At 39.6% G+C, this 288,358-nt stretch overlaps 3 protein-coding genes across 3 annotated transcripts; all 3 read left to right on the top strand.

The window, feature by feature from the left end:
• Window positions 1-27,898: 27,898 nt before the first annotated feature.
• LOC104042547 (orofacial cleft 1 candidate gene 1 protein homolog) lies at window positions 27,899-56,861 on the top strand. Its single transcript, XM_064441794.1, has 7 exons — window positions 27,899-27,910; window positions 34,096-34,162; window positions 34,468-34,644; window positions 46,609-46,695; window positions 50,080-50,163; window positions 55,747-55,916; window positions 56,808-56,861. Exons 1-7 carry the CDS (start codon window positions 27,899-27,901, stop codon window positions 56,859-56,861), a joined length of 651 nt encoding a protein of 216 aa, XP_064297864.1.
• Window positions 56,862-65,738: 8,877 nt separating this feature from the next.
• On the top strand, window positions 65,739-230,690 carry LOC104042549 (uncharacterized). Its single transcript, XM_064441793.1, has 17 exons — window positions 65,739-65,883; window positions 67,640-67,778; window positions 71,962-72,082; window positions 74,232-74,471; window positions 87,184-87,447; window positions 88,748-88,886; window positions 93,319-93,480; window positions 100,858-100,967; window positions 104,019-104,075; window positions 105,107-105,357; window positions 137,030-137,248; window positions 139,086-139,338; window positions 143,951-144,114; window positions 149,242-149,401; window positions 181,413-181,622; window positions 189,970-190,114; window positions 230,557-230,690. The coding sequence occupies exons 1-17, from the start codon at window positions 65,739-65,741 to the stop codon at window positions 230,688-230,690; spliced, it is 2,913 nt and encodes a 970-aa protein (XP_064297863.1).
• Window positions 230,691-238,276: 7,586 nt separating this feature from the next.
• Window positions 238,277-239,787, top strand: LOC135311782 (uncharacterized). The gene has a single exon (XM_064441792.1). The coding sequence runs from the start codon at window positions 238,277-238,279 to the stop codon at window positions 239,078-239,080; it is 804 nt and encodes a 267-aa protein (XP_064297862.1). The 3' UTR covers window positions 239,081-239,787.
• The last annotated feature ends 48,571 nt before the right edge of the window (window positions 239,788-288,358 follow it).

Below are 288,358 nucleotides of genomic sequence, written 5' to 3'. Positions count from 1 at the left end.
AGCCTGGCAGGTGACTTTCTTCCCCTCCCTCATCCCCCAGCCACATCTCTTGCTCCCTTGGTGAACCTGCATTGCTACAGCAAAACAGCTGTGTTCCAGCTAGCTCTAGTTGCTCTGTTGTTTGCAGGATCCCACTGGCCCTCCTCAGTGTCATCCACTGAGCTCCATGGGGCTGTGACTATCTAGGGTGACCTGCTGGCTCCCTTGCTCGCGGGTGCCTGTCCCTGCTGGCAGTGGTGGGTGGCAGGTGTGAGGAATGCTTAACCAGCCCACGGGGGACCCGTGGTGCCCAGGGGCAGTGAGATGCACGGCAGCAGCTGCGCTGGCTCGCTGCCCACCCTCCCCGCTCCTGCAATGTGCGAGGCTCGGCGGGGAACTGCTGATGTGACCCCAGCCTGCTGGCGCAGATCCCGGTCCCTGTGGGAGTGGGATATGCGGGGTTGGGCTGGGAAGAGGATCCCCTCCCTGCCTGTACTGAATTGGTACCTGTGCCTGACACAGAACTGTGGTGAGTGTGGACTGTGTGTACCTCTGAGGCTGGGTACTCACACCACGGTGGTTTTGCTGCTAAGGGCTGAATTTAGCAGGGAGGGTTAAGACACCTGTGTGCATGCACCTGAACATATGCTGAGATAACACTTCAGGTGGTAGTCAGGGTACCTGGAAGTTATGGGATCCATACAATTTTGATTTACCAACATACATGTGTATACACACACATATATATGTACACACAACACATACAGGTATATGTAAAATCTTGTCTCAAACTTGCCAGGAAGAAAAGCAATCACTTTAAAATTTCAAGTTATCTGGACCTTGTTCTAGGAAACTTGGAGGGTTTGAAATCTCAGGGCCAAACCGTTTATTTTATTTTTAAAAACTACAGTGATCTTGTAAGACTTCTGAGTCATTGTTACGCAGTCAAAAATCCTTAACTCTAAGACATCAGCAAAAAAAATTTTATGACTGTGACTAGAAATTAGTGATCAAAAAGCCTCTTTTAAGTATTTGAGCTCATTGCCCTGTTGTTGAGGACTGTTCCCCCACAGTGAAGTATGATTTCCAACCCAATTTTAAATGAACCAGCTAATGTTCGGTCTATCTGTAGCTGGCTCTTAACTAACTGTCATTAACTTTTTAGGGCTCTATGATATGCTGAATAACTTGGAACAACTAATGATTTTATTACCAATCTTAATATTTAGAGTTCCCTGTGGAGTCGTGTATGGTTCTTAATGAAACCATTATTTACAGGATTAAAATCTCTTGGCAAATTCCTTTCCTTCCGACTGTACTGAAATTAACACATGCTTGCAGTCCAACTTGGGATGAAAAACGGCTTTATGTGAGGTGTGATGCTTAACTCTGGTTTCTTTAAATGAATTATCCCTAAAATGTCAACAATCAAAAATGCAGTTTACCAGCTCTTACCCCAGGTCAATTTAGGATAGCCTGCTACTGCAAACTATTAGTATTTAATTTGATTTTGCGTTGTCTTAGGGCCTCCCCTTGTAATAACTGATGATTTGAATATAGAAGTACTTGGGTGCTCCTGCCAAAACCTGGACATTGGCCTCTGCACGTTTATCATAGTAAGAGATTAGTCCCTGCCACAAAGGATGTCTTCGTAACTGATCTTGTGGGAGTGCTGGATTATACTATCAGGAGCATTAAGGGCATTATCTGAAATGCATATATGAGTAGATGTTGACTTACAGGAAAAAACAAATTAATTTCTTACCGAGTCTCTGGCTGTGTTTACAGCCTGTGGCACGGTCACTGGCTAAGAATTTCATTTGGTGCAAATTCAATTCCAGACTAGATTTTTGACAGAAGTTATGATGATGTTAGCTAAACTTGTATCACGTTTCTTGTACACCTACTGTTTTTAAACTTAACCCCAAAATACCCTCTTTCCACAGATGTCCTCACGTTTCTGAGGCACTTATGAACTAAAAAGTGATGATCTGAGGTTTGTCTTGACACCTTTAGGCTGAAGGAGCATTCTGAGAGCTCTCTGATGTGTTGTAACTTGTCACCATGTGGTGTGTGAATGTGTGTGACTACCTGTCCTACCTTACTTAAAAGTCAGTGGAGACTTCCACTGAAGTAATTTGAAGTTTTAGGTCCTTCTGCTGTCTCATGATGTGGATGCTTTGCACACTTTGACTAAATACAAATCACAGTAATATATCTCTCCATCATGTAGATGAGCAGTACCCAGGAATAGTAACTTCTCTAAGGGGCACATGTCCACCAGGTATTATGAATGGACTCTGGAGCAGTTCAGTCAATAGCATAGCTCCTGACAATAGCAGCAATATTTCAAAAGCAGTTAACAAGGGCAAGGATACACGTCTGCCTCCAGGGAGGGATCCTCAGAAACCAGCAGGAGGAAAACCTAATTGGAAGTGTCAAAAAAAGGAGGGGTGAAAAAACCCCACCATTGCTACTAGACCTACAGCATGCTGAGACCTGGAGGAAAACTAAGTAAAGCTTGTGAACTTTAGTGAACTCTGGTGACTGGAGCTTTTGGTCATTTACCTGACAATCTCTCAATGAAGCACGTCTTGTAACAAAAATGGGGAACTATCAGGTGTTCCCTTGTGCAATTCCTCATCTCTTTTCTTACCTGCTGTAGTTACAGTTTATTTGAATGCTTTTATAGTCTTTCTCTAAACTCAGCCATGTTTCTAGAAATCATCTTTAATTTTTCTGATTTAGGTAGCCAACTCTGAGAAGTATGCTCTCTCCCCTTCTTTGATCTGGACTTGTATGGACTGTCCAGCTCCTCCTACTCATTCCATCTTCACTGTAAAAAGTATTAAAGACTGAAGTGAACATTCAAGAAAATAAAATTACACTCCTTTGTTTCTCAATCACACAAAAGTGCTAAGAGTGATTGGCATCTCCAAAAGTTTTTCTTTGTGCTTTTCCAACCCTAGGGACTCCCAGAGAAAGCGGTAATATCTCTGTGTTCAAAGGCGTTGCTGGGCCTCTCTTCCAGGAAGGATTCTGCCCATTTTTAAGCCTGTGTAAACTTGTAGCATCCACAACATCTTGTGACAGAGTACTTAACTATGCAACGTGCAGGAAGTACTTGTCTTTATTTCAAACCTACTACCCGTTAATTTCATTGGATGACCAGTAGTTCATTGCTCGCCGTTTCTTCTAATGCAAGATGTTTTCTCCATGCCACTTGCTGTTTTATAGATCTGTCAGGTGCCCCCTCAGATCGGTTTTGCAGCCAAAGAATTGCATACTATTTAATTGTTTCTTAGACAGAAACTGTTCAATATCTTTGATATTCTTTCTTGCCTTCTTATGTACCTTTCCTAGTTTTATTGTACTTGTACCTGTGCTCGTGTTTGTTCTTCTAGCCATGCATCAAAAGTTGATTTGACATCACAGAACAAGACAGTGGCTGTTGTCTCTGTAGTCTTTGACAATAAGTTATTAGACTGCCTAATCACAATTTCTGCTATATAGTCTATGGCACAGTGACTCACCTATGCTATGTCCAGCCTGGTTTTGTAATTCATCTAGACAGAGTCCTTTCCATTTCTGCTACAGCTGTAACTTTGGTTTGATGTTTTCTATAATTTTAAATTTTTGCCCAGATCTGTTGGTTTTCTTGAGGTTGGATTTTTCCGGTGAATTTTGTTTTATTCTTTGAAACCTTAGCTCATTCATTCAGACCAAAATTTTGAGGGTCAAAAAAAAAAAAAAGCCCTAAGCTGCTATTCTTTTAGGAAAAGATTGTTCTAAAAGTGAGCTAATATAAATATCTTTTGTCCTTTTCTTTCTCCAAAGGGAGCAAAAAAGATCTTAAAATTGTTTAGATGAAAAATCAAACATATTCAAGAAAAAATTTTAGAGAGGTTTCATCACCAGCTTGAATGTAGATGACTATATTCTTTTCTATGTCTTTAAAAATAGAGGGCTCAGAGCTTCTGTAAGAGAGCTGAGAGCTGGGACATGGTAACTGATGGGCTCAGTCCCCTGTGGTCATGTGTCCAGGCCTTTGCCCCATGCTGAAGTAGGCAGAAGGACCTTGCTGAGTTCCGTATAGGATATCAGGGTGCTGGATGCACGGCACTCCTGCTTCTTCCTTCTGAATGCCACTTTTAGGCATTTCCAGAATTCTGGGCACAGACAACTCCCTGGTTCCTTATTGTTAATAGCAGTAACTTTGGCTGTACTCTCTGCATGGGCGAAGGCTTCTGCTGGGTCTTGTTCAAGCCCTAGCTTTTAGGCTTCATGCCCAGGGTCTCAGCAATCTCAGCTGTACAGAGCTCATCCTCATGGCCTGCCTGTTGTCTTAAACACCTGCCAGCTCTCAATGCAACAAGATGATGATCCTTGTATGCCACATCCCAACCTGAATGACAGATGAGAAAAGGGTGTGTGATGATGCTCTGTCCCTACAGGCTTTGAAGCCTTCTCTAGGGACATTTCTTCATTATAGCTCCACATCCTCCTGTGCTGTAAGACCAAGTTTAGGATACCCTTTGCTTTCCATCAGGGAGCGGCATGAAGGCGGTGGTGTGTCACGTGGGGCTGAAGGTTGTGGAAGAAAGACTAGATGTTCTGTGATGGCACCGGCGAATCCTGTGCCTCACTTAGTGCGGGGTTCCCTTGCTTTTCATTTTTTGGCAGAAGGGAGAGCAGGCTGGTATCATGTGGGATACCTTTTCAGTATGAAAAGTGACTGATGTTGACAGCCATTGTTTTGTTCACCAATGTTGGACAGTAATAGATGGGGGTGGTAGAGCCAGCTCTATGTATAGAGCTTCAAACCAGTGCTGAATGGTCTTTGCACCTCAGGTACTGTGCTTGTCTCTGTTCTCCATCTGTAATATGGGGTTGGGAATCTACTGCCCCTCCACCCCTCCCCCCCCCCCCCCCCCCCCCACTTTTTTATTTGAGTTAGAAATATTTTGAGCAATGAATATCTTCTTCCAGGCTGTGGTGCAAAAGACTTCCTGGCATAGGCACTAACACACATGGCACCTCTGGGCGAGCTTATTAGACACATATAAAATAACACTTGAGTTGACCTAAACCTAATAGGGTGAGCAGCAGGATTTTGGAGTTTTGTTCATGTAAACGCTGGCTTTTATGTCATACAGCCTTTCATTGGTGGGTGGTAACTCACTGAAATGGCAATTCTTAGAACTAGACACTCAAAACAAAAGACTAATTTTTAAATAACCAAATCCAGCAATCACAAAGAATGTAGCTTTTGAAAAATTGTCATGTTTCCTTGAATCACATTTTCCTGCTAGTCCTCATCCCTTTATTGATGACAGATAGAAAAGGCTGTTGCTTGTGTTAGTTGTAAACTTCCTTTTGTCAGAGCCCTTTCCACCATCTGTCATTGCATAACTGTATGTTCCCAGGTTTGTAGTTCTAATGTGTTTTTGCTGTTTTGTGTACAGTATGTTACAAGTTATAAAAGCTTGAGTAAATAATTCATGTAAAAACCTTTGTAAATATTGTCAAACTGCGGAATAAATGATTTACTAAGAGGTCTCTTGGCTCAGCCTAGCAGTTTTATTACTGTAACTTGTTTTGTAAACAACCTCCTCCCCCCACCCTGTATTTTTTCCATCAAGTGACTTTGTGTAAATTCTATTGCAAAGCACTACTTAGATGCATTTCAATCATCATAAATAATGCAGTATCAGCAGTCTAACCACCTGGAGACTCCATTCAGAAGTCAACCAAAGGTGTAGTTTGTGTGAGACCCTTAAGGGAACATATTTTCAATGCATGTAGAGCAGTGTACTTCCCACTGCTTCCATCATTGACTGTATTTGCTGGAGATGTCTCCCTCTCAGCTGGAAGAAGGTTTTCTGGTAAACCTCAGGTTTGCAGGGAGCTGATACTCGTGCTTCATTTCATGTCCTGTGGACGTTCTGCAAACGTGGGGACGGATCAGGACCTAGGGTTAGGAGAGGTGGTCCTAAAAAGCACTCTATTTTTCTTCTAGATTTTTAAGACAGTATTTTCTGAGTGGTTGGAGGAAAAGTAATAAGAAATGTTTGTGTAAATGAATAGTATGGCTTTGCTTTGATCTATTCATGAGCCCCTTGTTAGCCTTCTGAAAACACAGCTGAAAATGAAATGTTTCTTCAATAACGTTAGTGGAATGGGAATATGAAAATGTTACATCTGAGTCGTTATGGGCAGGCATAGTTGTGCAACTACATGTACTTGTTCAGAGTTTGTTCTGTGAAGTGCAGGCACGCTTGGCAGGTATCAAACCATTGGTGAACAGCTACAGTGATCATGATGCTGGAAGCTGTGGTGGACCATCCATGCTATCATATTGACTCACAGTTTGAGCTAAGGCTTGAGTACCAACGTCTCTGAACGTCCATATTGGTTATAAGCTGGTTTTCATGCTGGCTCCTGGATAGAGTGAGCAAACCTATTTTCCAGGCATTGCTGGGCATAGAGCTTCAAAGTACACCTGTGCCATTGCAGGTAGGATGAACATGGGCTGTCTTGGGTCTCCTGGCTCTGTAGACTCAAACTGAGGACAGCATGGCTGTTGACCAGGATGGGCACAGCCAACTTGTCTTCTGCTCAAGGGTGACATGATGAGCAATTGTCCTGTCCAGGTAGGTGAAGCAACAGCTACAGAATCAGGTTTGCAAGTGTAAGGATGGGGGGCAGCTGGAGGGCATGGGAACAGTTTTAGTGATCCCAGGAGCTGGTAGACTCTCTAGGGAAGAAAAGCAACCAGATTATGATGGCCTGCTTGTATAGCTCCTCCCCTTGGCATGCCAACTCATCTCCTCACTACTTGCCCCACCTCACTTGGCTCTTCAGTTCCATGGAAATGAACTATTCCTTAAAAAGCCCCATGCCCAGAGAGCTCCCGTTTGTCTGTCTTGACAGACAATAGGTGTAACCAATCCAGCATAAATGAATGGAATTTCTTCAAACATGTGACCTCAACAGCAGATGTCTTCAGACACTCCTCTTAAGGAAATGCTGTTTTCAGAGTTAACTGCTTTGAAGCGACCTTGTGCTAGGCTGGCCCGAGCAGCTTGGGAAGGGCCCTTCCAAAGATTTCTGCCTCTCTGGGAATGGGGAAAATAATTCATTAGCTTCATAATATTATGTCTGATATCAAAGCTATACAGAAATAAAGTTCTGCTTTCTGATTGTAGAGATGGCATTTTTAACCTAATCTTAGGAAAGGAGTTGGTCACTTTTTGGTGATTTATCTAAGGAGCAGAGCAGCCAAGCCATTTGTGGCTTAAGAACTAAAAGCATAGACTTCAAGAAAGAAACCTCTTGGAAAACTTTGTAATGGGTTTTAGGCATTTCTGTATGTTGACAGTAGTGAGGAAACATCTTCCTCCAGTTTTTTAACCCTTATACAAAGAGGATGGTAGTGTCCCAGCAGTGAATGTAAATGAGTGCATGAGAAAGAACAAGCCAATAATGGCAGCATTCGATCATGTAGAGTTGATGAAAGAAGAAATAATGGTGTGCCCTCTACGAGTTATTACTGGTAGTTTCCATAAAAGTTAAGTAAATGAAGTCTGAGGCTCAATTAAACCACATCTTGTCTTTCTTCTTGTGTGCCCAGGACAATACATTGTTTGCTGTGAATAGACCACCCGAGGGCTGGTCATGTGTTTTGGTAGAAATCATAGTTTTGTCAAACAAAGCAAAAGACATAATTATAGCCTTTTTATATTAAAAAAACTATTTTAATTATTACTGTGCATTTCCAATTAGAAATGTGTTAAACAGTTGCCATTAGAAGTTTAAAAGCATGAAAACAGCAAAGTGCCAGAGAATTTTTTCTGTAAAAAAACCTCATCCTGATTTGGCTCAGTATCAGAGTAAGAGGAAAACAGGGACTTGTCCTCCCCTCCCACCCTTTTGTTTTTTTTTTTCCTCTTCTAAGGTTGGGTGAGGGGGGAGGGAGGTTGGTTTCTTCCCCGCCACTGCAATGAGATAATCCTAAAAGCCACAATCTTTGACACAACAGTTATGGACACAGAATAAAAAAACCTAATTCTTGAAGCTGTAATTAGATGTAGTACAAAGTATGTGGTGACTAGCCTTGTGCATTTACTGGTGATATGAGATGTATATTCCTTGGATGTATGAAGTCTAGCTAGAATAACGTTAAATAATTGTGAAATAGAATAGGTGGATATAGATTGAGAAGGGAGTATGCTGTTCTTATGTAGTTGATGGGATTCTGTACAGTGAGGGGAGAAAAAAAGTCTCTCTGAAAGATCACTTTGTAGCCTTAATAAGCCTAGATATAAGACTCCTTGACACTTCATTTTCTTTTTATGATGTGCATGCACAGGTATCGGTTGTTTTCAGATCCAAAACCTTTGTTATCAAAGGTTTTGTTCTGGATGCTCTGAGGAAACCTTCTATTTACTTTTCATGCTAGTTTAAAGCCTGCTCCTCTTCTGGTGGTGTATCTCCTGATCTAATATCATGTAAGCTGCAGGTTAGACCTTGGAGAGTGATCTCTGCTCTGCAGTGCTCTGTGATACTGTGACCCTCAGTGTAATCTGCTCAAACTGTGGAGTTACTGTGTGTTGTCACCTTGATGCTGCTGCTCCCTGTGGTCACCTTTGCTGTTAGACATCTGTAGAGACTGGAGGAGGAATGCTTTAGTAAATTATACCTTGGTTTCCTGGGTGTTACCAATGTTCCTTGGCTGATGGGCTTGCCAACATAGCCTTTGCTGGTTTGCTTTTCCACATTGCCTTGCTGGGACTGGCTGTAGGTCCCTGATGGAAGGGGACTTGCAGGCACCTGTGCAACTCTGCTGACATCAGGACATACAACCCTTCTTAGTCCAATAACCTGTGCATCCCGTGGTTTGACTGGGAGACGCTTTTTGTATCTCTGCTGTGAAATAGAAATTCTGTATGAACAAGGAGAGACAGCTCTATCTGTGCTTCTGTTGCAGTTGTTTAAAGGCAAATCTATAGACTTCTGCAGTATACCTACAGCTGGTGCTCCAGTGAGGAGGAAAATACAGAGAAAACTCCATCACTTTGGATGAAAAGATGATCATCTCTGTGCTCACCAATTATGCCAACTGAGGCATTCCATCATTTGGGTGTGACCCTCACTTCTCAGGGGTTATATACACGACTAAGTCTTCTACTACTGTCTCTTTCTAGACTTTCTTGTTTACTCTCAAACTGCTTTGTTTTTAGGTTATTGTAGCATCTAAAGCCTAAAGTGGGGGCCAGCAACCCAACATGAGAAGGACAGTACTGAAAGCAACAAGCATTCCTTAATCCCAGGCATTTACAGTCCAGGTATTAGAAAAGAGGTGATACATGAATAAGGATCAAGAAAAGAATATGGGGGTGAAGTAGGTGTGGCACATCAATAACCCAGCCTGAGACTAGACTTTTTTAACATGCATTACATCAGTGCAAGTCTTAGTAATACACTATTGCTGTTATGTCTTTTCTGGATTGTACTTAATGTGTGATGGGCTGTTATCTTTACGATGGGCTTCATCTTTAAGATGATGGGCTACATATGTTTTTGCTGACTGGTGAAAAAGGATGTGGAAACTTAGGGAAATACAGGACTAATCTGTGTCCTTATATAATTTTCCAAATATTTATTTGGATCGAATAGGACCCTTACATTTTGAGTAGATGACTTTATCAGAGAAGAATAGCAAGTGAGCTGATTGCAGTAGCGTATCGCAAAGAGTTAAACCCTCTGGGCAAGACCTGCTGCCACAAATACCACTGGACTTCATCTCTTCCCCTGCAGTGGGGAGCGAGGTTGCAGTGACAGAGCTGTGCCAGACACCTGCAGCTGCAAACTTACAAAAGGTCAGTGAAATATAAAGACTACCTAGAGCACCTACAGGGTGTGCTGTACCAGCAGGTGCTGGCAGTGGACTGTGGCAGAAAGTCAAAGCTGTTTCCCTGGCACATCTCCCACCGTTCAGGAACCCAGAGGGAAAGCACTGGTGGGGACTGAATATCCTTTGCTGTGCCTATAAGCTTACTCCAAGAGGATATGTTACAGTGGAGGTGTGTTTCAGCATTATGTGATAGCTAGGTATATACATCATAAAATATAACCAGGACTATATATAATAGCTGGTGTTTTGTAACCTCAGTGACTCAATGTGTTTTTTCTAAGGAGAGAAAGTTACTGGAGCCACCTCCTGTGGCTGCCTGAAAGGCGTACCTTTGCAGGTCCTACCTGTTGCTCCTTACTTAGCACTTGATAAAAATCTCCTCTCTTGCTCCTCTGTCCGCTAACCAGGAGCCAAGAAACATCCTTTTGTTGCTGCTGGTTCCTTGTGGCAGGTGGATGGACATTGCAGGAGGTTTTCATCATGCTGCGTATCAGCTACTTCTGCTTCATGACGCAAATATCTTCTCACTGTCAAACCCTCTGGGAGACATTACCCGTAATTACTTCATTCTGTGTAGGTCATCCAGATATGCTATTTGATAGGAGTGCTATCATATTTATTTCCTAAGTAAGAGTAATTATTGTTGAAGAGAAAAACAAAAGAACTTTTGCACCCCATATTTAGCCCCAGCTTCCCCCTTTTTTAGACATGGAATGGTGGTTTAACACTGTTTTCTTTACCAGTTTGTTTGCCAGACCCAGTTCTGGAGATCTCCACATCCCGTGGAGGAGCCAGAGTGTGGAGAGGTTTCTGGTGCTGATAGATTTCCTCTGGCACCTGATGCGTGCACCAGCAGCCTCTCATCGGGGGGACCTGGACGTCACTGTCACCATAGAGACAGCAATGAGGATTCGGTTTCAAAAGGTGAAGAGAACCTGGGAATTAAGAAGGTAAGGCTGGGTCTGTCTAACAACTCTTACAAAGGATTTTAAAATTATGTTGTGTTTGAAAGGATGTCACAGTAGAAGGATGCTCTAATGTATATTTATACACATGTAGGTATGTGCATATAAATATACCTATATACGTGCATATTTAGATGAACTGTTTGTCGTAGACTTGAATGCAAAAGAACCCAATGCAGGTTTTTAAAAGACTTTGCTAGTGTTCTGCCTGTGCTCCTCCAATTAGTTTTTCTTTTATAGATGGTGTAAAACAAGACTCGAGTTCTGTTTAAATTTAATTTTAAGAAGTCGTGAAATATTCACTACCTCAAGATTTTATCCATTCTGCGCAGAAGCTGAGTAGGCTGTGGTGCGTTGTAAATTAATGTTGTTCTCTTCTGCCCCTTTTCATGGTCTTCTGCCATGCTTTAGCAATGATATGGATGTAAAGCAATGGTGAGTGTTGACAGGCAAGATAGGGATCAGCCATGAGTCATTGCTTAACCACATGGGACTTTTAAAACCTGGGTTTATACTGGTCCAGAAGAGCTTGCAAATAATCTCTCTGCCCACTCATATCCGCAGATAAAACCACCCCTCCTGATGGCTTACCCCATCACTTGCAGATATAACCTGTGATGCATGGACTTATTTAAAGCTTCAGTTTGTGCACTTATAATCCTCAGCAAGGTGCTGACCCCAAAAGGATGTTTCTCGTACCTTGAAAGCAAATGATAACTACATGGGTATTTCTCTGAGGGGAGTGGTGGCAAGGAGGAGCCCATCCAGCAAAGCAACCGATGAACTGTTAATGAGTAACACTGTATAAGCATTACTGTAGAAAGGATCGTATAAGCATTACTGCAGAAAGGGTGGTAGAAGGATTAGAGAGACTGATAAAAGACCTTGTTTGCAATGCCATGCAGTGCTGGATGCCACTGGAGGGGATGGGGCTGGATGTGTGTTTCTGATCTTGGGCCAGGGATGCTCAGCAGAGCCCTCGAGCTCCTCTTGTCTCTGTCCAGCCTGCTGCAGCTCCAGTGGTGACTAGCCAGAGCACAGCAGGTTTTTCAACTATGACACAGTTCTTGCCTTGACAGCTGGAGGAAGTCTGGCATGGGAGCCAAATCTGTTGGCTTTGTGTCAGTTCTGGGGTATCTTTCCGGTTTTGGGAATTCCCCGCCAGGGAGGTACTACTGCTGTTTGGAGCAGAGCTCAGATCTCAGCCCCTGGGGCTGTCCACTCTGGGAGAGGGTTCTAGCAAGGATATGTGGTTTTTTTGCTGTTTTTGTCTCTTTGATTTTATAAATAAGTGACAAGTAAAATTTTGGTATTTACCCTATGGCTGAATTTTCAGTGGGGATGTTTGCATGTGTGCGTAATACCATTTGTATTTAATATTCCTGCTGCTGTCGTCACTCACACATTTTCTGCAAACGCAGAACAAAAGGCATCTCCCTTTGCAGTCAGCTTATGGTCCAACTGCTGTGTAAAGACAGCAGAGGACAGAGTGCCTGGGGGGCACAAGGAAACCCTGAGATAACATTGCTTGGGTTGCTGTTGTCAGACCTCTACAAACCATGGTAATACATGCATGCTTGATGCTAATAAGAGGCAACCAGGGTGTATGTGAAGAACTAAAGTCTCCATTTACATGCAGCTGGGGATTGCATTTTTGGGGGTTCCATTGTTGGGACATGCAGCTAGCTGGCTGACTTCCGTAACGTACTGCATCTTTAACTGATTTTATCTGATGAGTTCTGCAGGATCTTGTCTACCCAGATTTTAGTCATTCACCTTGACTTCTGTTTCAGGAACCTTCTGATCAAGTTGATCTCTGGTATCCATATGAAAATCTGTGCTGGTGAACTTTCAGGTTTGACTCACTTTCTGGGATAAACCTATGTCTCAGTTATGGCACACTCTCTTCATTAATCCTTTGATTATGCTTTTTGGGGGGAATAGAGACTGCGATTATGTTAAATTGAGTTCATCCGGTTCAGTTACCTGTGTCCTGTGGTGGTGGTCTCCAGATGTTTCAGAGAACAGAAAACAAAATCCTGCATTAGCCAGGAAGGAGATAATCTGTCATTCTCTAAGCTCTAGTAGAAACTTTGTTTCAATATCTCTTTAATAGTTCTAAAAAATATTTTAATTATTGTAACACATGAGAACATTCCTAGCCAGGCAATTATCCTATCCTTTTTGGAATCCTGTTAAAGTGGGTTTTTTTTGTTTTCACAACATCCTTTGGCAAGTGGTTTTCAATGTTAGCTTCTCTCTGAAAATATTTCTTAACTTTTGACTTGTCCCCCTCCACTTTGCTGAAAGCCATCTATGTCTTGAAGTACGAGACAGGCAAACACAGATCTTGATGTATAGCTCTGGGCTTATCCAGAATTTTGCACACTTGCTTGATACTTTCTTCAACAAACCAACTATTCTAAGAACTTTATTACCAGACGAGATTATTACAAAGCCAGATGTTAAGAGAAGAGTTGGGCACTAACATTACTGAGGGGATCTGATCGGAAAGATTTTACTGACGCAGAAGCCACTTCTGAAGGACAGCAGAAGCCAGAGGAGCGAATGGAAAGCTGTGCTTGATGTCCAGCCTAGAGCCCTGCTCTTGGTGCATTCAGTCAGGTGCTCTTCTAGAGGGGGTCCTTAGCCACTGCTCTGGTCGCTCACCCCCTACAATCTGCTCTTGCCACAGAATGTACATGCTTTATCTGCTGGGGGTTGGAGGGGGATGGGAAACAACACCTAGTCTAACAAGTGCCACCTTTTCTCTCCCCTGTTTATTAGTGGTGGGGGTAATAATCCCTCTGCTGTATATAATTCCTCTCCTATAATGCTTCACACTTGATTGCCTGTGTGAAGTGGTCAAGACCTGCATCTGGAAATTATGCAGTAACAATATTTTTTCTTTGCTACAGCAAGAGTATTTATTTGTACCAGGTTTATGCCACAGTCTACCAGATGGTACAAGACGTAAAGCAACCTCAGCTATCTTCCTTCTAGTGTTATTCTGCAATATTGTAACTTCTTCATAAGATTTCCTGAGGTTTTCTTTTGCTCAGGCTGTTAAGATCGGCCACAGTTGTGTTTTTGTTTTGAGGATAAGGGAATACCTGTCTGAAATCATGCCATCATGTTTGTTGGCATGTAGATAATTTACCAATTTGTATTGAAAAGATAGGCAAAAACCAATGTGAAACTGATGCTGCCCATGATTTCAGAATACAGAGCCGTCCACTCACTGTAAGCATCTCCACTGATTGCAGTGATCACTGTCCAAAGTTAGATACTGCTTCCCTTCTACGTACTTCCATATACTAGGTTAGATGCTTGGGTTTTTCCAATTGGCTCTGAGTTCAATCTTTCAAGTCACCCTTAAGATACTTACAAAGCCTGCTTATTTTCACCTTCACTCATCCTATAAGAGGATGAATGAGAAAAAATAACTGTCTGTGTGCTCAGCATTGTAGTGAGGGTATACAATCCCTTTTTGCATGAATCAGTGGGCTTTGGAGGGGGTTTCTGAGTGTGTGGAAACCCTGCTGTGCTGTTGACCTTTCTCTCAGATTGGGCCCCAGTCAGTGACGATAAATTTGCAGGCAATCCAGCCAGGATTTTTCCATGTCATGAAGGGAATGATGAGGAACTCTAAGCTCTGAACAGATGACTCAGTGCTGCTGGTGCTGAGTTAGACCTATCACTGTACCCATTGCAGAGGCACGCAGTCCACACCCAATTTCATCCTCTGCCCACACACAAATGTGTCATCTATCTGTGTATGAGTGAAGTGCTTATATCAGACACGTTTACCTGCCAGAACTGTGGGAAGTGTCCTAAAAGGTTATTACCTTCTCCCAAATTTTCAATTATTTCTCTCCAATCATTCTGTTCCCTCTTTGAATCAGTTACACAGGCAGACCCCATAGATGGCATATGTTAGGTCTGTATGGCAGAACTGTATTTGCAGGGCTATTTGTGAGTCATGTCAGTCTAACAAAAACTAGTGGGAGGGACCCACTGAGCTAAAACTGTGTATGGAATTGAAATGGATCGCCTTGCTTATTATTTTGGATAAATATTGCCTCTTAATGCCAAGTATTCCATTCAAACATCAGTTTGGATTAGCGGAATTGATAAAGGCATATGCTCTTAATTTCCACGAATAGCAGAGGATTAAAAAGTGGCCATATCTGACATCCTATCCATATGCATGTCATGCTGGAATCAGTTAATTTTACGAAACTTAGCGCTATGAAATTCATTCACCTTCACCACACTGTGTAAAAGAGGCCGTGAATTAATTCAACTACTAGGAAACTGACTTTCCAATCTAAAGGTATGTGAACACGTGTCTTATGGTTTTATATTAAACTTCTATATATACTAGAGATGTAGCCTTCCAGGGCCTTGGTGAGGTCATGAGTGTGTGCATGTGTGTATCTCTGAGATTAGGAACTCTAAGCAAGGTTCTCTGTGGTTTCTTAATTTTTTTTTTTTAAAGTGTAAGGCCTCAAGCCATCTTTCAGAGCACAGAAGATCCGGAGTTTCCTTAGGCAAAGTATAATGAGAGCTTGTCTCAAAGAAAAGGTGGAAGCTAAGGCATGGTTCATAAGAAGGTGGTTTTGAAGCCACCCTCACCAGAAGGGAAAAAGAAGACCTGATCTCCAGGTTGGGAAGAGTTGCTCTAGGTCCTGCTGACAGACCAATTGCTTCCTAATGCTAAACAGCCTAGAGCTGGAGGAAAGAGATATTTCTCCAGCGGAACTGGGGAAAGAAGGGAATAGAACAGGGAAAATCAGTTTCCCCATTCTCCTTTCCCCCTCAGAGGTCTGGGGGATTAATGTCTTCTGAGCAAGGGATACATGGAGGCATGGTGGAAGACCAAGGTTTAGAGCAGCTATCATGAAATTTCCCTTTGTTCACTTTCCTTTGACTACCAGTCCCAAGAATTCCCGGTGTGAACTGAAACCAGAAGATTTCAGAGTCCTACTTCTGAAGAGAGTCATGGCTGAGTCACATCCTGCCTTACCTGACGTTGCACAAATGATCCAGACTAAACGGCATGATGCGACTCCTCTATGGTAATATAAATGAGAAGGATGTTTGCTGGCATGCATTTCTCAACATGTGGTACAGCAAAATAATTTTCTGCAGAACTGTCAGCAAAGGCTGGTGCAGAACAAAGGAGGTACAGGCATTAATCTGGAATAATGATGGACAAGAGGTGGCAGGAGGTGCTGGGAAGATTTGAGTCTTACAACTTGTGACAATTTTTACTGGAAAGCCAGGAGTACAAGTTTGACTAGTTCCCAGATGAGTCTGAATTGTTTGGCTAGTATTTAAGAAGCAACTTACAGTATTAATGGCAGCAATACAAAGGAAAAGAGGAAGATCTTTATCAGTAATTTTTACTTTGGTTTTATTTTGCTATTATATATAAAAATACTTAAATATAACTGTGTAAGCACACATCATGCTATTAGTATCTGAGTTAAGATACTGTTAAATGGGAACAGGAACATGTAGGAGCGAAACATTTAATTCCACAGTGTCTGCAAATGCAAGCAGAGGTTTGGTTCAACAAGGTGTGCATCATTGGCTGGTGGGTTTGAACCTGGGACTATCACTACCAGCAGCCTGCAATGTTTGGGGTTCGAAGTAAACTTTCTTCTTGGGTAACAATTGCTGGAAGAAACTGCACTTAAAGTTAAAAGGCTTCCCCCCACAAATCAGATGCTTATCCCCTGTGGGTATAGGATGGTGTAGTTCTGTTAAAAAGTGTGGGTACCAGCTTATGGAGGCTAAAGACCTGGCACAAAATCCCTGTTAACATCAACTGTTTTTCTGCTGTCACCTACACGGGCTGCATGTAAGAACAGGCAAATTTACTGCTGCTACAAAGCTCTATCTGATTTGATTTCATGTGGCCTCCTTCTTCTGTATCCATGATCATGGCAACCTGTTTTAACACCCACACTTGATTTCTCAATTTCCTCCACTGCCCCTTTCAAGTATCCTTGTGCTATATAAAGCAGCTGCTAGTGTTTAGTAACTTTCTGCACCTGTAGTGCTATTGGTTTAGGACACTGCAGATGATTTTCCTCACTTGGGCATGTTAAGATACAAACTGTGCCCCTGGGCTGAGAACTGGAAAGTATTCAGTATATTCAGTAGCACCATTTGCAGATGGTGTGAAGGAAGCTGCTCTCCACATCTTGTCAGCGTCAAGGCTGAACGTTCGTGGTCCAAGCTGAAGCAAATTCTTTGACACCCTGGTATGAAACCAGCCTGTTCCTGTTTGTGTGCCGAAGGAAGCTGTTTCTTAGTTGATGAATCGGGTATGAAGTGTAAACTTCACATTGAGACTCATGCAATTACCTTGCCTGTTTTCAGGAGAAGGTGGATTTTGTGTTCCTGGTCAGCTTGCACCCAGATGTCAGCATATAGGTTGAGATTTCTTTTTGAAGAATGCCATGCAGGCTCGCTCTTGGTTGAAACTAAAGCAAGGGTTATATTTTGCTGGAAGTCTTTAGATTATTTTCCTTCTCACCCCAGATTTAATTTCTAAAAATGCCTTTCCCTTCAACAGAGGAAACCTATGACCCCAGTAGCTATGCCCAGGTGTAGTAACGGCTGTTTTGGAGCAGCCCGACTGTGCTGGGGCAGAGTGCTAAGCCCTTTCCTGCACTGCCAAAGCAGACTTTCTTCCAGGGAATTACTTTGGTGCAAGGATGCTTTCTTGGTGGCTATTCCATAATACCATCTCTGATTCAGGCAGGGTGGACTCTAAGGGTTTGAAACAGGTCCCCTGCTCTGGCCAGCTCAACCCAGGCTTTTCCAACTTGTATGCCCATGCTGTCCACCATTGTTGCAGTTTAGCTGGGGGACTTGTCCAAGATTATACAATACACCTGAAGGAAAAATAAGAACTGAATCTAAGTTTTTTGGGTCCAAGTAGAATATCTTTGTCCTGAGACCTGTCTCCTTCCTGTGACTTTTTTCTTCTTTGGGGGGAAGGGGAGGAAAAAAAAAAGTTAGTGCTTTTAACATACTGAATGTCTGAGTATGCTTTGTTGTGGAATACGTGGTGTAGTGCATCTGGATCCATCTTTCTGTTAAGGCAAACCCATCTTTGAACTCAATATTAAAGACTACGAAGTGGTTATAACTCTTGTCAGACAACAAAACAACTCTTGAAAAATATTATGCCTATTGTTTTTGCAGATGGGATGATCAAGAGGACTCTTGGTTCTGATCTGTCCTGTTGTTTTTCTCTACTGTTGTTGTAAACGGCTGCTGGAAAAAAGGAGTCAATACAGTGAAGCGTCATTGTTAGCATCATAAAACCACCACCTTAAAGACTTGGCCTAATTTCCTTTCATTCAAAAGCATCAACTTCAGTATCTCTAGCCTAATGCCATAGATAGGTCTGGTTTATTAACATTAAACAATGTATTTAGGGTAGGAATAAAGTACTAGGAAGTTTATAGCATGCTACTGAGGGCCAGTACTTGCCTGATATTTATTGCCATCTCTGATACATTGGCATGGTTTAGTACAAGGGAAAGAAAACTGCCCTCGAAGTTAATAGCAAGCTTTATAACACCTCGTCTTCCTTCTTATTTACATAAACTGAACATCCAAAAGCTGTTCATAGAATCATTAAGGCTGGAAAAGACTTTTAGGATCATCAAGTCCAACCATCAATCCAATACCACCATGACTCCTAAACCATGCCCTGAAGTGCCACATCTACACATCTTTTTGAACACCTCCAGGGATGGTGACTCCACTACTTCTCTGGGAAGCCTGTTCCAATGCTTGAGAACACTTTTGGTGAAGACATTTTTCTTAATACCCAGTGTAAACCTCCCCTGACACAACTTGAGGCTGTTTCCTAGTTACTTGGGAGAAGAGACCAACACCCACCTCACTACAACCTCCTTTCAGGTAGTTGTAGAGAGCAATAAGGTCTCACCTCAGCCTCCTCTTCTCCAGGCTAAACAACCCCAGTCTCTCAACCTCTCCTCATAAGACTTGTTCTCCAGACCCTTCACCAGCTTCGTTGCCCTTCTTTGGACATGTTCCAGCAACTCACCTGATGCAAGTATGTGGCTGAAGGAACTGTGTATGACTAGGCAAGTAAAGGATGGGCTTCATGTTAGTCTCAGCCCATAGTCCTGCAATCATGCCATTTCCAGGGTCCTTTGGGATCTGAGAGTCCTGCTGGATCTTGCTTGAGGAGTGGCTTGCCCACACACAGCTCACTGCATCATAAACTCCTGTGAATGGGTCATGTTTTGTGTTGCTTTCTTTGGTCTTAACTCAAATGCCCAACAACTAGTTGCAAGAAAACATGTGAAAGATCCATCAGCTTCACTCGTTCAACAGATGAAGATACTTCCTAATTCAGCTTTCCAGTGCTCTGGAAGCATATCCAAAAACTCTTTGAAAGACAAGACTTGACATTCTTAATTCAGATATTAAAAAACAAAAAGGCCAAAAAGAGGGAGGAAAGAAAATCCCAAAGGGAAATTTTTTTGGCATTCTTTATGGATCTTAAGAAATAAGAACAGGGCAGACCCTTTTCTTTTTAACCTGAAAGATCAACCTTAGGGAAGTGTTAAAAGTAACTAACCAAATGCTTACACTTAATCTATGGACATATCAGTAACTTAAAACAAATGTCATTCATTGTGTTTCATGAGAGTGAAGTGAAAATGGAGGAGAATTAATCCACCCATTCTGAGACAAAGAGCCACTTGCAATGTGGTTGCCACTTGCAACATGCTAAGCCTTAGCTTGGAAGAGCATGTGACTGAGCCAGGGCCTGGAAGGGGCACTGTAAGTAATATATCTTACATTTTACTACTACCTCCTTCCTGTGAGGGCTCAAGTACAGAGAAAAATCATGGGGGTGGGTCAGAAAGAACTGAAGATCTGCTCAAAATTTCTTCCAAGTACTGTTGTGATGAGGCATGGTGGCACTGTGCAGACTCACCCCCTTGCTTGCACGTGGATTAGGGCTATGTTTACCCTTTCAAAAAGTTTCTGAAGTCTGAGGGAGAGATTGAATCAACAAGGATTTTAACATGACCTTATGCAAATTCTTGTTTAGTTTTGGTGTTAGCAGTTCAGGAGGTGAGTTGACCTTACAGAGAAGGAAGTAAAACAGAGATAACCACATTTTAATATTTTTGGCTACTGTAAGAAAACCCATAAGAAAATGTCACCTAAAAGCAGCATGCAGCATAAGTGATGCTTGTCAATCATCCGTCCAACCTGAGAGACACCTGTGTGAGTGTTATTACTTTACAAAGGTCACTTCTGCTGTTTCTACCAGCTTCTCTGGACTTCCTGAGGTTTCTAGCTGTCCCTGCACTTTGGACAGGGCTGGTATAGTATTGATGGCATGCTCTAAAATTTTTCAAAACCAATGGTAATCTTCTCATTGTCTCCAACGGCTTCCGTGCCTTATCTGACTTCTGCATAGCACCATGTATAGGCTGCAGTGGGATAGTCTGCAATGGCAGAATTGGTCTGATCTGAAAAGTTGCTGCTCATCGGTAACTGGAAGTTACTACTGCTCCACTCAGTTGCTGTAACTAACAGGGACCAATCGCGACTCCTGTTGTGTGGGTATGTATTAAACCAGGCCAGCGTAGATTTCACTTAATAAGCAAAAGCAGTAACAAACAGCCACTGGTAAGAGTTTTTATACTGTCAGTTATGATTTTTGGATTCAGTGAAATAGCTAACCCCCTTGTCAATAAATGAACACAAGTTATGGTAACAAGAAAGCATTTATGATCTCATGATATAGCAGGACCCTATTTAAGTCTGTGTTAAGTCCACTGTTAACATTTGCACGAGGAAACTGTCTGCTTTTTAGGGTAGAAAAGAATCATGTTGAAATATCAGATGAAAAAGAGCTCAGTATTTGAGCTCTCTTATGTCCCATTGAATGCTTTTAGTTGTTAGTGTGACTGATTAGCAGTAAGTATCTGAAACTGCTTTCACCTTCACCAAATGAGAAACAATTCTCAAGTCAGTGAAATTATACCAATCTGAAACTGCTGCAAATGATTTTAGAATGAGCTCCTGAAGTCTTGATTTGGTATTTGGGGGGAGGAAGGAAAGACGAGGGATCAGAAAAAATGAAGTGCGATCATGCCTTTTTAGTTCTGTAGAAACTTTTGCACATTTCCTTACTACAAATGTTCTCAGGAGTGGGTTTATACGTTAATATGCTACATCCAATGAAATAATTCATGGAAATATAGAGAAGTGTGTGGATAAGTGTTTTTCAGAACTGAGAACTATAAATTACAAAGTACACTAGGCTTCAGTTACTGTCTTCCACTTATTATGCGATAAGTTTTTCAACAGTAATAATCATCCAAACCAAAACTTAAATAGAAAATCAACTTGCAGACTGTAGTATCTTAAATGAGTAATGACATGCTTTTCAAACCACTTTTCTGTGTTAGTGAAAAAATGTAGTGTTAAAAGCTAATTTTAGATTGAACTATGGGTGCGGCCCAAACCAGCAAAAGCCAAGAAAGTGAAAACTCATTCTCCAACAAAGCAAGTGATGCTGGAAAAAAAGCTTCTGGCTCAGTTTACTTGCTTCTCTCTCAAGTGAAACTGGCTCTTTTGAGAGAGGCTATCAAAATGCCAGTATGGCATTAAAACCTCAAAAGGCTTCAGGGACCTTTTGCTTACTCTTTACAGAAAGGCAAATTTCCTGCCTTTTTACTTTTGGACTTCCCCAGTCCAAAACCTAACAACCAGCTGTAGGGCAGTAAGTGGTACCCAAGTGGGTGAGAAGGGGGGAGGGCTGCCTCATTGTTCTCCAGGCAGTGGACAAATGAGAAAGAGGGTGTGGTATGTGTAGGCATGCTCTGGAGACAGGTGGGCTGGACTGCTGGGGCATGGTAGTGTGTCTTCTTCCTGGTTCTTTATCCTCAAGTTATTGCTGTGTACTATCTTGGCGAAGTGGGGTTTTTAGATTTTTTTTTTTTTTATAGTAGCAATACCTACTGCAATAGGGAAGTATCAGTGGATTCTGTTCTCCTCACATTGTCAATCAGTGTAGTTTTCTGCTGGTGGAGGAACATAAACATTTTCAGATTCTTAGTTTACAAGGCTAGCAGTAAACTCTAATGTCATTATAGGATCTAATTTCCTAATATGTTTTCTTTGGTGGGAAAGCTCACTTAAGGATCTCCTTTTTCCTTGCTGGAGTTTCTTGTCCCCTGGTTGTGGTGGTACAGTCATGTGCAGGACCAGTGAAGTGGTGCAAGGTAAATAATAAAAAAGGGAAGTGGTTTGGGGACAAGTATTTTTAACCTGGCTTAGATTGATGGTACCATCAGCCCAATGAGGGACAGGAATGAATTGCTTTGCCACTGAGGAGAACATGTCATGGGATTGCTTCTGACTCTTCTACTCTATCAGATTATATGGAAGTCATGCAGAGGGCGTTTCATTTTTACAGTTCCTCCATTGGTTAGAAACCAGCCCATTAGACATGCCCTCTGCCCCAAAATGCAGGAATTTTGCTGAAGTCATGTTTGGCTACTCTTTGCCTGCTCAAGGTCTTAAGTTAGCTGGTTTTTATGTGTAATAAATGAAACATTGCTAGCATTTGTTTCAAAGGGAGATTTGGTTCAAGAATTAAAATCCTAGAGTCAGAATTCCAATTGCTAATTTTCTGGCTGGAGCAAAGAAACTTTGCACCTAGTCATGTTTGCCAGGGATACCTGGTTTAAAACATGCCAGGCATGAGTTTCCGGCTATTATTGGTTGAAAACTAATGGAAACCACTACAGACTTCTGGTTGCACGTGTCAGGGTCTTATCAACTAACTGGATCTTAAACACCAAGTTGCAGTTGCGTTTGCTTATTGGTCAAAATATGTCTTTACACAATGCCATTTCTAATTAGTAGTATGCAAACAGTGCTGTTAAGTCTGTCTGTTTTGTGTCACTTTCTCAGTTATAGACATCATTACCTGAGTTTGTCTTCACTTTTACTCAGTGGTTATGTCTCGTTAACAGGTACCTGATGGAGGAATGCGCTCACTGGGTTGAATATATTGATATATATGTATAGTCAATGTCAACTGGCATATAGAACAGCATAAGGAGGAGTAATGTGACTGTATAAACAAAAAGCCTATGTTATTTCATGTTGACATGTATATGACACTAATCCAGAAACGTGTGCCAGAGGCAAGTGAAATATGTTTTGAACCACTAGAGGCATTCCTTCTGGGATCGCTCATATGGTGTGATTTCTGTCTCTTTGTTTTGAGTCAAACTTTACAGATCTATTAGCAATGGTATTGATATCTGGGGTGGTATAAATGTAAAAGTCATTACTTTTACAAGATGCTTTTTTTTGTGTTTTCCAATGTAATCTTATATTCTTGCTTAATTCAGAGAGAAGTTGTAGATCAACAAATCCCTTTAATACTACATTTTTATAGACATATTAAAAATTTTAATCTGTAACTGATAAGCAGCAAAATGGACTTTTTCTTAGAGCAGATCTTGTGTGCTGTTTGCAGGGAAACTTTCCTGGAAAATGATGCTTCAATAGTGATAGGCTTGTTTCCTAAACTGCAGAATGTATAAAAGTAACTTTTGATTCAGGGATGAATAGCAGAAGTTCATGAGTAAGTGCTAAAATGTATGGCTAATATAGACAGTTACAAAATGAACTACTTACTCCTTGAAAATAGATTAGGGAGACAATGCTGACACACTTTTGAAAAGAAGTTGAAACTGTTGTCAGTAAAATTGTGCATGGTCAAATGATATTTCCTAATGTGTTTACTGATGGTATTTTCTCCCTGTCTAGATTTATATTTACCTTGGTATATGGTATCCCATTAGATTTTACAGTATTATTTTTGTGTAAGCAAAAATCATTGACCGATTCTGTCTCTAAAACATACACTTTTTTAGGATTTCATGTGCAGGAGGCTATGTTTTGGATTTGTGACAGAAGTGTTGATAACATGGGGATGTCTTAACTATTGCTGAGCGGTGCTTTCACAGCATCAAGGTTCTTTGTTTCTCACACTGGCCTGCCAGTGAGCAGGCTGGGGGTGCACAAGAGGTTGGGAGGGGAAACAGCTGGGTCAGCTGACCCCAACCGACCGAAGGGATATGACACACCATATCGTGTCATGCCCAGCAATAAAACTGGGGAATGGGGGGTGTGAGTGAAGGTTTGCTGGGGCTGATGTTGCTTGGCTGATGGCTGGGCATTGGTCGATTGGTGGCGAGCAACTGTTTTATTTTCCATTACCTGTTTTCCTTATGGGTCCCCTCCTGCCCTTGTTGTTTTGGGTTTTTTTTTCTCTGAAAAAAAAATTAAACTGTCTTTTTCTCAACCCATGAGTTTTTGCAATTTTACCCTTCTGATTCTCTCCCCTATTCTACAGCATGTTGGGGTGAGCCAGTGGCTGAGTGATGCTTAGCTGCCTACTGAGGTTTATCAATAGAAAAATAATTTATCTACCTACTTTTTCAAGCACAGAAAAAGGCTAGGAACATTATAACCTATCAATCAAAATAATTGAATGTGAGCTTAATTTTAAGTGTGTTAATGATCTTTATAAATGCATATTTGCAGTAAACTCTTTTTTAAATTAAAAAAAAAAAAAAAAAGGATAGAGAGGATCTGAGATTACTTTGAAGGACCTGCTCCCAAAATTGGTGATTAAAGAAGGATAAGCATAGAGCTTGTGGCTTCAAAGGTCAGTCCTGCTGAATTTAAGTGACTGATGGATTCTCTTCACCAGAGGTGCAATTTTCCCCTGAAGAAATACTTCTTAAAGACCAATGCTGGCTAGCTGGTATTTATGAGAGAGTCCAAAGGGAATTACAAGTAGGTTGCTAGGGTTATCATTTACTCAGTGGTTTGTGCCGATATTGTAGTGCAGAGATCCCACAGCACTGCTTCTTAGCATGTGATAAATTGTGTACCAGGTGAAGGTAAGAAAGGAGTGAGGGCAGCTACCGTGATGACAAACTGTTGCTTTGCTACTCCCACTATGAACCTGCCATTTCTCTGCCAGCAACCACCAGTGCCTTAGCTGTGCCCAGCATTGCTCTCCTCAGCCCATGATAACACGCCTGCGCATTTGGGAGCGCTTTAAGGAGACGCTGGGTATGTGGCTACAAACAGCACAGTGTTTCTTCATAACGCCAGCATGGCAAGAACAGTACGTTTCATGGCTACGTTTGCAAGACCCTTATATTGAGGATCTTTATGCAACTCTAGTGATTTCCAGTATCTGACACAGCATAAAATATCAGCTTTATGCTGCATCAACCAGTATTGGAAGAGGTTCCTTAGCCTGCTCCAGTGGGAAGGTCTGTTGTTTTGATCTTTCCTGGATCTATGACTGGCAACAGGAGCTTATCAATATAGTTGTGGTGCTTTAAAGGTTATTTTTGTTGCATCTCCCTCCATCTTTGTATTAAAAATATTTTTGTCATAGAAAGCTACTCAGATATGTTGCATATTTGATGTAGCTTCCTCAGCTATTTATCTTATGGAAAAAAGCAAAACTGGGGGAAAAAGAGAAAGTGGAAGTATCCAGTTTAATAACTTCTAAGTAACTGTTTTGCTTTGTCATTTTACTACAAATGCGCTTGAAAATAACAACCGTCTGCCCTTAAATCATACAAATCATTACATCAGTTGGGTATAAAATAAAATATCTGGTGGGATCTGAAATAGGTTTTATGTTGGTTTTTGATTAATAGAAAAATAATGTACTTCAGTTTTGCCGTACTCTTTCAGGACTGCAAGCCAGTCTAATGCTAATGATTCAGCTGTTATCCAGCTAAGAAATAGACTGATGAGGTTAAGTAAGGCCACAGTCAACATCAGTTAATGTGGCGTTGAATATGTTGCTTGATCGGTATTAAAAAAAAAAAGTAAAAGCAATATCTAGCACCTTTGTTTAAAAACAATATCACCAAAGTCATCCCCCACCCAAACAAACAGATTTCCCAGAAAACCCAAATAAAGGGAAGTTCCTGAACTCTGAGAAAATCACTGTTAAGGCAGTAAAGTTATTAATGTCTCCTCTGAACTTACTGTTTATGTAACTTTGCCTCTGCTTTCCTAATTTGGTGAATCGCATTCTTTAAGATAAGACTTTAAGTCTTTCCATTGATGTTTGGATTCCAGTGACTATTGAAAGGCTTTGAAAGTCCTTACTGCTGCATCTTTGGCTCCTTTTCAATGAGTAGATGTTGACCGTAGAGGGAAATGTTGAATTTATATCTTCATCAGTTCTTTCTGCTGGCGGCTTCTTGTGATTATACCTTAAAAAGGAGGGGAGCCATTTAAAGCTTTTTATTCTCTTTGGTTCATTCAAGTTCTTGTTCTATGCTGCTTGTCTTTGAGCCATAACAAGGAATGTGCTGTGCCATCAGACTCAAAACTACTTACCTTCTGCATTCAGTGGATGTGCAATCAGATTAGAGCAGCAGCTGGAAAAGTGATATAGATACTACCTTGCCCTGGAAACCAATCCTGGATTTTGGAACTGGGACTCCAGGGTTGTTTTCTGAGACATATGATGACTAGATACACGACCTTAGGCTACCCGTATGATCTGTGTGGGGCTTTATTTTCAATGTTGCAGAGTCCTATGGAGGAGAGGAGTTTCGTCATTGATTCTGCAACAGCTGTGGGCTACGGCGCAGGGGCTGTTCAGGCAGGGCTGGCCAAAGGAAGGGTGGGAGCTGCCGGAATCACAGCCCCCGGCATTGCTGCAATGGCCTTGGCACCTCAAGAAGGGCACTGAAATAGAGACGTGATGGCAAAGGTCGTCAGACTCTCAGCATCCGCAAAGCCTGGGCAAAATCTCAGCCCTTCATTCATTACTGAGCAACCAAAGTGACAATGCAGCCTTTTACCACTGAAAATTTGGGGCCCTGTCCACTGTCCATTGTATTGATTTCAATGAAACTTAAGTGCGTACTTAGAATTAAGCACTTCTCCTGGTGCCCTCAGGAGAGAGTGTTTCCTCAACTGGGGCCAAACATGTACTTTGTATGGGGCATGTTCTGACCCAGAAGGTCAATTAAAGCTTCTGAGGGATTCTGAAGGGATATTTATTTAATTGTTCAAAGTCTTGTTTTGTTTTCAGTCCTTGCAAAATAATCTGAATGTGTGTTTGTATAAATGCATAAGTGAAAAGCTGGCAAAGGAAGAAGCTTGCTATTCATTGCGATTCAGGTCCTGCAACTGTGAAGTCAGACGGAGTTTCGCCATTTATTTCACGTCAGTGCAGGGCAACACGTCAAACTGTTTTGAATTAATAATTTTTCCCCCTCTCCCCTGTATAGAGACAAAAGTAACTGGTACGGAATTGAGGTGTTTTTCTGATGTGATATATAACTTGTGAAATTATTGTATGTTTGCATAAGGATTATAACATTAGAGTAGAGGATAATTTCCATCCTTCTAATGCAAATGCCAGCACAGGGAGTGAGACACAAGTGGGATCCACCTAAATGCTGTATCACAGAAACATTCCTGAGTCTGGCAGCTTTGGTACTGTAATCTTCAGGTTAGGTGTATTCCATAGCAAACTCTGCATCATTTTAGTAGATACTGCCTGTGGGTAGGAATTACCCACTTCTGGGCTACTTCCACTCAAAACTACATCTTTGTGTTACTTCATCTGAGTTAAAACTATATTTTTCTTGTTTATCTTTGTTAGCTATTTTTTTAATGTGATCTGATGCAAAGCTGTTTTCAAAAAGATGAAGTGAAGGACCAGCACTATATCCTCCCTTTGCTCTTTGGCAAGGTAGGAGCAGGGACTGCAGCAGGAAAAGACCTCCCATCCTGGCAGATTTCTAGGCTGGTGCTCTGCAAGTCTGCATGTTAAACCTAAGGGTATTAATGACTGTGTGCAGACTGAAAATTCAGATGCGCTCCCTCTTTTGTTGCAGGAGGAAACATTTTCTGCTGCAGGTCTGAGAAAGGGCAGGCTGGCATGGAGAAAGAGGTAAGTGAAGAAAAAACATGCTTTAAAACAGAAAAATTAAAGGGGCTATTCCTAGCATTGCTATTGCATAATATTATTTGTAGTGTGATGGGAGGGAAGTCAGCAGACATGTAGGCTCCTTTATATCGTTGACAAGTCAAGGGGATGATTAACGAGAGTACAGACAATGTAATGGTAGGAGAAGGCCCACAGAAGTTAAACAAAAGTGCCTTCAGAATTTAGAGAATTCCCATGATCCATAGTAGGACCTCATTGTGCTTGTCTACTGTTTCTATTTTTGATTAGATTTATAAACACAGCACCACATATTTTCATGTGGCTCGTAGCCCCAGGGCAGAGCGAGATTGACTGTGCTGAAACTGTGAGGCTTGTGAATTTCGGGCAAGGGATGGAGTGAAATAAGTAGTGTAATTGTTTTTGTGGAGTGACCGTGGGACCTCCTCTGTTCTGAATTACACATGGTTCAACCCTTTGACCTAACCAACCTCAGCAATGCCTGGTAGATCTCCTAAAGCTGTGCTGAAAGGTCCTATCAGTGACATGTTGGAACATTATCTGTCATGTGAGATGTGTGCCAACAACCATATTAAACTACATTAATTACTAGCGAGACCATGTTTGTGACAATCTCAACTTCATTTAACCCATCGTCATGTTAGTTATTGTTTAAACAGGAAGAACAAATGCGGACAATTTATGAACTTGAAATGCAGCACTGATGTTTCTTTAATAAATTGTATGGTTTACTTTTTATTTCCTTTCTATTCCTGCTCTCCTCCCCCCTCCCCCCATTTGTTTTTGTCATCAGCTCTGTAGCTTGAGTTTTTGAGGGCTTTTCTATTCTAAAAGCAAGTAAGAAAAAGACTACTTCTTAGTAACTAAGCTAATATGCCAGTGTAACTGCTATTTATTTCACAGTAATTTTAAATGATACCACAGCTGACTTGAAAGCACCAGTGCTTGTTTTCGAGCAAAAAGCAAACATGCTAAGGTTAGTTTATGTAAGGCTGAAGGATCACATGTGGGTTATTCGCTTGAGGTACACCTTTGCTGCTCTATGCTCCAGCTAGTGAGTCTCTACATGGCAATGCTTGCACATGTCTGGATTGGGAGTGAAGCACATATTTCTTTTTAATTCTCAGAAAACAATTTTCACATAGGCCTGACTCTATAGGTAGTAAAATGTACTGTGAGTCCTCAAAAGACAGCCCAGTATGTAAAAATCCAGAAAGATTCTTTGCTGTTTTCTGAAGCAGTTCTGAATTTTATAGGGGAAGAGGCAAAAGCTCTCCCACATGCTCCTCCATGGGCAGTGTACAGGTTCAGTTGTACCTAGCTGTGCCCAGTATTGTATTAGACTAGGCATGTGGGGTTACATCTTCCACCTACACGCTGAACTGCTTGTTTTTAGCCAAGGCTTTTCCTTTAGCCTCATTCTCTAGCGAGAACAGGCTTAAATGACGTGGGTACTTATTTATTTATTTTTTAATTGCTGTGGAGTCAACTAAAAATATGTTTGACCCTACTAAGTGTCATTCTCGTTAGCAATGAAGAGTTTGCTCTCTACAAAATCTAACATGGAGAGCTTAAAGCAGACAGGTGCAAATTACAAGCTGTTTCTCTTTGGCTGCTATCCCTTAAATAGACAATGTAATAGGCTAGGCGAAGGGAAAAGGTTCCAGCTCCAGCTGCATAAAGGAAAGCCTTAACAGGGACTTAGCAGCTGGTTGCAAGAATTAAATGCTGTAAATACCAACTAACATGTTTGTGTGTGCCTTCGCAGAGGAATGTGTTTTTAGTAAGGCTCCATCCCTTTTCATGTGAGAGGATCATTCCTTGAAAACTGTGCTCTGCTTTATGTTGAAAGGCTAATGCTCTCACTGAAGTGAATGAGAACAGAAGCCAACATACCTGTTCCTGTTTACCATCATTACACTCCTTAGAGCATTTCAGACATTAGGTTCTTGGAGCCCTACCAGATTGACAATATTTCCAGCTACTTCTCTTTTGGCTGTATTCAAACAAGGCCCCAAAGGAAGAAAAAAAAGAACAACAGAAAAAACCAACCCACCCAAAACACAACAACAACAAAAAACCCAATAGAAAAAACCCCAAACCCAAACCCAACCTACAAACAAAACCATGGATGAATCTGCTGAGCTAGTTTGCTGATGTTAGAAACAGTTGTTCATATTAGGAACACCTAATTTAATTTCATGAAAGAGACGTAACATGCCAGTATGTGTATGAATCTAAGGTATGCATTTCCTAAAAGGAACTAAAACTCTGTCATTCCAAAGTTGCTCTTCTTTTTGACTTTCAGCTTGCATAGGGACTGCTGTCTGGAAGCAGTAACTTTAACTTTAACTCTAAGGCTGCTGATGAGGTCTGTCTGTGTGATCTTCGTAAGCAGATAAGGGTAGGGAGACAGCTCAGAGCAGAGCTTGTTTACAGCAGGACAGAAGAAAACAGCTAGACATAAATGAGGGCTGACGGTTTCATGAAGCACAATTGGTTGATCACAGATTCAATATGACTGCCCTGAACTGAGCGATGATCCGTACAGTATGCAAAATTCACTTTCTTGCTGGTCTGTGCCCACCAGCCTTCCAGCAGCTTTCCCAGAGCCCCTCAGCCACGGCTTTGAGTGGAACCAGAGCTGAATGCAGCATTGTTGTACCCAATTCCTTTTGACAACAATCACATTCTTTTAAAAACTTCATAGGTTTTAGTTGTCACTGGTTATAAATGAGGGTTTTTTCCCTCGCCGTTGCTGCTGCCGCTGTTGCGATGCTTGCTGCTCTTCCGCAGACCCGAGCACGGTGGGTCCTGATACTCCCGATTTTCCTTTGTTTCAATTGGTGTTGGAAAGCAGGCGATATGTTTTAATGACGAAGGCATGCAAAAGGGCATTTAAAGGTTTAGGTCACTCTTTGAATGACATGATGAGTCTGCGTTGTTGTGCTCTGATACTTCTAACTCCCCTTGTTCTTGCTGTAATGCAGCACACTCAAGGTAAAAAGCATTTTTTTAAAAAAAACAAGTCAAAAGGCAAGACTTTTTGTTTTTCACCAGCTGTGTTGGAGCTTTGAGATAGGAAGAATTGCTACCAGCAACAGCATCACCCGTTAAACTTGACTTTGCAAGTAAAGGACGTCCCCTTTCTATGTGCTGGCTGTAGATGGACAGGTCTGATGTGTATTGTTTGTGGATGCAAGGTGGACCACCTCCACCGCAGGTGTAAAACAGCACAGCTTTTGTATCACTTGAGGCTCAAGTTGTGTAACTTGGCTTTTTTATAGGAATGTTTTTTAATGTTTATTTTTGGATAATGTTCTCTAATTAGAATGGTAGCTTTCTGTACAGATGTGTGTTCATTTGCATTCATTTAGGTATGCTCACACAACTGGACTTTACCTGCAAATATGGGAAGTGGACACTGAAAGAGTTTAATTTACTATTGGAAACCTAAGTTTTGCCGGTACATGTGAACTGATTAAAGAACAATTGCTTTAGACATAAATTTGCATAAATACATAAATTAACTAGTAGTGACTAATGATAAAATGAATATAAAATGCCACTGGATAATTTCCTGCCTATTCTCTGATGAGAAGGCAACGTATCATAAAGGTAGGGGGGCTGGGGAAGGAAACCTAAAATGAAGTGGGGGGAGGGGAAGAGTGTAATTTACACTACTTAAAGGTGCTCATGTGTAAAAGAGAGAAGGATGAGGAAATTGGCTGGAGATAGGTATGAAAGGAAAACGTCTTCTAATTTTCTCTGAAGCACAAAGTGACAAGAACATGTGTTGATTACACAAAGGCCACCACCGAAATACTCTGTTACTCAGTTATGTTGAGAAGTAACCCTGGGAGAATTCCTCTCTGCTGTTGAAAATCAGGTGTTGCTTTCCTTCTAAAACTATGAACTCATGAAAAACACCTTTTCAAAACCTGATGACATTCAGGGAAAAGAGCATAATTTCTTCTGAAGTTCTTGGTAAGTAAGTAGGAGTCATGAGCCTGTACATAAACTACTTAAAAATACTGATTTGTGTTTGAGTAAAGTGCCAAAGAATGTAGTCTGTTGTGTTCCTGAAAAAACAAAATTTGGTGCTAACTATATTGACTACTTTAAAAAAAACCCAAACAAGCCACAAAATACCCCCAACCAACCAAACAAAAAAAACCCCCAACCCCAAACCCAAAACACAAAAACCCATGCCGCAGAGGAATACTTTCTTTCCCCCCCTTGCTCTGAGAGGACCTTCTGTGTTTTATGGACTATAATAATTGAAAGTTGACCATGGCCAGTATAGCTTGCAGTCGGTTTTGCTAGGGAAATCTGACATGCAGAAGAATCCATAGAATGTAATGCAGATCATCTTAATTCCTTCAAAGTTACGGATGTATGCTCATTTACACCAGTTGAAAATTTGTCACAGAATTTTTGTCTAGATGTTGTTTTCTCTAGCTGATAATATAAAGTTTAAGGGTTTGTGTGGTGATTATACGCAGCATAATAAGAATAATTATCACACAGCAGTGTTACAAACACCACTGGAGTCTTTAAAACTGACTCGATTAAAATTTTATGGTATGCAGGAATGCAGCAATACTTTAATATTGCAAAAGTGATATAATTCTAAAGATTCTAACTGAGCTAATATGTATTTTTGAAAGATTTTTCAGTTGGGAAAAAATCAGAAGCGTTAGGGTGAATTTCTGAACCTACTGAATTGTCAAAATTATCATTTACTTTAGTTGTGCTGCATGTGGCTTGTAGGCATTCGTTCTGTTATAGTATTTATTGTGATTTCCAGAATGTGTCTAGTAATTTTTACACTTACTTGCTTTTCAGCAGGGTAGTAGTCTTAATTTAGAGGAAGTCCACTGTTTTATACTAATGTATATGCATGTGTGCATATATACATGTATATATATGAAGATATTAATATCCATAGTAATCTGTCAGTGCTATGGTTCAGTTATTTTTGACAGATTTATTGATTGTGTCTGCTGCAAACGTTGGTTATTTTTTTTACTGGAAATTGACACCCACAATCAAATGGGAAAGATGGATGCTGTAAAAATTGCAATTTTTCAATGATTCTTGTAATTAATCCTTTTGCATTGACAGCTTCCAGGAGCTATGTTGCCAGGAGTGGTCTTTATCACTGGACAATTAAGCAACCGGCTTGAAAAAATAATGCTGTTTTTGGAAACTGCCATGTGACATTTGAAAATAAATGGGTCTGAACTGTTTTCTTACTTTGATTTTTGGCTTTGATTAATGCTCCCAGATGTGCTTTGTTTTAGGTAATCTCTGCCTGCTTTGACTGTTAGTGTCTATTTTAGGGGTCTGTAGCCATGTACACGTCCATGTGCAACTCTCTTGCTAGCGCTGCTTAAGGTATTATAAAAAGACAATGTTTAGCACTTGGACCTTGCTGATGGTAGTTATATGACAGCATCCTTTTTGGCTCTTGCTTCCCCACGGGAGCATTAAAGTGGATTAAGAATTAACGTGGAACTTGTCAGAGTTTAGGTCCTCCAAGATCTCCTGCTATTTGTTTTTACTGTAACTGTTGTTGACTTCTCTCTAATATTAAATGAACTTTTCGTTGCTGAAATGAGTCCTGCTTCCCCTCTACCTTGGTCCGTGATCTCTGTTTTGTGACATCTTGTAAGGTTTTTTTGCAGTTATTTTTATTACCTTGTATAAAATGGTAGAGTTCATTCATTTTTAGCTGCTCTGTAATGAACAAATACACTGGTTATGTAAGTGGACCCAGAAAAGAAATATGCTGCATAACCAAACTTTTCTAAATGAAGCACTGCAGTACTGCAAGTGCAATAAAGCAGTTGCTGCTGAATGCGTACTGTAAAGACAAGTCTTACAATGTTCTTCATTTGTTGAGGTTTCTTTGCATTAATCAAAATTGGGAAAAACCAAAGTATTTTAATGTGACCTTCATTTGGCATTTGTTTTAACTTTTCTTCTCCTATTTTATTTAATTCTTCCACTTCTGTTGTTCAATTAGTGTTTGACCCCTTTAGCAGAGATGTAAATTAAATGACATTTCAATGCCATCCCATATTTAAAATACTGTGTTAGTTGTGGATCATAAAGGATGATCTTCGTTCTTTAGCTAATTTATTCATTTAACAATTTCCCTCCAGAAGTTCCAGCAGAAGGCTCTGAAGCAAACTAAGCAGAAGAAATCCAAGTCGGCTGAATTTCTGATGGGTGAGCCTTGCTTGATGAGTTATTGCTCATAATTTGTGTAAGGATTAATTAACTAATTACAGACAAATGGCTGTGGGCGAAATTTTGCTCTTGCTTGTCAGGGTGCAATTTGTAATTATTTTAATCATTTATTCTTTTTTTCTTTTTTTTTTTTAGAGTTAATTTTAACCTAATTCTGTTTTGGCGACATTTGAGGACGATACACTTGAGTCTTTCAGCAAAGGAATTACTAGAAGGAATTTTCTGCTTTTCATTGAAATACACTTTGCTATAATGTGCTCTTCTGACCTCCTTGTTTTCTGTAGTAAAAGAAGAGAGAGCAGCAACAGAAGGCATTGAAAATCCAGCTTTTAACATCAGCAGCACAGATCTTTCAGCATATCAGCCTTCAGAAGAGAAAGTTATTAGACATGACAAGCCAGATAGCACCCTTGCAGCTCACCAACAAAAACTCAGGCTGCAAGCCCATGCTGAACCAAGAGGTGAGACATCAAACCTGATTAGCCTCAAACACAGCAACAGTGGTTATGTTCCCTGTCCAACCCGCACGCTCTGTGGCCTCTGCTGGGCATTCCCATCCGAAGTTGTCCAAGCAGGCGCCCCTGCAAACCCTGGATGGAAAACCCAAAATACTGCCGAAAACATTGGCTGTCTAAATATTTAGAGACCCAGGCTCTGTCTCCATGCTCAGGTGACTCCCCGTAACGGGGGGCACAGGTTGCACAGTGCTCCCCGCCAGCAAGGGGGAGCCCAGGGAGCAGGCTCTTACAGCAGCACTTCCCTGTAATTTGTCGGGTTGGGTTTCGGAGGCACCACAGCTGGTCCAAGTGCACAGATGCTGTTCCCTTGCTGGCTCCCAAGAATTGAGTAGTTTTAAACAGCTTACAGATCCATGATTGATTGTTGTCCTTAGGTCTCCCATATGCCCTCAGTCAATCAACATCTTGCCTCTGCTTCATGTTTCGCTATTTTTTTTCAGCCAGTGTTGCTCAGATACTTGGAGCAGAGTCCTGTTTGCTCAGCTTGTCCAGGAGGAGTGATCCTGGGTTTTAAGCTCAGCTTTGGTGCAGCACCCAAAAGAGATAATGCCTCAGGAAGCAATCTCTGTTTATTACTTAGGTTCATTCAAACAGACTATAAGGATCTTTACTGATGTCAGTTTTCCTTTTGCAGGGGTTTGATATCTTTTAACCTATTGTTTAATTACTCCATTTTGAATTATTATTACCGCTGAATGTTGCAACAAATGGTTATTTTTATTTAGTAATCCAGTGAGGAAAAGAACTTAAAGGCATCTTGTGAGCTATATGAGGAAAATCTTGAGCCAAGGTTGAATGTGAAAGCAAAAATGTCTGAAGTCAGACTCAAAATCTTCCCCAAATAACCATTAAAAAATTTACCATATTGGACTGTGTGGTTTCATTAACTTCAAGTGGACTATGTGCATCCATGAATATGTAAATGTGCATCCAAGGTGCCAAAGGAACTGACATGACTTTGAAAAGTCCTGATTGCCCAGCGTTTCCTCTTAACTTGCAAGCAGCGATGCTGCTTGCTGAGTACCCTTGCATGCCAGCCCAGGTATTTAAATGGATAAGTGCAGGCTGGTGAGCAGAACTTCAGGCATTCGCTTTTAAAACTCTGGACCTTGTTGTGTTAAGATTTTATCCTTGCGGGACTGGAGAGCCCATGGCTCCTAATGGCCCTTTACAAAATTAGGTTTGGCTTTCCATTTAGCCTTCAAGTGACTCTCTAGCTCTGCACGGAGCAGGAATTCTTGTCTTCCCTTTGCAGCCTGTCAGAACAGTGATTAAGCAGACAAAGGGATTGATTGTTTTTTAATGAAATAGTCTATCTGGCAAAAAACTAAGTCGGGCTCACTGGAGACTATCCATGCTTTCAGTCGCCTCTTCAGAAATTCATGAATAGTTCCCTCAAGAAAACAACACATTTTTTTAAAAGCCTGAAATGTGTTTTTAAACATTTTGATTTTTCATCCCGAGTAATATTTTGTTCAAAAAACCCTAACTGAATAAAATCTCTGTGAAAGGGGTAGAAATTGTTACGTTTCGCCTGGAATGCAATGCCCTGATACACTGCTAAATGTTTCTGTAATGGGAGAGGAAAGCTTGCTGAGAGTTGGAAAATTTTGTTTCCCAACACTCTGTCTCCGTCCTTGACCTTCTGTTCATCCAGTTAACCAAAAGATCAGTTATTCATGTAGCTCTGCCTCAAACTCGTGCAGTTATTAAAAAAAAAATCATCTATTTATACCATCATAAAAATGTCTAGATTGGAAGAAATCTCTAGAGATCATCTGGTCCAACCTTGCATTAAATTATTCTTAGTCTAACTTATGTCAGGACTTGTTTGGCAGTCACAGGGGCCAGTTCAAATTTATCAAGGGCTGCTAATAAAACAACAGTTTCAAACCTGTCCAGAAACCTGGAAAAAAATTGAGCTAAACCTTCTGGTACCTCACAAACTAATTTTCCCCATTCCCAAGTGTAACAATGCTTCAATAAAGAGGGAAAGGGAAAAGCCAACTGTGTAGGTAAGTGCAGTATCACATGAAAGTAGTCATGTATAAATGGCTGTATTTCACAGTCCACAGTGAAGACTACGTCTACAGGTGGCCTACCCTTTCTTGTGGCAATCTGTTGTGGTTTGGGACCCCAGAGCCCATGGGATCCGTTCCTCAAGCCTTCCTTCCTCTGCTTTGCTCTATGTTCATGGCAGTTTTGCATAGCTGCTGTCATTTCAGCTCACAGCAAAACCACACGTGTGCTGAAAACTACCACCCTCCTACAGCACAGGGGAAACTCTTCCGCAGCTTTCTCTCCTGCCCCTCAGGTCTCAGGAGCCACTGTGCAGTTCACAAGAGAGATTTTAGCACAGAAGTGTCTTTTTTTTTTTTTTTTTTTCCTTTTCTCTCTTCCCCCTGGGATGCAAGACTTGGACCCTACACTGGAAGCTTTTTCTCTAGGAGGGGATGCCCACACACACTGGCATGGTTTGTTGTTCCAAACTTTGCTGTGCCAGTAAAATGACAGGCCTTTTGCCACTTCATGCCGGACTTCCTTACCTTAAGGGAAATGCCTGCCAAGTGCGACAGCACAGCCTGTGTAAAATAAACATATTTTAGGCCTTTCCACTGCAGTCTCACTTTTCTCCCCTTTTCTTCCCCAGATACCAATAAAATACTCCTTTTGGGGTTTCTTCCCCTCCACAATCATTGGGTGCTCTTCCAACTCTCAGCCCCCAGGCTTAGGTTTGGTTTCTTACTCAAGGGGAATGGCGTTTGTCAATTCTATTGCTTAGTGTTAAACTGTACAATTTAAAAGCAGTTATAACCTTAAGCACAATTATTTAATCACAGCATTTAGCAGATTACAGGTTGAAAATACTATATAGACATCAGGCTGGATTTTCAAGCTATGCACGTGAAGGCAGGGCATGGAGATGGCATTGCCTTTCCATTATCTTTCCACCCATCGCCCATGTCGTTAATGGCACCAAATAATAGCTACAGGGGTTGCTATCACTTCCTCCATCTTGCAACAGTGTCACAGTCTGTTCCTCTGTCAGCAATTGCTGGAGGGAAGCGTTCTCTAGAAAAACCTCCACCTACTTTTGAGATGCCTTCTCACACACCTCCATGCTAAGGGTACTGGGAAGGAGTGTAAATAGTCAGCTGCATGTTCATGACAGCCTTAAAACCTGTTCCTGGAATTTGGCTATGTCTGCACAGAAGGCTGCTCTGCAGAACACACATCACTTGAGGATTAGATTGCCAGTGCAGAGGTCCATGATATTGCAGCTTGCCTGCTTCTGCCCCCAAAAAGCTAAATTCACAGGTATGTTTGTGCTAATTGACTTTTCTATTTCCTTTCCTCAGATAATAGAACATCTGAAAAGGAGGGTTTGTGAACTGATTCTTGCTTTCAAGAAACTAATTAAATTTTTCCAGCATTTTTTTCAGAGGCTTTTTCACTTTTCAAACCAGATTTGTGGGGACTATTCTTGTGACTCAAAGTGCAAGGCTCCTGCAAGCTTTGCATGTGAGGAAACTGAGGCAGTAATGAGGCCTTATCTGCAGTCACTCTGCATGCCTGTGATGGAAATAGAAATAAGACCTCTGATCCTTAGTCCGTTGCTCTGTTTGTTAGGCCATTCTGTGTCTCATACTGTCATATTTCCCATGATGGACAAAATTCCAAATTTTTGTCATCAATAGACTGTTGTTCAGGAATAGGCCATTGAGTAACTCTTTCTGCTGTATGCTTCCCATCACTGCTCTTCTATGGTGAAGACCTGGTACTGCTGTTAAATGTTATAGTGACCCGGGGAAACTGGCTATTTACTCAGAATTAATCTCCTGATTTTCAGCCAGGTAACTTGTTGCAGTGGTTTCTATCCTATTTTCTCTTCTTGATTCTACGCTAACTCTTTGCTGATCACTCCTATCACCTTAATTTCTTTCACATATTGCTTGTGAAATTATTTTTCCCTAGTAGCAGCCTTGTTTTTGCCAAACTGTGCAATTTATTTGTTCCTGAAAGTACTGAAAGTTTCCTTGTGACTAAATCCAACCAACTCTTCTGCTTTTTCTCCCCTCAGCAAATAGTCAAATTCCCAGAAATTTTAATGTTGGCCATCCCAATGGGAGGTCTAATAGACAAATTCCCCTGGGTATATTTTTTTATTGGGGTTAGATCACCCAAACCTGGAGTAACAAGAACATCTGTCCAGCTGTTTCTCAATTGCTGGTTGCCGTATCTCAAGGTGAGCCAATATCGGCTTTTCTCTTTTCTCCAGAGGGATTTAAACCCAAAACACTTTGTAGAGTGTCCTAACGTTCAGGCTGGCTTGGTAAAGTCTTTGCCCAGCAAAGGGCTTCCAGCAAGCTGTCATGATGGAAGCACCAAACCTCTTGAAATATTCCGTCTTTGGCTGATGGCAGAATACGAGGGCAATTGCTCAACCTCAGATGGATGATGTATGTCACAAGCAATCCCTTAACACAGGACTAGTGTACTTAGCATTTTCTCATAGGCCTATAAAGCAAATGTTAATCTGTTTTAGCATTAGATACATATTGCCCTCAGTGCTGTGATCAGAAAATGTGCAAATGGCTTATACCAGTTTGTACAGTTTCATGTCCACCACAGCCACAGAGCTGCACAGATTTGGTCCAACTAATCCTGAGAAGAGCCCTGTGGGATGGCACGGTATCTATTTTTAAAAGATAGGTAAAATTTCCAGCCCAAGTATACAAAGGGAATATATGTCAGAAGAAATCTGTCTGTGGTCTTTCTGGGGTGCCAACCGTGCATGTGAGCTGCAGAATCCAGGCATGGGGCTTTTTGAGCGTCTCCCCTACTTTGCACCTGGTGGTTGCATAGACACCTTTGGAGACTGGGATACTCTGGCTTTTGCATGGAAGATGAAAGAAAGGCTAATTGTATTTTCCTGTATCCTGCACACTTGTACAAAGGCTGGAAGCAGTCTGACCCCTAAATGTTGATGATTTTAGTTAAAATTGTCTCCAGGTGACAAGAAGCATTCATTTTTCCCCCCTACCATCCCCAATACACAAATCTTTTTCAAAACTAGATTATCTCCTAAAATCAAAAGCTCTAATTAATTCTACCATTTTATCTACAACAGGCACTGTTAACATCTCATATCATGCTCCAATAAATTTGCCCACAGAGATTAACAACATTTGAGGGGAGGGGGGAGGGGAAAGAGGGAAAAGGAAGAAAAAAAAAAAGGAGGGGGGGAGAAAGCTCTTTCAATTGAAGGCCAGAAACTATTCTTCTCATTGGCCCAGGTACAGCACGGCATTAATGTGGCTATACTGCTCTGGGAACAAATTGGTGTCTCTACGTGGCATGCTGCTGCTGTACCACCGCCTAGCTGTGGAGCTAGGTTGGATGTACCTAATATAGTGCTGCATGCATCCTACGGGGAGAATCCCACTGTGAAATGGAGCAGTTCTGCTCCTTACCAAAAGCCAAAGAGAAACCTTTGCTAAGGAACAGTTACTGCTGATGTTAGTTCAGCTGTGGCAGGGCAATATAAGGCCTTTCTTGCTCAAGTGTGTAACTTGATGAGCGCCTTGACCTGGGAATATGCAGGCAAAAAAAAGGGCTTTGTGAAGGAGCCACGTGGGATATCAATTCGATGATAAAAATATCAGCAAGTGCATCAAATTCAGTTTGTTTACAGAGAACTAGAGGCTGAAGCTTTTTGAACAGGATCTAATTTCATTCCAGAGAGATGCTAGTTACCCACTGGAGAGACAGTAAGTGCAGATAAAAAAACCAAGCATCTGCTGGAAACTCATGTTTGTGCTGCACGTGAAGGAAATGGGAGCTTGAAACACTGGCTATTTGTGTTGGACAAAATGATTTGCATGGAGGATGGGACCAGAAATATGAATCAAAACTGTACCTTTTTTTTTTTCTTAAACAATGGCAAAGTTTATATCTCATAATTCAAGTTCTATGTATGTGGTTCCATGCTTTCTGATTCCAACAGGGACTTGAAATAGAAATGCCAAACCCGGTATGCAGGGCATGATGGATCACCATGTATGCATAGGAATAAAAAGGGTTGTCATTGGAAGTAATTTTGCGTTGAATTACACAATGTGTAATCCAATTGAAATCAGCAGAACGGCACAAGGTGTAATGTAGTGTGCAAAACGTGATCCATTGCATGCAATTTCAACAGGGATACTGTACCACTCATCTAAGTAATGTGCTAAAATTGAATTTGTGAAAGGTAGGGGGAGAAGAATTGTGAAGAATGGTTGCATTTTATAATTGGGAAATACTCTTTCAGAAGGTGACTGAATATATATTTTTAAGGATAACAGATTACACTTGGAAATTGTTTGCTTCATAATAGTGCTGTTGGACCCTTGAAATTCAGCAGGTTCCCTCACTGGAGTAGGGTGGGACCAGCGGAGCCTGCCAGCCTGGGAGCTCTTGCTATCCATTTTCTCCATTGACATGTGTCACATTATCTAATAGTGTTCCTAAATGAACTCCGTCATCATCAGTAAATCTTTTTCTCACGCCTTCAACCAACAGTGTTTCCCCAGGAAAAGCAGCAGGTCTCACACTGGTGTCTCTTGGCACAGTGCCCTCTGTTGCCTGCAGGAAAAAAAAATAATAAAAAAAATCCCGTCCTGTACCTTTGCTTAAACAGTTGAAAATGTGGTAAGTCTTCCAGAAGCAGACTGGGGGTGGGGAAAGTGGGTGCCGTGAGTGCATTGCGGTGTTTTTCAAGTGTTGGGGAAGGCGCAGCATGGTCTGCACTGCTCAGGCTCATGAATGGCCCCTTTGCCAGTGTCCTGTCAAAGCTGACAAGTGAGTTTATTCAAGGCTTGCAATATAAACATAAGATGCAGTTATGTGGTTTACTCGTTACCTACGGTCTCTGCTGAGGCTAAGGAAAATGACATATGATACTTTTAAAACTTTTTAAAAATGAGAAGTTGCCCAGTGTTGGTAGTATTTAACAAGCTGTGTTTTCAAGATATAATCTACTGTCCCGACACTCGCTTGATGCTCTTCAGTTTGAGGGTGCCATTAATGTGCAATTTTTCATTGAATTCTGCCTTGTACTTGTGAAAATTTGAAGATCTACACAAGCCACTTTACCCCCGCCGTGTATTTGGTGATAATCTGGAATAACTTTGTGTTTCCCAGGAATCTTATATTAGATCTAAGTCTAAAATAATATAGATAAATATTATCTATACTTATAATATCTATATATCTATATATCTATATATCTATATCTATATATCTATACTTATAATACAGATTATAATGTTAGATGTAAATAAAAATATAAAATATTAAGCTTCTATGTGTAACCTAGATAAACCTATATAAGTTTAAAGGCATTTGTAATGGACATGAGGTGAGGTAAATGTAACAGATATTGTGGTTCAGTAATGACAATTGAAAATCCAAACTAAATGTCTAGCTTCTAGTTAATGCACAATAATTCTTTTTTCTTCTTGCCAAAATGAGAGCAGTTATTGTTTTGTGGATTACATATCAATTCACTATGTTCTTAAAAACTACAGTTTTATTTTTAACATCCTCAGAACATTTAGATATGAGTAAATCTCACAACACAAAATTTTGGGGAAAAAACCCTCAAAGTTTTCTTGTGAAAGTTTCAAACTTTCCTAAATTATTTTCCAGTTTTAAATCAATGTTTAAATCAACTAAGAACCTATAAATTCACTGGAACTCCAGTCAGTTTTTCATTGCCCAGAAGCTCTCACTGTTTATGCAGTTTTGGTTGGTGATTTTTATTTTTCTTCGCTTCTGCATTCTGTGAGATTTTTTTTTTAAGGGGGCAGGCTGCTTTTTCCTCTCTTATGCTTTAATTGTTTTGAATGGTTATTTTTTATAATCCTTTATAGATTCCCCCCCCCCCCAAGTGTAGATTAGAAGTAAAGGCCTGTATCTACAAAGAAAGAACTTTCAGATATCAAGCTTTGTCAATGTAGGTATTGATTCATGAAAACAGGTGAGTGGGAGCGCTAGTCACAAGACCCACCACGTCTTGAAGAAGGGTGAATAAGTGAAGCAGTTGGAAATGCAGGAGGTGGGACCCTTTTCTCCCCTTCCTCCTGATCCCAAGTCCTAGTTCTTGCTCGCCAAGTTGAAGTGGGCACCCTTTTTGTAGAGGGGATTCAGGTCTGGCCCCAGGATGCTGCTTTGGCTCATGTGGTCACATACTTTTCTCAGAAAGAAACTGGGAAATATGTTAGAACAGAACCTTATGTTTGGGCTGCCCACAGGGCCATATCTGCAAAGTACAACAAAAAGCATCCTTAGGGAAATAAACTCAATTCTGTTGAATGGAGACAGTGAGTATTTACAATGATCGCTAACAGGAGTTGCTACTGAAATCAATGCTTTAAGACAGCTGCGTGGGAAGGAGGACTGCTCTTTTCCATTCCCAGCTGCATCACTATGTTTCAAAAGAACTTCAGGTCAAAATGCTGTCTCAGACTGGAATTTCATCTTTCCAAGATGCCTCTATCTTATGTAAAAGGCTTTTATGGGTTGCCTTAGTAATGCCCAGTAGTGTTCTACTAAGTTATTGGTAGAGACACGTGTTGACCACACTGCTGCCTGAAAAGGGAGACCTATTACTTAATAAGACAAGTTGGCTCAGACCATAGCCTGCATTCTGTCTTCTAATAAAAGCTGGCTCATGCCAAAATTTTTGTTTTTATCCCTAAGACCCAGCGTTGCTCTGAAAACAAGCACCAGTAAATGCTTATTCAAGCTTTTAGTAATCAGTCACCTAGCTATTAATAATTCCTTCATTTTTACATTGGCCAGGAGGCACTTAACAAATCCAAGAGTTTGTCTATTCTTTCATTAAGCTAAAAACCTTGATCAGTAGTACGACGTGAATGGAATAATCGCCTGCCATCCAAATTCCATGCTGTACCCTTGATGTGATGTTACTATGAGCTACCTCATCTCTTTGAGTAGATGATGTTGTAGAAATGCACCTTAGTCATGCCATTTCTGTGGTATTCTCAGGACATAAGCAGTATAATTGACTACAGACATGTTAGCTTTAAAAGTCATCTTAGAGTTTCATCCAGTCCTAGTAATGTGTGTGCAGTCCCATGGGCTGCATCCAAAGATTATGCTAATTTTATTAGCAAGTCCTCTTGCCTTAATTAAACTGTATAAATTCCCACCTGGTCACTGTTGTGCCAACACCCTTCTTTCCATTTCTATTTGAGTGTATAGATAATCTGTGGTTTTGCACTTCAATTCTGATTTCCTGAGCTATCTATTGTGTTTTCCATGTGAAATAACACAATTTTGAGAGGTAGGCAGGGTTTCAAATTGAGTTAATGGATTTGAGCAAACCTCTGGATCAAAGCAAAGACCTAAGTTTCTAAAGTTGGCCAAGTCTTTGTAGGAAAGTGTATTCAAAGTAACCTGCTGTCTGAAAGCACCAAGCTATACACTGCTGTTCAAAACACCTGCAAGCAAGCTCTGTATTAACATTTAGTCTACTGTGTTTATACTACGAAGCACAGCTATGAGAATTCCTTAGTGGACTGTTAATTTACATGTTATACACTTTCAAATATTTCCAAAAGCAAATGTGAAATGATTAGTAATCCATTCACATGCTCACAGAATGTTATTAGCAAAATGCCTTGGGCAGTATGTTATTTTGACTAAAATTGATAAGTTTGTATTTTAAAACTAAAGCAACTCCCCCTGCCCCCAGCAAATCTTAGGACCTTACCAGAGCCCAGACCTCCTGGTCACACCAGTTCTCTAGGTGTATGTTGAGCTGAGGGGGAGGGGGAAAGACCAAAAATACCCCACAAGAGCAGTAATCTAAGGTTTGCTGTGATTTTGACTCTTTAGAAAGCCTCACTGAAAGTCTTCCATGGGGTCATGCAGTTTAAAATGGCTGTTATCTATAAAATCACCATAAGGAGGTGATTCTGGTATTTACCACTCATTCTACCCGGGTAGGTTTTAAAGTGTGTACATTGCTGTGGAGGAATCAAATCTAGTTCTTTTTACTTCTGCATAACTTTCTGTCCCCAGCTATGTGCGGTTCTGACACAACCAAAGCCCTGGACAAAATATCTCATACTCCTCAAAGAAGGGTTGAGGTTGTTCTTTTTTTTAAAGAGGACCAAAGAGCAAGCTGTTTAATGCTATTTGTCAATGTACCTCTTTTTTGAATAATGGTTTCCATGCCTCGCAGACTCAAATATAACATGACACTTCCTCCTAAATGCCAATTATTCTGTCCAGAAGACTTGCCCAAAAGCTTACTCCTCAGAGTTTCACGCCAGACCCACACAATAAAGAACATGGGGTATTAAAATTCAATCAAAGCTGTTGTGATACTACAATTTTGTAAAAAGCCTATGCACCAGCTGAGTATTGCTTGTAGGGTTGCAACATACTTTCCAGCAATTTACATTTACAGCTATGAAGTAATCGAATAAAGAAATGCATCATCATTTTCTTTTTTAGCACATGGGTGAATTATTTTACCAACATGTGAAGGGGTGTTCATATAACATCATGGTGCTTTGCGCTAGAGAAAAACAATTACAGTGAATAAGGTAGAATGGCTCTGTTATTGCAGTACATAAGACTTTGATTACATACTGCCAAGATTCATACCAGCCTAGTACTTGTTGACAGATAAAGTAACAAAAATGAAACTCATTTATTTTTTCTTTATTGAGACCTCAAGGTAAAGCAAATTTTCAGTTCTTGTACTTACTACATTGAAGGAACAAAGACTGACAGTCAAAATGTGCCAGTCCAGAAATATAAATTAAACCTAGTTTCATATCAAAGTTTCATTTAGTCTCTGAAAAGGAGCTGCTGCTTGGATTATTTTTGATCCTAAAACGAATACACTGTAGACTGCTGTAGTGTATCTTGGGTGAACTAACCCCTGGCACATTTAGCTCTTATATGTTTTCCAGGATATAGATCTATGTCTATTCAAGCAGTCTGAAAATTTGTTATGGACTTAATTATTTTACGTTTTCTCTGTTCAGTAATTTACTGTGTTTGCAAACCCAATGAACGTGAGAATGGTTTTAATAGAGTGTAGCACTTTTGCTGAAGGAAAGACATATTTTGAGGAAATAAGTCCTCCCTTCCTCCTTGCGTAAAGAAAATTCTTCTGAATTTTACTGGAAGTTCCTCTAGGCAGATAGATGCTGCATTATTCCTTGATAAGTTTAACAAATGACATTTTTTGTAAACTTGATTAGTTTCTAAAGAGCAGATAAAACTAGCTGTTGAAATGGAAAGTGCTAAAATGAGTGGTTGTATCCCATCAAAATCTTGGATTAGTCACCTAGCCCAACTGAATATAATTGCTGTTCAGATTAATGAGGCAGTATTCTAGTATCTCCTCTGTAATTAAACACTTCTCTGGTTGAATACGGTATTAAAGATGCAGCAGACATTGAAACCTCAGTGGTGAAATTTAAAACTGTTCAAATTGGAGGGGTCAGCTGTGAAACACAAGTTCCTCTGCAGCATGTGTAATTCACTTGTACAACGGGTTTCAAGAATAATTTGCCTTATGTTGGGGATGCTGGATTTTTAAAAATTTTTCTTATCTTTCCATCATCTAAATTTGAGAATTTTTCTCATTAGTTCCTGAGCAAAGGTAACATAAAGTGCACTTGTTTCCAGAATTACCTTTTCTGACCTTTCACAAGATGATAATTGCAGTACTAGTAGGCTTAGAGGACTTGTTAAAAAAATTAAGCTTATAAAGTAGCAAAAAATGCCCCTTTGCTTGCTGGTGTCGATTTCAAAATTAACATTTTGGTTCATGTGCTTCTAATAATCACTGACCCTTACTTCATGTGCTTTCCACAGGAAATGAATACAGCAGAAATTACTTTGACCCGTTGATGGATGAGGAAATAAACCCAAGGCAGTGTGGGATGGAGGTCAGTGAAGAAGGTGAGGCAGAATTAAGTATGTAATTTTGGTGTCAGAATATTCTTTTCCATTCATGAAAATGAGGTGACAAAGATCACATATGCAGCTCTATTTAAATATTGAGGTTTACAATTTAAATTATAAGCCTTAACCGCTCTGAACATGATAGGCAGTATACAGAGTCTTTGATCAAGGACAGCGAGTTAATGGACAGCTAAAAGTGAGGCTGTGCTGTATTCACTCTGCTACCGTAGCAAAATGAATTATGCTCTGAGAATATTGTCTACGCCATGTTCTCTTTAATTAATGAAGTTAGTCCAGAACTGAGTACTAAGCTGTAGATTTTTTGCAACTCTGCTCCTACAGTCCTTCTTGCAGATCAGTTTTATCACTGACCTGAACGCGTGTTTGCCTAATAGAAGGAAACCCCAGAGTCCGCAAAAGTTCCCAGCACACCAGGAGGCTTTTTTGCTTTTCTTTTTGCCAGTTTGGCCAAGATGTTTAGCTTTGCTGTCTGTGGGCAACAACGAGGAGTGGGAGGGTGTGACTCTGCAGAGTTGGGAGAACAGAAGTTATGCATAGGTATGAGAGAGATTAACCAGGAGGTATTGTCTAGTGGAGGAAATTCTCCTTCGCTGTCATGGCTTTTAGATAAAAAAGGGTGGGAACGGGCCTGCCTGAATTTGCATGGGTGTAAGTGAGAACATCATCATGGAAATGAAGTGCTTACCTATGCACTGAATGCGTTGGCCCGGATCCTGTTGTTATGCACTAACAACCTGATAGCACGCAAGACCCAGTTCTCCTGTGTTACTTTGCTAGCCCTTTGCTTTTTAAAACCTTGCACTTATTTGTACTGCAGAGACTCTCCAGACATGCAGCTGTAGTCAAATCTAAAAAAGTTTGTGTATTATAAAGGGTCTCAAAGTAGGTCACTTCTGAAATTCATGAGAAACTTTTGAATAGATATGGACGTTTAAACTTTTGAAGCAAAAACTTGTGTGACTGAGAAAAGCAGGCTCTAATGCATGTCAGTAAATTGAACTTCTGTGTACTGGTGAAAAATGCTTATCAAGGGTGAATTACATCTAACCCCATATAATTTCCCCATTCATTGTATAGGACTGCAACGTAATACCTTGAAAGTCAACTTCTGGTTCAGAGTTTTTAAATGAAAGATTTTTTTTTTTTCTTCTGTTGATACTGCCTTGGTTCATCTTATGAATAGGTTTGATGAGTCATGATCTGCTTTATAACCAGTGAATGAAAAGCAGATTAGATTTCTGTAACTGTATGCGTGCCTTGTAAGGCACATCTGTACGTGTGCCTTCCATGTACAGATAGAGTGGTGGCATAAGGGATACAGTACAGTTTTCTTTGGGGGAAAAAATGTTCTCTTGCCTGTGTTGAGGAGGCTGAGTGGTACACACTTAACCTTAAATGTTCGTGGTTGGTGGATAGTTGGCTTTTTTTGGTTTGGTGGTTTGGGTTTTTTTGGTGTTTTGTTTTGTGTGTTCGGTGGTGGTTTTATTTATTTATTTATTTTTTATTTGGAACAGATGTAACCTCTGAGAAAGTCCATCCAGTTCTGGGGGTGGGAGTGCAGAAGTGGTTTTAGGTGCTTGCGTATCAGGCTAGACCTGACATCCATGTGTGAACAGCTGTCCTTTTGGCATTCCTCCTTTTTCTCCCCAGCAAAAATGTCACTCAAAGGTTGGGGTAACACTTGTTTATTAAAGGTCTGTTAGCAATGGTGCTAGCCTCAGGTTGGTTGTGTTGACATCTGCAGAGCAGTTATAACACTATACTTACCAACACCTCTGCCAAGAGCAAGTTTTCCACCTTGGAGATATTAAAAAACCGGCTGGACATGGTCCTGGGAAACCTGGCTCTAGATGGCCCTGTTTGAGCAGGAGAGGTGGACCAGATGACTTCCAGAGGCCCCTTCACACCTCGGCCAGTCTGATTTGGTGATACTCGCAAACCAGGCTTGTTGTCTGCTTTCCTTTTCCTTGCAGAAGTGTAAAATAAGTGGAACTACATTTGTATGTAGTGGATGGAGTTAAAAGGACAGTCAGAACTGAAATCTGGTCTTGCACAGTCATCCCCTGATTGGAAGCTATATTTGTTTACCTTTCCTTTACAGCTAGCAGCTTGTCACTAACAAGAGACAAAAGCAGAACAAGATGAAGAAATCAGGGCACACTTTAAAGTTACACTCTTTTTATGACTTAAGCAAGTCAGGCCCAATGCCCAAAGAGAATAGCTGGTGAAAAGCAAATCTTCAGCCACTAACTCTATTATGCAAAGTTAAATATAATTTTAATGTGTTCATCATATGGGATTCTTTAATGGGTTATTCTGTGAAAATGAAGATATTAGCAATTATCTTTTCTATATTTGATAAATTAAATTTGTTCTGGAAGTTTGCCTGAGTTGATAATGCCCTGAGAACAAACACCACCCCACTATGGATTTGCTTCCCCCCCTCGCCGAGGGAACGTTTCCATGTTACACGCTAAAAGAAATGTAAAAGATTCTGTCCTTGCAGAATATGTTTGCAGAAGCCTCCCTCTTTGAATGTTCAGTGTAACTGAAAAACTTGGCTCTGAAATTTCATGGTAAAGAAAATTTATTCTTTGAAATTGTATCGGGCACTTAAAAAGATCTACCCAAGGTTGCTTGTAGCTGTACTTCAGTTCAACTACCTTGCATGCATTTCTTTGGCCTTCTAACTGCATGTCTTCACTGACAACTTGGAGAGGCTAGGGTCTGAGAGATCTGGAGAGAAGAGAGTCTCAATTGGTCATTTCTCCCTTGAATATAGACACTTGAAGGGATTTTTTAGGCCTCATGGGAAAAGGTTATGTGTGCGTGTCTCTCTTGCTCCTTTTTAAAATCTGTGGATATTACTGGGAATTTGAATGACTGACCAGCCACAAAACCAACATTCACAGTGTGCTGCAATGACTACTCATACTAGATAGTGTGTTAGCATGAACAACAGGGTAAAATTTCTAAAAAAGTTCCAAAATCACACCAGAAAAGAAATTAGGTACTTTGAATTTTATTAAGAGTCACATAGAATTCATCTGGCAATTTGAATATAAATAATCATTTCAACTAGTCTATTAATTGAATTAGTAAACCAGTTTCAGCCCAGATCAAGATATATTACTCACCATTTAAAAATATATGATTATATATTTTTTATTTTAAACTCTTTCATAACTCAGAAGAAAATGAGTCACCTCTGCTATGAACCTAGCACAGTGTGAAAACTACTTGTAAGTATCAGTGGTTTCTTAACTTTTGTATTTTTATCTCTTTATTTATAGTTTAAAATAGGGTTTCCTGAAATACTACCTCAAGAAACAATAGATGTTTCACTGTTGTTTTTTTAAGATGCCATGAAATTTGATGAGCAAATCCTGTATGGTAAACTGATGAAGCTTCTAGATGAAGAAAACAAGATGCTGGACTTCCAAGGTAAAAAACAGAATCATTTGCATAAAGCAAAATAAAACTCTTTTTGAGTCTGGATGCAGGGCGGAAAACACATAATCCACCCCCTTGAACTCAGAAGCAAAAGGGTTGTTGATTTTAATGCAAGCCCCTAATACCTTTTCCTCCAAATGTTTTTGTTTTGAGTCATGTTTATGTGGTTTTAAGTGTAACATAAGTGGCGTGCTTTCCGTAGGCTGCTTCATTGCACGTTGAATTCCACCCTTATGAAGGAAGACTGGAAATATAATTGCTTATCTGCTCAAAGCTAGAAATCTAAATCCTTATTTGAGATCATAAATGGGTGGGCCATTTGTCAGATGCACAGGTCACATCACACAGTGTCTGAGGTTATCTGTGCAAGGATTTACACTACCAGGTGAGTAACAAAATGTTTTCTGTGGCTTTTTAGAAAATACGAATTGATGTTCCATCTACAGTAAAAACTATGAAGTGTAGGAGAAGAGATTTCTTCACCTTGGGCCAACAGCCTTACTTTAGCTTCCCTTATTTTTATAGGCATTATTTAACACCCAGTTGTTTCACCAGACTGTTACCACCACAGCCTTTACACAAGGTGCACGTCTGCTGCTCTCCTCTGGTTCATCCTAGGAGAAGTGACATATGAAGAAGCCCCACCTCAGGGCTGCCCGAGTATTTTTGGGTATCCCTCCCCCTTCCTTTTTCAGCAGAGGTCTTTTGTGCAAAAGTATTTTCTATTCTTTGTATCTGTATGAGGTTTCCTGTTATATTTCAGTTATACACAGGACCTACTCTGTCAGAGAGACAGAGCAGGCGCTTGCCTAAGGCACTGGAACTCCAGGAGCTGCAATATGTTTTATGACTATTTAGTTTGTGAGCAACTTTGTTCTAGAAGAGGCAAACATTTTCATTTGCCTAGCATTGCAAAATCCCTTGAACTGGCACTGGGCATATCAGTAACATCTTTGAAACCCATCTTGTCTCATTTTAAATGCAAGGAAAAGAAAGTACAACCATCACAGCTAAATTCATGTGGATAGCATAAGTAAAATCTTTAACAAATTATTAGCAAGCTCTCTATTGTTGCATGTTAATGTAGAACTCCACATTACTGAGAAAGATTATACTAGTGCTGCAGGTCGATTGTTGCTTTTATCTTGCAAAAACATAGATTAAAATAAAAACAGGTTTGGCTGTGAAGTCAACTTTATTTCAATAAGAAATACTAACGTGGGGTGTCTGTGGTACTTATGTCATCCCCGTCTACCAATATTTACAGCATTTCAATAGCTTTATCATAAAAATAAAACTGTATGATTGAGGAAAATGTCCTGATATCATTTGAGAGGCTGCCCCAGGCTGGGGCCTCGTACCCTTTCCATTAGCTTTCTGAAAGTTAACTTTTGAGGCTCCCCCAAAGTGATGGGAGAGGTGGAGAGAAGCACCTCTGGGCAGCGGTTCAGCCCACCTCACGGAGACGCCTCTTAGCTGATTAGATAAATTGCACCTTGGAAGCAGTTTTTCTCCTTCCTTTGGCTCTAGAAGGGTCTTAGATGACTGACTTAGACTCGGCGATTGCCTTTTGTGTGGCTAAAGGTAAGTGAGCCAAATTGCACCATGTGTATTTGTCCACTTTTAAGCAAGGGAACCAAGGAGTGAAGGGAGAGCCTTCCCCATCCATCAGTGGTTAGTCTCTCCTTCAGCTAGGTGCCCTGAAACTTTATAGTATATTACAAATAACATTAATGAATATTGTTAAGAAAAACAGACACTTTATAGAGGATAATGGCAAATAGCATATTTAGAGAGAAATAGGGTTTCACTGACCACCTAAAATGTTTATAATTTAAACTTACCAGGCACATTTAAACTAAAAATGTCTTTTTCTCCAACTACTTTCATCAAACGACCATGAGAGGCAAAATTCTCTTATTGCTGTTTGGTTATGTGGGGTGTGAGACATGTTCAAATCTCATCCATCCAAAGCCATTTGAACGCACACGATGTGCTCTATGGATGGTGATCTTGTGCCGAGGTTGCTGAGCTGACAGCTCACTGATTCAATTCAAGGGCAAGCAAATGCATTAACACGTGTGTCTTGCACTCTGGGAGCACATCAGTGCCCCCTCTGTAGGCACGAAGGCAGTGAGTGGGGAAGATACCACAGCCCACAGCTGTCTTGTATCTTGAGCAGTGCCTCAGTGCTTTTATTTCTTAGAAGTGCCATCAAAGCTAGTCCTGTGGGTAAATGTTGTACCCCGTCCTAGCTGATTTTTTTACTTTTCTTGGCTTGGATGAATAAAATCCAGAAAAGAGCAAGATTTTAATGAGGAAGTAAGACTTGTGCAGTCTCCACCTCTGTATGCCTGTATCAGGCTCTAGTTATTTCTGCCTGTCTTTCTCCCTCCCAATTTTTGAACCTGTTGTTCAATTCCCAACCCTTTTTTTTAAGAAAGATCAAGTCTCACAGGTATGACTTCCCTACCAGTTTTATGGAAGTGGGCAGCTGAGCAGAACAGACAAGCATTATTAATGTCTTCAATGAGGGAAAAGCTAATATGGGAGTTTGACCTTTATTAGACATCAGAAAATCCATAGAAAACTAGGATTCATTTGGTTCCACTCTTACACAACCGCTTCTTTTCTTCATTTGACCACTGAGCTGAAAAATCACGTAGTTGTACAGTCCTAATTAATAGATGATCCCCAAAGGAAAGGAAAGAACATGGCTCAGAATTTATATAATTGTATATTTAAAGCATTTTGTCACCGAGTAACCTGTTGGTCACTCTTGTGGTATCTGTTATAAGGCAACTTAAAAATGAACATTGGTTGGCTATTTTTTAGAGGAAGGTGTAGCCTGTATATTTCTTACCTAGGGATAAAATCTCTCAAGCAATAGAAGATCATGATCCATGCACATCTAAAATGATGCTAGGTGAATACCATAAAAAAATATTTTCTATCCAATTATTCTTTGGCAATAACTGAAAAATTGAAATGCAGTGTTTTGCAGCATTTTAGTTATTTGAAACTGATGCATGAGCCTTTGGTGATGTACTTTTTTTAGCTACAATTTGTACAGTCTCTTCTAGAACCAGGCAGCCAAAATGCATTTTCCATGTGGAGTTTATAGCTGCTTCGTACATTCAAACACATGCTGAGCTGTAGTCTGCTGGTGAACCTACCCTTTAAATTCTCATCTCAGTATATAGACCACTGCTATCTCATGGATAAATGCAGGGGTAAATGAAGTTACACGTAGCCAAGCTAATACCAGAGATTGTTTTAATTACAGCCCAGCATCTGCAAATATAGGAGAAGTGATTTAAACCATGTGGAAAATATAACTCACAGTGTTAAGTACAGCTGAGGTAATGAAAAGATTGACACAGATGCAGTGAGTTTTTAATTAGTTTATCAATCTATCAATGAATTTCCTCATAATTTTTTAGCCATTTCGTTGCGTGTGTACAAAGTAGTAATGTTTTTAACATTACTGTTTGTAATGTAAGTGTTTGTAACTTCTGTACAGCAAGGAGGTGGAGGCTTTGTTTTGGTCAAGCATTGCTCCAGGCCAGCAGCTGAAGCCTGTAACCTGGGGGTCAGTTCAGACAAGGAGCAACCTGATGGTGACCGAGTTTCAGAGGGCTCTTTGCGAAGCCAGTGTGGAAGGAACAGGCCAGCTGAACAACCCTGTTCTCTCCCTGACTCCAGCTCAGGCAAATGAACAGTTTTTTGAACTGTACTTAAATGAGCATATGTATCTCTTCATCAAATATTTTTCAAATCCAAATCAAAATTTACCTATATTTTCAGCAATTATTTCCTAAGAAAAGGCTCTTGAAGATGTTCTCTCTCTTCTTTTGCTCTTTTACCACAAAACATGCGCTAATGAGCCCAGCGTCTTCCACTAAAACTGAGTTCACTTGATATGATTCCTCACAAAAATAATAAACACAAAAAAGTAAAAAGATGTTTTGATGAATCACACTGCATGGTCATCTTTGCAAAACAAATGTGTTTATTCCTTTTTTGATATATAAGGACTCTCTCTCTACACCCAGAGGATCCGGAGATAGGAATGTACAGTCTTCCCAGGATGTAAATTCACACTGCTCCTGTGAAAGCCTTAAAGCAGCTGATTTATACCAGCTGAGCATATGGCCCATTGTGTACAACACAGCATCGAGGGGAACAAGCAATGCTGCATCTTCTGCTGTTGGCAATGTTTCCTTTTCCAGCGCTTCCTGGATTTTCTTTCTCCTAGCCAAACCCTTAATGTTACAGTAAATTTAAATGTAAATATTGTTTTGTTTTTGCAGTTAATAGTTGTAGGTCAAATCACTTTTCATTAGGCTTGTAAGATGCTACATGAAGAGATTTTGTACCCTAAGGTAATGGTTTGAGTTGTTTATATCTACTGTACACTTCCCCCAACATGATTTTGAATTGTATCCTGTTGTAATTAAATAAAAAAAACACACCCTGCTTCCTGTGTGTTGGTGGCACTGAGGTGATTTAAGTACTCAGGAGGCTCAACAATTGAAGTCATTAAACAATGAGTAGTGAGCAAAACTGAAAATTTTAATAGCCTTAGTTTTATCTTTTCTTTTATGGTCTTCATCAGAGAATGAGAGACTTCAAAAGGGAGTGAGGAAAAAAAAATCTTTTAACTGCTTTCATGTCTTAGGATGGACAAAGAGAAGAACAAATAACTAGATATGGCAGTTTCTTGCAGAGAAAGGGGCAGAGAACTATAAAAACATGCACTTACACAAAAATGTGACGCAAGAAAGTCAGATGTGGACAACCTGATATCTGTCATTTTTAGTGATCCTAATGTGGAGAAATGAGAAAAAAATTGTCATCTTTATTATTTATGACCCAAACTAGTATTAGTACTGTGGCAGGTATCAATGAGAAGACCTATTTTTTATGTAGCATGATGAATTAAACTGAAAAAAACCCATAGCTTCTCTTTCAAAGTCAACTTTACAAATAGGATTTATTTTTATGTATGGGCAGCATGTACCCTTTGGTTCTGCATACGTCACTGCAGTGAAATCAGGGAAATGATGTGGGTGAGAGCAGAACTGGACCCAATTAATTAGGCAGGAGCTGCACACACACACCTGGGGGAGGAATCTGATCCTCCAGGGTGAGTGGGAGGAAGATGACATGCTCACTGTGGCTCCACCTAAAACTCCCTTTCAATTGCAGTAATTCCTTGTCTTCCTCAGGAGTGGAAGCCAAAGTAATTCCAAATCCCAATTCCTTTAAGAATTGCAGGGGAGGGAAGTGATGGTGGAAATGCGGAGTGCCCCTTTATAAAATTATTTAAGGAACAAGCTACATGTGCTAAATTTATCCCTGTATGCAGAAGTTGCTCTTGAGAAGAGCTTTCCTGGTAGTGGCACTTGGAACTGCCAGTTGTTCTTCTGCTGCTATTTATTAGTGTTCACTTGACGGCATGAATTGTTGTCTTAAAATGTTTGTAGGCCAAACACGTTAACTGAGAAGGTACTAATCAGTGAATGAACTCTCATTTTCTAAGAGATAATCTGCAACTTTTGTTTCAAGCAGGCCATGTCGCTAGTGAAAATTTTCCAGACAACTTGATGCCTGTCAGCTCCAGTAAGGCACGTGACCTTCACAGGGAGCTGGATGATGAAGTGATTCCTTCATATATCGAACAGTTTGAGAGAGATGTTCAGGATGACATAATTCTGCTTGGCAGCTTTTCACTGGAACAGGTCAGAGTTAAGAACTATAAGACAATTTTATTGCTTGCTTCATAACATGATGCTGGCTTGTTAACCTTGTACACCCCAATTCTATTTCACTGCCTGGCGATACATTTATTGAAAGGGGAAAAGATAACCCATTTCATTGGCTTGCTTTATGTGACTGATACTTTGCTAAGCTAACAGCAGGACCTTTATCTTTGTCTCTATATCAATATGAATAAAAATAGATTGCCTTTGTTGTTTCTTTCCTAAATAGTGGAGTGTCTCTGACTGCTTTGTAGTGAGTATTGCAATTGAGTTTCAATCAAGAACCTAAGCTTAAGATATCTCTCTCTGCCAAATTTAACAGAGGTTTATTCATCTATCAATGAGCAAGTTCGGATTGGAGCCTAGGAAGGATTTATGCAGCAATGTTCGTTGTACAGAGGATAAGATTATTCCCAAATTATAAATCTGTTGTGTTTTTCAGAGTAGCAAAGTTTCCTATGCTTTTCTTTTTTGTCATTTCATAATCTAAAGAGACAAGGTTGGGTTCTTGTTGACAGAGGCATGAGTTTTCAGGGCTGAAATGATACTTGTGGGCACCTAACTACCATTTATCCCTTTGAAAAATCTTGTACCAGCATTAGGGGACAGGAAGAGAGATTAATTGATGAATCTATAATTTTTAATTAGCAACATGAGAACAGCGCACTGGCTCTGATGGGCTTAAAATAGGTTATCCAGTGACTGATGGTGATCTAAGATTTCTTTTATTTTCAGAGGAAGTTTTTAGAATTTTTTCATTGCAGGATTGAACCTCATCATTGCCTTCTGTGTGTTGGTGAGGGGCGCAATTGCTGCTTCCCTATAAATCCTTGTGTAGCTGTATTTCCCTCCTGCTGTGTTTTTTTGTAGCTGTATGCATCATGCATAGAAGGTGGTTTGGGGAATATTGTTCAGAGAACATGAAATGGGAGGAAACATGAGGGAAAAGGACTTGGATGGTATTAAAAGCTTCACCTGCCTCAGGGGACTGATGGAGTAGGACCCTGGGAACACGTGAACAGAGAGTGCTGCACCTTTCCAGAGACATTAGTATATATTGAGAGTTTACACTTTAACTAAGTTTGGGCTGTTTGGATGACCCCAAAGGTTCATGAGCCTCTGTGACACCTGAAGGGAACACAATAGGTTTGTCAATCCTTTGTTTACCCTCCCTCAAACATGGTCACTGGGAGACTGATTGTCTTAGATATTTTTTTTGGAGGTGTTCAACAAAGCTTGTTTCCTAGACAGAGGCAAGATATCCAGTTATCCCAGAACAACATTCTACTTTTTAACTAATGACTGCATATGTGAATCCATATATAATACAATATAATACTGCATTTCTTCCTTGTCTTCTTCCAAAAGAAAGGAAATTCTCGTTTAATGTGATTGTTTGAAGTGGTATACCATGAGCTTACAGATAGGGACTTAATACTTTATATTGCACAGAAGAGGTCTTGAATGCCTGTGCTTTCTGTCCATTCCTCCCACACATCTCTAACTTCAGCTGTCCATGCCCTGTTTAGGAATTCAATCATACTGACATGGTATCAGCTGTCACATCTGCACCCTGCAATGCAGAAGGTAACAGGAGGGTCACTGTAAAATCTATATTGGCTTCTAAATCAGTGACATATATGTCCACCCTTTCCTTGGAAGCACATAGAAATGGTGCATTCAGTCACTTTGAAGAGAAAATAGAAGGTGACACTGGAAGTAGGGACTGCAAATATGCACCGCTTACATCATACTGGTGTTCAAAGACATCTAACAGTAATGTGAGCATGCTTATTCTTCTTTAATTGACCTTCTTTATTCTTTAATGACTGTCTTTCCTCTTTGATCTGTGGATATACCCCTGCAGCACCGCAGTGTCAATGCCTTTCCGCAGCAGCTACATGTTCAGTGGTAGACTTGCTGCCATGGTCTTCAGAATCTGTCACTGCCATCTTTGGGATGCTTCCAGCTTTTGTTGTTTGAGTGTATGTTTATTGGTTTGAAAAAGTCTTTAATTTGCCGCATCCCATTTACTACTTATTCAGGAAAAAAAAAAAACAACAAAAAAACCCTTCACTTCCTTCTGCCAATTTAGTGAGTAGCAGATGTACTTTAGCCAGTATAATTTATGATTAGTTAATTTAATCTGCCATAATGACATAAAGTGAGCCTGAAACAAGCTTCTATCAATTTTGCCGTTAGAGGTAACATAATATTTTCAAATGTCTACCAAACTGAGTAATTAACCCTCAGGCGGAGTAAAGGAGTCTAATAGACGTTTCTCTCACATTCCTTTGCTTTGACAAAATGAAAACAAAACAGGGGAGCCCAAGGGTTAAAAACAGCAAGTGAGAGTTTACAGTACATGAGACTGGTTTTATAAGTGAGGTTCAGAAACACACTTGAGTTGCTGCTGTTTCTTTTTAGGCTGCCAAAAATTCTCTCCAATGAGGCATCTGATTTGCACTAGAGCTTTGCTGGCAGCATTGGCACGAAGAGGACAGCTACGTATTAACTATCTATTCCTTAGTTCATTGCCTTTGTTCTTTGCTTTGTAGCTTTACAGTAAATGGGTGGCTTTTGTTTAAACAGCAGCTCGGTGCATGAGATCACCATGATTAAAAGTTTTTGAAAGAGCAGATGCGCTTTCCAAAATAATAATAATAAAAAAGTTTATGCAAGGTTTTTTAGCTCTGGAACTTTAAGCTGCATTGTTACTTACTTCAAGTTCCGTTTCATAAATGCAAGAGCTGATAGTTGAGGTTGGCAAGAAATACATACGGGGAGATCTGATAGATTCTTGTGAAGAAAGCATTAAGCAGATGTCAATGTTCTGTTAACAAACACATTACAGAATATTAAATTTGGAAAGCAGTAGTGTTTCCTGCGGCCTACCATCCGTATAGGCCTACAGATTTCAAAAGCCCAATTACATTTGCTTTTAATAAAGAAAAATAAACTATTGAGAGAAAAATAATAACTTAGGGACTGTGTTGTGGTAGAAGCTGAGTAGGTACAACAAAGGTAGGGTATGCAGAATGCATGAGAATGTCATGAGACAATGCAGGGACGTATGCTTATGGGCAGAACCTGATCTTACAGGGCAGAGAAACATGCAAGGAAAGACCTGACATCATGCTGGCTTAATGTGTTTGATTAAAGGCAAGATGATTTCAAAACATGAGACTGCTGAGGATGAAGAAAACACTGGTGATTGGGGTGAGATTGCACTTGATGGGCATTTGGCAACATAATCTTGCCAGTCATTAATTAAAATGCTATGGAAAAGTACCAGCTCTAGGATTTTCAGCTGTTTCTGAACTGAGACAATAAAAGTGGTTACTCAGTTTTATGTACGTTTTCTCAGAAGAAATTCTTAGTGGGGCAGTTGTAAGGATCAGTACTGCCCCAGAAGTCAAGAACACCTTTACTGCTTGGCCATCTTCTTCCTGCAACTTGGTCAGTATTCTTAACTAAATGTAACTTTTTCACAACCTCGGTCTCTCTACAGGATTCAGCCCTCTGTGCTGGGTATAACACCTTGCAGGACTTGGTCATTATAACTATAATAATCAGTTTTGATCCATGACCCCAACGTGAATTACTCAAGAGCCTCTGAAGGTAAAGTGCTAGTTTTGCTCTTCAGTGCCAGCAGTTGAGTTATAGTACTAAGAAATGAGCTATTTGTTGCAGGTGGATAGTAATAAAATGTTGCCTTTCATCAAGAGATTTACCTTTTGCTTAAACAAAGGTTAATGCCTCTGGGCATTAGACCTAATATTCTTACAGGGTCAATATCATCACTGCTCTGATTCTTTGCCAAGTCACAGAGAGATCAATTTATATGATGATGGAGTGACCAGTTTTTCTTCGGTTAATGGTGAAAAACATGTGGGTAAAGTTTGGTACTATGTAAGACAATGACAAATGTATCCTCCAAGCAGGAATCTAATTAGTGGGATCAGGCCTTGGTCATATAAAACACCAATGCACATTTGCTTGTGTGTTCTACCATGTTGGATAATACTGTGGTTTATATCCTCATGGTACCTGCAGGCCTCCCCTTAACAAAGACGTAGCCTACTAAGAATTGTACAATCTTGTGTGATCATTCTTCTTGAATACAGTACTTGTGCGAATATGTGCACCTAAGAGCAACACAGAATTGAAGGTGACCTTTCCTCAGCTCAAACCTGGCTACTCCTTTTTGATGTTTGCCAAGATTTGAAGTGACTGTGATGTTCAATGAGTCATTTTTTTTGTTGTTTTACTGAGAATCGCAGGTCAAGAATACAAAAGCTTGAAATGTTTTACACCATGTCTTAAAAATGGATGACTTAATTTTAGGTGAGCTACCTATAAGCTACACTCATTATTTGAGTGTCAAAGCATCTCTACAGTCTGTTAGTAAAATGGTTTCTGTTTCATTTATGTGATATTGTAGGAATTATGGATATTTCCATTTTTACAGAGGAAGAACAAGGTGACAGATAAACTGAAATCTACACCCATCAGAAGTGCTTAGCACATAATTTCCTTTTGAAATCTGTCATTAGGCCATCAAATTCATTATAGTCCTGCCAGGTACACTGTTCCCGGAGTGGTGAAAAAGCACTTCACTGAAACCTGTGTTTGAGGAGAAAAAACACAAGGTGAACTTCCCAAAGCCTGGGGTACTGGGCTTCTGTCCCTTGAACTTGTGATGTCCTGCCTAGTGAGTATCCATGGTCCTCAGATGTGGGTCAGCACCCAGCCAGCAGACCCAAAGCCTGACCAAGAAACCAGCACGGGTAGCTAGGGGACCTCTCTACCCTGTAGGCTGGCAATCTGAAATTTCTAAGTATCTTTATTCTATCAGGCTTGCTGCTGCTTCCTCAGTGGGAAGCCTGGGAACCCTCCTAATTTCTAAGGTTCCTCCTCATTTCTTCTGGACACTCAGATATAAACATCTCTCTTTTTATTTTTTTCTTTTTCTTTTTTTTTCTTCTTATCATTGGGGGATGGAAGAGGGAGCATGGAAATCAATGTCAACGTAAGCAGAACTGTGGAAAAGGTGCTTTATATGTTTATAGAAGGCCTGTTACTGTGCTGTCACAATACCCTTAACATTGATGTAGCTGTTCTTTTTAATTGTAATTCTGTTTTGATTGCTTTGTTCAGGAGTTAAGTAGATTTTAAGTCGAGTAAATATTTAGGTGGAAGTAATGAAAATATGTATTTCTCATATTTTTCACTAAAAAGGAGTTCACTTAGTTTTTACTGTGTTCTTTCATTCCTTAAGATGAGAAGGGCAATTAAACAACTAAATCAATTCTTGATATTCTATTGAGCTGGAACAATGAATCCTACAACTACTGTAAATGATGATACTGTATCTGCTGCAGTTTAAGGTAATCTGACCGGTCAGCTCTCTGGCTCATTATCCTGATACAAACTCCAGTAAGGAAGTCTATTTCTATGGTTCAATAAACAGAGGCAATTGGAAAGATTCTTCAAAGAGAATCAGCGCTTGCTGAATCCTGTTGAAGTTTAAGTGACTTCATCAAGTACTGACCACCTGGTAAAAGAAGCAGAACTCACAGGAGAATTGTAAGGAAAGAGTGAGCATTATTGATGTAAAAAGGCATGAAGCTGCAAAAATAAATACAATAAAAATGAAATTTTAGTGGCTTACATATTCTCCAGAATTACCACTCTTTTTTTTTTTTCCCAGGGAGGTATAATTTGTATTTTTAATATGTTTGGAACCAAACTGTAGTCACAGATGTAGCTAAGTCTACTGTTGGTTAGCTTTTATGACAGGAGACTCCTTAGCAGCATTAACTACACAGATTTTATGAGCTACAGTTAAATGAATTGCTCTAAATTTTTTAACTTTTTTGCTTCTGCAGTCTTACAGTAGATCTGAGTTTGTCAAGTGTAACCTATGCTGGGTGGTGCTTTTGACCTCTACTTCATAGAACAGATTATTTCAGGTGAAGAAGGACTGGACCTCTGGAGGCTATCTAGTCCAACTTCCTGCTCAAAGCATGGTTAACTCTGAGGTATATTGGGCTGTCCGCATGCAATCTGAGTTTTTAAGAGCTTTGGAGTTGTTTCACACTAACAGACTGGTGTGAAAGTTACCAGGTCATCTGTAAGTTGAGCGGTGTAGAAATACTGGGGAAGACAGTCTAGCTGCATTACATGCATGCTTACTTGCTTAGTACAAAGGTGGGAAATCATTGCTGTTGCTCAACCTGCTGGCAATCTGTTAGCACTGTTGGTTTCTCTCACTGCTATGCTAGACCCTTAGACAAGATACAGCTTTCCGGTCTAGGTGGTTACAATGAGAACATATACTAAAGTGCATGAGATTTCTCAAAGATGTGTCAGCATAATATGATGTTATGATGCAATTGCTCATGTCAGCATTCAAATCAGAGGAGGGCTTACATTTCAGCTGAAAATGTGAAATGATTTCCACCTATAACTTTCAGCAGAGACATGGAGCAGGATGTGGGCTTGCAGGAGATCTGGTTTCTACAGAGGAAAATCATTAGGCATGGCAACTTGTCATTTCCACTGTTGTATTTAAGACAATCATATAGTAAACTGTAATTAAAGCATTGTTTCCCTCCCTGTAATTTTCATATACTAATTGTAAGTGAATGTCTCTTTTAATTATAAAGTGTTCAAATGCATGTCTGCACACTTGAAACAGAAGATGATGTGAAAGCCACTACAAATGGAAGTTATTGGATACAGCCAAAGCCTGTGCTTTTAGATTAGAATTATAGAGACAAATTTGTGAGGCAATGCTTTATTGACAGTCAGAAAAAAGAATGGGGATTCAGAAGGATGGGATAGACTGTAATCTCAGACCTAAACATCAGTTTTATGGGGCTATAACAAGCAAATTAGTTATTATGACTCAGTTTTCCCTATCTGCAAAACAGACCTAAAATTAGATACCTGCTTTAGGAAAGAGTAAGAGGATTAAAGGAGTAAAATTTCGTGAGGGACTTTGAAAAGGCTATAGAAATAATAAAAAAATTCTGTGCTGACATTAACAAACATTTTAAATTGAGGAAGAATGGGGAAAAAAAACCACAAAAAAAGTCTCAGTATTTCTAATGGGTATTTCCTTTCAGTTTCTCTTCAGCTGTTCGTGCCATGATTCACTGTCAGTATCCAGAAAGTAGAAAAGATTGTAAAACCCTGAAGTTCATTACATAGTTTATGAACATTTTTTCTTTTTTTCTTTTTAATGTAAACTAGTCATTTTAGATCCATAGATTGACATAATTCACTTGGTTTCCACTGGCGTTGCTTGTGCTACATGAGTTTATACTGGAGAGAATGTGTTCCCTAATAAAGTGAGGTTAGCATCTTCCATTATATCGTGTTAGGATCTTCCATTATATCTTGTTATTTAGGCTTAAATTACCTGAAGCTTCTTAGTAGCTGGTGATTTCCAGACTAATCAGGAGACATTTGAACTTGCAGAGCGTTGACAGCCTAAGAGGAAATGTGCTAAGTCTCTTCATCGATGGCAAACGTCATTTCAGCATTGTATGTTTTCAGCGCTCAGCTATGGTTGTCAAGCACTCTGATAAATGGCCTTGCATACACTTAACAACAGTCTGTAGATTTTGATGAGGACATCATAGCTTTATGACCTTGAAGCCACATCATCTCAACTGTGAAATAAGAGGCATCTGAAGGAGTACCTTGTGGTTCTGAAGAAACTACAGGTGGTCTCTCTGTGAAAGGCAAGATAGAAAGGAGAAGGGGGAGTCCTCTGTTTTTAAGGCTGGATAGACAAAGTCTTTGTTTTGCAGAAACTGGGTAGCTCTGCAACAGACATCCCTCCAGAGTTTTCTCAGTGCATCTTAAGAAAAGTTGTTCAAGTTCTTTAATTTGTTAGTACTATAATCTTCGATGAAAATCCTGAATGAAAACATCTCTGAGTCTTGGAGAAGTTCATGTATTTGTTTATCACACCTACTTTACAGCCAGATCTACTTTCCACAACTGTTCAGAATTAGTGTCTTTGATATTATATGCCTTACAAAAGTGTTCACCTTGGTAGCAGGATACTGCCTTCCTGTGTTGGTTGGTAGCTCAGTCTTCACTGCATTGTAGAGATAATGCAATGCTTTATAAAGTTATCAAAATGATCAGCCCATAATGTTGTCACTAAATGTATCCGTATTACTCAGTGTAATAAGGCTGTAGCATGACTAAAGTAAATCTCACTTTGTGTTCTGCAGTATCAATTATAAAAGAGTATGAATTCTTTTTTTTTTCCTAGCTGTTACAAATGGTCCAATTGTCTAAGTTTTTAATTTTATGCTCATGAACAGTAAATTGGTTTAATTTTCTATTTGGAAGGAAAGTCACAGGGGGGTTGCTTTGTTGCTTTTTCTCTTTCCCTTTTAAAAACATGTCTGAGAGTTTGTAGCACATTTTTGGCAGACTGCACTGTGAGTAATACTACCATGTGCCCAGGATTTTGACACAACTTTTCCTCCTGGTTTGTGGCCATCCCCAAGACAAGGTCACCTAAATTCCAGCATGCAAAGGACACTGTAATTTTCAGAGCAGGCATTATCAAGCTACCAGTCTCTTTACTTTGAATGAAGGGCACTTATCCCACTATCTCTCAGTGCCTCACTTCCCTGTGATCTCTCTGTAGTTAAGTTGGAGAAGATAAGCCTCTCCAAATCTCTCTTTGCCTGAAAAGAATGTTAATTTTTCTTGCAATATTTTTTTTCTTAATCTCAAATGGTTCTTCATATTTTACTTGTTTTGTGGTATACGGTGCACTAGATGTTGACTGGGAGTGAACTTCCATGCAGCAGCCAGAGTGTGAAGGATGTGGACTAGGTGGCCCCTGTGGGACCAGAGACATGGGTTTTGTTTCTAGTCCTGCTGACACTTTGCTCAGTGAGCTCAGGCAAGTCACTTCTCACTGGCATCTCACTCATCCCATCCATAAAAATGGAATGGACAGGATTTCCACCACTACAAAAAGTTTTAGGATGCAGAGATGGAAATCCTGTATAAAAGCTTTTATTTGGGCATATGTTTATGGCTGGAAAGACAGCACTGCCTGCACTGTGATGTACCAGTTTGATTTCTTAAGGAGTGGAACAAAGGGGAAGCATTGGCGTCCTCTGCATGTGGGATCCTGTGGGCAGTGGGGGGCTGCTGGAGACCCCGCTGGTGGTGTCTCTATGTTGCCTCTGCTGTGCCCTGACCCGGTGAGGAGGACTTGTGGAAAGGTGGACGCCCACAGCACTCCTCTCAGGGGAGTACCATTGCATCAATGCCAGGGCTCAACCAGCTGTTTCAAATCACAATGGGGTGAGTACCTCACCAGAAGGTTGTAATACCAGTGCTAGGACTGACCAAAAAGGGGAGGGTAAATACTTTCCCTAAATGCTTCATTTCTGCTAAACGATAGAAAACCAATTCTGTTTTGCTTCAAAGCTTTGCTGCATTTTGTGGGCTTTCTCCTAAGAGAAAAGGATGTGTTGGGGCAGGGTTTGGTTTAATTTTTTCTCCAAATTGAAAATTACTATAGGAATCAAGTCCTACTGTTCGTGAAGTAGTTTCCCAGTGAAAATAGCCAGTCAGCACTGATTAATAGTATTGAGTCAGGTTCTTGTTTTTGTCTGCAGTAGAAACAATGCTTACCATTGTGTGTCTCTAGGCTGAGCCCAGCCTGAAAGACCTTTTTCAAATACTGGTCTTAACCATGCCCTCTGGAATCAGTAGATGGGTCATTTGAGTAATTAGACCTCAAGATAGCCGATGAAGAAACTGAGAAAGACATGTGAAGGAGTTGGCTCACAGCTAAAGCAGCGCCTGGTGTCAGGAAGGGGAATAGGACAAAGTGGTGCTGTGACTGAGCCCTTCTGCCTTCAAACAACGCCCTGCTTTCCCCAGTACATCCCAGGTGAGCTCTGAAGGGATATCCAGTGGTTCCCAGATTTTATAAACTTTTTTTTTTCTGAAGGGACCCTCAATGTCTGTATTGATTTGAAGCTAAACCACATTTCATGCCTTCTTGTTGGGAACGCCCATTGCCAACAATAGGTCATTTTTACAGTCTAGACAATGCCGGTGTCATGATGAGAAACAAGCATGTGTGCAATGGTATATGCCATTGAGAAAATGCACTTGGGTTTATTTCAGTAAATCTCTGATTCAAGGGATATTGCAGCAATGATTATTCCACATTTAAAAAAAAATATGAGCTGCTCTGTTTTTGAAAACTTACACAATTTTTCCTCTATTAAATTGCTTCCTGGTGATGGAAATGTCTGAGATTTTTTTTTCTCCTGCATCTACTTTCCTTTAGCTTGCACACCCCTGAGGTAATTAGTGTAGGTTAAAATTTACATAACTGACTTAGGGGTTTTGCAGATAGGAAAGATGGAAATTTATTCAAGGTGGTGAATAATTCATTTTAAAGCAAGTTTCCTGTTTTTTTTTTAATCATGTAGAAGATGTATTACAGACTCATAGAGGTTTTCTGAATAGGACCCTAAGCACTGAATTTTTGATATATTTCATTTCTTAGTGTAGGTAAAGAAATATTAACCATGACTCATTGCACTTTTCCTGTTCAGTAAGATTTGAATAAACTTAACAAATTTATTAGGTAGATGATAGAGCCTTTTAAAAATTATCATGACATACTGTGGCAAATATTTTACTATGATCCAGAAGAAATAGTTTTAAATCATATCCCCATTGCCATTTCAGAGGCAGACAGATGGAAAACAGTGCAGTTCATACAGAGAGACCTGATTCATATTTTCTTTTGAATATTCATTATTTAATTAAGGTTAGGAAGATAAACAAGGGGATTGGATAGCTATGGGAGTCTGGTAATATAATATTCTTTTTTTAAGAAAAAGAATTCTCTACTTCTGGCTCAGCATAAGCCTGGACTAGTAATGTCTGAATGTAGTTGTAATATTATGGCTACTTGTTAGAAAAGTCATTTCATGTAATCTATTTCATGTATTTCTTAATCTAAGTGCCCACCTCAAAAATCGCTATCCCAGGCATCACCAAGAGTTGTATCCAGGAGAAAGATTGTGAACGAAGCCCCCCTTCTGCCTTCTGAACTGTAGCTTTAACAGCTTCAGTCCAATTTTAAACTCCTTCCCATCTGCCACCAAACTCTGGAAATGCCTGATGCCTTTTGGTTTGTAGGTTTTGTCAATAAACTTTCTCAGGGACTTCAAACTCTGCTAGGCACCATCCCAGATGCCCCAGCCATGGCAGGCTGGCTCCTGAGCCTTGCAGGAGTGATGAACGCTGCTGCTTGGTCTTCGCTGCTGCTGGGACAGGTCCCCTACACCTGCGAGAGCATGTCCTCATGGGGCACCTCGAGAGGAACTACGTGCCCTTTCTTTTGGCATGTTCCCTGGTGGCTGCAGTCCCCACAGACGGCAAGAAGTGGCATGGGGGTGTGTGTGGTGTGTGTCTGATCACCCTAACCAGACAGCTGCCAGCACTGTTGAAGCAGCGCTGGGACCACAGCCAGCTCCCAGCCCTTCCTGGGGAAGCGACGTAGGTGGTGATTCACTGGGCTGGGGGAAGAAAACCAGTGCCAGCGTTTGTGGGAGCAGGAGAGAATTGAGTACTGATCCCTTCTCCAGGGACTCCTAGTGAACTTTGAGTCCTGGTCCCTTCTCCAGGGACTCCTAGTGAACTTCAGTCCAAAGCCATGGAGGAGCAGGAGGGCTTGGTTCTCACTAACCAAGGAACAGTGGTGGAGGGAGTGTTGCCCATTATACAGCTGCCACGTGGAAAGCTGGACAGTCTTGTTTTGAGCTAGTTTGTTCATGTCACCTTTGTAATGGTCTATGTGTAATGCTTGACCAGGGCCTGGAGGAATTACCACATCCATCTGAGGCTCTGCTGGGACTACCAACAAACCATACTGTGTTTTAGAGGAACCATGTTGTCCCTGCTTTAATTTTACAGGGTTACATTAAAAGCTATTTACATAGGATTTTGTAATATGTTTTTGTAGTCTGTTCTTATACTCTGATAATTTTCATTTTGGAAATAAGCAGGATGCTTTGCAAATAATTTTCCCAATACCTTAGTCTTCAACAGAGATTCCTAAGCTTCCTTGAAAACAGTCAGATATTTGTAAAAAATCTAGAGATTCGGAAGAGAGGAAAGATTTCAACAGCCAGGTATGGAGCCTCTGATGGGGAGTTTTTCTCCATGGATATTGCTTCCCTACCAAAAAGGTTTTTTGTTTTGAGGTTTGATGAGAGTGGAAGTGGAACAAAATTTTACACGGTTTAGATAACAGTATATGGTATACAGTAGGAAGCCTCCTTGTATATTGGTAGTATTGCATGCACCATTTTATGATGATCTCAGGAACACCAGCAGGAAGCACAACATATGGCCTTGCATGTTTGGCAAGATCTCTGAGCAGTGCAGGTCAGGGAGAAGAATTTTGTTTTCCTGAGTCTACAGTCTTCAACAGTGTTACTATTTTCAGGTTTTGTACAGAGAACACAGTCCAAAAAGGTGTGGATGTTGGTTTCTTGATGGACTAACTTTTTCAGCTTGCTTTGCTGGAAAGGTGCAGAACTGCAGGGGGAGATGACTTCTCATGCAAGTTAGCTTCCTATACATTGCAACATCCAAAAATGCGAGTCCCTCTTACCAAACATTTAAAAAGCAGCTGTGGTCATACAAGGAGTACATTTAAAGTGGGGCAATTTCGTGGGCTCTCTGGTAGTTTGCCAAACTGACTGTTTGGCATGTTAAGTTTTATTTTGTGTGTACAAACACACTTATACATGCATATATGTATATATGCATATATACAACTATTAGGTGTAATAAAAATAAAGACTGTAGGGCTCTACCATGCATAAATGCACATTGTAACAGCCAAACTTTTAAAGCAAGATTAGAGCTCGGTTTCCCTTGGAAGTAATGGAGTAAACATATAGAAAAAATACACGGAAAAAAGTTATGGAAAAAACAATGAAATAAAGTAAAGGTGGCTGAAATTCCTAATGCTTCTGAAAATCTTCAACCAGAAGACCTAAGGCAAACCTTTGGAAGATTTCACATTTATGGCTTTTATTTCCATGTTCTTACTGTAATGTATTCTTTTTCTTTTTTCCTTTTTTTTTTTTCTTTTTGACATGTGGGACTAAAGCACCAGAAGGAAGTGTCTCACCACAAGAAACAGAACTTGCAAGCCAGGATTCATGAACTCTTTCAAAGGTATGTCAGATAAGGGCTACTTTGTACTTCTATCTAATGTGCTTTCCTTCCAAAGGTCTTTTGGTGCCTTACAGATATTAATGAGTGGAACTTCTCCCAGACAAAGGACTTCAGGCCTAGAAAAATTAAGCCTTTGCTTTTGAAAGAGGCCTCTGTTTTGGATACCTCCATTTTCAGCTACCCAGCTTGGGCTGTAATTTTTAAGTGCTACACACAGTGCACTTCAAAAGGTGACCAAATGGCTTCTCCCAGCACCCTTCATCCCTGCCTCTGAATTACCCTTAGAGAGAGAAGGAAATATGAATTGGAGCAATGTTTTTGTGATCAAGCTATAGGTGACCTTAAGATAAATACATGCATCAAATTACCTGTAAAGAAATGAATGGAGGAAATAAATAACCTGGTGGAAACAGCCAAGGAAGCTATGTTCTGCTGTGACAGCTGATGAGCATGCTGGTGAGCACAGAAGAGGTCTAACTTCACTGAATAAATTATTCTCTTGAATCTAATACCCAGCAAAAGGAGGGAAAGGAGAAAAATGATGCAACCCGAAAAGAGATCAAATGCGGTTATTTAAATGTTTGATGTTCAGTAATGAAAACTGTTTACCTTCATAATTGTGTATTAGCAGCTAATAAAGGCAATAGATACAGTAGTTTAAAAGTAATAAAATCAACAACAAAGTGTATTTAATTTTAAATTGAATTGCAAGCAAATGGGTGTCCTAATGAACCCCTGTGTCAACGCAGCTCTAACCAAATTAAGTGAAATCATTTCCGTCATGAGAAACTAAATAAGTACAAAGTTCCAAACACACTGTTGTTCTCAAGGAGGGAAGTTAACTTCTCACATGTATCAGTTCTACAAATTAGCTAGAGCCATTCAAGAAACATCTTCTGTTACTTCCACGTAGGGCAACTGCACCAAGCTGACTTGACTGCAGCTCCAGGATAAAACCTCAAAGGTGGTTGACCCTGTGCTTCTTGTATGTGGTCCTTAGCAGTAAAGTTTTGTCCTCAGTTGTCATCGGTCCTGGCTTGGGCAAAATTCCTATGTATGTCTTTGGGACTAGTGTCTACGCAGATCTTCCAACTAATTTAGCTATTGCCTGGTCATTTACATGGTGCAGTTCTACTGGTAGAGGAATCTGGAAAACAGCTCAGCTATGCACTGGTGGCAACTTTACTGCTATAAATGTGTATGTATGTTTCTTAAAAAAAACCACCCCCGCTTCCCCCCCCCCAAAAAAAAAAGGAAAAAAAAAAAAAAAGAAAACCCAAACAAAAAAACCAAACAACCAAATATAAGCAAGGTCTGAGTAGAAACTGATTTGTAGTAATGCGCCGGGAACTTGGAGACAGGCTGGGATATTTAGCGTGATTTGCAGAGTCTCTGCAAATAGTTTTCTTGATAAAGCAGCATGTTAATTGTACAAATGTGCAGGCTTTTTCCAAAGGCAAGTCAAAAAATATGAAGGAATGCTTCAGAAGTGCAGTCTAGGGAAATGTTTTTGATTCGTCTTTTTCTTTCTTTTTTTTTTCCTTTCTTTTTTGGATGAAAACCAAATTTAAGTTTTTTCTTTTGTGGCCAAAATCTTAACTGAACACATGGCTTGTCCTCTGATTGCCTCTTTTGTAGGTGCCCAAGCTAATCCTGAATTACAGCTGTACCTGATGCAGTGATTTCTCCTTGGTGCATATGACTCCTCTCAGTACGTTGCAGGCAGCTCTCTCGACTTCCAGGGCGGCACGTGGCTGGCCCTCAGAAATTCAGAGGAAATGCTCGTGGTTCTGTGTCTGTTGAAAGACGGGATGGGATTGCCAAAGCATACAGCTTTGTAGTGCTTATTGTAAATGACTTAGTTTTGCATCTACTCCTGCTGTGCTCTAGGAACATGGCTTTCTCCATAGGGTGCCGTGCCTTTTGCGTAACCTGTGCACTAAGCGGGGCAGCGCTGAGATATGCAGTGTAGGGCTGTTCTTATGCTATTTGCTGGAGTTCTGCATTGCTACAGGGACCTCTAAATAAACAAAAAAATCTTTGAGTTGATATAAGTACTCCCAAAATAACTTCTTGTATAGTTAAAGTAAATATATGAATGCTAAGGAGAGTTTAATGGTTCACATACTGCTGACAATTTGTGTATGCGTGTGTGTGTGTATTCCTGTACATGACTTATATACCAAAAAAATTATAAAGTATATCTGAAATAAGATCTTTTAGAAGATTTATGAATAAGATTTATATAAAAATTAATATGATTTTTGGAAATAAATTAATATTTATACATATAGTAAGACTTTTTCAGTGGTTTAAAGCAACTTTGTCCCCGAGGAATCAAAGGTTTCTAAAAACCTGTTCCAGTTTATTGAAGCTGTTAATGGGTCCTGAAAGTGTTGACAGAGGCAATGGCTTCCTACTTTAATATTCTTAACACAGAATAGCCCCAATATCAACAGAGCTGATTATACATGGGCAGTGAAACTTTAGGTTCCTTCTGTCGACCTGTGGCACAGGCTGACAAATGTTGGTTGTGTTACTGGGGCTGTGACTGCGTTTTTCGTATGGCACTTTTTGAAGCCTAGACTTTTCTCTGCTTAGCTCACTCGTTTCTTCTAGGTGCCCTGCAAGGCTTATGATATATTCAAGGAACGCATCAAACTGCAATGTATATCCACTGGCGAGTGCTTTCCGTATCTGCATTGTGGTTGATTACTTTTCGATTCTTCTTCCCCTGTTCCCTTTCTAACTGCTGCAGTGTGAGACATCGGCTGTTGAAAGCGGAGGAGAGTGAATGTGAAACAGAAATGGTAGCCAGCTTTGGTAACCTCACAGGCGTGAATACTGGATCGTATGGAGCAGCAGAATCTTGTGGGAAGGTGAGGTTCTCCATGAGTGCTCTTTTCCCTGGTGCGAACTGCTAAATGACTAGATCAATTGCACTGCGTTACTATTTCTTTTTTTTTTTTTTCTTTTCATAGTTTAAGAGGATAGAGTTTAGCAGGTTTCAAAATGTGCTTTCCAGCAGTAGTAACCACACGCTTAAAGAGAATGTCTAAAGCTATTAATGATGAATCATTTGGGCATGGCAAGAGTTCTTCAAAACAGCTTGTCAGCACTGGCCAAGCAAAGTCTTTCAGCAGGAGATGAGACAGCTATGCCACCATGCAAATGAGACAGGCTTGAAATATGATGAATCTTCTATCTCCTTTTCCTACTCGACTGACACTCGCTTTGAGGAAGGTTGTAAATGCAAGAGAGATTGTAGTATAATTCCTCAGACTGGCGTTTCTGCCCCCCAGTCACTATTCGATTATCTTCCAAATTGCTGTGTTTCAGAGAGATAAAGATTTTTTATGGCTTGCTGACTTGAAACAACCAGAAGAGCCAGAAAAGAGATGGCTAACCGGCCATGCATAGTAATTCCATTGGTAAATGACAAAATCTTTGTTTGTATGACATTTCCAAAATTACTACAGAAGATGAATCTAAAATACAAAATGTCACATTTGGCATGCAAAACTATCATAATATATTTCAGTATAAAATTCATAGAGGCGTTTAATTTAGAATGTGTTTAATAACGAAGCCTGCCTGCATCAGTAATCCTGCCTTGAGGTTTAAAAGGATTGTCTTATTTATTCACATAATGTTAATTTTTTTATATATGATTCAGAAACCAAAAATATTAAGGTTAAATCTTCATTGTTAATTAAGATTTTCTAATTAAGCTGAAAATAATTGTCATTCAGATTAGCTGTTAAGTATGGTTTGTGTTGAGAAACAAAAGAAGTTTAACAAATTCAACTGTTTATTTAACTGCTTAATTTAATTCCAGAAGCTTTCTATCTATATGGAAATATGCTATCTCTTCCAAAATAAATCCAAGACAGGATTAAAGAGGAGATTATTAGCAACTGTAGGCTTAAACCGTGAGACTACTAAACCTAGTAGTCAAGGTAGCCGTTTGATTCTGAAGTGTGGCATGGGCTCTTGTATCACATTGCATTAAAAGAAGAAGACCTAGCGCTAGTATTTTCTCAGAATAATGGAAGAAATTGATTCCTTGGAGGGGAAGGAGGGAAATCATTGCTGATTTGAAATACTAAATATTTAGCAATTGCAGAAGCAATTTTATCCGTTGGAGTCGACACTGGAGCCAAACCAGGACTGCCTGTTATGTGCCTGACCCTGAGGACTGCATTTAGGCAGCACTGAAGTGTCTGCTGGCATAGTGGGATGGGCCCTACGCCTTTACTCAGGCAAGACTTGTGAGGATCGTACGGCTGTGTCTGTTCCCCTCTGCCAACCTCCACGGCATAAGCTGAGTGTACAAGGAAAGCACCAGAAAGGCATTTGTGATACGCAGCACAGCATTTATTCCATACTAAACATTCTGTAACTCAGACAACATCTTGTCAACAGCAAGCAGCAGATGTTTCCTTTTGTCTGGACTTGGAATAAAGGTGCCTGTAGGGAGTTGTTATTAAACTCTACACGTGTTGCACTTTGATTACTATTTTTAAGAGAATCTGATTATACGATAATCAGAAGGTGAAAGGATAGTCTGCGTATTACATCGCACTAATAGCTTTGGCAAGGCTAATAATTACTACAAAAACACGGCCTGCCCTGTCTTTCACTCTGTGCCTGCAGCCTGCTCATCACATCACATATTGTGCCTGCCTTGCAAAGCATGCTGTATTTTTGAAGGTGTTGTTTTCCAGTTAATTCTGCCTTATTACTGCAGACTAATGGCTTCTGGTGTCATACTTCAACAGCTCCACCTTCCCCCCAAGGATGCCAAACATTTTATTAGTAGTATTTGTATTATTTTTTTATCTGTCATCTCTATGACTTTTGACCTCCCTAATTGCAGATCCTGGGTTAACAATAGGTAATTGCAGGTTGAACAAGAAGCATGTTGTCTGCTTTTCGGTAGTTATTTTCTTGAAGAAATTTGTTATTGCTAATTGTATGGTTAAAGTTGACTCAACCCAGGTCAGTAACTCAGAGGCTTCTTCCTAGGTTGACTGCTCCAAGACACCACAGCCAATAGAAATTCACTTCAAATGCCTGAGGGGAGTCAAAGATAAGGTCCCTAAAGGCCATTACACCCTCAAAGTTTCTGTTCTCAGCCGCTTAGGTGGTGGCTTGCTGGAGTGGCCCAAACTGAAGGAGCAGCCTCAGGCCAGGACAACGCTGCCTGTTAGTCACGACGGAAACTTCTACAACACTGAAATCTACTTTGGACAAAGTATCCAGACAGTAAGCAACACTTCTTAAATATGCTGTCTTTGCTTTGAAAGTTAAAACACATCCGCTCTTTCTCCTTCAGGCTTATATATTTAATGCATTCCATCATGTTCATAATTTATTTAATAATTTAAGGTGCAATTTAGGAAGGTGCAATTTTTTTTCCCCTAGGTTAACCCTCATCACTCACTCTAAAAGGGCCAAATATACACTACATCACATAGTGTTGTCAGCTAATTTTAAATTTTACTTTTATTCTCTTATCTATGCAGCTTGTCAGCTATGTAATTTGATTCCTGTGAAGTAGCTTTAGAATAATAAATGAATGAGTGGGTGTATATAGACACACGAATGCCCAAATCCTTCTGTGAGTTTTTAGCTCCATTGACCCCCATTTGCCAAAAAAGCAGCATTTGGATTATTTTGGAAGGAGCCCAAATACTTGAGGCTCTATTCTGTCTTTTGCGACCGAGGCACACATATTTTCCTGTCCAAGCATGCTGTGCGTGGCAGGATCGTTGTGTGTCAGTTGCTCACTGTTGTAGCTAATGCCTAGTGCTGGTTGAAACATTGGTCTCGGATAAACTCTCTGGCACAGGAAAGCTTCTTTACAGTTTGAAAAACAACCCCCATCTCTCTGTGTGGTGGTGTTTTTTTTTTTTGTGTGTGTGTGTGTGTTATGAGGAATTGGTAGAATAAGATGGAGCGTTTTCTGTTTTAAATTATTTATTTTGCAGTATGACCTGAACGGTAGATTTCCTGCTCCACCTCTTCCATTGTGTGAAGAGTTGTATAGACACAGAACAGAAAGTCCCTACCAGAAAGAGCTTTCAGATAAAGCAACTTTCATGTATGGCACTGATGCTTTCAGTTACTTTTAGATAGGTCATTTCAGCTGTTAGGTTTGTGGAATATAAAGTACTGCTAAGTCACATTTTCTGCTTTATAATTGTTTATCATCTGTAATGGATAATGAACAGTGTCTGTAAATACAGCTGTTGGTATGAAAAGAATCATGCATACAGAGGGAAATTATGAATGTGACTGTCACATGACATTAAAACAAATACGTGTATCTGTCAGAGAAATCATTAAGCTGGGATTCCTCCCTAGGCAGGACACACGCATCCTGCTTACTGCCTCGAAGACAAAGTACTGCCTTCTCAGGCTTCACTGAAAGGAGATGAGTACAGGCAGTACTACTGAACGACTCCAGCATGCCCTGCCTCGTGCTTTCAGCGTCGTGTTTCTCCTCCAGGGTCTTGCCTGCTGCTCTTGCTCCTACCTGGGAAATGGCACATGTTCAAAACAGCACATCTCTCTTCCCAGTAGTAAGCAAGAGCTAGTCCAGATTGACCCATCTTTTGTCCATCTGCTCCTCAATGCGAAGGAACTCCTGACATGGGTTTATGAGGAGTATGTGCAAATCTACACAATTGTCTTTCTGTTAGTCTTTATGGGGTTGTGGGGACACCTCAGTAACTGCTTAGAGGTGCCTATTATGCATCATCCAAAGGTCTGAGAAAAATGTTTGGCAGTTTTACCATTTCTCCAGAGTTTGCTTTAAAGTTCTCTTTGACTCTCACAGAGGACATTTAATCAGCATCTTCACCAAACTTCATTTTTGATCTAGTGAACAAGGGTGCAGGTCTTGGGCTAGTCCACTTAAAATGCAAGATCAGGAGGACAAGTTGGATTAAATGACCTTTTGATGATTCCCTGTCTTCATTACTGTATAACGGACAGTAAAAGTTTAGTGTCATAATTTTAGAGAACCTCCTCCGCCAGCTCATTTTGAAGACATAAGAGTTGTACCCTGAATGATTCTACCCTTCTGCTTTTCCACCTGGGTATTGGCCCATAACTTTAGGGTATGTTTCAAAGGAAACCCTTACGATCTGTGCTGAGATAAGGCAAATTTTAGGCTTCCAACGGTTAGCATCTACTGCAAAACTTAGCATAAGTAGGGAGGTCTTAGTAGTGAGCTCCAGATAAGCATCTGGGTTTGAACACAATCTTATATACAGCACTACTGCCCTGGAATATATTACAGTGGGGAAAATACAAGGGCTCACAAATGAAGAATAAGCTTTTGTTTTCGTTGGCCAGAATAATGATAGGAGTTCAGTGTAAACGTGGTGAAAATTAAGACATGCATGCTTGCTATTGAAGGAAAGCTTAGTTTTAACTAATATATTAGAGAAATTGTTCCAGAACACTACATCCTTCCAAAAATAATAACCCTGTCATGTCGGCAAAGTTGGTGTCAGCATGGGTTACCTGCTGCGTACAGAAAGTGCTGGTCATGTAAGTTAGATCTGCCTCAGGGCTAGTCTGACTTGTGCACCCGACCTTTCAAAAATGTTTTTTGTTCATTAATCAATGTTCTTTGCTCCAGCTTGCCAGCTTCCCTTCTTTCCCCTCCTTCACTGTCTTCCTTTTTAGTTTGTCAACCTAGCTCCCCCAATAACCTCTGACTACCTATTAGACAGTGGCTCCTAATAGCTCCAGCTGAATTTTATTTGGCTTTCAGTAAGGCCAGACAGTCACACGCAACGTATTTTTTTCCTTAAATTTTGCAGGACAAAACATGTATGAATGCTTTGGATTGGGGTAAAATGCAGTTGCTGTTTCAAATGATTCTTTATAGTTTTAGGAATAGCAACTAACAGCATGATCTGAAGGGGGACTTGTTTTAGACCCAGGATTTCAAGGACATTTTCATATATTTAGTTTATGCAAAGGGACTTCAGACTTAGATGGCCTAATGCTGCCTGGTTTAGGTGAAGCAAGATCTATTTTGAAGCTTCACCTACTTTATAACACCAACTGAATGTGAACTCAAGCAGAGATACAAAAAAAAAAAAAAAAAGGCAGTAGGTTAACTCTGGCGGTAAAGAAGCTTTGTTCTTAAACTTTCAATATACTTTTGTGCTGCCTGATTTTTTCTCAGGTCTGGAATGAAAGTTGAGTAAGGAGAGGATAGGAAAGGAGGTGAGACGCTTACTGTGCATCTAGTGAGGCAGTTACTGCAATTAGACTGTCCTTGGCAGCACCTGCACAGATGTGACTGCATCACTTCACAGAAGGAGGAGGATTTTACTGGTATAATTTCCTTATTGCCATCTCTTGGTGGCTAAGATCCTACTACAGATAAGATCTAAGTAGTCAATAAACGTTTTTCATTCACAGTATATTTAAAGCAGTGTCTTATTACTCCATAAGACTCATGTTCCAGTGTTAGCAAGTCCAGATTACATTTTTCAGCTTAATGATGACCTGAAGAGCACAAATGAGTTGCAGTGTGCAAAAGTTTAATTTTGCTCAGAAAAAGAAAAAATGGTGGGGTGTTTTTTTTAATTAGTCAGCTTTTCTTAAGTTAGTTCAGTAAACATTAAAATAGTTGTATGAAAAAATTACAACAATAAGAACAAATCCTCACTTTTTGGAGTCAAAATATTCATTGGCTTCAATGGAATAAAAATTGGAGTGTGGCTAAAATGCTTCTCTGTAAAAAAAAAAAAAAACAAAACCAAAAAAACTGTTCCACTATAATTTCAATTATCAGGACCAAAATATGTTGTATGTTGCAAGTTTCACCTACTAAGAGAAGGAACCCTTATGGAAGATGTTCCTATTTCAAGTATTTGCAATAAATCATAAACATTTCTGGAATGCTTTTCCAGAAAAAGCATTGCCCATTAGGAAGCAAGTTTTTGTTCAGAAAGGAAATTTTCAGCTCTTGCGAAGAGCATTTATAAGCCAATAAGACTGCCTGCAAGTGACATTTAAAAAACATTCATTAAGCTGTCCAGTCACGTGGGATGTCAGTCCAGCACTGTTGAGGAGAAGCAGGGACAATCAAGTCAGCATTGGGTTCCCCAAGCCGCCTTCTAACTCTGGTCCTGCTGCACCTATTCAGCTTTGGGCCTTATTCTGTGCCAGCCTTCCAAAATCAGCACTTTAGCAAAAAAATAAAAGTGAGCTCCAGAAGTATGCGAGCAATGGCACTACACATTTTCCCCAATGTACCTGGAACTTGGGATAGTACTAAATCTGTCCATATGCATATAAAACCATAGTTGCTGACAGAACAGTTCACAGATCTGTAGATTTTTAGAGTGTATCAACAGGTTAATATTTATGTATCAGTGTGGCAAGGTACTAACACTATTATAACAGTAGCTGGGTACCATTTTGTTTTACTTGAGGGAAATTCAATATGAATAAAATAGCAACTTTTCAAACATGACATTTAATCCACGCATGTAAATCATACCATGAGATCTATTATTCATTATTAAAAGGGCACCATATTTTTATTACACTGAAAATGAAACACAAATCCTGTGAAAAATTTAGTGCCTTTTCCTGAAGTTTCAGGACACACTTATCATGCAGTCATCTAGCAGGGGCTGACACTCATTTTAAAATACAGCTACAAAATTAATAAATTTGAACTCTCTTGTTTGGAAAAAAGCATGTTCTATTTCATTGAATGAGGTGGATTTATTTTTTATTTAAAGCTTCCTAAATACTTAAGATGGCAAAGTACTTCGGTAATGTTCACATTTGGAATTAGATATATAACGAATAAAGTTCAAATCTTTGTTGTTATTAGTCATTTCCAGCATTTTCTTCCCTGAAGTGCATTTTGAAAACTACATATATCAGAAACTGATTAACATGACCTAAGGTATTAATTCTAAAATATGATGAAACAAACAGTTTCAAGGACCTTATTTTCTGTATGTCAGCAGCTGTCTAAGGACTGTGATGCTTTTAGTAATTACAAAACAAGGTATCATTAGGAAAAGTAGAGCACAAACTCCCCCCCACCTCCATTTTATTCTTGAGTGAAACGCTGGCACAGATGAAGAGCATTTAGCTCTAGGACACTTTATAGGACATAACACAAGAGTTTGATATACTATGAAAAAAAGATAGGAAGTAATAACGCTTGGCAGTGCCAGAGGACTTTCAAAATGAGAGCCACTTAAATTTTCCCTGGATGCAATTATTTGTAGTTGGGATGATAAGGTGCTACGTGAACCTTTTGGTAAATGCAAGAACTAAGCTTAGACAGGCGCTTGTATTTATTTGAAGACTGCAGGTTTGATGTTTTTTCCACACAGCAGGAACACATACTGCTTCTGTTTTGTTTACCTGACTTTTTCTGGAGTTTTGATCCACGATTGCTATTTGCTAAATGTCTTTTTGCAAAGCTCCTCAAAATGCATGTTTTCAGAGCTGTGCCACATCCCCGTGCCATCCTGGGGACAGACCTCTGAGGCATGCTGCGAGCAGCCCTTGGACGGGGTGTTGTTTCACACCACAGCGCCAAGGGCCCCATGCTGCTCTTGGCTGGTTGCTATTTTCCCCAAATGGCTGTGAGTCTTTCTCCTTGCTGTGGGCCAAGCAAAAGTGTCACAGGGACCTCCTTTGGCCCAGTGCTGTGCACAGATCCTGTTCCAGCTGTGAGCTGCAGACAGGTGGCTTCTCTGGAGACCTTTGCTGCCTTTAGATGGACTTTCCCAACACGGAAAGCTCAATTCCCAGCACTGTGTGAAGACTTGAAGGGATTAAGTCTGATGTGCTGATATTACAAAGCCATTGTATATTAGAATCTATTGTTTCTACTGTATTTAGCATTCTGCAATTGATTTATATATGCAAAAGGTTACTATTTATCCCAGGTTTTGTTTTTGGTAATTAATTGGAGTTAAGCTTCACGGGTTGTCTAGTCAATGTGCTCCAGTGGAGGAGTTCTTGAAAACACTTGCTGGACTGTACCGTGTGTGCTCCTTCAGCTTAGACAAATGTATATTGCCCAAAGAGCTCAGAAACGTGTTCTAGATTATAATGTATCATATCTAACTAGGGTAAGGTACGTGGTCTGCATTGGAAAATCTAGCAGACATATGTTAAAAATCAGGAGTGTCTAGGGACAGGCTTTTATTTTGGACCACTCCGTGGCCTGTTCCCTACCTAATGGGAAATCACATCTGTAAGAAAGCTTCATATGAGCCATTGAATGCAATAGTTGTACAGAAGTCATATATTATTTGGGGCGGAGCAGCGGGAAGGCAGAATGCAGCAGCCCCTGCCTGTATCCTTAGCTCCAAATAAACTCCAAACAACAGAGGACATTGAGAGCAAAGTAAATGCCTGCCCCCAGTGAAAAATGCTGTGAGTGGAAAAATGAAGCAATTCCATGACTCACCAGAGCTGACAGCCTGGAACTGTGAAAAGGGATTTATGCTGTGTTTTGGTCCATATCTACAAGTCATGGGAGCCAGAAAAAACATCCTCAGAAGACACTTTTTTTTTTTTTTTTCTTCCCTAAAATATCTGGTTTTGAAGCATTTCATGTTTTAAATAGTTATCTGGGAACGCAGGATGAGCAGGTTAGTTGCAAAGCTGTACTACAGAAATAGGAAGAGCACTTTATGCCACAAAAATCAAAAAAAGTGATCCCATTTAAACATGTAATTTTTAAGCAAAGTACACAAGGAAAAGGTGGGTGTTTGTGTTTTTTTTGTTTGGTGTTTTGTTTTTTTTTTTTATCAGGAGTCAGTCTTCCCGTGTCTGTGCTCCAGGGGTGTTAGTTGAGCCCCTAGAAAGAGGACAGAGGCTAATGAGGTCTGGACCATCTGGAAAATACTGCAGTAGTGTGAACTCCACATTGGCACAGCTTCCCTGGTGAAGGGAGCATTGCTGTGTCCCAGGCTGTGCCAAAGCTGAAGGAGGAATGAGATGCTGTGCTATGCGAGGCCTGATGGGGAATCCAGAACAGCATCATGAAAGAGATATAAGGTGGAGCAAAAAGGAGAGGAAAGCTTCCTGCACCAGAGCCCAAGGCAGGCAGAGCGGCACTGCCGTGTGACTCAGCCCTGTGTGCCGAACGAGCCTTGTCTTCATGAGACTCCTTGGCTCCAAGTGGTTTCTGAGCAAAGTACATGTCCTCTTGACACAAAAGAAATAAACTCTGCTGTTTCATGTTGGTGGCCTATGTTATCCCAGGAAACTTATGCTCTGACCTTGCTAGAATCAATCTCAGGAGTAAATGAGATGGGAGTGGCAGGAGAAGAAACCGGGGGTCCTGCCTTCCTCTTACAGAGACAGACCTCTTTCTCCCTCGAAGAAACTGGGGTTCCTGCCTTCCTCTTACACAGACAGATTTCTCCCCTCACTAGATGAGGTCAGAATCCACCCAAGCCAGCAGTATATCACTAGAAATGCTCGAGGAGGCTAGCTCTGTCTGTACCATACATTACTACTCCCTGCTGGTCAAAGAACAGAAAAGAATTAGGAGCAGATGTGTCAGGACAATTAGCAACAGATGCAGAGGCTAAAGCTCACAGAATGCAAACATTATTCCCCTGTATTTGGGAAGATAAAAGGCCAGATTCTGGTCCTCTGGTGTAAGGTAGTCATGCTGCATGTGATGCTGCTGGAGTTAACTATGCCCTGAGTTATCTCTCCAGGAGGAAAGGGAGGCGGCAAGGAACCATCCCTGCTCTGGTGGTATGGGAGAGGGCAGGAGGTGTTTCCATGGAGGCACTCAGTGTGCCTCTGTAAAGGCACTGGGGTGCTTTTGCACAGCATGTCAGGAGAAATCCTGCTTGCTGCCACCTCTGCAGGACTGAGAACAGTGAATAAATTGCCTGCTTACAGCTACTGCTGTCCTGTGCTCTGTGCGGCTCATCCATGACCCTAGTTCACATGCTGTGCTGCAGCCACTTCTGGTCCATACTCCCCTATAATCAGGGAGGTTGGGATACTGGGTCACAGGAGATATGGTGATACTGCACAAAGGTTTAAGGAGATCCACAAGCTGCAGGGAGAGGAGTCAGGGTGTTGTTTGACCTATGGCAGGTTTGAAAGGTCAGTTCTCTTTTTCAGAAAATAGGAAAAAAAAAAAAGGGGGGGGCCTGAAATGAATGATAGTGCACTGCATGGTCCTCCTTTGATTTGTGTGTTGTTTTTTATTCAGATACCTGTTCAAAGACAGGCAGCGATGGAAAGATGGGGAAGTAAGTTTCCAGCTGCTCCAGGACATTCTGATGATAGATAGGACTTTTGGAAAACCCTAATAACACGATATTTTATTTTCACCTCAGTCGGTGTTTCTATTCTCTCCCCTCTGGCCTTTTATAAATTTCAAAGTTGCACAAACACTTCCCAAGAATGCCCTTCCCTCCACCTGTATGGGGGCCTTGCACATAAACAGGGAGGGCTTGAAATCTGGGTGTGAAAGCTCCACCTTATTTTGGCAATAACAGCCTCGTCTTCAGCACTATTCATTTTACAGTGAAGTAATTTTTTATTTGTTAATGAAATAGTTTGATGGGAGCTGCTTCCTATTTAAATTTCTACCCATGTTTTACACCAATGAGGTTCATTTGTTGCAGTTTTTATCATCAGAAATGACGAGCCGTTGATTTATGTGGTGTTTTGCAAGATTCTTCTATATAAGTAAACATTGAACTGTCTTTGCGTATTCAAATTCACTTTAATCCATTTGAGTTGTATGTGATTAGTGGTCAAATTTTTGTGTTACATGAATTAAGTAATGTAATTTGTCCTTTTTCTTCTAAATTGAAAGTATTTGAAGGTGCAGAGGAAGCAAAGCTCTATTTCTTCTCTGTCAAGGTTAAAGCCCAAGAGTAAGACAGACAAAAACCCCAATATCCTCACAGTGGATCTGTTTATTGAAATATTCAAATAGAATTCATTCTCTCTCTAGAGTAAATGATTTCTTTGCTGAAATTATGGTGGCATATGGAGAAGTAAGATGTATTATAATAAAACTGATATAAAACAGTTGAATTCAGAAATAGTGGCAAGAGATAATTTTAGTTCACTATGATTTAATTCAATTAAATGCGACACTGTTAACTGCAGACTAAGAAGAATTACTTGTGCCTGTGCAGACACACACAAGCATTATTTATTCTCTGCTGCATCTCTCTCTGCAGAAGAGATTGCACCAGGAGAAAGTGGGTGCTGGATGCTTTCATAGCACTGTAAAAGGCTATATCCCTCACAGACCTCAATGGAAATTTTACCTGGCCAAGTAGAAACAGCGAGCTATGGTGTTAGAGAGTAGACCCATTAAAATCCAGGAAGCTGTATTTACGTAGTATGCTCTCTTTGGACATCAAGAGTGTTGGTGCAGGCTTATGGACTAACTTATCAAATAGTGCCTCAAAGGAGGTTGCCGCCAGCAGGGAAAATATAACTGCGGATTTTTTTTTTTTTTGTCAGAGACAAAACAGTCCATCAAAATGAACAGGTTCATTTGAGCTGCCTGTGCCTTGTCCATCCCAGGCCCTGCCCTGAGTGTCCTATGAGAGAGAGCAGTTACTGGTTCTCCTCCTCCTTTAAACACCTGAGCTGCTCCCTGCCCTGTTATCTGAACATGACAGCCCAAACCCACAGATGCATGCAGGCACTCAAGGACTCTGGATTTCAGTTGGAGCTACATGCCTAAATGCTTTTGTCCATCTATGCCTAGGGGTTGTACTGGCCATGCCCCAAATCCCTGCTCTCAGGCTTGCCATCTAGGAGGAGGCTAATGAAAGGCAGGTGGCACAACAGCAAGCTCCCTCCCAGAGCTATCTGATGCTGCGGCTGTGGGAGAGCAGGCTGTGATGGAAATGCACATTCACTGTGGCAATGGGAATAGGTTTAGTATGGGAGTCTTGGGGGGACCTACCTCCTTTCTGAAACTTTCCTGCTTCAGCCTGGCTGTCCTTTCCTAAACAGCAGTTCCCCTGTATAAGTCATGCTGCTGGTGGGCATCAGGATGGGAATGAAAGCCCATGGGTGCCAGCATGAAAGCTTGGCACACCAGCATAAAGTAACAGTCAGACACTTGGCTGTCTATTTTGTATGTACTCAGCAGAAAGAAGTTTCTTACTTGGTAAGTATGTTTTAATTGGTCACGTATGCTGAGATGTGTGGCATTGTCCTACCTGGGTCAGACAACCAGTGTTCATGCGTGAGGACTCCCAGAATGAATCTTACAGCCTCAGGCTTTGTAGCACACAGGTGTGTGACAAAATCCTTATTCTTCTTATTATATGTTTTGTCATGATGTGTTTGGATCATGGCATGGCTTGAACATCCAGCTTCTGCAACTGTAAGCAAATGGATGCTTCCAGTCCCCAAGAGTGAGTTTGCAATCTAGGTCCAGGACAGGAGTTTACAGAAAATGAAGAATAACTGTGAGTAGGAAACAAAGAAATGAATTTTTAATAGTCACAATTATCCTTACATCAACTGCTTGACCACTGTCTGTTTGTAGGCAGGCTGGCAGAAGAGAGTGTATTGTTGAGTTATCCTAAAGAAAAGAGTAAGTTCGGGAAACAAGGGAGAAACTGAAAGGGATGTGATACAGCAGTGATTTCAGCTGCTTATGCTTTGGAACTGTTCAATAATGCAGGTAATTGTCTTTGATCATAGCCTTGTAACCACCACCTTTAATTTGTAGCACAGAGGTTACTATCTAGCACCCAGCTAGCCAAATGAAATGTATGGCTTGATTAAGGATCTCTTTTGTCAGTAATTTGTGCCTAATGTTTTTAGCTTTCCCACGGGCTGTTATAGAAAATGGTAAATCTGGTTTAAATGAAACCTGATACTGTTAATGGTTTAATAGCAGCTGCCACAGGGTTATGGCATTTTTCAACAGATGCTTCTGTTTCATTTTAAGCCTACACTAAGTCTTAGAATATATTTACATAATTAATATAAAGTACACCTACATAATAATGACAATATTTATAGTTTTAAAAGATTTCCTTAAATGGCTTCCCCTCTCCTGCTCTTATCTAATGACAATATATAACTTGAAACATGAAGGTGTATTATTAAAATAATAATTTATAATCACCTCTTCCAAAAAATTATAGAATGCAGTACAACAATGAATATGTATCATCTCCTAACATAGCAGTTATTGGTATGGGTAAATCCCTTAGCTGCTTCAGAAGAAGAGAGAGAAAAAGCTTGGCTGTTATCTGAGTTGTGCTTATTATCTTGCCTACTGTTCAATTGGGAGTATAAAATAGTCATGCTTGTATTTAAAAATATCAATCAAGAAAGAGCTGTGTTGAGCTTATGTGCAGCAATATGAGAGTCAATAAAGATTGTGGCTAGTTATCTAGCTGCAGAATCTTGTCTGATTGAAGAAATCCCTGCTAATTTAAGACGACTGTCATTTTAGCCTTTTAATAGTGGATGATCAGCTTGGATGGATGTCTTCTACTTAGAGGTCTTACTCTGGGTTTCAAAAAGTACTGAGGGTATATCCTAGAGGACACTCAGAGTCAGATACCCTTGAATATTGTGTCCTTCTACAAGTGCATGCCAGTTCACAGGGAGGAGAGAAGGAGAAAAGGCTCCTCTTTCTCTACCTTGGCTGGAAGGCAAGGTAAGGTTGAGCAGGAGTCTCTGCAAGGTGAATGTACGAAGGTATATGCTGCTGTGAACTTTGAGGACTGAAATGGGAACAATAAAAGGTGGAAAACATTCCAATAACAGAACAATGTCTTTATTAGAGAATCATTCAAGATAGTTTATTTAAAAGATTAGGCAGTCCTAGTTCTCTGTAATCCAGGAGAATGTGTAGTAGCAGTGGCGAAGTAGATGTTTTGTGGTATGAGAGGTGTAGCTGGCCTATTTGCTCCCCTTGTCCCCAGGTGACTACCCTTCAGAACCCTTAGCCAGGGTAATGATGATGGTAATCACCTTCCATGTTCCACTGTTTCTGTGGCTTTTGTATTCACCCTTTTGAATATATTCAACAGGACCTGTGTCAACCCACATTAATTAAAGAAAACAGTTAAAATTGTGGCATAGGACCAGATTTCATTTTTTTTGTCCTGCTTCCTTCTCTACTCTCTTTTCCATGGCCTTGCATTGCTTCACAGAGCAAATCTTACAGGGGGATTTACATAAATTCATTACTTCAGGGTGTTTCTTTGCCCCCGATTTTCAAGTTTTGCCATGGGAACACAATTGCTCCAGGGCCCTACAGCATTGGTAACCCCCTTCCACAGCTCCAAGCTGCTCAGAAGAATATCTCTAGAAAAGTGTAAACAGTATTTGCCAGTCATTGGTATGTTGAAATTTTACTACCTCAGAATCATTTTGACCCTACCCTGAGGTTCACATACTTTGCAAGAAGAGTTTCCTTGCTTTAATTTGAAGAAGGAAGGCTATTGTGTACTAATATCATTCCCAGAACTGGGTGGAGAAGAGTTCATAGCTCAGTAAGGAGCAAGCCTGCAAGTATTCTTACTGGGTATTTGGATGAACTCTCCAAAATTACTGCAAGAAGAATCCAGTGGTGAATCTCAGTAAGCCCTTGCAGGGACACCTCAGATTCCTGAGTTAGTTTGTTACTCTGTCTTAAAGTTTTCTAGTGGCAATGTTTTTCCACCACTGATAAATAAAGACAGAAAATGAACACTTTCAGAAAGCCAAAGTAAAATAAGAAATCACAAAATTAACATGGAAAAAAGCACAGCATTTTCTGTCGGAGTGGAAAATTGTTCAAATGCATGATTTGGTGGAAAAAGAAGAGTTGTTAATTGTTTTAGCATGCAAAATTGGTTTAAAGGTATGAATTTTGTAGAGCTTAATATGATAAAATAAAGCTAGTTCCCTTGTGATGTTTTTATAACTAATGAATCTTTTTTTCTTCCTTTGGTAGATTCTGCCACCTAGAATAGCTGTGAAGCCAGGCATGGTCCTCCTCTTCGAACTCTTCCTTCTTCGTGGGACCCATTCTTGGATCGATCGAGAAGTGGGATGGGGAGCTTTTCCCTTGTGTGACAACAATTTTAACGCTTTGGAAGGAAAATTTAAATGTCCCTTTCTCAGAGGCCATTATGACTCAAGAGTTGACCGATTCAAAAAAATAGAAAATTTTATTTCTCAAGACTTGGATCATTGGTTATGCAATCTCTACTTTCAGGTTTGTATTTAAAAAAATTAGACCTGTGGGTTTAGTCACCGTTCCTCAGAACAGATTTCAGTCTTTTTCTGTCAGCCTTAAAATCAACGTCATCTCTCCAAAAAGCGGATTATCAACCTACCCAGTGGACTTATAAAGAAAATGAAAATCACATGCATCTCCAACTTTTACGTGAAAATGGTGGATTTTTTACAGCTGAATTTTAGGATTATTTCAAATATCAGAATATTGTTTGGGGTGCTGTGTAATTGGATCCAAAAATTGGATCAAAAGTTGAAATGCTGAGTTTGAGCCTGCCACCGGTACACATTAATTTTCTCCACAGTTTTAGTGAATCTCAGAGGTACTTTCACATAGCTGCAAAATAAAATAATCTTGTTTATGATATTGTTGCATTTGTATGTCTGGGATCCCCAGCTAGTGAGCAAGGCTCTGGTGTGGTAGGAACCTTACTTTTGAATAGTTTTTGGACGTAATTCAGATGCAACATTTTTTGTATGTCTGGTGAAAATGGACCTGAATTAAGGACTCTTCTTCAGTGGAAGTTTTGTTTCTGGACTTGCAAATTAGGGGTGTTGTTGTACCTGAGGTACATTCCCTCAGGATCTTAACAAGACCTCAAACTTACACCTCTTTGATAGTCATGTCTGGCTCAGGAAAAAACACTTATCAAAAGAGATGTATTCTGAAAGCTTCTTAATTTTAACCTGTGAGTTTACTTAATAGAAAGTATAGTTATTAATTTTCTTGTAGTGATAGTTTTCAGGCAATTTTCTTTTTTTGGGTCTACCGAGAATAAAAGGAAGTGAAAATAACTTCAGAATCATGTAGAGATATAAGAATTTATATCAAAAATACACTTAAGATGTGCTACGAAAGAGAATGTCAGAAACAACATTAGTAGAGCTATGGTAAAAAAGATAACAGAAGAGATAAAATTGGTTGAAATGGGGCAGGGGAGAGACCCCAAAGGTGCAAAAGGAGTCTTTCATCTCAGTGTGTAAGCTGGGGTGATTTAATGATCCAGGGAATCAGCCTTTTCCCAGATGATTCTGAATTTGGATTGTGAGTCACCCCTATTTACTGGGATGTCAGCTTTAGTCTGTAAGCATGGGGAAGGTATACATGGGAAACGGATACCAGAGAAAACTGTAGTAAATGGAGTACAGAGAAACAAGAACTTCCTAAAATCCTTGTAGCAGCATCTTTGACTTCCAGGGTTCACAAAATAGTGTACAAACAAGTATGTTCTGGTTTTGTGGAATACTGAACTGCTTATGTTAATTTTTTTTCTCAATAGATAATTAAACTACCACAGGATTCAGATAAGCAAAATAAGCGTGATGTGCACCATTATCTCCCACCTGAACTTCTCATGTGTTCAAGTGTTGCCGAGAAGAATGGTGTCTCACAGAAAGTTGAACAGTCTGGACCTCAAGGTGATGGAGTCAACCTTTCATGGTTATATTCAGGCTTTCACTGGAGCAACCCATAGTTTCATTTCAGTGTTGGCTAGTCATTATTGTTCTTGTTAAGTTAGATTTTCCTCATTCAGTTATTGGTCCAACATGTGTTATAGCAGGAATACTGTGATTCTTTTTATTAATATTGCTTAATTTTTGTTTTCAGTTTTGAATAATTTAAGCCAGCTCATTGCTGAGGATGAAACTTGCCATGCTGGCTTCTTTCTGAGGCTGAATAATGCTTGGAAAGTCGCAGCAATAACAGTACAGCTGCTTACAACACCAAGCTTGCAGGAAGAAATAAAAAAGAGAAGATACCTTTTTTGTCTAATTATTTCTGGAAGAACTCTAGCACCTCCCTGGGCTAGAACAGGGACTTCAAATTTGGCAGGGAGATAGTTGTGGCATCAGAGGCATGCTTAATGCTGCTCCTATGAAATCCCATTAAGATTCAATCAAGTGGCAACCCATAAGAAAGAGAAATGATCATTTGCTTATGTGCAGGAGACCTCCCTAGAAGATCTCTTTAAAAATCTCTGAATATTACTTTTAGACTGAGCATCCTCCCTGGCCTCCTTGGGTCTCCTGATGTAGCTACATTGAAGACATAATTGACCATATTGCAATGGACTTAGAAATCACTCCTCTTCTGTCAAAAATCCATGAATGAGAAGAATGGCAGGGTACCGCCATTGCTTTTTCTTTTCAGCATGTGGAATCTGCCTGCCATGGACAAAAAGAATTCATTTTTGGTATATATATTCCTATATTCCCTCTTGTTTAATGAACAGAAGAATGCAGCCAACCCACTGGTTGTAGTGTCTGTGTGAATATTATGTGCAGATCTGAAACCGAGATTTAGTTCTCCAGGACACAGGTTCCTCAGGCATCTGAGAACAGCACAGCGATGCACTGTAGAAGACACAGGAGGAGAAAGAGGAGGACATTAGAAGGAAAGAGAGGAGATAAGCAATAAGCATTTAGCATGGCGAATGGGCAGCTCAGGTTGGAAGTATAGCATGAAAAGAGGCCAGTAGAAGTATTTTTCAGACAGTGGGTGGTGGTTTAAGAGATAAAGAAAACGAGGCTTGCCCTGTGACACTTTTAGGCTAAGCAGCAACTGCACCGTGATCAAAAGGTTTCTACATAACCGCCCTGATACCAGAAGTGCTAAAAGCGTAAACATAGAGTGTACTGAGGAGTAAGGTCCTTCTTGTTGCCATATATTTTCTACATATCTGCTAAGGTGCTTCTAGACGCAGCACAAAACCATGAATAGCAGATCCAAAAGGTGGAGTTGCAGCCAATTTTTCTCAACAGTGAAGAGTTATGGACAAGCTCTTAATAAATCAAACTTGTTCTTACTGTTTTTTTGGTTCTACCATCAGTCTTCGTATGCACACAGACACACACATACACATAGAGGCTGCAACTAAATAGGTCACACTTCTGGAAACAAACAGAAAAACATGTGATACTCAGTTTGAGAAGTTCAGAAAGATGTATTTATAAGAACTGAGAAAGAGCATTAATGTATGTCCTGTTTTACATGCAGACCTCTGAAATATGCTGATAATCTGATCATGGAAGATCTGCAATTTCCATGCCAAAAAGATTTGCACTAACAAAATTTCTAAAAGTAATTTTTGATATTGTTTATATTTATTTATTTTTCTTGGAGCCTTCTTTAAAGATATTATTAGCTGCTAATATCCCCCATGGGTTTGTTTTTTAATGTATCTATGCAGTGCTACAGTATGCTATTTCTGCTGGTGATATGTTGCTAAGAGATTTAATAATGGGTAAACAAACACAACATGTGGTAATCCATTTCAAATTAAAAGTTTATTAAACGCTAGCTTGATGACTTTCTGGCTATTTACAATTAAAGGAGTGAACCTTAGGGAACTGGAGATCACGTGGTGAAAATCACGACTTCACCATTTCCAACAGAAAAATGTGTTTATGATCTGTGGCAAGCTGTTGCACATTGATATGCTCTATAAAGACTATATTATATCTGTTAAACCACCAAAAGCAGGGGGAAGAAAAGCTCTGTTAAAGTGACATTAAGGTTGAGACACAAACCAGAGAAAGCAAGAACAGTCTAAATGAAGACTGGTGCTCTGTAACTCGCTCCACTGCAGTAGTCTAAATAGTGAGTGATCTTACATATCGATACCATATGTGGTGCTGCAACGTATAAGCAGAATGGAGCAGGTCAGGAGATGGTGTTTTAACGTTCACTTTAAATTTGTCCTTGTTTCAGAAGTTTAAGACAGAACCTTCATATTAGTTCCATTAATTCCAGGCTACATTATTCTTTTAAACCACTGCTCTGTGTTGGGCTAGGTATGGCTCTTTGCTGCTGCACAGGATCTTTCTTCCAGAGTATAATGCAGGGGAATGCAACCTAATACCTCCTGTTCTACCTCCTTTGTAGGTGACAAATGCACATTATCAGATCCAGTGTGTCTTTTATTCCAAACTGTATCTTTGAAGTGGTATTCCATGAGAGGTTCATGGAAGAAGACAGCTTCTGCTTTCACAAACACCATCCTTTGCTTTTTCGAAGAAAAGCCTTTGTTGTTGATCTGTTGCCCCATTAAGTGATCAACAGTCCTTGTCAATAAATAAATGACAGTTTCTCTGTGGAGTTCATTGTAGTGTGGAGGGTGGTAACAACTCTAATAGAAATAGCATAGGTAGGAAAATTTGTAGCTACCAAAAATGTTGCCTCAATATGCTTGGATCTATGTAACCCGGTCTTCTAAACGCATGAAAACTTCAGAAATGTGACTCTTCGTATAAAACACTAGATATAAAAATTCTTCAAGAGAGCACTCTTTCTCACTGTGAAATTCACAGCAAGATCCCTTTTGACTTCAGTGTCCATAGAAGACACATGTGCAAAATGTCAGTGTGACTCAGTCTTTTGAAAGTGGCAGCTCTTTCATCCTCAAAAACGTAGCTGGACAGCACTTGTATTTTTAAGTCAGGCTCATTTGGGAAGTGTCACTCTGCACTTGTTGGGAACATTCTTCCAAATGCTTGCTCTTCTGTCTGTGCCGCTCCTCTGACCTGAATGCAAACACCTATTTTTGCCCGTCAGAAATGGTGATCAAATAAAATAAGCAAGTAGAAAACCAGGGATGTTTTTATTCTCTGTAGTTTGTAGAACCAAAAGAAAACCTTTTTCATTCTAGTGACTCACTCATACCTCTCTAATATTGGCCAGTTTGGAGTTCTGAAGTTATGGTCAGCACTGTTCTAGCATATAATGGTATGCACTCAAGACCTAAAAAGGATGCTTACAAGGGAGAAGGTGAAAGAGTGGCTGAGGAGGATTAAGACACTGAAACAGTAATATTTTTAGTGCAAAGCTGTGTTCAGTTTTTAGTCAAATTACAGCAGAAGTCACTACCTCTACCTAAATATTCATGGCCAATGGTACATCTTTTTAAGCAGAAGTTAGCCCAAGCACTACTGTGTGAAATCAAGAGGAGAGGTGTTACCGGCCAAGATTTTCAGGGAAAGTGTTCAAAGGTAGCCAGGCTACTTTGGTCCTAGCAGCAGGATGATCTTGCTATAGTGGAGCTGTGACACAGGCTACATTAGCCTGTGTACAGGGTTGTATTAGCATGACTACGCTGCTCCCAGTATCTGGGCTAGCAGAGGTGTTTGTTTTCCCTGCTTTGCCAGGCAGATTTGGCATGTGCAGAGACTCCCACTACCTCAGCTATCTTTGGACTAAACACCTACATGCAGGTTTTTCTATGTGTCTGTAACATTTTCTTTCCAGAAAGTCTGCTTGTCCTTCATTCCCCTGTGCACTGCTATACTTTGGGAGCGTAAAAAAATAATACTTAGCTGTTTGAGTATGGTTTTAGAGGACACTTATTTTCTTCCAATGAACAAATAGCTCATTTTTTTCCAGAACTTGATTTTTACCTCCCCTACAAGGTCTGCTGTCTAACAGCAGCACATGTGGCTCACATGCCCCATGTATCAACCAGAAGAAAAGTTAAAGCAGCTGAATTTTTTTCAGTTCCCAAACTATGAGCTTATAACGGAAATAAATATCATACAGGATCATTTTCAGGTATACGATTTATCTGGTTACTGTACGATTTAGAGCATTTTTTGGTCTCTTTGCCTTCCTGGCTGTAAAAAATAAGATAGGTCTGTACCATTTGGTGTTGGCAGTCCTTGAAACTTGCCGGAGTTGTAAAGCTTTAAACAGTTGCGCAGGTCTTTAATTGTAAATTAGTTTTGACAAGACTGCTAGGCAAAGGCCTGGCCCATCCCGTCGTGATGCTAGCCGACAACCCCTTACTGCTCCTGGAGCAAGAAAACATGTGGAAGGAATTGTTCTTTTACATTTCACAGCTTGTCATTTCCTCTGCAGGGCAACCTCTGACCTCCCCAAAAGATCCTGACACCCATAAGGGAAGTATTCCCACTGTTGTAAAGGAAGTGGAAAAGCAGTTTAATGCGGCGAAAGGAGGAGAAGCGTGTGTGTCAGAAGAAGCTGGGAGGAAAAGAGAAGAGCTTAAAGTGCTTCCAGCAGGTTAGGACTTTTATTGCGTTATTTAATTTACTGAAAGTTTGCAAATAGATCTGCTTGGCATGTGTGTAAATACCCTCAACTCCCTTCCCCCTCGCTCTGCGATATCATCTCATCATTATTTCACTAAGCAAAGGAAGCCAAGGAAGAGTTTAAATAAATTGTGAGGGATCAAAAGCAGCTTAGGTGAAAAAGGTACAGAAGTGGTGGGCTCCTCTGTCTAAAAAGTATTAGTAGGCCAAATGTGTTAGTAATTACAAGGTGTGTGTGGAGTGCACTGACAACATTAGATTACGGCTGGTGTTTCTGTGACATTTTTACATCCTTTCATTTTATTTGGTCATTTATATCCACGGATCACAACATGTTGTTCTTAGCTGCTTGGGAAGTACTTTTTCTTCCTGCAGCATGTTAATAGCAATATCCTTTGTTAATTGTGCTGAGCTAAATGACATAAGAGCGCCTGTCTGTATTAACATCAGGTAGCATTTTCTTCTGGGGTGTGGAATTTGTTTTGAAGACAAAGCTTTACCATTCGCCCTGTTTTGTTTTGGTTTTGTTTTGAATCCCAGGTAAAACGTACAGGTCTGAGAACTGAGTAACACAACCCCTAGGTCCTATTCTAAACTCAGATACCACCATGGTGGCCAGAGGCAGGTTTGCCACAGGATAGGGGTCTGATGGTACTGAGGCTATAGACAGACATCCCTGCTTAACAGCCTGGGTAGTGAATTGTGCTCTCTGTTCCACAGTAGGAAAATGGCTGTGGAGGCATAGAAACCGCTGCTATGCATGCTGTCCTTCGTGTTTGCACCCACGCACATGTCCTGGGTGCCAGCCAGTCCTCCCAGTTACAGTACAGGTGGTTAGGATAAATAGGTAGTTTGAGTGGCTGAGGTAGTGGAGAGGACATGGGGAGCTGACCTGAGATCTACAGTCATTCCCAGCACTCGTGACTCTCCCACCCTCTACAAACAAGGCAAGGGTCAGCTTTCATTTTAGGGAAGGGATGATTCTCATGCCTTTGGTGCATAGAAAGCACTGAAAGTGCAGGAAAGAATAAATTAAATTCTCCTTTTGAAGGGAAACAGTGACTCTCCTTCTGTACCAGGAGGCTATAATAAGTTATGTTAGACATTGAACTGAAAAATATTAGGTAAGAGATAGCTACCTGAGGTCTGATAGCTACCTCTTATCTCTGTAAACAGTAGTTTGTAGTTGTCTTCAAGTCTGTGGGCTCCCCAGAATTTTTCTGTAGAATTGCAGATGCTGATTTAAAGCTAACTGGCACACCAGCTTTCCTTTTACAGCAACCCATGAAATATAGATAAAAAACCATTTCTTTGGAGATGTCCTCCTCTATTGACTGCCCAGGATGGCTATGCACCTGCTATTATAAGTACATTTGTTGAATATCTCATGTTAAGCAGGTATAAATAGAGGTAGGAGCTAGCATAGCATTGCTCAGTCAGGATTCATAAGCACTGAGCATGGATGTTGACCATCACAGATGAGTAAAAAGTAGAATACAGAGATGGTGTCAATTTTTGTTAAATGGTGTTGGTGACAAAAGGTTAAGCATGTTGCAGAAAGTAATAAAGTAATAAAAATTTCCCAGTCTTTCAAGGGTTCTCAATACACCGACTAATAAGACCAATGCTTCATTAACATGTCTTTTCTAGATGTTTGTCCTTCCAAGAATGTTATCACAGCCCTAGCTTAGAACTTTTTTCCAACTTTTACGTTAGTGGAATCTACTTTGAAGTTAATTTAATTAATTTGCTCAACATTCTTGTGCAAAGCAGCTTAGAATACTTACAGTTTTTAAAATATAAGTAACCTGCATGAACAAAAGTTGTTTTAAATAACATTTAATGGTATTTGACATTTGCTTTCGGCTGCTTTTTAAATTCTTTGCTGATTTCTTTTCCTTGCCAATGTTTGGATGCTTCCATCTTTAGAATGTATGTCTCAAACCCCAATTATTAGTTGTGCAGGTAGACAGCTATTCCTTCTCCCCTCTTTCCACCCTACCCCCATCACTAATGCTTATCTAGGTGTAAAACTACCAAGTTGAATTTTTATCCAAATTAGTTATGTGGAGTTTGGCTGAGATCTGATGCCAAACAAAGTACTTTAGAGCCCGTATTTTCAATTCAAGGGTGTCTCTTACAAATACACTGAAACAATGTGATTGCAGAATTGGCCTGATTTTGAGAGGTACGGAATTACTACAATTTTTATCGAAGCAAGGTTAGATTCAAAAGGTATTGTTTTGTATCATCAGAGGATCTGACTCAATACATTCAAAGAGAAAATGCTGTAATCTACTAAGGATACCAAAATCTACTGAGGATTTTAGAAAGGGGTCTTGTATTAAAGGGAGTCTACCTGAATACAAACAGACCTCCAAAAGCATCCATGGATTTGAATTAGGTGAAAATTTTTTTAGCTTATCTTTATTCATACGACAACAGAAGTTTTTCGTGATGAGTTAAATTTCTGATACCTGCTAAAACTATTACATGTTAATTTAATGCAAAACTTGGGTTTCAGAAGGCACTTTTGTAAAGCACAGGTTTTCTGTGACGGAATGCTGTCAGTAATGTAACCACTATACTCAATATCTGCACTCAGAACTAGGGAGGGAAAGAAGCCTCATTTTGAAATCCCCAGATAATTTCTGCAGAGCCACATATAAACTAGGATTTATAGTGTATCTGGTGCTTAAACTGGAGTTTCAGCAATGCCTACATTTTCTTCCCCACCAACAGTCATCCCAGCAGGCAACTGGTCCCCACCTTCCTCTCATATGAAGCTTGATTTCTTTTTTCAAAACCCCTAGTTATGCACGTACTACAGTAAAAACCCTGAAAACATGTAAAATATTTCTTGTAAATATTGTTAGTCAACCTGTTATAAGCAGCTTGCATTCTGCCCATTTTTGGGGTTTGATACCACTTCTGTTTTTCCTTCAACCCTCTGCTCTATAACTGTTCTATGGCACACCCAGGACAAATTTTTAGCCCCTGATTTTCAAACCTACCAGCTCAGAAAGAGTGTCTCATTCAAGGTCTGTCTTCTAAAATAAACTGAATATTGAAAATGGAATATTAATTATTGATCATGTTTAAGATCTTAAATTCAAAACCCGCTCTGCATCTGTGAAGAAAAGCGGGGAAGTGAATTGTGTCCTTTCGTGACATCTAAAAACGTTTCTGTCTGAACAAGGCTTCAGAATAACACCTAAGCAGATGGCATCAGGCTAACTGAGGAGTTAGTACACTAGCAGATAACACTCAGAAATTTATTCAGAACGTATTAAGGTGTCCCCTCGTATGAAAAAACCAAACACAGAGACAATTTCATTCTAATTTTATCATTACCTTTGGAGGCAAAGTTTTTCATTTATTCAAATATGCTTGTATAGGTGAAAAATGGTTTTGTTGAGAGGATTACATTTATGCTCGCAGCCACTTTTGAAAAAATTTCATGAAAATTGGTGAGTTTTCCTTGCAATATTTCTCATTATACTGCAATGAGATTCTTCTCCTTTTGACATGCTGTTTGCATCGACCTAACAGTCTTGAGCAGATGCAAAAATAATTACCTAAACCAAAAACCCTAAACCTATTCTCATTGGTAGTTCCTCATGGGTGCCACTTTAAAGGGAGCAAAGTGATGTTTTAAAATGAAGATTGCTTGCCCTTCATCTTTTTCTACAGGTACAGCCTCAGAGGCAGAGCCTCAGACAGCTGAACTTTCTTTTTCTTTGCTGGCCTTTTCCTCCTCTGAGCATGGCTGTATAGAGGATTGGGTTGATTCTTGCAGATAGGATGAAATTCAGCTCCTGCTTACAGTTGTGCAATCCACGTAACCCAAACTCTTCTCTTTTCTGACTCTTAGCACACTGTTTGATTTCCCATGGGCTGGGGTATTACTAGGGAGGGTGTCCAGATAGTATTCTCCTGTTATTTTCTGTTTTCCTGCTGTAATTAACAAAGCTGGTGATTTCTTTGCCACCTGCTGCCCCGGTCATGGATGGCACCACTCTAAAATCCTTTTCTCCTGACTGAAAGACAGGTTGCAGGCATCAGAAGGGAGCACAATTCATCCTTCTCAACTTTGCCTCCATAGAAGGCAGATGTATTTCCCCCTAAACCAATTTGAAGTAATTTCCTAGCCATGCTGTTTCTTTTTGTCCATGTTTTTAAAAACCTTTTAAACTTCTTCCCCCCCCCCCCAAAATATTTCATGGTATCAGCTCTATATGCAGCTCCTGAAAGCTTCACATCACAGAGACTGTTTCCCACCACTCTGTAATCCCCGTTCACAAGGGGTGTATCTACATTTCTGTTTAGGTTTTTAGGTCGCTTCTGAAGTGAATGCCTGCCCCAGTTTCTGCTCTCTGGTTTGCATTGCAGTTGGAGGACGAGCACTGGACTCCTCTAGGGTGAAGCTATGTAACAGGACGCTCTTTAGATGTGTGTATCGGGTACTAATGGGGCGTCAATTCCCAGGACCAGACTAGAGCTAGTCTCTCATAAACTCTTCAACACAGAGTGGGGTCCCCAGTGTTTAATTGTGTCCTCTGAATCACTGGTTTCATTCTATGGATCCGCTCCTCTTGCACCACAGTACTTGTTACAAAAGACCTAACCAGAGAGGGTGGTGGGAAAAAAAATGCCACCCATTTTTTCCTATTTGTCTTATACAAATATACAGCATTAAAACCTGATCACAGATTTATAGCATTGTATTAAGAATTTTATTGTCTTTTCCAGGGTCTGATGTAATCACATTTTCCTACTCTTATGCATATGTTTGTTGACTTCCAAATAAACCTATTAACAGAGAATTTACACTTGCCATTTTACCTTTATCATAGCTACGATACCTGTCTTTGATCATTCTTACTCAGTGTTATTTTCTCCTCCTCAAATTGTTCATTTTTATCGTGAATGATATTATGTTCCCCTGTCAGGGAACAAAATGTATTTTGAGTCAATTTACTAAAATAGTCTCTGCTAAGTGCTATATCTGGACAAAGTTGACACCTTTGACATTTTCTAAAATGGCAAAAATAACAGTATTTAAGGTATGATTTATGGGTACTGTATGTCAAAGGAATTTCTATTTTATTACGGTTTCTGATACAGCCATCCGAACTCCTTCAGTGAATAAATTGCTGATAACGCAGCTAATTAATGGTTTATTAGGTTTCTGTGGTCAATTATAACAAGTTATAAAAAAGTAAAATGCAATTTAATAATAAAGAACCGTGTGATTCTTGTTTCTTTTTCAGCACTGCTTTGTTTTGTGCGTGTGGAAGAAACAATTTCTACATAGCTCAGTTTTATAAGACACGTTTCCCCCCACTAACTAAGAGCAACTCCTATGATTAAAAAGTAGAATGGAGTCTTTAAATGTCTTTCTGATTGCTGGCCTCTATTAAAAACTTCTTAAAATAATAGATAGGTTTAATTCCTCAAGCCAAAGAAAAATTATATCATCTTAAGTATTTTCCATATTTATTATATTGATGAGACTTGGCTGCACAGAAAAAAAAGGAAGCAAAAGCTCTTGTATTGCAAGTTTTAAATGTACCAGGCTAAGGTTTACTTAATTAGAACCTCCAGGCAATAAAGGAGCCCTTTTTTAAATTCTGTGAATCTTAATATGCTAAATAATGCAAAGCTTCAACTCTTCAAGCATGAGACACACATCTGGCAGCTTAACATTTAAATTACAGAAAAAAAACCACTTCAGTAGTAATTTTCATGAAGAAAAGAATGGGAAATGTATTACAACTAAATTTAATTTCTTTTTAGATTTTTCATCCTGTCTAATTGCAAGCATTTGCCATCTTCTCCTTTATTTATTTATTTTCATACAGATTTTTCTGTACTTTTTATTGATCTTTAATTTGAGCAGCTTCTTACTGTTACAGCGATTGAAGAATTACCTTGTGTTTTTGCTTAGCAAAAATTGTTCAGAGAAATCTATGAAGAATTAAAGTAATGAGCTCACTGGTATAGAAAGAAAAGAGCATTCAGAGCCTTACAAATAAAATATAAAAAGAGCACGTCATGATTAAATAACAAACTTGAGTTCCTTCTCCCTCCTATTTCTTAAATGTAGAATACTATTGTTCTCTTTATTCTTTTTATTGTGCCTTTTTTTTTCTTTTTGCCAAGGTAATTAATGCTTTATTAATTTGTCTCCAAAAAGATTGTCAAAGTCTTCATTATTTCTAGCAAAGCTATTTGGAAACCCATTTGAGTGAGCCAAAATTAAAAAAAAAACCCACAAAACAGAACAACAAAAAACCTCACAGGAACCATATTTACAAAGGTAACTTTATATTTTAATATGTGTTTATGGGTTCATACACGAATCACATAAACGGAATATGTGGAGACAGTTTGAACTGCTTATACTGCATGTGTGCACACACGTGACATACCCAGCAGCTGTATTTATGCAGTTTCACTGATTTCAGCAGACCTCTTCTTTTACCCCAGATGAAGTAAATTCCTGTATATACCTCATCCACTATGAGTTCTCAGCATATATACACCTATACCTGCGCATATATAGAGAAAGTAGGAAGTAGAAAGATATCCATAGGTACATACACAAATACAGAGGCTCAAAGCTGTGACACTGTATACGTGCATATCGTATATCTACAGCGCTAATAACTAAGAGCAGATCCTGACTGTACACCTGACTTTTACTGAGGGGAAGTGGAAGTAACAGAAACAAAATAGTGAAATAATCATTAAGTATGTTTTTGGCTTATCCTCCATGAGCTGTACATTAAGAAGTGTAATACAGACCTTTGTTTCCATTGCACCACTGCTTCCTGGGATGTGGGAGTATATTTTTGTTTACTCCAGAGGTCACCACTTCTCAGGAGTTCGAGGCACACACTACTTGAGCAAACATTGCTTAGAAAATACGAGCACTTTGGATCCCTGTGCCTTATTCTCGATCCAAATCTATGTCCATACAAGAAAACAAGCTTCTTTCTCTTTCCTGAAGAACACATCCTGGGGTGTTTTAAATACCCTTCACTGTCATTCTTCTTGTGTCTGTTATTTCTTTATTTCTACTTTTTTCCCCTGCTTCATTTTTATAGAGTTATTATTTGCACCACCACAGTATCTGAGTTTTTCTCTGTATTTGTCATCCTAAGAGTTCTGGAAGGTAGGAGAGAACTAAACACCTATTTATAACCAGGACGGAGGGGAAAAATTGACCTGCCTGGAGTCACACAAGATCTTGGTGGGAGAGGGAACAAAACCTGGCTCCTTCCTTTCCAGAGCTTTGTGTTCTGCACTGATATACAAATACATTTTTTTTTTTTTCTTACAGAGGATGAGTTTTACCAAGATTGCTGTGGCAGTGCAAAAGAGCGCTGTGGCAGTGTGGAAGAGCACTGTGGCTCATTTCAGCTGAAGGAAGGCCAGGGAGGACATCACAAGGTACTGGCCTTGGTCTGAATGTTGCCGTCTTCCCTAAAGCACATGGTGAAGCCATTGGAGTTTCTACCTGTCCCATTTAGGAATGATTTGTGGGCTTGCTTCTTGTTGTTGTGTTTCTTTAATCTATCACTCTGAGTTTTATTATAGCTATCATAAGGCTTCACATGGCCAGGAGTATTGCTGTCTCCTGCATAGATAGGGAGCTAATCTCTCCAGCAAAGGAATTTGAAAGGAGTAGTAGGAAAGACCATCCAGTAACCAGACAACAGCAGCTTGATCAAGGCTGCACTGCAGCATGATATTATCTCAGCAATGTTTAAACTCAAGACAGATTTCCTATGCGTCTATAACCTTCAAGCTCTCATGTCCTTGTGCAGAAGACCCTTACCATTAGATACTTTTAGTATCCTTGTCCGTAGTATCTTGGTCAAGGACATAATCTGTGAAAAAATATTGTCTCATTAGTACAAGTTAACATGAAATCACACCTACATCATGGCAACACTTTCTGGGTGAGATACTACTGGAACTTTCCAATTTAATATAAGTCCTGAGAAATAAGACACAAAGAAGACTGTATTCCTGAGAATTCTTCTACACGCATTATCTGTTCTAAATTACGTATTTTCCAATGAAGGATGCAATTTTTTCTCTGCAAGTGTTGCTCCTTTTCCTTCCTTAGATCAGCATGACTGCAGTGAACTATAACTGCAAACATGAATATTCAAATTAATCGTGCTGGCAATTTGTCTCACCCTGTTCTAGATGTACTCTGAAATATTTTTAATGCTTTTAATTTTCCACGGAAAAAAGTCATCACGGTACTCAGAGTAGTCACAAACTTGTGTACTATATGTTTATACCTATACGTGTACTATGGCACAAATACCTAATAGCTGGGAATTATTATTGCAACTTTGACTTCAGCAGTGTGATGATCTACATATAAATATCTATGAGCAAAACCAGATTGGCCAACTGGAAATTCCCTCCATTTTAAATGACTAAGTTTTCAAGTGATTTACTTCTTCAGGGAGGTAAGGGTAACTTGGAGAAGCCAGAGTTATATATAAACATAACTGCAGACTGATGTGTGCATGCGTGTGTGTGTAGCCTTATACCTAACAGGAAGACCGATTTAAGCACTCATGGAGTGGGTGTAATGGCCAAAGCAACCCAACCCATGGGAGTGGTAGAGTGAAATTCATTTCCTACAATCCCATAATAGCACATTGCCTTTGAACAAAGTGCCATGCTCTTATAGGAACCTCAGTTGTGGGTGGCTCTCAAAGCCACATTAAAGTGACCTGGTTTCAGTAAGGTGCGTAAGCCCATGGGTAATTCAGCACTGTCTAGTCCCTTTGGACTCAGTGGAATGACTCACGAGCTTACAGTTATTGACATGTTTAAATAGATTTCTGAACTGAGCCTCTTACGAGAATACTTCTGCACAAAAGAAATGTGAGCATGGGAAATCTCCTTTCAAAGGTTGTAAGAGCCCCTCTTTTTTAATGGGATGACTGAACCCTAATGTTCAGAGAGATCCTTGTTTTGGCATGTTCAAGATTTAAACGCTTGGTTTGAATTATGTTATTTGGGCCTATTTGTATCTCTGGAACTGAAACCATCTTCTCAAATAATTTTGCCCTACAATCATGTATTGGAAACAATTACAAACTAATGAAAGAACAGACTTAAGGCAGAAGACCTAAGTTCACGTAGTGGATTATTCTCTTCAGCCGTTCTTTTTCTTTTTGTAAATAGATTTATTTTTTTTTTTTTTTTGTCACAAAAGCAAACAGAAAGACCTTTGGGTCTGACCTCACTTTTTTGGGTAATATAGGATTTACCAGCAAAACCAAAAGTGTTAGTTCTTTGCCCCCCCAACCCCAAATTCATCTATGCTAAGGAGCTGCAGGTAGTCTCCCACTGAGTATCTTTTGAGTGATGTGCATTAATGACAACTTAGTTTTTATTGCAGTGAATGTGCACACCATTGCATGTATTCAGGGTATTGAATGGTGGCTATGAAGGACACAATGCTCCCAGTCAGTGACTTCTGAGAGAAGTAAAATATATCTTGTGGCTATAGTCCCATCCTCGTGCAGATGCCTGAGCTTCTGCTTTTGTACTTCAGACAAGTTCAAGCACGGTGTCAGACAAATTCACTCATAATACTCTTTAACACTTTTGGTATTTATTGCTTAAAAACTGTTTTTATATCTACTTTGCACAGGGATAGTTTCATGGAGACAATGCCAGTGCATGCAAGGTACTTTGCACACACTACCTACTATGAAAACTTGACTTTTTCTAGGGAATTAAGTTGGGCAGTCATGTGGCTAGGTGAAATGCAATGCTATCAGTAGCTGCCTGGTCTTAGTATTTGAAAACAGCTTTGAGCATATTACCCAATTCTACTGTGCCTTAACTATTCATGTTTACATAGAACCGCTCTTTGACAATATATTCCATCGCTTGTGGCAGCTTTTCCAATGGCCGCTGTGTATCGTGTTTACTGATAACCATATTTAGCATTATGCAGGTATGGATATGAACCTCTGTTATGTCCATGAGCCTTAAATTAAAATTCAAAATATCGATTAGGTCTATGTAATCCAAGCTTCAGAATACAAATTTGCCTTTTAGAGCAAAATGGTTTACCAAGTTAAAAAATGAAAAAATCTTTGTAGTTTTCATAATTAGCAGTGATGTGACTACATCTAATGCCAACGCTATGTTCCCTGGAAACTCTGAGATTTTTTAAGATCTACAGACTGAACTTGGGTGTTTTGATCGTTACAAATTTCATAAATGCAGAAGTCAAAAAGGACCTTAAATCATTTAGGTTAACTTCTAGTATAGCCTAGAAAATTTCAACCGCTTGCTCCATAAAATTGGCATCAAGGGATGGAGAACTAAAATTTCCCTTTGCGGTTACCTCTAAACAGTATATTTTCCACCTCCCTGTCTGAAAGAAAGAAAGTAAGGGAGTCCTGTCTCTAGTTTGGACATAACTAGTTTTAACTTCCATCCCTTTGTTCTCCCTAGGTTTGTTCACTAAATGTTAACAAACCTTCTACAGAGTTTGGTATTGTGCCTAGGAAGGTATTAATAGATAGCTTAATGAAGTCACCTGCAGATGTCTGGTAAATTAAGACCTCATTGTGTCTCTTGGTGGAAGTGGTGTTTGAGTCTCTGTCCAGTGACAATAATGCTGAGTATGTGAGGAACCTGCCTGTCGCTCCAGAGAAAGGCAATGCCAGTGCTGAATGTTATTCCAGAGGTGAGCACAGATTAGGATTCTGTACTCTGTAGCTCAAGGAGTAGTTTAAATCAGCATAAACTGGCACCAGCATGGAAAGATGCAGTACTGTCCCTCTGCTCCCTTGTACTGGCACCAGTGCAGGGTGGCCTGGATCAGAATGGGTCCAGCTGAGAACTAACCCAGTTCATAAAAGGAAAAGAAAAGAGGCTAAACAGCATTAATTCCCTTCCCAGATCAGTTTCCTCCATATGTTTTGCTACGTGCATGTCCATATTTCTGTGCTGACTGAGTGCGGTGTGCAACACAGGAAAAAGCGAGCAGGTAGAGGAAGGCTGGGTGATGACTTCTGGTGTCAGCATGAGCTTATGCTTCCTTCAGAGGGTTTGTCAAACCACAACCTTATAGGAACATAAATCAATTCACTGAACAATGTGTGCTGTTCCAGGCCTCACAATTTAAGAAGGATGTGAAGGTCCTTGAATGTGTCCAGAGGAGGGCAACAAAGCTGGTGACAGGGCTGGAAGGCACATCTGTGAGGAGTGGCTACAGACTTTGGGCTTGTCTACTTTGGAGAGAAGGAGGCTGAGGGGCGACCTTGTTGCTCTCTACAGCTCGCTGAGGAGGGGAAGTGGAGAAGGTGGTGCTGAGCTCTTCTCCCTGGGATCCAGCGACAGGATGCATGGGAGTGGCTCAAAGCAGCGCTAGGGGAGGTGTAGACTGGACACAAGGAAGCATTTATTTAGCGAGAGGGTGGTCAAATGCTGGAACAGGCTTCCTAGAGAGGTGGTCGATGCCCGAGCCTGTCAGTGTTTAAGAGGCATTTCAACAATGCCCTTAATGTCATGCTTTAACTTAGCCCTGAACTGGTCAGGCAGTTGGACTAGATGATCATTGCAGGTTTCCAATTGAAATACCTTACTATTCAAACTTGGGTTGTTTTTTTATTTTATTTTTTATTTTTTTTATTTTTTTGCATTTAAAGATCACCTGGAATAACTCACCTGACCAATGTCATCAAGAAAAATCAGGTTCTGGGAATCATGCAATCCCAGAAGAAGGGAAGGCATCTGCAGAGAACAATTTTTACTTGGAGGAATTAGAGAAATATACTTTTTCTGTGTGGTAAGTAATCTCAGCATCAAATAGTTTCACAACCCAAAAGCATGCCTTGTTATTCTTGTATTATAGAGGTATTTATATTCAGATGAATGTTATTAGGCTGCAAAATCCAACACATAGGTTAACAATTACCTAAGCAATGTCAGTTTGTCCCCTCTGTATGATTCTGTTATGATTATGACATCATATGCTATTTTCCATAGAGATCATTTTTTTATGTGTGCATTATTTATTTCTGCAAGTATGAAGTATTTTTTAACTCTGCTTTCTGGTCGCTGTGGTCCCAGCCTTATTTACAACACACAGATCCTGCCTGGAATTCAGAATGACTGATTTCCTTGTACTTTCCTTCCCAATAGAACTTTACGAATAAGAGTTACTTTTTCTTTGCAAAATCATTGTGAAGTGTTGGAGGGGTGTTTTTCACCTTCATATATAGGGATATGAGGTAAGATATTTCTAGCACTTATAAGTAACCAAAGACTTGGTTTTTCTTTGAGTCGTTATTATTTTTGATTGAAGTACAGTAGAAAAAATTTGGAAGCATTTTTTGTTTGAGAATGCAATTTTGACATTGCTGTGCTGCGTTGAGAAGCTGTGTTAGGGGAAGAAATGAAAGAAGATTTCTAGCAAAATCCTCTCAGCTTTTTAAGAGTAATACACTACCTTTCTTGGATGTTACTTTAAATATTATTACTTTTCTCTGTTATAAAATACACATATTGGGAATAACTTAAAAAGAAAAAATAAAGTGAAATTAAAAAGTGCATCAAATGAAATCTTTTCATTTACTTATAATTATTTTTTCTGAGATTTCATCTTCAAGGTAATTGCAAAAGTTGGACAGTTATTTGTAATTAGTAGAAAACAATAAAGACCCAATCCTTCACTAAATTAGATGATCTGATAATCTTTCACATAGCTCTGTATTGTGTTTTGAATGTTCAAAACCCAGCTGTAATGTACATCTCTGGCACCTATTGTCTTCTGCAAATCAACCCCTAGAGTTTCAGATAAAGCATCCAGAAAATAAGCATCATAATAGGGTGGATGTCTGTGAAAATTTAGTTTTAAATTACTTCCTTATCAAAACATTTAAAAGCAGGATTATCTAATCAGGCAAGCCAAGTAGCCTTCAGCATCACTAGTCCTGTTGTTCCTTGCTCTCACTTGCCACATTCACTTGGTGCCTTTAAAGTTTGGCAGAAAGTTAGGTAAAGACCCTACAGACATAAAGTGCATTTTCACTATAGAAATCTGAACCCACCCCCAGAGGTGGTCAGCCCTGAGTACTGCAGGAGGCAGGAATCGAGTGGAAAAATAACACATAATCATACAATTAGACTGCCATAATTCTGCTGAATTAATTGTGGTTATTTTGGACAATCAAGGATTGCCTCATCCTGGCCATAATGCAAGAATAGATTTTAGAGTAGCAGTGTTCATCTAAATATCCTTGCCGACTCCCATTTTTTTACCTACCTCAATTTTCAAATTAAATTAACCAAATTATCATAAACCCTTTCTATCTCAAGGTGCTTGGTTTCTGTGGTGGTGAACTTCACTGTCTCATTTCCATGTCTTGCAGGGTTACTGTAATACAATTAACATTTAAAGTCAGCACTGATCCTTTATGCTCTTCGAAGTTGTTCAGCTTGAATATGTTGGGAAAGGGGCCCAAGTCCATCCTTCCTTAACGCTGAAGCACTGCTGGAGCACATACTGCTTTCTGGTCATGGTCCCTGGAGCAACCTGGCCCCAGGCTTTGAAGTCCATGCCCTCTGTGATTGCACAAGGTGCCCAGAGAAGCAGAGGGAGCAGGCACTTGTCTAAGCTGGCATGCACCTCGTTGTCTGATTTGTGGACCAAGAAGAAATGATGGTTCTTTCTTCCTTTTGCTTTTACCTTTCCTTTCCTTGTCCTTCCTTAGGAAGCCCAGTTGACTGGAGCCCCATGCAGGCAGGGGTGCTGGCTTTGCTAGGGTTCCCGTGGGGGGCAGAGGTATGCCTGAGCACAGTAAGCTACAAGGCATGCTTCATGGTAACTGTGCTGCCTGTCCTTCTGTGAAGGCAGCTGAGGCTAGTACTTTACTGTTTCAGTATGCCATTCCATTTACTGTCTCTGTTATCCTGTTTGAAATAAGGACCAGTGCTTGCTTTATTTACTTATTTGTTACCTGAAAGTCCCATGAGGTTAGGACAAAACAGAATTTAGAGAGCATTTCTTTGCTTTCTGTTTCACTTGTGGTAAAACATCATCTTTATCAGAATGAAAAAAAAAAAAAGAAAACAAATTACTCCACTCTTGGTCAAGTAATACAGATATAGATATTCCACTTAGCATGCCATGTAAAGAATGTGCCCTTGATTTTTTTTTTTTCCTAGACTTAATTCAGTTTTCCTGTGTGATTGAAGGAGTATCTGATACCTTTTAAGTTGTGAGCTCCATTTGTTACCATACCAGCATGATGTTTCTGTTGTTACTCGCATCTGTTGATCTCTTCTCCTTTCCTTCCCTCTTACTTTCCCCATCAAAGGGCATCAGCTTCTCTTTGTCTGTTTCCAGACCTTCCTCTTTGCTAGGATTGCTACCTTTTAAAAAATGCAATGCAAGATAATTAGCTACTACAAAAAATTTTAATAGGATTGTAGATCTGGGGGCAGCTTAGATCTCCATAAACTTCAGAGTTTTAGATGCTCCAAGATGCAATCTGAGCAATTTCCTTGATCTTTTATTGCAGCTGGTAAATCATTTATTGGCCTAGGTTATTTTACAAAATCCTCTTTAAAAACAAAATCCCATAAAATGTATTTATCATAAAATAGTGCACGACCAGCACTCTTCAAAGTTGTACACAACCTGTATTAATTAAAAGCTAGTGTTGTACTGTGACAATTTAAAAGTATCTACTCTGTCTCAGTCTGCCTCTTTTCTCCATTCTCTCTCCCCGCCTCTCCCTGTATTTTTTCCTCTTTTCTTTCCTCTCTCTCATCTTCTCTTTTCTTGTAGGGCTTGCCAATGGGGAGATTGGCGACTACAAGCAAAATATTCTTTTGTGATCACAAATATTTTTCTGATAATTATGATTTTTTTTTTTTTAGTTTCCATTGCTATAGCATGCTTGTCCTTTTCCATTCACATTAATTCGACAGTGGTGTCTCACATCCGTAGGCCATAGTCAAAGCTCCTTACAGTGGACATTATACACATATGGAATAAAAAGATCATTCTGGCTGCAGAAGCCTGCAGCCTTCAGCTTCGATCTTGCAGCCTAACCGAGTGACTTTTCCACTGTGTCCACATACACCCTTGCTGAAAGCAGCAGGCTTTTGCTTAGGTCCGGTGAATTGATGGTGAGGGGGATGAGTACAAAACATAAGATGAGAAAGAAGAGGTTAAGACAAGAGATGAATATGGTCACATACTACACGGAGGTGCACGCCACTGATGCGGTCAGCCGTGGTCACAGCCCCGTAGCTGCTGCTAAACAGCCACCAGGCGCTTTGCAAGTCTTCCTGGAGATCCAACCCCAGGACGTTGCCTCCCACCACCATGTCTTTGAACCTCCCTTCTCTCAGAAATTTGTGTTTCTGGAACTAAAAACCCGTGTAACCTGCAGCAGAACATGAATATTTTTAGTGGCTATTGACTAAAAAAGACAGGTAAAATCTATTACCTTGAGAGAGAAAATGTTTGTAGGAATTTTGACCCTTGCAGCCTAAAACCTGATGTCAGAAGCTTTCTAGCCCTGTTCTTCTGTTCCGTGAAACAAGCAAAAATTGAGGAAAAGATGTTCTTCATGGCTATTTTTCTCTATAAAATCAGATTTCCTGAAAATGCATTATAATACAGATCTGAGAAATAATTTCAGCACGTCAGCAATTTAACACTGATGTTTTTGCATAGTTTTGCAGGAGATAGGAAAAAATATATCAGGTTTCAAAACCTTTTATCTGTCTTTAAAAAAAATTTAAAAAAAGACATGAACACTTTCTGTGATCTAGGGATCTTCAAGCTTGAGTTGGAATATAAATAACGAACTAACAGTTTCAACCACCAACAATTTATCATCAAACGCAGCTCTTAAGGGTTAATATTACACAGTAACATAAAAGTAACGATCATCCTTTGTCTCCATGCAATTAGCTTTTTAACAACGTGCCTTTAGCTCATACCCAGGCTAAATGCTGCTTTGAAATATTTTCTCCTGAATTCCAAACGTGTTAAGCTGACTCTGGCCAGCTTCTGTAAAAATAATTTATTGTAGGGTGCTGCCTTTTGTGGGGGAATACCCAGCACCGCATGCAGCAGTGCCATGTGATGCGTAGCTTGGCTGCAGGATGGTCAGTGCAGCATCAGTGCAGAATCAGACAGCATCCTGAGACAGGAGATGAGACAGTGTCCCACTGCATGCAGGCATCAGTAAGAATTGAATCCTGCCTAGATTTATATCCCAGCTCTGAAATCCAAAGCAGGTGGGCCAGGCTTTTGCTCTCAATTGTAGCCATCAGAAGCAGATGCAGCCCCAGTCCAAGAGGAGTGTGGATAAGAAACAGCCTCTTGGCAGCATACGCCAGCCTGGGCAGGGGTGGAGGGGGTTGAAGACCCCTTTGCAACCTGCCTCTTCACCTGTAGCCTTTATGATTTTACCTGCTGGGTTTTTTTTGCCAAATCAGTGAGGACACTGAAGGGCCAGAAGAGTTAACTGTAAACAGCACAGTATAGTAAAGTTGTTTTTTAATAAAAACAATAAACTTTCCCTTTATAATACACATGTGATTTGACATTGAAATAAATGCAGATGCTTCTTTGCTTGTTGTATTCCCTGTTGTGCTTTCTAAGACACCTTCGCATATGGTTTGCCTCATTCCTGTGAAACTGCTTGTTGTTTATGTCATACAGACAGAACAGATTGAATTTACACCGAATAAGGAGGGTGATGAATTACACATTGGAGGAAAATCCTTATCTGAGTATTTAAAATTTGTTCAAAATTAGTGTTGCCTGTTTAAAAAGTTTCCTTGGATTCTCCCTTGAGCTCTTCTAAAGATTTCATTAAAATAAAAAAAAAGAATTCTGCGGCTGCCTATAAATGCAACCTTTTATTCAAATATGTAACATTTACCTAAAATCAAAGGTCAAATTTTACCAGTTTTTTATAGCTGTCTGTCCTAGTAGGATCTGCTTCATGCACTATATATAAAATATTGCCATTAAGAGTAGGCATTCAACTTTGTGAAAAGGAGACTAGCTCTTTATTGCTTGCTTTAAAAAGTGCTAATAATTGAAAAATTACTCTAAGAAACAATTTCTCAGTAACTTTTGATAGTCTACCTAAACCTTGTTTCATTTTTTTAATTCAATTTGAAGCAGAATATAGTTAATATTTTTCAAGATGGAGATTTAAAGGCAGGCCAAACTTTATCTCTTTGAGAAATCAGAAGTCCTACTGTTTTCTTTGAATGCCTTAAAATCTTCCACGTCTTTCCTAAAAATGCTTAAGCTTTGGCTGTGTGAGCACAGTGTGTCACCAGGATTGGTCCTGATTCTGTATTCTTTGAGGGAGTTTTGTTTTGTAGGCAAGTCATAGCAGGACACAGGTCATGGAGTTGGTTTTTTTTTTTCTGTTTTCATGTATTCGGGTGTCAGATCGATGTTTACCTTGGTGTATGTCCTCACTTCTTTGCAGACTGAAATTTTACAGCAGACTGGTACATATTTCTGTGGAGTTTTTGCTTTAGTCTTAGTTTTGTCAGGAATTTTTCTGTCACAGTAAAAGTTTACTTTTTGGAAACTTATCGTATGGACAAATCACTAAATATAGCTATGGCATCTTTCCTATTCCCTGTGATTTTTCTGAAGCTGCCTGTTGCTTCCTTTACTATATATTATAATTCATAGATGGGCAAAGTCCAATGAACTGCATACATTTAGAGAGACTGTATTTCTTTGCTGTCTTGTTCAGTTGCAGAATTATATTCCTGTACCAGTGCATTGTGGTAAAATAGTGCAAGTAAAAGGTGAATGAGAAATAAGGTGTATCTCCTGCTGATGATTCAGATGTAGAGGTGAAGACAGCGGGGCCAAACTGTTTGGAAACAAATTTGAAATCAACAAAAGGCGCAGGCATCTGGAGTCTGCTCCCTCTCTGTCCAAATTCAGGGCATGTAATTTAAGTGGCAGAACAACATAGATTTGCATATTCAGAGTTAATAAGGAATTTTTAAATCCTGGGAGGTGACTAGCAGATTAGACAATCAAAAGCATGGTTGCCTTCATGTCCTAGCTGGGCCAGAGAGAAAGCCAGGTATCTGTATTCATAATCTATAAATTCTGTCTTTGGTTCCTCCTGTAGTAGTCTGCTTAAATATTTTTAGCCAAGCTCACCTTCAGCAAGTTATGGACATTAGGGACCCATTCTAGCTACAACCCACTCATTTCCATGGATTATGCAATATTTAGTATTGCCTAAATTGCCTTCAGTTTCACCCCAATATTAGGATGTCTTAAATTATGTCAAAATTTTTCTAAACTGCTCGAAAAATAGGAAGTAATAATTTAAGGATTGGAAATACATGCAAAGGAAACCTAAGCCTGTATTCAGAACTGCCTTTTACAGGCGTCTTTTGCAAAGCCCTCCAATGCCTATGCACACGTTTGATTTTGCTGGAATTCAGTGTTGTTATGGTGTTAGGGGAACATTTACTATTGTGAGTACTTATGGACATCAGTGCAGTTATGCTCAACAATAATTTTATTTATATGTTCAAGATGAAGAAATGAGTTGGCAGCTGCTGCCCTTCTTCCCGCAGGTTCCAGACCTGCAGAACTCCACTAGCTGAGAGCTGGCCTCGAGCAATGGAGAGGAGAAATTAGGGACACAAATCACACAGTTGAGAGTAATCAGCGAGAGATCACTCAGTGAAGGTGCCAGGGAGATGTTTGTTTGGTCTTTTTTCTTTTTTCCCTTTTCTTTTTAATTTTTTCTTTTTTTTTTTTTTTTCTTTTTCTACTGGCTTCAATGTTCTTGAGCAGAGAGGAGTAGTAAGTTCAGTCCTTGAGCAACCTCAGTACAAAAATGAAGTTCTCCTAGAGATCCTGTCAAGGGACTTGTGTGGTTACTATATGATTATATGTGATGGAGCCAGAAGAGGTCCCTGGTGATGGAGCAATTCACAGTTTGACCTAGTCCTGTCTGGGAGAGCAGGTTTATAATTCCCTGCCAAAATGCTTTTCTCCCCACTCTCATTCTCCCCCTTAGTGAATTCCTATTCTGTAAAAGTGAAAGAAGATGGTTCAAATTTGGCAATAGTTAGGACAAAGCTGGGTATGATGACAGAATATGGCTATGATGCAGCTTTTTGACAGAAAACACTAGTTTCTCTTTTTAAATACTGGGAACATGGACTTTCCAGTCAACGATCAGCCTGGGCTCCCAAAGTTGTTGGAACCTTTGCTATGAGGGTAGTCAAAGTGCCTCCAAGAGACTACTGCCAGCATTGCTACTTCACAAGCTTTTCACACCATTCAGCCTTGATTCCTGCTCAGCACAAAAGCACTTTTTGGCATAGCTGAGTTGCTCTTTAGTTTATTCAGACTCATAGGAAGGTAGAAGACTTGGCAAGCTGGCTGTGAAGCATCGGGTAGAGAGAGATGTGGAGGTTGTTTGTCATTTAATACACATTTTGCTTTCATGAGCTAGAAAAGATGACATTACTGATGACTAGTGGTGAAAAGCAAAGCTATAAGTGTGCCATACACGGTCATCTCTAATGAATAGAATGAATAAAAATAATAAGTGCATTACATAGCTAACTGTCACATCTTCAGGGCACTACAGTAAATAAGTGGGAGTTATACATGTGCATTAGTAGCAAAATGGGTACCACACTTTGGAACCTATTGAGTACAGTGTGGAGAGAAAAATATGATAGATTGCTGCTTTTTATCTGTCACTGCTGTGGCACAGAAGCATAGACCATATGTATGTAAAATGACTTTGTTATTTCAGTAAATTCTCTAACTCTTTCTGTTGTAGCCTGTAGCAAAATGAATAAGTAGCTGAAGATCCTGGTGGGATAGTTCTGAATCTATCAGAATAAAATACCTCTGCAGAGGCATAATTATTATTAAATATACAGTGATGTGTGACAAAACAACCAGATAAGTTAGGAGGGTCTCTGCCCTTACAGGTTTACATTATAAACTGAGCCATTTTGCAAAGGGTAGGAACAAGAAGCTGTGAAAGTGCGCTGAAAAGAGCGGAAGCAGGAAAGTTTGGGCAAATATGGGCCTTGTAACTGGTGACATTTTCTTAGCTCAGAGGTGATTATAACTGTGTGGATGACTGTCAAAATCCTCCCCTCCATCACCTAGTGGGACCAATATTTCATAGTACGTATTTTGTCCTTGCTTTACGTGGAATGCAGTATCTCCCTCCCTGCCAATATCAAACTGGGACAGGGCAGAGATGACAAAGGTGAATAGGAAAGGATGGAGGGGATCTGTCATTTGCTTGATCTTGGATCCAAAAATCCAACCCCACCCGCAGGGATTCAGAGTCTGGTTATGGAATTCTGAATAAGCTGCAATCTGCCTGCCTTTTGATTTAAGAGGAAGTTCAGCAAACAAGGAATTTGCAGTAGCCATGCTTGAATGTTATGAAGGTGTGAATCACTTCTTGAGCACATCTTGAGCTTAGTTTTAAACAGACTAGGTATCTCTCTGGTGTACTTTGTCCTCGTAAGCTTCTTGCGCTGGTACCTGGATCTATCCCAGTTTTTGGTTTAGGTCTCTGCTGAGAGATAATGACTGGAAATATTCTAGATGTTTTGTTTTATGGGGTTCATAGTAATGACACTCCTGGTTCAGCCATTCTTGCAGCAGTACTGAATGCTGTGTCTTCCTCACAGTGTGCAGAGATGCCCTCTCTGACTGTTAATCCTCCAGTCTAAACAATTGCAGGGAAAGAGAGCTGGGGATGGAAAAAAGAAATCCCATTCCTTAATCAGTCCCATTACTCAGAAATAGAGGACAAGCTATTTTACAGAGCTTTTAACTAACTACTGATGTAATTTGTTCTGCATTGTTTGCCCATTAATCCAAAAATTACTGTTGCCTTTGAAGCTTGCTTTATATAGAGGAAACAATGCCACCCTTAACCATCATGTCTATCATTTTATGCTGGGTAACTGTCTGTTTGTATTTGCCTTGCATTTCGGTTAAATGTAGTACAGGGGCCTTCTAGCATCTTTGGTTGTTTGGTAAGTTATAGTATTTCAAAGTTGGAATAATTTCCATTTCAAAACATTGCATCATGATCCTCAGCTTCTAAAAGACACTTGGATGTACGTTCATGCCACAAGTATTCAGTTTAGCCTTAGGCGTGGCAGGAATTTTGGAGACAGAAAAGATTCTCTCATCTCTGGGTATGCCTTTCCCTCTCTGGCTTTAGCATACGTACATCTTATTTAGAGTTTGACCTACAAAATAGCAGAGGGTGAAAGACGCATATTCAGTCCGGTTCATCACATGACAAAGCATTCTGTGCTGTCCGTACATGTGTTATATAGGTAACTACACAAACCATTGGAAAATGGTCCCCAGTTTTTCTGGACTTAAATATAAGAGCCAGCACCTCCACTGTGGTAGTGCCTTTCTTATTCCTCGACTTTCGGCAAAAATATGATAAATGAAAGGTTTAGCAACCATATGCCTATATTTTTTTTTCAAGGCTGAAACTGAATAAACACTGAACTTACATATTTGAGGTCCCAAAAGAAGATCAATAGCCAGTCCTAGAAAAAAATGATGTCTTAGTGGCTTTAGATGGAAACATTCTTCCTTGGTATTATTAATCAGTCTCTAATAAATGAGCAGCCCAGATGTTAAGATCATGGCAGGACCCTTCAAATGGTGGCCCAAGGAGTGGCTTCATCCAGCATCTCAGTGGCTTCCAGCAATGCCTTGTGATTGCATATACCCAAAAGCTTAATGCCAGCTGTGCAGCAGTCACAGAGATGTGGCTCTGCAGTGTGCTGCCACTGATCTGCAGAGTCACAGGAGACTAAAAATCCTACTCTAGTTCATTGGTAAATTGGCTATTATTTTTAGTTAGTTCCCCAGGTGAACGCATCCATGCTATGCTAATAATCAGTCTGAATTAATTCTGGGAGAGAGTTTTCAAAGCAGCGTACAGCAGGCTGGTGTCCCCATGGCAGGTTCTCTCCTGTGCATTAGTGAGGGAATGTATTACATTAAAAGCTCTGTTTATTAGACTATCCTGTTTCTCTAAAGCGCTGAGTCCATTTAACCTACTGTGCTAGTTATTTTCCTAAAGATTTCCAGTCCTGTACTTCTTTAATAAAAACTAACAGTGGGAGAAAAGATGGGTGGATGGGAAATTCAGTGAAATCTGACTTGGGCAATATAAGAAATTCTCAGTTATGGAATCAAGTGACAAAAGAAGTAATATTTTTAGGCCTGGCCCCTACAGAACTGCAGCCATGTGGAATCTTCCCATTTTCCTCCACTGGGTTTTGGACCAGGCCCTGGAGATATGAGCCATATTTCAAGGCTTTATGATCATTTCTAACTTTGGAAACACTGCCAGGCTTCAGAATAGGGGCTGCATTCCACATGCACCAGGAGTAGCCTTTTCCCTACTTTGTGTAATGTTATAGGAACAATAAAAAATTCTTGCTACTGGGAACGTGAAGCTCCGTGGGACTTAGATGGGACCTGACATTTATACAGTTCATCACTACTGTAGATCAGGGAACGCTACTTTTAGCAAAGAATGCATATTCATTCTTTTTTGTTAACCTTTGCTTCAGTGCATTCATGACAAGATTGTATGGGTATGTAGCTGTGTTTTAACAGTTTTTTAATTTCAGTTGTTGCTTGAAGCACTATGCTGGAAATTAGACACTTTTAGTAGTTCAATTATTGTTGATTTATTCATACCTCTTGTAGATACAGTGAATGTAGTTACTATAGTAAGGTTATCTAGCTCTGAATGCCAAATGCCAAGTTTCAGAGCTTACATCTTGGCAACTGCAAGACTTATTGGCTTGGAATTTGTCATGCCAGCAGTACTGCCTTGTAGCATTTATTTCACAGATTTTCATTAAATGGGGGAAGACAAGAGAGAATAGTGCTACTAGTGACATCGCGCATCAAACTGTTTACTAACATTACAGGGAAATCAGCTCAAAATAATGTACTCCAGGCTTCATTCTGCCCTTTTCCTAGACTTCATTGGGAGAATAGCAGCATTGCACTAAATATAAAGATGTAAAAATGTTAATTGGGAAAAATGCTGTATTTAATATCACCCTTTTTGAAAAAAAAAAAGGGAAGCTTAGAACAGCAAAATAAACTAAAAATGCTGTATAATGCTTGAACTTTCATTAACTTTGTTCTAATTTCCCTTTCGGAGCAATGAGCCAGCAGAAACTTGCTTAAGTTCTACCAGCTTTAGCATCTGCTGTGAGTATTTCCTGAAGACAGCAAATGCTGTAGTGATGTGAAGGGGCAGACCCTCAGCTAAGGTGTGTTGTTAAAGTGCCATTTCCAGTGAAGTGATGACAATTCAATCTGACTGAAGTGTAAACTTTCATGCTAACTTACTGTAATACCTTCCATCACACTGTAAACTGTCTACACATGAAATATAATGCACCTAATGGCATTCAAATTAGCTACCTTTGGACACATCTGTCATACTATAATCCTTCCCAGTCATTGGTAAGGTTCTCTACCCCTTAGCCTCCCTCTGCTTTTTAATAGCGTGTCTTGTGGTGATGTTACTCTACATCCAAAGATATCAGCTCTCATCTCCCCTTGCCACTACTTCCACATGCCGCTTTAACCGGTCCTTTTTACCTGGGGAGAACTCCTCACGATATCTATGAAGCCTTTCCTCTAATCCCATCCTCTGCAAAAAGGCAGCTAAAAATCACTAACATCTAGCTCTGCTTAGAGTGATAACCTGAGACTGCCTAGACTAGCATGATGTTGAATGAAAACGCAGCCTCATACATGGCCTTCAACTTACATTCGTGTTTAATTCTCTGCCGTGCAGTTTCAATGCTGCATTACAATCTCTAACGCATGAACTGGCAATGTTATTAGTTCATCCAGCACCTTGGATGTTTCTAGAATAATAAAAAAAGTAATGCCAATTAATCATTTGCATTTACCATTTATCAGCAACAGAACTTCAGCTGAAGGTCAGTGTCACTGTTGTCATTTCAATGGTTATACACATGTAAGAAGCTGATTCTAATAGTTTAGGCAAAAACGGTAGCAGGTGTATGAGAATAGCTGATCCACTCAGTGGAGTGATGCATAATCAGCTGATAAATAACACGTTGTACTGTAGTTATTATTTTGTTTCAATGGCTGTTATCAGCTAAAGGTTTTGTCTTCATTTAGGATTTAGGAAATGAAAAATCACAGATCTTCTTTCTTAATTCAAAGCTTCTCTCCAAAATAACAAAGGCAAAAATTTCAACTGTAAAAAGCAGGAGCGTAATCTTTTTTTACTGTGATTATTTCTTCCTAGAGGTTGAGGACAGTATTCTACACTTTAAATGGAGAATTGCACTAAAGTTTTCTTAATATAGTATTCACCAAAATTTGAAGATTTACAAAAATGATGATTTTTGCACTGACACTGATTTGTTCTCTGGATTTAAAAAAGCCAGTGATATTTTTTTAAGAAACACCAAACATAAATATATCAAAGTCTGATATTCTTTTGACCCTTATTTGCATTTCTCACTGAATTTGAATCCTTGCTTCAGACCCGCTGGTTTATGAACTCTCTCTTCTTTACTTGGCTAATCTGTCTCTGCGAAATATCTCTGTTTTCATTGCTGTCCCCTTTTCCTTGTAAGTGGTTCATAGGTTTTCTCAGGCAGTTGAAAAACACGTGCTGTTGCAGGATACTTTCTAATCCGTGTTTGCCAGTAACTGAATTATACATGGGTGGCATAGCACATATTCAGTCTTTCATCCTTATCTGTTACTTCATCATTATTTTCAATCTGCAGTGAAAAATGTGACTAACATGTTGTGTGGTATAAATAGACACTGCAGGTTGAGATCATTTATGCATGGTTTGAATTTTGATGAAATTTTATACTGCCCTCTGGGCTAAACACTTAACCTAAGTGATTGTCCCAATAATTTTGTTGAATCAAACCTTTTCAGATGGAAGTTTTACCTTTCATTATCTTCTAAATTGTTTACTATAAAGCTTTCCAGGAGTGTTAGGAAGCAAATAAAAAGGACACAGTTGCTGTTTATCAGTGATTCTGTCAGTCATTATCTTGTCATTATAAATGACTGGAAATAGGAATATAAAATACTTTAACTCAAAATACTACATTTTTAAGTTATTCAGGCCATCCTCAATATGTTTTCTCTTTTACACCTACAGGATTGGGGGTTAGCAAAACGCGAAAGCATAAATGTAGATCTATTTATTTATGAGTATTTGTGTATAAATATATTTGCATTTGGTACAGTTCAATGTACCAATTCATGTAATTCTTAATTTTAATTTCTTAATTGCCACAATTGTGTGATTTTTCCATATTTATTCATTGGCTATTAAAATGACTTCAGCAGTATTTCTGTTATTTTTAAAAATGATGCTTCGGGTCTATATTTGGGATGATTTTTATTTCAATGACAAATATTGTCTCCACATAGCTGTATTGGCTTTGATATTTAAAAGTCTAAAATTCATTATTATGAGCTGAAAGCAATCATTGAACACTGACATTTTAAGTATGACAATAATGGAAGCAATTGTCATTCACTCAGTTAAGATATTTCTATTTCTTGCAAGAACCAATTGCAATACAGTGCTCCTGCCTTTTAACTGGAAAATAGCCTCCTTTTGTTTTCAGCTGAGTATATTTTGTAGAGATTTTCATTGTTCATAACTGTGGAGGGTTGCTGTTCAAGCACCACCTGCTACTTTCCCTTAGCCATTCTTAAGTTAACAGCCCTAATTTTTAAATGAACTTTAGGGAAATGATATCCCCCCCCCCGAAAACAACAGCTCTTTAACAAAGTGGCTCAGTTCAGAAAGCTTGTCACTTGGTTGCATGCTCGCCGTGGTGTACCCCATGGTACCCTCCATGGTCCCTCTCTTCTGGTCATTCTGACAAAGGTGGGTCATGGGCTGGTCCCCTACCCTGCCTGTCCTCCTGAGTTTCTTTGATGGAAACCTGGGTACATGGGGTGAAAGTGAAGGGGATGACACTTGAGATCACTTGGCAGTGAGACCACTCCGTGAGAAGATCAGGGACTGCATCTGAGGACCATGATTTTGGGGTTTACCCCTGAAAGCACTTTCCCAGTAGTTTGGCTGTGGCTCTGTGTGTCATCGCCCTATTTTCCTCTAAAGCCAAGGCTCCCCAGCCAGGCTACATGCACATCCCCTGTGCAGCGTCGTCTTCTCACCCTTTGTGTGGTGCATTGGGACATTTGACTCAGGTATTCACAAGTGAGGCGATCTGGCAAGAGTGCCTCACACAGCACCTGGACTATGCAAATGAAGAGCTGGTTACTGGTTCTGATGAGAGGGACTGTTGCAACAAAGCATTTTTATTTTTTCAGCACCAAAATCTGATCATATTATCAAGAAAAAAAATCCCGCAGAAGGGCAGTTTTCTGGCAACCACTACTCGTCAGAAGCTTCAGTTCCCCTTCACACAACAGACTCAATGGAAAATTTTATGGCTAGCTCTAGTGCAGACTCTTTCAGAGGTGTTGAGCACCCACTGTGCCCATTAATTTAAATAAGCCCATAATGTGGTTTACATTTAATAAAGTTGCAGCCTCCACATGAACCTGGTTTACTGAGTGTTGCCTTCTTTCCTGCTGGGTCTGAGTCTGCTGGTCTGGGTAGTGTAAGAGTCTTGGACTCAGAGCATGCCTTTGCCCCTTGCGTTCATTAGAAATCTCCAAGAAAAGACTACAGAAAGTGTGTTTTCACCCAGCAGAGATGACTTTTATTCAGGGATAAGCTTGCACACAAGTCAAGTGGAAAATGAATAGGTTTGTACTTGGAAGAGCCCTTCTGTTGGTGGCCCTACTACTAACTTATCAGAGTTGTACTCTGATAATTCTGATAAATAATAGCAATGTATTGCTTTAGTACTTACACGGCACTAGAAAGATAGCTTACTATTAATTTTAAAATCTCCAGATATAGTGGTAGAATAAAAAACATCAACTGCATATTAAGAAAATAAGCAAAACGAAAAGAGATCGGTTACTTCACCAGTGTAAATTAGCTTGCAAGTCTGGTGGCTTCAGCAGGATGGTTAAGTCAGCTGAAAAAATGAAGCTCAGTGCACTTTTTACGAAAGAAAGTACATGCTGTTTAGAGAAAGGAAGTGTGAAAAGCAATGTATGTGTGATTGTGTGCTGATTGCTCGTATTTACAATAAGAGAGCCCAAGTAGCTGTAGCTCACAGCAAACATTCTTCATCTTTGGAGTTCTGAATTTAAATAGACTGGTGGTGGATGCTTTTGTAACCAAGCCTAGTCTCGTAGGCTGGCTGCATATGTTTCCAACATTGTGTCATCCAACCCAGCTCATAATAAATCTAACCAGTTTATTGTTCAAGACTGCACCAAGCCCTTGTCTACAACTGAGTCCTAGTTTATTTGTTACTAAGGAGGAAAAGACGATTTGTGGGAAAAACATTCTGAAGTCCAGTGCAGACAACTGGCCAGGGTTTTCAGTACTTTAACTAGTTAAATGGATCCACAATCACCTTTTAGCTGGTTGACTGGTGTGGCAAGAACTTGGTTTTGCCTTTTGGTGGCATCCTGGGGGGCGATGTGCTCAGTGCAGAGTTCTGCCCTTCTCTTTCTTTCGCAGGACTTGCCAAGCATTCCCCAGTCCTCCCACACAGCCTCTGTCTGTGCTCTGGCCAAGTCAGAGTGCAGTCTCTCAGCATAAGGATAGTCTGCAAATTGCTTGGATCGTGCAGTGGAAGATGTATTTTCAGTTTGCACTTCTCCTTCTCGCTATGAGTGTGATCTCAGTGTTCTTCACGGTCTGCCACAGTGCTTGCCAGAGTGGTGCTGGAATGGGCGAGACACCAGTATCTTACAATCTGTCTCAAACTACCCACCGAAATGAAGGAAACATATGACCACATCAGAAACAAGGATGTGTGGTATTATTGAAGGGTTGGTTGTGGTTTGGTTTTTTGTTGTTGTTGGGTTTTTTTTTTTTTGACAAAACAATTTTCACTGGAAACCAAAGATTTTTAAAAAATGAAATAGTGGGAAAGAGCTGGTGATAATGCTTCTTCCAATTCAGGAAAGTGTAATTGGAACAAAATTCGGAGATTCTTGAAATATTCTATCATGATATTTTGAAAATAATATATGTTTTGAAGTGACTTTTGTTTCAGATGTTTTAATGTATACAGAAGGGTTCATCTAAAGTCAAAATAATCTAAAGCACTTTAAATGATTAAAACCGGTCCTTTCATTAACCAAATTATCAGTACACGAACATTTTTGTTTTTAACATTTTCATCCCAATTTGGGATCAGAATTTTCTTTTGAAAATCTTCACATGAAGGGAAAGCTATTTCTCATCCATCTTTATTCTGCAATTAAAAACTTCTAAGAGACCTTCATGTATTTGTTAAAGTGAGGTCCTATGCAGCATGAAATAAGTTATACTAGTTCCCTTTGCCTGCCTTGGTAGTTAACTTGTGTAACTCCCACATATCAGCAATACAGAATTAGATTTGCATGAAAGAAGAACAAATCAACTGTAAAGACAGTTCCCCAACCTGCTACTGGCTTACTTTATCTTGGAGAATATTGTTGTTGTCTGTGCCTCAGCATCCTTATTGTATTCTTATTATGATGTGTATTGTGGGAAAAAAATTATAGCTACAGACCTTCACGCTCGTTCTGCTTTCTGTGGGTGGTTTTTAGAGGTTTCCATTCTTGCTTACAAACTGCCTTTCTGCCATTTCTCTGCCTGTTCTCTTCTATTTTCCCTCCTTCTTTCATTTTCTGTCAAAATCGATGGAGTTCAGGCCAATGACAGCTGTGGTATTCCCTGAATTTTTAGTACTGATTGGTTGGGGTGTTCAAAAAGTATCAGATAATCAAAAGACATTCACGGAGAAACATCACTAAATTTTACATTAGTTTCTCATCCAGCTTCACAGAACCTGGCTTTTCCCAGATTCTCTCTTTTGGGCCTGGGTGGAAGCTGAAGACTTTCCAACATTTGTTCAAGATGTCTGGACCTTTGACAGCCCATGTGGCAAATCCAGATGCATCCACTGGGCTGTACAGACTTGCTCTACAGCACGTTAGAAGGGACTTCTTTGTGCCTGAGATGTTAGAACTATTGTGTGTGGACTAATAGCCTTCAAATGCACAAGAAATCTGGTGCTTTCTAGATGCCTTGGAATTGTTGCACACATGCAGCTTTATGGACAGTATTTCTGTAGTACTTCCTTGACTACTGGTCTGAGCGTGTTTATGCTCTGCAGCACATGCGGATCTGTTTCTTATGGGAAAGCCCAGAGGTATGAATACCCTAAGCAGAACGGCTGAGATTATTGAATAAAAAATGAAATATATCTTGATTTTTTTTTAACAAAATCCTAGAGATCTGACATACTATTATGCGGTGATTTTAATTTTGCACAAAGAGCTGTATTTTCCAGTATGGCTCTGCATTAGGAGATTTATTGTTATGATCTGTTAGGGGCTAATTTCCAAACCACACTGCTTAATCTACATATGAAAAACCGGCCCCAAACAAATCACATTGTAGGCAGGATTTTTTCAGCTTCTGGAGTTATGGCTTAAAGAATCTGCCAGTGTAAAGTTCTCAAATGCTGTTTAGCGCCAGGAATCCCATGGCATTTTGTGCCAGACTACAAACTGCAGATGCAATATGTGACCCATCTGCTTTCTCTGTGTTTTCTTTTCTTCCTAACTTCATGTAGGATAGAAATAACAACTGATTAAATATCAGGGCCAACTATAAAGATTCATTAAATAAGCTTAGATGAGCCTATATACACAGTATAACCATCTTGATCAAAGGATTTGCTGTCAGGCAAAGAGTTGACTAACAGGCAGATTATTGGAAACAGCTTTTTTCCAGCCTGGATTGGGTGATAATAACGTGAAAAGAATGGAAGCGTTAAAAGGAATGGTCTTTCACTGGCTATGTTGGAGAAAGTATGAAAGACTATCGCAAGGTAGAAGAGGCAGTCTCTTCTGGAGGAGAGATCATTGCTGGGAAAGCAGAGGTAGAGAAGATCCTGATGTGCTGAAAGGAGCTCTGACCTCAGTCAAAGGAGTGCTCAAGAGCAGTGCAGACTTGTAGAAAGGATGACACATTTAGGCTTTTTTAAGCTTGTGTTTTTACCACCATATGCCCCAGGAAAGATGCATCATTAACACAGAGCAGTCCCAAAGCTGGAGTACTTCAGTCTGGGAGGTTAGACCTGACCTGGAGAGAGGCTAAGGCAGCTGGGCTAATGCATCTCATTTTTCTGGAGGTCTAATGCCATTTCCCAGAAAGTATGCTGAGAGAGGCCAAAGGAAAAAAATGTTATTTCTCTCTCCTAGCAAAGCGACACAAGATCACCGAGAGAAAGAAATAACATCAGGGGTAATTTGAGAATTGACACATCAAGGCTTAAAGGCTATATTAAAAGAACTATTAGACATGTCAATTAATTTTTCTTTGCCTCATTAATGAGCATCTTAGCTATGCATCTTCTGTTTGAAGCAGGCAGCAATCATTTTTCCAGGTTTCTTCATGCTATGACAAGTCACAGCCCTCCCGAGACGTACATGAGACAGGGTATAATACAGTATGATTATTGTTCCTAATTTCATGAATGACTTTTAACTTTTGAATTGAAGGGAAATTTAATATTTATTTTGAATGTTAAATGATGTCTCTGAAAAAAAGAAACCTATGCAATTCAACATTTTTCAAAGCACTAGCTTGTTCCATAATTTTAATTTGATTCTCTTGCAGTAACTGAGTTTATCCACTAACTCCAGTCTCAGAGTCCAATCAAAGGCCCAAAAGAAGGAAAGGGGAAAAAAAAAAAAGAAACCACTCATGCCCCAAAACCAAAACCAGAGCACACTCTTCCTTTTGCTATGGGAACTATGAAGTTGCTGATGACCTTCATTAAATGCCTCAGCCAACTTCTGACATGCTCAGCAATGAGTCTCATGACCCACAAACAGAAAGCCAATCTAAATCATGGAGTGGTTGTATTTGGCTTTTGTGTCTAGAAATCTGCTGCTGGAATTTGCTGAGTGCCTCTAAAAATGTAGCAGAAGGTTCACTGACAAAAGGCATTGTCTTTGTAAATTTTACCTTCAAACCTTGAGCCCAGCAAGCAAAAACTATTTAATAAGCAGACAAAAGAACCTTCCAACCAAACCAAAAACCTAAACCACCAAAACTTTCTCCCTTTCTTTTTTGTAATGATTTGAAGGCTTTAAGCTGAAAGAATAAAATCGAATATGACCTGTGAACCAATTTGCCTTCAGGTTAAAACAGCAGCAAAATAAAAAAATAACACAGTGTGTTAACACAATTTTAAGGTTACAGTACTAAAATATCACCAACACGAAACTAGGAGATGCGAAAACTAAAGTTTTAACATCAGTGTAAGTTCTGATGCATTGTGGATCATGTAAGTTTTAGGTTGATCCCTAAGGAAATAAAGATTATTAAACCTGCATATTAGGCAAGAAAAAGGGGCTATAAAATACCTAGAGCCTGAGAGCATTATTGTCTGAACTGAGGCAGAGGTTTTCAAAGTAGTGTGTATCCCGTAACCACAGCGCTCTTTCTAGTTGCATTTCAGCAGCTGAATTCCTTCAGTATCTTTGGAAAACACCCTGCCTGACTTCTTGAGGTTTTTGCATCCATACACTGCTACCAAACTTATGGGAACCCATGGGAAGGTGAGCAGGCTACTTAACTAAATTGAATTAATACTGTGAAAGCTCATCTGATTATTAGGCTTTGCAATTAAATAAAAAGCTCTAGATAGGAAGGAAGGACAGACCAGTAAGTATCCCACTGCACCAGGCGCTGTTGGAGTGAAAAGGAGCACCAGACCCAGTAGTGTTGTTAGCTCATCACACTGAGTTTTGATAAGGGAAAGTTATTCCAGGTGGGGAAGGTATGACTGCTTTGTAGGTGCTTCTATTTGAATGAGTTAACAGCTGTGTTGAGTCAAAGGAGCACAGTCTACTGAAAGCCAGGGAAACCTTGTCTGAATACAGACCAGTTGTGGAAGACCCCGTTGGTCTAAGATAATGGGATTTTGTCCTCTAGGATTGTGTTGATGTAGATAGAAAGGCATGAAATTAGTAAGTGTTAAGGCTGATTGGCAAACTGAACCACCCCCCATCCCCCCAACAATCTCGGCTTTCAGCAGAATAAGGGAACCCTAAAGCACCTCTATGGTGCCACTTGAAGGTTATTTAAGTGTTTCTTACCTTCTTACCAGTGAACCTGGCTCTTTGAAAAACGGCAGTTGTATCTTTCAGGTATTCAGAATTCTTGATGAAAAATCTAAAGCTTCCAAGAAAAAGCAGAGTTCTGTCTTCATAAAAAGACTGTAAAAAAATATTTTCTGAGAGCTTTTACAAGAAATTCTCAACAAGCTGTATTGCTTACAAATAAACTTGCAGACAAATATACACAGGAGAAAAACAAAAGCCCAAACAAACAGAGAAGTTATTTGCATGTTCAATACCTGCCAACTATCACTTATCAGAACCAGCAAAATAACAAGGCTTTTGTTCTGCTCAAATACATGGTTCTTCTGCTTTGGAAGTTTTACTCTAATGGCTCCTGAACATAAGGGTTTATTTCTTAGCCAGGTTTTTTAGGAAGGCAAGGTGTATGCAGTAAGGCTGTCTGTCACTCTACTTTTAGTAACTTCTGAACCTGCTGGCCAATTTTAGCAGGAGGGCTAGAGTAGAAGGGAAATCCCTCAGTTATTGCCCCTGTGGAGAGAAACGCTGAGGTGCGACCCTATACAAAGTCAACTCCCCTATTCCTGGAAATCCTTATTGTAGGGGTATAGTCTCACGACCAAGTCTCTTTTAGACAGTCATTTTTTCGAAATTATGCATGTGGTGGGTAAGTAGTGTAATACTTTGTATTTGAACTGAAGGAACAAGTTTATTGCCATCTTGAAAAGTATGTGCCCCTTTTTCACTCTGAAGCAAAACTTTCTTTTGGTTAGGGGTGTCAAGTCCAAAATATTCCGCTGCCATTGAAATTTCTTAAAAAAATAAATGTTTCTCTCTGTATTTTTCAATCTGATGAAATTACAGTTACTTACAAGCCATACCAAAAGCTGTCTGAAACTGCAAAGATTCATGTTGATTAGCTATGTATTTTACAAGTCAATTTTTATTTTTAAAGGAGTGCACCTTTTCTACATCCTCACTTTCTGCTCTCTCAGTAGCCAAAGCTTACTGTGAGGGTGCCGATGTCTTAGGCTAGCACACTACATAGACAGGTGAGACAGCACAGGAATCATGGATGCCCAAGTGAATTAGTTTTTTGCAGGGACTTGTTTGTAGGCAGAGTCGTTCTTTTTGTACCCCAAAATCCTACCCCTCTGCTTCTCATTATTCTCTGATACTGTTTTTTCTCATGGTGACGCTGTTTTGTGGTTTGGCCCATACTGGAGGCCATTTAGTCACACCTGGGATAGCAGTTTTGAATGTGTCTGAGAGGAAATGCCTCCGAAGAAAAACACAGACCCAGGGCACATTTTTAACTAGAGCACACAGAAATCACAAAATTAGTTTATTATATTACGCTTTCAGTAGCACAAAGAAGCATTTCTACCAGGAAAAGGATGTCCCCTGTCTCATTTGAGCTTTTTTTCTTTTTTTTTTTCACTGTTAGAGCTATGTATTACCATGATGCTGTGCAGTAATTAGCAGGAAGTTTCAGGATTTCTTAGCATCAGGCAGAAAGGTTTGCATCGCGTAGAAAATGTCCCCTTTGGGAAGGAAATTTCAGATGAAGAACATTTCCCCGGATCAATAGATGACACCAACAGAAAAGGAGGCCTGCATTTGTCTTGCCATGTCTTACATGCAGCTATGGGCAATAGAGGAAAGTACGTTAGCTGGAGATTGTCTCTGATAAGGGGATATCCCTCAAACTCCCAATGCAGCTAGCAGTCACACATTGATTTTTGAGAAACAAGCTGTGGCAATTTTTTAATTTCTGCTTTATACTGTGGAACCAGAGGAATAAAACCATATCTTCATGTTGAAAGAAAATTTGTGAAATTTCATTTGAAAGGCAGCCAGGCAGCCTGTTATAACACTACTTGAACACCTTAAATACAGCTAGTATCCATTATGTCATATAGTATAAAAAGCAGGAAGGAAAGCACTGTACAAGAAATTACACGTTTTTTTCTCTTTCTTTCTTTCTTTCTCTCTCTCTTTCTCTCTCTATTTTTTTAAAGGCGGGAGACCTGATTTCTGTAAACAACCCCCTAAAGGTACTCCCCTACCAATAGTAGTCCACTGTAAAATAGATAAGGTTCTCATTATGTATCCTCCATGTCTTGATCATAATTTCTATCATGGTTGACATTCTGGTCCAGTTATATCAGGTACATTCTGTGTAAGTCCTTTAGAAGACCGGGATAAAGCCCTGCTGAATGTAGGATCATTTTGCCTTGGGGAGAGAGTTAGTCAAAGTGCACATAGTTCAAGGTGGATTTCTAGTCAGATTCTGCAGTACTGGGACATTCTAAAAGAAATATTTTTGAATTGAACATAGCTCAGAAGGAATTAAATTAGTTCTTTAATGCTTGGGTTTTCTCCAGAGCCATCAACACAAATTACTTTCTAAAATAGGCAGCTAAATATAATAATGCAGCATTAAACTGAAAAGAAAAAGTTAATACTGTTATTATGTGATGCATTTTGTTTCACGAAATTGTATGGATAATTTCCACCATAATTTCAGTGGTGTTTATAAAGATCTTTTAAAAAGATTTCAGTTTAACATTTCCAATAGCTGTGTTTTTTCATAAGGTAATTGAATTTAAGACACCTGTACAGTATCTAAGTTTTTACATCTCGATAACTGTGTAATGATATTTTAAATATAATAGTATCCTGGAGTACTCTGTATATGCACCTATCATTTTCCCTTCTTTTTTTTTTCCTAAGGCTCTTAAAGATTTAATTAAGCTGGCCTAACATAGATATTTTTTCTTTCAGAAAACAGGTTTTATTAAAAAAAAAAAAAGTGTTTTAAAGTGCAGTGTTATAGCATCAGGCATCTGCTCAAACTTGAGGTTGCTCTCTTTCATCAAAACCTTGAGGAGGAGTTCTTCCAAAATGGCTCATTATAACTACATTTGGACAAAGTATGCCTTGTAAATGCTCTAAATATTTCAGGCAATTTTCTGTCTGCGAGATTTGTTTTTCAGTGTATTACATTTTCATTGCACTTTTCTGAATTGCCTTATCTGGTTGTGTTTAAATCTGCAAGGATTTATTTTTAACTGCATTCTAATTAGCATTACCCAGGTCACATCATACTTCACTCTTTTCACAGAAAGCTATTCCTGTGTCAAACTTTTCTGTGCATGGACATGTTGGTGCACAAAACAATATTAACTACAAGAAGGTAACAGATATAAAGAAAAAAAAATTAATTCCCAACATCATAATTGCTTTAAATACATGTCCCGTTGTTTTCCCAGACTCCCTCTGTTTTGCCTGCTTAGTTCTTCCTTGTAAAATTTGCTATGAAAAAGGAAAGGTCATTTTTGTCAGGTCAGTACAGAAGCTTCTAGAGGTCTGACTGGAACAAAACTAATGTTTTTTTTTTAGAAGCATTTTTATGTCCGAGCTACAGCCATAGATTCACTGGTTTTTTCTTTCATTTTTATACACGTTTATTCCTATGGTGCATGAGTATTATAAATCTGCACATGAAGCGAAAGGTATGTTCAGTTTAACAATTGACATCCTAACTCTGGCACCTGCACACATGTACAATTTAACTGTGGCAAGGGAAACAGTGCAAGCATGCAGGCATTCAATTTCTGTTTCAGCCTGTTGCTGTGAAAAACAGATACAACTGAAGAAGTCAAGGGGCTTTGACTTGTGGCTTGTCTGTGTTTGTATTAGATGAAGTTTCATCACTGTGCAGCCAGCCATAAAAAGGTCTTTCTGAAATGTAGGACCATCCTGGGCAATGCGTCTCCTGCCTGCTCTGCCCACAGCAGCCCTGAATATGGTGGTTCTCACTGAAGGAAGGTGGCTGTTTGACTCTAGCTCTACCGACCCATGCTCCTAGAGTGATGCTGCTGCTAATTAAGTCCAGGATGGAAAAGATCAAAGCTGTGCCTTTTTTTGCCTTTTTTCTTTCTTTCTTTTTTTCTTTTTTTTTTTTTTTTATTTCTTTTTTCAATTATTTCTTTTTTTTTTTTTCCACACCAGAAGGCTGTTTCTTATTTTGAAGCTTCATTGCATTTTGCTACAATGTTCGCTGGAAACCTCACCTGTTTGCTTGGTAGAGTTTCGGCTGGTACTAGATTGCCATTTTAACTTGGCAACTTCAGAGTCTTGTTTCCCAATGGCCTGCCAGCTAAATTGGTGTGTTACAGATGAATGCACAGCTCACAGATGGTGTTTGAGTGTTTAGTGGCTCTCAGAATTAGATATGTATTTGGTCAGGAGGAAGATTACATTTTTCCTCCAGACAGAGCAAATGTCCTTGGGGATGTTTTCTGTGTCAAGGTAGAAACCATTCCACACATCAGGTACAGGGGACTCTTCTTAGCTTAAGCAGGAGTGCTACCTACAGATATAGGTATTTCTTTTCTCCTGGGTAGGGTAGGGTGTTGCTATTAACATAAATGTAAAGATTTTTATCTTGATTCTCCTGAACCTCTATAGATGTTTTAGCCCTAATATCTATCCTCCTCTAGTTATTCTTTTCTTTTTAACTGAGGTGAGCTTGAAGGTGTATTTATGAGTCTGGTTGTCCTGTATGGTTCTTCTCCAGGTCCTAAACCCTTTGTTTTATTGCTCATGCACAAGGTTGAGCATTCATGCTTCCTTAATGGTAGAAGAGCTTTACAGAGAGTGCTGTGTTTTTGAGATCTATACCTCTCGCATCCTCCCCTATATGGGTTGTGACTTTTTCTCATTCGTTCATTGTCTTCTTATTTACTTAAAGCAGTCAGAGGGAGAGGAGTAGGGGAGGAGTTACATGCTTTCCTTTGCTTCTTGACTGGCCTAGTCATGTCATGAGGATGAATAACAGAGACTGTCTGCTGCCTTTGTTCCTTTCTAGAATGAAATACAAAACAGAGCTTCTTAAAAGTTCTGAAAGCTGCACTCAAGTTTCCTCGTTTCATGTTTGTTCCCATCCAGAGCTGGAACCAGACAGACTGGAATATTTTAACAAAGTCTGTTCTTGTAAGATTTCCAGACTCTTTTGCCAAGCCAACAGGCTCATGAAAACGCAGTTAAGCATGAAATAGGCAAAGTTTTAGTTGCCTACCTAAACTGCAGCCGTGACGATAATAATTTGTTTTTTGTCATTTTTGCTTTGTCATTGTCAGATGCTGCTCAAAGTTGAAATGTGCAAAGCTCTGCCAGCTCTGTACAAGGAACCACACTGTCTTCCAGCGCTATTGCCACTCTGCTTAAATTTTGTGATTCCTCCTTCCTCCTATGCCCCTTTCCCCAGCTTGGTCTTCTGAATTTCTCAGATAATTCCCTCAGGAAGTTCTTATTTAGTTAAAGGCAGAAGATGGGATCCCCTGCCAGCCTTACACTGTTGAGTAAAGGGACTGATAAGGGCAGGAATCTGCTGTTGTTTGCCAATTTCCAGTTGCCATAAGGTCTTTCATGGTGAGAGCTAAGTGTCCACCATTTTGGGGCTAGCACAGATGTATCCAGAGGAATATCACTTCCTTCCCTTCCTCTTTAACAAACAGGTCTTGGTCCACTGACCCACAGTGTCCATCTCGCAGTATGGAATAGCATAGTGGTCCCCGCAAGGCAGCAGCTTTGCCAGCATATATCCCTGTGAGCTTTTTGGCATGAGTGGGTTGTGGGAAAACTTCAACTGATGTGTTTGTTCTGGCTCCTGGCTATGCACATGATGCAAACACACCTGGGCTGTTGCTGATCCAGAGCTTGCTGCCCGCTGGCCATCTCCCTGAGAGCTGGCACAGCCTGGACCTTGGAAGGAACTCGGCCACTGTTGCCCTCCTCCTCCCCAGCTTGGTGGGGCAACGTGGGTGTTGCCAGGTGCACTCACATACCTGTGTCATGTTCTTTGCAGCAACCCAAAACAATTACTGCAGTTGTTGGCTGACTATTTTTCCTGCTTTGAAAGGATGTTTAAATTCCTAAAGCCTTCCTTCAGAGTTTTTAGATTTTGTATGCTTCTGCCAGTTCCTTTTTTCCACCACAGGTGCACCTGAAAAATAAACCTGTCATGATTTCCAGCCTTTCTTCTCTAGCATGATTTTGGATTTTTTAGCAAGCCGTAGAATAAATTCTCCCCTGAGCATGCTTATGTTAAGGAATTACCTAATGTACCCTGAGGTCTTTTGCCACCTCTCATACAGCAGATAGCCTCTCTAACTCTTCATAGTATCTGCTTTCTTGACGCTTGCCAACTGAAGAATATGAAGGATAAGTGCGTCTAGAAAGAGATGAGAAAAAGTGGTGTCTTCACCCTTAGCAAATGTTCTCCCTGGTTATATTCACTTTGCATACAAATAAACAAAAAAGTAATATTTTATTAGGAATCCAGTGGATAGAATAATGGACTGTAACTCAGCAGAGCTCAGTTCACAGCTCTGCTGTTGGCTTATTGGGCAAAATCATTTGTATCATCACCATAGAGCCTGCGATAAAGACTATGTCTTTGTAATGCAATATATCTATAAAGGAAAAATATTATGTAGAAGGAATAACAGTAAAATCCTTCCAATGATAATAAAATTATATGCTTTATATATATGTTTACAGTGTGGATGGTGGAATGAACCAGATTCCATTCTGCCCATGCTTCATCAGTAGTGCCGCTAACTGGTTTCCATTTTGAGGGCTACATGTATTAGTGTATCATTTTTAGCTGTTCCTTCAGGTACAGGTGTGTTTTTCCACTGAAAGTGATAGCATTTCATTATAGTGACACGGGGCAGCATTTCCTGCATCTCTGTTACCGTTGATAAGCCATAAAGGACTTTATAGCTAAGTTTAAATACTTACCATTTATGGTGATGATGGGGAGGAATCTTTTTTATTCGTGAACTGAGTAAATACGTTGCACAGATTCTTGGGCTGTGAGGACTGTGATTCCCTGAATGTAATTTGCGTAAAGTCATTCATGTCTGCATTTGCTATTTAAATCTTTTCTGGCTGTATGGGTAACATAAAACATTTATTTTTGCCTTATTTTATGCAAAGTAAATAATAGATACATTCAAGACTACATCCTGAATATCTCAGCTGGTATACACCAGTGTTGCTGTGGAAGAAGCAGGGTTGTATCGACTGAGAATCTACCTCCATCATCAGCTGTAAGTGCTAGTCTTGGAGTGCATTATACAAATGTTCGTCATAGTTTGTCAGCAGCAAAGCTGTCACCCAACAGTACACACTGCCTTCTATCAGCCATTACTTTTCTGTCATCATCATCAAGTGTAGCTTAAGAGAATCTGTGCATCGTTTCTTTCCTTCTGAACAATTTCCATTGAAATAATTGACCTGCTTTTATGGTAATTCGGTCTCTGCTATTTGTTACTGCAGCATTTTGCAAAGAAAAATGCAAAACTAATGCCCTAGAACAGAAACATTCAGCCAAATTACTTACCAGTAATCCAAGGAATCATGGATAAATCCATTGCTCAAGTGGCTTTTCATTTGGAGCTTTATATAGTTTTCACCCAAGGGTTGAGATTTGGGTTTTTTGTGGGTGGAGGGGTTGATTTGTTTTTGAAAGGTAATACTCATGCTCTCTGCCCTAGAGCAACTTTATATAAATCTCTTCTGAAAACTGTATCTGCCAGCACTGTCACTCCACCCACGAGCTTTCACTAGTAACACCAGCTAAAAATATTTAAAGGGGCTGTTTCCACTTGTTTCATGCATTTCATTTTGTGTTTCTGCCTCCTCCTTTCTTAATTCTTAAAAAAAGTCAGTAAGAGATGTCATTTAAGCCCAGTGTTTTGAAGTGACAACCAGTAAACAACCTTATACCTTGATTAATGAGTACTCAGGAATAGTTTGCTGTAACTTACAAGCAGGAAGTTGGGGCCCACTGAATTTATTTTAAAGTAAATGAAGAGATTCCAGTTGTGGGTTGGGACCTTCACTGAGTCACTGGATATGCTATGTTTTCCACCAATTTCTACCACTGGCTGAGGATGTTCAAGTCAACGTGTTACATAGTCACAGGGAATTACAAGCTAGCACAGAAGTGACACTCAGAATCTGGACTGTCTGACAAGTTAAACAGTAAGGAGGAGTTTAATTTCCATTTAAAAGCTGGAAACATTGGTCAAGGTGTGTGATGAAAATCATGAAGTGTTTTTTTTAATAGGAAAAATGGTTCTTCAAAAATCAAAATGACTGTTGTTTCCTTTTACCTAATGGATATATTTTTAATTATTTCTTTGACTTCCAGCAAGCTTGGCTTTCTGTGGAGTTTCTGGGCTGCTCTTACTTTTTTCAGGGGAAAGATGCACCAAAGTAAAGAGATCACAGATGTTGCTCTGCTGGTTTAACTGGGGTCATTGCCGGTGGAAGGTGTCTAGGGTTTGGTAACAGCGAATGTGCTCTGAATTTCTTTACTTTGGAAATTTGTGTGGGTGGATTCCTGTGGCTGAGAGAGCCAGTGTCTCAGCAGGCACGACAACGCACATATGTCCGTTCTGTTCTTTTTCATCTTCATGTCCTAAAAGAGTGTGACTTTCTTGACGGCTCATAGGTGGGAGGCATTAGCTCTATTTTGATCTCTTGAAAGTGGAAGTAGACTGGGGAGCAATGCAGCGATGAAGGCACAAGTTGAATATTTTCGTTGCCGCCTAAACCTTAGCGAAGCTCGATGGCTCCATTTCATATTGTGCACTCATGGTTCTTACACAAGCAGCTTCCACGCAATGAGTTACAGAGCTGGAGTAAGTGTATTCGTGAAACACCTGTGAAAGTGCTGATCGCATCGCCAGAATCCTGCCTCCATAAGGAATAAGTTACTTCCCCTTCCTAACCCAGTATTTTGGTCACTAATGTTTCTCAGTGTTTCTGGTGCTCCAGAGCAGCTGTGAATGAAAGAGGACTCGGTATTTTCAGCACTCTGAGCTCTGTGCCTTCCTTTTCAATCTGTGTGTTGTGTTGGAGGGAGGATTTTTGTCCCGAAACATTTTACAGGTGGCGTATTGAACATTTCACTCTGGTGTTGCTTATTCAGAGGTAGCTTCATTTAGTAAACTGAGCCCAAATAACCTAGTTGTAAACGACTCTTACATAAAATCTCAATCCAGATTTTCATGGAAAATACATAGTTACTGGTGCTCTCAGCACAGAGGCGAAGATTGGCAGTTATCCCTATAAGATGTAGAATTCTGACATGGGTGAGGCTGGGTGGGACATCTATGTAATTTTGCTTGTTTGATGAAGGATGAGAAGAGTATTATGAGCTAAGATAGGTTTTTTTTTTTTCTTTTTTTTTTTTTGCACAGACGACAAACTATTTGGTCTAACTAAAATCACTGTGTGGCTAATCCTGCCCTATTAACTCTCCTCAAGGAGTGAATACCTTAAGAGTAGACTTTGATGGAAATTATTAAGGATGACAAAAATTGCTTTATATAAAAGGAAATGTAGTACAATCTGTAGTTCAGAACATCCAGAATGCCATGGTTTTTGTAATATAATACCGCAGTCAATTATATTTCTTATTTTACATTTTTCTTTGTCTCTTTCTCACACCAGCCTAGACTATGATTTCATAATGTTAATGAAATGTGTTGTGATGTTCCTGTAGGCTGCTGTGGGTAAATAATTACAATATGAGGAAGGTGATTCATGATGTGGCCCTAAGTCTGTTAAGTAGGACTTTGTGACTGATTAAGATATAAGCAAAGTGGACTGCAGTCTCTCAAAAAGCCCGTCAAACCCCCTGACAGATCACCCATAGTTACTGCAAAGATCACCTGTCTCAGCCCAACAGATACTCTCTAAAGAGTTTTGGTGATTTGTACCCGAGTTCTTCTCAGTCACCCAAAAACTGCCTTTTGTGGTGTGTCTCTGACAACTTCCCCTCCTGTTCTTCAACCAACCAGGTAACTAAAGCTTGAGCCTTCTCACAAGAAAAGGGGCTGACTAACAGCATGCCTTCTACACACACATCCTGCTCAACGTTGAGGGACAGGAGTAATGTGATGCCAAGGCTGATCCCCAAATCCAGACTTATGGCTGGCAAGTTGGGATTTTTATTTCTCCCGCTCATTCAAACATAGACCAAATGCAGAATTGTTTTAAGGTTCTCCATTTGCAGTTCTTTTTGTGACTCCTGGAGAAAGAAACGTACACCGCTATTTAAGAAATTCATGTATGTCAGCAGGAACATGCTTTAAGAGAGTATGAAATACAGTGCAAGTATCGCTGTCGCTTCTTCTCCAGTCATATGTTACACTTTAAAAAGTCAGCATGTTCTCTTCCACAAAAAAAGCTTTATATTTCTGAACTTTCAGAAGCCTTAATCAATATAAATAACAATTTGTGCATGATGACATCATACTTAGTCCTAGAGTTGTGCATCTCAGCTGCTTAGTCATGTAAATCAGTGGAAAGAAGCATAGCAGTTAGAAGTTTCAAAAGGTCAAAGAAACTACTGTCTTTTCAGCTTTGAATCACCTGAGAGACTCCGGTTTCTTGGAAACATGATGCCAAGGCTGCATCTCTGCATCTAATTTCTTTTTATTTTTTTCCCTCCTTTGAAGCAGTATTGTAATTAGCTTAAAGGGCAAATCACACCACGCTCAGTTGCAGAATGCTGTACAGTGCAAGTTCCTTTCTATATTCTCTTTCACTTGAAACTAGTTTAAAGAGAAATTTTAGCCCACATGATATACTGAAATATTTTACTGAATATCTTTTACCCAAATGCCAAAAAGCTGTTTTCATTTTTCAAAAAAATGAATACTTTTTCAGGACAAATATGACAAGTTCTTTTACCATTTTCTCAGAAAGAAAATAAGTGATAAAGTGTTCCTCAGAGAGCAATTTGTGAGAAAATTAAAATCAAAATGATAGCAAAATACCTTAAAAACCTTTGTTTTAAATGTGATTTGTTGTTTTTGTTATTAAAATAGCAGCATGATTTCTGGGAGGAAGCCACCTATCATCTAGACTGCAATGGAAAAAAACTCTTCCTTTTTTTCATGTCAGATGCATTGGTCAATCAAAAGTTATGAGCAGAGTATGTGCCACATTTATCTGTATAGCAGGACACTACAGTCTTTTAGGGACTGCTATTTCTTGTGTGTTTTCATGAATGACACTCTGTTGTTTTATTTCCATACATTTCCAGCTGCCGTTCTCCTGACGAAGTGAAACTGTCCAGGCGGGTTTTCGAGCATTTCCATTTTGCAGTACACGCAGCCTTCTCAGAACTGGGAGCCACACACTGGTGCTCCAGGGACTTCTGGCTGCTCATGCTGCTGGTAGTTTTGCTTTGGTTCGTGAGACTTTACCTGCATTATTTGAGCCAGTGGCTCTTCCTTCAGATGATCTCCATTCCGGTTACAAAGTAAGTCCTGTTGCCTTCTTTCTCTGTCAGAATATTTCCACAAATAGTTGGAGTCAAAGCAGTTCCTTCACACTATGAAAAGAACTGATGACTAAGACTCGTGCTAAGGGCTCTGCATGCAAGCTCTGATAGGAGCCTCTGCACAGACTAGGAGAACAAGGAAGACATCCAGACTGCAGATGATCTGACATGTAAATGTGACCCTAACAGAAAGGTGAAAGTGTTAATCATGTAAATTTTCAACCCAGAACAGGATGTGTCCATTTGTGCATCTTATGTCATGCCTGCCTCTCCCCCTCTGAGATACCCAGCAGGTTATGTGTCTTCCACAAGAATCATTTCTCATTTTGGATCAAGTATTTCAAAATGCCTAAGAAGTGCACAAAAATGAAGAAGCATTTAAATCATATCTGATGTTACCAAAGTGATCTATGAGTAAAATACTTTGAAGAATTTAACTTTGATATATCAGTTTTACTGTGAGGACTGCAATGGGTTGACATATTTTAACTATATGATACATTGACTTTAGCTCATGAATCAGAGCGCTCTAGAGAGTTCCAGGAAAATCGTTACTTGTCATTACCTGACATTAAAAAAAAAAAGATGGAGAACAACTCCACAAGGTGATATATACCTGGTTCTCCATGTGTTGCTGTGGGGTAGAGAATGGGTTTACAGAGCAAATAAGATCAGTCATGCTTAGGGAAGGAAAGATTTCTCCTGTAGGAATGTTGGTTTTTTTTTCTTTTCTTCACTTTAAAGCATGATGCAAACCCGAATCAGTCAGAAGGAGCCAGTAACATAGAACTCTTTGACCTGTGTCTGGTGTGATACTGGGATTATTGGCTAAAATTTGAACAGGGTGCCTGAGCAGACTCTGGACAGTGCTGGATGTTGTTAAGGTGCTCTTCTAGATCTTAATGCAAAGCCAGCCATCTCTTGCTCCGGCCTTGCACAGACCAGGTGGGCTCAGCCAGCTGGCATTAAAACTTTTGGGAGGCCAAGCATCAAGAGTCTGTGAAAGCAAAGGAAACACAACAGAAGGAAGCAGTGTGTGAGAGAGAGGTGGTCAGGTTCGAAGCCACTAATCACAGCTGTCCCAGGCAGTCAGATAGATAAAGGATAATGTTCTCAAGCCAAGATGCACTGGATCAGCATCCAAATCTGTAGCTGTGTGCCTGCAGAAGAGACTGGGTTAAGTGCTCTCTGGTCCTGCCAAATACAGTGGTAGCACTCATGAGTTGGAACCAAAGTGAGAATCAAACCACTTCACCTTTACTTAGGAGCAAAATTTAAGACACATTGATTTGCTTGAATTTTTTGTCTTAAATTTCAGCATCTGTGTGTAGCTCACAATGCTATGCAGTTCCTTTCTCCTACAATGCCAGCAAATTTACTCATTGTGCGAGATTTTCAAATCCCACCATCCCACGGTGGCAAGAGGAAAACTTCCAGTCACTTTAGGGATACTAAAAGCTATGTCTTCCTTGACACATTTTGCTCTTTATGCAGTGTCCAGAGGTACTGCAGTTTGCAGAGAGGGGTGAGCTCCTGGGGCCTTTGCTAACATCTTCCTGTAGCCCTGCCTGCACAGTCCCAAGGGCCTTGTTGCGCATTCACTGAACCGAGAGTCAGAGGGGATCAAAGGACGTCGAGGCAGGAGGAGGAGAAAGATTTTATTTTTTTGAGTGGCTTCATACAGTTTTTGATCAGAGGATCGTGACCAGGAAAAGGAGGCAGCTTTACAATGCAACATGCTGTATGTGTTATTCTATGATTTTTTAATAGTTTGCCCAGCAGCACAGACGAACCCTCTCCTTTTGCTTATTTACAGATTCCAGCTTTTCCCTCACACTGTTGAACTGTGCTACCAGAACTCCTTGCTCAAGACCAGTGAAGAGTTGGTCATGGTTGTGGTGGGACCCCTAACCTTGAATGCAGTGCTGCTTCTTATGGTCCTGATCAGATGGGGCTGTCAGCAGCTGTTTGACTCATTCCCTTCCTTCTTGTCAAAGTTTATCATAGCTCTGGGACTCTGGACAGTGCTAGACCCCTTGGCAGTGTTCATAGTGGATTCAGTCCTGGGGGTAAGTCACTTAAAATAACTTGGACACGAGACCTTGACGTAGAAGTTTGTTTTATTCAGTGAATCACTGCAAGATATGAAATTCCACCCCTGGCAATGGAACATGAAAGTTAAAAAGAAATTAAGTAATAATGTTATACATTACCTTTTTATTAACAAAATTCCCATCTAATGGAGTCACTGTGTTTCTGCATAAAATTAAGAGCACTGTATAAGCCATATATGGAGATAAGAAAGTAAATCCACCACTGGAATGATTGCATCTGCTTTGAAAAGGATTACTGCAATTTTGGATCTTAATGGGGATGGGTTAATGAGCAGTCCTGATTATTAGTGCTTTAGATTTTTTTAAGCGCTGAAACAGACAAACAGAAAAAATAGCAAAACCAAAAGGAGACATTATTGTGCACTTCCCTGACAGGCAATGTAGTTAATATAACTTGCTGGCACACCAAAAAAGACTCATGAGATTGAAAGACACACATGTTTAAGGAAACAGCTCCACCACACATAAAATTATGAGAGCAAAGCTCCCAATTTTGTCTGTGCCTACATATGTGCTGTGTAGCCCATTTGTACTTTGGTGGCCGGGGGCTTTTATCACATCTGAGGTAATGCCCAATCTCCCAGAACATGCGTTTCAGATTTGGCTCTCACTGCGTAGGTGAAACCAGGTCCTTTCAATGGGTGCAGGGTGCTGTGAGCTTTTCTGGGGAACGTGGTATTGCTGTTATTCTGCCCTCGTCTGCCTTTCAAAGATATCTTTGTTGGTGTTGCTTGCTCCAGATCAAGTAGTAATCCACAGTCCGTGTTGTGGATCAGGTTTTCTCAGGTGTCTCTGTTCCTCATCCACTAACCTGTGCTCTGCTTTTAAGAATTCCTGCTAAAAATGTGATTTTTCCACTGTTTACATGCTGTTTCTCATTGCAATGATTTTGAAAATTAAAATTCAGCCATTCAAGAAATTTAATTGGAGCTTGCTTGGGAGGTAATTGTGATATTTTAAACATTTAAGCATGTGGCAACACACTGTAGTTTTCACTTGGACAGCCTGCGCTTTTTTTTTCTTTTTTTTTTTTTTTTAATTTCATGGTGTAAACCATGCACAGAATTGAATTTTAATTGTAATTATTCTGATGATTAATTTTTTTCCTAGGAGAAAATGGGATATTTGCCCAATATTGAGGCTAGAAATATTTAAATATTTAAAAGGCTTTCCCCACTCCAACACTGGTGTATTCATAAAAACTGGAGGAAAGGCTGAGGGCTGCCTTGTCTTTCCCACACTTGCAATGAGAAAATCATTGCCATTGATTTCAATTGAATTGTGTTCAGTCCTAGTCAGACTGGATTTGTTATCAGTTTTAAATAGGGCTTCTTTGCTTGGTCAGAGGGAAAGGTGAGATATGAATAAAGTAGCCAAAATTTCATTACAGTATTAAAAAAAAGCACACCTCTCTCTGTACTTCATACTGAAAATTTGGCAATTTTACCCACCAAGGTTATCCTTGGTAGAAATTAATTTGTTCAAATCTTACACAATATACTGTGTGTATCCTTTCCAGAATGAAACTAGATCTCTTACATGTGTTTTCATTATTACATTTGTATTTTGTTTTTTCTCCTGGCATTTTTTCAGCAGCTATTTCAGATTTACTTGCCAATCTATTTTATATCAAGCATTTTTAAAATGTTGTGCTGTGGTAATATGAGTTATTTTAGTGCTAGAATGTATTGTAGCATCCTAAACAGCCTTAATACTTATGAAAGATGACAGATAGCCCTGCAGACAAAGGTTTTTCTGTTTACTAACTAATTTGCTTTATTATAAAGGAAGACTAGAGAGCCAGTTCCATGTATGGGGGAGTTTCAACTCATAGTTCAAGATACTCTGTCAAATATATGATTCGAGTCTTGATTTACTATCAGCTTGTAGAAGGATGTTTCAGTAGTAAGAAAGTTTCCTATGGTTTTGAAGAATGCAGTTCAAGCTCCAGTTCTGCCAGAGCTTTCGCAGGACCAGTCACTTGGTCTCTCTATAGCTTGTAAAAGGCAGAGTAACACCTCTTTAGCCACATGGATACTTGTCATTGTAAAAAACATTAGAGGCTGCAAAGTGCGCACAAGACCATCACTCTGTGGTGTGATAAGTACCGAAGACAGATATTGACAGATATTATTGAAACAATTTAAAGTGAAGACACCTTTCTTGGATCACGTCTTTGAGGACCACGGAAGGATTGACACATTTTCTTTGTTAGAAAAAATATATAGAAAGATACACTTCCCCCATGCCATTTTTGCTCAGCCAGAAAAAACTGCTTGGATGAGAGAAAGAAATTTATTCTTATTTACCATTCAGACTTTTGCCTCTCTGGAGAGATGTCTGGATGTGACTGCTGTGCAGAGGATTTTCCTTGGTAGACAGTCTTCTTGGTGAGAAAGTGGTGGAGTCAGACAGCTTTTTTTTTTTTGCTAGAAGAGAGGATAGAGCAGAACCAGGAGATAATGTATTTTAAGTTTTTTGTAAAGAATACAGACAGATCTGAATTAATGACTAGTCTGTATATACCTTTACCATTCTCCAGGGACTTGTAATTTCCATTACAGAAACTTGGCAAGGTTGCAAAGGGTGGAGAGAGAACAGAAATACGCTCCAGAATCTCAGTCCTTGTACAGCTCATCACTGGACTTCTGATTGTCTTTAGTTTGTTATGTACGTCACTGCAAAGGTAGCAAAAAATGGAGAGGAAGTTTTGACTCTTCCTAAGCATTAGTCCAGGCAAGTTTCTTAGGAAGGTGCAAATTTCTTGAAGCCTAAAGGTCACAGACTCCCCTTCTGAGCGATAAATACTGGATTTTTTGGTGGTGTGGTTTCACATCCTTGCAAAATGTGTTGTGATTTAATATGGATATGGCTGTCATTATGTCACTTTAAAAAGAAAAAAGTGAAGAGAGGTATTTATTTTAGCTCTGAACAGTAGAAGACCCATGATATGTAGCTGAATTCTTCTAAATCGATCCAGCAGAGGGCAATAATATGTCAATACAGTAGCTAGTTCTTAAGAACTAGATATGGGGGGAAAAAAGGAAAATAATAAATTTTTGGGAAATTGTTTTCCATGTTTTACTGGCAGTATAATGAAATATTGTGTGCCAGGAAACCTTCAGGATTCTTTGTGAATCTTTGCAAAAATACACAAACCACCTCAATTAAATTGCTAATTTTGTTTTAGGAATATTAATTCCTTACCAAAATTTAGTATGCTAAAGACTTGTTTCATCTTCAGTAGAATGAAAATAGTTATACTTGTTTATTTGTTCACAGAGCAGTTGAACATAAACTCTTAATAGCATAACTTAGTATGGTATATGACTGTCATGTATCTTTGGAGAAGCTATAAATGATACAACTTACGGTTGCTACTTTGTACAGTTAAGAGGTATCTTTAATTCCACCACAGCAGTGGGAATACAGTACAGACGGACCTCTTCAGAGGTATTGGTCTCCTTGTGTCTCTATTTCTTCTCAGGAAAGAAAGAAATTAAGTGATGGCTCTATCATAAAATAATGCTGATGCTTGTTAGTTATTCAATGTTACAGGCTGTTCTTTGTGGCTTCCCAAACTGGACAGACTGGACACTAGGAGTGGAGGATCAAGGAAATATCTGATTTTCTGACTTAAAACGTTGCAGACAGACTTGATAATGCATGTATATAAATTAAAATATTGCTTCATTCGGGGGAAGTTGTCGCTTTTGCACTGAAAAAAAGGTCAACCCCTTTGAGCATAACTTAACCCTGCTGGTGTCCCCTGTTGTTCTACTTGTAGTTGCTTTCTCCATTTTTTCTCATCTCATTGGGTCTCAGTGAAGCTTTGTGAATCCACTACCTTCTTTGACTGAGACGGTTGTTTGCAAGGCTAGTGGAAAAGCTATCACAGGTGTCAGCTAGCAACACATGCAGATGCCCTGATACTTCCATTTGGCATTTCAGACAACATGATGGTTACTTTTGTTTTCCAGTGGTAGCACCAAGCGGTGACTTGATCTGAAACTGGGAATTGGTGTGCATACGCCCACCAAAGTGCACATGTTCAAAATAATGTAACTTCCTGAGTCTAGTAGGAACCAGCATTTTTCTTCTGAGAAGGACAAGTCATTTTGAGACTGGTCAGTTTGGAATGATGCACTGGCACAAGTATTTTCTGCTCACTCAGCACTCCTAAAATCAGCAGCATAAATCATTCGATATTATGCTCCTGTGGTCACTGAAATAACACAAATTTCAGCCTTCTTCCCCTTCCACTTCTCCGGAAATATGCTAACAAGGCTCACATTAAGTACTTTCACTGTGACATGGGGTTTTTTTTCAATAAACTGCCTCTATAGGGTAGATTTTTGTTGTACTAAAATAAGTCAGAATATAGTTAATTTCACATCTCATTGTTAATTTCAAATTGTGTGTAACAGACTCCTAAGTTTCAAGATGTGTGCCCCACAAATTACAGTTAAATCCTTCTTATAAAGAAGTTCGGGTTCTTTTGTGTCTATAGGTAAATAGTCTAATCAGGCTAGGCATTTTCTTATGTTGATTTTTTCCCCCATAACAGCGACTTGGGAACAGTGTAGAGAAACCCACTGCTGATGCCGCAAAGCTCTACTGGGTCTTTCTAAGAGCGGAGGAGTCGGGCATTCCTGGTGCCTTAATCACTGTGATGCTTTATACAATCCTGTTCATCATCTCATCAACAGTATTGTACCTGTACTTCTTAAGGTGTGTCTCTTTATCTCATTATTCACTTAGGAGCTTAGGCTCAAACCCCTTCTCCTCTAAGCTAAAACAAGGTGGCATCAGAAAGGACATATCAACGTCACATATCAAGATCCCGGAATTGCAAACAATCAAGAAGGGGTTAGCTTCTGTTTAACTTCTAAGGCGCTGGTATTTGGCGGGCACAGTGTGTCAGAGAGTGAGTGAGCCACTTATTTCCTCAACAGGAACACAACTGATATAATGTTTTTTCATAGAGTCTAGAAGCCTCTGTTCCTTTGGCTTCAGACAGTCGTGTCTGTGTCAAGGGTTTAAGCTCTAAATTTTGTGTACCTTTTATTTAGGTACTTTGCAAGATGTTGTCTTTAGTCTTCCAAGCAGCTTTTTTGGGAGAAATAAGAAAAATTTCAGGAAGTTGCATATGGTGTGATCTCTTTCTGAATCTGCAGTGGCCCCCACAGTCTTTTGATGATACAGGATTTTTGACTTGATGTGCATGACATGACTTAATCCAAATAATTTTTCCATGCCTTTAGCCCATTATCAATATTCAGTCCATCATGAAATTTGACCAACTACCTTTCTTGCCACCTTTCTAGTGAGCACCATTAGCTGTACAGTCAATAGGGACAGGTGTGGGACACTGAAAATGAATGAGATAAGTTGTCCAATATATTGAATGAAAAAGTATATTTCCTTTTTTCTGAGTGACTCATCTATGATGCAGCATGAATTTTGTACTGGCCCTCCATTCACTCAGTGATGAACATTGAGCAATGGCAAGCATCAATAAAAAGCCGTACTCAAAGGCAAGATGCAGGCAGGCGAAAGAAGAGAAAAGCTCAGCATATGCCCTCCATCTGACAGAATCATCCCTTGGTCTCCTTTCCACAAACTCTGTTGCAGCAGGCAGAAAAGATAAATGACAATTTAAATTTCTTCAAAGTATTTTAAAGCTCCTGTATTCCTGGAAGCTGTACACAACTCCAATGTACTGGTAGTCTAGTTAATTAGTTTTTGAGATGTTAATGCCTTCTTAATCATTGACTTAATAGTTTTGAATAGCTTCATAAGTTTTAGCTGCTGTCGTTTATTACACAGGAAAATTAATTTAAATTAAAACATTAGTAAGGCAGGTTTTTATGAGAATATTACCAACATCTTCATTGTCTAGGGAACAGGTGCAAGATCATCAAAGGTTCCTCTCCTTCTGGATCAATTTTCCCATAATGTTTTCCAATAAAGGGGTGGGGGGAGAATGTGACTGGGGGAAAAAAGTTGTCTTAGTACGACACATTTTTAAAATGATTCATAGCAAAATACAAAAGCAAAGGGAAGATAACAAAATCTGTTACAGTGCATAAGGTCTTTAAAGTTCTTTGCTTGACAACAAAAAGAAACAGTTTGAATAGTGGAGTTTGTGCATAGTAAAGTTATACTATAAGCTTCTGAAATTGGATCACCTTTCTATTCCTTGTATGCCCACAGCCCAACACAATGGGAACCTTGGACCTGGCTAGGACTCTTGAGTAGCACACTGTCAGTCCACTAATGATAGCATTAAAACCTTTTAAAATGTTTTTAAGGAAAGCATCTTAACAATTTATAACATTGTTTCCGAATATTGATATAACAGCATTTGTTTTCATGAGAAAATAGCATTATAGCCAAGGCAGTAGTATCCCTTTGTGTGAATATTTCTCAGGTGGTGTATCTTAAAGATACTCAAATGTAATGTTGCTCAACTCAGAAAACAGATATTTTTTTACATAGGAATCCACCACATTTTTCTCTTGTAAGGTAAACCGATATAAATATTGAGGGATATCTTCTGTGCCCTGAGACACCAGACCACAGGGAAGACTGGCTGTTGGATGGTGGAGTTGGTGCCATTGGTTAGAATTACTCAGTATTTTGCCACTTAACAGAAGTGTTCAGCAGAGTATAAGAAAGGGATAAGAACAGTGAACCCACCAGACCACCAAAGCAAGTAGGGGAAGAGTCTGTTTGTGCCACAGCTAGAAAGCGTCATGGCAACACTGGTGAACAACCAGGAAGCTAATGAAATCATGGGCAGGGGATAAACAGCAGTAGGCATCTATTTGTGTCTTTATAAACCAACAAACCTCACTAAATCTGGCTCCCCTTGGGTGTCTTGGGAGTCTGTAGTATATCTAGCATGGAGAAATATTCTAGTTACTTTTTGGAAAAATGAAGTGGCACTCGTTGCAATTCCTTCATTTTAATTCCACTAGACATTAGAAACAGTCAGAAATTTGCTGGTGAAATGTTTTCTGCACTGTGAGAAAATGCAGACCCATCTCAACTAAAAGTGTCTGCTGGAAAGAGTCTAAATTTCCTGGTATTGAAATATTTTTTGGGGAAAACCTTCCAAAATCTAAAAGTTTCTCTGTTAACGGCAAATTTATTTTTGTATGTTTTTTACTGTTGTTTCCAAAAAAAGGATGAGAAAGGCTCAAGCAAAGAGGTAATAAACTGTTTCAAACCACTCTACTCTTCAATTTTTGGTTTGTGTAAATTTTTGAGAAGTCCAGTTTTTGATCTGACTCTGGATAGCAAATCATTTCAGTGTTTTCTGTTCTTGCTGATAAATAAATGACCTTGCAAGGTATTATACTGGGTCTCATATCTCTACAAAATAACATCAGAATTTTGTCTTTCTGCTTATTGCATTAGCAATAGAAACCATTACTGTCGTATTTATAAGAAGCCATATTAAGATACAATAAGTAGTGTTTTATTAGTTTTTGTGCCAAAGAAAAGAAATTAAAGCAGGTAACAGGAGGAGGCTGAGTCCTTTTGGGCAAAAGGAACAAAGCTGGAAGTGAGGTTTCATGATTCTTAATTAATTCAAAGTTAATTATATTGTTTATAACCATGTGCTTAAAATCTTCATATAGAAAATGTTTATGGCAGCAAATAGACAGTAATTTAACCGCATTAAATTTTGCTTCATTTGAAATAAGAATGTTACATTAAGTGAGCTTAAATAAATGGCAAGGACTTTTCTTGTTTAACAAGATAAGTGGCAAGTCATTTAAATTGCTGACCTGGAATTTCAAAGACAAACACCATAAAATATTATTGTTTCAAGATGAGCAGAAGGTCAGAAAGCCCACCAGCTTGACTGGTAGTTTTTCAACTAAGCACAAGAAAATTCGAAGTTATGAGTCAGTGTTTGCAAAAATGTATCTATTGTGTTGAAAGAACATCTAATGTAGATCCAGGGATTAAGAGACAAATTTTCTTTGAAGACGCTGTGGAATTTGGAAAATTACTCCATGGAAGGGTTTTAGTGATTTTTAAAAAAATATTTTCTGTAGCATGTTTTAAGGTACTTTAGTATCCTACTCTGCCGTAGCACTGATTTGCATTTCACACTTTAGAGCTTTTTCTATTATTTCTTGGTAGCCAGGTTTTTTTTGTATTCCCAGGATTACCTACTTCTCAGTTAGGTTGTCTTCCAGCTGCTCTCCTCTTTTTATAAAAGAATCCCAAAATGACATCTTGGAAACTACAGCAAATTTAGGACTGCAGCTTCAAAAAGGAATGTTTCAAAAAAGAAGGGTGGGGAAAAAAGTACAGAGAGTGCATTTGCAGCAAAGGAGATATAACTCCCTAATCTGATGTTGAGCCAGACTGCAAGATTTCAGTATCAGAATAGCTACTCCACCACAGAAGCTCTTGGATATAGAGCATGACCCTAAGATACATACTCCCCTTTGAAGAGAGAGCTAAAGCTCCTCCTGAGATCAAGTTGAAAAACTGTCTGTTGGTGCATCTCCTTATTTCTGTTCCTCACTAAATCTCAGTTGAGGGCAAAATTGTACCAAGTAGCTTATGAAGTGTGTTTCTCTGCAATTACTGGGTGCACTGTAAGGTGAGATATAGAGCTGGTGTAAATGTCAGCTTCATTCTGATTTACTTCAACAGTCCGCTGCCTTCCACCCACACACACATTGGTTAGCACATAATGCCAATACAAGATCCGAGAAAAAGGATCAGCCACAAGAGTTGTGTCTAGTGCTGCTCTGCATGAGAAGGATGAGAGTTCAGAGGAATTGTGCCTGTGATCTCTCTCCCACCTGCCAAAAAGTGAAGGACCTGTACAGCCCCACAGAAGACTGAGCATTTTGTTGGTTGCAGTGCCAAGCAGCAATCCCTGTGCTTCTCTTGACTACCCAGCCAGTCTCTGTGAGGGATGGAAAAGCTGAGATTGGCACCAAGCAATGGCTGAATTGTAATAAAATATTAGCTTGGAAGAGTATACAAAAGGAAAGACCTCAGTTCAATATCCGTGATTAAGATTCCAGATTTTTTTATCTTTATTTTTTGAACCCCTGGTTTTGGAATAAAAGTAGAATGAGAGAGAGATGAACTTGAAGAGGTTCCTTTTGAATTAAACAGCAATGTTTTGAAGTTTTAAAGTTCATCTAAGGCTAAAAATGTGACACTAGGCTTTTCCAAAAACCTCACAATATTTCTTGGTTTCACCTACATTAAGAAATACCACACAACAAGCCTTTCTTGTGGTAGAGAATTTTACTGTGTAGTGCTTATTCAATTCCCTACCACAGCACAGAAATGTCATAGAAAAACAAAGCCAACAAATGAAATGAACTTTTCTAACATCAAGAGAAGTTTAGATTGTATAGACTTCAGGCTTGGGGTTGAAAAAAATGGTGAGTAGTTCCTTTCTATATGATGTGGTTTATTGAACCCTGGCACAGAAGGACTTCCATTCATGCCTAACTGAGGTAGTCCATGTAAGCACTGGAATTACTTACCCAACAGAAAGCTAAGGACAGACATTGGACATTTCTGAAGGAAGGGAAGATCAGGATCTTTTTGGGAAGTCAATATCTTGAAATAATTAAAAGAAATTGCTGCTTAAGTTCATGTGATTTGATTCAAGTGTTGTAAAGTCTCCAGAGGGTTGGAGAGGGTTGTATGTTAAAGAACTTGTGGGAAAGAAGGTTCTTACTCATGGGATAGTCATGAAGGGAAAGCCAGGCTTTAGAAGTCTACAAAAGGGTAAAAGACTCCTTTTTCTTTTTTGCATCAAGAGTACTTTCAAAGAAGAACCAAATGTGTCATATCTATCCTTAGGCTACATAGCGAAGGATGGCTCTTGGATGTATTTCAACGCATCTATGGTGAGGAAGGCGCATTCTTTGTTCCATTGGATTTAGAGATTTCCAATCAGGAGCTGAGCTACATTATGAAGAGGGCTGAGCAGTGGAGAGGAATCAACGGTGAAAGACGTATGGTGAGCAGTGAATAGTCTTCAAAAAGAGCCTGTGACATACTGGCCCAAATTAATGCCTTGTGTTTCTGAGTATTACCTAAAAGACCTAGATATACAAGAAAATTATTCTTAGGGTGCTTCTTTGAATGGAGAAGCTAAGAAGCACGTTCAGGAGAATTTTGTGAGAAGGTTGTATGTGTATTGCTTGGACATCTTGAGGGTTACAATCTGCTTTGTATCCAAAGGCTTAGCAGCATCACTGATGTAAAAAATTATCTATGGCATCTGGTGATTCTTGACTGGGTTGTAGAGGTTTGCTACTTGTTTAAATATCAGTATGATCCCAGATAATTTCTCAGCCAGCTCAGCAAACTGGGGAGCTCCATGGACAAGTCAAATTTGCTCCCTGCAAAGGCATGGATGGGGGTGCCCTGAGGAGAGAGTGTGAGTTTGGTGACTCAGATGTCATAGCCATGCTTTCCTTCCTGGCCCTTTCCTTCTAGGATCGCCCAGAGGAGTAGGCTGAGTTGGAAATGTACAGGGGGAGGTAGGAGAGGTCTGAAGTTGGTCTGCTTTACTTTGCCTATCAAAATAATTCCTCTATTAAGTCACTAGGCTCTAGTCCCATATACAGACTTTAAGCCATGATGTGCAGGAGATATATCTGTGTTTGCAGTGTCCGGTGTTGGGGATGCCATCTGGTCATAACTGCTTTCAGAGAATTGAAAATAGCAGAAGTAACAGGGTCGGTAGTCTGTGAGGGTCATTGCTTTCCTTCTGTGAGGGATATTTTCTTCCTTGCTTTCTAGCTTTGCATCACCATTATTAATTCCTATAGGACTATCTTATAAAACAGCTCTTGGACAATTACTAAAGTGCTCATCGATTGGATTTATACATCTGTGAGTGTCTCTGTGCACAACACCTTGTTCAGTAACTCTCCTGCTTCAGTGTAAAAATTAGCAGATTCCAGGTAGGAAGGAAATTAGTCCTCTTAAGTACGTATGAGTTGTTTGTGTTCTTTTCTTTTCTAACCCACTGGAACAAGTGATTTCAGATCAGGGTCTGCAGGTTTTCAAGTCTCTATAGCTACCTCTGAAAGATCAGCTAAATATATACCCTCAGTTGTCACTGCTATAAACGTCTGGCACAGCTGTAATTTTTTTCCACTTTTTTTGTGCTGACAGTTTGGACCCTGAAAGGAGAAAAAAAAGGTGAATGCACCAACTGAATGAAAAAAACAGATAGTAAGCTTAATTTTTGTGGGAAAGCACAAGGCACTGCTCTGCATTTCAACAGAGGGGAGGGAAAAGGTATGAGTGACTGAATGTGCTACCACAGCCACCTGCCTCAGATATTCCTACTTTTTATAGAGATAGCACTTATTTGCTTTACCCCAGTAAGCAAAATCATCCTTCTTTTTTAACTTAAAACCTTTCTACAGTAAGTCAAAACATAGCCACTGATGATTGGTTTCTATTACCTTTGTTACAGGTTAAGTAAGGTCAAACAAAGAATATAATTGAATCATTTTACATGCCAGGACTACCAATGTCATATGGAAAAAGTGGTGGATAAGGCAACTGCAAACAACTGCTTTTCTGTTTCAAGTGCCGAATACATTTCTAATGATATTACCAGTATATAATTTCTTGCAGCAGTACAGAAAGGGCTGGATGAGCAGAGGGAGAATTAAAAAAAGGGGGAGGTCGGGAAGGAGAGGATGGGGGGTAAAGATGAATGGAAAAGAATAGAAGGAATGACTACTTCTTTGTATACAAATAGTCTGCCCCTGAATGGAATAAATCTTTACAGGTCATCTAGTCCAACCCCCCTGCAGTGAGCAGGGACATCTTTAACTAGATTGGGTTGCTCAGAGCCCCATCCAAACTCACCTTGAATGTTTCCAGGCATGGGGCATCTACCGCCTCTCTGGGCAACCTGTGCCAGTGTTTCACCACCCTCAGTGTAAGAAATTTCTTCCTTCTATCTAGCCTAAATCTATGCTCTTTTAGTTTAAAACCATTAACTCTTGTCCTATTGCAACAGGCCTTGCTAAGGAGTTTGTCCCCATCTTATAAGCCCCCTTTAAGTACTGAAAAGCTGCAGTAAGGTCTCCTTAGAGCCTTCTCTTCTCCAGGCTGAACTACCCAAAATCTCTCAGTGCTTCTTCATAGGAGAGGTGTTCCATCCCTCTGACCATTTTTGCGGCCGTCCACTGGAGCTGATCCAACAGGTCCATGTTGTTCTCGTGCTGAGGGCTCCAGAGCTGGATGCAGTACTCCAGGAGGGGTCTCACGAGAGTGGAGTAGAGGGGCATATCCACTGCTATAATAAGGCATAGTTCAGAGGACAGAACATTGAACAACATGGCCCATACCTATAGACATATGTAAGTGCCTAATTTTGCTCCCAATATGCAGCTTGGCATGTATGAAAAGCCATATTGAAATGTGAGTACCTGATCTTACTCTGAGATCCTTTAAAATGGACCCAGCCTCAGACAGATCCAGCAGGAGGGAGGGCCCACTCAGAGTAGAGGGAGGACTCCCCTGTGCTGCCTAGGGAGCACTGTGTACCTCATTTGACAAAACAGAGTGACGCACACTTTTGCCTTTACCCTAAGTCCCTGAGTTTCTGGTTCCTATTCTGTCTAAGTCTGCATGAATTTTGTGCCTTTTCCTTTATATCGGCCCTATTCAAATGCCAGGCTGTGACAGTGTTAAGCATTCCTGTTCTCTGTGGAACATACTGGTACAGACTATACGATACAAGGAGATAGGAATAATGCAGAAAGTGTGCAGGAATTTGCATCCCTGGCATTAGCTGGATCTCTGTAATTTATTTCCCTGGGCACAGGATCTGCCTCACAATGAGGAAAACTTGTAAGCGGAGACTACTGTCCAAAACTCCCAAGCTATCTGTACGAAACATGAATACTGTGAAAATATAACCAGTGTTCTTCAGAAACCTGAAATCTTCCCCTTCTGCTCCAATTTCTTGTTTATATTATTTTAATGGAAAAAAGAACCACCGAACCAAATTTCATTAGCTCTTTGGCAAATCCGGTTTTGTAATGAAAACTTGCTCCATTCCAGAAATATGTTCTCCACATGGAGCATCTCCCTGCAAGACTAGGAACTATGTTTTTCAGGTCTTTTGTGCTCCTAGGCGTTGCAGATACTGAAAGACCCTTTTCCTGCCACGAATTTGCATAAGGTATTTATCTTGTCCCTTTCTTTTTGTATGTCTAATTGTACAAAGTAATCAGTATGGAAGACACATCACTAGGCCTTATTGCGTGCATTATTAATGTGTTAATTTTTAAATAAGATACCAAATTAACTGTGAGCAATTTTTATAAAGGGAAGCATGAGACAGCCATATCTTACATCACTCCATATTAAAAATATATTTTAAATGGAGGTCATTCAAGTAAATAGTCAGTCAAACCTTCTGGAAAAAATAGGTCTACGTTTTTGCAATATTTTCTTGCTATTAACCATGTGCTTCTCATTTTTATTCCCTGGATTAAAAATTGCCCCATAAATGGGTATTTTATAATATGCTTAATTTCCTTTTATTAAATTGATAAATGCAGCAGCAGAGGACACATTTACAGTATGATGAGAATTTAAGGTTATTGCATTTTATAATTTTTATATTGTTCAGAGAAGCGATCTGTCATTTGTGGAATGACATCCATGCCATCATTTCAAAGTATTTTCAGTCATTCTTTTGATAGGAAAAAGGTCACTTTCTATAGATCAGGAAGACATCACTCTATTAAACTAATTTGCCTACATGCAAATTTTGTCATTTTTACCTCATTAAGTATTTATCATAGAGTAAAAAAATATATATATTCATGAAGGGGCAGCTAGCAGCCTGATGAAGCTGGAACTAATATTTTGCAACTCTAATGATTTTTTGCATCCTTAATTAGATAGCATAAGGTTGATATGATTAGGTCAGGATGTAGTGTTTTTCATTAAAATACATTTTAGAAGCTGTATTCATAATCTGCCCTTGCAATTAAATAATGAGCCTATGAGTTTAATATTATCGACCCAATTATTATCCCATGGAAAAGTATACCTTTAATAAATTTGTGCCGTAGGACCTTCATTAGCAACAAAACGAATTATATTTCCAGGTACACGAATTACACGGCCACAATCACTTTTACGTAGCGTTTTGGAAGGCACTGTAGGGAGAGAGCCACTAAAGCCCCCTACCATACAGAAATGCACATGATTATTTTGGAAAATGTGATTTACAATGCCTTTAATGAGGAAAGCTGAAAAGAAGTAAAAATGCCACATATAGAGGCAGACAAATATTTGTAAAAACAAATATTTGCAGGAACAGTGTTCTGGGCACCTTCTGCTACGGGGAAGCATGGACCTCATTCCTCAACCTGTTATAAATATGGAGGCAGAGCTGAATATTTACTGATCTTTTATTAGAGACGGGCACATGTTAAATGTATGTAAAATTCCAGAATCAGGAATATGAGGACCAGTGGCAGACAGGAATACATTAACTTGCCATTGATAACAACAGATCAGTGGTGAGGTCAGGACTCTGGATTTTGGCCAGCCCTTTTTTTTTTTTTTTGGTAGATGTGATAAAAGTGACAATGACTTTCTGTCTTCACAAAGTAATCAGTTTCCCAAAGTTAAGTGACAGTTCTGAGCCAAAATATCAAGTGGGGTTTTCTTTTGCCTGAACAGATAATAGTCTTAAAAAAAAAAAAAAAAGAGGAAAGTATATCTAGTAAAACTGGTTCTGACCAGGGTTTGTTTTCTGAATGCGGTGTGTTGTGGCTGGATCAGTTTTTAGGTGTGCAGTGCCCAGCGCATCACTGTGCTCATATTTAAAGCCTCTGAACCATTTATCAGGTGAATTGCTGTCAGCAGGAGTAAAAAGGAAAAAATCTGGTCCTCAGTGATTTTTACTGCATTTAGCCCTCAAGGTACCACCACTGGTTGCAGTGGGACTTTTTACATAACAATACTAATGATGAGAAAAGTTGTACAAGCAGTAAGCTGAAACAACACCATTAGTACACCAAGCATAGGCCCAGAAGGTTTGCACATAGAGAAGGTTTCTGAAAAAAATGCAAGCTCTATAGGCAAGAAGATAATGTGAAACCTACACTTGAAACAAAGCCTGATGCACTGCAAAATTATTTTAATGAGACCAGGGCTAATTTTCTAATTCTAAAATGATATTATAGCAAACGATAAAAAATTACCCGGCAGTAGTTTTTTGAAAGGAAAATATATTTGTAATTATCTTGAACACACAAGATTACTTCAGGGCCTATTATCGACACAATTTTTGGTACCACTTTACACTAATTTGCATTTATTACTCTCAGGCCAACTATTAATATGTTAATAAATAAGTCATTAATACTTGTTATTTAATTGCTATCTATTTATTCCTGTTCAATAATGCATTAATTACTTGTGAATAGTTGAGGGCAAAATCCTGCCCTTGCTAGTGGAATCAGCAGTGGCAAGAGAGGAAACCAATGTTGGACGTGTCAGCGTTACAAGGGCTGGCAGGCAGCAAGTCACTTAACCCATTTAGCACGAGGAGGTTAACTTTTCATCTTGTCTTAGAGAGCCTCCAGGTAGTCTGTGCTCCAGCAAAAGCTGCTCGGCCACAGGTGGAGGCTGCTGAAGGCAGGCAGTACCACACCTGAGATCACCATAATTTGTCTCTTTTTATGGTCCTGGCCTTGCTCCCATGCTGGATTTTGGAGCTGCTTGCAAAGACAGGTGGATGATGGACAGGGAGAAGCCAAGGGCAAAGACTGAAGTCCTCTGAGAGCCAGCGCTGCGCCGTGGAAAGTGCGGCGCGTAGTGAGAAATGGAAGTAGGCACGTCCCTTTCTTGCAGTTGATATTGGAAACAGAAAAAGGAGGATACCCTGCCCTACCCTGATCCAAAATCCCAGATTCAAGCTCTTCAGTTCCCCTTGTATAAGTAGACTGCACTGTAGATCAAAAAAGGCTAAAGAAAATACTGCCATCATAATTGTTGTATTTTCTGTTTGAAGGTTTAGCACTACTCTGAGTGAAATTTCTTTCCTCTTTTTGGAGAAAGATGACACCTAGAAATGGATGGTGAGACCAGGCCAAATTTTGAACAAGAATGCCAGCCTGTCTCTGTGGATCTAATAGATCTGATCATTGTAAATTTCTCTGAAGTTGCAGGGTGAGTTTTTCCCAGGAACAAAAATTGAAATTTTGCCATTGCCACTCAGGAAGCTTGATTTTCAAAAAATAGGTGAAAAGTTGCAGGGGTATTTTGGCTTAAAAAAAAAAAAAAGATTGAGGAAATGAGCTGGAAGGGGTGATACCATGGTACAGAATTGTGGGGTCCTGAAGGAAAAGTCAGCAAAGAACAAGGTGGTCATAAGAGAAAAGAATGGAAAGTCATTCAGGAATTTGTGCAGAAGACATAAACATGCCAAGGAAAATGGAAAGAAATGGAAAGAAACGCCAGGTAAGAGAAGTTGATGGGAAAAAATAGCTATATAATCATGTTTCTTTTGGTTCAATGGAAAGAATTCTCTTCTCAAATTGCTGATTTAGGTATCAATGGTCTGCAAATGAAGAAATGAAAACCCATTGAGAAAGCAAAAGAATAGAAAGTGAAAATTTCCTTTTTATTTGTCCATTCTTCTGTTTGCAAACTCTTTCTGACTATGAGTTACACCTTATATATGTAAGTTCTACCTCATGTACTCTGTATTGTATCTTTAAAAAATAACAAATGGCTGAGAGCGCTCAAGCTGCAGTAGAAGAAATGGTCTTACAATTTTGATTTATGGTTTCTTTTCCCTAAACTAGTTTCAGTGATCTTTTAGAAACCCAGCGTTTTGTGAGTTCACTGTCAGGTTTCTTTTTCCTAACATTAACCCATGTTGTAAAAAATTTTGCTTACTGGAGCTCTCAATAGCGTCTCCAGCAATTTAGATTCTGCCAAGAATCAAAATGAAGTTTACTGTATGAGTAACATAGGAAACTGGAAAGCAGTAGCAAAACTGACTTTGAGCATATCCAGAAAAATGAGCAGTAATGTAGAATTTAATCCTTTAAGCAGCAGTATCAATAAATCGCTATGTTGACCTGGGGTAATGCAGAATTGTTTTAATCAGTACAAGTAAAGCACCCGGCTAGTCCAGCACAATTTGGCTTAGCATGTTGAAACGACAACACTAGGCAATAAGAAATAATTACCTATCTGCTACAGAAATTGTAGGGGGGAAACTGTGACCCCTTTGCAGTCAACAGCAAAACTTGCTCTGACTTCATTAGGGCCAGAATTTCCATCTGTCTCTGTAAGCAAAGGAGAAGGGAGGAAATAGGGCCATGTCTCACTGAACTTCTACGTGATCTGTGTATATAAGGTCAGATTCTCATCTGGAATAAATTATTGAAGGCAGAGTCTGTATTTTTTTGAAGATTAAATAGAGATTGAAAGTCATGAGATGAGCAAAGGGAAGGCTCAGCCCAGTAATGGGATGTTAGAGAAAACAGAGCAAAATGTAAGGTCAGAAAAGAGTGTAGCTTTCTGTCGCCTCTTAGATTTAAAATAAAATTATTTCTGTATGAAATGACGAGGCCCTGAACTCTGTAGGATCAAATTGGCCAGATGGTTCCGGAACACTTTGCTTGCTGTTCTTTTAGAGTCTTTTAGTCCACAGGGAGTGGTGGGTGAACAGAAGAAAGGGGGGAAATGTGGCTGTTCGGAAGCATCTGGAATAGCCAACTATGCTGACCATACCCAGACATGCCATTAAGCATCACAACACTTGATTAGTAATTCGTCACAAAGTGTGCATGTGCAAGCTGTGGAAAACATGGTATTGCAGACTAGGTAAAGGAAAAGCTTCTTTTGCCTGGGTGGGTAAGTCTAAGGAGTTGAACTGTTTAAACATACATGTAGACAAAAATAAGCCTTGTAATGAATTACAACAGTGGTTGAATGGATATAATCAACAAGTAGACTAATGAAAACTGCCTTGGAAGTTAAGTGTTACTAGAGTAACACTGCACAGGACTTACTTGATTCCATGTTGTATCCCATCTTAAAGAAGAAGGAAAAAAAAAGAGAGATGAAAAACAGATTAAAAAACCAAAGAGCTATGCAAGCCTCTCTAAATCTAAAAGTTGCATGACAATAGGTTATAAAGAATAAAAAAGGTGAAAAGAAAAGCAAACTTTGCAGAGGCAAGTACTACGAGCTATTTACAGCATTTCTTTTTTGGTTGCCATGTGATATCTCATATGATAACACTATAAATTGAAAACAAAATGATTTAGTCAAACTCCATGGAATTTGCTCAGGGGGGTTGTAAACACAATCTTGTTTTTAGAAAACATGTATTTTGTTACTCTTTTCAATGAGAACTGATTTATTCAAGTCTCCTTTACTATCCCCGTTATACACACAATATAGTATTTCCAGAGTGAATGGTAACAAATCATTTTAATCCTATAATCAATACATGAATTATATAAAGGTCTTAGTGCAGATGGACCGAATTAATTGTCTGCTGACACCCTTCTGATTACTATACTGGCAGAAAGGTGTTAATTTCTGTAATACTTCAACAGATATCCAAACTGTTTTGTCAGAGAGGTTGGACAGTGATGGAGGAGGAGTACACTTAACTGTAATTTTTGTAGTAATTCATGGGAAGCTTCATTGACATGTGCTAATGGCACTTGATTGCCCTCAAGATGTTTTCACAACAGAACTCTGCAAGTGCCACATCAAGGTTTGCACAGTCAAATAGTTTTTTCTCTTTGCATCTAGATAATTTGTGACCACAGGCAAACTTTTGAAAATCCAAGGTGGTTTGCAGTACTCCATTGGGGTGAATCTGTCATCAGCTGGCCGGTACAGATCAGTGCACTAATGAAGAGCAAGCTCTTTGGGTTTTTCTGTCATTTCTGTGCAAGAAATCCATTTCATTTCTCCTCAGTGGCAGGGCATGTTATACATCTCATCCCATATAATCTGACTTACATTATAATTTGATTCATACACAGCCTTTCCACAGAGATTAATTAGCAGCAGGTTTGAAGTTTGCAAGTGAAAATATGATAATTAGTTTTCCTGGAATGTTAACATTTCAACACTTCAGGTTCTCTCCATCTTTGTCTTCAATGAAGCTGCAGTAAACGAGCACTATTTCTCTTCTAAATCAGGCTCTTGTGAGGTTTGAAATACAGACATTTTCATCAAGCTGGATAATTTCCATGGAAAATTTACTAGCTCATGAAATATTGCAGGAGTAATTTATACAATGACTCTCTCCTCCCCTTGGTAGGCTGAAGTATGATGTGAGCAGTTCTGAAAACCCCCAGGACAGTCACTTATTTAACGGTGATTCCTATTCTTTGTAACAAAAATCAGCTGAGTCTTCATTTTTGCGCAAAACAGAATTAACCAATAGGTGTCTCATATGGTTGTCAGGTAGTGCTGTAAACAAGGTTACTTTAATACCTTTGACTGCACTCATTTGTTCTGTTGGAGTGTATAATACAGGTAACTCATTGGAGCATACAACATCTCTAAGTCTAACAACTTAGCAGGATTGTGAAAAGAATCAACAATTTACCTGAATAACAAAAACATTCAAAGTTACAGTAGTGAGTAAAAATGTTCTACGTAATATCAGCCTTGTTGATTAATAGACATAATTTAATTACTAACAGATGGGGCTTAAGAAGAAACTCACATTATGGAAAAGTTACTGTGGTGTTGTCCGTTATGGGTGGGTGTAGCTGTTTAAAAGCTAATATTTGCTTAATTATTTGTGAACTATCCCCCTTGATGTTGTACAGATTTCTTTTTTCCAATGATATGATTTTTTAAAATCTCAGCCTTCTCTATTTACTGAGCTCATCTCATCTTCTTACATCGTCGGCATCAGTCATCCTCTGAGGTTGAGCAGGATACTATAAGTGCTCATGATCTAGCCAGGTAAGGGGTAATTGAAATACTTCTACCAATATAACATCTAAATCACCATATGGTTGTGAGCTTGCATATGCAATTGCATGAAGTTCATGTGCCAATTATGTACGTAGTTACAAGCATTTTTTTGGCAGATCAGGCTCTTAATTTCTTCCTTTAGAGGAAATGGGTTTAATACCATTGTTTGTCCCACAAAAGGCTGCTAACAAAGAGTGAATTACTTTAGATGTAAGTGCATTAGAGAATACTTGAGCAATGTTACAGAACTGAAGCCTCAAGTAGTTTGCTTTCTAGTAATGACCTTGAAATATTGTGGGATCAAATGATGTTTTCTTCTTTAAAAGTAAAATTCCTCACACTGACAGCAGAGGCTACTGAAGACACCTGCACATAGCAGAGCAAAATCCCCTTGCCCACTGAATGGGGCTGGAGGAATATAGCAAGCACTGAACAAGGTCTGGCTGTATATAAGAATAGTTCTAGGAGACTCAATGGGAAGGCTGAGGTCTTGCCACTCTGTGTCTGCATGGAGAGGTTAGCAAAGATGTGCACTTGTTCTCAAGCCCATCCCCTTTTCTGTCTTAACCTGAGCTCAGAAGGTGAAGAAAACTTTGTGCCTGAGCCTACAGGTGAGCTTTGGCTAAGCTAAAGCCAAGTGTGGGCAGAATGCATGTAATTTGTAGGATTCAGCAGACACTTGTCCTTCCTGGTGTAGGTATGCCAAAGACTGTGGTCTCAGAGTAGGCTACGAACTCCAGCTCTGGCACAAGATTTGAGATAGGTACCCTTTGAAGCTGTATAGAAATGGGGGCTGAGTTAGATTTTCTCTGCTGATGCCTGACAGGTCTGTCTAGGGCCTGTTTGCAGGAGTTTTCTGAAAGGGGTCATAATTTTCACCCTGGCGTGTTTGTCAGGACAGAAATATGCTCTCACCATGCTTCCCACCTACATTGTTTTTTTATAATGGTGATAATCAGGGCATCTAAAACAACAGTTATTTCCTGGGTCTGTCTGAAACCTGGGACAAGTGTCTCTGAGGCCGGCCAGTGAGACTTTGTTGTTGTACGGAGACTTGTTTTCTCCTGATCAACAAAGGGGGAGAGGAAGCTATGCCCCAGGGAGGTGAGGTTGTAAGGAATTCCTGCCAACAACAAAAAAGAGAAGGAGGCAAATTGACTGTTTTATTAGGAACATGATCTGTAGTGTTTTTCATCTGGAGAGGGGATTGTTGCATGCTGATGAATATGGGTATCGTATCACAAGAGTGCTAAAATGCCCCTGAGCAAGTATGTTCCTCCAGCTCTCCTTCAGTAGCTCCTGCTACCCCAGCCACTGACCTGTGAAATGTGGTCGCATCCTCCGTATTTTTTCCTCTATTTTGAAAGCTCTTCTTTTCATCTTGCAAAATATTACCATAAACAGTTAAATGGGAGTTGTATTTGCAAGGATTTGTGATTAATATTAATGGAAAATCTGACAGGTCGGGTGGTCAGAAAGGGATAATTGTGCCATTCAGGAGACATGTAAGTACAGCAGGTTTTGTGGATTTATTGTTTCAAAACTTACTTGGTTTTGTCCAAAACAGAACAGACTTTTAAAAATAAAAATTTCTGAAATAAAACGCAGCAATTTTGGAGAGGGTGTAGAGAAATGATCAAGAGAAGAGGTGGGCAGTTGCTAACTTTGGCATGCTCTGATGAAGATGAAGCCAAACTTTGAGCCCCACAGCACCTTGATCACATGAATCCTAGGGCCTCCTCTCCTGCCAGTTCTGAGCACCTCTGGCTCTGCCTAACCTAAGTATTTAGGATCAGCTCAGCATATCTTCTGAGGTGTTTATCTCCCTTCACTGACTGGGTGCAGAGACTTATTTACACGCCAGGCTCCCTGATTATGGCCCAGCGACAGTAGCATCAGCAAGTTGATGTAACACTTTTAGTGGTACTGTCAGGCACTAGGACTGAATTCCCATGTCCTTAAAATGAGAAAGGAAAAGGGAAAGGGCAAAGCTAGGCAGCATCTTGGGGAGCTGGGTTCCCCCCAAGCCCTCCCCAGGCTGTAGCAGTGGGAGCAGCCTGTCTGATTTTGCAGGACATTTCTCTGGCCACAGTAACCATGAAGGGTTATTTAAAAATAGGGAAATTGCACCTGGACATTTAAAATATCTTGGAAGGGTTTGTTGTACCTTTCAGATGATCAGCCATTGAAATTGGCACATTGGCCATGACATGATTAATTCTTTGATGAATTGGTCTTTTTGCGTAGAAAATTATCCCATCAGAAACACTCTGAGTAGCGCTAGCCTGCAGGCTTGAAGCTTAAGCTCAGTCACAGCATAAAAACCTCCCCAGCCTTGTTTTCTTTTGCAGCTGAGATTACCCATTTAGGACTTGTAGTTTAGACTTTTCTCAGATAAACCCCCTTTTGTATTAATGGGTCTTGTCTGAGAGAGCAAGCTTGCCAACTCGATCCTTACTTCACTAGTTCACAAAGAAGGATGCTTATTTCAGCTTTATTGAACACATTTGGGCTCTGCATTTCCATTTAACAAGTGGGAAATGTAGTAAAGGTAAAAAGCTGGTTTCTGTCTCTTTCAAAGTCAATATAGGTGGAGAAAAAAACATAGTGGGTAGTGTCTTGTTAAGCTTTTTTAGGACTACTCTACCCTTTCCCTTGATTAGTTCCTCTTTGCTGAAATCTGATGGGCTTCAAATAAACTGGAGGCTTGTGAACCTGGGAGCCTAAGCCCTCCTGCTGCTAAGGAAAGGTTTATAGACTAGTTCCTTTCATTATTGCTTTATAAATGGCATTGTTTGAAGCAGGGCGTACTGCAGCTTGAATAACAACTTGGAGGATGTTAGTTAATTTGCTGTTTGAGAACTAGTGTCTTTTCAAGTGGCTTTTGGGGGGTTCAGGTAATTGTTAGTATTTGAGACAGATGGGAAATCTTTTGCTGACAAATATTATCCCGCCTGACACTCAAGTCTGGGCAACATCCACCACATGTATGCAGGCCTCCAGGGCTACAGATATGCAGTGAGTGCCTTTGGCTCTCTAGGTAGGCGTGACACTGATACAACTTATGGAGAGCCCTGCACAATTTGTCAGGCCCTTCCACAGAGTGAGAGAGCCAGAACCTCCACCAGCTCCCCCAGCTGCAGCCCAGACCATGCAGCGGAGCTTTATGGATCTCTCTCCCCTTCAAACAGCAGTGCCAGGATTGGAGCAGCACAGCCTCAACACGTTCCTCTATGGGGAGATCTTCTGCTGCTTGGCATTGGCAGTGTCCCCCGTTTCAGAACGTCTGAGTCTGTGGTGTCCTTAACGCCCAATGACTTGTTCCAGTGACAAAGAAAAGACCTTTTGAAATGGAAGAAGGTCCAGGGTGCTTGACTTTAAAAGTGTCTTCTTAAAAGCGCTGCTCTGTCCACCATAGCCCCTTCCATTCTTGTTTTCTTTCACACCAAATTTGGTGCAGGTTCCTGCAGAATCTGTGTGTTTTCCTGGTTTGAGTCTCCTTTCTCAGTAGTACAGCTTCCTTGTGCTTGCTTGGCCATTTCTGCCCCCCAGGCTATGTGACAAGTAGCTAGGGACCAAAGTAGCCTTTTTGTTCTGTACCTGAACAAGTGTGTCCTGATGTCCGTGGTGTGCCAGCTCAGTACGGATGTGCAGAGGAGGGTGATCTTATGATTTGAGTAGTATTCTTCAGAGGAAATAGATGTGCAATCAAATAGCTGAAGGAGGATGAGCACCCTCTGTGGCACAGGTGTACGGTACGGTAGTGCTCATCAGGAAAGCACTGTGAGTATTTGTGATGGCTTTAAACTGTTCAGACATCCTGCCAGTAACCAAGAGGGTGCTTTAGCCTGCATGGGGAGAGCAGAAGTCTGCTGCAAAGCTTCCTAGCAGGTTGAAATGGCTAATTCTCATCACAGAGGTCCTTAGCTGTTCTGTTTCTGAGGCCAAGGTGCCACAGTTCCCTGTGCAGCATGCTTCGTGGCCAGGGAGCCCCATGCCATGGAGGCTCTTGCAAAGCAGCTTGAGGCACACAGTTGGATGTTGCACAGAGTGACTAAAAGAAAAGGAGGCCCAGCAATAGCAAAGTATTCAAAATATTTTCTTGCTCAGTTTTTACAAGTAAAAGTATAAACACATGTGCCTGAGCGAGAACGATATGACAGTGGATTTGGAGTCTTTACCCTCAATTTCCTCTTGCCACATTTACACTCTGAAATGCATGCATGTGGACTAGGGCTCTTGTCACTCATGTATACATCCAGCCTAAGGAGCTATAATCAACACCTAAATATTACAGGAGCAGTCTTTACATTGATTGCAGTGTCTCATTGGTGCTAATTTATCTGTATGTGATGATAAATACTTGAAATCAACCCTTCAGGTAGCTTCCAGTTGCACATTTTGTAATGAAAACTAAAGGCAAACAGGACAAGCTTTTGGGGGCACAGAGAGGGAGGGGAAAAAAAACAACAATGGCAAACAACAAACAAAAAGCTTCAAACCCAAATGACAATGGCATCTTTGTGTAAATATAACGATCTTCTGCAATGTTTACAGTCCAAACTCTGGGGCACTGGAGAGGGTAAGCAATAGGAAGCAAGCTAAAACTTCCTCCATTATTATTTACTATAAATTCCTGTTAGATTTTACTTCATTGTCCCAGCTGAATGCTTGACCATGAAAATAAGTCAAATTTACCAGAAAAAAAATCCCTTTGCTTTTGCACTGCTGATGGTACAAGTAATTGTGTCTGTTTTAAATGTCTGGGGTCTGACTCTCATTTATGCTGTTCTGGCATCTTGACAAAGCTGTAGCATGGGTATAATGATACGCCAGACCTGTGTGGAAAGGCTTGAGTGTACAAAGAGAAAGGAACTTATGATTTTCGAACCTGACAGTGCCCTTTAAGCTAACCATGGAAGAACTCTGCTTGTTCTGCCATACATTGCTTCATCTCTGGCCACTAAGTGTTACTATTGTCATTTGCTGAATGTGTAATAGGATTTAGAGATGGATTAAGCTAAATGTTTTGGCTTTAAAAGTTTTTTTTTTTTGCTTTGTTTTTCTTTATTTTCATGGAACAAGCCTCTTTTCTGCCTGCACAAAGAAGGTTGTAGAGTTTAAACGAAACCTAATGGAAATTCTTGAATGAGGCAAAGATGCTGTAGTTCAAATACATTCATTCTGTTTTCGTGGTGATGTGGCATCGTCATGACTAGAGTTTGTTGTTCCTTTTTCTGGTTGATGTGCAGCCAGGCAAAGATTCTTACTTAAAAGCTTAGGATTCAGACTCTCAGCCCAGGCTTTTTTGAGAATTATTATCACTACAATTGGGCAAGGAGACGCTTTAGTGAACAAACAAACCAACAAAAATAAACAGAGAGCTCACAGTATTTTTTTCATGTTTTCAACCCCATTATATTTTTTTCTCATATCTATATTAAACATGTGGGGTTGAAAGTTACCATAGGTCATAGGATTTTGCTTATTTCCTGGAGGACTCTAATACTGTATTTCTTTTTTTTCATAAGGGCGTAAAAGTTCTTTCAGACAGTGCACAAACAACTATTTTCATAAACCCCCTAAATTCAGAGTCATAACAATTCAGCCAACTAGGATATGTCTTAAATGGATTACTAAAGCATGTTTACCATCACTTTAATTCTGTTCTAATGCAGTTCTTCCAATTGGAAGTTTTCTCCTCTAGCCTGGGCTGAATTTTGCTCACTTTAAAACTTCACTGCGGCTGAGGAAGAGAGAGAAGGGACACATCTTGTTTCCAAAGATCGTACACATAATTTGTTTGTGCCAGGAAGCTGAACACTCTGCTCCAAGGGTTCCTGCTGCCTTGTCATCGCCTGCAGTACCTTTTCTGATCCTTTCAGTGCAAGGTTATCAGGAGAGGCCCTAGGCAGATATTTTTGGTGGCCAGACTGGCACAGTGTTGTAACCTGTCCTGCCGCCCGGTTTGTCAGATCAGACATGATTCCTGTATCTGCGTTGTTACCTCTGGAAGGCATTTCCATCTTGCACACAATCCAGGGAGTTGTTGCATTTCGACTGAAACAATCATAGAAAATACAAACCAGAACCATATCACTGCACTGCGTTATTCAAATGAGAGGTCAAATTACCCCCACTGATGTAAGCAGGGTTGCCAAGGTCTAAATGAAGACACAACTTGGCCAAAGGTCTGTTTCTAATGTGAGGTTTGAGGGCTGGTAGGTCTTGCATCTAATATCAAACAGCTGCAAGACAGTACCAACTCCACTGGAAAATACACACACGTTTCTAAAAAAAACCCTCCCCAAATGAAAACATAAAATCCAACAACCCCAAATCTTAATATATTATTTAAACCTTGCCAGCATAAAACTGAAAGTATAATTGCTCATTGTTGCCTGCTATTTTAGTTTGAGTTCCCTGTATGAGATTATTTAGGTGCATTAAAGCATGCTAAGATATTTCAGTATAATGCTCATGCTGCTTCTCCCCCCGCTCCCACACACACCCCCAGACCCCTCAAGGGCCTTTAGAAAAGTGCAAGCTCAATTCTTGTACCATTTGCAACCCTGTAGATCTGTGGCAGTTTCTCTTCATTTGCATTTGCTAACAGAAAGGAGGCTCAATATGTGAATTTGGTGTACTGATAGCAGGAAAAAAAAAAGATAGCTCATTTATTAGCTCTTAGTTTCATTTTGCAGTGCAGCTTTTGGTGTCCTAAGATCACAAGAGAAGACAATGTTATAACTATAATCACTCAGGAACTCAACTACAGACGTACATAATAAATATGAATACATCACTCGGAAATTGTTAATGGCCAGCAAAGTATTCTTTTTCTGAATTACTGCCAAGTTTCAAAACTGCATGTGTCATCTTATCACGTACTATACATTAAGTGTTGGTCATGTAAGTCAGATCTGCCCTATGGGTATTTTAAATTGCAAACATAACTTTTTTGGAAACTCTATTGTAATGTTTTTTATTTGGCCTGGTTTCTAAATCAACATAGTTTTTTCATACCAGTTCAATTGCTTTTTCCTTATTCGTTGCCACTTCTAAATCCTTTATCTGAACAAGAAACAAAGATCAAGTCATTTGTTAGGTAGCTGAGCATCTAATACTGTCTAACTCTCTATAAAATCCACAGTAAATTTATGGTATGCCCTTTTTCTTTCTTTCATACATAACCAGTATAGAAGTGGAACTTAATACAGTTTGCAAGTTAGCCAGGAAAGAAACATGATCTTTTTTCCATCAGGTATTGGCAATAATGAACTTAAAACATTTAAAATAGTAATAATAATAATCCCAGAACATCAGCATTTATACATCTTCTGCTGTACAGTTGTGGTTTCGTAGTTCAGCTGACACCCTCCTGCTCTATAATGTAGCTCTTAGTTTGGATGTAGTCCCTTGTATGACATCTTTGAGGTTTCAACCTATAGCAAGTCCTCCGTCCTGCCTGAGTCCGACTGACTGCTGCACTGTAACATTGCTCAGTGCCCATTTCGGTTCCCTTTTTCTTCCCACATAGTGACTAACTCTATAAGCAGCCACTCTCTAAATTCCCAAAGCACCAACAGGAATATGAGGACATGAGGCAGTGTGGTGCACCAGAACCAATTGGGTTGCTTCTCCCTAAAACAGGGACTTCTGAGACTATTTTCCTTATGTCACCTGTCTGAGTACTAGAAGCAGAAGATATTGATGTGTGGATGAAAGCTTTGAATGTAAATAGAATTATCTCTGAAAGTTATGGGTAGATAAATGGATCAGTAAAGAGTCATGTATTACATGCAGAATATATTTATGAGGTACACACAAGCTGTGAGGAAAACACAAGTATAGAAAAGCTGATTTTTTTAGAAAAGAGAACTGCAGCATCTCAAAGCAGAAAAGATTAAAGAAGCACTTCCAGCCATTCTATTTCAAGGAATTATTGTATATATAAATCCATTTGTGCTGGAAGTTGGAGAGGCCATTTATTTCACAAATACAAGTGTTATCCAAGGAAATGGAAATGGGATTTTGAAAATTATTATTAAACATCACACTTTAGGTTTTAAGATAGGTTGCAAGAGCTCAAACACAGTCTAACTCTGGGAGGCAAATTAGTGTTGTGTTGAAATGGCTTCTGCCAGACAGGACACTATAACAGTGGGCTGCTTTAAACTACATTCAGAATAACAGACCTTGTCATCAGACCATGTCCACAGCATGTCAAAGTCAAGGTTTCTTTGCAGCACAAGTAAAATGGAATGCTGCTACTGCAGGAACAGGGTGGTTTCTGCTGCGGTGTCGCAGTTGTTATGGAGACTCCCAAGCTACCTCTGCTCTTGCTGTCTCCTGAGGAGCAGCCCCAGTGCAGGGACCATGCCTGGATGCAGCAGCAGTCACCAGCCTGGCTTGCTAGGGCACTGCTGCAGGCAAAGTAGACAGAAACAAAACTCATCTTCCAGGCACCTGCCTGCTTTCCTTATACCTGGAGCTGGTCCTGCTTCAAGAAGGCAAAAATTCTGGGCAGGCAGTGCAGTGCTTTTGATAGGTGATTGTTTACTAATGTAGCCTGATCTTTAATTTTTGGTGTTAACTAGAAATGCAAAGTACAGTTGGTTGGAAACTAATTAAATACAAGGAGGAGCCAAGCAAGATTGCTGATCTTCTTGTAATGATGGGAAATGAATCCTTAATATGACTGAAAAATGATTCATAAACATAACTTCCCAAGCTTAACACCCAGCAAGGATCCCAAAATACTTTTTCTCAATAATTTTTTCTCAAAACTTGAGAAAAAAATGGAGCATCCCCCTCCTCTCTGTGTTAAGACTTTTGAAGTCAACAGTCATTACCAAGTCTTTATTTCCATAAAGTCAAGCCATCAAAATGTTGTAAAAATTGGAGGTGTGCTGAGTGTTTTCTGATCTTCTTTGAACAGAGTTCACCCATCCCACTAGACACATAACAAGAAAAAGAACCAGCAAAGAGCTGAGAAATGGTACATAGTGTCCTGGTTGGAAACTCATGCTTTTACATGTGCCAGGAAACTGGGACGGTCATTTAAATCCATTTTAAGCAATCATTATACAGAAACCAGCCTTTTTCTTGGTGCTTTCAGTCCTTGAAAAGTACCATCCAAGTGACTGGTAACTGCTGACTTCAGAAGGCATTACACTATTCTTGGGTACACATGCCCCATTTCTTCTTGAATACTAAAACAATTTGGTTGATGTTTTTCTATGCTTAGCATTCTGGTGATTGGTATGTTGTTCTGCTAAGTTGGGGAAATGTTCTGGTTACAGTTAAGTAACATGAAAAGTATGGACATGATTCATTCTTGTGCTGCTGTCACTTACTCTAATTTTACTTGATCAAAGAAGCTACACCAGCATAAAAGCGGCAAAGTCGGAGTGAATCAACCACACATGCAAAGCGGGAAAAATAATTTTTGATAAGATATTAAATTACTTTGGTGTATTATCTAAACTACTATAGAGCGTACATTTTTCATGGGAATTAAAGATTTATATAATGTGATACAAATCCCACTGTAAGAGGCATAAAATTTACTTAGAACAAATGGTGAAAACACATTAGATCCATATTTTTAAAGCTCTTGTTGATGTTACTAATAATTTTCTCAAAGTTTGCCCTTTTGGAAGGAAACATCACAGTTACAGGTGCTATTTTTTATATTCTCCCATGTAGCACAAGCTCAATCAACTTGTGTTTACTCAGGCCAAAATAATTTTCAGTGTTCACCTTTTTTATATCTTAACTACATAATAAAAATCTAGTATAAAATAGCAACATCTCTCATTAGTTCTGTGAGTGGAGAAGAAACCTGTCATCTATTAAGCTATCAAAACTGAAGCAAAATCATTAGGGAGTAACAGTCATCTTCCTTTCCAGCATCTGCTGTCCCTTGTAATGAGGATGGTGGACTGACATGCTGCTTACATTCCTTACATGACTTGTGGAAGGAGTCACTATCCAAGCAGAGAGAAAAATAGACACTATATAAAACTTCGTGAAAATTTAGACTTCCAGTTTTGTTTGTTCTGCCAACTCAACATCCTGCACTTGTGTGCCTTTGCAATTGTAGTCTTCTACACTGACTGAGCTGCTTTTTAACAGGTCATTTAAGACTAAGCAAAGCAATTTATTTGGGTTTTCCCCCCCCATGCTTTACCATTCATGGCTTGTGATGTACTTCTTATAGTAATATATGAGTGAAATATAAGGTGCTGTCACATAAGGAAGAGATGCTACCTCCCCCTCTTGTGGACTGAGAGCTCAGGCTGTGCTCTCCCAGTCTGTGTCTTTCCCCGGGCTCTATTCTCTTGGCCCACGTGTGACTGCTTCTCAGTGCTCCCAGGGGATTTCCCGTGGGCTACAACCTGACTCCTCTAAGCTCATGAATGACTCCCACAAGAGATAAATGGATGGATAAATTGCCCAACCTTGTTTCAGCTGTCCTCTTCTCAACTGCAGTTCTGGCCTGCTCAAACTTACTCCTGCAGGCTGGTGCTGTGGGGGGTATCTGTGCAATGCATTGTGTTGCACATCTCATGTTGCTTGTTCTCAGGCTGACAGGGCAGATGTGTGCAGCAAACCCTCTGTTTCCTGGAGTTGGACCTTCTCTTTTATGGTGGGTCAGAGGTTCAACCACATGCCCTAGGAGGAGAGGCAGCATACCGTCCTTCTCTGCAGGTGGGAGAAGTGGCATTGTCCTTCCACCAGAAAACATGGTCACGAAGTTAGAAGTAATGGGAGGAAAATAGAGCAGTGACTGTTTCTGAAGCTTATTAAGACGCTATGTTCAGGCAATATACATTTTATTATAACTGGATCTTACTATGAGTAATATATCCTAATTAACCACAGGGATGCATGAGCTTTGCAGACTGAAAGGCTGAGCATAGGAAATGTCCCAGGTCTGTTTCTAATCAAATTTATGTTGCTGTGAATTGCTTGCTTTTGCAAAATGTTTCAGGGGTAGCTAGTCTTAGGAATTACCCAGGGGGCATGAAGATACCCCCAGTTACATCCTTGTAATGTCTCTGGAGCTGTACCTGTGTTTCTTAGGAAAGAATTGTTTCTACAGAATTAGAGCATGCTTCTGAGTGGACATTGGAATGGTGGATGACCTCATTACCTCTATCCTTCTTAGAACTATTCTAAGGCTTTTTGAGCACACGAGGGACTGTCTTTCCAGTCCACATAGACCCTGGTGGGTCATGAATCTGGAAACTGAACTTTTGCACGCAGATGAGGATGGATTTGTAATAATGAAAACCTTCAGCTCTTGTGAAAGTTTTTTTGAAATATTCCCTAATGGAAAATACCTTTTTTTTTTTTTGGTGTGTGGATCAGGCCAGACTTGGACCGTGTAGACACACATACACATACACACACACACCCCACCAGTGATGAACTGGGGAGCTGTCAGCATGCGTTCTGTGTTACAAATGTGGCAGGAATAGCTGTATAGACAGATATGGGGGAAGCTGTGAGCTGGTACACATGAAAATATCAAGGAGGGAAGAAGAAGAAGAAATTGGAGTGTGGCTACCAAATTTACTCTCAGTCAGACCAGGGCTATGTGTCAATGAACCTCACAGTCCAACACAGGACAAAAAAGGGCAGCATTTAGCAGAGCTAATGCACAAAAGGGTGTGACTGGAGCACATATTGTAGCATCTTTCTTTTTCACGGCAAATCTGTGTAAATAAACCTGTTATACCTAGGAGATGCATTAATATTTTTCTGGCTTGTGGCTATTCCACAACCAAGGATATGCCACTTGTTTGTGAAAATTAGGGAGTGCCTACTTTAAATACTACTACAGTAACCAAAATTCTTAAAAGTTTTGCTGAATTTTTTCAGTGTTAAAAATAAAACTTGCTGCTGTCCATATTATCATACTTATTTATTAGTATAATAATTAAGCAAGACTTTTTATATTAACACCAAGTTATGTGCACCTTTGTGTAGATGTGAATGCTACATCCACACAGAAAAAAAGAATAGTTCTAAAAAGACCAGCAAAATTGGTACCTTGGACGAAAGACAAGGTTTCCAAGACAAATCTGTCACTAAATTAATGGGATATTGAAGTGTCTGACAGGATCGGGTCTTGTTTGTACCTGAATTTTGTGGGACAGAGCTGTCTTTTTGTTCTGCACATGAGTTCTCACAGCACCTCACACAAAACAGGTCTCAGCCCGCAGCCATGACATGAAAACACTACTGCAGTATTTAGTGTAGGAGGCTCGCTTCTTTGGCCCATGCAACAACTACCATTACTGTAGGAAGCTTCATGCTCCAAGAGGAAAGTCAAGCAGACAGCACAGAAGTCTTGACTGGCAGAGACACCTTGCAAGGGCCCATGCCACAACTTTGTAGGTTGTCATCTCCTTCCTCTCAAAAAGAAAAAAAAGCAACAGATTTTTTTGCTGACTTACTTGTATTTGGGGGTGAATGACTGATCCAAGCACACTTTTGTAATCCTGTCTTGGAGTCACTGATTGCACCACAAGTCAAAGTCTCTGTGCTTATGCAGCTGTGCCAATGCACCAGTGTTGTGAGGAGCTCTGAGTAGTAGGCACCTGCTGAGCCAAAGATTTGAGATGAATAGCACCCATATTGATTTGCCTATAATGGAGTGGAAAAGAAAAATGTCCAGGTTTTGTTGCAGGTATTTTCATGGGGTATTAAATTGGTGGATTAGTTGCAAACAGCAGTACTGATAAAGTCTCCTGTCCATCTTGATGGTTGGGCCTTTCTATTAAAATGACACATAAATAACCTATTATGTCCCCCACCCATGGAAATTCAAATGCACCTGTCAACTTGATAAAGCACTTGCCTGGAGGGAAGCATTGTTTACATTTTCACTCCATTCTTCAGAAAAAGTGAGATTCTAATTATTTTTCCCACTGTAAATTAATGCTGACTATGATGGTTAACATATCTCTGTATTGTTATATCTATGCAAAAGTTAAATAATAGAACTGATCCATCATGTATTATGCAATGTGCATTTTTATGACAGGCTTCCCTCTGATCTTATTATGCCTTTCTTCATAAATACTTACTTTTTTCCCCAGCAGCTGGGGGAATCTTTGTTGACTGCTGGTTCAGAAGTTGAAATCTGTCCTGTGTGAAAAGGAAAATGCAATTTACATGTTTGTCGGATGCTGAACTCTGCTTTCTTCCAAGGAGGAAAAAATAAGGATATAAAAGTACACTCCATTAATAAGAAGCTTCATTATAATAGACAATTGGTCACAGTACACTAAACCATTTTTCTACAAACCAAGCACATCAAATTCAATAATACAATACAATTGTTTCTGGGTATCTTAGTAACTCTTAGTTCAGGAAGGGCAAACTCGTTAAGGTAAAATCAAATATGAACAGAATCTTTCTTCCATGCATAAAATCATGCCACACCTTTACCCCACACTTGAAGCTGAACCATAAACCATTTGTTAGAGTCCCTAGCAGTCAGCTGTAAAATTTTTTTTGGTGCATTTCATGATTCCTGCTTGAACAGAAGATAGCACTACTGAAAATACCACAAAGGGGCCTGTTTTTGCAATACTCTGCTACAAGTGAGAAACATTTTTGTCAGAAGAATTTTTGCTATCTGGTTTCTTAACTCAAGCAGGGAAGAAGGCGTTGCTTAGAGGCTCTTGGTACACTCAGAGACCCCCAGGAGGCAGCCTGACCTTGCAAGTTCTTTTGACAAGTTTTGCAGACCCAACTGGTTTGCACACCCTGTTGAAGGCTTATGCAAACTGCCCTGAACCTTTGACCCTCTGTCTACTTGCTACAGTATATTTCTACTTCTAGATTTCTAGAGAAGCGTCAGTGCCAGGCATGGTTAAAATGATTGCAAGAGCTAAAATAAAACCCTGGTTCAGAAAAAGCAAGGAATAAACTGGCAAGGAAATGCCTTAGGAGTTGAGGCACTTTTGGATTAGGTTCTCTTGAGCTTGCAGTTGGGGTGCTGGCCCTGTGGAGGCAGAAAAAAGATCGTCGGGGTGAAGATGGCAGAGGGCATAGGATGAGAATGGGGACTGCCAATTTTGACCACAAAAGAAGACCTGAACCTTTATTGTCTTTTTTTTCTTTCTTCCCTTCTTTTCTACAATTAATTCAGCATTTTTTTTACTGCCATGGAACATCAAATACTTACACAAATATGCCAGGCCCTTCAGCTACTGTCCATCCTGCCAGGAAGATGGTTGTGAAACTTTTATCCTTCAGTTCTCCCTCCGTGGCCTACCTCAGCAGTGATGTCTGCAAGAAAGAAGCTAACTACTGGTGATTATTTGGGAAAACAGATAAGATAATTTAGGGGCAGTTAAAGCAAATAGCCATATATACGTGCTAATACAGCTATTGCTTTGATCTCACCCATAGGTTGTTAACTCTTTGTTCTATGGGCAGCCCATTTCTACCTGTCTGCACAGCAGCTGGAGCAATGGGGTCACAGTGTGAGTGAGAGGTTCTAGGTGCCTCTATGGTAAATCTGTTTGCTAATACTCCATGATGGAGTAGTCAATGCACTTGTTAGGACTATTAAAAAACCAGAGGATATTTACAACATTTCTAAAGGGGGGCAACCATCCTTCACAGATTTTCATGTATGTTTTACCAAAAGTGTTGAAGTTTGCTTTTCTCTTTCACCTTCTTCTTCCTAGCCCCCTTCCATCTGCTTGAAAAGACAGCTGGGTCTAAGCAGGCAAATTAGGAAAATTTTGATTCTTAGAAAAACCTCATAACAATTCTGTTATTGTTTGAAGACTATTAAAAAGAAAAGAAAGCTTAAAATCTAGTCAGGTATCCAACAAAAGACATCCTCCGCAAAAGCACAGTTCACACTATGCTCTAACCCACCGGCATAAGGATACACAATTCCTTTGCCTTCCCAGGAGGAAATTTTCTGAAGCTGGAGAAGATGCAACTAGAAGCCACCAGTCCAATGTATTTAAGTTCTCAGCTGGTTTACTGCCTATGTAGTGATCCAGATTTAAAAAATATTATTTAGTTGCCAGGAACAGATCTGTCCATCTGTCATAAGTCACAGGTGAGTAAAAATGTGCCTCATACCCAAACATACACCTTGTATGCACATGGTCTTCGACACGGTGAATGAAATCTGTGAACACAGACTTATTTCTTTTAACTATCTTTTCTCTGCATTTAATCTGTTCCAAATGGTAAAAGTCTAAGATAAAATGTTCATTGCAAATAGGTTAACTGACAAACTTAGCTCCTTTGTTTTCTGTTTACAGATTCTTCTTGAACCACATTGTTTTTCTACAGATCTGTCGGGGCTGTTTTCACAAATTTTTGCAGAATGTCTTCTGTGGGCAAATTTTATCCCATAAGATGAACTGCTCTGTTGATCTATTTACTATTTGTTGTTTCTGATGTGTGTTTGGTCACCAAAGTCATATAGTATTATTCCTGCTTTCTGGCTACATTACATTTGTAAACAGATGAGAAATGAATAACAAATGTTGATGAGCAGATAATGAAGAGCAGACACTCTTATTTACACAGATATGCCCTTGTATGCATTAAAATCCTGACTTTCATAGAGAAAATAGTTTTTTCTAAACACTTTTGTATATAAAATCCTGTCTGTCTGAAGTTACTGAAGATGCTTTCTTAAGTAACTGATTCCAGCATCCCTTATAAATTTGGGAAATGAGGCGTGGAGAGAGATTTGTTTTACCCATCTGACCCAAACCCATTCTGGGCTTGGAATACAGCAGGATTCTCTGGAATAGGAAGGGAATGTATTTTATCTCCTTTCCTTAGGGCAAATCAATGGACAAAGGCACTGCTATGCACAAGGAAATGCAGAAAGGTTGCAGCCTTTAATTTTCACTCACTAAGGTTTTTGCTGAATTGAATATCTGTTTTCCTCGACTTAATACTTGAGATGACTTTTTTTTCCAAATTTATTATTGTTTGGAAGAGCCTATTTCTACATTTGTATATTATTTATAGGTGATTCAAGTGTGGAGACTTAAAACCACATAAGATTTAGATCTGAAATGATGGGATGGTAAGCAGCAGACTACACTAGCAATGGGTGCACAGTGGCTAAGAAATATGTGACAGTGCATTGTAATATCTAAAAGCAGGGGATCAAAATCATCCCCTAGAAAAGCTCTGCATCACTGTCCATTTGGATATATCCATAAACATGATGCCATCGTAAGTCAGAAAAAAAAAAAAAAAGACCTTCCACTGTTTCCTAGTGTTACAATGCTGAGCAGCTTGCCATAAATCTATTCTGGGATTTCTTCTCAGTCGTTTACAAAGAGGTTATTCTCTGTATATGGTTATTTTCATCTTTCAGTCTGTCCATGTCAGTTTATTAAATAAATCAGGGAAGACTGTAACAACAATGCTTCAGGCATTCATAATTTGACTGATATAAACAATTCCCGGATACTACTGGTCCATTATGTTGGTCCATTATGTTCATAAATAGGACGATTTAGAAATAAGTTATCTATCTGCAGAGTTACTACAGGCAGTCATAGGCAGGGATGTCACACTGGTTCAAAGGCATTTGCCACCGATCCGGCTCCGTAGGTCAGAGTATGGCTGTTACGCCACACGTGCCTGGCAGAGGTCCTCTGCCCACAACAGACCAAAGGCCTTTGCTAACCCAAGACATTTACAGGCTTCATTATTGCCCCAGGTGTGAAAGTGCATGCTGTCTCCCCACCAAAGTACTCTGTGAATGTATAAGCATGTGTACATACTTATACATTTAAGGATTAAATATGAGGGGTATTGGTGTAACTGGTCATGACTTTCTCATGGCGGTATGACTTTAGGCAGTCCTAATAGCTTCTCTTGTTCATGCCTTTGCTTTGCATTTCTCCAATTTCATGATTTATTTGAATGTATTTGTAAAGTACCCCATCCTTCCTATGGTGGCTTGAAAATCTGCACTGTCACAGCTAGTTCTGCGTGAGGTTCAGTGGTAGGCTCACCTGGACCTGCACGCCACCAAGGTGCCTTTGACACAGGCAGCAAGGGTGTTTTTAGGCATGTCCATGTAAATTCTTCTTTTCCCAGGGTTGGCAAGGCTTTTAGCAATAGCACGTCAGAGATGGGGTTTGCAATACTTAAAGGGTGCTTTCCTCAGAGGTTAATATTAGCCAGCTTTTCTTTTTTTAATTGTAGAGCTACACTGGTTTAACAAAGATTGCCTCCAGGAATGCAATTCCCATATTTACAACTCTTACCACAGAAAATGCACTTACCGTGTTTATGAAAGTTACTTGAAGTAAATACAGCACCCTTGACTTTTGATGTCTTTTTTTCTATAATTTCAACACTTTTGCCCTTTCACCTAAAATTAACAGCTTGTAACTTTTGCTAATTATTTGTTATGACCAGCTCAGAGTTTCACCCATTCTCAGCTGGCTGATTTAGTCTGTATTACTCATTTCATGTATTTTCTTTGAATGCTACTTTTAAACATTTTGTATACATTTTATAATGTATGAAGCTGGAATTGATTCATACGACATTGCTAATAATAATGCTGCAAGTGCTCAAGAATCCGTGCTACTTGTTTGGATGCACATGGATATATATGTATTTCTCAATTTTTTAAAATAATGTTGTCATGTTGATGTCTTTTTTTAAGACAGTGAAAGTCAGTCTTCCTCTCATTTCTATTGTAGCTTAGAAAATGTGAGGAATTCTCTTTTCCTTTCTTTTTTTACAAAAGCTGTCAACCAACAGAAAATCTCATAGTACCTTCATGCCCTAACATGACATTTTCTGTACCCTCACCTTGGAAGTATTAATATTAATTGGCTGTGTATAATGTGTGTAATATTTTTATAAATATACATTTATTAATATATTTGTATTTAAAATGTTATCATGTTCTACTTCAATAACATATTTCTATACACTTGGTATGGCATGGTATAGTTATACAACACAGTACATTTGTATTTATCATTAGAAATGTATTTTTGTCTTTTGTTCTAGGTTATGTACTGTAATTTCCAGAGGGTGACATAATTTGCCTTCTTTGTATAGAAGCATGTTCCATTCCTTTAGAAGTCCATGTATTTTTACGTCACACTGTACGTTAAAGGAGCAGTGATTGAAATCATTGTTGTCAAGGAAGAATGTATTAAAATTATTAATAAGACTTAAACCCACACGAGACTTACTGAGTCATCTGATCTGACCTAAATTTATGACCCTTCCTCCCAGATCTTCCCTTTGCATACTTGCACAAAGACAGGAGGATCGAAAGGAGAAAAACCAACACAATAAAGACCAGAGAAAACTGTATATTTACATTAGGTCAATGTAACATTTTGTGATTTTAATAATATAAACAAATAAACTATAAGGGCATTCACATCAGACCTCATTTCAAGCTGAACTATTATAAAGCGATTAACAGCCTCACACTCCTGCTTTAATTAAGTTATGTTGTGAAATATTCAGCACTTGGACCTGTTTTGGCCTGCCTCTTTTATCATTGAATTACCATCCTTAATGTGTTTTTCTGCTGAAAGATGAATTTCATTTAAGGATTACTGTACACTGCTCTGGCATTTTGTGGTTTCTTGTCAGCCCTTGTGAATCTAGATCATAGCTAACTTCAGTTCCTCTGACATGTCCTATATGCACAGTCTCTTGACTAGCCTGTCTCAGTGGATTTATTAACTCATATTGTATTCCTGTAGAAATGAATGGACATTTTTGATTAACTTAATGATAGAAATTTCAGATGACGGTAGAGTTTACTTTTGGAGCTTTCTTCAGGTTATGTAGGCCACAGCAGCTCTCCAGTGACTTATCACTTCACAGAAATGCGTTTTGAAAGTTTCAAGGCAGTGGACATCCATCTGCCAAATAGTTTAAGATGGTGCTAGCAAGGATGGAATTGAATGGTCCTTCAGAGCTGGGGTGTCTGAGTCCACAGTCACCCCCAGCGCTGCTGTTTCCTGTCCCAGGGTTGGTTTTCAGCTTTTATATTCAACCCATATTGCAGAGTCTGCCTTTGGGCAAATTCATGCTACCAGATGACTTTGATTTGGAAGGGTCAGTGAGTGATATTCCAGCCAAGCATCCAGTTTCCCTCCTTTCTACTTGTGCCTACCCAGGACCAAGGTGATGCAACTCAGCACAGTACCATCAGTTTTGGTAGCGCTTTTACACTCTCGGTTGTCTGATGATCAGGCTGTGCTTTTAGGGAGAGGGGGACATGCCAACCAATACTGTCATGTTCTCTTGGCTAGTCACATAAATGCACTTAGAGGGAGTTTGCCAGATCTTGGAATGTGACAACAGGTCAGGTGGGTTTGTTTACTCTCACTACCCTGCAGATCTGTCTGCCCTCAGAGTGGGTGGCAAGACAGAGGCTGCTGATGCTGTACCTGGTCCCATATGGATATGGTGCCACAGGAGCTGGGAGCTCCTGAAGGCAGTCTTTGGCCTTGCAAGGCGAAGGTTTGCTCAAGCACAAAGGTTAGAGTGATGTGGCTTTGGCTTCTAGCATGGTAATTATATGCTGTAAATTACACTCAGCTCCGGCACTGATTGAAAAATATATGTGGTAATTCACTTGCACGAAGGTAGTCTAAGGTCCATGCTGTACTCTGTGCTGGACAAGCACAGCATGCATATCTTTGCCCCCCACAGCTCACACCTCAAATGGGTAAAACCAAGCTGCAGAGGAGGATATGGTGTTCACAGTGAACGATACGTGGCTCGCAAAACACATGGTAAATAAGCCCCTCTACTGTTGGTAGGGGCAAACACAAAGGAAGAACAATCAGATTTAATGAAAGTGGGCTAAGATGAAGGTCAGAGAAGAAGCAGGGGAATGTGCAGGATTGATTCAGGAGGGAGGAAAGCACTCTGAAGAAAGGAAGCAAGCAGCACAGGGGAAAATGCATCTATCATAAAAAGAGGATCACGACAGAGATCATCCAGTTTGCTGCGTGGATCCCCTGCAGGCTGAGTTTCTGAGCTGGATTTCCCAGTCGTTTCTGTTCCCTGAAATCATACATCAGGGAGGAGACAAGAGGCCAGGAAGGGCTTGGTGCTCTTGATTGGACAGGCCAGAGCTTTTGGTTGTGAGACACGGATCAGAGAGAAGGGTAACCGTGGCGGGGTCTTTGTTTCCATTTCACAAGCTGTGCTATGGCAGCTCTTGCAGCTGTTTGTCTCTGCTCTGGCCAACACTGTCCCAACAGAAGCTGCCTTTCTGCTTTCATGAGAGCATTGGCCACCTTAATTCTTAAGGAGCAACTGTGTATGGCAGGTGTATAAAACACATTTGTGTTGCAGGGAGAAGAAAATTAGGCTTGTAGGCTTGCCCTGTCCGTGCAGCTGCTGTGTGTTCCTAACAAGTTGTCCTGAATGAAAGCCTTTTAACCCCAGAGACTTTTATGTGGGAAATTCAGACCGTGCATATTTTACCTTAAATTTCAGATGACCTTTTCATGTTTTAAAATGTATAAAATCATTTAGGACTGAGGCAAATCAAAGCTGGCACTAAAATGAAGTTTCCTATTGTTCTGTCGTTCCTGGAGAAGAGTTGGAGATAATTTCCAGTGTGTGTACTTGCTTTCTTAACTCACCTAAAACCAATCCTCTCCTAAGGCAGTTGCTCAGAATAGCAGCGTGCATGTCAGGATTGTGGAGCTGGCACACTGTGCTAGTTATGGGATTCCTTGTAATGCGTAAGAACAGCTGAAGAAATGTGAACTGGAACACAAGCTAACTGAGCTAAATCTAACTTTTCCTGAGTGGGGAGGAAAATTTGGTGATTTTGGAATCTCTTGTAAGAATCTGAGCTCTTTGTTTCAGCAAACAGAAAAAGCAAAACTATGCAAAAGAAGGTTTTGATGCACGTATCTTAAATTAGAGGTTTTCTATGGCTAGCTTCATGAGTGAGTTCCAATCATTTCAACCAGTGTAATATATTTTCTTGAAAGAAAAGGCTTGTGCTAGACCAGCAAAAGAGTTATTTCCTCTGCATTAAGTAGAAGTGTTTGTGAAGAGCATGCTGGTGTATTGTGAGGATATAACAATATCACCAATCCCTTCCTACTGTAAAAAGGAGTAGAAGCTCATGGGAGAAAATGAGTGACGCAAAGGTCTTGCAAAAGTGAAGGGTTAAAAAGCTTGCACTTCAGTGGGAGTATAAAAATAATGGTTCTTATCATCAGTTCTTGTTAAGAATAAGAGGTGTTTAAACTGCGTGCCACGATCCATCTGAAGTCTTGAATTCTGCTCAGCCTGTGTAAAGAATTAACACGAAGAAGGTTAAATGTAAATTCTGCCTGACACAGGGAGGCACAAAACCTACTCAAGCAAATGTGTTTAGAGCAAACCAGGAAACTAGGTAACCGTGTCAATAAACTAGCTTTGTACAAGGAACTAAAATACATCTTATTTACTTTGCCTTATCTACAATTCAGTTAGCAGCACAAGGTTACTTTAATACTACACAGAGATCAGAGACTAAAAAGTGCTTGTGGGTACAGGCGCAAAGGCATCTCAGAGAGAGAGAAATACAAATACTCGTTCACGAAATTCTCGGGAAGCTTTCTTTTTTTAATCAGCATTGCCATTTTATTGTTTAACCTACGCTGCTTGATCTCCCTACTTTTGGTTAATACGGGAGTCAATTACAGCTTCATCTGTGCAGAATTAACTTTATAGAATATACACTAGGGATTTGTCTATCTCCTCTATTTAGATCTATGTCATAAAAAAATATGTAGCAGAGAACTGTGTGCAAGCACTGCATATGGTACGGGCTTTGCAGATTTATTGTAAAATCATTTTAAATCGGTTAAGCTCTTGCCAGAAGTTAATTAAATATGTTCCTTTGGCGGGGGGCGGGGGGACTCCGTGTGTGTGCGTGTGTGCGTATGTGTGTGCGTGTGTATGGGGGGGGCCTTGTGTCTCACTAGGTGGCAGTGTCTGATTACATCTGGAAGGACCATGCCAGCAAGCCTGGTGTCTCCAGCTGTGACCTCGAGGACCAGGATGAAATCCCTGATTCTGCAGCTAGCTCGAGAGGTAGCACCACTGTTCACGTCTCTGTCTACACTGTTCACCTCAGCGGCTTCCAGGAGCTCTATAGGCACTTCCTCAGGCTGCCCGATGGGGCTATCATTGAGGTAGGTCCAAGCAGGCTCCTCACCTGCAAATTCTGAAGGCAAAGGGGTGCACTTCAGAAGTAGGTCATCATCAAAACAGGAAAATAGACCTGCCTGACCCTGCACAAAATATACACCAAAATCTTCTATAGGAAGACCTCGCTCCTAAACAGTAGTGTAAAATCAGCGAGTTAATGCATTGGCAGTGCAAAGTAGCAATTTAGTATTCTTTATAGAGCTATTTAAAGGCAATTCTGTAAGATATACACTGAAACTACACACATAGAGTTTCTTTATAAATATATATTCCTTAGAACAACATAAGGTCATTCTGTACAGGAATTATTATATATATAAATATACAGTTTAAGCATTGTGCACATTTATTATACAGCTAGTACTACAGGTATGGTCATTCACTTCGTTTTTCCTCGGATAAACAGAGCTAAGGCATGGTTAGATTATTTACTGGCATCTTGCAAGTTTTAGATTGAATCCTGGATGTTGTCAGATTTAAATACAATACAGGTTGGTATTAAAAAGAAGTATCACCTGTTACTTTCTTCGTAGGCTGCATTTTGTTCATTGCATTGTCATTTTTGTTCTAAGTGCTTAGAAGTGCATTTCCTTGTTGTCTTTGGTCTTGTGCTGAGAGATTTTTTAAAAAAATTTTGGCATCTTTTAGAAAACAGAGTGAAAGAATATTACTTTACCTACCCAGATAAGAAGTGGGAGCATCATCATGGAGGTCTGTTTACCATAGAAAACTGGCACAAATGAAGCTGAAGCATGAAGTTTTCAGCTGCTCACTTCTAAGGTGAAGGTTCATGTACATCTTTCCAGCATGAGGCAAACATTGCTTCTGCTCCTTTGGTTAATGTTTCAAGGCTGTTTTATTCATTAAAAGATTTTATTCTTAATGTCTTTGCCCTACTTGGCTTTTTAAAGAAAATTTAATTTAAAGGAAACTGTCCTCAAGGAATCTAAACATAATTTTTTGCCCCGGGAACTTCTGATTCACCAGAGTAAAGACACCAGAGTCTTAAAGCTGGCCAAATAAAACAAGCAAAGGCATGTGGCCTACATGAAGTAGAACTTAATTATTGAAACTAAAACTGGCAAATCCAGGTCCATGCCTAAGTCTGTTAAAGATCATTGGCTAGGTTTTTGCTAGAACACCTTTTCTCTGTTTGAGGTCAACAATGCAGGCCCATTCCTACTTTCCACCTGTTACAAATGGTAGCTTTTTGCAGAATGGTTTTTCCCAGTTAAGTTCTCAGCTTTTTGGTCGTGAGGTTTTGTTCAGCTTCCACAAAACTTTGGAAGGAGAGGCTTTGAACACTTGAGGCAATCGTAACCCAGTGCACTGCTTCAGTTCATTAATCCCTTCTGTATTTCCGAGAGAGGAGAAATGCGATCCCATACAATGTAATTTTGTCTTCCCAGAAGCTTCCAGCTTCTGAACTGATGCTGATCAGCATCCACAAAGTGAGCACTGCACAATGTGGATGGTTCAAGCCACTTCTGTATAGTTTTCCACACCAGGTCACAACATAGCCTGTCCCTAAAATCTACATGGCTGAGTCTTACGTCATCGTCTTGAAAGATGCACATCTAATTTAGGAGATCAGTGCATGCTTTACAGCATTTTTACTTGTAGATCTAAATACAATTACATATAAGAAATGTGCTTAACTAATAATTGCAGTAAAACTTACATACAGGTCTTACGTTTGGTTGATAATGGATGTAATGACACATTTGTGCATTTTATAGGTCAGGACTTTCCACTTCTGTTCCAAATATGGAATATTCTATAAGTTAATGATTTTTAAAAGTAAACACTGACTACTGAGAAGTTTGCTGCCATGGGGCAAATACACCTGAGCTTCACCACTTGCTGCTGTTGGCCCTCGGGAACAGGTTTTTTGTTTCTGCTGCAGCTAGACAAGCTGATGTGAGAAGAGTATTTAAATCACTGGGCCAAATTCTTCCTCAAATTCATGTGTTCAACTTCTAGTGACTTCAACATCAGATATGTTTCTGTATCTGCAAATGTTCTTTGACAGGCATAAGAGGAATTTTGCATGATCCTGCTTTAAAGTCCTTGGATATTCATAAGGAATTTACGTTATATTCACAACCTCATCCTACTTTGTTTTACTTCAGTGAAAGCAAGATTTTCTTGTAGCCCTAATTCAGTAAAGCACTTAAGTGTGAACTTCATTTAAGCCAAGGAGCCAAAGCACTTACTTTACTAATACTTTACTTCGTAAGTGCTGTGTGCAGGAGTACACTAGCCAGGAATAAATGTCTCTCAATGCAATAATTTATTTAAAATACTTATTTCTTTAAGTATGTTATTCCCATTAAAGGTCCAACTTTGCTGGTATAACTAGAAATTTCATGGCTGGTATGAAAAGTAGTTTTATAGGTTTCATAAGCATGAGGCAAAAATAACTGTTTAAAAAGGAACGTTAAGTACAAGGTGACATATATAAATTGCCCTAGAAATGTTAAATAAAAAGATTCTTTTTTTTAATGTGCAGCATAAAAATTATAGAGGTTAAACTTGTAAGTGCAGTCCTTTTATCATAAACATCATAAAACTCAAAGAATTCACATGCAGTAAAACCCATTTTCCTTTTTACCTATAATATATTTCTCCTTTATAGTATTCAATTTAAGTGTTGGCTAACCAAGGAATGACCTTCCCAAAATAAATCACTTTTCATGCTTTCCCTTATTCATTAATCTAATGTTATTGTAATATACAGGAAATTATTGAGTTTTAGCATTTTAAATGTATTTGAAATCCATGCACAGAAAAGTTAATGATAGTGGTACGTGTTTGCTGTCTACATGGTGATAACACCAACTTAGTGATTTTTATCTTGACTTTTGCTGACTGGAGTTGATTTCTTATTAGAAGGGCAAAGATAAGTTACTTTAACTCAGCAGAAAATCAGTTTCTTATTATAGGCCTAGTAAACCTCAGCATTGTAGAGAAACTTTTTGTATAGTATGATTTTATCTATCAAATAAACCTACACAAATGTCAAGGATTCATCCAATTTAAACTTACTGGATAAGAGAGATCTGTTTTCCCTAATTACTTGAAAAGTACCCAGTAGTAATAGGATAAGACAGAATAGGTGACTAGCCAATTACTTAGTTTAAGGTATTTACATCAATCCATATGCTATAAATTATGTCTAAACTCTCTTGCACTTCTGGAAAAGTGAATAAAATCATATAAGTTTATTTTGAATACAAGATCAGATATGGTATGCTGAGTGACACTTAAAAAGAACGAAACAGTAACTGTAGCTTATTTTCTGAAGCAATCTTGACACTAATGCTAAATTACAGCTTGGAAACATCTAGCATTTTTACCTTTATGAGAAAAGGCTTTTTACATATTTAACATAATTCTAGGGAAAATATACTGGAATTATGTATAAAGATATGTACACTGTATCCAAAGGGCATTTATATTCCCCAGTAGAATACTTACAACAATTTTATTGCCATTTGGTGTCATTTTTAACAGATATAAAATACAGCCAGTAAACAAACTAGACTTTAGATTTAAGCTGACAGCTGTTCCTTCAGAAGCAATATTCAGATATTTAATCTTAAGAATACTGAATATTTTACAATTCTTTGAGCAAACTATACTTTTAGCATGTGAAGGACTGCATGCTTTTATATACAGTTCTTGGATCTGATAATGACACTAAAAAACAACCTTAGAATAATCCACACATTTGTCACTCCCATATGTTCCCTGGGCAAATCAACAAATTGCCTCATGTTTTATTCTTAATTCCACAAATTCTTTTTATAAACGCAACGTTACTATGAATATTAGGCCCTATTTTTCTCCCGTATGTGCATAAGCCATACAGTTGACTCCAGTGCAGTTTATGCATGTATCTGAGTGCAGCTTTTTCTGACTCTGACCTCAGTAAAGGAATAAATTGGCCAAGTTTACTGCAAAAAGCCCTACATGCTGTTTTCATAAAGTGTGTCACTGCAGTGGTCACTAAAGATTTATGGAGAAGAGAAAGATTGCTCCAGCTCAGTAACTGAGGTTGGTACGCTACCTAATGTCTTCATCATTATATGGCTTCATCATCTCACCAGACCCTGCAGAGGGAGCAGGAAAACTCTGGCCTTTCCAAACCATAAGCTGGATCAGCCGAGGTGAGTGGGTGAGAACTTCGCTAGGGAGAGGCTGGGCAAAAGTAATTATTTGGTCTAAATTGACCCACATTTGCTGGCTTCAGCAGCATTGTGCCAGGTCATCCACAAACATGGCCAGTTTATGACAAGTCAGTTTCCTGGAGATCCCTGTAGAAGTAGGGATTAACAGCAAAGGTTTGTCCCCTGCAAGAGTAATTCCACCCACATTAATGAATGCATGTGTGTACATACTCCCAGGCTGAATAGGCTTTGCAACATGCTGCCTGCTTAATCTTGAGATCTAATCTTGTCCCATCGAAGACAAGTAATATTTTGCAATGGCATTCAGCGGAAGGATGATCCCTCTGAACATGCATTGAGATTCAGCTGGGAATCATACATGATAAAAGTCAGCTAAGGGATACTGCCATTGACAGAGACAATTAAATCTGTACAGCCTGCAGACTTACAGCCCTTTTGTTAAGGGTCATGGCCGTATTGCTAGTTCTCTGCAAATAACAAGTAAACCAGACTGTTTTAAGTTATCTTTACCAGTATATATTTCTCTTTTAATTCAATTAAAGATAAGCAGTTTAAGAAATACAATAGTTGTCCAGGCAACTCTTTCCACCCCACTGAAAAGGTGAGAACAAGAAAAAGAGTTTTCCTGGAGAAATCTTGCATTTGTATGCTTTTCACTTAAATTTATCCAGCTTATCTCACATGTGACTTGTGAATCCTGTCCTGAAATACAACCCATTTGCTGAAGTGGATGAGCACGCTGTGTCTCAGCCAAGGAGAATTATGTCTCCAAACCTTCTGTTTTGGATTGTTTACCCTTTCAAGTATGAGATCAAGTCCTGACTTTTTTTTCAGTAAATTGAGGTACAGTCTTTGTCTATTAATTATTAGTCTATAAGATTATCAACTACAGCCAAGGCTATGCTTTCACATGCAACAGGATGGAGATGAAGGAGGCAGATGTGCAGCATGTGGCCATTTCTCCCCTCTCTAGTTTTCTCCAAATCCCAGGTTAGATATATTTTCTGCTCCAGAAACTCACAGAGCCATGAGGAAAAATATGTATTTTTGCCAGGATGCCATGCCTTGCTTATCTGTGGTGGAGGATGTGGTCCCATAGAAGGGCCAGGAAAGTGACGAGACAGGTCCATCACTGACTCTCAGCAGAATGCGCAGGCTTTCAGATAATCAGAAAATTACTGAAATACCTACACTGCAGCATTATATCCTTGTTATGTATATGAATATGCAATTTTAAATCATGCTGCCTTCTTTATTACTGGTGGAGAACATGGGGTGAAGAGCAAGGGTTATATACCTAGTTGACACATAAACAAATATTTTATGGGCATGGATATTTGCATTTATTTTTTTCCATGGGGGCCTGAGGGCTTAGACCTATTTCCTTCGGATGTTCATAGAAGGGATGGGAGCAAGTTCAAGCACATCCATTTAGCCTGAGCCAATGCTCATGGGACAAATGTTGTTATATCACTGTAGCTGTGCTGTATAACAAACATCAGTGCTGGTAATTAAGGGGTACTTTAAAAGTGCTGTTTTGCATTGAAGCATTTCCCTTTTGATTCCAACCCACTATAAACACCCAGACTTGCTGTATTTTCAGTGATTTTCTGAATGACTTTATGCTGTGAGGGTACAGCCACTGATTGCTGCAGAAGGTATTTTGTACTCTTAATCGCTTGTAATCTTTATTCATCTATCACATAGTTTTACCTGAATCAGCAGTAAAATCTCTGAAGTCAAAAGATAATTGCCAAACCAGCATTAACTTATTTTATCCGAATAAAAAAAAAAATAACCTTTGAAAAAGTACCTTGCAGCTACACAGATTGACAAAATGCATCAATTATATTTTTGCTCACTTTATAATTACACTGCAGTAAGTGCATAGTGAACTTTACTTCACAGTTGATTAACCATAAGGTTACTGCTATTAAGTCACTCTCAGAAACAACAACTTGGACTTTAATTTAAGAGCACCACTCTGCACAACATCTGATCAAGCCTAAAAATCTGACATATCCATACAAGCTTCAATTTAAAGTACACAGGTAAATGATAGCACCTTAAGTGTAGCAAAGGGTTTCTCTTGCTTCAGTCATGGATGCTGGGTATGTGAACTATCAGATTTGAAAGAGCTTTTGGTATGTGTTAACCAACACCAATAGAAAGGCTTTTCCAGTGAACTCTAAATATCACCTGTATCCTCTTTTTTGCATAGACACAAGTCTTATAAGAAGTGGCTGAGGGAACTGGGGTTGTTTAGCCTGGAGAAAAGGAGGCTGGGGGGAGACCTTATCGCTCTCTGTAACTATCTGAAAGGAGGCTGTAGCGAGGTGGGTGTTGGTCTCTTCTCCTGAGTAGGACATGATAGAATGAGAGGAAATGGCCTCAAGTTGCACCAGGGGAGGTTTAGATTGGATGTTAGGAAAAATTTTTTCACTGAAAGGGTTGTCAAGCTTTGTAACAGGCTGCCCAGGGAAGCTGCTGAGTCACCATCCCTGGAGGTATTTAAAAGATGTGTAGATGTGGGGCTCAGGGACATGGTTTAGTGGTGGACTTGGCTGTGCTAGGACTTGATGCTCTTAAAGGTCTTTTTGAACATAAATGATTCTATGATTCTATGAAATTAGTGTTCTAACTTCTGGGGAATTAGGATTAAATGTCCAGGTGTACCCTGACTATATTTCCACATTTTTTCTCAGATTATTGCGACAGGAAGAATATTGCTGTTTCTGTTAGCTCACTGATGCAATAGGCCCCCTTTTTGTCTTTTGTCTTCTTGACTTTGCCTATTGCAAAATCGTTGCTATGAAGCCCTGCCATGATGATGTATCTCTCTTTGACCTGCCCTGAAGATTTTTTATGCCATGAGAGAAGCATCTTAGGACAATATAAAACCAGGCTATCTCTTAGTGTAAAAGAGTAAAACTAAAAATGAAGTAGTGGGTGTTCTGTGTAAGTGGTATGTACCTAAGAAGAAAGAGTAGCCTGGTATGAAGAAACTTGCTAGGATGTAGGACGCACAAGACCACTCCAATGTTCAGTCACAGTTTTTTACGTGAGGTGGGGATATCCCCTACGTTGCCTGTATTCCCCTGTTTGAGAGGCAACAGCACTTCCCAGCTTCACAGGGTATCAAACCCAAAAGTACAACAAAGATTTCAAGGTGCTTAATCAGGCAGATTATTAAAGTACACAAAAATACAATAGAAATTAGAGATTATTCCTGTACATAAACCAGTGTTTGTATAATTTATTACAGCTGTGCTAAAACAGCTTGAGAATAGCAAAATTCATTAAAACATTACTGTATTACTGGAGCAATCTGCTTTTTGCATGCTGGTGTTTGAGTAACAGCAGCTAGACAGAGCTGAGGCTCTGTTACTTCTCAGCGGCTAAAATTTGATTTCTGCTCACATTCATCTACGCAAAATTTCTCTTACATGGGCGCTCCAGAAAGTGAAAACAATCAGAGCCAGGGCACTCTTGTGCAAAATGCCACCCACATGACACAAGCTGAGGAATTGACATGTGATGTGGTAACTGCTAATGAACTGAGCTGGATCTGATGCAGCGTCTTGGCTTTATAACCGGTTTCCAGTCCTATAACACATCATCTTCTCCTCATGGCCATGACTTTCTTCTTTGAAGGTCTATTCTTTATTCACTCAAATCTTCTCCATGTGTCAAGAACATCATAAGAAGAAATTATTAAAAGCAACAGGCGTAAAAATCCCCATTCCACTGTTTTACTAAAGTGTTTAGAGTCTGAGAAAAATTAGGCGAATTCACATTTCACATGTGTTTAAATTGCTAATCTCAGAGCTCTATCTGTATTAGTGAATACATTTACAGTAACTTTTACTTTATAATATTTTGGCAGAACTGTTATAAAAATTGTTATAAGCCTAGGAGTGGAACTGAACCATGAAAGCTAAACTGTAAGCTGCTGTAAAGCTGGGTTATTAGTATGACAGAATAAAATTTCACACACACAAAAAGCTTCTAAGCCGCAATATTTTGAAAGCAAGAAGAGAGGGGTGGGGAAGTGCAATCAAAGTCATCTATGTTCCCTCTGATATTTCACTGAATGCTGCCATAATAATGTGTTGGTTTTGTCCGTTCTGTTTTTCAGGCTTTTGGTGATATTACTGGAGAAAGTCTTTTGTGTAATGAAATGAGCACAGCCCAGGAGCATGTAAGCGAAATGGACGGCGTGTTGCATACATCTTCACGTATCAAGCTGAGGGAGAGGAAAAAGAGTACAACAAGTTGGAAAGGTATTATTTTCTGTTTCTGTACTTAGCTGAAAAACAATGCCGATACCTAAGCGTAAAACCATGGAAGGGATAGAAGACAACAGATAATTTGAAAACACAGTTTCTCTTGGAAAGGCTCGGGTGTGATCTGTTAGGGCTGAAATTTCACAGTTGTGTTTTCCAGTGGGTCTTCATCCCTGGGTGGTTTAATAGGTCTGTTGCAAGAGTCCTGAAGGCTGAAGAGCTGTCATTCACCCAAACGCTGTCACACTTTCCGTTCAGAAACTCAGTACAGTAACGCAATCCAGAGCAATCTATGTGGAGCAAGGGCCAGAGTTTAAAGTATGCTGAGGGCAGGCTTAAATCATCTACTTTATATATAATTAGGTATATGTCCACACATATTGGCCTGAATGTGAAAGTCCCAGTCTCTCAAACATGCATTGTATTTTCCACTGTGTACTGAGAGCCACTTGACCCCTTCCAGTGCCTGGAGAAGTACTGCAGAGTGGAGTATGCCCATGTATGTTAAGTTGCTAAGTGAAGTTACTGCTGACTGAAAGCAGTATCAGGGTGTTTGATGACAGAGAATTACGGAACACACTGGGTGTCCTTAGATGTCACTGTTATTGAAAGATATCAATCTCCTCTTGTTCCTTACCCAGGATCTCAGTGCCAGAGCTGGCTCCACCAGATCCTTGCACTTAGCTGAGTCCTATTGGTGCCAGTTTTCTGATGCCCTCCGAGAAGTAAAGTTCAGTTGAAAGCACCTTGTGTTACTTTTAAATCCACAGTAATCTTGTCTGCTAACAGAGAAACCTTGGAAAGTTTACATGAGCACACAAGAGACAGTTCTTTGAAGAAAAGCTGATAAATATAGTGTATGTGCTCTTGCTCCTGTCTCCCTCTCATTGGGGGAGGGAGGTCATTGGTAAACTGTTGCCCATGTATTTACATCATGTCTTTCTCTACATCTTTTTCTCTAATCTTCAGGAAATCATGTTATCTCCAACAAGAGCTAATTCCTGCAGTAACGTGTAGTCCACAGAGCTGTTTACATCCTCATCCGTGTTATGGTTACTGTCTGACAGGATTTACGGTTCTGACGTCTGCACCTCTGTGTGTCCAGTGGTGTCCTGCAAATGCTCCAGTCATAGCTCTTCTGTGGCTTCATCAAACTTTTCGGTGTGGTGAGCTCACTGGACCAGATCACAGATTGGATCGTGCAGATGTAATTATTTTATACGACATTCCTAGATTTCTCAGGTTTGCTTGTTCCTGCTTTTTCAGGTTTGCTTCTACCTGCTAGTGATGGGGGGGGCAAATGTAGCTGATTTGTCTTTCAAGTTTCATGACTAAAATATTGACAGTGTTTTCAGTAATTGTTCAAAGCGCAGCACTATTGTAATTGCAAGGCTTGAAAGATGCCCAGAAGAGGAACAATGATGGCTTCATGCCACCATTTCTGTAGCCAAGCCCCAACAGGCTGCAAAATTTACAAGATCCCAGAGAAGATAATTTTGCTGGGGTCTTAATGTTGGCCAGACCTGCTTCTCTGGGAGTTACAGCAGCTTAAAGCAACCTGGAGGTTATCCTCATGCTTTCTTAGTAGCACTAAAGTGTTGCCTATTAGTTTGAACCAGTCAGTGCCTATTCTGTTTGGCTTCATACAAATGCATAAGAAATGAAGACCATGCCCCAAAGGCAAGGCCTAAGAGAGACAACAGAAGGAGAAGGTGGAAAGGGGAACAAATGAAGAAAGGTGAAGTCATTTGTCGAAGGTCACCGAAGTCAGAGGCAAATGTAGAAATAAAGGGCGGACTGCCAGCGTCCTGACTCTTGGACTTCTCTGTAGTAGCATCCTTTTCATCCTGAAAATGCAGAGGGAAAAGGGAAGAGCCTTACTTTCCTGCTATTTTGAATCATTCATGTAGAACACTGTTATCAATTAACATAGTAATCAGTGCCATTTTTCTAACATGTATGCTCTTCTGGTGTCCTTTCTTCACACTGGTACAGTAAAACTTTTTCAGATGCATTTACCTTTGCAAGGTCTTTCCTACTGTCTTGAACATTGTTGATTAATTTTGATACTTAAATCTATGGTTCTCGCCCATCTGGATAATAATTAAATGACATTAGGTGGTAATCTGGATATTTATAGGCCACTCCTGAAAACAGTTTTTCTTTGGGTTTGCATGATAGAAATTTGGTTTCCACTTTTTTTTTTATTTAATAGATTTGTGTGCATTTGCACGTGTGTGTTTTCATGTGTTACATCCAGACAGAAATGGTGTTAAAAATCTTCTGAATATCTACAAGAAATGATGTGATTTTTGTGGGTTCTATTGCATCAGATATTACTTGGATGACTTTCCTCTGTCATAGCAGGAATAAAAATGCCTTTTTAATGTTTGCTTTGCCTGTTGACACTTTAAAAACTTTGAAAAAGAAACTAGCTGAAGAGAAACCGTCCAGTCCCAGAATTTTTCTGTGTGTTTTTTCTACCAGAGTTGTGCTTTTCACCAGTTACCCCAGGTGATGCCACTTATGCCACAATGAGGGAATGACACAAACAATGCAGAGGAGGCCACTAGGATTGCTTGTGTACAGGACTGTCCTCTGCTATGAGTTAAGGAGGTGCTCTGTAACCTACTGCACTTTCTGGGCAACAGTACCAAGACGACAGCATGCTGTGGGCAGCATCATACTATATGCATCATCTTGGCCTCAGTTTTGCCTTTGAACGTGACTGAATGTAATAGTAAAAATCCCTTTAGGCAATATTATACCGTAGCTTTCCCGCCACTGAGTTAAGAGATCCTAGTCTGGTTCTGTGCGATTTTGACTTTAGTGTTGGTAATATGTTATTATTTAGTCTGATGGCAAGACTGACTTTACGTGCGGACCCACCACACCTTCAGTTCTGATAGGACTATGCTGATTTTTTTAACAAAGGTGGATCTGGTCCTGAGACTTTGATCAGCATGAAGGACTTGATTGACCACTTTTATTTCCCCTGTTATGTCAGCATGTCTCCACTGACTTTCATCTGTTCTGGGATGTACAATTCTGCAACAGTACATATTCTTGAAAGCTGAATTTAAAGTATGCTTAAATATTAAGTAAATTTACCTTATATTTTTGCTGAAAATGCAGCATCCTACCTATTAATCTTGGTCACTTATATCCTATGAGTTCCCATGGTTGTTGGTCAATATACTCTGGGTGGCATTGGCTTTGAAATTGTTTTCTGAAGTGCTCTTATCAGCAACATCATCCATAATGCTCAGTTATAGTTGGATAGTAATTGCCTGTCTATGCAGTGTTCCTTTACAACAATTTTCTCCCGTGTAGCTATATATATGTAGTCATTACTGAAAAGTGTAAATAAAGAATCCTTTTAGTGGTGTAGTTTCCCTAGGTACCTACTGTGCTCTTATTATCTAAAACATACTCCCCATCTGTAGTTCTGTTCTATTAAAGGATAAAGACATAAGTATGAATTAAAAATTAAAATGCTTGTTGTAGATTGGAGAGCACGGTCTATTAGAATATATCTGGCGCTAGGCTCACAGTACAGTAGATAGATTACACTGAGCACCAGTTAAGCAAGGGGATGAAAAATGAGTGATTTTCATCATTCAGTTAAATATAGTGCTAAGTGGTATGTGCTAGCATTAAAAGCAAATTACTTAGCACTTCACCAATCACAGCATGAGAGCATTCCATTGGAAGCAGTATTTCCAGTGATGCTCAGTCCTCAGTTTTATTAAATAAATCAGCTGTTAATGCTTAAGGAAGCAGTTGAAGATGTATTGCTATGATAATAAAAAGATTGAAAATGTAAAAATAAAGAGAAGCAGTACCTCATTTTAATTAAATGCCCTAAGAAAACCTCATTCTCTCTTAACAACAAAACTCCAAAGTGCTAGTAGATCTGTAATATTTGCATCTCCTGTACCTTCTTTAGGTCTTCCTTCTTACTAATGAATATGACCTTTCCTTTTTTTTTTCCTTATAATGACATCTTTTTTTCTCATAAATCTGCTGCCATGTCACTGAACATTTTGATGAGCTTTTCTGATTCCCTCTTATATCTCCTTGATAGGATATTATTATCCAGTAATCTAAAGATGGGAAGCCTGATACTGATGGTGAGCACAGGTACTTTTTGGCTGCTCAGTTACAGACGATGGAGATGTGAGAATTTACACCAGAACAGGTTTTAACATTGAGGGCTACCTTTATATGGTGTAGCAACATTATCTCCTCCAAAATGATGGGTATTGGGAGACATTCAGATCTGCTGTCCAAACACATGGAGCTGTTCCAAGTCTCAGACCATTCCTAAGCCTCCTCCTCTTCCTAAACAGCGGTCACCTGGTAGGAGCCACATAGCAGAAGTCCTGGGAATGGCACGTGCAGGAGATGGCCTATTGTCTGAGCCACAGCTGCATCTTCACCAGCAACACAAAACATTAGAAAGGGAGAAAATTACAGTTCAGGTATCAAAATTACAAGATTAGGGGGCTATGCATGAAGATATCTTCAGTCCTTCGATTGTCCCCTAGTGTCATTCTTTAGGGAATCCTATTTTGAGTTTTCTTCTATGACTAGGTTTGAAATCTTTTTTCTTTATAAAAGTAAAAGCTAAGAAGGGAGGGACAAACTAAAAAGATGAAAACCAAGAATCTCCTGTCAGCACATAATTGCAGGATCCCATACATGGGGTAAAATACCACCTCTTCTGGGATTCATTGTAAAAATGGCTATCAGTTGTTTTCTGCAGTCAGGGGAGGAAGGATAAGTTTCTTGCAAATATTATTTCTTTCTGGTTTTCGGACAGGGCAAACAACCATACCTAAAGGATAAGATAGGTATAGTTCATCTCTTCTTAATACAAAGGTTGGCTGGAGAAGTTTTGAGTTTTCTTTTGGCCCTGTGTTTCTGGGGTTCTCTGAAAATTATGAGATCTGCCCAAAATTAGTATCTTTTCAATTTGTGCTTAAGTTGTGCTTAACATTTTAGTGACACCAGAGTAGTCCTGTACAGCAGAAGACTTTCCACTAACAGCGTAGGATAACGATGTTGGACCTGAAAGAAATATTTTGTAAAATCTTGACTTATTTCAAAATGTTTCCTGTGAAAAAAAATCAGTCTTTTACACTATATTGTTCTAAAACAAGGTGTTTAAGCAATGCTTCCTTCTCTTGGCGCAGAAGATTTTCATTCTCATTTCACTATCTGCTACTTAGATATGCACTCAGAATGTGGTTTGTGGGTTTTTTTTTTTTCTTGTTTTACAAGAACTTTAATCAAAGGACTTCCTTAAACCTTAAAACAACACACATTATTTTTGTTACCAATACAGCCATTTCTTCTCAAAATATTTAAGGACATGATATTTAACCTAGTTTTCAAAATATAGAATTCCTTTTTTTTCATTTTCTTAGCTGACATGTAATGGTTCTGATGCATCTTTTCTGCGTATGCCAATCCTGTCATATACACTAATATGAAATAATGACACAAGGTTGACTTAACTAGACATAATAGGGCATATTTCTAAAACATTCTGTATGGGAGGTATATGCACAGATCTTGCTACTTGTTAATGAAATTGGAAAGTTCCTTATCTGCACTACGACAAATATTTATAATAGCCTCTTACTCCAAAGGAGCAGGGTCCTTACATAATGAAATAATAAAAATACAAAAAGAAAGGATTACGCACAACATTTTTTCAGATAAAGTTTAGAACTTCACCATGCAATGGAAAAAATAACCCCATTGAATTTGGAGCAATAGACAACTGTTGTTATATCTAAAACCAGTGCATAAGTGCGTGTATATGTTCATGTATATAGAATGATGACAGGACAGATTTCAGTAGCAAGGCTCTGTATTTCAAACTTTTTCAGAATTTTGCCTGTTGTCCATGCTGTTTAAGTATTTATTTCTTATTTTTGAATTAAAATCAGTGTTTGAAGGTTTGTATTTTTTTCCACAAATATTATCTTTGAATATATTTGAGAAGCTCTAAACTACTGTTTAGAATTGTGTATCGTAAGAAGGTATGTTACTTTTTCATAGAATCTTTCAAATTAGAGATGGAAAAGTCTAAAATTTTTAATGGTCTGAGCACGTGATGTTTTTTCTTTAACAAGTGGTGGACATGAGTCAGTTACAGCTTCCTATTTTTGTTTTTTTCTTTTTTTTTTTTTTATGTTTGCATTTGGAATTGCATATATTTTGGGTCCAAAAGCTTACCACGTTACATTGACCTACTAACAACTCTTAAATGCTGGCCTTTCCCAATGAATCATTGGCCTTATACACATGAATCCAGCTTATCAGGAACACAGTATTTTACTCAAGGTTAGGGCTGAATTTATAAGCCAAGGGCTTGTCTATGCTCCTCTGACAGCCAGAGGGATTTTACAAGGAATGTCGAAAGAACACAGGCACAACTTGGTGTTAAAAGAAAATAGTGAGACCAGATTAAGAGCTATTGCATTCAGGTTTTTATTTTTTAGCTTTCCTCTTCTACCCTTGCTACAGTTGTGGACACAAGCTCTCCTTTGAACACAGCTGTGCCACCTGAAGGGATCATCTGCAGCTGCTGCATGAAAATCATGCAGGAGCAGCTCCCATGGGAGCTCACCCATTTCCTTCTGCAAATACCTTCTGTTGCAGTCATTCGAGCTTTGCAGGGCCATTTTACCCAAAACAGGTGAGAGACCATTTGCATGAGCAACTCCACTAGCAGCTCTGAGCACAATTATCTTTGAGAGAAGGGTGGTGAGGACAGGTGGAGGTGATGTTGTTATTCCTTCATCCAGCACAGCTGCAACTGAAGTGGATTTCTGCTCTGTGTGCCTGCCTGTCTGGTTTAAGGGTTTATTTGGAAGTCCTGTGTTTCTTATCTGACTACAAATATTGTGAGTGGTAAGACAGATATTTGAGGTAAGAGTCCTCAAAGATGGCTAAGTGGTTGAGGATGAAACATGGACTTTAATGCTTATTTTAGATTGAGATGAAAAAAAAACACAAGAAGTGTATGCCATAAGAATGAGCAAGGAAGTAACACTAAGAGACTACATCTGTATTAGCAGTAGCACAGGACAACAGGAACAGATCTGTAGAGGAAAACAGCTGGTGCTGAAGGTCTGGCATCTATGTCACACCTGTTGTGGGGTTTTACTTCAGACTAGTTATAGTCTGGTCCTGTGGACTTAATGCCCATTAGGCAGTCAAGTAAGATAGGTTTATTCCTGGAATAAACTTTCAGGAATAAATTGGAATAATATTCCAGCCTAGTTTCAACTAAGGAACCTAGTGAATGTGCCCCAAGACTGCCACAGTGTGAAGCAGAAAGCCCAGTAAGTGGGGACATTGGGAAGATTTCCACCGAAAGCTCATCTAAGGCGCTAATGTAGAAACTTCCAAAGTTACCCATGCCACCTCACCTGGGAGCAGGCAAGACACAAAATGTCCACCTAATGGATCAAAGTTGATGGCTGTCCATTAAGGGAACCTGCTCAGCTCTGTCGTGGCTTATGCTCCCAGCACTCCCAAGATTGTCAGCAAAGCCATTAAGTAGCTATGTGTTTTAAACTTCATAAATAATCCTACTAGGGTATTAACTTTCTCTCTAATTTTGCCATATCCCTGGTGAAATGTGCCCTCTTTCAGCTTTGTCAGGATATATGGAGAAGGTAAAGGGAGCATTAGTTCTATTTAGTTCAAGGCTACATCCATGCAGGTATCTGACTACCATATGCTAGATAAGAATGTGTGAAAATATGCTTCATTTTAACCCCATAAATGTATTTTCAAAAAGAAAAAAACCTCAGGGGTGTTTATTATTATTATTCTTTCAATGATATACTCTGCTGCTGCTGTTTTCCTAACTCCTTTTGTCTGCTCTGAGGGAGAAATTCAACCCATGCTTAATCTACAGTTCATGTACCTTGGGGTAGAGAATAGCACTAAAATGGGAGTTGCCAGCCAGCTTCAGACTTAACAACACTGAAGAAGGAATGGAAGCCTTTACATCCTCCCTGAACACAATGGACATTACTCTAAAAAAGCAAATAGGCTATTGGTTATGCCCTTGGCTTTCTCTAGTATGCTTGCCAGCCACTCTATGTGGCTGTGCCTAATTATGTGCGGTGGATGGGGAGTCCCATTCACTCTGCAGGCTGCAGCCCTCTGCTGCCCACTCAGCTGGGGCACACACTGTCCTAGCTGTTATGTTCCTGGCTAAGATGAAGCAAAAAGATGCTGTGAATGATACTGCTTCAAGTGAAGGAGCCCATCGGAGGACTGCTGAAGGCTTCTGATCAGATGGGACACAACTGGGAGAGGAAAGGGGCCTCATACAAGGTCAGAGCTTTGTCAGCGAAGGCTACAGTGTTTTTACTGGCTTTACAATGTTCCTGAAAGGGGAGTGATTTGCCTGGGTAATTAGGTCATGATTGTAATAGTTTGGCTTCCTTTTATCCTTGTTATGTGGATAACTCAGATTTATTTTTTCTTCTCCACAGACTCAGCAGTACAATTTCAAAATTGACATGGTGCTTATCAGAAGTTAGTAATTGGATAGTGCAACCCATTTGTTTGATAAAGCTGAACTGTTCATTTTTGGTTTCTAAAAGCTAATAGGCATTGTTCCTTCTTTGACATTTGATTTTAATGGCTGTAATGTTGCTCCTGTCTCAACAGCTATATGTCTGGGTGTTTTTCTTGACTCCACGCTTTCTCTGCAGGCTGCAGGAGACTGTTTTTAACTCTTTAGTTTCTGGCATCTGTGGTAGTTTCCTCACTTCTCCAAATGCTGCTGTATCCCATGGAGCTGTCAAAGGCAAAGTACTGGGATTCAGCAGTGGATGAAAGCTGAATGTAGAGGTGCAGTTTTTCCGAGGTCTGCATTGCTCTAGTTAGTTGAGAAATAGTGTAATCATTAAAAAAAAAAATCTTCATTACAGTTTTGTGCCAGTGGGATCCTATGAAGGTTGGTGGGGTGGGTTGAAGCTTTGGTAAAAAAGGGATGTGTAAAACTCCGCTGACTATCATTTGCTGCTGATGGAGTTCTCCGAGGTACCACTTTTGTTACTATAGGACTGGCTTATTGCAGCTCCTTTTTCTTTGGCCTTCAAGCAAAATCAATTCATGAACTATGCAACACTGCTTTAAGGCTCTTTTTATGAGACAAGCCTAATCTACATATGGCATTGTGCCTACTTTACAGTCTTTTAATTGGCTACAAGCAGCTTACCATATTGATTGAAAAATTCTTCTTGTTACATTGAGAGCTATAGCTAATTATGATCTTTCTCCTCTCCTTGTCTTCTTGATTTGTAGTTCACATCTTCTCAGGAGCTCCCTCCTTTCCCTTTCAGCCTAGAGTCTCCTCTACTGGAACTCATTCCCACCCTGGTTTCATAAAACCTCATGAATGGCAAATTCTGGTTTCCAAATAAATACTGGATAGCTCTTGATAGTGTCATTACATTAGCTAAGGTTGGATGTTTAGAGAATATTTCAGTAGTGAAATAGAAAACATAAATTAAAAAAAATTTGACCCTAGGTATTTTGTGTAGTTTTATGGGGGCTAAAGAGAGGTTACATGGAAAACTTCACTCAGTAAATAAAATGCGTATTTCCTTACAGTTAAGTATAAGAGAATCCTTACTGAAAGGGCTGTTAAAAACAACAGTTGTCACTCCTGATAACTGTAAATATGTAGCAAAGTTAATTCATTAACTTATTATTATGGAAGGAATACCAGAAGAAAATGCTATGATGAAGTATTACTTTCCAGAAATCTGACTGTAGTAATTTCTTCTAGATTATGATCCAATCATCCATGAACTTCTAACTCCTGAAAAAAAAAAGTGTTAAATATTGAGAATATCCATTTTATTTTTAAGACTGGTCTGTCAGATTGCTGTACAATCCTCACTGCTGATATAATCAGTGGGAAATCCATCTAAGCAAGAAAGATGTGAAATGGCATGCCACACTGTGTCATGAGTAATGCTGATTGAAAAAATTCTGGTTGACATCCTGTGTCACAAACTGGGGGAGGAACTCAAAAGAGAGTTATACCAAGATCTGGAAAATGTTGTCGTCAATCTCTTTGGAGTAGAACGTGTGAATTACTTTTATCATTCCATGTGTTTAATATCCATATTTCCTTCTTTTATGCCTTATTTTACACGTTTAATTCAAATGAGAGCAAATGTGTTCTAGCTGAATGTCATATATACATTATATATAATAGAACTATGATTAACTGTATGAATAATTACCAGTTGCAACTAAACAACTCAGATGGATATTTTCATTAAGAAAACAACATGGGGTCATTATAAGGTTCTGGTCGCTGCCCCCAGTCTTAGAAAAAAATATAGTTCTCTGAACCGCCAATCTGAACTGGTGATAAAATATCCCAAGTAGGCTCACATTAAGCTGGATAATATGCAGGCTGCTTGATTTGTATTGAATATGTGTCTGGTGGCTGGAACCCACTGTAATGAACTAGCCCACAAATCACAGCTTAATGGGAATCTACTTATACATATTGCTTAATTAAAAGTTGTGAGCTTATTAACATGTGTCTTTGGCACTGAGCTTTGGGGATGTAATCTCCGTGCAAATAAGACGAGGTTGTAAAAGTTTTATAGATTGACAATGATATTAAATTCCATACCTTAATAACCCATCATTTTCTCAAAGTATGGTTCCTATTTTGTATTTATTCCAAGCTGTGACAAATTATTTGTTTGTACTCCTTTACAGTGCATAGGACTTTGTGTACTCGTTATATCTCAGAAAGCTAGGGCTGCTGATGTTTCGTCTACTTCTGCCTATTTTTTTGGGTGTTGCTAGCTATTCTGGTTGGCATACGGGATCAGAGACTCTTTTTTTATTACAAAGGCACCCCATGGCACAAGACCGCTAGTTAGGATTGTGCCAGTGTTTCCATTATAAACCTCTGTTTTCATGGGTTTATAACTCTACAGTAAAAATTTGCTTCAGGCTCAAACATGGTCTAGAAGGTCTGAGAGTGGCAGAGAACATTTTTGAACAATTAGAACAAAAATCTGCAGTATGTTGCTCTTTACTTGGTTACATGACTTCCTTAATTTCTCTATAGCTAGTTTCAGAAAAACATCTGACCAATTTTTTTTTTTTTTTTTTTTTTTTTGGCTTTATGTGACATCCTAGCTGGGCCAAGTTTTCATGTTTTCATCTCAGCTAATTCCACTTAATGTTCATTATTGCTTTCATTTTACTTAAAAAAAAATTAATAAAGCAATCTCTTGTAAGGCTTTAAAAACATTACTTCTGAATGAGGTACCTTTTATCTTTCTATGGAAATATTTAAGTTATTTCACCCTATTTGGCACCTCTCCTTAGAGGCTTTGCAATAAGATGGTGCTACAGGGGAGGGGAAGGGAGAGAATTGGTAAATGGAGATAGAGGGATAAGCTTTCAGAGGTTGTTGCAAGTCACAGATTCCAGTGGTTTTTGTGATTATCACATACACCATAGCTACCCTTTCAGAAGAGAATCACACATTTTCACACTACACCCTTTGAACCACAGGTGAAAACAAAGCTCTATTCTCAGTAGTTTGTTTGCTTCCTCAGTTTGTTGGCTTCCTCTTTAAGAACTCTGTTTGAGGAAAGGACTATTAGCTGTGGATGTGCCTCATCCCCCATCCCCTTGCCTCAGTGTTCTACCTGAGAACACACATGGTGACAAGCTTTGGTTTTCCCCAGTTGATCTCTTTGCCAAAATATGTTAGAAACCATTTCAAACAGATGTGCTTCTTCATGCGAGAAAGTTGTCTTTGTTGCCAACATCAGATCACTCTAGGTAAGTGCAAATGAAACCAGCTTTCCTTAAAGGACCTGGATAAGAGAGGTGAGGACTTGACTCTCCATGAAGGACTTGAACATGGGAGGTGAGATTAGTCTGAGGGGAACTGCACTAAGCCACATGATGTTTATGAGAGATCTACACATTTCTTCTACCCTTGAGGAGACAGAAGGATGTGTGCTATACTTTTGCCTGGTGCTTTACTATCATGCCATGCCTGAAAAACATGTTCAGGGGACAAAAAGGGATGGTTGTTCAAACAAACAGGGAGATGGGCAGGATTCTGGTATGGCAGATCTGTGAGATCTGACATAGAGAGTCTTGAGACCTGTGTGGCTGAGTCCAGCCTGAAGGTTCTCTGCAGCAGCATAAATACTGAGCAGTGCTGTGGTATCTCTTCCATGCTGTGCTTCACCAAACCAGGATAGTTACCCATCTTTGGAGATCGATGCTGTGACACAGAGCAGAGCCTCATATCTGAGGAACCCTATGCGAAGGCATCTCTTCCACCCTGGGGCTTGTGGTCCCTGTCTGTCATAAGGCCCAAATGTTGTTGTGCCTCCTAAAGCTTTGCGCTGAAAGCTTTGGGTTAGATCATTACCAAGAGCCTACTGCTAAGAGAGGCTTCTGTTGAAGAAAAGGAGGGAAAGAAGGGTCTGTGCCTGGAGAGAGTTCCTGAGGCGGCCTGGATCTGGTTTCTACCCCAGTCCTTTTATCACTCTAGATGCTGTAGTGGTATCCCATCACAACAAATTGAGGTCCAGCAGGCCTGGACCAGGCTGTGATATTTCACAGTCCTGATTTGTACAGAGCCTGACACAGCAGGTAGTGCCTGTGTGAGTTTTTACAGTGAGCATTATATAATACTGAAGTATTAATCACAACTAAGAACTAGATATTTCTTCCTAGAACAGGAAGCAGATGAATATGTCATAGATGAAGAAATAAGTATTGTTTTCAATATATATGCTAAAATAAACTGTATAACTACTCTGTATTCACAGCAGTTAACATAAATGCATATGACAATTGAATAAGCTAAGTTATAATAAAATATCCATGAAGGATTTTATTTTTGTAGCCCACAAATTTTGAGTCCTGTACACAGACTGCTTTTATTCCAATTGCTTCATTTTTGCATTCATCAGCAGCTCTGACAGTTCAAAAAATAATTATTTCAGTTTGGCACAAAACAGTTATTTTGAACAATTGATTAGAAAAAGATCAAGTCAGATGTGGTTTTGATTTCAGACTTCACAACTGTACAGCAAAAAGGAACTTTGAAACAAATCGTTGTTTCAACCTGAATTGTCAAAATGTTTAATTAAAAAATGAAGGCACTGACAGAGCTGAATGTTCCTGAAGGAAATTATTTTGACAAGAAGTTCAGCAACATTTCCATATTTTCACAAATCCATTTGATGGCACCTTTTTTTCTAACAAAAATTTTCCCTGCTTTAATCCCAAAGCCACGCTTTTAGGACCTGACTCAAGAGAGCAATTAAATACCACTGAAGTCTGTGGAACTTGAGAAAGCATTTGAAGTCTTGAACATGCTAAGTTCCTGGCCTGATTCCTTCTGAACCTCATTCTTTAGAAATCTACTCCCTCTTAATTAATTTGATTAAGTAGCATTTTGTCTGAGACACCCTCCATTGTGAAGAAAAGGAAAGTAAGAAGAGCTAGTTGGCAGTTAGACTAATGAGAAAATGATAATTTCTCTAATACCCTGCCAGGGTCTAGTAAAATACTACTCGCATTAAAAGAAAAGTTATATTTCCACAATCTTTTAGAGATGTGTGATTCTTTCAAAATGATATTCAAATCAAAGACTTATTACTGTCCCAAGCCTCAGACCATTTGTTCTAAAAGGTGTTTGAATTCAAGGAAAGAAAAAGGAGAATTAATTGCAAAACTGTCTTACATGCTTTTGTATTGTATCCTTTCCACAATTCTGGTTTTTTTTAATAATAAAAATGAACTTACATATGCCTTTTGAATATCCTCACTCCCTAGGCATCCAAGTGCAGCATGGGAAGCAATGTCTGCATGTTATTTTACCTGGGTAAGAAACCCAGAGACAATAACCCCAGCCCTCACTGTGTAACACAGACAGCTGAGCAAGTGACCCGTGAGCATCCTCACTTAGTTGCATTTCTTGTGCACGTGTTGGTTGTGAGAAAGCCTTGGAAAGGGCATCCAGAGAGACAGCCAAATCACTGCCAGGGTTCAGCTGTTGATGGCAGTGGAGGAGCCTCCAGCAGTGACAATGCTGCGCTGCCTCTCTCATCCAGGGGGAACTCAACATGCAGCCAGGCATGTACCTCCCACTTCTGGAGGCAGTCGAACCTCACCCTCTCACGCTGCAATGCTCAGTGGCTCACCAAGGTGTTGAAGGAACATGTGCTGGTCCCACAAAGGGAGTATCCTAATTCTGTAGCATCTGGGGTATAAGCAGCCACAAAATGGGCAAGACCTGAGAAAAATCAAGCTATTGGTGCAGCTGACTTTGGCAGACTTTCTGCTGCTGTTCCTTCTGTGCTTCAGCAACCAAGCGCAAAGTGACATGCCAAGACCACAGGAAAATCCAGACCTAAGCAGGGATCACAGACACTCCTAGACAAAGACAAACTGAAGCCATTAACTCCACACTTTTAAGGTCCTCTGTGTATGTGACTCAGACTTTCCCCAATACAGCATACTAGTGAACTTTCTCAAAGCTCTAATTGACATTCAGACAGAACTTTCTTAATATTCATGGAATTCACACTTACTCTTCAGGGGAAAAGATCAGCATTTTAATGTAAAATTAGGTGTATATTGCTTAATCAAGGCTTTTCTGAATTAATTTACTAACAATAAGTATTCATGCTCATTCTCTTTCAAAAGTTCCTTTGTTTCAATACAACTAATATTTCTTTTACACAGTTACACCTAATTATCAAAGAAAAACTAATGAGGCTGCTCGTGACAGGTATTTCAGTTAAGTTTTTTTTTTTGTTGAAATGCTCACAATTTTTTAGAGTTTTCTTCCATACTGTAGGTTTCCCAGGAACAAATTCTGTTTTATCTGCTACCACAGAATGCCATTGAACAGAATTAAATTTTCCAGTGAAAAAAGCCTCTGAGCACCCCAATGCTTCACAGAAAGATGAGTCTAATCCTTCTTCCACCAGTACCACATCAACTTTCTGCCCGGACACTGGATGTGACAGAAAAGACTACAGCACCAGGAACATAAGCAGAAGAGGAATAAGGCCAAGAGAGGCGAGAACTACAAGTGAGGCATGAGCAGGTGGGCAGTAGGCCTTAAGGCCAAAGTTGGCTTTGACCAGGCTAAAGTCTGCAGAGTGCAAAATATAGAAGCAGTCATTTCAAGCTACAGAGCAACGAATGTCTACAGTGCCTGACAACTAGATGAGAGTTTCACTGTATTCCCTTGGATGAACCCCTGCTCCCTCCTATGTCAGCTGGAATGTTGCCCACCTATGCAAGAGAGCTGGCACCAACGCTACACCCAAAGCATTACACAGAGACTGAACAAAAGGGGTATGACAATATTGCAGGATGTGGTCCCCTTCACCCCACTCAGGCAAATAATCAGTAATTAGTCAGGCAACTAAAGCAGAGTTAAACTTCTTAGGTAATGAAGACAAACAAGATAGGGTTCCTGGTGTAATGCTCTGAGAAAAGCCACTTGTGCAATTTTTCCCATGCAAAAAAAAAAAAAAAAAAAAAGAGACAGAGACTAATCATTTTCTGGATGTCTGAGTTCCTGGATAAAAAATGGGATCCCACCTGTGTTATCTAAACTTCTTGAGCTTACTGAGCAGGAACTGGAGGAATAAGAGGTAAATTTTCATTTATTCACTCATGGTCTCAGAGGAAGCCACTGCAGTGAAGAGATAAATGAAAATGTTCTTCACTTGCTTAAAAACAATATAAAAGACATTTATTCTGAATTTAAACAGCATTATGAAAAAATCAGAGTATCTAGTTTTAAAGTAAATCCACATACCCATCTGGGCATATGTGGAACACTTATTGAAGGATTCACATTATAATGCTGATTATTTCATTGTTCTTTCTGGCCTCTCATGAATATATCCAGAAATGAAAGGGCTTTCATTATTCACCATGCAAGTACAGCTGAAGTGTTGCCAGTGCAGGCTTTTCTGTCTTGTCCTACTAATCTATGCGCCCCTAAAGGTGGGCTGATCATTCTTTCTCTCTGTCTTAGAGCACTCTGGACCATGACGCTAAGTGGGGGGAGAACTGTGTGTCCTATTTCTGAGGAATGAGATAAAAACACCAGTATTTTGCATTGGCCACTGGGTAATCATCCAATGGTAAAAGCACCTAGAACCTAACTCAGTGTCCATAGAACACAAAGGGAATATTTCAATTAGCTTCAGTTGGTCCTTCATGCTCTTGGGCTACATTTTATCAACTGAAAACCACAAAAGATATCTCCGTGCTGCAATAGATCAGTATCTCTTCTGAAGCAACTACCTAAAATTAACTGTTCCATAAATATTTGAGTGACAGAACTGTAACTGAATCCTTATGTTACAGGGATAGTATTTTCTGTGTTCAAAGCCAATCTAAAATATGCAGTGTGCAAAATATTGGTCCATATTTGCAAACATGGCAAGTAGCTTCTGCGGCTGGCCTTTGGGATGCTCTGTTCAGAGTGCTATAAGGTGCTGAAAATCTGAGGTAACCAGACTCATTGGCACCATTTGAAAATGCAGTACTTGTTAGGAAACGCTTCCACATAGTAATAGCCAGGAGTGAACTGAAGCTGCCCAGCCCTGTGGAAAAGTTAGCTCTTGTTGCTTTCATTATTCTTAGCTCCAAGTATATTTAAAATGGTGAAAGACTTCTCACCAGCTTGTTAGATTAAGGAATACCTACAATTAAATTCTCTGAATTAACCTTTCTAAAAGCAAATATGTATACTTGAGTCAGTACTTTGTTCTTTCCAAGCTTGGAAGTGACAAGGTATAGGGGAAAAGATTTTTTTAAAAAAATATTTGAGCTCAGTTGAGAGATAGAACTGTTGGCATTCTCACATCTGATGATTTTCACGGGATTTCCTATCTAACAGCATAGAATCAGAAAGCTTGAATAAGCATCCTAACATCTGAGATTTGCTAATTGCTGGTTATGATGAGCACCTGATGCTCTAAGATAACATGTTTCCTTTTCGCCCTTCCCTTTTGAGGGCATATTATGTTGTGTTTCTCCATGCTAAATAGAAGGCAAAGACTGACTACTGGTGCCAGAAGAAATAAAATCAAGATATCTCCCAATAACTTGAGATCCAATATATGTCACTGCTCTAGCTCCCTCTGCTCTTGACATCATTTAGAGAGTTCTGTGTGAACCCACCTGGGAACAACACAGGCAGACTGCAATCAAGGCAGCCCTTCTTGAAGAAGCAACTGTAAATATGACAGAGAATGAGTTTATTTACTCCTTTGCTTCCTCAGACCTTCACAAAGCCATTTGGGATTTACACCAGGATAGATATGTGAATATGGCCACTGTGAACTCTATTTACTGGAAGAAATTTCTTGCATTTCTTATTGCACACAATCAGTAAATGAAACTTCCTTAGGAACATACAATATCAGGGATTTTACCCCTCATCGTCTCAAAGATGCCATCTCAAAATGTAATAAACCCAACACTTTATGATAAGAAGGAATTTATATTTAGGCAATGAGTTCACTTAGTGCTGCTGACTCTGCATTTATAACTTATGGGACCATAAAGCAGACACTGTATGAGGAAGCAATGTGTGCACTGGATAAAGATTGCAAGGTCTTCCCCAGGTTGCTCTCTTCCCCTCCTTAACTTGTGAGATCAGCTGTGCCTTAGAGAGAGAATTCCTCCTGCCTTCCCTAAGTATGCATTCCTATTTGATAACAGAGGTCTTGATTTAAGAATTACCAGCACTGGAATGAATCTCATTGCTGTTCATGAATGCTGGTAAGATTGAATAGATGTCTTTCACTTGTTAACACGTGACTGCATTCAGCAGCATTGAACATCATTGGACGTAACCCATCAAGTAAGTAACTTGTTATATTAGGCAACGACCAGCTGCAGACTCTGAGACTTCAAGCAACAGACATATCTTACACGGGGTTGCAGGCAGAGCAAGATCTCTCACCTCTACTGGAGTAATCCAGCTCCAGTAGGGAATCAGCAGAACACAGCCCTGTGTCCTTGCTGAGGTGTCCTGCTTGGCATGTGTGGTGTTGACTCTGCTATCCTTTCTCTGTTCAGTGGTATATTCGCATGAGGACTGATCTCACAGTAAGTCACTGCTCAGTCTAAGAATGGGTAGGTTAATTTACTTGCACATGTTTAGCCCCAGGAGCATGGCTTATTTATGCCTTTGCCTACAGATATTTTGTTAACTTTTTTTTTTTTTTGGTGAAGTTATTCTAGCTTCTAGACTTCGTGCTGCTTAACACACTGGTATTTGCTGCCCCTTATTGAATTGGTGGGAGCACACTTTTTTCTGTTTGTAACTATTTTTGAACTGTACTTACACTAACATTTTGGTTTACAGCACTGGGATGAAAAGCACTTAAAAGTGTGGTATGGGTATTACTGTGTGGTTTTGGTTTCTACATATTTAAACCTCAGTTAAGACTCTACACATGAGCTGCAGAAACAGTTTCCAATTGCTCCTTGGGGTTTGGCCATTGACTTCTGTGTGTCAACCTTTCAACTCATGTGCAAAGAGAAATTAATTACAAATTTATCAATATTGTCACAATTTTAAAATTTTAATTGAATTTCAGTGGCACTTAGCAAAAGCAGTGCTTTCAAGCAGCAGCAATGTGAGTGCATTTCTGGGAGAGAAGAAAGGATAAGCTCATACATTCAGTGCAATAACTACTACAAATGTTAAAAACGTGATACCTGTAAAAATGAAAACACTTCCAACAAAACAAAAATATCTCATTTCTTCCACTCCTAAAAAAGCACACAAATCCCATGCTAAATATTTTTTCTCTCAGGTCAGTGCTTCTTCCTTTCTCTGGTTCTTCTCTTAACTCTCTTGTCACTCTCTCAGTATCTCTCTACTTTTACTTAGGCTCCTCTCTACTCTTATTTTTGAGTACTGTCAGCACAAACTCAAACTCAGCTCCTTTTGCTTTGCTACTGACTCCTATCGCTTCCTTGCTTCTTTAAACCTGTTTCCTCCCACCCTAAAATACCGGCTCCTGTCCCTTTCTGCTGTCTCTGAAGTGCCTCAGATCCACTCTGAAGACCACATGGCTCTCAAAGTTCCTTTGTTTTCCTGGTGCAACCTCTCCCTCCTCTGCATCACACCACCACTGCCTGGCCTCCAGGGTATTAAGTCCCTCCCGCCTGAGCCTTGCAGGTAAGTCACATCCCTGCCTTTACAACTCTTCATTTCTTTGAGAATGTGCCAGTTTCTCAGAGCCTGTCCAAAGCAATCTGGCCACCTTGGTGACCCACTGGAAGGCCACCCCAGAGAGAAGTCTATTTGTTCATTGCTTTGACTGTGTTACTACTCTCCAAGCATCAATGGCCCCCCTCAGTCTTCTGCATCACACAGTTGTGTTGGCTTCCACACCACAATCCTTTTTTTTACAGTGCTCAAAAGCACTGCTGCTTTTCTCACAATTCCTTTACAACTCTGCCTTATGACTCTCGTTTAAATTCCTCCTTCAACTTCCTCTTCTACTGTGCTGCAAAAAATTTACTGGGGTCTGCAAAGTGCTTAGCAAGAGTCTGGCATGAATTTACTGTTATTCTGAAAAAAAATGCTGCTTCATTATCTTTCTGTGCTCCCCCATCTGTCTGCCCGTCTGACTTTACCCCTTGTGTCTATCGGTTGCATTCAGAGCCCACACACAAGTTTTCTGTGGCAGAAGTTGTACCATTTTTCTGTGGATACATATCCTCCAGCAGAAAAACCTCACCCTGGAAAATGCTGAGCCAGCAGCAGAAGGTGTTGTTTGGCTAAAGGTCTTTGCTGTTCTCTTCTCCTGTTATTTCTGGAGAGTCTTACGGTTTTGTTTCTTTCTTTTGCATTGTTTTCTTTTAAATTTTATTATTCATATGGCTGAGAATGGCTTTGAACAGCAGGGATGGATCCTACTCTAGCTCTTGGTACTTAGTTGTCTGTAGATAGGTTAATGAACAAGAGGAAAGTAGAGTGCTACACAGCAGTGATAATCCTAACATTGACATCACTTAGTGCCTCTTAGTTGGCAGAATAAATCCTAATAAAGTAACCAATACTGCCATGCAATATTTACATTTAAATGTAAATCGGGACATACATATGGAAAAACTATATATGATGACATTGCAGATTGTCTTTTTTTTTCAAATAGGTCCTTCAGGGTAGCAGCTGGATTGGTTTTAAGATAGGAGCATCTTAATCCAGGCAGATGTAGCTCTCATCAGAAGTTAATTTGCAGGGATATTCACATATGCAAATCATGTCACAATGCTGAAATGCAACCACGTAATGACTGGAAAATGTTATACCCATAAATCATACTACCACGATCATCAAAATTTCCACTCAGCCAGGACAAATTCAACAGCATTTATGTCTTTCCAGCTTTTAGCCCATAAAAATTCTGTGTTTTTGGAGTGTGTGTTACACTGGTGATCTTAAAACTCCCAAGTCTGGTATAATGAGTCCTCAAGTGCGTTATAACTTACCAGTAATTACATTTCAACATTTCTGCTTTCAGCAGTTAGTGTTTTATTCATAAACATTTAAACACTGAATTAGGCATAAAATAAGAATGTTGGCAACAATCCGGCTTAATTTCATTAACTATTAGGTAAACGTAGTATTACTTCTTCAAATAATCCTTGGTTTGAATGCTAAAGATGTAATGAACTTCATGGTTCATAGCATCTGACATTGCTTAATTAATGGGTGCATTTATAGTACATAGGCCTCGGTAATTGATTTATATGCATGATTTGCACATACAGCTGTTAGTTCCTGTAGGAAAGTCATAATTCAAATGTGTGCATATTTTCTAGATACGGGGAAAGGGGGAAAAAAACCACCTCACAAACTTGTCGAGTTCCCCAAAAACATGATAGCAAATAAATAGCACAGGAAAAATAAATAGTACAGGAAAAAACCTACCAGAAGAAACATTAATGTTATAGCTTTGAGTTTCCACAGCTCACACATTTCAAATGGAAAACATGACAAAATGCTTCTCAGCATTTTTTCCTCTTTATAGTAGATGTGGTTAAGCCTACATATGCCCACACACCTCTGTGAGTCTGTTCATATTACAGCCTGTGCAGAGTGAATGGAGTCCACATTTTCCATGCCTGTTTGAGTTTCTCTCCCTCACTCACATACACATAAACACACACAAGGTATACATAATTTAGATTTAGGAGCAAGTACAATAAAGCTAAGAAAAGGTTACGCTTAATATTACACATGTTTAGACTTGGGGCAAATCTTCTCCTAACTGAAGCCAAACATTGGAGACGAGGGAATTCAGCACAGGTTTCCTAGCCTGTCCAACAGATTACTTGTGAAAGCCAAAGTGGTGTGTTGAGAAGTCGATGCTGAAGAATAACTGAGCTCTGAGTGGAAAAAGGTCTCCTGTGGCAGTTTAAAAAAGGTTGAGGAAGAGAAACAGCTGTTTCTGGATTATCCATTACCTTGGAGCTAAGACTGCATCCTTCCTCGTTCTTTTCTTGCTGTTTGGTGTATCCCAAGCAACAGTCCCACGCGCCGAAGCGAACATCCCCATTCCAGCACACGGCGTTCCAGTTCCCCTGTCTTTTTCCCTTACACTGACAACTGCCCCACATTAGTGGCAAACCTTATTTCAAGGGTTCTTGCAGGAAGCGCTTGCCATTTTAGGTTTTTTTGTTGCAGTTATCAAAGCATTTAATTGTACATTAAGGAATGCAGAGTTCAGGCAGCTTGATGGCTTTCACAACCCTGGCTCCATTTCCTGGTGCTCTAAGGCAACACATAGCTTTTCACTCTCCAGCCCCTTATATACTCTACATCTGCTATTCTAATGCCTGCATTCATCAGTAGACTGGCAATAATAAATTTTCTTCTTTCCTTTCTCTTTTCTTTCCAAAGGCCCTCCCTTGTGCACACGTTTGTCATTTCTTCGCTATTGACTGCTGACTGGCCAAACCTCGACGAACAGTAATTCCATTATAATGTAAGCCAGGGGCATGGCTGGCTTTATGATTTGACTGGAGGCAGGTGAAAGGGTGGAAAGGAGATTATTTTAAACTCTTAATCATCACTCATCTTTTTTCAATATTCATTGACAAGCTGTAGTGGAAACTATATTTTTTCTTGTGAACCCAGGCACTCTTCCAGATTCTTATTCCTTGGTATTAGCCCAATGCTTTCCTTCTGAGGGTGTTACTGCAGTCTGCTGAATGCAAACCTTTCCCACGGTGTTAGTGACTATGTCCACGCAGTCCAGCAGGGTCTTGCCCTCCAACTGGTGGGCTAACGTGCCTTACATCAGAATGTCATTCACATCACCAAGACCTAAGAGGGATGAAAAGCAACAGCTGAGGGCCTGAACCACAGGCCTAGTCCCCACACAGTGCAGATGAGTTTATGCTACGGTGGTGAAGAAAGGCTGAGTGATTCCATTTAATTCAGAAGGTAGATAGTTTAGTTGAAAATAGAGACGGTGGTGTAAGGTAATATCTGCCTTTCTCCTTGTAGATATACCTGTAGTAAAGTAGAGGCAGCTCATGAAGCTGTGGAGTGGTAAGGACCAGCTCAGCTCTTAACATCTCCAGTGTAGCATTGGTGGGCACGGTAGAGCTATCACAGAATGACTGAATCACAGAATAATTTAGCTGCAGGGATAAGGTGCGCTTCATGAATAAGCTCAGAGCCAAACTATATGACTACATAAACATCCCCATGTTCACTTTAATGGTATGCCTCTTTTACAGTGTCTACATGAAACTGCACCCACTGTTCCAGCTTTCCTGGAAATAGGTGGTAGTCAGGATATAGTCCATGGAGGGAATTGCTTTAGTCACTGTTATCTTTTATAGTTGAGGAAGCTGACAGGCAGACAGTTAAGCTATATTTAGAAGACATTCTATTGACATTGATTGATTTATATCATATACATTAAAAAATAAGTTATTTGAAATAAAAATCTAAAGAGGAAAACTGGGCAAAGAAAACAGAATAAATGTATTGCAGTCAGTGAGGACAGATTATTAAATTGCTTCTCCTTTTGTCCTCTTCAGGTTGTTTTTACTGATCTGAGACACTGTTGGCAAATATTTTGATCACGGGTTTAGGTTTTCAGGGATTTTGGTCTCTGAAATTATCTTCAAATCATTACAGATTTTTCATTGCAACAGAGTTTCTTGGAAGATATAGGCAGAAATGGTGATTATCTAAGATAACAAATACTCAGTAATATAAACATTTTCTCCTAAAGCTTCTTCCTCTCCAGCACATAATCCAGTTCTCATTGATTTCAAAAGCAGTTGGGTTTCATCTGATCACTAGTTATTAAACATCTTCTGAAGTTATAAAAAAACCCCAAAGCTTTGCTAGAAATAATCTTCGTTTCCTTGGCAGACTGTAACAATAATAACAATTATATATAAACAGGCATATAAACACATTTCCTTTCCATTTTTATATCTTCAATCATCTGGAGTTCTTCAAGCATTTTATGCAGGTGAGTAAAAAATAACTATCTTTGTTTTGGAGACACAAAGGGAAGGTATGGTTGAAGTTGGCAGAAAAAGGAAGAATATTGTGAATTTTCCACTGAGATTGAGGAAAAAATCACAATTATATAAAAACTGCTCTGGATTTCTTTGACCAAATCAGGCTGCATTCAGTGTATTTTACCCTTTCCTTTATTTCTGCCAGCCTCTCAAGTCTCCTTGAGACAAGGTTTGAACTCTCAAGGCACCCTGAGCAGCATTCTTGATGTTAAATTGGACAATTGGTAGAGTATATCTACCAAGCACGTGTTCTCTCTGTTCAGATAGGACCATTTTTAGGTCTACCATTTCTAAGACCCGATGCCGATCCCCCTTCCTTTCAGCCGGGGTGCTTTTTCATAAGGCACCTGCTGCAGGTTGGCACTGCTAGCAGGGGCTGGTCCCTCACTGCCCATGCCCGTGTCTGTGTCCATGGCCATGCCCAGGCTGTGCAGACAGGCAGCATTCCCAGGTGAGGACAGGCAGAAGCGGAGCATTGGGTCTGGCCATGCCCAGGAGCTCCTCTGTTTAGCTTCAAGCTGTTCCGTGCCACTTGCCCACAGGGCACATATCCTTCTCATGCTGCTGGGCAGAGACTGCTCTCCACAGCAATGTGGCCACAGTCCTTCCCCTCCCAAAATCTGGTCTTACCCATGCAGAACTAGCAGTATCTGCAGGGATGACAGTAGATGAGGGAATGGACAAGTCTGAAGGCGTTAGCTGGTTTATTAATGTGGCAGGATGCTGGCTAGTATGCATCAGATAGCACTGGAAACACCTGATTTCTCGATTTGTGTTAATGTTTCTTACTTGAGTGGTGAATCTTGCTGCGTGCTATGTCTTCCTGATTGGTTCTAGAACTTGTTCTTTCCCATGCAATGGTTCCCAAATTTGCGGCTGTTTGCACAGCAGGGAAATATGCTCAAAGGTGCTGTGGTCTCCTTTGGACTATGTAAAAGCATATGGATGTGGTCTTGTGATTAAAAATAAGGTTTCCTGTAAACAGGTTCCTGGGGAAGTATTTAGCTGCTCTGCAAAGGGATTGCAGCTAATTCTAACTAAGGAACACTTTAAAACTATTAGGAGACAGTAATTTTAGCAGTTCTACAGATGATTAAAAAGTAATTTTCTAAAATATTCTCACTGGAGTGTTTTTTTCTTTTCTTAAAGAAAACATTTAATTGCTCCAATCAACCATAACTACTTTCTGTTTATGATATAATTTGTATACCCTGATCACAAGGTATGGCTATTTTTCGTATTTGCTTATGATTGTATCCCCTGCAGTTCCTATCAGTCACCTTTAATTGACTGTAACTTGCTGCCCATTAAAGAAGGAAGGACTAAAGCGAGATGAAAAGGGGAGCACTGTGGTTTTGTAGTATCATGGCCTGACACACTTTGTAATGCTCCTTTGACAGACACAGCTTCTACTATTTTTCCCCACATATGATACCGGCAGCTGTAGTCCCACCTTGCAGATCAGACGTTGGCTTTGGTTTTAGCTCCAGAATTTGCTCTGGCATCACCCAGCAGTGTACTACAAAACCAGTCTCTCTCTAACAATCAGAAGAAAGCCTCGCTAGCAAATGCCAGCAACACTTGTCAACACTTGAAAAGGTCAATAGCTTAAGTGATCAAAGAGTGGGACTCCTTTCGCCATCCTGGATGCTGAAATTAGGCAGCTCCTCTACCATGTGGCAAAGGTGGCTGTTCCCCACACACGACTCCTTGAGGATGTAGCTTGTAAGTAACAACAGTGTCCATGTATTTTAATGTGTTGTTAACATCCCATCCATCCCTCCGTTTTTCCTAATAAGTTATCTTCAGGTCTTGGCTGAATATTGATCCAGATAAATCAGGAACCCAGCCAATGTACAACACATTGATAACCTTGCCTGTCTCTAAATCCTGTCTGTGACAAATCCAGTACAATTTATGATTTTTCAAAATCACAGTGTCGCATCACGGCTAAATGCTATTGATATTGCTTTGTGATTTAAGCTGCTCTTGCAGCCTTTCTACTTTGCAGCAGTCAGAGGCAGGCAAATTCAACAGTTTCACCTGGCAACTCAGATTCGCAAGCGTTTTGACTGTAGCATTTACTGTAGAGCAGTGTGCAAGGAAGGGCAGTTAGGTTGTCACCTCACTGTAGCTTCCTCCTGAGGTAAACAGCTCCATTTCATTATGAAAACAAATCATGGCAAGTGAGGGCATCTATAGAGCTTTGAAGTTCCTTCAGTATTGAGGGTCTGCATTATTTCATGTCTCATCTGTGGGACCCACCATTCAGCAGTGTCTTGGCATTTGCCATTTTCTTGTAGATTTGTTTCCTCACTAGAGTAGACCCAGAAAACACTAGGCACATATTCCATGATATAACTCTGACTCACCTTCTCTTTTTTTGATGGAATTGTTTTGCCCTAAGGACCACTGCAGTAACACTGAGCTTCTGCCCACGGTGGAGCAGCTCTGTAAATGAGCCTTTGGCATGGTACCTGGTGCATCTGTTGCCATGAGAAAATAACTGCCAGTGGTTTAATCACTAGGACCACTCTAAAATTACTTGTTTTCAGGGACCCAAAACCTAACTTTCTCTCAGCATTTTGAATTTTCAGACCTGGTGTGAGAACCCACTGAAAACCAAAACTTCAGTATGTTTTCCCCAAGAGTTCTCACAGCCGTTTTGAAAGCTGGAACATTTTTATGTGCTTTATAATAGCTCCCAGGGGTGCCTGCCAAGGACTGGGTACCCTGGTGTCATAAAAACATGAAACAACAGAGCATCTGTAAGTGAAAAGCAGCCATGGTGCAGAGCAGCAGAGCACCAGCAGCGACTTGTTGGGCTCTCCCTGCTCACACTTGTGGTGCCCAGAATGACTTGGTTAGGCCTTTGAACTAGGAAAAAAAAGACCTGATGCTGCCCAGGCTTTTCTACAACATGCCTGGCCCTGCCAAGTTCAGAGTGCAGCTTCCCCTTCACTTGTAACCTTGGGCTGGAAAGGGTCACAATGTTCATGCTGAAGCCACAACCTGCATCTACCTTCCCAGATTTCTCGAATGCTTTCCTTACATGCAGCAACCTGTCTAGTCTCCAGGTGGTTCGCTAAGAGAAGCAGTGCCCACACCTGTGTGGCTGTGACCGTAGCTAAGCTTCTGCTGACAAAAGCAACATCATCCTTTTGAGTCACCATGAAAAATTGACCTCACCCAGGATGACTTGTACCTTTGACAACTAGAAGACTCATTGCTAATGTGAGATTTGGCCTTTTTTTCACCTTCTGGCTCAGCATACCATAGTCTGATGGTCTACAGGAAAGGGGCGATAATCAGGACACCCTATTATTAATCCTTTGCCCACTCTTCTTTCTGCTCTCCAGGGCTGCCCCTTTCCCACGACACATTAGCTTTCAAGATGTTATAACAGAGAATACTACATCCAAAGAGAGACCAAGGCTAAGGAAACCATTACATTTCTGTGTAGTGTCTCCTTGTTTTGCAGTAATGCAAATTGTGAAAAATAAATAGTACATTTGTATAACTACTCAGTAGCTCCATTTTTCTTGCTGAAGACTAAAGAATTAATTCTGTGACCCCCCCCAAATCCATGCATTTGGCTTGAACTGCTGAATCTACACCAATCCCCAAACTTTCATCAAGGTATGCTCTCTTTGCCATAGCCCCTTTCGTCTGACCTCACCAAACAATTATGGCTTCCGCTTGTCCCTAGACACCTGCCTTTCCCCACATCAGTTAATTTTGGACTCACACCCATTGTGGACACATACCTGACTAATAGGAAAAGATACATCTATGGAAAAGAAAGTGCAGAATTTAACAGGGTGATAGATAGATAGATAGATAGATAGATAGATAGATAGATAGATAGATAGATAGATAGATAGATAGATAGATAGATAGATGCCTCTAACATGACAGAGTGAAATTCTGATTTTGCTGAAATTAATGGCAAAACATAATGAAGGCAGGATTTCAGTTTACAGTGTTGAAAGGAGAATGCCATCCATTATACAGATGTCTTAACCATTCCCATATAGTTCTGTACCAGGCTTGTAATTTGCTATTAATGCTTACAGAATGCTTCAAAAACCAAAATAACTGTAGAAAGAATAATTATTGATCTTTTATGTTAATAGATTTTACATTAAATAATACTGGAGTCTTTTATTAATGATTTCACAGTGCATTTCAAACACTGCATTTGAATCATGTTGACTAACTTCCAAAAAAAAGCAAAGAAAAACTAAAATAAAAAGCTCTTATTTCCATCCCTATTAGAATCCCTATTAGAGAAGTTTGCCTGTTGGATAGACGAATCTATGAAGAGGATATAATTCTTGAGTCAGTTTTATGTCTGAAATTCCAAATCCATTTGAACAACCACAAGCTTTGCCATTTGTTTCAATGGTGAGATTTAAGTGTATAGGTGTCTTGAGTCAGATGTGTAGAAATACATTGGTCTGATTGTGACCCACAGCTAGGGATTTGGGATCAGTGGCAGTTTTAGTATTGCCTAAAGTCCATATCAGCCTAGAATCTGGTCCAGCTCATGTAGATGTATCATACTTTCTGTTTTCTATGAGATATTTAAGAGAAAGAGATTAGCAAATATCCAAATTTAGCTAATCTCTGCACAAAACCAGCTGCAAGGAGAATCACAGTCCTTCCTCTGGTTTTTTTTTGTGTCAGACCTCTTAGTTTCACTTTCATGAACAAACCTAAGCCCAGCTAAATAGTTCACAGTCCTAGCTTTCATAATGAATGATCCATGCAGCTCAAATACTAACCTCAGGCACAAATGACAGAAAGTTAAGCTTGTCCACAAAGAGTGGCAGATATTTGACCTGTACATTCAGAGCTCTCTACCCGCATATTATACAAACCAATGTTACCAGCTTCATGACCAGCATCCAAGATGGCATTAGCACATTTACAGTACTTATAAAATCCAGAGTATCTGTATTTGCTAAGAAGACTTGCCAAATCCTCTTTTTTGAATCAGACTATGAACCAGAATAGGTATAACTGACCAAAGCGTGCCCATCCAGTACCTACTCATCCCGGCCAGTCTGGCCAAAAGACTAACAAAGAATAAATAAAGCAAGTTTAAATCCTCTTTGCATCATCTATTGGTGACCAAAGCTGGTGGAGAAAGCGTGAGGCAAAGCCATCAGAATATGTAGCTCTATGCCATCCACGACCAAGGCTTTGCAACGTTATTCTTAGATAGTAACTTTTCTGCCCCTGTTTTTTCTCATCTCTGAAACCTCCTTTGCAGAGACTTCTTTAGTCCTTTAGCTGAGTAACCTTTCCTGAAAGCTTATCATAGTAATGAACAACAGCATCTCTGTATCCTTTCAAGGTATGGAGGGCTGTCTGCCCCATGTGAAATGAGTCCTGAAGGGGCATTGCAGAGGGATGATGAAAAAGTAGGGATGCCACGGCAGAGCGGCAGAAGGGATGTCCCAGCCCCACATGCTGTGCTGAAGCCCACCTGGCAGATGGCCTTTGGTAGGTACAACGTAGAGCCTCTGCTGACAATTGTCTCCTGCCTTCTACATGGGACTGTAAGCCAGCAAGGGAGGACATATAAATGGATATTGGTAACTGTTGTCTCCCCTTTTTTCTCGTTCACACACATATGTAAGTACTCACACATATGTAAGTACATATATAGCCAAAAGGTGGCTCAGTGGGAGGGTGGGAAATAGCCCTCCAGAACAGAGGGCAGTATATAGAGTATAATTCATACAGTCACTTACAGACAGGCCTCCAAAGACTGTCATAAATGTACCGACTCCTTTGCTATGCAGGATTTTACAGTTACTGAAACATTTAGAATAACTCTTGCAGCTAGGACACTCAGACTTTTGCTTTCTCAGGAACGGCAAGTAAATGTTTCAAGAGCATTCACTGCTGTTTTCTATGTTGATGAATCAAAACAACTCTTAAACTAACCTGGTAATATCCATCCTGGGGAAATGTGCTAAACCAAGCTTGCATTTAAAAAAAAGGTTCAGTCTCAAAATGTTACATGTTATTTATATGTATTGACTCATTTCTGTCCCAGGGATGGAGGCAGAGGTTTGTTTGTTTATCTGAATATCCACATTTTTCAGACCTCTGCCAAGCTACAAACTTTTCAATTCTCTGATCCTAGCACTCAGCACCATGTCCAACAAAAGGCTGTATGTAGCCAGAGACCACTCTGACTGCAGTTGTTGGCTTTGGTCGCCTTTTTAGGTGTTTATGTGAATGCAGACCTGGAAGCGGTGGCATTACGCCAGCCGGATCCTCTCCCTTTTCCAGAATGGCTCAGGGTTGATACAGCTTCTGATATTAAACTATTTCAGCTGCTACCATCACTGAGAAAAACCCAGAAGGCAGCTGTGCCCTGGCAGTGCCCTCCTTGCCATGCCCTAAAACACTGCTGGGGTCTTTTCCTGAAGAAGAAAATGAATTGCAGTAGAAAGCTTTTGGCCATCTGGGGATGCCTAGTCACAATAAGTCTTCCTAGGAATAGAGGTGCGGCCTTCCATGAATTTTTATTGTACTTGACTGAAAATATCAGGTTCAACTAAAAAACAAGCAGTGTTACAGCAAGGGGAAAAAAAGGGAAGCTGGTAATGAAACAGCAATAAAATTGAAAGCAAATTCAGTTTAAAAAGTTTAAATGCTTCCACACATCTCAGCTTCACTGTGGAAACGTGACAGTCAAATATTAAATTGTACACCATCTCACTGAATTTTATGTCATTATAGTAACAATGTTATTAAACTTGATATGGTTTTATTTTTAATTTCAATGAAACATATTTCCTGATCTTTTCATAAAAATGACCTTTGGGAACCATAGCAATCTAGACATTTCTTTATATATCCTGCTGCATCAGCTAATACTTCCAATCAGAAGCTATACTGGAAAGCATATGAAAGCCCTTACAGGGTACTGTAATGTTATGAGCTAGATGTTTTATTAGAACATTTTAAATGAACAAGCTGAAAACTCTCTTTTATGAAATTACTTGATGTATCACTATGAACACGCTAGTATCAGTGGATCTGCAATCTGCTTTTGCGAAGATTGGTCTATACTCCTTTCTTTTCTGGAATTTGATACCTATTTTTTCTGTCTTACAAACTTTCTTTTTATCCTTTTCACAAAGTAAAAAAAGGCAAATATATGTATATATCATCTAAGCAAACCATTCTTTGTCTTGTTAAAAAAATAACATTTTAGATGGCTTTCTATTATCTGGACAGAATCTTGCTATTTCCACTGTTGGTTGAATTTGATAGGTGGTTGTAGTTGCTGAAAACAGTCCAGTAGACAAGAAACTGTGCAAGAATCAGGCAAACTTGAAGCCTGGGCTTAACCCGGTCTTCCCACTGACTTTCTGCAGAGGAATTAATTGAGGGCAAGAGTTTTTAAAAATAGGGTTTTCCAAAATACCTCAGTTTGGTGTTAATGAAGATAATAACCCTGAAGGACCTAAAGGGCACTGCAAGCCTTGTTTGTGCTTTGGCAGGCTTGTGAATGTTCGGAATATTTGAAACCCAAGAAGTTGTCTAAACTGGACCCACAAACTGCCAAGTCTCTAAAAAAACACAGGAAAATTCTGAAAATATGCACTTAAAATGCAGGTCCTTAAATCCTTTTAAAATCACATCTTAAAAGAAACCCACTCCAGTATTCAGAAAGTTGGGAAAATGGAAAATGATCAGAAATCGACTCCGTTTTCAGCATTCATAAAATGAGAAGGAAAACTTAGAAAACAGAAAAGAAATTATCCTGTCCATCCAGCTTCCAAAGCAGATGGAGGTTAGGAGTAAGTTGTTTTCTGTCTTACCAAGTGACAGAACAACTAGGAAGGGTACTGACTAAAATTAATGTAGGACTCCTCTATTTCATTCTCTACTGCATTTTAGGATTCAGTGGAATTTAGTATCAAGATAAATCTAACTCACATTTCTGATAGGATCAAGGAAATAATTGACTTGCGGCTAGAATTTTTCTCTACAGTTGCATTGTCTGGGTGACTATAAATGGAATTGACTCTGTTGGAGTTCTGACTAGAAAACTGGATTTCTTCAAAAAGGATAGAATAGGACAAATTTTTCCTTCAGTAATAAAATTTCCTAGAAGCCCGTTTCTGTGCTTACAATCTTGGTGGTGTCAGTGTAATAAAAGGAAGAGTTAGATCTATACTATTTTCCACAATATATTTTGACATCATCATATAATTTTTGGCCTGGATCTTTGTTAGCACAAAAAGCTAATTCATTTCATTGGCCACAGCATCATGCTTCGATTAAATCTTATTTAACAGAAAGTTGTTAGGTTATTGCTGACCTGAGATCAGTGTAAAGTCAGGTCAGTTGAGGAATTTGGAGATCTGAGGTACATAAACAGTTGTTCTGCAGAAATGCATATGAAGATGTAAAGTAAAACTAGTCCTAAACCCAATGTTATTTTCAGATTACACTACCCACAAATCACTATATGTCAGATCCATCCAAAAGTAAGTCCATGGATTGAACAGATTTGCACCTTCTTACTTTGCAATTAAGTTTAGCCCAGGACATCAATTAGGGTAGGCAGAGCTGATGTTCAGCTTTGCTAATGATAAAGTGAAACGCTGAGAATCAGCCCATTTTTTTTAACAGAATAGGCCAAATGCTGCCCTTGGTTACATTCCCAGGCTTCAGATAACACCAGTATAATTGAAAGCAGTTTTGGTTCAATATTTCTTGTATTTTAGAAGCTATGGAGCAATCAAGCAATATGACCTTGAGTGGTCCACCAAAGAATCAAGTTCTGCTCTGTGTGGGATCCAGACTAATCAATATCCTATTACGATCAGAGCCTGTTTTTTTTTTACAACTGAGACATACTGGGAATAGCCTGGACAAAACATTTCTTCCTGCAACAGCTGAGACTCAGCAGATTCGCAAACTATTAGCTTGTTAAATCTATGCTTTTCAATAAACTGACATGGAAGTTTAAGCTGTATTGTACAATATGGTACAAACATACCAAATCTTAATGCACTCAAGCACTCTTTATTAAGCCAAATCTCTAAATGACATCCACAAAGACTTTCTGAGAGTTTAGAACGCTACCTTAGTCCAAATAAATAAATAAATAAACAAACAAACAAACAGATAGGTAGATAGATAGATAGATAGATAGATAGATAGATAGATAGATAGATAGATAGATAGATAGATAGATCAGATTAACTCAGCTGGTGTAATAGGGGTGTAACAACCCAAAGTATGGCATTAGGACAATCTTTGTACAAGGTCTAATTTTTCTCTTGGTCAATAGAAGACAGAATTCACTGAAGGAAATCTGAACCCCACAGCGAGCCAATCATTCTCCATAATCCAGGACATCATCCACTGATTTCAAGCAGCAGGGGTGACTGAAAGCATCCTTGTCTTGAAGAAATATGGGGTGAAATCCTGCCACTGAAGCCAGTGCCATCTCTCCAGCTCACTTCAGCATGATCAGACTTTCACTTGTGAGATCAGTACAAAACACACATGGCACTACACACATGTGCCTGAGCATGCATGTTGAAAAGTAGAGGGGGAAAAAACGACTGGTCCTGTTCCTATATTACAAGACCGTCTCCAAAGAAGCAAGGCCAGTGTGTCTCCATGCATGCTCAGGTGTATTTTAATTCAGGAATAAGGAGGAAGAAGCACAAAAACTACTAAGAGTACCTTTTTGCTTCAGAATAGACTTGTTTTCTTAAAACAAAATAGCCAAAGGCCCTGTTATTAAAATCAATAATGAACTAAAATGAGGTCGTAGTTGCTCTTTTATTTTTAAGACACCAATTTTTATGGTAAACGGTGCCTTTAACTAAATCACTGAAGAAAAAATTTAGTGAATTTTTAGGTCAGATTAACAAAACAGTTTCACTTGTTCACACTTGTCTCCCAGTAAGGCTTGCATGTATGCATTATGCATTTTAAAATTTTACACTCTCTATCACGGCAACAGTGGGATGAAGGATAAAAATGCTATACCCCCCAAGTGCATGGGTTGTTTTTTCAGTGAGCCGGGTTTCTGAAGCGGATCCGGGTGAGGGTCCTGCAATGCCACGTTCTTGTGGCAGTGTGGTGCTGCGCAAGGGGATAAACCCAGTCCCTAGCCGCCGACCCGTCATGGGTGCCAGGGTGGCTTTGCTAGCTGGAGGCTTGTGGGCAACGTCTGGAGCAAAGCCACTCCTTTTGTAAATAAAGTATCCCTTCTTCTCTTGGCAAGCATATTTTCTGTTTCCCTTGTCACCTGTGCTCAGGGTGAGGAAAGTGGTAGAAAAGTTTGCTGCTCGGTCTGTGGCGATTTCAGCTCTTTCCAGGCCCCATGTGTCAGGTTTTGGGAAGGGAATTTGGTATAACAATAATACTTTAGGAGGATGTAGCTCTTCAGTGAGTCCATCCCTCTTGGGCTTGGGTTTCTCTGTAATGACTACAGCAGGTCATGAAGAAAAAATTGTAGATGTAAAGACTTTTATTTAAACTTCATACTGCACCATATTTAATATTCTTTTCCCTGGATACTTGTTTGGATTAGGAGTAGCTACTAGAGCAGTGAGGAAAGAAAGAAAGAAGAACCTCTGGAGTCTTTCAAACTCCTATTAGACCGTGGAAATGTGCTAAAGACTCTCTATGAAACAGTCTGTCTGTCTTTTCTTTCTTTCTTTCTTTCTTTCTTTCTTTCTTTCTTTCTTTCTTCTTCTTTCTTTCTTTCTTTCTTCTTTCTTTCTTTCTTTCTTTCTTTCTTTCTTTCTTTCTTTCTTTCTTTCTTTCTTTCTTTCTTCTTTCTTTCTTTCTTTCTTCTTTCTTCTTTCTTTCTTTCTTTCTTTCTTTCTTTCTTTCTTTCTTTCCTTCTTTCTTTCTTTCCTTCTTCTTTCTTTCCTTCTTTCTTTTCTTTCTTTCTTTCTTTCTTTCTTTCTTTCTTTCTTTCTTTCTTTCTTTCTTTCTTTCTTTCTTTCTTTCTTTCTTTCTTTCTTCTTCTTTCTTTCTTTCTTTCTTTCTTTCTTTCTTTCCTTCTTTCTTTCTTTCTTCTTTCTTTCTTTCCTTCTTTCTTTCTTTCCTTCTTTCTTTCTTTCCTTCTTTCTTTCTTTCCTTCTTTCTTTCCTTCCTTCTTTCCTTCCTTCTTTCCTTCCTTCTTTCCTTCCTTCTTTCTTCCTTCTTTCCTTCCTTCTTTCCTTCTTTCCTTCTTTCCTTCTTTCTTTCCTTCTTTCCTTCTTTCCTTCTTTCTTTCTTTCCTTCTTTCTTTCCTTCTTTCCTTCTTTCTTTCCTTCTTTCTTTCCTTCTTTCTTTCCTTCTTTCTTTCTTCCTTTCTTCCTTCCTTTCTTCCTTCCTTCCTTTCTTCCTTTCTTTCTTCCTTTCTTCCTTTCTTCCTTTCTTCCTTTCTTCCTTTCTTTCCTTCTTTCTTTCTTTTTCTTCCTTTCTTCCTTTCTTTCCTTCTTTCTTTCTTTCTTTCCTTCCTTCTTCCTTTCTTTCCTTCTTTCTTTCTTTCCTTCTTTCTTTCTTTCTTTCCTTCTTTCCTTCTTTCTTTCCTTCTTTCCTTCTTCTTTTATTTCTTTTCTTTCTTTCTTCTTTCTTTTTCCCCTCAAAGCAAGCTAGGAAATCTATAGTATATCAGTCTGTATTCTGCATCTACTTGATCACTCTTTGCTATATTAATGAAAAACTAATTATATTTGACTTTCCTGTTTGGGGGAGGCAGGAATGCTTTTGTAAGAGTGAGTGGAATTTTCCAAGAATATTTTAAGTCCTATTAGAGTCAAAATCATGTGTCTGTGAGGCCGTGGCTTGAGACCCTGTAAGCCATGAGTTAAAACTGTATGCATCCTTAAAACTGAAATAATGGGAGGTCCATAACTGTGGTGACATGAGCACATTGGCTCCAAGTATCTGAATGAAGCTGACCTTTTACATACTAATGTTCCATTGCTGCTAATAAAAAAAAAAAAAAAGGCATGTTTTCAGAGATGGGAGTAGAAAGAAATATTACTAATACTTTAGTAAGATCTATGTATTCTAGCTGCAATGAAATGAGAAAGGTCAAATTTTCTCTTCTATCTCTCTTTTTTTTTTTTGTATTCTCTAACTTCTCACCCATCTTTGTTGTACTAATGAAATTAAGATATCCTTCATGATATAACTGTGAGCTAGGGGGATCTAAATTACCTTCATCTGGCATCATTCCAGTATACTATAAATGAAGTAATTGTCCTTGACTATAAAATTTGCATTTTCAAGACTTAATTGCTATCATTACATCTTTTTGTAATTCTATTAATTTAACTGAATGGAGCATTTGGTTTTATGGTAAAAATTTGCATTAAAACATTGTACATCTAAATAGAATTTTAATATTTGCGTCAAAAGCTCAGTACAGTTGTCCCACAGGACCTAAATAATTTCACAAGAAGAGAATAGGAAGCAGTTGCACTTTAGGTCAACAAACAGGTTTTCCTTTGGTGAATATTAACAGAACTTGCTGTAACAGGCTTCATGTGCTGAAAAATCACTCCTGCCTGAGCTCAGCACAAGTCTTATTAATCTATGAATTCCATACCATAATTGTTAACAGGAAATGCATTTGCCCATATACAGCATGGGTCGGATGTATGTTTGTTCTGTATGGGAAGGATGCGCGCCAAAGAGCTCTGTCTTTTGAAGGAATCACTCCTTCCCCCTTCGAGTCCTTCTACCCTTGTTAGGCTATATGCTTTACTACTGCTTGAGAAAGCACTGAATATACAGGCAACGCTTTCTCTACATCTTATGTGTGCACATAGTCATCTAGCCAAGGTCCACCGTGCTATGTAATGAATTAGTTGGTCAGTATGCGAGTATCTGTTTGGAAAATACTTGCCTTCAGCCATAGTTAATACTGCATAACCTCTTAGACAGTCTCTTTTTTATTTTTCTTCCTTTCTTCACTCTTTTCTGGCAAAACAAGGTACTTTGGTCATGCAAAGACTGGTGGACAAATGGTTAAAGCAGTGTGGGGAATCTGAACTGGCACTGGCTGAGTATGTTGCAATTGCAATGATGTCACATGCACTCTTTTTATAGATGGGGCTCAGCGGTAAGCTAAGGCTGCATTACTGAGTATAGACAATCTGAAACTGAGTCAATGTCTTTGTAGTGGATTTACGTGGTACTTGGTGCAGTCAGGTCACTGGAGGTACTTAAGCCACTAGATCTCTTGGGAATCAGAGCCCTTGTAGGTCTGGGGTCCCAGTCTTGGCCAGGCACTTCAGATAATGACTGACATATGGATGGGCAGACAGTATTCCACGTCGGTCAGAAAAGTCTATGCTGTTTTCCATGCCATGTTAATAAATACTGAGTTGTGTAACATCATTTACGGAAGTAATGAAGCTGGATTTGTGTTATATTGAATATGGCTGTGTTTTTCTTTTGAAAACAATTTTTTTTGCAACATGTGAGTAATATTTCACAAGAGATAAAGTCTGCTTGTGACAGAAATCTCATTAACTACTCTTATTATAAGTTGTATTTACTGGACTTCATAATCATCATGTAATTAAGCTTCACAACTGGCTTGTGAAGCAGAAAAGATGAAGGATGTCTCCATTAAAGAGATTTATGGGATGATGAAATTAATGACAGATTTCTGAAAGTGTATAGGTACCACTTCTCATTGGTTTCAGTGCTTAAATACCTCTCAGTAGTAAACTGCATAGTAAGACACTGGTACCATGCTAGACTCAAAACTTTTTCACAGGATGAATCCTCTACATGATATCATGACTTTTGGGCAAGTGCCGCAGTCATTTTGCCTTCTGCCTTTGCCTCCTGAATGCCAGTCACACTTCCTCACGTCGGGCATTGTGAGATGGTTCAGGGTACGCTGGAAATGCAATATAAAAGTGATTAAGAGAAGAGCAGGTAACCCATTTATTCTACAGCCATACATAAATGCAACATTTCTATGGGAGTCTGGGCCTTTACTGGAAAAACTTTAGTGTCGCAGACGGGGGGAAAGGGCTGCTAAGAACTACAGCTCAGTGCTGAGTCTCTCAGTCCTACAAGCATCAGCTGTACTATGCCAATGGAGCCTGTTGTGTTGTTCCAGGCATCTGCATAGGGTAAGAAGGCTCACAGGGTATCTGCTTTACACAAAGACTCCTTTTTTCCACTTCAGGGAGGACCCTGTGCATGTTCTTTCTTAACGGGTGAATTTCATTTGATGTGAACATTATGCTAAGGCTGAATTTCTAGGCAGTTTATATGATAGTGCAGTAGAAGATAAAAAATTTCCCTGAACATAAAAGACCCCAAATTCAAAACAAAACGCATATTCTTTTGAAAAATCCAGGTCTAGCTGTTAGCATCAATTATTTCAAACACCTACTGACTTTTCTGGCGCATCTATCTCATTGAATCTTGGAAATGATTTTATGTGCTTTAAGCATTTGATCACATAATCAGCTTCTGCAAAGCAATGCGAAAGATCCTGAGCATTGTCCTGGCAGATAGTCGTGTCAAACCTGACACAGAAACAAACATAAGGGAACAATTGTTGTTAAAACACATTGCATCACTTTGCATGCAAAAGCATTTGCTCTGGTAATCCACCATGCTGATGTGTCCCTCTGCTGATGCCATCTGAGCAGGGGGACTGCATCCTTAAAGTTGACATGTGCACCACGTTACAGCAGTGATTTTGTTATATATCATTGGCATAATGGATATTCAGAAGAGATTCATAATCTTGAAAGGTGGCTTGGATCCACAGATCTCATCCATGTTCTGGTGACTCAGAGCATTTTGGAAACTCATTTTATAACATATCATGCTGGCTTGGGCAAAGGCAAAGTAAACAGTTGCCTAGGGCAGCGGACTTGGGAGAGAGGCAGTCCAAGTCTCGTTTCCTACTTTTTGCTGGCAACGATAGGAATCTGATCCTTTAACCTGCCTCTCCACTGTCCCTCCCACTCCCCCTTCTCCAGTTTAATTCTTGTGGAATTCTAAAGACATCTTTTTGACTTCTCCCATTCTCTTTTTCTCATTCACCCTCCCTCTAAAGCTGCTGCTGGTTTCTCCTAGCTTTTCTTCTCCAGGGAGAATCCACTGCTTCTACTTGGACTGTTCCAGGAGTGAGGGGATTCCCTGTCCCGCCCCAGCCTTGCATCTCTTTCTACTGCTGCAAATAACTATTTGCTCCTCATTTTTTATTGCCTTTGCTGAACAGCCTCAGCCAGCCTTGGGTTTATGGTAGCATAAGCTATGTGAGAAATATATGTTCTTGTACAAAAGTATAGCAGGTCATTTGCCCATTCATAGACATTGTTTTAAAAGAGATTTTTCATGTTGGAAAAAACGCAGACAGATGTGGAAATCTTTGTTGTATTTCTCATGATTCATGAGATCAAACAAGACAAAAGTAAGACGGTGTCAGCTTATTACTGAATCCCTGGAAAGGTGTGGCCTGCTCTGTTGGTAATGCTATTCACGCAACAAAATTAGATTGCAGAATTCATTGCCATGGGATGTTATAGAAGCCAAAAGGCACAAGTGGCTTCAAAAGGGAATTAGGCAAATTGTTCCATCAATGACTATTAAGCACAGTTATCTAGATGCAGCACCAGGCTCAGGAAACACCTAAAACAGTGGCTGCTGGAAGAAGTTTGGCTATAGCAGTGTAAGGATCACCCTCTCCACCAACCAAGAGTTCCAGCTGAGCTTTCAGTCTCTCTCAGTAATATGTGCCTCATGGTTAAGGAGCACTACTGTGGACTTAGTCATCTGAAAGTTACATCATTTGAAAGTGAAGTTAAGGGAAGCCTATTCCAAGTGGCGGTTTCTCCTGTCTGTGTTGAAAACACTTTAGGATGAGATAAATTATCCAGATTAGGTGCCCTGTACTCTTATGACTTGTACTTTTGTCCAATGAGCTTGGTGGCTTTGTCTGTAAAAATGAGCAGAATTCATAAAGGACTGTTTGTTCTTCCAAGCAAGGAAGCAAGATCTCAAACAGTCTCCGTGGGTGTTGTTCATACACGTACTATGTGTCCTTCTGCATGGGTTTATTCTTCCCCTGTCTCAAAGCTCTGGATTGCCTTAACTTGCTCAGCTTGGCCAATTCTACCTCCTTCTGGCATACGTGATATGCACTCATTCCCTCAACCTATATTGAAAGAAGCTGCAGAAGTGTGCTGCCCTTTTAGAATGACAAAACAGCAACTTTCCCTTGAGATTAATTCAAGTTCCTTAAATCAGTAGACTGGCAATTTGAATTATTGCTTACCTGAGCGATAACAGAAGTCTCTGGGAGGCTTCTTGCACATTAGTGTATGTACAACTACCATACATAAGAGAGCAGCAGATCCTTCACTCATTTGAATCATTATTTTTGCCTAAGGAAGTGGAGTTCACATATGTAGAAATTTATTTATTTATTTATTTATTTGCTGCACTCCCTGTCTCAGATGCCTACTGGCAACGGTTATTATCAAGACAATCTTGTGAAGGGAAGCAGGGAACAGTGAGTAATTTGCCAAGTGTGAGGTCAAACACAATGTTTTTGCTTACTGCTCTCAAAATCTTCGTTAGTATAATACCTCCACTAAGTGTTGGGATCTCTTCTGGGGTCACTAAGGTGGTGCTGGTGGTGCCTTGGTAGAGGTTTTAGAAAGGACAGAGGGCAAGCTTGCAAGGTGGCAAATAATACATTGATAGTTGGCAATGGTCTTGCTCTCTGTTCTCTTAATGCTCTTCAGCTAGATCTCAAGGAGGCTCTGTAAGCCTGGCTGAGGATAAAATTGTGACCTGTGTCACTGGAGGTAATAACAACTTGCTAATGCCTTCTGGGTACAAGGAGGATTTGGGACTACACGTGCCAGTGGGATTCTAGCAGGACATTTGCCTGGGGTGCAGAGAGGTTCAACAAAGGTTCACGATTCAAGCAGGCAAAGCTGCAGGGAACTTAAGTGGTACAAGGAAGCATTACCTAATTTTGACATCCAGAACCTAACTATGCTTGTTGTTTCTGGGACACATTATTTCTTCTGTTCAGCCTGAGACTTCGATGGGATTGGTATCTCAGATTCTTCTTTCTTAGCCTGTCCTCTGTTCAATCAAATCAAAATTGGACTCCATACCTCTTCTTCCTTTAAGAAATAAGTATCTGTAGATACACATCTCTAAAATAAACATCCAAACATTTGGAGGCTTATCTTTCATTAATTGTATACGGCTATCTTTTCTCTGTTACTTTCTAATATCTTAAAGATTTTACTTACAGAAAAGTGATAGGGTTTTAGCTGATATTTCTGCAGGTGATGAATTGGGCTTTTACAGACACTCAGCAAAGAGCCTCTGGATGTAAAAATGAAACTGCTGGTGTGAAAGAATTATCTGTACTAACCGCTGGAAGCAGGCTGCAAAAATCCAGGTTGCTGAGCAATGCCTATGTTGCAAAGTAAGAACACGGTCAAGTACAACAAAAGCTGTGGACCATATGCCTTCTATCCCTGTTGGAGTCTGTTAATTCTGCTGTAGTTGAGATTTAGATCAATTAAACTACATACTGCTGAGATCATGTTTTTTGCTGACAGACAGGCTTGTATCCTACTCACTCTCATCCATCTCAGCCACGTTAGCAGCCTCAAAGGCATTATGGAGTGAGCAAGCCTGACCTTCTTCTTGGCCCCGAGTGAGCTTGGGGAAAGCTTTTTTCACTCTGTGTTTGTGTGTGGACAACACAGACAGCAAGTGAGCCTATGTAGACACTATCAGTAAAGCTGGATTGCTTTGGGTGCTATGCAAGGGTTGATACGTAGGCAACACCACGGTGGGCTACGCATGAAGGCATACTGAATGAGAAAGTAGAATTTTTGAGATGATGTTTGTAGATGCAGTATTTTCTGCCCTTGATACTGATCTGTAGAGTTAAGCTCCTCATGAGTCAGTTGAAGATTCACAGAAATGGTTAGGCTCAAACGGCATGAACGCATCCGTTATTTATTTTTTAGGCGCTTGATCTGAAACCGTTTCTTAAAAAATAATTTTATATTAAATGCAATTTTTGTAATATTCTCACTTAATACTATTCTGGTTTAACAGCTAAGGCAGAAAAGGCACACCCTTTTTAAAGTATTTAATATTGTTACTTTTTTAAAAAAAAATGCACTTGGCTCCTGGAAAGGCCTGTAAATTAATTTTAAGTTGTGGTGAAACAGCAAACAATTACTTGTCTATCTATTTGTGGCTTAGCCCCACTTGCTGATGTTTTCCCCTCACGTAAGGGTTTCCCCGCCCCATCTCTCACAGTGCGCTGTTTATTATTCTTACAGCTTAAAGTTTTTCTTCTTTCCTAGCCATCGGTTTGTCAGTTATGATCAAGTGTCAAAATGAAAGCAAACATAAGCATCAATTATCAAAAATTACACAGTCTGTTTACATATTCCTTAGCAGAAAGGATTTTTCTTTCATTGCATACCGGATGTGAATTGTAACTAGACACGTGAGTTGTCTACATGCTCATTTTCACATCTGAAATCTAACATCTAGGTTGGGTAATCCAGTATTTACCTGCTAGGCATGGAGTTCTTGCAATATATGAGCAATACTTTTAAATCTTTTAATACTGGAGGTTATTCAAATATATTTCAAGTACCATCTTTTCTGCAGAAAGAATTTTTTAGTCTATTCTCCACAGAAAGGCTGTAATAGCATCTCAGGTTATGTGATCGTCCTACTTTAAATTCTTTTGCATTTTTTCTCTTCCCCTCCCACATTTTATTTTTTGCTGAACAAAATCATAGGCACCCTGCAAAATTAAAATTAAAAAAAATAGAGACAGAAACATAACGCTGAAGAAGGTCACCTTTAATTTTTCTACCATAAACCACAATCTTCCCTTTAGTATAGGAAAAAAAACCCAAACCTTTAATATTTTAGAATTTATTTTTCACTTAACATGTAAGGGAAGCTATTTTTTGCAACCCAACATTTTTTCACTTTTAAATCAGATTTTCCTTTTCGGTACAATTGTAAAGAATTACAGAAAAGCGTGTTCTCTCCATTAGCGAAGAAACAGTAAATGGGGTAAACTGGCAGTCCTCAAGATTCATTGTTGGTTTTGAAGTCAATATAAAGATCTCCATTTGTCCCCCTACTACTTCCTAGTGGTTGTGCAAGCCTTCCTCCTTTATTTTTCCACTGGGAAGCATTATTAACCCACTTTGGAAGTGCAGAGTTTGCTCTGCATTGAAATGTGCTGGCCCATTTGATGGCTATTGGGTGTGCTCAATACAGATCGGTCTGTCCAGACTGGAGAAAATCAAACAAAAGCCCAGCTACCTGTGCCCACGGTTTCTTCCTGCCACCCATCGTGGCTTCTGTGCCAATGTTAACTGCTTATTGTGCGAGCTGAAGTAGATCCCTGAGTTCACAACAAGACTTTAGAAAGTTCTTTGTGGCTGTTTCAGCATAAAAACACAGCTCCATGGATCAGATGTCAGGAATGTGGACTTAGACTGTAAACTGGTTTAGGCAACGATGCTGTTATTCTTTTACTCAGTTAATGGTGATTCAAATCATAAGCTAATGCTTTCCACATAGATGGTAGGGAGAACAGCTGCTGCCTTGAGGAAAAATAAAAACATTCCACTTTTAAAATATCTTTATAAAACCATATAAATATATTTTTCATTTTGTGTCCCTGGGAATATTTAAGCCCAAGCAGGGTTAGGAGTAAAGTTGCTGAAATACTGCAGTGAGAGCTGTCATCAAGGCCTTCCTAGTGTTTGGGTCACTTTGGCACCTGCAGTCTTGAGATTTCAAAGCTTGCAAACTCAACTCAACCTTAGTCTGAATGCAGTCTGAGCTACTCCTTCAGAGATTTGCACCTCTGACAGGCAGGTCTGTTGAGAGTGGCAGCAAGCCTGTTAATTTTTGCCAGTTGTGGCAGATTGTTTCAATGTTTTTTACCCTTAATATAAAGATGGTCTACTGGAAGCCCTGGATTTTCAGGTTTGAAGCCACTGAACCTTTCCCCACTGGTAAAATCAAGTATCCACTCTGCTTTTTCTTACAAGCTTCCAGATTATCCTCACACATGATTGCGTTGCAGCTCTGTACAGATACTTAATTTCCTTCTGTCTGAAAGCCACTGAGATATCCCGTTGTGCTTTTCCCTGCTGCTGAAATATCTAGAGCACTTCTTGATATCATCAGTGGGCTGCACGTGGAGCTGGTCTCCATTTCGTTCTTGTTTCTCTGCTGGTGTAAAGGGATTGCAGAAATGTCTAGGTGTGGATGAGGGTGAGAGCAGAATGATGGCAATCTCTAGCTGGCCAGTGGCCCCTCGGGGTACCGTTACCATCCAGCATAATGCAGAGCAGCCTGTAATAACTCATGTCTGTTTTGGGTATGGAGGCAGAAGAAAGGGAACATATGACTTTCTTCTATGACTTACTGCTCTGTAAAATGATTTTAAAGAATCTTTGGGGAAAAACTTAGGACTCAGATGCACACATATGGATCTCATCGATTTCATAGGAGGCCATGTGAGTGTGTACATTAACAGACAGAATATGGCTTTTGATCTTTAAGAACCATTAATATAAAATATAGAATTACTCTACTGTGTAATAGGATTTTTTTTACTACTTTGTTAAAAGTACTCCCCAAACTCAAATACAAAACAACATAGCTTCACAGGCTGCAGTCTTATAATGACATATCTTCACCAGTGCTTATCATCTTCTGATGCTGTTCGTGTGTTTGGCTGTTACACTTTGAACTTCAATAAAATATTTGTACTTAATAAAAAAACAAGACCAAGCACCTTCCTGTCCTCACGTCTGTCTACACCAGGGAATGGCACTGTAATTGGAAGTGAAAGGAGAAATAGTTGTCATGACTATCTGCAGGGACTCCCCTGTGACCATTTCTTTCCTATTGCCATGTGAGATACAACCGTGATGGCTAAGCCCTCATTTTATAGGCAGGCAAGCACAGAGCATTTCAGCACATGCTTACAGGTATGAATGAGCCTGTAGGTTGCCAAGTACCTCTTCTAGCTAATATCTGAAGGAGTGTGGTGGATTAAAAACCTCTACTGGCATAGACCTTTGCAGGGGCATGGAAGACTGACAGCTTGAATGTGGTTCCCTAGGGTTTGCACCTTGAAACTGCTGCAGTTGCATCTACTTGTGAGTGGGTGGTAATAAAATGCAATGAACCTCAACTGGAGGCATCTTTGCTTTCATTTTACCTACCTGAAATTCTCAGTGCATTGGACTGACAGAGGTATTCACTGTGAAATCTGAAGCAGCTTCTGCCTGGAAAGGTTCCCACAAATATTGCCTTGGAAAACAAGTCCAGGACTGAGCAAGAGGCATTGAGCAAAGTCTGCCTGTGACGGGCTCTCAGTGGGAACAGCAAAGTCTTCTCAAAATGTTTCTTCATCAGTGAAATGGCACAATGTACCTCTTGCAGCAGCGGAAGCTAATGTAAGGTCTTTTCAGGTCTCTCTACTAAGCTGCCTAATTGCAAATAAAAGGGGCTAAACTGTAGGAGTCACTTTGTCAAGGTAACAGTCTTGGGGGAAAAGAAGGGTTGTGTATCAGAACAAGAATTTACATGTTTCCTTTTGAAATGAGTTGTGGTCTTGTTCCCCAGTCTGTGTGTTGCACAAGAGGACTTTCTCCTGAAAGGTTTTTATAAATCTCCCCAGCAGCAAGACTGTTTTTGTTCCTGCTTTCGTACTCAAGCATCTCAGTCTTTTTGGCTAATTTGTTCGGGATACATTCACCTTCAGGCAGAAACTGAATCTAGAAAATTCCCATCTGATACTCCAGGTGAGATTTTAGGAAGTTGTGAACAATGCAAGGGACGGTAATAACAGAAACATGCATGCAGCCCTAGCCATAAGTGGCACTTGCATTTTAGCAATAATAAATATGTATCTTTTATGATATTTCTATTTTGCTGAATCGCTAAGTCCAATGGACTGAATATTTTTTGCTATTTAGCTTCATAGATTACAGCTGACGTCATAATATTCTATGACAAGCCATCTAGCTCAATAAGTTTTGATTGTTTGTAGTTTTATTGTTTAGTTGCTTGTATCAGATGCTATATATTCCATCCAGATCCAGACATATAAAACATTTAATATAATTTTTGATTAAACTAATTTGGTGTGCAAACCCACTTTTTTGTCCCCCTCCCCACCCATTCAGACAATGCTGCCTGTAAAATTTTGCTGAAAAAATTAAAGCTGCAGAGACCTTTAAAAAAAAAGAAAACCAAAACCAAACAGCAAAACAAGTCCCCAGAAACCCAAACCCCAAACTCATTTTCTTCATGCCCTGTTAGAGTATTAGAAAATAGTTATTTTGCAGCAAATTGCTACAAAGGTAGAAGTGAGGAACATCTATTTAGGATAGAAAAGTATTGACATAGCTGGAGACTATGTACTACCTAGCACTCATCCAATGTCCTCTTTGTAGTGGGAAGATATGCCTGCAGTGCTTTGGAGAGGAAAGCAGTTGAAACTAAAAAGACTTTATACATAATGCTGTATTACGATGAACCTTTCCAGTGTGTAATACAGTAAAATCCATGTCATTTGAATTCCGTATTCTTCAATTACCATAACTTGTGATAAATGACAATCACCAAGATATAAACTTGAGGGTTTATTAACTTGCTGGATATTAATATCTTCCTTGTATTATTTATATAATCTGCAGCATGATCTGGCACATAAACACAGAAGGTTTAATTTATTTTACCAGTTCCATGCAAAATATGTCTTGCACCAAAAAAAATGTATTCAAGCTAGACCTCAGGGTGCAAATCTGAATTTATGTTAACCGGACTTCATATGTTCAAGGTTGGAAGTATATCCTAACAGATTCATCAGAAAGAAAGATAGTCAGTACAGATGAAAAATAAGAAGTTATTATCTGTATTGCAGCATACGTAGGAGTGGAGATAGGATCTACCTTTATTCTTTTCCTGCTCCAGGAAGATTCTAGATAGTATTTTGGATTGGTTCTTTCTTCTATTTATATTAGCAAAATGGAGTACAGAAAGTCTTGGGGCAACTGAAGCCCTGTGGTAAGTTGACTGAAGTAGATGCACATACATGATTTGTGAATTTTGTTCCTGGCATTACAAGTAAGAGAGGATGCTGAAGGTAGCTTTTCTGAACATCAAAGGTGCAGATAAAGTTTATTGTTCTGTGGGATACCTTAGTTGGATAAAGAGCTGCTCCTTAAAGATTAGGCCAACATAATTAAACATGGGTGTACATTAAACACTTAAATCTACAGCTTCTGCCTGCCTTTATGCTTAGTATTCAGTTGGTACTGAATGCTTGTTTCATTTTTGCATTTAGTTTGTTCATGCAGATAAAGCATATCTAAGCTTATTTTCTCTGAAAGAAAATGTGTACACTGGAAACCAGAATGCCTCACCCTCTTTCTGGTGGAGTGTTACCTCCTTGCTGACTGGCAGGGACGGGAAGGGCCATAGATAGTGTCCCCATGTAGAATGAGTGAATCAGGTATGTTTGGTTTTAAGGTGGGAAAGGAAGTGTCATCCAACCCTGGATTTCATTTTGGTGCTCAGAAATGACATAAAAGCTGGATGCCAGGGAGGAATATCCTCTTGGCGGGGGAAGAAACCAGCCCTGCACTCCTCTGTGATTGGGACTGACTGTGTTGTTGCTGGGTGGAACAGTGTAATGCTATTGCTGCTCCTGCTCCAGCACTGTGATGTTTCTGTTCCAGATTGTGCTGACTCACATTCAAGAAAACATGATACACAGACACAGTGCACTGTAACTCTTTTCCTTTCCCCCAGTAACCTTGGTAAGTGTTTGGTTTCTTTTTCCTGTCTATGGCTAGCATGGTGCTAATATACCTTTACTATTTGAATTAATAGGAGGGGAAAAGGCAACTTTGTAAACAAACTGGTAGCAGACAGATTAATTTTGGAGAGGGCATTTAAATGCAACCTGCTGTCTGTAGTACGTCCGCCTCCCTTTAAAGCTGATCAATCCTGATAACTCGCCCGTCTCTACAAACTACACTTGTTAGAGCTGTGTTCTTAAATGGGAGAAGTGCTTACAATGCCCATTTACAACTGTATTCTGTTTAATTAGTCAGCACAGCCAGTGCTGCAGGGATAGATCGCTTGCCTTTAAAGATTTGAGAATGTTAATAGTACAGTATATCATTTTAATTATTATTGGATTAATGTTGTGTCTCGAAGAACATCTAATGCAAATCACAAGAAATGGCCCGAAGTGACCCAAGGGTTGTGCTTTATTAGAAAAGTAATAGGTCCATTGCTTAAATATAAAGAGAGGTTCTTTCTTCAAATGTCACTCTGCACTGGGCTTCTGTGTGTGTGTATGTGGAAATGAAATCCTCTTGCTTCCACTTTGTCCACAGAAACTTTCTGTAGCTCCTGCGATAAATGGCTGAGACAGTAGGTGTAATGCCAGCAGATGAAGAGGACATCCCAAATAAGCGTGATGATGAAGACCCACTTCTGAATCATGATGCTATAGCAGCATCTCTGTGTTGTTCTGCCAGCCCTTTGTTAGCCACCCTTAATGAAGAAAAGGGAAACTCAGCAGTGCCAGAGAGACTGTCCATCCTCTCCAGCAAAGCTGCAGCCCAGGCAAAAGCCCTTGCTGGCCAAGAGATGGTTAGTGGTAGCCAGGCACAGTGGGCAGCCTCTGGGTTGGCTGAGCATCCTCTGACAGCTGTAAATACATCATTAGGTGGCTCATCATACCCTGCGGCAGTTCGTAACCTGCAGCCTGCAGGCATTGCCTCCCCATGCTCCAAAAGCCACTGCTGCGATGGTGACCCGAGTTCAGAGGTGCTGCAGGTCCCAAGGGCACTCGGCAGGGCTGGCAAGCCCCCACAAGCTGTCACTGCCCTGCCAGGGAAGGATCCCAGGGGCTGCCACATGCTGCAGGTGGGGACCAGTGCTAAGGGCGATATGGCTCCCTGTAGTCTAGGCCAGGTGATTTGGGCAAAGACCACAGAAGTAATGGAGACCTTAGAAAATAAGAAAAAGGAGGAAAAGGAGAAGTATCGGCTCCAGCTAGCTATGTACCGACGGCTTCTGCTGTTGCGCTCAATCAGAAGCTTGCATAAGCAGCTGGAGCAGCAGCAGGCCAGATTGCAGGAATGCTACGGCATGGTAATAAATACCAAGAAAGAAGTGTTGAAACACATTCGCTCAACCTCGCCCTCACCTTCGCCATAATCGTGTTGCTGCATGCAGAAATGAGCTTTGTAATGCCACCGGAGCCGTCAGTAAGCTTGCACGCCATAAGGGTGGTGTCCTCATACCCAAGAGTACGTGCCCACATGCGCTGAGAGCAGAGAGGAAACAGCAGCACAAGCAGCAGAGCAAGAAGAAAAGAGAAAGTAAAGTGTTGGTCCCTGAACTTGTCTGGAGGAAACTGGAGCAAGCTTGTACCTGTGCAAGAAGCTGCCTCCTGATGCACACTCAAAGCCTCAAGCTGAAATAGGATTTTTGACATATAGTTTCTTAAAAAGAAAAAAAAAAACCAAAACCCACAACTGGGAACCTGTTCTTACACCTGACCTGTAAAGGTGGTCAAACTGAAGAGCTGCTGCCTACTGAATATGTGATATGGCACATCTCCCTTCTACTTTCAGCGCTAACAAAACTTAAGCAGAATTAGGGTTCATTTGTTCACAAGAATGCCTGAATCTAGAAAGCCAGGATGTTTGAAATACTTACGCTCAGGCTTGATAATATCTACCTAGCTGCCTGTTTTTCACAAAACTGCTAAGGCTATTGTACATTTGTGACCTCGACCCTCACATAAGATGTATTTAGATTGACCAGAAATTATTGTGGGAAGGCAGGACAGTCAAACACACGCACAGGGAGACAGTGGAACTGCCTATGCCTTATTTCCTTAGGAAAGTGAGCTAAAAACAAAGGCCTTGTAATCTGGTGTTACAGTGGAAACCCAGACTGGCAGTGCCAGGGGAATGTTCAAGGTCTGCACAATTATTAATCTGCTGCTAACTCCCAGTGGCACTAGCGTCTGCAAATCAAGCATATTTTGTGCCTTACTGCTGTCATTTAATGGAAGTTGCTAACAATTAGCACTTTTTATCCAGGTGTATTAGACACATGGAAAACCCTAGAGCACTGTTTCTCCAATTGCAAGGTTAGGATGCCTGCAGGGAATTTGATGTCAGTATGCAACAAACACACAGGGAAAATGAAAGCAAAAAGATGCAACATTTTTGTATGCATTTAAAAGACAATGCGAGTCATTATTGAACAGCAAATTGAGTAGTCGAATGTGCTGTTTTAGGATCTGAAGCAAAAAATTATTCAAGATGGAAAGATACTGAAAAGCTGCCTTTTCTAGGATTTAAAGTGATATGGAAAAATCTCATTTTCTTTAGATATTTATTTCTGATAGAGCTACCTTTCCTTTTCCCCTGTTGTGTTTTTTCTTTCTTGTTGTCAATTTTTAGGTAGATGAAAAATCAAACAGGTTTTTGGTGTTTTTTCTGCATGAAAAGATGAGTCTCTTACTAGAAGTCATATCTTTCTGAGAATAATGTGCTATATCTAGGAAACTTTTTATCCTCAGGTTTTTTTGTGCGTGTAGAGAGGAGGTGTGTGTTTGCGTATGCACGCACACACACCCCTGTATACAAGAGGTTATGAAAGGCTGGTGCTTCTTTTTCTGTAGCAGAAGCAGGAATAATGTCTCAAAACAATCTCTGCTGTCTGCAAGGAGTTTGGTTGATTAGATTCACATGCACACATCTGTGAACAAGGTATTGAAGTAATCCAACAACTGAAGTGCAGCACAACATTGTCATTATTCTGTCTTTGTATTTCTGTGCACCCAAAATTATGGAAGCCCCCTGGGTATGCGCAACCTTAGATAGGTTCATTCATCTCCTTGGGCCCTGGTGTAGCCTCTCACACAGCACGAGCCTGTAACTTTGAATGCAGAATTACCATAGAAACATCCTTGGCATCAAGGAGATATTTGAAGAAGCATCCTCTACTGCCTCATTTGGGGGATTCGGGTTGCCAGGGGCCTTTAGTGGGCTGCAGAAGAGAGCTGGGGATTGCATGTGACTGGGAGACTTTACTCCTGAGCTCTGGTTCCATCCAGCTCTCTGCTCAGTCTTGGGAAAGCTGTTCTCTGTCAGTAATGCAGGTTTCCCAAAGAACACTTAAATACTAGACTTACTTCAAAGGTAACTTGCTCTGTCTTAATATGCCTCCCAAGAAGGAAGGTTGATCATGGCAAATAGGGTTATGCAAAGATTTGGGTTTTTTGTGGGTTTTTTTGGTTTTGGTTTTTTTTTTGTACTTCATGAACCAGAAAAGCCTTTCTGTCATTGGTTAAGAGTGAGAGAAAGTGTTCTGTTAAACAAATGCAAGCAAACCACTATTATGCCATCTCCCTTGGGGAAAGAAGTGTTGGAGAAGGGCCATGTGTCTCAAAAATATTACTGAATTTTGAAATCAAATGTCAAATTGTCCCCATTGATAAGACAGTCAAAATGTATAGTTTTGTTAATTTTGAGCAACTCTTATTTTTTTGTTGTTTGAAAATTAATTATCTTCTAAATTCAGCTTGACTAATACTACCATGTCATTGAATTTTCCACTGAAATAAAATATATGCACAAAAATATTTAAAAAATAAACAAACAAACCCTGGTAAGACAAAGTAGCTATTTTGCCTTGGTAGCTGCCGAGATAGAACGTTGTCCTGCATTTGTTGCAAGAAGTGGAATTCCCTCCATTACCACATAGTGTCATATTTGCATTTAAGGGTGACTAAAATAAGATTAAAAAATACTTCTTATATAATACACAGTGCAGCAATAGTTGAGTTGTCAACCTGTCCATCTCTAAGTGCTTTGTGTCAGAACTGTGACAATCTTTGTTTTGTACACCACCTCTCATAAAATTTCTTGATCCTAACTGGGATCAGTAGATGCTTCTGCACTACTAATATTAACTACCAGAAGATTTGTGCATGAGCAATGCTGTCTGATAGCTGGCAAGAAAATGAAGCCAGGACTTGTTCTGTGTGTGCACACTGTTTCTATGTAGTGCTTTTATGGGTACATGCAAAATAAATGTTAACTGAGGAAATAACATTGGTCTTTGCAACAATTTGCTGTTTAGCTGGTGGTTCTAGTGTGGCTACTAATAACTGGAGTTGGGCAAACCAATTAAAAGCTACATGATTTTTAAAATTATTTCATTTTACAAGCTTGGAAAATTGGGCTTAACAACTATGTTTTTTTCTTTGTATGTTTTAGCAGTTGAAGGCCAGTGGGAAAGTGCCAGAATGACATGGGAAACCCATGGAGGTGTTTTCAAGTATACCAGACAGAGCTACAATCTCAGGTTTAATAAAAGTTTGTCCACCCAAATTGTTTGATCTCCTCATGTGGTTAAAAGGTTTGGTAGTTTGCACAAGGTTCAACTGAATTTCTTAAAATATGTATTTTTATCCAAACTCAAACCACATGGGTTTAGTGCTAGTGAGAACTATGAGCTTGAGTTACTGAAGCTTTCTATATGTACCTAAGAATTCACAGGTCTTGGACAATGATAACAAAACAAGTAGTTTCGATAGGGCCTTTCTTCCCGTTATCTTACTGCCTGCCAGAGCCTGTTGAGCTAATGATCACCAGAAGGAACCTTCTCCACAGCCTGACAGCTTATGTTACCTACTTTTACAGCAAAGGTTGAAGTTAAACGATGCTTGCCTGAGTCTTAAGGTCCTGCTGCTCACCTAATTGCCTAGCCAGCCTGAAATGGCAGAAAATAATCATGGGTTTACCACGGAAGAGTGGGATGTTTAAAAGGTGCCAGCTCCCTTGGAGTCATTGCCATCACTAAAAAAGGTGTAGGTTGTGCCTGTGTAAAACCAGAAATCTTTAAGAACAGAATGGAGTTATATACTATTAAGTGAAAATATGCATTACTGAGACATTTAACACAAGGGCTTTTCTTCTCCACCTCCAGCATTTCAGTTAGCTAAACTGCTGCCCTGGAGACTGATCAAAGCTGTGTTTTTGCTCTTTCTATTGTTGATGGCAATGAGTCAGCCAAGATAAACAGCCCATCTTAACATGTTCACTTACCTCTCGTGATGGAGCCACATGTTACGTGGGAGATTAATTCACACCCTCCTTCCTGACATTTTCTTGTGTGTCTATCACATTCCTTAATTAGGACAGTGATGATTTTGCAAATTTATAGTTAATGTATAATATTGTGGTAAACTTGCAAGCCATGCACTACTAAATGTGGATCATCCTGCATTATTCTCGGAGCTATGAAAATTATGGACTCTGGGCATGACATAAGCATACAAAAGACAGATTTAAAGATGAAGCTGTTTAAATCTCCCCTTGCTCATGAATAGACTTAGAGAAACCCTTTAGAGGTTACAGTTTATTTCTATAAGTGCTATGAATGTACAAGACAAATGCATTGGAGTGCACCTTTTGCTTATGACTGTCGAAAGCAGCACAGTAATGCAAGAGCGGGTTTGGGATATGCTTGAATGGGACCCGACTCTGAATGCATGGGGAAAGGAGTAAATGTTCCTCAGTCTAAAAGCTCAGAGATTCAGATGGGCATGATGGCCAGAAGCCTGGATGGTGAATGGAACTACAAGGAAAGATGTTTCAGGGTTTGATTTTTAATGCAGTGTGGAGAATGGCACACTGGACAGTTGTTTTGCTCAGTTAAAGATGACCTTTCTCTTTTTCTCATTCCCAAAACAACTCTTTTGTATCATTGGGCTAGATGCATAAGGGGTGTTTGTGTAACTGCAGTACATCAGAGCTGATACCCATCTCTGAAGCTCAGGGACAGTAGTTATTGTTGCCAAAATCCGTGCATACCACTTACTCCCTTAGAGCTGGCTTTTACCTAAACTGAATCATTGCAGCTGAGTGTCCTGCTGACTTTCAATGACATTTGAATCCAGACCAGGACTCTGAGGTGGTGCTGCTTGTTCAAGTCCCTTCTCAAGTTCGATGCATTTCTATCTCCCTGTCTCTTCACAGAATTACAAATGTCTTGGATGACACTAATCTTTCTCTTTCTGGCAAAAAGTTTGGAAGATTTGGGAGAAGAGGAAAAAGGCCTCCCCATCATTCTTTTGTGCTATTGAAGAAAGGGGGAGGTAGTTGTTTGTTTTTAATGAAAACTTGTAGCAGGGAAGAGGGCCCTGCGAAAACACTTCTGGTGGGTTTACTTAAATGTCTTGAAAATAACAGCAGTTCCTACAGGAATAAAACTACAGCTGCAAACATGTTTCCTTAACTGTATAGATCTCACACAATTTTAGCCAAGTGTCCAAAACAAACAAAAAAGTTTCCTCCATCTCTGAAAAACCAAGCTTCTAAGTCCACACCCCAAAGTGACTTCTGTGAGCATGAGAGGCAAGGAATTCTTGAGAATCTCAATAAAAGTTACATTTTCCCTTTGATGGGTGGGGGTTGGAAAGGAAAGGGAATGTGTGACCATTCATCACAGCTCCAGGCTCATTAGTACCCAGGAACTTTCTACTCTAAATGACAAAGAGTTTCACTGTCGCCAAAGAGAAATTGCTGCTGACCTTAGACCTCTTTTTGGAAAGTAAAATAATGGAGCACAGGAGCAGAGTTTGATATTTGACCGAATTCTACACAATTATCATGCATGTGTATATAATAAAATTAATTCTGTGTCTCTGCATTGTAGCCTCCGGCAAGCAGCGTACAATCAGTTTTGTATGTATAATAGATCACAGAGTTGTTCATGAATAATACAAATGCATTGAGCAGATACTAGTGAGTGAGGATGTTTGTCTTTGCATGGAATCGAAGTGAACATGTAATATTGTGATAATATATATTTGATGAATTCAGGTCTGACTTGCCTTTGCCATAGCCTGCTAATTCCCCGACAAGGGTTGCCACAATAATTGAGTTTCCAATAACATTATGATTATTTCCACATGATAATTTAATTGTAGGTATTTTTTAATATTGTAATAATGTAGATTTGTGATTATTATGCATTTGCATGCAGATTTTCATGGTGACTCGGAGCACATCCCTACATTTATAACTTAATTTCCTATATTATTGCATATATATTTTGGGATGAACTCATTAATGCAAACTAAAAAAAAGTAGATCTTTTTAGTCATTTTGCTTTTATTATAAATGGCTGAAAGCTTTGCTCATTTTTATAGACCACTCGAAACCAGTGAATAAACAAAAGACAACTGTAATTCACGGATGGATTAATTTAAAATAATAATGTAATTCCAAATCATGGCAGATTTGTCTGAGATAATTGGGATGCAGACTGGTACAAATTTTGCTTTGCTGAAACAAAACTTTAAATGAATCACCAAGTTGAGTAGCGGCTGTTTTCCATTGTTCCAATTCCCCTACATAAGGTGTTGGCAAAGTAACGTTGGCTCAAAATTAATGGGTGCCTGTACAAACGGGTATAACAAGAGGGAAGACTGAGCATCTGGACCTAACTAAATGTTATTTTGGCAAGCAGTGTGCCCAGTAAAAATAGAATTGGGTATACAGAGGCATGACGCTTGGAGAGCTTTTAATCGGTTAGTCTGTCCACTCTGGAAAGAGGCTTGTTGCTTGCCTGATATCAACCTTCAAACTGTATTAGAAAACCTCACCTGAAACTCTCTGGGGCAAAGGGAAGTAAATGTGGAAGTCTAAAACTAGGAACTGGAATATATAATAATATACAATTACTGCTATCCTTTCACATTGTTCTTCAGCGCATGCAGATTCTGTTGCTTCCAGTGTGTTTAGGTGCTTGCTGCTGCCTTCAAGTGTATTCCTCTAAGTCAACATCGTACAAAACACAATGAGATTAAGTCCCTTTTCCTTCATCTTTCTTTGCTCTGTGGACCTAAAATTTGAACAGGAAAATGAAAGCCTGATTTAGACAGTAAAGAGAGCAGCCATGATTCTGCTGTGTAGGATGATCTCTCTGACTACTTGTATAGGTAAATCAGATTCTGTCCTGAAACCCGTAGAAGCCATTTCGATCTAAGTCTTTTGTAAATCCAGTCTGTAGCTAAGAAGCACTTTGGCAGCTGACGTCACTAGAAGCATTAAAAGTATCAAAGCACGAAGGTGGTTCCATCGGCAGAAGTTCACAAATCTATACCTGTGCCTTGCTGAGAGCAAGCGATAGCTTAGCACAGGGGACTTGGAAGATCGGTCTAGCTGTGATTTTGTTTTATAATGGGCCACCAGCATAAAATTAAGGATGTGTTTTGCTGTGGCAGTAGGTCTTAAATGATCTCAGATGTTATTTTGCACACAGCAAGCACCATAGAATATAAAAGTATCATTACCTCAGTAAGTCTTGGATGCAATGCATAATTCCTGTTTGTTGTGAAGATACCTAATGTTGTTTCAGATACAATCAGATGATTGTTTTCATTGCTATATGTTCCTCATGTTTTTATACAGGTATGTAAGATGGGTGTATATAAAATTAGAAGCAAGCCTGCTGAAAAGCACTGATTTGTGTTACATTCATGGGTAACACATGTTCATCAGTAGTTTTCTCTGATGGAAGAAATTGAGACTAAACTTTTGTAATGCGAGGGATGAAGCTGTCCTGGCCTCTCAACTTTTCCAACATCACAGAATTTAGGACTTGGAAGAGCTCAGTTCTTTTCCTACATTTACCTGATGGGTTTTGAACTTATCACCTATTTGCACAGAGAATGTCAGAATTGTTATAATATTTTAGATTGGGAGAAGTGGTGTGGAGTCCCTCAGCCTTTCCTATTAGTGCTGCTTCTCATTCTATAAAAAAGCTTAATGTGGCCCAGTGGCAAGGCAGGACTCCAGCTGCGCGGCTACCGTGATCTCCGTGGTGATACTTGGCAGTGCTTCCACAGGAGTAATTAAGAACGCTCTCCCTTCCCCTGACCTTGTACCTAGAGACAGAAATAGGCAATTGCCCAGTGTCCAGGATCCTTTCCTGAGGAGGGCAGGGGAAAATAGATTCAACTTCATTCGGGAGGAAGATGTGTTTGCATATAGGTGCCAGTCTGTAGTGTGAGGGGTAAAAAATGCCTCTCCTAGCTCCTGGGTCACAACTTCAGTGCATGTTCTTCGCTTTGCTTGCAGTATTTGAGAAGGAAGTATTTCATTTCAGGTCACCTGGAAATTGACATAAAATCATTTGTTGTTGCTATTTGTTCCTTCAGTTGAAGAAACTAAAAAATAACCTTTAGTTTTCTTGCAATTGCTCTTTCCATTTGTAGTTGTCTCTGAAGCAGTGGGACCATGTCATTTCTGCATGAGGCAGGATTATGTCCTCTTGCACACAGACAAACATTTCCCAGCTTATTCTTAAGGAAAGCATTCCTCAAAAATCATTTAGTAAGGAGGTTTTTATGTATTGGCCATCTTCTCTAGTGCATGAAAATGTGTGATTCATGACCATTAGTTGTTCTTCTCATAGTGGAAAATGTTTATTGGCCATAATCCTGGAAGTCCCCCGTGTGTCAAATGATCACTGGTTGTATTGGCAAAGGATGCTTAAGTGACAGCAGCAGCCCCTAGGTAGAAAGAGTTGTCCCTTGTCCCTGAGCAATAACCCGTACAGATGATTGAGACTTGTTGATAGACCTTCGTGGAAGTCTTACCTAGTAGTCAGGGCTTCACAGCATCTGACTCTGTGATAGATCCTTCAGTACAGGATGCTTGAACTTGATTTGTTACTCTCATCAAGGAGGGCATAAAGGTAGGCAAAAACTAAACATGCGTTGAGGCCCAGGAAGACGCAGTTTTACCACAACCTCTGTCTTATGGGAGGGGAAGAAAAAAAAAAAAAGGCTGCTAGAAGTTACAAAATAACATTATTGACTAATTTCTTCATCAGTAAGACCTGTAAGAAATCAGTGATGTCTCTCCTGAGAGATCAGTGGTGTCACCTCACATGTCCTCGGGGTGTCAAATGGCATAAAACGCTCACTTTGAAGGTACTGCACCGTGATAAGCTTCAGCTCCCAAGGGACGCATTGTGTGTACATTTTGTTATATGTAATGACACACTGAAAGGGCAATAAAGCTGTAAAGGAAACGCTGCATGTCTAAAAAGAACCTAGTTTTCTTTCAACCAATAAAAGAAAGAAAGAGCCTTTCAGAAGAGCAGTTAAAATAATATCATTTAAATGTAACAAGTGATAAAATACTAGAAAGAATTCACCTGTCACACGAAGAAATTTAAAACATGAGGTCTTCTGTGTAACACAGATATTTCAAATTGGACCATTTTCCTCGTAAAGCAACAGGCCTCTTCAAAGAGCTTTTAAAACAGTTGAAATATAAAAAAGATTTTAAGGCTGACACAACCAGCTTAATGGAAACAATTATTTCAAACAGCGGATTTGAAGAATAAAGCATAAAATGTAGAAATTTCATGTAGTCTTTCTAGACAACGTATGAGATGCTGTGAGATTTAACAAGACCAAAGTTGGATGTCCGACTCTGGGAGTTTTTCAGCAAAGGTGATTTTGTAATAAAACATTTCAGTGCATATAAAAATAACCCTAGAGATGTCTACAATGTTAACAACAATCTTTTGAAATTAAGCTAAAAAGACTCATGCTCCTTCCAAGAGAATTTCATGTGGATGTATTCAAAAATTTTGTATGGCCTCAGCATACCGGGGCCCATTTTCCAGTAGAAATACTTTTACCTAGAAAACATGTGGAAATATATGTGAGTGTTTTCTTGTATTTCTAATGCAAAAGTAGTTGCCTTCCCTAAAGTTGACTCAGAATGAAATTTGAGGATATGAAACCCCAGTCAGCAAGGTGACAGAACAGTTGGGCAAATGTGTTTCAGATGAACCCTAAATGCGAAATTCAAATTGGACAAATAATTCATTTGATGTTATTCAGATATAAACAAGGACTCGTAACAAAACAGAAAAGTGAATTGGATAGAGCGGTGCATTGTATCTTCTATTACCCAATACTGGCCATCAATCACTGTCAGTTAATTATCATTAAGATTGCATAAAAAAGGCTCCGGTGGGAGCTGGATAGTCTGTGAGCTTCATTCTTTCATTAAAAACAAGATAAACATTATAAGCCTTCTTGTTTGGTGGGTTTTTTTCTTTTTTTTTTTTTAATTTGGGTTTTTTATATACATGGAAATTATGTGGGAAGGTGAATCTTGAAGTGAGTAACTGTGCTGAGAATTACCACGTGGATTGCAGAGAGAAGGTAATAGAACAAGGGATTAAAAATTAAAGTTGTTCTTTGTCAGGAAGAGTATAAAGATTTTTCTTCCCTCCAACCCCCCCAACCAGTAGGATTGCCCTTTCCAAGGTGCAAAACTTGTGGGATTTTAAAAATAAATTCTTGCTTCTTAATTAACTGTGCCCTTTTTAATCCTCTAGGCTTTATACTTTTCTGTGCAACATCCAGTTTGGAAACTTTCGTTTTTAAAAAAGGGTAAAAGCTCAAGTCACATAACTCCAAAAAGTGATTCTCCAACATAACACGAGCCAGCACAACATTCAGTATCAGTTGTGAATACAAAAACTTTCAGAGTTTATGAGCTGATCTGAGGTGCCCATGAGCACTTAGCAGAGGAATGCAATACTGGACATGAGCAGCTACTGTTATTTCCAGGGTGCTTCCCTGCACTGCTGAGTAGCAGTTCACACTCTTAGAAGTGCCGAGGTTTATTGGTAGCACTCATCAGCATCACAAACCAGGGCTGGTACCTGAACTCTGTGCAATTTCTGCCTTTGATAGAAATTTGGTTCTGAGTCAGCTTGTGCTTGCTCAGCCTGAGGACCACAAGGCTCTCCTGGCCAGGCTCTCTCTCTGCAGAAGGTGGCTACAGAGATTAGAGTAAGCCCTTATGAATTTTTCACATCTTTAAACAATTATTTATCATGGAAAAATATATCTGTTATAGACTGAAATTTTGGGGGTTTTATTGGGATTTGGGTTTGTTTTTTAAAGTGAGGCTCCCTTGTTAACTTTTTTCTCCTCATATGACAAGAACAATTTAAAGGCTGAAGCCTTCAGGGCCAAAGACCTCTCCGTTTAGAAAAATAAAAATAAAAATAATAATAATAATAATAATTTTTAAAAACCCTTACATTTCTTATTAACCTCATTTTGGCCAATTGCCCAAAGAAACCTGAGAGCTGGAGCCATGCAAATGCAAGTGTTTCCACCCGCAGGTCAAACAAGAAAAAGGCCTGTAAATGACACGACATCAAACCAAAATGAAGTCTTTAGCATTGGTGAGCAATGGTTTCTAATCAGGAGGAGTGAATGACTTAAACTAGGGCAGAGCTGCCCTGTTTAGGGCTCTTCAGGCTGAATACAGCCCATCAGGACAGTTCATCTCTTCCTTGTCAACCTTTCTCTCCTGGGAAAGCCTTTTTGCCTGCACGTATCCGGACTGAAGGCAGCACTTAGCATGTGATGGGCAGCCGGGTGGTCACAAGGTGTTCAGATCAGGTCAAGTAATTCACACTGTCCCTGCATCCCATTTCTCTTTATTGGGTGGTTTTTTTTTTTCTGATGTGTCATGAAAGATTTTACTTTAGATAAAACCTCATCAACTAGGCTAATTTCTACTTTGGTATCTTTGCTCTCTCTGTCGTGTGCTAGGTTTCTTCATTCCTATTTGGCTATTTCAGAAGATCCTCCACTGCTGATTCTGTTTTGCAAGATTTTGGTCAACGTTAGCACGTCTGTAAACTTGTAGAAGGGAGAATTAGGCCATAGCAGAAAGGGACAGTGCATCCTGAAAGAAAACTAAGATGGAAACCTTAGCCTCTTCTAATTTACATACGGTGACATTTTGCAGAAATATTGTAACATTAGCAATGGCATAATGAAATTCTGCCTATCAGCTGCGGAAGGAATAATGTTACTGTAAAGGTAACCTGTCCACAGTTTGTTATCATGAAAATATTCATGGCAAGAAACATACATTTACCAATGAGTGTTAAGAACAGTGTTTTTTCCTTATATTTTTTCCTCGTGGGCTATCCATCTTCCCCTCCAGATTTACTGCATGATCACTCCCTTTACATGCTAATTATGTGCAGCTCTGGTGAATTTGTTAGTAGTGACACTTTGGGCACCCAGTGGGACTGCAACTCATTATGTGGCAATGTCCAGATATATCAGATATTATTAGCTGTCATTAATCTGCTGTGGAAACATTGAGTGCACAGCCAGGAGAGAGACCAGGAAATAGAGTAAAAATGAAGTCTGCAGCCACCCTGGCCCCCAGAAGGTCAGAGGGCAAATCAGCAGGGGAGAAGAATACACCTTAAAATGGCCAGTGCTTAGCAGCAGACTTTTAACCCATTATAAACCAACATTTCCAAGAACAGGAAAGACAAAAAGAAATGATACTATTTTAATCTCCGTATGACTACACTTTACTGGAGGAAATGGGGATACAGCCTCTCAAACTACTGCAGTTTTGTAGAACTGCAACTCAGTGATAAAAGTGTGTGAAGAGGAGGAATACTGAGCAACATGCAGTATCTGTCTCAATGTGGATAACACCAAAGCATAAAGCTCTGAAATTAGGCGCACATAACTCAGGACAGAATTAGGCCCCGCCTGTCGCCTCCCATGTGAAGGTCGTATTTTATAGAAGTGGACCTGGCAGTACAGAAAATCCTGCAGGAATGAAGAGCTTGCTCTTGCTGTTCATCCAGACCTGGAATTCGCCCATATAAGCACAGGAGTTTGCCTCTAGGCTGCACACACAGTGCTGATCAACCTCTGCTATGCAGCTTAAAAGAACAACTCACAATAGGTTGCATTTTTTGCATCAGTGCTGAAAAATAGTCACTTGTAATGGTTATGCATATCTGTGCTTCTGCAGCATTAATTACATGGCTTGGAGTGCAGAAATGAAAACAAAAGAAAGATTCTTCCCAGAAAGCTCCTCAGTCTTTCCGACCTCCAAGATGTCTTGCAGAGTACTGCCCCAGATTGTAGGAAGTCCTATCTTCTTTCGTTACATCAACTAAAAAACTGGAAGTCTTTAAGGCAAACAGGATCTTCTCTGGTCTGAAATAGAAACAGAAAACACCAAAGTAGAGGGTAGAAATCTCTGAGTTTAGTGGTGATATATTAACTAGACAATTTCCAGACCAGGGGAAAGGTAATGGGTTGGTTAGTCCACGTGCGTTGGTAAATTATGGGTGACTTTTGCTACTGTCAAGGGGCGACCTGAAAATTCAGTGACCTTAAAATAGAAGTAAATAATGAGATAGGGGGATTCAAGATAGGAATAACTACATTTTGTTAAAGAAATTAAAAATAATCTTGTTTCCAAGGTTGCAAGGGCCTATGCTCCTTTACCTAGAAGTTGCGGTACTTTAGTTAAGAGGTTTATACAAAAACAAAAGGAAGGAAATCACCCTAAAATTCTTCAACAAATGACAGCTTATATTTGTTCATGGAAGCTGGAGTGAAGTTCTTCAGCCAGTTGCTTGGAAGTTTCCAGGTGAGCCACCCACCTGAGTTTCTTGAAGGAATTTGGGAAGTATGGGGTTTATTCCCATTGAAAGGGTCTAATCTAATGCTTCACAATTTTTCACATACTATGACCTTTATGTGATCTAATCTTATCCTAATGAGGATAATAAGAGCAAAAAAAAGTGGCCTAATGTTTTATTTATGGACCTGTCTTCAATTAGACAGACTCTGATAAACCCATGCAAAAACAACAACCATGGGCTCAGTTTTAGGTTGTCTTAAATTCTGCACAAGCCCACAAAAGAGAAAACAATGTTAGTATTTGGTCAAATGGCTCCCATTAATACTTCCTAAACTAACAGCCATTCATGAACTCAGGTTCTAGGAAAAGATTTAGAAGTAATTTTGGTGGCATTGGGGATTTTGCAGAAATACCCAGAAGTGTTATGGAGTACAGTGTTAGCCGCGGGGCAGGTGGCAAGTACCCAGGGAAATAAGGAAAAAGCAGTTTTATCATTGGTCTTGGACCTTCGCAATTTTGGTGTTACGGGAGGGTTTGTTTATTTTTATGTGAGAGCAATGCAATATCAAAGAAGAGCTACAGTCCAATGGTGTTAATGTGGACAAAAAACCCCAGGAAATTCATTCTGAGTGTACAAATACATTCAATAGGTCAGTCACAGATCTTTTTTTTCTACTTTTTTTTCTAGTGTTTATGAAATTTTACAAATACTCTATATCTTGCACTTTTTCCAGGGAGGGGAATAGAAATTTATTCCAGTTCCTTTTTCCTTTAAGTGCTTTGAAGGACTGAACATGAGGTGAATACTGTTTTAGTGGTAGGTTAATGAGTTACAGGTCAGAATTATAGTGGAAAAATTCAGTCAGCCTCCATGGTGCTGTGTCTGCCAAATTTGCATTGGTGAAACTATTATGGCAGGCTCGCATTATTTATTTATTTTTTCTCTGTGGAGGATCATGTTTGTTATTTGGCCAATAAGATTATGCTGTTTTTTCAGTGTCTGTGTTGCTCCTTATGATCCTGCAAGCACTTATTTTCACATTTAACATGATACACATAAGTAGGCCTCTCTCAACTGGTGGAACTAGTCAGGTGTAAAACTGAGATGTATGTACTCTGTAGGGTTGGGGCCCAAGCAAATTCCACAGAACACAGAAGTGTGTTACATTTTACTGAAATCTGCATCATTTTTTATTCCATTATTGGTAGCAAGCTGAATAACTAGGTCTTATCCAGATAAACCTGTATCAACAATGCTGCTGAGGATATACGCACAGCTGACTCTGATCTTTACTGTACTGAAAAATGGTGTGTTAAATGTTGTCAAGTTCAGTCTTTTAAGTTGGCTCTTCAGTATATCCTCAGATATATTGTGTTTTCAAAGCAAATTCCTAGGGGTAGGTTTAAAATTATTTTAAGTCACAACATAATAGTAGAAGGCTGTCACCTTGAATTTGGAGTGTGAGGGAACCAATAAACAGAAAGAGCTGGGTTGCTCTTTTTCTTGTGACTCAGAAAACTGGGAAGTATAGTGTAAAAGTCCTAACACCAATTTTACCTTCCTGGACAAGTGTGAATACCTTTAGGTGTATTCTAATACATTTGGGTTTTTTTAATGAACTGCTTTGTAAAAGCTAATTGTGCTTATAGGTTTATACTGTATAAAGTGTGCAGATTTAGTTGTAATTAAGACTGTATTCAGCTTTCTGAAAGTTAATAAGTGACATTGGCTCTAAGTGATGTATTTGCTCAGGAGTTGCTTTGGTGTGTGAGTTGCTGGATTAGTTGCAATATTGTCAGAGGCTGTGGGAGGGCCTTCCATCCTGGCTTTGAGAGTCGTGACATCAAGATCTGATTCTGCAATTCCTCTGCAAATGACTGCAAGTGGCAGGGCCCTATCACAGCTCTGCTCTCCTTACCTCATGCAGCACTTTATAGCATGCAACACTGCCAGCGTAGTAAGTGATAAGTAACATAAATTACCCTACCTGATGTAAAGGGTAATCAATATTGAGGGTGATTCACTATTTTTGTAATGTTTACAGAGAAGAATGGAAGGAGAGGTGATTTAAGGTTTAGATTCATTACAGCTTTCCTGATGTTCCTGGTCATTTATTCATTATCAACATCACTCATTTAGGTGACTTAGGCTCTTCCAGACTGAGGTACTAGTTAGCATGACTGAAGAGGGAAGAATCTGACCTGAAATTACCAAGGTGTGAGTTGTCACTAACATTTTATTTAAAAGGATTTTGGTGCAGCTGAGACAGGAACAAGAAAATGCAACTGGAAAAGTAACATCACCAAAACTCAGGGCAGTATTTCAGGATGATTTCGTATAAAACCTGAAGATTTTTACTATATTTTTCAAAGTCACAGATGTTGATATTTTCTATAATTATTAGTATTTTTATTTCATTAGCACTAGAAGAATGGAAATCAGAGCCCTTTAGCTGCTGTTCTAGCTTGAAAAAAGGTAGGAGTTTTCTGAAGCCCAGAAAAATATAATTCAAATGGATAAAACAGATAAAAGAGAGACTGTGTGGAATGATGAACATTTGAGAATTCATGTTTCACTGCCACAAATGGTTGCAGAAATTGGGTTGCACATGTCTACCCATGTGTCTGTGTGTATGTGCTGAAAGTGCATATTGATGGATCAAGGGTGAGTAACAATTCCACAAGACTCCACTAGACAGTTGTAACTGTTCATTTCAGATGCAAACAAATTATTTCACAACAAAATACAGATAAACAAACCTTAAATTCACTTTAATTTATTTTAATGAGGAGTTATACTACCCAAGTACCAAAACATAATAATTTCCTAGATTTATTGTAATCTGTTTCTAAACACATCAGGTGTTTACTGAGGTTTTGTTTCCTTAAAAGCATTGTGGCTATGCACTCAACTTTTGAACTTCATTCTGCAGAGTGTTGCAGAATCAACTGCCTCTGGAAAAAAAAAAACCAAACCCACAAAAACTCACAAACAACAACCAAACAAAAAAACCCACAAAACGCTGCTGAAGTTTTTTCAGTGGAAAAAATTTAGAGGTTCATGGGGAATTTTGCTATTCCCTGTAACAAAGCCAAGGTTCTGCCCTGGTGGCCTGGACCCGGATCTAGCATAACACTGCATTAGATGGATGACTCTTCTGGATTTGTTAAAAATACTAGTGACCTGATCTCTCTGACTTTCTTCCTCCTCTGTACACCTGAATCTACCCTTGACAGTGAATTTTGATGGCATCTTTTTTTGAACAGCTTTATATGATTGCTTCCATCCACAGGTTACTTTATTCAAGTGGATTTGCCACAGAGCACTTGCCCATTAGCAATCTCTCCTGCAGCCTGCTTTAAAACCTGCTTATGTTTATGGCCAGATAAAAGCATGTGAGGTCAGTTTGGTAGAGCGGAGACAAATACTTTAACATAAGGTTTTCTATTCTGTGCAGGCAGCTAATAAAAGTGCCCACAGGTGTTGAGAATTATCCTTTTCTTGGAGATTTCTTTACAATCTGAACCTAATCTTGGCAAAAGCTTTGGCAAGGATATCTGGCACATTAATTAAATGACTTTCCCTCCCCCACAAGTCTTATGTTGTAACTTTGATTAACCACTTCTGTGCCCAGGAAACAAACTGCTGGATAGGCATTATCAGTTTTGCAGGTGTATGGGTGTTAGAGATAACATGGGATTCCTCCTTTATCTGGATGAATGCTCCTTACTGTTTCAACACTACACAGCTTTTCCCCTAGCTACAGCTACAGGGGTCCTGCAGGCATGTTATGAGATCTTAGTGCAAGGACCTTTTCAATATGTATCTCTGGATGGCCTCTGCTGAGAAGTTTCAGATCCTTAGGGTGAAATGCCTGGCTCCTCCAGAGCTCCCCCTCTATTTAAATGGTTTTTCCTTGCTGCAGTATCACAGCTGTGACACATCAAAGCCAGTAGCTGGTGTGGCAGGACACACATTCCCAAATCAGCCTCAGTGACGAAAGGCACAAACACAGGTGATTTGCAGTGACAGGTTTCATATCTTACAGTGTCATTTTCATGAATGACTTGGCTAATCAAATTTAATGTGGAACAAGAGCTTGCTTACATTTTGCCAGACTTAAGATGTTCTTACTCACACCTTACTTAAGGAACAATTCCTACTGTTGAGTAAGGGCTCCAGGATTTAGTCCTCTGTTAGCAGTCTTCCATAAACCCTTTGTTTTCCTAACATGTTAAAAACCAAGGTTTAATGGGTTCATGATGACATCAGTTATCAAGATTTGTGTGGTGTTGGCAGATGTTGAATTTTCAGTGGAAAACCATTAAACAGGTTTGAGTCAAGGCAAGTTTCACAACATGCACGTATTATACCGGTGGTTACATGTGTTGACTTCAGCTTTATTTATTACAAAGGAAAACAGGCCTGTACTTATACAACAACAGCAATGAGAAATTAATCTTCCCAATAGGAAAATCAGTCTTGTCTTGTTAAAGGTAGTCAAAGTTACATATTGAGCATGCTGAGCTTGCAAAAACTATGTCTGCAACTTTCAGGTTTAATAAATCTAAAATTAAATACTAAAAAAAAAATTGGCACCTTTATTTTTTGATATCCAGTATAAAGAAGGCAAAATTTCAGAAAGTGTTGAAAGTCCATTCTTTGACAACTGTTCTTTCTGAAATGTCCCAAGTTGAGCATGTTTATTTTCATACCTGGTTAGAGTTGTCAATTTTGAATGCTGATTGCCCATCAGCTCAGAACACATCAATACTGTATTAGTTCTAATATTCTTCAACATTAAAAAGTTTATTTTTGTCATATGACTGCAAAGTTTGCCCAGTGGTATTGTCTAGACCAGTGTCTAGGCCTACATGTTATGTGACGTGTGCATAAAAAACACATACCAAGCATTGGAGCCAAGTATATAAGGAGAAATGATTTTTCAAATAAAAGCAAGATCCAATAGAGAAAAAAAAAACACCAAATCCAACAAACAAAACCACCACCAACAAAAATAAAAGGAGAACTGTTCCATTTTGTGTATGTGTGTGTATATATAGTAACTTGAAATGAAGTGGTTTCTTCTCTTTTAGTTGCTGCAATATTTGGTTCGTACATTAAATAGAACTTCAGGTTGGAGATGTGCTCATGCAGTGCACCAAAACAAAAATGTATTGTGTCTCACTTTCTACTCAACTGTAAACGTGTGGTAGACTTTATATGTTCTTGGAAACTGAACTTCACTCAGTTCTTATGAATTACTTCAGGTTCTGCTTGCTTACGCATCAGAAGGCATATAATCTTAGTCCTTCTTGTTAGGAGCTACCAGTAAAGTTGTTCTTATAATGCATGTTTTTCCCCCCTTGAAGTTTGTTCGGAATCTTTGATTGTTGGTGTCGCTGTCAAGGCATGAAGTTTTTAGAATGCCAAAATTCATTCTGACAGTGACTGTAAGGTTTCAAGGGGCAAATCAATTCTTTTTAGTCATATGGTGTAATACATACAGAAACATTAGACTAACAATTGGGGGTATTGCACTTCTGTGCCTTTAAAAGTGAAAAATTTAAAAAAAGGGAAAAAACGTAACATTCTAACTTTCTTATGAAGAAGCACTTAATTTTATATTGGTTTTTAAAGATAGTTTAAGACACTTTGAGGAAACTTTTCTTTTGAAATATGCATATTTTTGAAAATTGAAATGCTTTGCAATATTGCTTTTATTCAGAAAATATTAAAAATAATTTCATATTGAAATAATGCTTTGACATTTTGGGATTCAAAGAGATTTTTAATTTAATTCAGCCTTTCACCTTATTTTCTTTCCATTTGTCCTATTTGACATTAGAGCTGCACAAAATAAGATCAGCGTGTTTTGAACAAGTAGTGGAATTTTCCTTCAGAGGCAACTCCACTATTTTAGGTTTTGCTCCAGTGTGGCACAGGGCCATATTTTTCTGTCTTGCAATCCTGTGTAAAACAAAACTTTAACTTCAGTGGAGCTCTATTTTTCATCAGGCAAGCAAACAAAAAAATTCCTTTACAGGGCGCATGCAAAACCATTGCTTCTTCATTAACAGCAACTTTTCCAGGACATGAAACCAATCACCTGACCATAAGGGTAGGGCGGATGATAAGCTTTGAATTAGGCCCTCAGTTTGCACCAGCTGAAGTGTGCAAAAGAAAAACATTCCCCCTCAAACTTTCCAGGTAAAAAACAAATGATGAAGTGTTGGACAATTATGATTTCATGAGTTACATGATCTCCTAATTATTACAAATGGGTAAATAGAAAGACTCTGATTATTTACACTGCTGACCTACCCCAGTTTTGTGCCATCCATTATAGTCAGTAATGTTTATAGCAATTTTTTTCCTAACAGTAATATTTATAATATTTGAATGTGTGTGTATGGAGGGAAATAGCACATGAAAGAATTTCAGTGCAAATAAACCTTGACCATTTTACATTTGGAACTCCGTTTTATTATTTTAGGACCCTAGTCCTCAAAACACTTATGGTTAACTTTATTCACACAATTCCAATGGGACAACTCATATGTTTAAAGCTAAGCCTTTTCTTAAGGGTTTTCTTGTACCCTTTCCCATCCCACTCTTCACTTCCCAACGTGCATGTGCACGGGCTGGGGTAGATATGTCTAAGCAGACTCCTGAACACACTGAACTCTCTCTTCATTCTCTGGAGCACGTCATTTTAATGACATATCTATATAGGGTTTTGTGTATGGATGAATATACAGATGTTTGCACAAGTATTAATTAATTTATTCCATGGGCACCAAGTAATTATCTATTTTGCTGCAAGGGCAATTTGCTGGCATGCTAAGCAGAAGGCATTCTTTTACCAGACAAAAGCATAGCAGCATTTTCAGCCATGTGCTGAAATGTGTGATCAGTATTAAAATGTGTTAAGCATGGCATCATTATTCTAAAACCAGCCACAGAGATATAAAATGCACTGTGATATTGCAAACTGAGCACGGTTTGATTGTAGGACACCCGGGTAGAGGGTTTTTGTATTAGAATATACATCGCATCTATAATGCCTTCTTCTCTAAAATGTAATTAGTTTTTTTTTTATGAACTGGTAAAATATAGTACATAAAGGACTCAGGGGATTTCCATATAGCCACATTTATTCCCACATGTCTTTCCAAATCATAAATGGTTGTCTTCCTTAGAAATGGATTAGGACAAATTGCATTAGGACACGATTGTGAATCTGATTAAGGTGGAACCACGATCAGGTTTTTTCTTTTGGGCAACCATGTTTTCTTATAACAACCAGGAGACAAAAAAGCCTTTGGCAAGATGTTTCAAAGGCCTTTCTCATATGCACATAAAAGCAGTTTTCATGCTAATTCAAAAATTGGTCCACACCTATAATTTCTTTATATAACCAAGACAAAGCTTTGGGCAAAATTTTGCAGTAGTATATATTTCAGATACAGACTTGTGGTTTCAGTAAAAGCTCGTAAAAAGGAATTTCCATGCATAATTTCTTTAAGGAGAAGACTCTGAAAGCAAGCTGCAAGAAAGGCAAAAGATTAGCTGTTGATTCCAAATCGGTTCAGTGAGAGGAACACTGAGAACAAAACCATCCCCAGTGGAAAACTGATTTAATATACTGAATAAATACCTTTTCAAATGAACACACTCTTAGAAAGGCCCCAGCCTTTCCTCTTTTCGTGTTAGCATCTGACCCAAACCAAGCACATTGCACGACAGTATTTGACATGGAAGGAAACTAGCACAGGTATTTTTGTCAATGGGCAGAACCGCAAATGTTTGGGAAAAAAAAAATTGGCAAAAATGGCTGTTACTTTCTCCCCCACTTCCCCCTCGCCCTTTTTTTTTTTTTTTTTGTACAGTATTCTTAACCCCATAAAGCTAAAGGGAACTTAATTGCAGCATTGTTATCTCTGCGTTTTAGTCAAATCTGTTGGTGCTCTGTTGCTACTCAACAGAAAACCAGTCTGGAAAAGGCTGGGAAACCCATCTTCGTTTGCCTCCTTACGGCTCCAACACATGCATTTTGATCTCTTGAGCTAACATGTAGGATTCAGCTGGGAAGTAGGACTCCACTATGTTAGGAACTGAAAGTCTGTACAAGGAAAGAAGGTCCCTGTCTCCACAGGCTAGCATTTGGCATATGAAAATAAGGAGAACAGGTGGGACTAATGAATAAATTCTGGAAGCCCAAGGAGCTCCTTAACCTTTGTGCTTAGTATAGTATCAGTGCTATTATACTGCCCGAGTAACCGCAGTGATCTGCTTTATTGCTAGCCTTGCTGGTTTTCCCAATTTTTTTCCAGTTTAGACCAAGATTTAGTGATGTTTTTCTTAAATTGGTTGTGTTCGACCTGATATTAGCATTGTTTTGGCAAATACAAGTAAGAATCTGAATTCTTTGTGTCTCACACAAGCAGAGACCAGATCAAATAAGATCTGAACTGTGGTCCAAATTTCAGGGTGTACCCATCTGAAATAGATTTTTCCTGAGGCTGGAAAACATCTAGTTATCTCTTGTCTACTGTTTTTGGCAATTCACTCTGGTTTCATCCAGAAGCTGAGGGCCTGACATGAATGTACTTGGAAGCTTGAGCTAGTGACCCAGCAAGTGAACCTGCACCAGATTTCCAGGCTGACAATCCTTGGGTACTCCTCCAGACTTTGCATGTTTATATAAATTGAGTGTCTGAAAGTGTTATGAATCAGTAACATTAGTTTATAGTCCAGTTTCCAGAAGTAATAATGACCAAGCAAATGCAAAAACTTTGAGTTTTCTTTTTCTTCCCCTGGCATTTCCAAATAGATGTACTCACACCTGGGACTATCAACACATCTAAGGGAAGATCCCATTCAGATGGACTGAAAACTAGTAATTGTGGGCCACATTTCTGGATTTCTTGGCCAAGCTGGGACTCAGTTCTGAAATATAAGTATGCATGTTCTCCCTTGGACACTTCAAAGTAGAGGTTCAGCTACATTTCACAACAGCAAGTTTCAGCTGAAACAGGAAAGTGCGAAAAAATCTACCCTCATGTTCTCCTAACCTTTTTTTTTACAAAACCCTTTACAAGATAATATCTTGGCCTATGCCAATGCAGTCATGGCTTGTTGTAGAGTTCAGGTCTTACTAAAATTGTTACAAAAAACAAAGGAAAAAATAATTATAGTGAATTGGGCAATTGTGCTGATCAGAAATAAAACAAGCTAACGGAAGAGAAAGAAAATGTCACCCAAAACTGTCACATGAAGTTTTCTTATCTATGGGAGTTTGCCCCAGGTTTGTTAATCCAGTTTATATACACATAAAAACAGAGTGAGAGAGAGAGACACATGTACACACGCACATATATGTATATAAAAAGAAAATGTGAAGATCAGAAATGCAAAATCTAAAATTATGTTATTGCAGGATGTAAGAGACAGAATCTCTTTGGTAAGTTCATGAGCTGTATAATCTATCTGTAATAGCAGCTTATTATTTTCAGAAAATTTAGCCCTCTTTTTCTCAGTAATAATAAGTCTTTTCAGTGTAAATTTTATTACTTTTTAGACACTTTCTGTGAAAAGTAGACCAGACTGCGAAGTCAGGTGTTGAAAAATTTCTATGAAAACAATTTTGTTATATGCATTTAAAAGTATATCCAGAGGTTTCCAGAATCTTTCCAGCTCAAAAGCTAGCTGAGCTATGTATTAAAATGGGGCAAAATTTTACATTGTGATTGTTCCATTTCTTTTTCATGACCATTTTAACTTTTCTTTTAAATTTACAGTGAACCGTTTCAATAGAATCAGGGTTTGCTTGTTGTTTGTTTTGGGGTTTTTTGTTGTTTTTTTTTTAATGGCGTTTCTGTCCAAAATAAATTTAAAAAATTTCAATTACATGTCATGTAAACAGTGTGCATATTTGATTTTCCCACAGATTCTCTGCTTGGAATGTTCCCTTGAGAATTAAATAGTTCATACAATCAGAGTGGTTATCTGAATCATGCAGTTTTCTTATTTTCTCTGATTGGGTAAGATTTTATAAACTGCTTTCACTTCTGCCTGAAGTAAGACTTATTTGTTTCACAAAATTATTTTCATTTCATGAATTAATTAATCTCAGCTCTGGACATAAAAATTCACTCTCTTGACACTGTGCTCCCATTAATATTTATGAGAAGTAACAAAGATGAAGCAAAATTCAATGTTTCTTAAAAGTATGAAGTTTGAGTATTTTCGCTGTTCATTCACTGGTACCTTCCAGCTTGGCCATCATTGCAAATCTGTTATTTAATTTCTCTACAAAAAGTGGCAAATCAGCCACCAGAAGGCCCTGCAATTCAAAGTATGTACGGAGAGTGATTGCAAAACCTGACTCCTGGTTGTAATTATTCATATGATTTACCTGCAGTCATGTCATTTTTATGGCACTTAAAGATATGCTATATCTATTTATTCAGTTAATTGTCCCAATCAATTTCCTTGACAAATGTACTTAAATCCAATAGGTTTGGGTGCTAGATTCTTAGCTAGCTTAAAGCTTTATGGAGCTAAGTCAGAAGGAAAACCTGGCCAAGTAGTGGGTAGAAACGGAACAGACCAGGATGACCCTTGGGACCTTTTCTACTGTATTATTTTGTCTATATGCCAAAAAATTTCTAGTGAGGAGAAGTACCAGAAAGACTAACAGAGTCATAGAATAATTCAGGCTGGAAGGGACTTGAGGAGGTTGTCCAGAACGACTCTCATGTACAGCTCCAGTCCTCAGCCCATCCAAATGGCCTTCAGCAAGACTCTCTCCAGTTTGTCCCTGTCTTGTATTGAAGGGCCAGAAAGTAGACACAGTAAGAGACCTGCTTTTCCAAGATCATTATTTACTACCTCTGACAACTACGGTAACATACAGATATTTTGGTCAGATTTGTTTCATAGTACTGACTTCAGACCGTCTAAACTTTTTGCTGTTAGAAAATTTTCCTAAGTTTTCTCTCATTTCTAGCTACACGTCAATAATTTGTAACACTGGAGAACTCCTTCTTTGTAGGTACATGTTTGTATAGACATATACAGTTGCCATATCCCCCCCAGATACTCCATGTACTCAGAATCCCAATTTGAGTCAAAGCAACCACAGGTGCCACTGAGGAAGACATAACTCTGTTAAAGGAGGCTGTGAGGCTGTCTTGAAACATGGTAATTAGGGTAGCAGTTTCTCTCCTGCTCTAAACAAGTGATGGGTATGGCCTGTCCGACCAGATGTACAGGCCATTGCCTAAGTCCATGAATGTGCCACCCACCATTCCCTTTTGCTGCCAGGTCAGCATCACCGCGAAGGAATTATTACACTCTCAGCATCTCAGGCTCTAAATTAATTCTGTGGCAATGTCTAATACAAGTGTCTGCAAAATGGTGGACCTAATACGTCCATTGAATTGGGAATAGACCAAAAGAAAACATCTTGGAAAGAAATCTGAGGTCCTGAAAGAAAAGCTTCAGAGAGTTGACCTATAAACTTTGAAAATGACTGGGAAGAAATCATTCTGCTAAATGACTGACTGAAGGCCAACCACAGGCATGTGTTATATATATATGCTTGCATACGCGTATATGCATATATGTGCATGCACACACAAAATCGGATTTTTTTCTTCAGTATTTCAGCAGTTTGTTTAAAAGAACACAGAAATTTAGATTATCAAGTACACTTTATTTAATCATCTTGCAACTACAAAGTTATATATCTTAAAACTTCAAAAGACAAGTCACTGATGTGGGCCAGTCTGATAATATGATTAAGTACAAGAATTTAACTAAAGTGGTTCACATAATGTCTTACAGCTATAAATTCTTAGAATCAGTGGAGTTTTCTGACAATACTGTTGTGGAATAATTATGGGATTAAAAAGATGGAATAAGGTTATTTCAAAACCAGTGTAAGGTAATGTGAGCCAGAACTCTCAAAGTCCCTTAATAGGTGTTCTTAACTCAGTGTTAATACTTTATTTAACATAACGTGCTGTGCACTTTTTAAATTGTTAGCTTGGAATGGATGATTTATGTCCCTCTTGCATCCAAACTAGTATTAATGCCCTTATCCGATTTGACTGGAATCGTTAAGCACTTTTGGTCTCAGACTTGTATTGAATGATAACAAAAACATAAAGTCAGCAAGCTTTTTAATGAACATGGGGTTAATTTGAAGTACCCTGATTTACAGATATTAGAGTAATGCTCTCTTTCAAGTATTTACTGAGGTGTTAGAAGTTTGCGTTCCCATTCAGCTCAGTGTACTGCAGTTTCTTTGTTTCAAAAATATTAGAAAGTGGCAGTTAAGAAAACGTTTAGAGCCAAGTCCCGTTTCCACACACACCCCCCGCTTTTTTTTTTACAAACAATTATATCTTTCATTATGTTCTGAGGGAATCTGAAGTGAATGCCACAGCTAATTCCTCTGATCCTATTCAGATCTTGGTTTTGCAGGTTCCTGTGGTTTCCCAGGTGTTGCCTTCCCACCCACCCCCCAATACTTTAGCTTACTTTTATGTATTTCATACCTGCATCATGGTTTACTCATCTGTTTTTATTTCTTTATTGGCTAATCTTGGTACAACTGGATTTTGCAAGTGTAAAAGGCAGTCAGTGCAAGCACAGTGACTGAGACGCTTGTCAGTATTTCACTAAGAGGTATGCAATATTATGTTCACCTGTACAGAAGACTTTCATTCCATTTCTTTTTGGTTTAACTACTGGAAAAATATGCATGCACTTTCCTTTCTTTTCTGGTTATTGTCCCATGTAGGTTTTGCTGGTAAGAGCAGCAGGCACCACTGTCTGCTGTCCTGCTCCTGGCGGTTAGATCTGTTGAAAGGAACTAAAGAATAGGTTCATAAGAAGTTTGTTACCATTTTCAAATTTTATGAACAAACCTTATGCTCAGAATTTTAAGAAAAGCTAAGCTGTTTTTATGCTCTGGCATGTAAAGAGAGGAATATATTCACCTTGGCATAGTTTTGACTTAATGGAACATCTATTAAGAGCTATGTAGAGCATTTAAGTGATGAAATGCTTACATATATTCTTAAAAAAGAAAGAAAAGGGGAAGAAATGTTATCCAGTGAAAGCTTCAAGTGCACACAACTGAAAGTAAATGTAGAGCACATACATCAAAAAAATCAGCAAGAATCATACGATGGCTTCACTGAAATTTTCCTGAGATAAAAATTAGAGAATATCTAAGGCTGGTGGGATGAACACCAGCAGAGAGTTTGATGTTTTTCCAAGCCCTACTAGAGCGCTTTGGCTTCCCATGCTCTGCCAGACTTACCTGATTGTTCACCAGAATGTGATTTCTGATGATTCTGAAGGTTGATAGCCCACCCCAGTCTGAACTCAAACAGGAGAGAAACTGGTGAAGATAAACAGGAAGTATGCAGTGTATCTGAATCTCCAGCAATAACTAATTTGACAGATTAGCAAGGTTTTGCTCTGTTCATATTTACGGTCAGGCGTAGTCCTTCCCTGCTAGATTGATTCTTTCAGTCACAAAGTGTGTACTATTTATTTGACATTGCAGCAGAGTAAGATTGCAATTACTAATTCAACATGAATATCTGGATTTGAGAAGATGTTTCTTATAAATCAATGCAAGCTGCTAGCAAAGGTACAAAGCACTTTATATATAAAGCATATGTATAAAGCATATTACTTCAGTCCCTCTGAGTATGAACATCTTATCAGTGGTTGTCTCGTTTACTTCTGCCTCACACCATTCCTAAATAGCTAACCCCGCCATTTAGGAGAGCTGTGAAATAAGGGAAAGATGAAACACCCACTTTTCAGTTTTGTGTCCTTCAGTTGTTAAATGCAGCATTAAATGTGCATAGGAAGAAATTAATTTGGAAAAAGATCTGGTATTTCAGAATTACTGTATCTCTTACTGACTTCATCTGGATGACTTAGCTGTCTCAAAATGGGCTTTCAAAACTCTGGCAGTCCATAAAGGCTTTCTATAAAACCCAAAGTTTTGTGGGGAAGTCCTGGAACAAGCTAGCAAATCATGCTATATATATGTTACACCAAACAGCTCTGAAGGCCTGAAAGGGTCAAGATCCAGACATTCCATAAAGTCCATTCAGACATTTATTTTTGCTGTTGGTTGTACTTGCAAAAGAGTCAGATACTTGGGATATGAGAAGTAGAATGAAAGCCTGAGGAAACAGCATCCGTTTATGAAAAAGTTACAATAAGTGACTTTGCCAAGGTCGCACAGGAAATGGGTGTCAGACTGTATAAATCCAAAGTTCTTAGTCATGCTAGCCCTCCAAAAGCAGCCCTTTCTTTTCTTTCAGCTGGCATTGCCACAAACCACATTTATATTCTAGATGCTGTCCAAAAGAAAGGAGAAATGAATTTTCAAATTTTCTTTCTGTTGCATCGTCTGCTTATTACACACAGTGTTGTTGCACATAATGCTAGGATGTAAAATGATTCACGGGCTAATGTCTTCAGTTGTAATGTAGGAAAACAGAGAAGCAGTTGGAGAGTAATTTCTCACACCGTTCTGCCTTGGCAGTTCTTTCTGCTATGATTTAAGAAACTACAGGCAGTGGAAAAGGTTCCCTTTGAAAGTGTTTTAAATGTCAAATATAAGATTCATTTCTCTACTGCTTTAATCCAAATGCCAGAGTCCTGAGCTAAGCTATCAATCTGACCAGAACTTCATGAGCTTTGCCTATCCAAACAGCTATCCCTTGAACTGGAAGTCCCACTAGCACCAATGTATTGTATCAGAATAATTTTTAGGAAAAGACGACCTTTCCTCCTTTCTGATCATGTGCTGTGGCATCCTTAGATTAGTTTACTAGGGTTGTTTGTGAGGGGGCCTTGGGTGCATAGTAGCTGCATTGTGCCTGGGTGTTAAACACCAAAGCAATGGGCTGGGAAGCCAAGACTGTGGGAGGAAAGAAACTCTGGAAATATTCAGGTGAGGGCAAACCAGTAGGGTCAAGGATACTTCTTATAGAGACGCTAAGTCTAGAACTGATCACTGTTGTCATCAGATATGTCTTCTGCCACAAGGACCCTGGAACTGATGCTGGTGCCTTAGCATCTGCTGATGCTCAGCTTGAAAAGAGCAGGTCTGAGAAAACCATTCAGCTCTGCCTGTGAGGATGGGCCTGTTATTAAGCCGTCTCTGTTCAGTCATTGCAAAGGGATATGTACCATCTTCTGTGCTGAAAAATATATGCCCGCCTTCGGCTCAAAATATGACTATTCCTAGCTTTTAGCCAGGAGGTCCTAGTTTCCCTTTTGATACTAGATCTTTTCCTCCCAGACAAATTTACAGTCTGCTCCCATTTTTTGTCATATTTTTTCAGTCCTTTAATTTTTCAGTCCTTTAATTCTTCTCTTAAAATTTTCAAATTATCTGCCCTATCCTTTAGGTATGGATATCAAAGTATATTTCAGTAGCAGTTTTTTCATTGCCAAATATAGAGGTAATATGACCTGTTTGTTTTTCCAGGATATTGTCAAGTTAGTGCAGCTAGCCACTGCAGTACACTAAGATCCCCCTTCCCAAGGTGTTCAGCATCCTTTCTTCTGAGCTGCTGTTTTCCATCTAACATAAGGCCTACCTTCTTTTATAGGAATGTCCTGAAAGTTGTTCCTGTGAATTTTTGGACCTACTCAGAACTATCTTTTGCAAGACGGATGATCTTGTACTACTTAAATTTCAATGCAGTGGAAACTTTGACAAGAGGATAATACCTTTCTGATCTGTGAGTAGTCCTGGAGCAAACAGCTCAGCAGCATGACATGGCTTGACCACAGAAATTGCTGTCTGACGCTTACTTCTACTAAAATTTAAAGGCTGTCCAACAGCAGAGTCCATGTTTTCAAATGTAAAACAGAAAGATTTCAAATCATTGGAAAGGCTGTCCAGACAAGCAGAGATAATTTACCTGAAATTTATTTATTTATTTATTTATTTTTTTAAAACCAAATATCTACCTGACTTCATGATTTACCTAAATCATAGTGGGTAGATTATGGTTGGTTAGTCAGTCAGTCTCCTTCCAGGAAGGGCTACTCACTAGTTTTTTGTTGCAGGAAGGCAATTATATTCTGTGGGAACCAAATTTTGAATCATCAGAGCAGCAACGGTGGCATCTTCAACCGCATCTCACTACACCAGTTTGTCTCAACGCCTTTACAGTGTCTTCTGTTTCTTAGTACCCATCTTCTAACGTGAATGTCCAGAAATACTAGCAGATAACAGTTATTTCATAAGGCTACATTTGTTAGAGCAATCTGTGTAAAGCAAGCACAGACATTTGTTTCAGAAGTGACCTTGATAGTGTTCACTTGCTCCCATTTACTTTCCAGATACGTCTGTCCCCCAGTTGGTACGGCACTGCTCAGTCTGGGCCCACAAAGGTATTTGCATGCATCTCCCCAGCTCCAGCTACAACTGCTGGTGGTAACGAGTACTTGGATATACCAGCTCTAACTATCTTGCCCATCAAGCCAGTACCTCTTGCAGCCAGTAGCGGTATTATTTCCACACAGACCAATTTGTTTCAGGTAAGCCAAGCTGTTTAGGTACTGGTTAATCAAAACTGAGGTGAATCACTCAGACTGAAATTACATTGACCACACATGGGCTTTGCCTTACTTTAATTAATATATTTTAAAAATAAACTAGTGAAGTTAAAGTAGCTACAGTTTAAAATAGGGTCTACAGGGGCTTCCATCCAAATATTGGGCACGATCTCTTTTTGCAGATGACCGTGGAACCAGAAGACCAAACAACACTCTAGGCAGGAGCAGATGTGGTTTGTATCAACCTGTGGAGGTAGAGTGAAAGAACCTTTGTTTTTTTTGAACAGCACTACGCACGTACAACTATCTATAAAAAGTAGCCATACTCTTGGACAACCAGTACCATAGGTATTTGATATTTTTCTCTAGTGAAATCAAATTAAAAAATAAATAAAGGTTCCCATAATCTTCGAACTTCTTTTTAATAAGCAAACTAAATGCCTGTGCAGAAGTTCTATGTAGGCATGATTAAAAGAGGAAGGGAGGGATCAGATTATTGCACAAGCTGTTTGAAGCTTTCTTTTGACCACAGTTAAATTCAAAGAGCCAATCAATGAATTTTATTCAGCAGGCTTTCTTCTTGGGAAATGTGTCATCCTTGAAAATTAGGATATGAAATACTGATACTGTAAAATAACCCTGAACACTTCAGATGACTCCAGGAAGGTCAAATATTCATCCTGAGCAGCTAGATTCATACTATAATGTCTCCAGTGCACAATTCAAGATTAGGCATTTGTTAATGTCCTTAATTTTTGCTGATTTAAGTTTAGCACTTGGTTTTGGAAGGGAGCATAATTTTTATGTGGATTTAGGAGTACAAACAGGAGATGTGGGAGTTGTTTTCTTTTTGTTGTCTTTGTTATGTTTGAATAAATGTTGGTAAAAGTGAACAGTTAGCTTACAGAGATCTGCATTCACATTATCTTTCTGCTAAGCATGATCCCTTATAGATATGTTTAATCTGGTATGAAACAAAAACACCAGCAATGCAAGGATTGTCACTGTCGAGCAAGTACAATAGCACATTTATGCTGCGTTGAGATTTTTCTGCTATCCTAGCTATCTAGTTTGAAAATATTTTTTCTTCTTTTTTTTTTTTTTCCTTTTCTTTTCCCCCCCTTCTTTAAGCAGGGAGTTCTGTAAAACAAAATACTAAGTGTATTACTTCGCTGCTGGCAGATGTGCCCTGTATGAGTAAACATTCAGTTCTTGTGGTCAACAGCAATTAAGACTTGAAGCATGTGAACTCTGGCAAGACGCGCAAGTTTAATTTTTTTTGTTGTTTTGTCTTAATGTGTAGTTTAAATGCAGTGCAATATTTGGAGAGCCAGCACATCCTCTGGGATATCCATTCAAATAGTAAGCACAGCTATGTCTAAAACAGGATTTTTGGAAAAAAGATGATCCTATTCATGTCTTTGGGAAGGAAAAGAAACAATCAGAAATATTTTTTTTTTTTTTTTAACAGAGAAATTCTCCTATCAGTCAAAAGCTAAAACAAATGTAATAGGAGGGTTAAAGGGCCCCACCTTCTTGATTTTACTCACATAAATTGTTCTATTCAGTTGGTTTTATGTCTAAATGGGCTTATTGCAGGGGGCGGGGGAAGTTGTTAGGTAGGCCTACTAGAAAGCAGTGTAATCTTCTGCAATGGCAGAAAGAGTCCAAATTTCCTTTCTAACAGACAGGCTAATCAGTAGCAATTAAGAGGCAAAGTAACAGACTAATAAAGTACACTTGTTACCAGTTGTCATCTTAGGGATCAATTCACACCTCCATGACAATAACATCGACCCTTCAAGTGCTCTAATGACCCTCAATCCCTAAAGTGACAGGAGGATTAGGGCAAAGATAATGTGCTGGGAAGGTGCTAATGAAGTGGTGGGATTACAAGATGAGCTTCATCCCTGATAGACAGCAAAAGGGAATGTTCAGTCCCACTCCAGCAATGAGGTTCACATAGGTGAAATCTCATTGACTTCCACATCCAGTCAGGATCAGGACCTTAACTTAATTAATTAGGGCTTTCAATTTCTTAGTTAAATTTGAAACATGCAGCTGTGGCAACTCTTGTGTTTCCTGAAAGGAACAGTTATTTCTCAGGTAATTAAGTTAACTCTCCTATGTTGTTTTTTATCTTCTCTCTGCAAGTTGTATTTTGCAGACATTGATTGCTTGTGTCATTTTAACTTTGTGCAATTAGTTTTTGAGAGGTTTAATTTTTTGAGTAGAATGTACATAACTGCTTTCCCATGCACTGATTGTTTTAAGAAATGAGAAACTGAGTATGTAATTAGAATATAATGTCATACATTCAGTAACAAAATGGTGTCATCTTCTTGCTCAGCACTACAAGTGTGTATATATATTTATAGATAGATACTGTATGGCAGTAGCATTTTGAGGTGCTAATACATAAACGTTGTTCTGTAGATGCTGTTGACTGTACATATTTTAAAATGTCCAATGTGTTTACCATATAATCAGAACAATCCTGTTCATTAAGTGCCTTTTATCTCTTGCTAAACTACTCTTGAACTATATCTGTAACCCATTTCAAAAGAATATGTCAATATTAAAGAGGGGGGAAAGGGTACAACAGGCTACTTCTGGTATTTTAAACCCTGGTCTTCATTAGATGTTACTCTGCTGCTTCATTGTAGCTAATTAACTTGTATATTGAAAACCCTTTAGAATGATTTGGTACAGGGAGATATGGGAATACATCGTGCTGGGATTAGCACATTTATATTGCTATAGCTGCGTCCCTGCTGTTTGGGTGCTGGGGGAGGTAACCATTTACAAATTTAGCTGTATTAGAATAATTTTCAAGTGCTATAAATTCTACCAATAGCAATTTCAACAAAATCTGCTCTACTTCAGTGGGAGATGTAGGGTGCCAGAGTCTGCCCTGAAAGATTAGTCATGAGAAGCTTTATTTGGTTTTGTTATTCTGTGATGTTGAGACGGGAAAAAAAGTAGATGCTTCAAAATATTGACATTAAAAAGTTGTATTTTGAAACAAGATATTGTAACTTCTTTGATCATCAAAATGAATTTTTAAACACATCTGTGTTGTGCCCTCTGCTCCCTTCAAGATTTTGAATTTCTTGGTTTCTAGCTTTACAGTTAAGTACTCATATAGGTAGGTGAGCATGCTGTACAAATTTTTCATTTTGCATACTTCATAAAATATGGTACTATTTATAAGTCTGTAAAATATTGCACGTGTGCTAATTAATTAATTCTTCACAGAAAGCTTAGCTTCCTGTAGAAAATTGGCTCTGAAGACTGAAGCTCAAAACTTTTACTCCTAAAATTGGGATTAAAAAAAATGAAAATCGATTGTAACACAAAGCACAGGTGTGAACTTCCAAATGCTGAATTCAAGCCAAAGAACACGGCTTAGGCATTTCTAAGAGAAAATTCATGAGTGACGTGTTTCAGCATCAGTAGTACGTCTGTGGTATAGCATGAACTTGAACCAGGACTGAATGACATTCTCTAGCTTGTCATTACACACAACTTTTTAATTACCTGAACTACATTATAAGGCATTTAGGGTTATTCTTAAAAATAAAAAAGTCATTTCTGTTCCAGACCTTACCCTTAGCTTGTAATATTAATTTTGAGGGAGTTGCTGTGATGTGTCATTTCTTTACACATCAGGAGAGAAATGGAGCCACAAGACCTGTTTTGTGCAAGGTACAAAAGAGTTCTTGGAGGCAATTGACTTTTTGTCATTGCCAGCCAGGGTTGCAAGAGAGCTAATGGCTTAGCCTAGCAGACGAAGGCAATATCTCTGTGCCAATTCTGATCCACAGATAACACATTATCGGGGTAAATCCTGAACTGTAGGTGTGTACTGTGCGCTTTTTGCCTTTGGTTTGTACAAAGATGAGATCAGATCCTATTGCTTCTGAAAGGCTGTTGAGTTCAGTACATCACCTTTACGGCAAGTAAAGGTGAACATGCAATAGCAATCTTAATTGCAGGAATGTGGTCTGAATTTAATATTCAGTATCCATACATGTGAACCCTGTAATTTTCCGTTACAGATCAGGTTTCAATCTTTCTTTATGGTTGCAGTACATTGGGGTAAAGGCACTTTTATTTCACTTTGATATAGCATGGCAAGCCATTTTTGAAACAATACATGCAGTCAGTCTTTTATTTATTATTTTCTTTTGTGCTCAACAGATTGCCCATTCAAAATGGAAGAGCATGAACACTGTTGCCTCCTCGGTCACCTTGCTGTGAAGTTGTAATGTAGCAAATGGCTAATGTATGCATACATGAGGGGACTGTTTTGACCCACATTTCACACCACCATAATCGATTCATTGGTTTCGAAGAACAAAACAAAAACAACAGCCCTTGTCCAGCTGCAGCAGGCAAGAGGTAGGACATATGCCAGTGTGAAAGAGGGGGTAGGGCAGTAGACCCCTGCCCAAAACGTCAGAACAAAGGGAGCGCAATCGCCTTGGCAAGGCATGGGATGACTTAAATACCCTATTGTATGAAATATGAATGGGTCAGCATTGTGAATCACAGCGTGGGGGGCTCCTCTGCGCCGCTGATTAGCCACATGATTACCCAGATTACACGGGGAAATGGCTAAGGTAAATAAGGCCAGCCTTCTGCCACCTCCTCCTTGGGGCCAGGAGTGGGCTGCCTGACCCCTTCCCTGCTACTGGGAGCTGAAAAGGAAGGGGGTGGAGGGGAAGGGGAGTGAAGCCCTAAGCCCTGTGGTTAACAAAAATAAGGATTTCAAGAGCAACAGCATGAAAATGTCTGTCTGATCAAGTGATGTATGGGTATTGTTCCCTGCTACCACACAATGTGGAAGTAAATTGCTTGGTCAGAACAAGATCTCGTATCTTTTTTTTTAATTCTGTCCTCCCAGATTAAGGGAGACCCATTGGGTGATGATCACAAAGAGTGTGGTAGGCACAGTCTGTGTCCTGCAATGTTCTGTCCCCTCTGTAATCTTGCACACAGATTAGTTTTCTCCTCCCTCCCCACCATGCAGCTCTCACAGCTGTGGGGTAACACTGTGAAAACTGTTTATCCTGCAACTAGGGCAGCTCAACAGAGTAAGGAGAGATTTCCCTATGCTGGATTTTTAAGGCACATATAATCAGCTGTGACCCAAAATAAACGTATGTCTATATTATGGAAGGTTGGGCTGGAGAGATTGCACTGTCAGCTGCCTCAGAGTTTTCAGTCTTAAAAATATCTCTGCTTTCTCTGCCTAGAAAATTGGTGGTAAAATGAACCGCAGTGCTGACACTGCCAAAGTCTCAGCTTCTGCAGGATGGTCTCAAAAGAAGCCGTATCAGAAGTGATCAGCAATGCATGTGTCTGTGTTCACAGGATGAAATGTATAATGCACAATACGTGTGTATGTTATTCATATAGACTTAAGCTGTCTCAAAAGTGAAGACATTTTTGTCTCGAAGCTGTATCTTATTCTAGCTTTTCAGTTTGTGTTATAGCATCTTTTACAACCCTGATCTCTGGCTCTTTTATCCCGTGGAGAGTTAAACTGGAGGTACTGTGTGATGTCCCACCTCTTTGCAACATGCCGTCGGTGCCTAAACTAGGATGCAGCATCCTTGCAGGGAGGAGCCCTTACGCCAGGAGCTCTTTGACGCAAGTGATGTGCCCAGCTGCAAGGCACTCAAAAACAGCTGGACTCCCAAAGGAGACTACAGCTCCCTGGGTGTTTTTAGGGAGATTTTGGTGCCTAAAGCTGAAGTTGCTCAGAAAGTATTTAAGTGGGTTAAACTGAGACCTGGTTCTCCCTGGAACAGAAAAGAATCAGTTTGAGACAATAACTGGAAACATGGTTTTGAAATGAGGGGAAAGGAGCAGCCTGACTTTTGTGAATTTCTTTCTTTTTAGTTTCAGGTGACCTACTAACAAAATTCAGCACAAGTTTATGAATAGTTTGGCTTGGCCCAAATTTGCATTCTTCCCTAAATAAAATATTCAGCCGAGACTTTTTGCCCAAGACTAACTTGGACTACTATGTTGAGACTATCAGTTAATGGCAAAATAGATTAAGAAACAGGCTAGCAAATGAGAATGGTAAACTCATTAATATTCCATGGATTTTTATTCATAAATATTCAAATAGTGCTCTAGTTATGAAAATATTCACAAGTCTTAAGAGATTGCAGAGAAAAAGGTGTAGCTTTTACTTTTGGTTTGATTAAACAGTTGGAAGTAAAAAATGTACTCCATATCCAGCCTCATTGCTACAGAAAGCAAACAATTGAAGGGGGGGGGAACCCCCAAACCTGACATGAAAAGACACTGAACAGAACTTTTTAAAAAAGAATTGAGTGAAGACCCATTGCTTTTAGTTCTTATTTTAAGTCTTCACACTTCTAAATGGTGGAGAAACCCCCCAAAATACAATCTCACAAAATATATTTCCTAATCACCAGATGGAGTGCTTATTGTTGTTTGCCTAAGGCTTCTGGTGGAAGTGAGCTCCTTGCCCTTTCCTTGGTGTGAGTACTGATATCAGCATCCTGACCAATTTGTCTAATTTCATTATTTTATATAATCTAAACGTCTCAGAGTTTTCACTTTGTGCCCTAATCTGCTGAACACTGCCACTTTGTCTAGTTATATGGTAATTGTATTTCACCTGGGGTTGCATGCCTGCCTGTGCTAATGGAGTCTCCAGGTTTGTATCTCTGTATGTGTTTTGTACAGAAGATGCAACCTCTCAGATAAGCTTGTGCTTTTATAATACCATATTTCATTACATTCTTGATTTGCAGAGACATTTTGAATATACTGAACTTTATTGATGGTTTCTGGTGAAGTCAAATGAAAAGTCCCTGGTTTACAGTCATTCTTCATTTGAAAACGTTTTTTTTTTTGCCTCCGTAGCTCTCTCCATTTGCAATCTAAGGTTGTCTAGAGCTTTGTGTATGGGCACATTTTGTTACTTTTATCAAACTAAATCAGCATAGTTCAGCGGAATAGAATGGTTTGTACACGCTGCATATTGTCTAAAAATGGTTCAGTCTATCATTGCATCCTCAATTTTCCATTTGTTTTTATAGAGTGAAATTTTACATGCACTGCTGGTTTAACATATAAATCCACTGGTTATCCAAACAGCTGCAATGTTATTGGAAATAAAAGCTCAGTTCAGATCTTCCTGTTGTCTTAAAATCCAATTCTTTACAGTATTGTTTTGAGTGTTTGTCATGCTCGCGTGCTTGGGAAGTGCCCAGCAACCCACCCGTACATATGTAGTGCGCCACATAAAAGGAGAGAAGCTTCCTAGGCAGGTTTCTTTCCACTGACCTGTTTGTTGTTGAGTAGATGCAGAGGAGGAGTATATCGATTAAGCAGCAAGAAGGAAGGGTGAATTGATCTGATAGTGAAGTTATGTATTTTTTGCTGAGAGGGGGATTTTTCTGATGGGGAAGGAACAAATTGACTTATTGGTTAATTGAAGAAGAGAATTGACTGGGAGAGGCAGTGAGAATTTGATGAATGTTAACTGCAGGAAAGAAGGGCTTTTGAAATATACGCACAAATATTTATTTCTTTCCTCATTTGTCTCCCTCTTACTTAATGTGTAATGGAGATGGGTGGCTTTACTTCAACTCTTTTTGGCACACTGCTCTTTCCTTGGTCTTCTGCAAGATGGGTAGGCCTGGCTTTGTGTGAAACTTTTTCTCTTTTTAAATATGACTGGAAATGTTCCCGCATTAAAATTAAAGTCTGCAAGAGTTTGTCGCTGCATTTTTTTTCCCCTAAAGCTGTGCCTTATGCTTCAGTTTACTGAGTCTGCCAGTAAACGTTCTTTGTCACTAGCTGTGATTGCCTAATCCAGGCCTGGATTTTAATGCATTTTAGGCACCTAACTCCCACTGAAAGCAATATGAATTAATACTTTTTTCCTCTAAATAATCTTCCAGTTTTCACTAGGCAACTCTCTTTGGAGATCTCCCTTTGGAGAAAGGACCTTGACTTGTTCTGTTTGGCTGGTGCAACGACAGTCTCCTCTGTGGCAGGGATTCTAAGTGCTACAGAAATAAAAAAATAATCAAAATAGTAAAAGTGACACTAACAACAGTAATACTAGTAGTAATAAATAGTTACATATTGGTGCCACATAAATATTAATTACTCCAATGCTTAATTTAATTTCTAATTAATTTAGAATTAATTTCCTAATTTCTGTCTGGATGAGGTTGCCATAATCTTCATGTGACACCTTTAGGAGACCAGTGCCCATTTTACAGAAATGGCATAGGCCTCCAAATACTGTCTTCTGAAAGCTCTAACTTTTACAGCGACCTCAAGAAAGTTTCTGTCTTCTCCTTGGGAAAACTGTTTTTAATGGGGCTAGGGAAGGAGCCTATTGAGGGAATTTTCTGTGTTGTGGGATGACAAACGGCAGAGTCCCCAGGGATCAGCACGGTTATTGGAGCTCAGTGTTGTAATGTTACAATAATTTCCCTCTTGCAGTGACATTACCCTGGGGACTGTGGGGAAACTGAATGCTATGGACTGCTTTGACTTGCGAAGAAGCTGTGTCTGTCCCTTCCTCCCCTTGTACCCTTCCAGTCTGCTCAGACATGCCATGGCCTTATTTTTGTCACCATTAGGTAAGGTTCAGCTGCATTTACAGCAGGGACATTGTAAGATTGCACTCTGCGAAGAAATAATATTGGAATTTTTAAAGTCCCAAGGGGAGGAGGAAGGACCCTTAATTAGAAAATAATAGGCTTAGGCCATAAACTGCCCATAAAAAAAAAAAATCACCATACATAGGGAAGGAAATGGATAAGGAAGAAGTCTTCAAATAATTAACACGTAAGAAAGAATTATTGGGTGTGGGTGGGGTTTGCATTATTTTGAAATGCATTTAGTATTTTTAAAATATATGAACAGCTTTGCTCAAAGTCACTCGTCCCAGGCAGTCACACTTAGACCTGTGTGTTGTTGAAGCAACACCAGAGGTAGGTGAGTGGGGGAAAGGTATTTAGGGAAGTTTGTGCAGCTGGAAAAGATCTTTAAATCTGAATTCTTAATGGGAAGCTTATGAATACACCAGAGCTGAACAAATATTTCAGTGTGAATAATTTATATGACAATACTACTAATAATAGCAGGCTGCTGGAATTCTACGATACGGCTAGCACGGTCTGGCTGACAGAGGAGGAGAGGTGTCACTGTCATATGATAGCCCTTTCTTGGTCTTGCACTGCCTGGGATTTCACCTTGGACTGAGCCAATCCATCATCCTGCTAAAGAAAAAATAACAGCTGCATTTCTCCATAAAACAAGAGTGTGGCTGAAGGATGTTTTCCTCTGTTCTCCTCCCTAATAATGTACAAGTTTTCCCATGTAGGAAGTGGAACCTTAGAAAGTTTATTCCAAAATCAAAAGCTTGCTCGCAGATTGACTGCTAAATGTGCACTGAGCGTTTGTCAGGGATGCTCTAAGTAGTACTGAAGCTGACAGAATACAAGCAGGAGCTGACATCTTCACTCCAGTTACAGCTGATTAAAGGCTGCAGGGGCCTGGGGGCCCCACCTCGAAAAGAGGACCGCTGCAAATTCAGCAAAGCACTTCCAGTCTAGCACAGAACACTCCAACTTCTGTCCCCAATTTTGGAGTGTTTGATAACAGATACAGACAAGAAGTTAAACATGCAAATGAGAATTACCTTACATTATGTAGGTACATTACATTATGTACAACAAATGGCAGTGTAAAATGTAAGCACTGCATATGTTAAGCCTCAGTGTACACTTTAGAGCCATTTGTGGGTCTAAAGCATGACTCAAAGCTTGAGGTTGAGTCCTCTCCCAGCCTTCTCCCCATTTCCATACCAAGTGTGTACACTGAGCCCTTGTAGGCTGAGCATGCTGGCTGCCCAGTTTGGGAGCGCTTCCCTAGGCCCTCTAGCCAAGGCTTTCAAGCAGAGCTAGGGATCCAGCATGGCCTGACCAGAACTATTTAAAAAATAAATGTCTCAGTATCAAAGAGCATTGGCACTATCTGGAAACACGACGGAGCACATCTGCTTTTCTGAATGTTCTCATTTAAAACTTCCAACTGCTAGCAAGTACGTGGTGCTTGTGTATGATGTATATACCTCGTGCCTTAGCTTATGCGGAGCGAACACCTGATCGGGAAATCTTTTCCTCTCTGTTCTGTCCCAGGTCAGTTTTACAGGGTGGGTATTTTTTTGTTTCTTCGCTAATGTAAAGAGAACATCCCAAACAAATATCCCCTTCCGAACATAGATAATAAATATAACTTTTTTTTTTTTTAAGTTTTACTAAAATCATTGGAGAATTTTCTTTGCATTATTTCCACCAGGAGCTTTCTATTGAGCAAAACAACCACATTTCCCCCTTCTGCCCTAAATTTCAGTCTTGCTTTATTAGCACCAGAGGCCAGATTCTCAAAACTGCTGATTAAAAAAAGAAATCCATGCAATCTTTAGAACACTTTGGCAAGGTACTTTTTTAAAACACTTGAAAATAAATCACAGCTTGTGGCTTGAAAATCAGAACTGCAGGCACAAAGTATAGTAAGTCAAGTAATAGACATTTGTTAGCATTTTTTTTTTTTTACATTAATCCATTAATATATTTATAGAATTGCTAAATATTTAAAGCTCCAGACTGAGAGCTATTCTTAGGGTGATCTCTTTGCTTAAGTTGAGCTCAGGTAATGCTTTTGATCTCCATTTTCATTCACCTAACTGGAACTTAGTTTTTCAAAGGTGGATATTTGTTGAGGGGAAGACCCACAAGATGTGCCTCCAAATAAAAGGAATTCAAAAAGCGTATCTGTCTTGATCTGTTAGTGATGGCAAGTTGTTTATAATTAATTTAGACAAACTGCTCAACAGGGTACCAGCATATCAACAGAACCTTTTCACAGTCTGAGTCCTCTTGTATTGATTTTTAAAAGGCAGCCAGTAAGACCCCTGGTCTTTTAAACTGCAGAACTCAAAGAGTTTGCTGATTTCCTCCTACTGAGCACCAAGAACCCTACATAGGCATATTTCAGTAGGTGGGTGTGTATGTATGGATGTGTCTGCGTATATATTTATATATATACACACACACATTTATTTAACTGTATATATGTGTATATATATAAGCTCATGTCATAAGAAATATAAACCATGACTACAAACATGTACATACATACAGTCGTCTTGCCTCCTTTTCTCCCAGTCTGCTTTGAGACTGCCTTTGCTTGTTTTAAAGCACTTTTTGGCTAGATTAAAAATCTGCTGGACCTATTAAATTCTTCCTCTGATGGTATTTCAGACTTGTTTTAAATTAAAGGTAATACAAAAAATAATAGCAATAACAGGTGAATATAAATGCTGTTACTGGATTACTTTAATTTTTTTTTAACACAAAATAAGAGATATAAATTAGAATCCACACATTAAAAATGTGCCCACTCCAGAAGGGACACAGTGATGTTTTGACTAGGATTTGACTTGCCAAAAAACCTGAGCGAGTGAAGTGTGTGTATGCAAGGGGGATTGGAAAAGAGAGAGCTTAGGAAAAGCAAATGTGCTCTGCAGAAGTAGTTCAGTTTGCATAATTTATTTTAAATACGGATCCTCTCTGGTGAGTGAGTGCTCCCTCCCTCCCCCCCCCACCTTTCCTTTTAAAAATAGGAATTTCTGTGCTGCTTGTGTTCCAATATTACAGTTCAAACAGGGTGCCTGGCAGTAGCTCAGCACCCGTGTAGTTGACTACTTAATGCTGACGAGCCTTGCTTGCCGGTAATCTGGATTTATGGTAAGTCTACCCTTTCCCTTCATCTACAAGGTCCAGGGACATTTGGGTAGCCAATCTGCCCTTAAATATGTCTCTGAGGAAATGGTGCTAATTAGTATTGGAATTTACAGCCTTCCATTTTATTGACTTGTCCTACTTTCTTCGATAATTAACTAATGAGTAAAGTAATGAGCTATGTTAGTCAGTCATGATGTTCAATTAAACAGCAAATCAATTATTGAAAATAGCTTCGGACAGCTCTCGTGTTGTCATGGGGAGCGTGTGTGTGTGTGTGTGCATGTGTCTGTCCACACGCATGTTTCAAATGCATGCCCTAGATGTGGCAGCGTACCTCTCCGGAGGGCACCTGGCTGTGGGGGGGGGCTGTGTGATCACAGCAAAACCCAACCAGCAGTCCCTCTTGCCCACCTTGTCTACCCTCTACTCAGCTCCCCTAAATAGCACCCTGATGCTACGCCTTCCCGAGGTGAGCTTCTTTGCAGGGGGTCCCAAAACCCTGAGAACAACAAGATTGCCATAAAATAGAGAGCAGTTTTTGTGATGGGGAGGTCGGCAGAGGGATGTTATGAAGCAGATGTGCCTGTTCACTGCTGTGACTTCTCTGCCTTTTTTCTTGGTGCATGACAACTTTCCCACCAGTGAACAGGGTGACCTGTCCCAGAGCTGGGCATTAAGGCAGCAGGGACTAATAGATAAATATTAGTCCTCAAAGCCCTACCTCTCTTTTGGACACAGCAATACCCAGGAGCAACAGAGAGGACGGCAGGGAGTTAAGGATTTTTCCCCAAGGGCTTTTCATACCAGCTTGAGCAGCAGTTATCCACGGGAAGAGGCTTCCAGGACCATCGTGTCACGAATCCCCTGCACCGTGCCCACATGATGGGTTAGCACCAAACCTGGGGGAGCACTGCACATATGCTCCTGTGCAGCCACTAGCAGGTCAGGTCGTGGTTCGCCAGGGCAAAGCAGTGGCTCTGAGCCTGGCCTCAGTCCTTACAGCACAGGTGGCTTCATTTGGCATGAGCCAAGCAAAGATCTTTTTGTCAGGATGAGAATAGACATTTATTATCTCCCTAATGTGAGTGCAATTTTGCTTAGGAAATGTGAAAGGAAATTTCAGCAAAGAAAACTGTACCTTACATCATCATTCAGTAACTTGCTCTTCAGGTTTAATTATTCTTTCATTTGAACTTTTTATCCTTCCTGTTTTCTTCAGGTCTTTTGCTTCACCCTGTCTGCTGTGGTAGCTGATAGCACTTCTGTGCCTGCTGCCCATGGCTTTGCACGCTTCCAAGCTCGCCATCCTGGTGACTCTGAGTTTGTTGCATTTGCTGTTACTTTTAGTTCTGCTTTTGGTGTTAGAGCATACCACAGCATTATTCCCATGTACAGCAGGCAAACCTGTTCTGAAAATTCAGCAGTCTGGGAACAACTTTTACTGTCCTACGCTTTACTCATACAAATAAGAAGTTTTGACTTGCCCTGTCAAAAGACCACTTTGCTGTGGGCAGCAGCAATTTTTAGAGATGACAGTAATTCTGCATTAAGCAGTTTGATGGTTTTAAAAAGCAATAAAAATGTAAAGGTTATTAGATGGAAAATTTGGGTTGGGCTTAAAATTTTAACCTAACATTATCAGATACACTGAACCAGAAATAACACTCCTAAAGCCTTGCTGTGTTCTCTTGTGGTTCTGTCTGAGTAGTGAAGCGGCACAAATAGTGCCATGCCATGCTCATAGGCTCTGTAGTCATACAAATGTACCCTATAATTATTCGTTATTAATAACAGTCATCATACAATGATTTTTTTTTTCCAAAAGTAGTGAGCATGCAGAAAGTTCCCCCCCTGCCCCACCTTCCAAATTCAGAAGGAAAAGCAGGCCAGTGAGCAATGTGCCTAAACAGAGAAGAGACTGAGTACGTTGGCCTTAACCATCCAATAGAATCACAATTCATTAGAGAAACAACAAGACAAAACAAATCAAAGACAGTTCAAAAAAGGCAACATAAAGTTTCCATTTCCAAACAGTTTTAATTCACTGTTTGTGCTCTTTACTGAGAATATGCAAGGAACACAAACATTCCCATATGAATTAAATTACAATTTACATATGAATTACATTAGAAATATGAGCTACACTAAAGAGATAATTAGTGCTGTCCTGGGTTATGTGAGCGCAAACAAAATTAAATAAGAACAATTTCAAAGCCAAGTTTTGCTTTGCCTTTTCAACTAAGCTGGTTTAATCAGTGATAATGACTGAAATAAATCCACTACATATAACACAATGCACAACATATCATACTGTGTGAAATGCCGTTTCTAAGTCCCATGCTTTGGTAAATCACGCAGTCAAACAGGAGTACAATGTCACCGATATGATGCTACAGAAAATTTGCCACCGCTGGGTGCCCAGTGCTGAAGGTGGTGGTCCCTGAGGCTTGCAGGGAGGCAGGACCCACAACAGGCCAGCGTCACTACACTGCTCCAGAGAGAGTGACAGGGAGTGGGGGGAGCTGTGAGGGTGTGTGTGTCGGGGATTTTTTTAAACCTTACATATGAATGAGAAAGAGCTGCCACAGAAGAAACCTCCAGTCTGAGTTGAGAGCAATGGGAGGGAGGGGAGCTGGGGAAGCACGGGGGGAGGGGGAAGGTGGGGTGGGAGGGGGGAGGAAGAGGAGAAAGTGAGAAGGATAAAAATACAAAGCAGAAGCAGACTACCTGTGCATCAGTGCCTCAGCCCCTAAATAGAGCTATGGTTTATGACTACCTTTCCTAATGAGCTAAACTCTGGTGACCATAAAACTGAAATATAATTATGACATTAAAGATGCCTATATTTGAACTTAATTATTAATTAATTTAATGAGAGAATAGGAGGTTGTAAAATTGCTAATTAAACGGCTCTGTAAAACTGCAGACGGCAGAGGATTTACCAAATGATGAATCCCACAACAGTATTTGGGCTATATCAATATTCTATTAATATACAGTATGCCAGAGGTACTGGCTAGTACGCTACTCACAGTTAAGCCGATGTGACAGGCATACAGAGTGAAAGAAAATGAAGGACATAAAATTCCAGATGACAGCAACCTTGAAGACGATCTCTGCCCCCACCTCTGTGGCAGTTTCTGAAATCAGTTAAATAAACTCAGAAATGCAGGATAAAAATCAATCTTACCATCGCAAATGTGAATAAATTGGCTTGAAGCAAACGACCCACCTATGGTCTTAGGCACCGTGGTGTTGTGTCGCTCTCCACTTGTGTGCAGGAATGGTCAGAGCTAATCTGGACTTAAGTGCAACAGAACGGGAGGGATGCAGCATGCGTGTGTGTGTGCGCGTGCCTGCCCGCATGTGAAAGAGAAGCTGAGCGAGAGAAAAAATAACTGTCCCTCTGTGATTAGTGAAATTAAACTCAAGTGAACCTTCAGGGGCTCAGTTTGAACCTACGGGGGAAAATTTTAGAGATTCCCACACTGCACTATCAGCATGCAAGGAATTTCACTGTAAGGTTTGAATGGCAATGCCATTTGGACGACATTCATTTAAAAATATACAGGAAGAGTGCAGGAAAATATTATCTTTTAGCATTAAGCCTACTTCAAGGAACGTCAAAAGAAAATGCATGGGGCTGTCTCACCCTGCATGTCTCTAAGTGTCAGTCATTACTTAATTACTGGGATAAAAGCAAAAGGAAAAATTTAAGTATCCCTTTGCAGTTTTGTAGGAAACAATTAAATACCACTGGGCAGTGTAGCAGAAAAACACCAGCAACACCAGGTTAGATGTATGAGGTTTGTTTTAATATTTGCACAAATCCTTAGAAATGTTGCTTTTTATGCTTGCTATGTGGCATAGCTTTTCCTTTACACATTTGGTTTTTTAAATGCCCTGTTGACAGCTGAAAGAAGCAATTTGACAAAAAAGATCAAAGACACAATATGAAGAAAATAGGGTGGGAGGAGACTCACCTCCCACTCTAAGGAAAACAATACAATCACTACAGTAATGTCTCCCATTTCTTGAAAATGGATGGAGGATCTTCTGGCTGAGGACAGGAGTTGTATTTATGGAGCAGATCGTTTTGAATGCCGTCACACGACACATAGAACAACCAGGCAACCAGGTCCTGCTTGACTAACCTGGTCTCCTTCTATGACAAAGCGACCTGCTTAGTGGCTGAGGGAAGGGCTGTGGATGTTGTCTACCTGGAGTTTAGCAAGGCCTTTGACACTGTCTCCCACAGCATTCTCCTGGAGAAACTGTCAGCTCATGGCTTGGACAGGCGGACTCTTCACTGGGTAAAAAAACTGGCTGGACGGCTGAGCCCAGAGAGTTGTGAATGGAGGTAAATCCAGTTGGCGAGCAGTCACAAGCGGTGTTCCCCAGGGCTCAGTTTTGGGGCCAGTCTTGTTTAATATCTTTGTCAGTGATCTGGATGAGGGGATCGAGTGCACCCTCAATAAATTTGCAGATTACACCAAGTTAGGCAGGAGTGTCAATGTGCTCGAGGGTAGGAAGGCTCTGCAGAGGGATCTGCACAGGCTGGATCGATGGGCCAAGGCCACTTGTATGAGGCTCAACAAGGCCAAGTGCCGGGTCCTGCACTTGGGTCACAACAACCCCATGGAACGCTACAGGCTTGGGGAAGGGTGGCTGGAAAGTTGCTCAGCAGAAAAAGGCCTGGGTGTGTTGGTCAACAACTGGCTGAACATGAGCCAGCAGTGTGTCCAGGTGGCCAAGAAGGCCAACAGCATCCTGGTGTGTATCAGTAGTGTGGCCAGCAGGAGTAGGGAAGTGATTGTGCCCCTGTACTTGGCACTGGTGAGGCTGTACCTTGAACACTGTGTTCAGTTTTGGACACCTCACTACAAGAAAGACATTGAGGTGCTGGAGTGTGACCAAAGAAGGGCAATGAAGCTAGTGAAGGGTCTAGAGCCAAGTAGTATAAGGAGCAGATGAGGGAGCTGGGGTTTAGTGTGGAGAAGAGGAGGCTGAGGGGAGACCTTATGGCTCTCTACAAGTACCTGAAAGGAGGTTTCAGTGAGGTGGGTGTTGGTCTCTTTTCCCAAGTAACAAGCAATAGGACAAGAGGAAACGGCCTCAAGTTGCACCAGGGGAGGCTTAGATTGGTTATTAGGAAAACTTCACTGAAGGGGTTGTCAAGCACTGGAACAGGCTGCCCAGGGAAGCAGCTGAGTCACCATCCCTGGAGGTATTTGAAAAATGTGTAGATGTGGCACTCAGGGACATGGTTTAGTGTTGGACTTGACGGTGTTAGGTTTACAGTCAGACTTGATGATCTTAAAAGTCTTTGCCAACCTAAACGATTCTATGATTCCCAAGTCCTTTGCGACTTTGAATATTACACAAATTTTTGGAACCTGAGTTTTTGCTTTCTAAGCTACAAACAAGAGCAGTTTCTTGCCACATACCATTCATGTTTCAGATCACTAAATGGAAGCTTGCAAATAATTTCTGAGAAAGTGATTCTAGAAGTCACTTTTTATTGACTGGTTTGGGACAAGACTTTAAGAAGTGTCACTGCTTCCTTTGGTTTGGTTTTTAATGTCCCTCTTGGGATATATGAACAAGGTGATTTTACAGACCTGTGCCCTTCACGTGATGGTCTCACTTACCTTATCTCAAATACTAACACAGTTCACAACCTCTCGATACTCAGAAACCTCACTGGTGGGCTTTGTATGAGAATCTGCAGCTAAAAGAGCTGCTGCTTTAAAAATTCTTGATCCCAATTTAGAAAACTACTCTAGCTGGTTTCTATCTTATAATATGTGCAATTAATAAATATGAAAGCTTCTATGCATTTATTATCATTGTATCATGCCCTGCAGTTTTATAAATCCAATTTCTCAAAAAGTGACTTTTACCAGAAATAAAACCAGGCAGATTTCTTCTATTGTGTGACCAGCTATCAAGCCTGCCCCTTCACTGGAGGTTTTGTGAGATCTGCACTGTGTTTTACTTGCTCAAGTTTCAATCCCAGCAAGACAGCGAGTTAAGAGTTGGAACAAGTGGGTTTCTAGCAGAAAGGAAATGCCAAATGACTCATCATCACCATGTTGCAGGTTACATGTTTAGAGCATCAAAAAAATGGCCTCTTTATCTCCCCCAGAACTACCACATGGTGAACTTTATTACTGGTAGGTCTCAGCCCTCGCTAGAGAAATTCAATCTGCAGTACAGTGGCTGGCTTGAAACAGAAGAGAAAAGAGGGGCAGAAAATCTGGGGATGCTCTTATCTCCAAACTTACCTTGATGCAGCCATTGCAGGCAGCTCCCTATAAGAAAGAAATATTTGCAAAAGGGTAGATATTGGTGAGAGTGACTGACAAACCAAAAACCTGTTGGTTGTTTTCTATGATACTGCCACTCAGTTGTGAGGAGATCCTCAGCAGGGATGGGCAGAGACCTCCTCATTGCAAGGACCATGAGAGGTCCAGCCGACAGCACTGAACCTGAAGTTCATGGGCATCTGCATAAGACTGGCCACTGCAGACCCTGGGAGAAAGTGATTTTGCCACGTTGCTCTGCTATAAGGCAGGAGGCTGGTCACTGTTGCCTGGCAGTGGCTGCAGGGTTAAGCGGGGCAGGTGTGTCTCTGGGTACCAGTGCTTCTCCCAGCCTTCTGTCACGTATCACCCCAAAGTGGTTCACAAACTACTAGCGGCAACTTGGCTAGCATTTATGTATGTTGCAGTTTGCAAACCTCTGGGGTGGCACATTCTTTAAACATTATGGGTAAAATCCAGTTGTGGCCCAGAGCTAAACCCTGCAGCTGACAGGGGTATCTGTCAAGCTTGATTACCAGGAGAGAGCTCCAAAGTAAGAACAGGCGTGATTAACTATTGGTATTGCAGGCATGTGCCAGGGTCTCAATGCAATACATGTGAAAAGTGTGTACAAACCCAAAACTTTCATTGATTTTATTTAATTCCCAAGGATTTAAATTGTTTGTTTTAATTGCAATTTAAGTCATCAAGGAAGTTAACTTGGTTTAAGTTATCTGTTACTCTTGTTTGCATTTGTCCTTTTTTTCCCCTTTAGAAAGCTTTCGTTTTTTCTGTTGGTTTTTGAACTGTAAAATATGTGCTAAATACATCCTTCAAAGTAAGCTGTATAAAGTTAACGTATTTATTGCTGATTGGAAGGATGCATTATACCTTTGTGCATTTAATTAGCTAACTTTTTAGTTTAATATAGTTAACTTACCTTCTTCATTTTTTACTTTTACATAATGTCAGAATATGGTGAATGATGTACCTCTGCTTCATTAGGTGAATACTGTTTTTTCTTTGGTATTTATGTTAAACCCTGTTTATACAGAAATCACAGCATCTTTACAACTGCAGGAGAAAATAATTTTAAAATAGTTCTCACTAAGTAAATAAATCTATCTTAAACTTGATGGATGTGCAGAAGGGAAAAATATATTTACTTGAACAGATTTTCTTAATTTAAAACAAATACATTAAAGAAG

This window comes from Phalacrocorax carbo, chromosome 2 (genome assembly GCF_963921805.1).
Source record: "Phalacrocorax carbo chromosome 2, bPhaCar2.1, whole genome shotgun sequence".
In the NCBI taxonomy this organism is placed as follows: domain Eukaryota; kingdom Metazoa; phylum Chordata; class Aves; order Suliformes; family Phalacrocoracidae; genus Phalacrocorax; species Phalacrocorax carbo.
Note: the sequence above shows the minus strand (reverse complement) of the source record. Positions and strands in the feature narration are given on the sequence as shown.

Excerpts from the sequence above, each read along its gene's own strand:
- LOC104042547 (XM_064441794.1), top strand. Across the intron at positions 46,696-50,079 it reads GATGGAGGTCAGTGAAGAAG|ATGCCATGAAATTTGATGAG; the intron begins GTGAGGCAGAAT and ends TGTTTTTTTAAG. Across the intron at positions 50,164-55,746 it reads CAAGATGCTGGACTTCCAAG|GCCATGTCGCTAGTGAAAAT; the intron begins GTAAAAAACAGA and ends TGTTTCAAGCAG.
- LOC135311782 (XM_064441792.1), top strand. The coding sequence starts at position 238,277 with ATGGCTGAGACAGTAGGTGTAATGCCAGCAGATGAAGAGGACATCCCA.
- LOC104042549 (XM_064441793.1), top strand. The coding sequence starts at position 65,739 with ATGAAGAAACTGAGAAAGACATGTGAAGGAGTTGGCTCACAGCTAAAG. Across the intron at positions 100,968-104,018 it reads GCCAGGGAGGACATCACAAG|GTTTGTTCACTAAATGTTAA; the intron begins GTACTGGCCTTG and ends TGTTCTCCCTAG. Across the intron at positions 149,402-181,412 it reads TCAACGGTGAAAGACGTATG|GTGGCAGTGTCTGATTACAT; the intron begins GTGAGCAGTGAA and ends GTGTCTCACTAG.